Source organism: Mustela lutreola, chromosome 10 (genome assembly GCF_030435805.1).
Source record: "Mustela lutreola isolate mMusLut2 chromosome 10, mMusLut2.pri, whole genome shotgun sequence".
NCBI classification, from domain to species: Eukaryota; Metazoa; Chordata; class Mammalia; order Carnivora; family Mustelidae; genus Mustela; species Mustela lutreola.
In genome coordinates this window covers 7760037-8042396 of record NC_081299.1, presented here as the reverse complement: position 1 = coordinate 8042396, position 282360 = coordinate 7760037, and the positions used below count along the sequence as shown (strand labels likewise).

General features: G+C 50.3%; 5 protein-coding genes across 7 annotated transcripts; 3 read left to right on the top strand and 2 right to left on the bottom strand.

Annotated features, from left to right (window-relative positions):
• Positions 1–104622: 104622 nt before the first annotated feature.
• UBIAD1 (UbiA prenyltransferase domain containing 1) lies at positions 104623–113282 on the bottom strand. The gene is made up of 2 exons (XM_059136942.1): positions 112429–113282; positions 104623–107088 (listed from the first exon to the last, which is right to left on the bottom strand). Exons 1-2 carry the CDS (start codon positions 112952–112954, stop codon positions 106601–106603), a joined length of 1014 nt encoding a protein of 337 aa, XP_058992925.1. The 5' UTR covers positions 112955–113282; the 3' UTR covers positions 104623–106600.
• Positions 113283–118257: 4975 nt separating this feature from the next.
• MTOR (mechanistic target of rapamycin kinase) lies at positions 118258–244301 on the top strand. Of its 2 annotated transcripts, none has more exons than XM_059138326.1 (58): positions 118258–118372; positions 121143–121318; positions 121846–121954; positions 122672–122904; positions 124982–125182; positions 126213–126347; positions 134527–134802; positions 134889–134997; positions 138305–138491; positions 139457–139585; positions 140296–140540; positions 141585–141800; positions 142146–142351; positions 146706–146828; positions 147442–147531; positions 147655–147747; positions 148629–148763; positions 149000–149129; positions 150478–150728; positions 161359–161445; positions 163923–164090; positions 164633–164745; positions 165069–165231; positions 166352–166444; positions 167084–167230; positions 171071–171213; positions 173569–173731; positions 173863–174008; positions 202568–202643; positions 205575–205714; positions 211583–211683; positions 213473–213588; positions 214789–214866; positions 215075–215182; positions 218120–218245; positions 218342–218473; positions 221976–222091; positions 223049–223166; positions 225403–225654; positions 226363–226463; positions 227605–227701; positions 227966–228064; positions 228339–228461; positions 228579–228761; positions 229148–229282; positions 229500–229674; positions 230960–231095; positions 231532–231679; positions 232255–232377; positions 233735–233817; positions 235712–235784; positions 236365–236439; positions 236824–236959; positions 237610–237675; positions 239986–240066; positions 240337–240417; positions 242579–242684; positions 243347–244301. In XM_059138326.1, exons 2-58 carry the CDS (start codon positions 121157–121159, stop codon positions 243360–243362), a joined length of 7653 nt encoding a protein of 2550 aa, XP_058994309.1. In that variant the 5' UTR covers positions 118258–118372; positions 121143–121156; the 3' UTR covers positions 243363–244301. The 2 variants fall into 2 exon arrangements, with proteins under 2 accessions (XP_058994309.1, XP_058994308.1); XM_059138325.1 differs by having other exon boundaries at positions 118265–118372; positions 121116–121318.
• On the bottom strand, positions 181044–187279 carry ANGPTL7 (angiopoietin like 7). The gene is made up of 5 exons (XM_059138328.1): positions 186516–187279; positions 184023–184123; positions 183244–183438; positions 182375–182573; positions 181044–182168 (listed from the first exon to the last, which is right to left on the bottom strand). The coding sequence occupies exons 1-5, from the start codon at positions 186883–186885 to the stop codon at positions 181999–182001; spliced, it is 1035 nt and encodes a 344-aa protein (XP_058994311.1). The 5' UTR covers positions 186886–187279; the 3' UTR covers positions 181044–181998.
• Positions 244302–248277: 3976 nt separating the features above from the next.
• On the top strand, positions 248278–270121 carry EXOSC10 (exosome component 10). Of its 2 annotated transcripts, none has more exons than XM_059136574.1 (25): positions 248278–248806; positions 250594–250730; positions 252786–252909; positions 254242–254346; positions 254690–254855; positions 255026–255140; positions 256415–256490; positions 256695–256805; positions 257257–257400; positions 257913–258103; positions 259074–259230; positions 259364–259512; positions 259692–259742; positions 260382–260493; positions 261969–262019; positions 262148–262226; positions 262312–262418; positions 264229–264324; positions 264637–264711; positions 265903–265990; positions 267020–267093; positions 267561–267732; positions 268556–268614; positions 269271–269347; positions 269845–269979. In XM_059136574.1, the coding sequence occupies exons 1-25, from the start codon at positions 248627–248629 to the stop codon at positions 269855–269857; spliced, it is 2709 nt and encodes a 902-aa protein (XP_058992557.1). In that variant the 5' UTR covers positions 248278–248626; the 3' UTR covers positions 269858–269979. The 2 variants fall into 2 exon arrangements, with proteins under 2 accessions (XP_058992557.1, XP_058992556.1); XM_059136573.1 differs by having other exon boundaries at positions 248279–248806; positions 269979–270121.
• A 4884-nt stretch (positions 270122–275005) lies between these two features.
• On the top strand, positions 275006–279090 carry SRM (spermidine synthase). The gene is made up of 8 exons (XM_059137101.1): positions 275006–275199; positions 275770–275890; positions 276410–276502; positions 277316–277469; positions 278107–278190; positions 278311–278456; positions 278560–278682; positions 278793–279090. The coding sequence occupies exons 1-8, from the start codon at positions 275033–275035 to the stop codon at positions 278811–278813; spliced, it is 909 nt and encodes a 302-aa protein (XP_058993084.1). The 5' UTR covers positions 275006–275032; the 3' UTR covers positions 278814–279090.
• The last annotated feature ends 3270 nt before the right edge of the window (positions 279091–282360 follow it).

The following is a 282360-nucleotide window of genomic DNA, read 5'->3' as shown; positions in this document are numbered from 1 at the left end:
TACCAGAGACATCTGTGCGGGAGAGGAGCCATTCATTAGGCGGGACTCTCAGCTCCCGTTCGTTCGTCTAACTCTGAATCCAAGCAGCGGTCGGCACTTCCTGCCCAGTCCTGGCCTGTTGGAGTTTGGGGAGCTGCTAGGATGACTTTCCTTAGGGAAATGCATCTCCGGATGGGGCTGTGTCCTGGGTCTCCCTCCCTTATCACCCCCACTCACCTCCTCTGCAACCAGGGGTGTCAGAACACACGTCACCCGGCCAGCCGAGATCACAGTCAGTCAGTCAACACATCCTCGGGCGAGCATCCACTCGGGGCAGGAGGCTGGGTCTGAAGATACAGAAACGCCCCACGTGAAGGCAGAGGGACCGACATCTGCAGCTCCACTTCAGAAAGTCTCCTTTCTGGATCACAGGGTCCCCACCTGAAAAATGACAGTTTGGGACTTGAGACAGACAGAATGATGCCCCAGTCCCCCGCCCCAGTCCCCCGCCCCCAACCATGCCCATGCTCTCATTCCTGGAACCTGTGAATATGTTACCGACTGTGGAAAAGGGGAAAAGGGTTCTTTGAAGATGTGATGGCGTTGAGGGCTGGGGAGATTCTCCTGGGTTAGGCGGGTACGTTTAATCTAATCACATAAGTCCTTAAAAGGGAAGACCCTGGGGCGCCTAGGTGGCATAGCCCATTGGGGTCGGACTTTCGGTTTCAACTCGGGTCGTGCTCTCAGGGTTGTGGGATCTCATCTGCTCAGCGGAGAGCCTGCTTCCCCCTGTCTCTCTGCCTGCCTCTCTGCCTACTTGTGATCTCTGTCTGTCCAATAAATAAATAAAATCTTTAACAAATAAACAAAAAGATACAGTTTCTAAAAAAAAAAAAAGAAGAAGAAAAAAAAAAAAAGAAGTGGGGAGAGTAGAGGGGGAGATCTCAAACGCGAATGAATAAATCTTTTTTAAGAAAGGGGGAGTGGAGGCGGGGGAGGGAAGCCAGATGGGGCCAGAGCCAGACTGTGGGTGGCCCTTTGACACTAGAAGAGGCAAGAAGGCAGATGACGCACCGTCATGACAACAGCTTCATTTTAGCCTAGTAAGATCCACGTTGGACTTCTGACCTTCGGAATTACGATAAGAGATGTGTATTGTTTAAAGCCACTGAGCAGTGACCACTGAGCAGCGTCTGCCTTCGGCTCAGGTCATGATCCCAGGGTCCTGGCATTGAGCCCCACACAGGGCTTCTTAAATTTTTTTTTTTTTTTTTTTTTTTTTTTTTTTTTTTTTTTTTTTGACAGACAGAGATCACAGGCAGGCAGAGAGGCAGGCAGACAGAGAGAGAGGAAGGGAAGCAGGTTCCCTGCTGAGCAGAGAGCCTGATGCGGGGCTCGATCCCAGGACCCTGGGATCATGACCTGAGCCAAAGGCAGAGGCTTTAACCCACTGAGTCACCCAGGCGCCCCCGCACTGGGCTTCTTGACCAGCAGAGACTCCGCTTCTCCCTCTCCCTGGCGCCCCCCGCCCCGTGCTTGTGTTCTCTCCCCTCCTCTCTCTCTGGCAAATAAATAAATAAAATCTTTTAAAAAATAAATAAAGCCACTGAGTTTATGGTAATTCGTTGCAGCAGTAGTTGGAAACCGATAAAGGCCGGAGGTTTAGCACAAAGCCTGGAGGCAGCTTGAATGATCCAGCAGGCGCCAGCCTGCCTGAGGCCCCTCAAGCTGGCTTGTCCCATGGCGCTCTCGGTGATGGTGGGGCCATGCTCTGTGTGGTCTGATGGGCCAGCCACTGGCCATGTGTGACAGGTGAGCACTTGAAATGTGGCTAATGCAGCTAAGGAAATGAGTCGTTAATTCCCTTTGATCTCAGTTAATTTAAATTTAAATAGCCACATATGGTTGGTGGCCCCTGTAGTGGACAGGGTGAGACAGAACCTTTCCAGCCTTCCAGAGAGTTCTACTGGCCAGTGCTGCTTAGAGCTTTCCCTCTACAACTCAGGGAGAAGAAACCAGGTCAGCCGTGGGGGGCACTGAGCACTTGTCCTCTGGTCATTTGAGAAAGTCCGGATCTCAGTACAAAGGCTTCCCTTTGCTCTCTCCGTTGGTCTGGCTGATTGCTTGAAGACGTCCCTGTGTCCTTTGTGGGCACTCCCCACAAAGCCTGGACAGAGCCCCACTCCCCTCTGCTGCCTACGGATGTGTGGGCACCTTGGCACCTTCCAGAACAAGATGCACGTTGGCTCCAAAGAGGCTGGGCTGGTCAGAGGAGCTCGGGCCACAGATGTCTCAAAGATGAGCCTCTGGCAAAGCTGCCCTCGATGAGGGCTGTCTGTGTTCTGGAAAAATCCAGGTTATAGTGTCTGTTGGAGATGAGCTGCATTCAGATGGCCCCCAGCTCCCAGGAGAGCCCCCCGATTTCTCAGAGGTAGAGGGAGATCCCAAGTCGCCAAGAAGCAGCGCTGTCTTGTCTTTTCTGAGTTATCTGGGACAATTAGGAGGCCACAGTGGTTGGGGGGAAGGGTCTGGTGCCGTCACACCCCAAATGGTCAGCAAGATGCTCTCAGTGCAATTTCGAGGAGTATCAATCAATAGCATTTATCAGATTTTCAAAGGGGTGTATAACCCCTTACTGTAAAAAGGTTAGGAAATGCTCTGTTTTTTCTTGGCCTTGAAGAGACCTCTCTGTCTCTCCCCGCCCCCCTTTCTCAGCAATCTTACCTCCTATAAATATCTACCCAGGCCTGAACCCCCCTGGGACCATCCTTCTCTCTCTCTTCCCGCCGCCTCCTCCACCTGGGCCTTGCTCTCCTGCTGCACACCCCACCCCCCAAGCAAGGCTCATCAATTCCAAAGGAAAAAGCCAGGCATCCGATGTACTTCTTCGGGGAGACAAAGCAGGATGAGAAGGGGGAGAGCGTGTACAAACAGACTGATCTCCAGAAGAGAGGAATTACACGAATTACAATTGATTTTCCACCGTTAATGAAGCATGAACCCGTGTGATTGCATCTTGAAAAGATTTATAATTATTCATTGAATCTTGGAAGATAATTAAACTTCATTAAACGCAGACATGACAAGCCTTCAGAGCAAGCCGAGACCTCCGTGCGGGGTTCCAGATCAGACAGAGGATGCGAGGCGGGGACCCTGTCGGGTGGGGGCCGGAGGGCTGATGGGGAGGAGGGGCAGGGGAGGAAGAGACGCCTCCCGGAGGAGGTTCTTGCTGATTAAGCAGACACTCTTGGGTCTCTTGATTTCTCTCCCTACCCTTTGGGGACCCCTGTCCAGCCTCCTCTGTCCCCCTCCACTGCTCTAACCCCTTCCTCTTGGCAGGGGAGGAATGCTGGGAACGGGAGTACATTGGCCATCCCGTTCCGGGTCCCTACGAGCTCAGAACATCCGAGCAGAGTAGCATTTGGGGAGCAGCAGGACCCAGCAACAAGAGAAGGGGGAGACTTCTGGACCCGTGGGTTCTAAAGCAAAGGCAGGAGTAGAGTGTGTGTGTGTGTGTGTGTGTGTGTGTGCACGTGCAAGCACACGCAGGGGTGTGTGGCGGTCTGCTCCATCAGAGTACAAATTCGTGCGTTTTGGAAAGCCATCTGGCAGGAGACACACCAAATTGCTATCAGTGGTTAGTTACCTCTGGGAGAGGATGAGAAGGGGGTGGGACAAAGGCAGGAATTACACTTTTTCTCCATAATGTGCTTCTTTAGTGCTTGGATTACATAATGAGCATATATCAGAAATAGCACATGTAATTTGTAAAAAATCGTAATGCATGTAGCCAGATCTGCTCACCAGGTGTTTGCAGTGAAGAGCCATGCTTTTGGCTCTGGATGCTGTGGGCAAAGCGACGACTCAGACTGTCCAGGCCCTTCCTTAGGGAGTCCCCAGCTGTGGGTGTTAGCACACTGGGCTGGTTGTCAAGCGTATCCCCTACCCAGCCCCTGTGGGCCCAAAGGAGTCAGCCCCAGCAGAGAGGTGGCGCTGGTTCTGACCTCCCGGGGGGTGGGTACCCGGTCTTTCCGCCCTTCATCGATTTCAAGCCGTCCCTCTCCATCTTTGGAGACCTCCTCTGAGGACCCTTCCAGCCCTTCACAAAGCCTGACCTCTCTGCTAGGCTAAACCCACCCTCACAAGGATGCCACAAGACCCCTCCTTCTGCTGGGGGCACAACCTTCCCCCTCCAGTGAGTCGCTGTTCCCTGCCAATTGGACAGAAGGGAAGAACATGAATGAGGCTGCCCTCGCCATATCCTTTTTATAGAGCTGCTTCTTGGCAGGGAGGAGGTCTTTCTAAGGACAGGCTCAGGGGGAGTCATGCCCAGCATGGCTCTGGACCAGGTTCCATGGCAGAGCTAGGTAGTTGAGGATGGAGGTAAGGATTGGGGGATGGGAACATCTTCAGGGCAGGAGGCAGAAAGGTGCGGAGCCACCCTTAGTGCTGAGATTAAGATCCTAGTTCCTAAGCCAAACAGCCTGGTTTCCAATTATGGCTCAACTATCTATCGTGCAACTATGTGACCTTTGACAAGTTAAGTTCTCTGTGCCTCAGTTTCCCCATCAGTGACTCCGTTATGGGCTGTCAAGAAAAGCTGAGAAAATGATACACGTGGAGTCCTTGGACCAGCGCCTGGCACAATGGATGTGCTCGGTAAATGGCAGCAGGTGTTCGTTTGTAGGATTTGAAGGATTTCCCCAAACACCATCAATCATGTTTTAAGGCGCTTCATGGCACCCGCCCAAGAACAGGCAATGTATCTTATTGCTCTCCGTACCCCTTCTGCCTCGCCCAGGACTTGGCCCCTAGCAGGTGCTCAAGGGAATAGTCGTTGCATGCATAAGGGAATGAATGAAGAACAAATAAAACACAGGACCGACTTCTAATCTCAAGATACCAACTCAATACAAGACACTTAGGATTGCTGGTTGAACAAATTAAAAGATTTTTTAGCACATGAATAGGCTGGCAGGAAAGTAAAAGAAATCTACAGAGGCCAGAAAGGATAAGAAATGCAGTTCCAGAGAACTGAGTGAGCATCTCCCTAGGGGTATCAGGTCAACCCAAAGCCTGGGCTTGGCACACTGTGTTAAAGGGGCAGGAGACAAGGTCTGAGCCCAAGCAAGGTGAGAGATCAAATCCACCAGCCTTGCATCAAGTAGGGTCCTTCCAACATGAACAAAGACAAGAGCCTGCTGTGGCTCTGGTGGGCAGGGGAAAAATGGAGAGAAAAATATCTCTGTCTGTGAGAATTTTTACCCACAAGCTCACCCTCACTTGGGCGTGGGACCAGAATTCATGCTACGCATGTGGCGTAAAATTCCAGAAGCAGAGAATTGGCCCACGGTAGATCATGGCACCTGACAGAAGCATAAATAAATCTTTTCTGAAGAAACACCCTCTTAAACCTAATCCTGAAAGAATTCCTGCAGAAAACAAGTTCAAAGAAACATGGGTACAAAAAAAAAAAAAAAAAGAAAAGAAAAGAAAGAAAGAAAAGAAAAGCCAAAACACGCAAGGAAACAAGCAGCTATGACCAAGCTATGACCAGGAGTCGGCAGAAAAGACAACTAATCAGACCTAAAAAGACTGAAAAGTTTGGAATTGTCGGATCGAGAATATAAAATGAACGTGTGTATCTAAGCCGTGAACATGGGTACCAAAAGTACAACAAAGGAGGTTGAGATTGTATGAAAACACCAGACTGATTCGAAAAAGAACCAAACAGGAGTGCTTGAGTGGCTCAGTGGGTTAAAGCCTCTGCCTTCAGCTCAGGTCATGATCCAGGGTCCTGGGATCGAGCCCTGCATTGGGCTCTCTGCTCAGCGCAGAGCTTGCTTCCCCTCCCCCTCTGCCTGCCTCTCTGCCTACTTGTGATCTCTGTCAAATAAATAAATAAAATCTTTAAAAAAAAAAAAAAAAAAAAACCTTGAAAAAAAGAAAAGAAAAAGGGCCAAACAAAATATCGAGACACAAGAAGGAAAATCATCAAATGGGTAAACAGAAGATGAGACGAAGCTGAGCAGAGTTGGTAAACTGGAAAAAAGGTAAGCAAAGTTTCCAGAAGGCAGCAAGCAGAGAGACAGAGAGAGGAGAAAGACAAAAGACAGATGAAGAAATGTGGGGAGAGAAGGAGAGAATCTAACACGTGTCTCCCCAGAGTTCCAGGAGATATTGAAATAACAGAAAGCCAAATTTAAGGAGAAACAGCTAAGAGCCTTGCAGGACCGTGAAAGGCTCCAAACCTCTGATTCCAAAAGCCTGATGAATCCCAAGCAGGATGACTAAAAAGAGATCTCCCTCTCCACACGCCACAGGGAAACCGCAGAGTATCCTAGACAAAAAGGAACATCTTAAAAGCAGCCAGAGATAAAAGAGAGATTACCAAAAAAGGAACACCAAATAGACTGATGTCAGGGTGCTCAGAGAAACTCTGGAAATTCAGGAGACAGTCAAGGAGCACCTTCAAAACCCTGAAAGAAGGTGTCCCCTGAGAGTTCTATAAACTCCGAGACTGGTTTTCAAGAATGGGAGCAGAAGAAAGACATTCTCAGGCAAACAGAAACCGTCTGAGTTTACAACAGGGGCCCTCCCTCAAGAACGTTCTAAAACCATCGATTTCAGGAAGAAAGGAAAAGCAGCCCAGTGGGGAGGGCTGAGACGCAAGCAGGAGTGGTGAGGAGAGGAAATGGTAAACACATGGGTGAGTGTAGATAAACATCGATGACTCGAAATGTGTAATTTGTGGGGTTAAGACAAACAAACAAGAGGGAAGGGAAACACAGGCAACTGGAGTTAACGCATTTGAGGTCCCTGGAATTGTGTGGGAGGAATGCGGAGACAGAACTCGTGGCCGGCCATGATAACCGAAAGATGCGCGATGCCTTCATTACAAGAGAATAAAAATAGCATGCGTTGTAGCTTCCGAACTCACAGAGGGGAAAAATGGGATGGGAAGAGACTTCCCTTAATACGATCAGGAGAGAGAAAGAAAAAAGGACAAGGGGGGAGGGAGGGACAGGAATTGAAGGGACCAGAGAGGAAGTGACTTGCCTAAGGCCACACAGCAAGTTAGAGGTAAAGCAAGGAGCAGGGTGCGCTCTCTCTCCCTAGAATGGTGCAGCCTCCCTCGGTCTACACGGGGGTTATCAGCGCGGGAATCTCAACCCTGCTTTCCCAGCCACAGTGGAACCACACGCTACCACTCAGGAAGCACGTGGGAAGGTGTGTGATAAGACACGCTTTGATCAGCGGACACAGAGGCATAATGATTACCTCTGTGACAAAAATCATTAACGTTAGCCCAGGGGCTTACCCTGTCGGCTCCCCTCTGTGCGTAATTCATTAGACGATCGCAGTAACCCCATGAGGCGGATGCTGGAAACACACTCATTTCGTTTAGAGGCCACCCAAGGACGAGGAACGTGAGGTAGCTTTCCGAGGTCACACAGCTTTGGAACGTGGCGATGCAGGGCTCTGAGCCCAGACAGCGGGCCTGCCCAGCCTCGGTCCTCATGATCGGGCAGTGGGCGGAGCCTGTAAACCTCTGTGTATGGGGACAGGATTGTAGAAGTGGGCGGTGTACTGGAATGATCTGAATTAGATCCTGGGTCTGAAACAATTAAAAAAAAAAAAAAAACAGCTACAAAGAACATTATTGAGTGATTGGGGAAGTTTGAATATGGGCTCTGTGTTAGCTCTCACTATAACAATATTACAGGATTCGGTGCAGTCAGAGTCATGGGGTTATGCATGAGGACGACCTAGTCCTTAGGAGACTGATGCCAAAGTAGGTGGAGCATTCCTGTGTTTCAGAAGTATACAAAGAATAAAGCAAATATTAAGGCAAAACGTTAATAATCACAAAATCGAGGCAAAGCACAAGTAAGTGTTTCTTGTTGTATCTGGTTGTGTTTAGAAACCCTCCCCAAACTTAAAACAACAGCTACTTCTGATTTTTTGCAAGCCCTTGGGTCACGGACTGGCAGTTCCCCAGATGCGGTCTGACCTTGCTTATGCACCTGTCAGCAGCTAGCGGGTGGGCTGTGGCCTGGCTGGGCGAAGGTGACCCCGGCTTGCACGGTTCAACCCCCCTCCACAGCTCCCTCGCTTCCCGCAGGTGGGCTGGCCTGCAAGTGTCTTCCCGGCAGCGGCAGGAGTCCGAGAGAGGAAGAGGAGACGGAAAGCACACTTTTAAGCTGCTGCTCACATCGGTTGTACTGCTGTCCCATTGGCCAAATCGAGTCAGCACCGGAAGCCACTTCTAAAGAGCGTGACACAGGGAGGCAAGCGTGGTTAAAGCAATTGACTTGCCACAGTTGTGTTACAGTCTTAACTTTTCCACAAATTTGAAATCTTTCAAAATAGAAAGTTAGAGGGAGGTATTAGACTGCTCTAGAGAAACAGGACCCATAGAATGTGTATATATAAAGGAGATTTATTATAAGGAATTGGCTCACATGATTATAGAGGCTTGAGTGGTCCCAAGGTCCGCAGTGGGTAAGCTGGAGACCCTGAGAGCTGATGGGGCACTTCCAGAGTGAATAGTGGCAGACTCAACACCCAGGAAGAGCCAATGTTACGGCTCAAGTCTGAAAGCAAGAACCAGTGATCCAGCTCAAGGCTATCAGGCAAGAGGAGCTCTCCCTTACTCACAGGAAGGTTGGGGGGATGTTCTATTCAGGTCTTTACCCCATAGGGTCAGTCCCAGCATCCCGGGGAGGGCACTCTGCTTTACTCAGTCGAATGTTAGTTATTCTCATCCAAAACACCCTCACAGACACACGCAGAACATTTGACTGAGTATCTGAGCATCCCATGACCCAGTCAACTTAGCACGTGAAATTAACCATCACCAGGGACAGAAGAAGAAAGAGAATCAATCTCATGCTGTCACTCCTCCACTCCCAACTCTTCCCTATGTGCACTGCAGGGCAGGTATGTACAAGGATGTCCACTGAAGCTTTGACAGGCAAAACCCCAAACGTGAGATCACCATGGTGTCCATCAACATCATCCTGGATCGATAAATCATGGCGTGGTCCTATCATGGACTCTGACCTGGAATAATGAAAGTGACGAGAAAGATCGCACGGACATGGAGGACGGATGGAACTTACTGATGAGCAAAAGAAGCGAAAACTGCATGTGTTTCCAGTTACATGACGTTTAGGAAGAGAGAAATGGGTCAACAGTGGAGCCTTTGTTAGAAAGGAACTTCCTGGAGCGCCATAAATGTCCTGTATCCTGCTCTGGGTGGTGGTTACGTAGCTATGTTCATGTGGGGAAAAAAATGTGTTAAATTGTACACTTTAGGGGCACCTGGGTGGCTCAGTGGGTTGGGCCGCTGCCTTCAGCTCAGGTCATGATCTCAGGGTCCTGGGATCGAGCCCTGCATCGGGCTCTGTGCTCAGCAGGGAGCCTGCTTCCTCCTCTCTCTCTCTGCCTGCCTCTCTGCCTACTTGTGATGTCTCTCTGTCAAATAAATAAATAAATAATCTTTAAAAAAATTGTACACTTTAGATTTGAGGGTTTAATTTTTTATAGGGGCGCCTGGGTGGCTCAGTGGGTTGAGGCCTCTGCCTTTGGCTCAGGTCGGGATTGAGCCCCGCGTTGGGCTCTCTGCTCAGCAGGGAGCCTGCTTCCCTTCCTCTCTCTCTCTCTCTGTCTGCCTTTCTGCCTGCTTGTGATCTCTGTCTGTCAAGTAAATAAATAAAATCTTTAAAAAAAATTTTTGTTTATTTATTTGAGAGAGAGCAGGGTGGAGAGAGGCAGAGGGCCGGGGGGGTGGAGAATCCCAAGCAGGCTCCCCTCTGAGCACAGAGCCTGACACGGGGCTCAATCTCATGATCCTGAGATCACGACCTGAGCCGAAACCAAGAGTTAGACTCTCAACCAACGGAGCCACCCAGGAGCCTCAAGACCTGAGAGCTTTATAAGTTGTATCTCAAAGAATCTAAACACCCCCCCACACACACCTGGTTTCTTGGTCCCCCCTGAATAAGAGCCAGACTCCTTAACACTCAATTCAATTCAATGGAGCACACTTCTCTTCTTCTCTCTCTAAAGTGCCAGGTACAGCAAGCCTGGTGGCCTTCTTATCGACCCTTCTTATCGACCCAAGCCTGGTGGCCTTCTTATCGACCAAGGAGAGGTCCTTGATAAACATGCATTGAATCCACGTGAGGACATCAAGGGCCGGGACCGTGAGTGCACCTGGGCATCAGTTGGGCTCTGGGGTGGCGTCCTGGTCCCTGGGCTCCTTCCAGGTCCCCCTTGGTGCCTGCCCACCGGCTCTGTTTTGCAGGGGTGCCTTCTGCCCCCCTCATCCGCCAAAACCCCCAGCCGCCCCCTTTTCTCATTGCCGCACACTTTACGGCCATTGTCAAACATAATGACTCTTACCCTGGAGAGAAATTGGGTTCCATTTCATGTTTTATTGCCTCAAAAAGGACATTTTTTACCTTCCCGCAGTCTGTACCCAGCAGGAACAGGACGATAAATCCCAGCAAAGGTTTCCACTGAGATAGATGGTCCAGCAAGGAGACCCCTGTGCTCCGGGTGGGGAGGAAAAATAAGCCCTGGCTCCTGCTTGGCCACCCCACACCGGTGCCCTGTCCCCAGCACCACCTGGCAGCCTTGGCGCTGGGATGGGGGAGGGGCTCCAGCTGGACAGCCAGGTGATAAGCCAAAGAAGCCTGAACATCTGAACTGGACTCACCTCCAGCCCTTCATTCAGAAGAAGCCCCTGGCCCAAGACAGAGAACATAGGTGGTCCGTCACACACTTAGTGTGTGCAGATCCCCTGTTTCCTCACGTCTAGTTTTCAGCAGCCCTGGGATGTGCAAGTGTGTGTGAGGCTGAGGTTCATGGAGGTCAGGCATGAGGCTGGCAAGGGGCAAGCTGGAATTTGAACATGAGTCTTTTGGGAACCCATTCAAGATGTTCCTGTCCGTGACTGTGGCTCAGTTCCCTAGGAGCTGGCCCAGGAAACCAGAGGAACTTTCAGTAGATGGCAGCAGGAGTCCCACAGCTGCTGCTGGGACAGCCTTTTTGCTCCAGCCTCCTTGGCCGAGGGCTAATGCCAGCAGCTCCCTTGCATGGCCTGCAGGAAGAACAGCAACTGTGTGCATCTCCCCTCGGTCACTGTGTGACTTGAAAGGACCTGTTAGCATCCCCAGATAGGCTGCTGTCTTGTACAGGGTCACACACTTAAAGACGGAGCCAGGACTAGAACTTGAGACCCATAACTCCCGGTCCAGTCTTTCATCTTTATTCCCCCCTTTTTGGCGGGGGGGGGGGGGGGGGTTGTTGTGGCCAAAATACATATAACATAAAATCTATCATGTTAACCATTTTCAAGGGTACAGTTCAGTGGTATGAGACACATTCATAATATTTGGAACCATCACCAACATCCCTCTCCAGAACTCCTTCCATCTTCGGATCTAAAAGTCCGCCCCCATGAAGAAATAACTCCCCTTGTGCTCCTCCCTTGGCCTTGGCCGCCACCCTTCTGCCTTCTGTCTCTGTGAGTTCGACGACTCCAGGCGCCTCAGGTACGTGGAATCACACAGCGCTGGTCCTTTCATGACTGGCTCCTTTCAAAGTCCCAGGATGATATCCTCAAGGTCAAAGCACGTTGGGGTGTGACACGTCAGGATGGCCTTCCGCTTCTGGCTGGATAACATTGCAGAGATCTATAGACATCATTTTGTTTATCCTTCCTCCACCGATGGACACTTGGGCTGCTTCCACATTTTAGCTTCTGCTGATAACGCTGCTGTGAACAGTAACATACGAACATCTCTTCAAGTCCCAGGTCTTTCTTCTGACCTATCACTCCTCCTCACTGACTGGCTTCTGACTATTTACTATCATTCCTTTCTAAGACATGAAAATGTGTGGTGTAGCCATTGGTAATTTCACAACAAGATCCTGAAATCTACCACTGGTGACATAAACCAGACACATCATACCACACGCTGAATGACTCCATGTCTGCAGAATGTCCAGCATAGGCAAATCCACTGAGACAGAAAGTAGATTCATGGCAGCACGGGGGGTGACGGCTAATTAAGGGGTACTTTCTTGGGGTGATGAAAATACTCTGAAATTGACGGGGGTGAGGATTGCATAACTCTGTGACTATTCTAAACAAGGTCAATTCGGACCCTTTAAATGGGAGGATTTTACAGTATGTAAAATGTACTTAACAGCTCTCAAAAAAGCGGTTAAAAAATTTATTAGACTCTCGGGGCACCTGGGTGGCTCAGTGGGTTAAAGCCTGTTCCTTCAGCTCAGGTCATGATCTCAGAGTCCTGGGATAGAGCCCCACATCGGGCTCTCTGCTCAGCAGGGAGCCTGCTTCCCCCTCTCTCTGCCTGCCTCTCTGCCTACTTGTGATCTCTGTCAAATAAATTAATAAAAGTATTTTAAAAAATAAAATACAGGGTCTGATCCACACTCCCAGGACTTTGGAGGGTCCAGGCCTGACCACAAAAACACTCTCTGAAGATGAAGAATGGAGAGCCCCGTGTCCTTCCCCCATGGAGAGGAGGCAGTGCTGCCTGGCCTCAGGCAGGAGCTGGAACAAGCCCTCGCCACATCCAGCACAGCCTATCCAGGGAAGCTTCCACAGGGTTCTGGGAAGACATTGCTGTTGGGCAGATGCGTGCGGACAAAGACCTCTGAGGAGCCAGCACCCGGAGCTGGGATCCTTGACATCTTGGCTGCGAGAGTGAGGTGCCAAGCCCCTGTTTGCCCAGGATACCCTAGAGTTGGGAATGGAGCCTATCACAGCTGAGATGAAGGATCTCAAGAGGCTGTTTGTTTGGTCTTGGGAGGGCTGGAGGGCGAGGAGGCCAGCCTGCATCCAGCTGGACATGGTACTTGAAGCGGCCATGGGGGAGGAGGGGAGAGGGCTGGGAAGATGGAGCCACGCCCCCTGCCCCCTGCCCCCACCGTCATCCACTACCTATGCAGCCTCCCCTCCACCACATGGCCATGCAGAGACTGACCATGCCAAGGAAATATACCTGGATGGAAACTTCTAGCATTGCAATCCTGGAGTCGCCCCTCCGTGGGGCAGCCTTCCTATTCCTCAGCTTCAAGGACATGTATGCAGACATTCAATTAACACATGTTTCCTGGGGGCCTCCTGGGGGCTGGTCCCTATAGGCACTCGGGGTACAGCTGTGAACAAGATAGACAAAGTATAGTCCAGTGGTGAGAGTGGGGCAAGCGGGAACAGGCAAGGATGAAGTAAATCATAGTAAGGAAGTAAGTCAGTGGTGTCCTGGAAGAGGGTACAGGCCCTGTAGGGGAAATGCAGAGAAGGTTGGGCTTGGGGTGAGTGGTTGTCACTTCAAACAGTGAGGACAGAGGAGGCCTCTTGCAGAAGGTAATCCCTTCTAGATCCCTAGGCTCATCTAATAATTAAATTGACATAAGACAGATTAGCAGGAGGAAAAGAAATTTCATACATACAAGAGCTCATGAAAACAGGAGATTCAAAAAAATAACGAAAGCAAGTAGGTTCTATCCCTTTTAGAGAAGGAAACAAGACATTTGTGAAGAATTGACAAGACAAAGAGGTTCGGGTTTGGGTCAATACATTGGAGAAGCAGTATCAAGGTTTGATTAAGTGGTCTTCCCAGTCCAGAATCCTGTTTCTGGGGGAAAGAATTCTCTTTCTCCTGGTACGGGAGGGTAACATTCCCATGGGAGACTCTTTCTTGCTTTCAAGGGGATCAGAGGAGAACCAGAGGCTCCTTCTTATACCTGCTGTTTCTTAAGTAACTTTAATTTGAGATAATCAATACCAAAGTGGCATATCTTGAGGAGGCCTGCCCTGGACCCCATCAGTCTCCTTCCTCTGGAAGTTTCTTCCATTCATTAAAAGCTAAGTAGGTGGCCATAGAGGAGGGAACTGGGTTAGTGTCCGAGTAGCTGATTGCTCTGTGTCACAGTGAATCAACCACTTAGTCCCGAGAACAGCTGTGATTCACTTCAGGAGGCAGTGATGCAGGTGGCTCCCAAAGTGAGCCCCTGACCGCATCAGCAACCGGGTATTTTATAAGAGGCAATTCTATGGAAACAAAAGAAAAACAATGCTGAGCGATTGGGGCAAATTTTTAACCCATTTCTGAGTTTTGAGGGTAGCCAGTTGGGAAGATTTCTAGGTGTCAGGCTCGAAGCATTTTCAGATAGAGTGAGAGCAGGCAATAGCCATCTAACAGATTTTCCTGGTTCGCAATGTGAAGGTCTCTGGGGATCTTTCCGAGTGTCAAACACAGAGACAGGCACAAAGATCTCCCACACATGAGCTGTCGTGCTGGTTTCTCTGAGGCTCATATCCAGTTGTCAAGTTAGCTTGCATGGCTTCGGAAAAAAGGCTGCATTCATTTTCAATGATTCCGAGTCCAAAGAGTGGGAGAAAAGTTTAAAATATGAGCCTAGAGAGTTGTAGCCAGATAGTGGAGGAAACTACAAGATTTAGGATCGAGTCCACATTACAGACAGAAAGCAAAACCTCAATGAACAGCTCTGGAATCAAATATCCACAGAGTGTTACAGATTTTTGCTGAAACACAGTATTTCTCTCTATATAGTTACCCCACTTTTGTCAGAGAAAATGAAAGAAAAATTTGTTTACAAAATAGGTCTTATCTTAATAAACTCAGCTTGATCATTCACACAAATGCAGCAAAATATATATTGACCATATAGAATCTTTAAAACTTCTTTGTTATAACTTCTGATAAGGAATCTCAGACTGGACTTTTTTTTTTTTTTTTTAAATTTTTTATTTTTTATAAACATATATTTTTTATATACATATATTTTTATCCCCAGGTCTGTGAATCACCAGGTTTACACACTTCACAGCACTCACCAAATCACATACCCTCCCCAATGTCCATAATCCCACCCCCTTCTCCCCAACCCCCTCCCCCCGGCAACCCTCAGTTTGTTTTGTGAGATTAAGAGTCACTCAGACTGGACTTTTAAAAGCCTTTCAAAGCTCAGAAGGGGAGCCAATACCTATAGATTTTGGAAAATTCCTCTTCTCAAGGTCCCCAAAATATCCTGAGGTTCTTGCACCTGCTAGGAAGTAACCTTCCTCACTCACCTGATAAGGCTGCTGAGAGCCCTGTAAGCAAAGTGCCAAAGGGTTTTACTGGCTCTGTATAGTCAACCTTAGCTCCTTCACGCTGTCTGGTCACACCTGAGCCTTTGTACATCTCTCTTGAATATGACCTTCCAGTCAAAGTCTTGGTAATATAACCAATGTTTCCAGCTGTGTCCTGTTATGAGGAGACAGATTCTTAGGGAACTAAACATATCACCACATTACCATAAAAATAAAAATACTCAGGGTGCCTGGGTGGCTCAGTGGGTTAAGCCTCTGCCTTTGGCTCAGGTCATGGTCTCAGAGTCCTGGGATGGAGCCCCGCATCTGGCTCTCTGCTCAGCAGGGAGCCTGCTTCCCCCCACTCCTCTCTGTCTGCCTCTCTGCCTACTTGTGATCTCTCTGTCAAATAAATAAATTAAATATTTTAAAAAATAAAAATAAAATACTGGAGGGATCAAGGAAGGAAAAAAAGAGAAATGTTTCATCTTTGTTCAGAAAGACAGATTATACCGAATGGGCCTGAGTCATAGACAGCTTGAGAGAGAAGAGAATACGTTTTCCTTAAATCCGGAAAAAAATAAAATAGTAAAAAAAAAAAAAAATCAGCAATGTTCCAAACAAAACAGCAATAAAACATTATAGTCATCAGCTAATTCATGTAATTGATTCCTTTTTTAATAAAGATTTTATTGGGACGCCTGGGTGGCTCAGTTGGTTGGACGACTGCCTTCGGCTCAGGTCATGATCCCGGAGTCCCGGGATCGAGTCCCGCATCGGGCTCCCAGCTCCATGGGGAGTCTGCTGCTTCCTCTGACCTTCTCCTCGCTCATGCTCTCTCTCTCACTGTCTCTCTCTCTCAAATGAATAAATAAAACCTTAAAAAAAAAATAAAGATTTTATTTATTTATTTGACAGAGAGAGAGATCACAAGTAGACAGAGAGGCAGGCAGTTAGAGAAGGGGAAGCAGGCTCCCCACTGAGCAGAGAACCCGATGTGGGGCTTGATCCCAGGATCCGGAGACCATGACCTGAGCCGAAGGCAGAAGCTCAACCCACTGAGCCACCCAGGCACCCCACATAATTGATTCCTGTTGATCTTTTGTTAGAATGCATGAAGACATTAGTTTCTCTGTTAGGAGTCTGTAAATTTTTACCCAGTTCAATGGTGTGATCTGAAAGTTATCAGAGACCTGTGTACTAAAGCCCTTCTCGGAGTCCTCCCGGTGAATTTCTCTGAAGACCAAACACTTCTGTAGGAACAAGTCTGCGAAAGCATCAGAGAACAACAGTAACTGTGAATGACAAAAGAGTTCAACATGCCAGTGGCTAAAGATCTGATTAGATTTCATTGCAATGCAGTAGACAAGGAGATGTGTTTTTTTTCCTGTGACAAGCAACATTTTAAGATAAAAACTCCAATCGTGACTGATGACTTTATACCAGGATCTATCGGAGTTTTGGGGATTTCACATGATTTCTAGAACACTGATGAGTATCATTCACCCACAGACTATAATCTAAGAAGGTTTATCATCACTCGGTTGACAATGCTTCCCACGTAATTTAACATACCCCATACACCTAGTTAGTGTAATGCCTTGTGTAAGGAGTGAGAACAAATCTTTTGAGATGTTCCAGGCACCCTCTGGAAAATCCCAAGTAACTTCGAGTCAAAAGATTTTATTTCAAATTTAATTTTTGGAAAGTTTGTCAAAATATACAAGGTTTTAAAACACTTGGTCAAACAGGAGCATAGTTCACTGTGAAACAACTGAGCTGTCCATTTAATCCTGGTGACGATTAAAGATTTTGCAGGTAAACAGAGAAAGTTCAATAGTTGTGTTAAGTGAAACTTCGCTCTTTTGAGAGAAAAGATTCAATTTCACTTTGTTTTTTAAGTAATCAAAGATCTAGGGGGCACCTGGGTGGCTCAGTCTGTTAAGCAGCTGCCTTCAGCTCAGGTCATGATCCCAGGCTCCTGGGGTGGAGCCCCGCATCGGGCTCCCTGCTCAGCGGGGAGCCTGCTTTTCTTTTTCCCTCTGCCTTGCTCCTCCCCACCCCCACACTTGTGCAGTGCTCTCTCTCCCCAATAATAAATAAAACCTTTAAATTTAAAAAATCTTATAAAAGCAACACAAGAAACTATATTGATAAAACACAAATTCTTCTCTTTTTTTGATAGATTAGTTAAAAATGAGGAAAATCCTGGGGCGCCTGGGTGGCTCAGTGGGTTAAAGCCTCTGCCTTCGGCTCGGGTCATGATCCCGGAGTCCTGGGATCAAGCCCCACATCAGGCTCGGCAGAGAGCCTGCTTCCTCCTCTCTCTCTACCTGCCTCTCTGCCTACTTGTGATCTCTGTCTGTCAAATAAATAAATAAACAAAATCTTAAAAAAAAAAAAAGAGTTAACTTTAAAAAAAAAATTAAAAAAAAATAATAAAAATGAGGAAAATCCTTTTTATAATCTCGTATCAAGAGCTGACCAATAGTCCAGGCAAATTTTTATGTCAAGCGGATGGAAGAAAATGAAATTCCAGTTTTACATAAGTACAGTATGGATATAAAAGCTTATTTTTAAAAGCCTTACAACAAATTCATTAAATTTTATCCTGCTTGATCACACACAGGATTCCTTCCCCAGGAGTCTTTTTTCACAACCTCTACAACTTTTTGTCTTAGCTCGTCCCTTATTTTCTTTCCCGTTCAGAAATAACCAGTTTTACTTTAAGACGAAATTACTTTCTTTTACCTCAACAAAAATGCATCCCTATTCCTCACACCTTTTATTCCCAAAAACACATATCCTATATTCGTTGTATACAGAGACGTTTCCCTTATTATTTCTAGTAGCCTTATATTAGTTAGAATTCTTAGCCCTTAGACACCTTAATTTGTAGTCAAAATTAAAAAGTAAGCAATTGTGAGTTGTTATGCTTTCTTTCTTTGTTTCTTGAGAGAGAGTGTGTGTGGGGTTGGGGTGGGGAGAGGGAAAATCTCAAGCAGACTCCATGCTCAGCATAAATCCTGATGCAGGGCTCAATTTCATGACCCTAAGATCATGACCTGAACTGAAATCAAGAATCAGCCACTTAATCGACTGTGCCACCCAGATACCCCAGGCCAATACGATTCACAATTTCTAAAAGCATAGGCTTCTTCACAGTTTAATTTTTCAATAGGTCATAAGATGTATTCACCAATGGATCCTCTGTGATAAGAGGTCAAAAGTAAGTGAGCTTGGACTTGTGTAGCAATGATGTTTTAATATTTTATCCTATTTGGAAATGATCTAGACATTCAGAGAATTCCCATCACTGAATTCAACTTGGCAAAATTCTAATTGTGGAAGTCATCAAAGAGATTTGGGAAACTATTTAAGGAGACGTATCAAAAACAATCATTACTAGAATGTTCACCTGAAAAATCTTATGTTCGTCTCTTTAGTTCATTGGTCTTTCACAATTTTGTACTCAGATCACCCACAGTGATTTCATGAGACATTAAAACAATTAGCCTTCAACTTAAGTTATTTGTCTTGCTGGCAAATTTTATAACACAGATAACACGAGTTTATTTGGCTTTCAGTAAATCTAGGTAAAATAAAAGTATTATGTTTAATTCCAATAACTCTAAAGACATGTCTGTATTAATTGAACCAAGAAACTTAAACTAGTTTCTATTTACCAAAAATTATCCTAGATCATGCCAACTAGAAAAATAGTTGGGTGAGTTTCTACTCTATTTCTGAGGCTTACAAATAACTAGTTTATAGACACTTATTTTTTTATTTTTTAAAAGATTTTATTTATTTGACAGGCAGAGATCACAAGTAGGCAGAGAAGCAGGCAGAGAGAGAGGAGGAAGCAGGCTCCTTGCTGAGCAGAGAGCCCGATGCAAGGCTTGATCCCAGGACCTGGAGACCATGACCTAAGCTGAAGACAGAGGCTTAACCCACTGAGTCACCCAGGCGCCCCTATAAGCTCTTCTTCTTAAGCCAATTACATAGAGCTCTATGCATTAATTCTGGCCATACCATACGGAGGGAGAAAAATGTCAGGTTTATGGTAAACACACGTGGGCATAATGAACAGACACAGAGATGTCATAGACTTCATTCCCAAAACTTTAGCCATAGATCAAGCTCCGAGCATTTGTATTGTACAAAACAGAATTCGCTAATACTATGCAAAACTCACGAGTTTATATATAATTGTGTCTCTGGCTGGTGGAACAAGTTAAGATAATTTGCTTAAAAGGTTTTTTGTGCTATCGAGAAGTCTTAAGATTTGTGTTTCTTCTTGACAACTAATTTCAAGGAAGCTCTGGTCTAGAGTTTGGGCAAGAGAGCCCTTCTAGCACTTTGTATTTTCCTAAGGCCTCTTTCCCTTTTTTTTCTTTCTTCTTCTACCTGGATAGAGTTTTAATGACTCCTGGGTGTTTACATTCCAAGACACAATAAGATTTACATCTTCAAGGGACAGAAAGAGAATTGAGTTTTCCCTAGGACTTTTGCCTATATGTCTCTATTATCAGATGCTTAGGGTAATTCCTATTTAAAATGTTCTTTCCTGGGGTGCCTGGGTGGCTCAGTGGGTTAAAGCCTCTGCCTTTGGCTCAGTTCATGATCCCAGGGTCCTGGGATCTAGCCCCAAGTCGGGCTCTCTGCTTGGCAGGGACCCTGCTTCCCTCCTCTTCTCTGCCTGCCTCTCTGCCTACTTGTGATCTCTGTCTGTCAAATAAATAAATAGATTTTAAAAAATAATAAAATAAAACAAAATGTTCTTTCCTTTTCTTAAGAGCAGGACGACCGGTTCTTCCAAAGTCCCGAGTTTTTTTAATATCCGCAAATGTCTGGAGGCAGTTAGGAAAAGCTCTGAATGGATTTTGAGTTGCCTTTCAGAGTTACGCTTTTGTTTCTTGGAACAATCAAGTTGTAAATGAAGAATTGTTATTCTTGGGGCACCTGGATGGCTCAGTGGGTTGAGCATCTGCCTCCGGCTCAGGTCAGGTCATGATCCCAGGACCCTGAGATAGAGCCCCACATCGGGCTCTCTGCTTGGTGGGGAGCCTGCTTCCCTCTACCCCTCTGTCTGCCTCTCTGCCTACTTGTGATCTCTCTCTCTGTGTCAAATAAATGAATAAAATCTTTAAAAATAAATAAATAAATAAATAAATAAGAATTGTTGATTTTTCACTTCCTTTTTTTTTTTTTTTTTTTGGTCTTCATTCCTGTAAAACATCTTCAAAGAACTGGGTAGTCTTTTTCATCATTAGGCTTAAGCATCCGTGTGCTCTCTGAACCACACTCTTGAATTAACCTTTTTATATGAGTGAGGAAATTTCCAACTAAGATGGAAACCAAAAGATTTCTATGTTTTGCTGTCCAGGGAACATGAATTCTTTGGGTAGGGCTTTAGATTATATCCACAAAGGACCTTGCCTAGGAAGGCTTGAATCTGGCAGAGACTGATTACAAAGTCCAGCAAAACAAGCCTTATTGTCCATCCTGGGTGCTTCTGTTAAATTTATTTCCTGGCTTTTAGCATTTGCATGAGTAACTTGTATACCCTGGGCCTGGAGATTAGGCTGAGTTGTTCTCTGCAAATCTTGTAGGAAAAAGGAAGCTGAAATAAGCAGCTGATGTTTAAGGGATTTTCTGGGAGGAGTCTGGGGGTCGGGGGATATGCAGAGGAGACAGGAAGGAATTTTAGGACAAGGAATTTACGTTGGATGGGGACTTCAACTTTTGTTCTAATTTATGTTCTTTCTTCTTGTTGAAAGGGAGTCCCTAAGGCTAGTGGTTACATTTTTTTGTGTCTACTTTTTAATTTGGTCTTTCCAAAGGTACCAATAAAATGATTGTTTAGGATGAGAGCCTTCTTTAAAAAAGTTTTTTTCTTGCCAATAGAGCCAATTCAAAGCATCCATTGATCCCTTGGCCATTGATAAATAAGATCTTATATTCTTCTCAATAACAGCTCAAACCAACAAACCTTTTCATGGCTTAACCAAGGATACAAGAGGTGTCCCACAAGACAGTGCAAAAGATGGGCCCCTCTGAGACCCAGAAAGTGCACTCCCAGAACTAGCCCAAGAGAGGAAGGGGCGGTAACTAAGAGAGGTTCTCTGTTTATTTTTATTTTTATTTTTCTCTTTATAAGAAACTTTTCTTTTTATCACCGATGGACTGGGTGGCTTCGTTCCTTCATCTTTAGGGATGGACTATCTGCAGCAAAGTCAAACTCATCGTACCCCCAGGACAGGTCTGGAAGCTCACTGGCTCTGTCCAGTTCCGGTTCCGAAACCAACACCAGCTCCTCTTCATCCACCAGGTCCAATGACAGCAGGGCTCTGGGCACGGGTGGAAGGAAAGAGTGACCCCACCCTGCCTGCCTGAGCCCCAAAGCCCCAGTTTTGTAGGGGCCCTGCCTCCTCAGGTGGGAGGGGGCGCTCTGTTTTTATTTTTTTTTAATTTTTCATTTTTCATTTTTTCCCCACCCACCTCAAGGGCTCTGTATTTTTTTTTAATTCCTTTTAAAGTTTTATTTATTTATTTATTTATTTATTTGACAGACAGAGATCACAGGTAGTCAGAGAAGCAGGCAGAGAGAGAGAGGGAAGCAGGCTCCCCAGACCCCAATGCAGGGCTCGATCTCAGGACCCTGAGACCATGACCTGAGCTGAAGGGCAGGGGCTTTAGCCTACTGAGCCACCCCGTGAGCCACCCAGGCACGCCAAGGGCTCTGTTTATAAAGAGCTGTTCCAAAACACAGGGAAGCATATTGTCCGCCCCCCACCCCTTTGAACAGAACAAGGTGCCTTACCAAACTGAAAGTTTACCTCCTTCTCCTCCTAACCCCCACTGCCTTTCCTCTGGCTGGGAGAAACGAGAGACAATATTCTCACTGGTCATAAACTAGACAAAAGAAAACCCAGAAAAACCATCTCTGGGAGAGAAAAGGATGGGTCGTAAGTAAGTATACTCGTCTCCAAATCTTCACCAGAGTCGTTGTATCCCAGGAACTCATTCCACCAGTATTTTTTCCTACTAATCTAAATCTAGAAAGAGAAAGAACCCTGCAGGCAGAGATCCTAGAGACTGACCTGGTAAGAATTCTTCCGTTGTCAGGAACACCAAGACTCCCTGCTGCTGTAGCCCCAGGCTCGAGCAGAGTGTCCAGTTGGTGAAGACTCCTGGTCAGCTCGACACTCGGGGAGGAAAGCTCCCCTTCGTCCCTTTGAGAGCCTTAGGCTGGTCTAGTCATTGAATTGACATAAGACAGATTAACAGGAAAAAAATAAATTTAAAATAAGCAATAATAGCAGAGGCACCTGGCAGGCTCAGTCTGTAGACCGTGTGAGTCTTGATCTCGGGGTCGTGAGTTCAAACCCCTTGTTTTGGGTGTAGAGCCTGCATATGTGTGTGTATGTGTGTGTGTGTGTGTGTGTGTGTAAATGTGTTATAAATAAAAATATAAGACTCAAAGAAGTAACCAAAGCAGGCAGCCTTTATGCCTTTTTTGACAAGGAAACAATACATTTAAGAAGAATTGTCAGAAGGGGTTCAGGCTTGGGGTCGTGCCCTGGAAAGGAAGTAACCAGGTTTTTTTAAATGACCTTCCCAGGCCAGAATCCCGTCTCTGGGGATAAGGAGATCTCTCTCTTTCCCGGTACAGGGAAGGTCCCTCTCTCATGGGAGATGATTTCCTGCTTTCAGGAGGACAGTAGGAGATCAGAGCATCCTTCTCATACTGGCTGTTTCTTAAATAACTTTAATAATAATCAGTATGGCAAAGGGACGTGTTTTGGGGTGTCCTGCCCTGCATCCCTCAGGAAGCTTTGAACAAGACCTGAAGGAGGGGAGGGAGGGGCTTCTGCCCGGGACGCCCCTCCCCTTTCATTCCTCACTCCCACCCCCTCCCTCCTCCCCCCTCCCCCCTTCATCTCTTCCTACCTGGTCCTCCCACGCCTTTCCCCACCCTCCTGCTCTCTTATCTTCTATTTCTTCCCCCTCCTTCTCCCTTCCGAGAGGCCAGGGGGAAAGCAGGATAGGGAGCTAGGGAGGAGGGGGAACAGAAAGAAAAAGATAGGGGAGGAACAAGACCACACTCTCGTAACCCCCCCCCTCGACACTGGACAGTGGGGCTGTCTGTGCCCCCAGCGGAAGGGAAGGGGCTGGAGCAACAGTGGGGTCCTTGGGGAGTGAGGGGCGGAGTCCTTGTCCCCAGAAAGGACCAGAGAGGCTTTCCAGAGAGCTAAGGTTTATGGTTTTGCGGGGAAGGGGAGACAGGCTGCATATCCTCCCTCTAGAGCACGGCAGGTAGAGAAGCGGGCATTCAGCCACAGACCGTAGCCAGAGCCTGCTGGGTTCTTCTCTGCCGTGTGGTTCCTCGGTGATGCAGATCTGGAGTGGGGTCTGCCCTGGGGCTTTGTCTCGTCTCAAGCCCACCCCAGACACTGCACCCAGGACACCCAAAGATCACCCTTGCTGCTCAGTGCACGTAACTTCCCACCTCCCCCCACCAAGACCACCCCGCCCACCTGGGAACCCCCAGACCCTCACACTGCGACCCAAGGCTGTGCGCGGGAAGGGGGCGGTCAGGGGAAGGCGCAGACAGGGCAGTGTCCGTGGAGGTGCTCATTTCCTGCCTGGATACAGTGCCCAAGATGGGGTGGATGGTTTACAGGGGCGTCTCCAGTACCCCCAGAGGGCAGCCCCAGGCTGACATGGACCACTCCGGGCTGGCCTGCTCAGCCCAGGATCTCTGCCAAGAGGAAGGTGCAGGCCGAGGAAAGCTTGACGGTTTCTTTCTGCCTGTCTGGAGGACTGATGGGATTTTGACAGGTCAGGAAGCCTCACCGACACGGGCCGGCCCACACAGCCAGGTCTCACCCCGTGACGATCAGTACCGCACCTGGGCAGGGCCAGGTCCACTTGAAGGAGCCTGTAAGCCCCCAGGCCTCCCTGAGGATCTCTGCCAAGTACGAAGTTTTGGTTTGATGTGGCTGCTGCCTGGGTCTCCAGAGACTCCACTGCCCCGGGCAGGACCCCCCACACCCATACCCTAGCACTTCCCCAGACAGAAAGCAGGTGACAGAGGAAGAGGAGCTGGGGGCTGAGGGCTGCTGGCAAGGTCAAGTAATCTGACACCTTAGCACACTGGGGCGCACCTACGGACAGGTCCCTCTGGCCTGGGGAGAAGTGGGGGGCGAGTGGAGGGGCAGAAGGTGGGGGGGGTGCCCTGGAGGAATGGGAAGAGGGGACACTGAGAGGTCTCTGAGCCTGGGCTGCCGTAGCTGATGTTTTCACCGCCTACACACATGGATCAGAGCAGCAGCAGGAGGCCGGGGAGCCAGCCGGGTCCTGGCAGGTGGGCTGAGTCCTTGGGGAGCTGGGAACAAAGAGAATCATCACTGTGGCAACCACATTTTTCTGCTGGAAAGAAGGGGCCTGGATGAGGCACTGTTGTCACTGTGGCCCATCCTGGGGCTGGAGGGAGAAGCAGGGGACGGCGGACAGGTCATCTGCAGCAGAAGAGAAGGCATCCTGTCAAGGCAACAGGAGACACACAGGAGAGAGACAAGGACATTGCTCTCTCCCGGAGCGTGACAGCCGTAAAATGGGGATGGCAGTAAATACTTCCCAGAGTTGTTGTAAGGATTTCATTCGCCTGCTTATGGGAAGTTCTTAGGACAGTGCCTGGCACAGTATGTGCCCAATTAACGCTAGCTATTATCATGATCAATAATACAAAGGTTTCTATGTATTACAGTAGAAGCCTTGCGTGAGATGTACACTGTATATGGGTGTGTGTATATGTGCGTGTGTGTAGGCACTCACTGAATTTGGGTTGCACGTTGGGTCTGTGTGCGTGTAAGTTTCATAGTACATGTCACGTGGTTGTGCGTGCATGGGTTTGGTGGGTGTGTACTATGGGGGATGTATATATTGCGTGTTGTCTGTGGGGGGCTTTATGTACTGTGTGAGGTGGGTGGTCTGTGGGTCGTGGAGAGTACGTGAATGCCGGCCTGTGAATTGGTTCGGACTGTGAGAAAACCAGCCTCCAGGGCCCCCTCTGTTCAGGGCATGGCCAGACCCGGCATTTGGGTAAGTTCTGAGCTGTCCATCCTTCTCTGCAGGGGCCCCTTGTCAGCCAAAATGGTCATAATGGCAACACTGCGGAGCCAACGCAGGCGACCCAAGATGACCAGTTTCCCTGGGGATTGTCTCACCCTGGGGAAGGGGCAGAGAAAGGTGGGAGGGAGCTGAGGGGTCTGGCTGCCCCACAGCCTGCCTGGCAGAGCGGTCCCCTCCAGCCCGCCGTCCTGGACCTCCTGACCCCGGTCAGGCCACTCCCAGGGCTTCAAGACGGGAGCATTCCTTTCCTTTCCAGAAGGAAAATGTCATTGGCTCCACTGGAGGACAAGAAGCCAAAAGCAGGGCTGGTGGTGATCGTAGTCAAAAGGCAGGCAAGGGAAGAAGAGACCTGAGCTGAGCCACAGGCTGTCCCGGGAGTGGGGAACGGGACAGGCACATGGCTGCGGCTGCTTCCTCTCCTGGGACCGGGAAGGATAGGAGAGCTCTCCCAACACTGGGCAGTTTGGGGATGAGCCAGGCCTGGAGCCCAGGTGGGGCCGGAAATAGGACACGCGCTGGAGAATGGCTGTAGGGTTAGGGCCCCCATGTAAGGAATGGTTTCCTCCCTCCTGCCTCCCTGAGAAAACCAAACAGGGAAACTGCAGAGAAAGTGCCTTTGGCAGCTCAGATAGATTAAACCCACGTGCTGCCCACTGCCCCCTCATGACTTCCGGTGCCTCGTGCACCCATCAGACCCATTTGCCTGCAACAGAGTGAGCTCTCCCTGCTCTAGCCTCAGGGCCTTGCGAGTGTTTCTTCCTCTGCCAGATAGCCAGCCCCGCCCTGCTCCCCCACACCCGCAACTCCCACTCTTCCTCCGGGTCTCAGTAGAAAAAACACCTTGGGCTGAAAGCTTTCCAAGACCCCTCTCTAAGACTGCCCCCAGCTGGAGAGGCCGCCCCTCTATGCTCCTCGGGACCTGACTTCTCCCCTCTTGTAGCACAGGTAACTCGTGTTATAATTGCCTGTGTGCCTGTGGGCTCCTTGAGAAAAGAAACTGTCTCTTATTTATTTCTTTATCTATAATCCCTGGTAGAGGGCCAGGAACAGGGACCTCCCCCAGTAAATGGATGCGTTTTAAAGTGGACGGGCAAGTGAATTTTGGCGATGAGTTTTTGCATTGTGGAAAACGTGCTTTCAACTTGTGCTGATGGCATCCCTTCCAGTGTTTACATGACATTACCATAATAGGACACTGAACCCCTCTTCCCCACAGGCACCAGAGAAAGCCAGAGTCCAAATTCAGAGGGGAGGAGTGACACTTTGGGACTGGAAATTTGCAGGTCACAACCCAATGTCTTGAGCTGCAAGAAGGAGCAGCCAGAGCAGAAAAGAGAACTAAGCAATGCAGTTTAAACCAGCCAAGTGCCCCCTCACAGGGCCAAAGGAGTGGGAGTTTCTAGAAGCCAGCTGCCCACCCTGCCTACCACTGTTCAGAGACCTTGTTGGAACCTAAGGCCAGGACACATCACCCTCCAAGGTGAGCAGAATTAAGATCGAAGAACCGGGATGCCTGGGTGGCTCAGTTGGTTGGACGACTGCCTTCGGCTCAGGTCATGATCCCAGAGTCCTGGGATTGAGTTCCGCATCGGGCTCCCAGCTCCATGCGGAGTCTGCTTCTCCCTCTGACCTTCTCCTCGCTCATGCTCTCACTATCTCTCTCTCAAATAAATAAATAAATAAAATCTTAAAAAAAAAAAAAAAAAAAAGATCTAAGAACCAAGAAAAGGCAGATGTGCCATCTTTAGAGATGGCGGGTCAGGAGTTGCAAAAAAGAAAATAGGTCTGGTGTCTCCTGCAGCCAAAGGGAGGGCAGAGTGGCAGTCAGGCTGGGGAACGCATCTGAGAGTTTCTCCATGGGGTTGCAGAGTTGAGTCTAAGCAACCATGCTGTGACTTACCTATTGCATGCAAAGAGTGTTCCTCCTCTGCTCTCCTGGAGAGAGGGACCACCGAGTCTGACCGCGGGAGCATCCTGGTTGCTTAGGCATGAGGTGAACCTTGCTATGGGCAGGGAGTACATGCCAGACTCATCCCTGACCAGAATCAGACACCTCTCAGGCATAAGCTGCTGGTTCCATATTAGCTGTGACCTCTGGGGTGTTCTCAGTCCAGGTGTCCTAGATGGTGGGGGAGTAGGAATAGGAGTCAGGGTCCATTGGAAGGGTTTTTTCTCACTGTAGTTTGACCAGTTGGTGTATTGGGCAGGAATAACATTCAGCTGCATGAACTAGAGCCTTAAATGCACAAGGCTTTATATTCTCATATACCAGATGTATGTCCATCAAAGTCCAGATGTATGTATGTCCACTATACATCAGTAGTAAGTAAGGTTTTGAAAGAAAGTCCAGATATAGAGTAGAAGGCTGAAGGTCTTCCAGTGAAGCTCTCAGGGACTCACATCTTTCTCTTTCTTCAAGGTTTCCTCTTAGTCCAAGGTGGCTGCTTGTGCTCCATCCATCACAACTACATTCTGGCAGCAGGAAGGAGGAAGAGAGAAAAGCAGCAAAAGGGACAGCCCCTCTCTTCTAAAGAGACTTCCTAGAAGTCCAATCTATCACTTATGCTTACTTCTCACTGGCCAGACACATCACACGGACAAAACAACCTCTGGGGACTTTAATTGGTGTAAGTTCCCTCAAGAGCCTTGGGTGAACTGAGAACATGGATCCCCTGAACTTGTAAGTCTGAGAGTAGATCCTGGGCCCCAAGAAGCCCCTGTCTTTGCCAAAATCGCCCAGCCAATAAGTGAAATAGTCAAGATGATCCCAATTCCGCTGGTCATTGATGCTCACACTCTTAGTTGATATACCACAAGGTTTCTTCTAGTCGCAGCTCGGCTTCACCCCCTTTCCAGCCACGTGACCCTGGTCCTCTGAGCCTTGATTCTTATGACTCTAAAACAGGAATCATATTAACACCCACCCACAAAGACTTGCAGAGAAGACAGATAATGCATATAAACAGAAGGCCAAGATCATGTATGTATCAGATCAAGAAGTCAGGGATCTGAATCTGTTTAATCTTGAGTTTAATTCATAAGAAAGGGGAAGGACGCTGCAGCCACCTAGGTCTTGTCATAGACTTTTTTGATGGAAGAGTCTGCACTACAGCAAAAGGGGAGAGGGCAGCAGGGCCCCTTGGAAAAGTCTGTTCTAAGGAGCAATGAAGACAGCAGTTGCCTAAAGTTCTCATCTTCAAAATATGTAAGCAGGCTCTGGGTGCTTCTCTTCTCCAAGATATTCAGAGAGTCTGATGGTGGCTCCTCCCCATCCTCTGTCTCTGGCCCAAAGCCCCCAGCCTCATGACTATCAGCTGGTCCAGAGAAGAGCAGACTGCAAATGAGGTAGCCCATTGCCATGGAAACCAAGGCCAGAGCCCAGCACCCTGGAGTTCCCAGGCATATAGCAGATGTGCTACCTCTGGGTTCCAAGTCCGCAGACATCCCTCCCACCCAGCACGTGCATGTGCACGCACACAGACACACACACACCTCCCATCAGTCAGCTGGCCGGCCTGGTGGACTGGCAGCCATATAACTGGGCCAGAAAAGCCAGTCCCTATGGTGAAGGACAGCAAAGGGCAAGGCTGATGAAAAGGAGCCAAGACAGGCCACTGAGGACAGTCCTTGGCTGTCACCCGCATGAAGCCACCCCCAGCCAGTGCACAGAGGGAACTCACATGGCCACACATGTAAGCCATACGCCAGCAGAAGCTCGGGTCTTCAAGAGACAAATAGGTTTTGCAATTTCAGTGTCGTAACTGGTCCAGGCAAGGATCATCAGGGGATGCAGTGGTATATTCAGTCTTGCAATACCTCTACTTGTCACAAAAGGGAAAAGACACCTTTCTGATGAAGAAATCTGGCCTATGGCCCCTTAAGCAAGTGATCAAATGGAAGGGCCCCTCAAAAAAGGACAAACTATCATCGCGTGCCTTTCCAGGTGGGTATGGGACATGCCTCCTGCAGTATTCTCGATGAATCAAATCAACGGAGGAAACAACCATGCATATTCATACGGCGGGGCGTTTTACAAGACATCTGATATGGACTCTTCAAAATGTCAATTACAAGAAAGACCGAAAGACTAGATTAAAGGAGACGAAAGGGACACGGCGATTAAATGCAATGCACGATCCTTAGAGGGGAAAACCGCGATCACAGATATTTTTAGGACAATTGGGAAATCTTTAATATGAGCACTTCGTCAGATAACTTTATTGAACCGGTATTAAAGTCCTGGGTATGATAACTGTATCATTACGGTAATGTCAGAGAAGGTCCTTGCTCACGGATGCATGCTGATGTGCTCGGGGACGAAGAGTCCGGGAGGCCGGAAGCTACTCTCAAATGATCGGAAGAAAACAGAAAGTAAAAGCAGCCAACATCAAGAATCGGGGAATCCGCACGAGAGACGCGGAGACATTGGATGGACTGCTCTTTCAACTTTTCTGTCTGTCTGTCTGAAATTTTCGCAATCTAAAAATAAACACCTAAGAGGAAATGACCCCTTAAAAAGGAGCTCATTGACTCCCGTATCCTCTCTGGTTTTTCTGGGCATTTCTGTGGCAAGGGATGGGGGCCTTTTCCATTTTTGTCCTGGTCGCTCGGGCTCCAAGCTCTGGCTTTACCCAGATCAGTCGTTTGTGGACTCTCTCACCATCCCACCCGGCTTCCCCAGGTCTACGCTAGTTCCCCCTCTTGGGTGTTGAGAAAGTTCGCCCTCCCAGGGAGCTTTGTGATGAATGACCACTGTCTTGAAGGTCCCAGGGGTAGAGAAGGTGGGGTGGACAGGAAAGCGAGGACGTGGCCTCCTTTTCTTAAACCTCTGCTCTCCTCACCACTCACGCACTGACTCTCTCGACTCACTCCCTCTCTCCTCCTGCACTTTCCCTCTTCTCCGTATTCCTCTCTTCTGTTCCTGGGGCTTCACTCGCTCTTTGAAGGACTGGTCTGAGATCCAAGGACCAGCTGGTCTGAGATCCAAGGGCCAGCCCAAGCCAGTCTTGGAGGCTAGCCCAGCCTTGGAGCCCAGGGAGGCTCCCCATAATTTTGGCACCCAAATTCTTCTTGCTGAAGACAAGTTTAGTCTCTGTACCCTAAACGCAACCCTTTAGGAAAACCCAAGAGACCCCTGGATGGCTCAGGAGGTTGAGCATCCGACCCTTGGTTTCAACTCAGGTCATGATCTCAAGGTTGGGGGACCGAGCCCCGCATCAGACCCTGCGCTTGGTGAGGAGTCTGCTTGAGATTCTCTCTCTCCCTCTGCCCTCACCTCCCCCCATGCGCTCACATGCACACACCCCTGCGCACGCTCTCTTTCTCTCTCAAATAAATAAATAAATAAAATCTAAAAGCAAAGCAAAACAGCTACCAGTCTGAGCACAGACCTCATGCCGGCCACTGAGCCAAGCACTTTGAATATATCGCCTCTAATGTCCCCACAGGCCCACGTGGGAGGGCGGGGAAGAGACACTAAGGAATCTGAGATTCAGGATGGCTGATGGACCAGCTGTCACATGAAGAGATGCTTCCCAGTCTGGGCCTTGTAAGATGCTTTCCAACTTGGTCAATGAATGTTTCATAGGTGGATGGCGCACGGCTTGCCAGAGGTAGCACTATGGTTCAGCTCAATAGAGACTTGGCTGGGACGCAGGGCGATTACCTCCAGGCCACCAGTCCAAACTAGGCACCATCCCTCCCGCAGAAGCCCAAAGGCCTGCTCTTGCCGGCCATAGCCTGAGAGAAGCCCGTGTGCCAGAGAGGCCCGGAGAGGAGACAGGCAAATGGCCAGGCATCCACTCTTGTGACTTCAGGTGGGGCGAGGGAGACAGTGAGTGGGGCTGGGCCGGCTGAGCCTCATACTGGACCAAGTGTCTTTGGGTCCCAGGCCTGGGGTAGGGCTAGCAGGTGGAGCTGGGAAAGGGTTTGAAGGGACCAGGGTGGTGGGGAGTGGAAGAAGTTAGAGAAAGTAGGTCCAGGGTGGTGGGTCGGCTCAGGTCCCCTAGTCCAGAATCCACATTCTGGATACCGGGCATCAGGGGCTACTGGGTATCTCCCCCAAAGTGGGAATAGCTGCTCCCCTCAGCCTCCCCCATCATCTCCTGACTCCCCAGCCATCCCCAGGGATTCAGCTCCTCTGCTCCCTCCTGGTTCCAAGCAAGCCTCGGGCCCAGGGGAAATAAACCTGAAAAGAGACTGGAAATTTAATCAAAAGTGGCAACAATGAACTGTGGCTGGAAACCAGGAGGCAATTGAGTTGCAGGCAATTGCGAACAGCAGCAGCAGAGCGCTGAGGCCTGGGAGGCTCAGCCAGTGGGAAAGGGCACAGGGGAGGGGGGAGGCCAGCTTAGACCCAGCCAGGGGGAGGAGGCTAGGTACAGAAGGACGGCACTCCCCGGGGTCCCCAGGGAGGGATTAGATAGCTAGACCACTATGTCTTCTGAAATGCACATGAAGATCACCTCAGTCTGGGGGACCCCAGGGATGTGCAAGGAGAACCCCAGTGTCCTCTCCTACGGTCACCTCCAGGGGAAGATGCTGTTATGTCCATTATGCAGATAAGAACTCTGAGCTCAAGGAGATCCAGTTACCTACCAAAGGCACACAATGAAAGGGCCATGGACTCCAGATCCCAGGCTGGGACGACGGGAGCATCTACTTTGAACTTATTATCAGAAGGGGCTCCCTTCAAGTTCTTGGCACTAAGACAAGGTCAGCGAGGTGGGAGACAGAGGACTTCCTGAGATCCACAGCCAGGTCTGAGCAACTGTGAGCACAGAGGGTGGGGGCAGGTGGACCCAGAGACAGGGAGGTAGGGGAAGCAGGTGGACCAGGAGCAAGTCTGCTTCCGGGCCATGTCCCCTGGCCCCGTGACCCGGACTTTGGGCAGGACCAGAGCGTGCCACAAGGGGACATATGATGCATCCATAAGGAGACCACAGAAAGGCCATGTCCTCCCGTGGCCGGCTGCAAAGCAGCAGGGACACCTGGTTACCACCACACCTTGTGTTTGACACCTGATTCTCTCCTTAGTGTGCCTTCGTGGTCAGTCACTTAGCCTCTTTCAGCCTCAGTTTCCCCTTGTGCGAGATGGAGATAGGAGAGTTCATCCTCACCGGCTTCCTGTGCGCCTCCATCCAAGAGAGCAGTGCCATTAACCACACCACGAACAAAGCCGTTCCTATTATTTTATTATCCGGAGTACCTATGAAGCGCAGTAGAAGCATCCCCTGTAGATGAGTTCTGGCCGGATTCTTTTCTAAAGAAAATGAGCTTCCCTGATGTCCCCGCTTCGTGGGCCCGGCATTCAAGAGGTAAGTCTATGCGCTCCTAATGAGTCATCCTCAAATTTTCCATGAAACCATCCGTGCCGCCCTTTGGAGCTGTGGCTCTCCTGTCTCCTCCCGATGTCCCTCCAGACTTCCGTGCTCATTTCCAAATCCACGGAAGGAGTGTCAGAGGTGAGACGTTCCAGAGCTGCCTGTTGACCTCTCTGGGGCTGGTATGGAATGGGGGGCAGTACCTCGACATGGCTTAGCCCTGTGTGGCTTCCCTTACACGCTAAACCACCAGGACAGGAACAAACAGAACCCCTCCCACCGCCCCCCACCATCTGCAGGGTCTAAGGTCAGTTTCCCAGGAAACAAGCTCTGGACCAGATTTGCATGATTCACATCAAGGAGACTCATCATGGAGAAGCCCGTCAAGACTGCAGTTTGAGAGCAGTGTGTTGGAGCGGGGGAGTACAGGGAAGGGCAGATGATGAGGCAGGGGGAGATGTTGAGATGCGACGTGCTGCAACAGAGCTGGTCCTCCTGGGGAGACCTGGGGCTGTGCTGGCCCTCTGAAGCTGTCCCCAGTCAAAGCAAGGGGGGTCAAACGTAAATCCAGGCTGCCCTTGGAGAGGGGCACAGTCCTGGGGGCCAATGCCCTCTGGCAGAGGGCAGTTTCAGGGAGGGGACCATCGGCAGCCAACATTCCTAGCAGCCCCAGGGCGGTGTCCTGGTCCTCAGCGGGAGAACTGTGGGGGTCACCACAGCATCCAAGGCAGCCCGCCCCTTGCTCTGCTGGGACCCATTGCTCCATACAGTAGATGTCCCACTCATCCCCATCCAGGGACAGTTTTTCCCGAACTCTGGTTGGTCTCTTTCCCTACAGAAACGTAAAAGAAGATGCCTAGTGGGTTGAACTACAACTTCGCTGCCACGACAGCTGGAGCTGGGGCTGTGACTGATACCCATCTCCCCCCCTCTCCCCGTGTGAGACTCCCTCAACCTGCTAGCGCCTCTGCTGGTCTAGATGGTTTGTCTAGTGGCATGACCTAGACCCATCTCGAACCTGTCCGGGCGCCTGCTCACCACGCCCTTCTCACCTTGTGACTACCACACTGGACCTTTTACTGTCAAAAATGGACAAGGGGACACCAAGGGACAATCTGATGGATCCCTTAAGTAACAGAATGGCTCTTCTCTCGGCCTGCATTGTGTAATGGCGATCCCACTTTCTCCAGCCCCATCGATCAGGGTCAACTACTCCGGCCAGTGGGCCAGCTCCTTTCCTGGCCTGCTGGCCTCGGGACAAGGAATCAGAAACGACCAAGTGGTGGAAATAGCTGAAGTTTCATGGAAGTCTTCCTCTGTCCCCTGGGGAAAGTACTCCCCATCTGGGAACCTGAACAGACCTCTAGACACACAGAGCTTACCCTTGTGGGGACAAGAAGCAAGTTTTCTAAGTGAGTCACTGAGAGTGACAGGTGAGCACGGCTGCTCCTACCTGCACCCCTTACATTCCAGACTCTGCCTCCCGGGGACATAGCACCAAACAGTGACCGTGAATTTGGGATGTGTCTTGTGTTCTGGAGGACGGCTCTCTGTCCTCAGAGGGTGTCATGTGTCAGCTGTCTCTCTCAGGCTGATCGGGGGGCTCTGGCTCTACCAAGACCCAGAAGCACATGAAAGCTATTTTTCAAACAGGGTATAATTTTCCACTGCAGATGGCATGGCCCTGTTCCAGAACTCTAGGGATCTGTGTTGTTATTCTTCTATCGAGGCTTGCCATGATCTCCACGTTGTGTCTTTTCCCACCGCAGACACGTCTGTTATCAGAGTCTGCTGGGTCACGTGCTGGCAAGGTGGCCCGGAGCTGCAGCAGACCCTTTCCTGCCTCGCGCCCCTCCCGGAACTGGCTGCCTTCCGCATCACTTGGGGAAACGGGCTAGAGCATTATTTGTCAAGAGTAGAATATGTTGCCTAAAAAACCTAAAAAGGCCTCTCAGATGCTGTGTTCTCTTGTGATGCGTAGGAGGTGTGAGATGCAATCATCTGTCCTTTCCTTCAGAGGGCAGGTCCTGGCTGTACCCCTAAAAATGTCACTGATACACCACCCCCGCTTCTGAAGCCCTTCGGTCTCAGCAGGGTCTCCGAAGCACTTGCCATAGCTCCCTCGCCCAGCCCAATTGCCATGGTGTGGCCGATGTAAGAGGAAGCCCATGGAATGTTGGGGTGCTCCAGAACCCCCCAGCTTCCTTCTCCATGGCACCCGTCACATTTTGGACCAGGTAATTCTCTGGCGTGAAGGCTGTCCTGGGGACACTCGGCAGCCTCCCTCACCTCTTACCCTCTTCGGTTGTGACAACCAGAAATATCTCTGGACCTTGCCAAATGTTTTTGTTAAAATCCACCATTTGACAGTCTCTTATGACAGAGCGTGGCAAAGTTAGCATATGTGTAAGGCAGAACCGTCCTGTGATCCAAGCCCACGTGCATGCAAACTGCTTCCAGCTCCCTCCTGATGGAAGGGGGGTGGGGGACTGTCTTCCAGCTCGGCGGCCGCGTACCAGGTACCTGAGACCCTTGATCTGCCGGAGCAGAGAGACAATGTGCAGGACGACAGATGCACCGAGGCTATAGTTTGCTTGTGTGTATGGAGGTCTGCTCTCCCCTTCTAGAACTCATCTGGCTTTTTTGAAGGGTTAAAACTGATGACACGTCTGAGGCTAAGAAGAGCATCCACCAGGCATCTTGGGTCTTTCAAGGTGACTCTAAACTCCACCAGCACCCCCAGGTCCAGGTTGGTTGGTTTCACTCTTTGCTTGGCCAGGATGGGAGAGAGTTTCAGAGGCTTCCATTGGGCCTTTGCCGCTGCCATAGCTTTGGCCCTTGGTCCAAGGAACTCATGGCAGTTTGGTCAATCCTGTCTGTCCATTCAAATTATACTTTCAGGAACTGGGAGGATTCATGGACCCAGGGGATCCGCTATGGCCAAAGCTTGGGCCAGGATTCTGGTTCCCATCAGCCCCTATCCCCAACAAGAGATCATGATGACCCCTCAGATTCCTACGTATCAATGTCATCTCAGAGCCTGTATTGCATCATGTTAGAAAGGCCCGCTTATGCCCGTCCCCCAGGGTACAGTTGCCCAGGTAAAGAAGCGCAGGTCCCTTTGCAGAAGGATTGGGGCGTCGTTGCCATGTACGCATGCAGTGGTTAGCAGCCCCTTCTTGGGGACCCGCCTCTCCTTCACTGAACGGGTTCGGGGTCTGAGCACTCGTTTCCTGTCGGGCCAGCTGCTTCAGCCTCCTGAGCGCCCATCCGTGAATTCTGTTTGTTGTGAGGATTGTGCAATGCTCTTTTTGGCTGTCCCCTCCTTGGCTTGCCCCTGGGAACACCATGTTCTATGAACTGTCTCCACGGCGTCTGCAATTCAGGCTCCCCACCTGCTTCTCCGACCTTGGGGCTCATTGTGGTAATTTTGCCTACCTTGCATACCATGCTTAAGTTCCACCACTGGGCCCCGCTAAATGGAGGGTCCTCTCTTCCCTCTTGCTGTCAGGGGGCCCCGTGCTGTTGCAGCGTCTCCTGCTGTCAGCCGTGGCTTATGAAGGACAGCCGCCGCTGAGCTCTTCAACCACGCTGTCCCTCCTGCCACCAGTGTGCGCCCCTTCATTTTGGTGAATGGACTGTCCTCTGGGCGTTTGCACGAACACACTCAGCGGGCAGGTTGTCTGGTTTTCCGTCGTGTCTCCACTACAGCTTGCCCACATCCTCAAGCCTTTTGAGATCGCCCTTCACTCTCTGCCACAGCAGTTCTGCCCTTTCTAGCCTGCAGAGTGTGAGCACTGGATTTCCCCAAGCTCCCAACCACCATCCCCACATCGGGCTAGCACCATCCCCTGGGGTCCTTGACAGACTGTTAAATCCTGCATCCTGGGAGGGGTTCCCATGGTGATAAGGTCTCCCTATCCAAATCCCTGTTCCCTTGACTTTGATCCCGGCACCCCTATGGTCTAATCTCATAATACTCTCCTGATTTCTGCCAGTACATGTTGACTAGGTCTTGCTGCCTCTCTGGCATGGGGTCCCTTTCCTCCCTCGGCAGAACTGGATTCTATTGCACCTTGACTCCCATTACTAAGGTTCGGTGGCCAGAACGGGAAGTGGAGGTACTTCTTTCAAAAAACCAGGGCCTCAGGGTGCCTGGGTGGCTCAGTGGGTTAAGCCGCTGCCTTCGGCTCGGGTCATGATCTCGGGGTCCTGGGATCGAGTCCCACGTCGGGCTCTCTGCTCAGCGGGGAGCCTGCTTCCTCCTCTCTCTCTCCCTGCCTCTCTGTCTACTGTGGTCTCTCTCTGTCAAATAAATTAATTAAAAAAAAAAAAAAACAAAAAAAAAAAACAGGGCCTCTGCACCATCTTCGAGCAAGGCGAGAGCACTTGTCTTTAACAAGGAGGCATGGGCTGCTTCTGCACGCCTACGGGGGGAGGGAGGGGGTGGCGGGTAGAATTTAGGGGATTGGGTGATTTGAGATTTTCAAATGCATCGACCCATATGTCCCTATCCATATGTCATACACCAGCGTCCCACTCTTTCTAATCAGGCTCCGACCTTGGCGTGGCACACATACCAGAGCTAAGGACCCATCCTTCTCTGCAGCTCCACTTATGACTAAGTTCTGGACCTGGTCCTTAGCTATTGTTGTCCTCGAGCTGCAGGAGATGAGAGCCTCTTGATCCGGGCTCCCAGCGAGGCTCTCCGGCTCTCACTCTTCACTTACATTTATGATTAAACCCCCCTCAGCCTTTCAGCCTTCCCTCATCCCCTGCAATAGTTATCAGAGTCCTTGGAATTAGTACTTCCTTCAGAGCTCTCAAATAGCTGGATGTTGTTTCCACCAAGGCATCCCCTTCCCCGGATCCCCCGTCCCAGTTCCCCACGAGGCACAGGCCTAGTTACTGCACCTGCTAGAGCGTGGGGGGGTCCTATCTGTACCCCCCAGCGGCCACCAGAGATGGGCTTCTCATTACCAGCTGACCGGCAACTCACACAACTCGAAAATCCCATTGTAAAATCTATTTCCTTCAAGCTCTTCCAATGTTAATGGTCTTCAATCAGAACTCAGGGGTATGGGTTTTAAAAAAACAAACTCAGAGGTAGAGATTTTTGTAACAGAACAAAATGGTACGAGGCAGAGAGAGAAGCTGCACCATGATGCAGAGATCACAGCCAATATTACAGGGAGCTCTAGGGCTCAGATGGTCCTGCAGAGTCGTCCTGAATCAAGGAAGCTCCCAGATCCCCACAAGGAAGACACTATTACCATCCCCTACTTGTGCATGAGCTCAGAGAGGTAAGTGACCTGCTCAGGCTCACAGAAATGTAAATGGCTGAGTTGGGACTCCTACCCAGATCTTTCTCATTGTAACAGCTCCTTCCAGATTCTTCCCGGCATCTCCCAGCACTGGGCTCCTCCGGTGGGTATTCTGCATCTCTCCAACAGGAGAGAGAGAGAAAGTGGCTCCCATGGGAGGTTTCACAGGCCAGGTCTGGGGTGTGAGCTCGTCCACTCCTCCACACCCCATGAGCCGGAACTCTGCGGTGATGGCCCCCCGCCCCCCCCGCCCCTGATGACACAGGAGACAGAAATGTGGTCTCGCTCTGTACCCGCAGCACAGGAGAAACCGGATAGGATCGTTTCGGCCACAGAGAGGAGACTGGGTTCCTGCTCTCAAAAGAGGGAGCAGGGCCCGGAACCTGCAGCAGGCAGGGCCCGTCTGGTTCATCAGTTTGCTGTGTGTCTAGGCGCTAACTGGGGCGGCAGGGATGGGGGGTGAGTTGGGAGGTGTCTGGGAGTTCTGGTCCATCCAGCCTTGTCCCAGGGCATCGAAGGAGCGGCCACCTCGAAGGAAGCTCTGCCTGGAATGTCCCGGTGTCTAGAGGGACCAGAAAGCAGAGGCTGCTGCTGTCCCAGCAGAAGTGAAAAGTGGCCAAGGCGTGGGACAGCATGACCGCATGCACAGGGGCGAGTCGGTGAGCCCAGAAACAGTCCAGGAGAGAACCTGCACTGATATCAGCCTGCCTTGCTCCAGAGGGTTCCTGGGCCTCTCAGCTTACCTCACTGCAGCCTGCATCCAGATTGTGGGGGGGGGTGTGGGGGGGGTTGGGTCGTGGAGGGGGGTGTGGCAGGTGCTAAAAGAGAAGCCTGCCCATGCCCCCTGCTGGGTTAGGCTCCTCCCGGTGCTGGAGGGGGAGGGGGTGAGGTACTAACCCTGTCCTTGCCAGAGCTTCCGGAGTCCCAGGCTGCTCCCCTTCCCTCCTCCTGGGAAGAAATACGGTCCCGTTTGTTAAAGTCTCTGAAAACTCCTGCAGACAAGAAACTGGTCTCCCTTCATTTTACCAGCATTTCCCACCTTATTGCAAAATTGGAAAATACCTTTACAGTTAAAAGAAAAAAAATCTAGATAGAAATCCAAATGGCACCTGAACACTGGCACGCTTCGGCCCCTTTGCCAGTCAGGGCCTCCAAGAAATAGAGAGCATGTGGGCAACTGCCCGGCACACAGGACTCTCTTAGGAATTACACCAGGTGACAGGTGTGCCAGCCGCTCAGCCAGTGGTTCAGAAAATAGAACTCCTCTGTCTCCTCCCCAGGGCTCCCGGCCCCAGGGAAGACACCTGACTCACATCCAGGTGATGTCATCAGAACGTGGACAGCTGCCACTTTCCTGGAACAGGAGCGTGGCTCGCCCAGCATTGCCAACGGCCGGAACGACCCTAAACCCTCCCCCCTGTCATTATTGGGAAGCCAGAGCCCCGTGGACTCAGCCTCTTGCCCCCAGCCCCGTTCATCTGTTTCCATTTCTGGCCTCTCACCCACCAGCGTGAGCAGGAAGCTTGATTTCTGAGGGCTCTCCTGGCTGTGGCAGCCACCGAAGATAGCCTGCTGACAGTTTGGTAACTGATGACCTTCAGAGCCAGCTTGGTTGGAAATATGATTTACAATGAGATTACAGGGAATTCTATTGCAGGAAGCCAAGAGGGCTGCGGCAGCCACCTTCCAGGGCAGTCCCCACTCACCCCCAGCAGGGAAGTGGGAGCTTTGAGCCTAGTGGCAGAGTCCAGACCACTTGGGATCAAATCTGAGCTCTGGTTCTTACTGGATGTGTGATCTTGGGCAACTCCTCTGGGCTCTGCTTTCCTATCTGTGAAATGGGAATGATGACCATAGTATCTACCTCAAAGGGTTGGGTGGGAATTATGTGAAATGGTACAGACAAGATGCTGGGCACAGTACCTATAGCCCCCAGCAACGTGGCGCTCGCTTACTCAGGGAATAGCAATCATCACTACTAGTAACAGAAGCAGAGACTAGGGACAGTCCCAGAGCTCCTCGGAGCTCAGGCCAGCTCCCTCCTCATCCTTCTGTGGGTGATTATTGGTGGATGCAAAGAAAAAAAAGATTAGATATTCATCAAGCACAGAATCCATTCTACCTGTTCGACACCTTACAAAACTCCATGTGAAAGCTTTCAAATATCTTTCCTGCCCTGGTCGTGGAAGACAGGAAGTCTACATGCAGGTGTCCGTCCCCCCTCACAGGGGGAGATCCGCACCCCTGGGTCTGGGCAGTTCTGGAGCTCAGGCTTCTGTCTGGAGCTACAGTAGCAGGGCACTCCTGGGCAGAGGCTGAAATAGACCCGGTATTATAACCCCAACTCCTATCCTCGCTGGGGGTCAAGAGTCTTTTTGAGGGAGCTGGCAGCCGCACCAGAGCCACATGGGAAGGTGACCATCCTGAAAGCACCCTCGTGGGTGGCACCCAGTCAGAGGGACACTAGGGGCTCCCCATCAGGGGACAGGCTGGGGTAGGGAGCACAGGCTCGGGGATGCCTTGGGGCTCTCATTGGTCCATCTCATGGCAGCCAAGGTACTGGCCAGGCTGGATAATGGGGACACAGGTGGGATGGGGTGCCAGGCATACTCTGACAGCCCCCCACACCCCTACACCTAGATACAAACCCATACACACTACACACACACACACACACCCGTAAACACACACTAACACACTCTATACACCACACACCCTATATGCTCACCTTATACACACACACACACTCACACACACACACAGGGGAGGCACTGATTGACCAAGGATTTGCGCTACCGCTGCACTCCTCTTCTCCAGAATCCTTCTGCAACCTTTCCTAATTTCTCCTCCTTCCCAGGTTTTTGGAAGCTAGATCTGGCTCAAAACTAAAGTGTCCTGTTTCCCTTGATAACCCCACAGAGAGCACGCAGGATGGGGGCGAGGCTATGGCCTGGGGACATCGTTGTCAAGCCGACTCAGAAAACCTGTCACATTCCCAACTGGCCTGATCCTCTTCCGGCCCCACAAAGGGACGTCATTGTCTGCAGATGCCGGCTGGACTCCGGATGCTCAGAAAGAGCAAGCAACTTGCTCGGGGTCACTCAGCGCTGCCGACTCCATCCTTCCCAGCCTCAGTTTCCCCATCTGCACAATGGGGTCATGTGCAAAATGGGCACCTTAAAAAGGTAACCAAGTCTTTTCAGGTTAGTATGAAGAGTAGCTAAGATATTGGGTCATTTGCAGCTCAATAAATAATAGTTACCAATAAATATTAACGAAAAGGGCTTCTCACATTCTACCTACTTACAGTCTTTCCCCCAATCTGTCCTCTTCAAATTTTATATGGAGCCAAGTAGCGTAATACACGCTTCCACCACGAATGCTGATTTCCCTTTGAAAACACAAATCCTTTACCATGCGTTCAGCAATGAAAGCCTGGCTTCCAGCACTTTTACTTCCCTGCCTTGACCCTGGTCCACCCAAGAGCTGCTCCAGGCTCTGCCCCAGCCCCCTGCCTCCAGTCCTCCGGCCGCGGGTGACCTCCCTTCCCGCCACACAATTCCTGCTTCCCAGAAGATGAAGCCGCTGATTCTCACCCTGGATTTTATGCTGAGCCCAACCTCATCTCATCAAACCAAATTAGCAAGCTCATTTTGAGAGCTCCTTTGGGTGAGGCTATGATTTTTCTCGCCTCTCCCTTTTTCCTAGCCTTCCGTCCCGACCTAGAGAAGACGCTCTTCCTCCTACCACTGACGCACCTGTTTCCTCTGCTGGCTCCTCTGTCAGTCCTTCCCCCTCACTGGGGGCTTCCCACCAGGGCTGACCCTCAGCCCTCCCCACACACTGTCCTTTTTTAATCTCCTAGCAAGTCAGCTGATGCCCTGACTTGGAAAACAGAGCAAAATCAAGAGGAACTTATATTTTAAAGATTTTACTAATCTATTTATTCAGAGAGCAAGCACAAGCAGGAGGAGGAGCAGTGGGAAAGGGAGAATCTCCAGCAGACTCCTCGCTGAGCAGGGAGCCTCATGTGGGGCTCAATCCCAGGACCCTGAGATCAGGACCTGAGCCAAAATCAAGAGTCTGGCACTTCACTGACTGTGCCACCCAGGAGGAACCTACATTTTAAAGACACAAGGAAATAAACAGCTCCAAAGAGTAGAAGTGACTTTAACCAAAGGCAACATAGCAAATTGCTGGCCAAACACGGTTACACAACAACTTCAGCCCTAGGGGGATCCTTGAAAGAATCAAACACAGAGTCTCAAAGAGACACTTGTCCATGGACGTTCATAGCTACATTATCCACAAGAGCCAAAGGAGGAGTGTCCATCAACAGATGGGTGGATAAGCCAAGTGGGGCGTTGCTGTGTCGTGGAATATTATTCAGCCGTGAAAATGGAATTCTACTACACGGTACAACACAGACACTGAGTGAGAGAAGCCGGACTCCTAGATCACAAAAGAACAGATATTGTGGGACTCTGCTTATTTGAAATAGCTAGCATAGGCAGAACCACAGAGACAGAGAGTAGAAATTACCAGGGCCTGGGGGGGGCGGGAATAAGCAATTACTGCCTAGTGGCTACATTTGAAAGACATGATGAGAAAATTTTGGAATTAGATGGTGGTGATGTTTTGCAACAATGTGAATATACTTAATGCCACTGAATTGTATATTTAAGAGTGGTTAAAAATGCTAAAATTGTATGTTATATGTATTTCGCCATAATAAAAATATTTTTCTTAACATCATTACAGGACCTGCATGCGGTAACTGCTCTGCCATTAATCAGATCCCAGTTCACCTGCTTCCCCATCTGAAATGGAGAACCGTCTTGTCATTCACTACGGGTTCCCAAGCCTAGTGGCTGGTCCTTAGCAGCTATGCTCCACCCCCGCCCACCCCGCCCCGTCATCATGAACACTGCAGTGATAATGACCATGACTGAGCTCCTCCCAGCCTCAGCTGGAAGGGCGTTATGCTCAACCCCTTGCTTGAACTTGGACCACCCTCTGACTCAGCCCCCACCCCATGCCCCCTTCTGCTCTTCCAGCAAGCTGGTAGGCTCATGCTGCCTTTCTTTCAAATATCTGCCCTATTAGCCTCTTCCCCCACCCCAGCTCACGTAACTTCTGCGACAACCACCCAGTTGCTTCCCCAGCCCTGTCTGCTCCCCGCTCTGGGCGCCCTGATCATTCCAGTCAGCAAATCTCAGAGCTGCACAGTCTTTGCATTTACTCTCCTCTGCTGCATGAATACTTTTCACGCAATCTAACAGAAGTAGCTGCAGTGTCAGCTTGCACACCGCCAGGGACGGGCAACTGACATTCCCCATGGCGGGCACGGAAAGTCTAAGCTCCTTGGTATGGTGTTTGGAGATCAGACCCCCTGCCCCCTCCTCCAGCGGCCTTCAGACAGTTTCTCTCACACCTTCCCTTCCAGCCAGCCAGAATGACCTGCGGGGTCCAGCCCTCAGCACACATTTAAACCGCCATGCATTTTCCCTGGCTGTTCTTCTAAGCGTTGCCTTCTCTCCTGAGTCAGAGGATTTCCCCCCTTATTCTTCAAGTCCCAATTATCTAGCTCCTCTGTGAAACCTTCTGGGACACACCTTCTGACAGCAGGATAAAGGATTCATCTTCGTGCCCCACCTCTACACCCCATTCATCCTCCAGCTCCCCCCATGGCAGTCTTGGCATCTAGGTGTCTCGGAACCCCTAAGGACAGGTAACATGCCTTGTTTCTACATCCCCAAGATGCAGTCCGTGCTGGCATTTAACAATTAGCTCGTTTTTATTTAATGAGCAGTTAATGACTGATATTGATAGGTACCCACTAGGAACAAAAAAAGGTACAGTCCTGCCTTCATAGAGCTTAACATCTAGTAAGAGGAGTGGGGTGCCTGGGTGGCTCAGTCATTCAGCTCAGGTCATGATCCCAGGGGCCTGGGATCAAGCCCCATGTCAGGCTCCCTGCTTGGCAGGAAGCCTGCTTCTCCCTCTCCCACTCCCCCTGCTTGTGTTCCCTCTCTTGCGTGTCTCTCTCTGTCAAGTAAATAAATAAAATCTGGAAGAAAAAATAAACCATGTAGCAAAAGGAACAGACCAACCAGCATAGAAATAGACACGGATCAGTGACAGATTTTGATAATTGCGAAGAAGATAGGGATGCTAAGAGAGAAACTAACGGCGGAGACTACTTTATGAGAAAGTGTTTGATGAATTAGCAAGTCAAAGAATGGAATGAATTAAATCACACCATCAGAGGTTGGCAAAGAACTCTGGGCATGTAAGAACCAGTTATAATGTAGAGATGATGAGCATGGACTCGGGAACCAGGCTGCCTGGTTTCATGTTCTCACTGGGCCACAATGTAGCTGTGTGACTTTGGGCAAGTTATTTAACCTCTCTGTGCCTCACCTCACTGATAAAACGCAGAACAACAACAGTATCTCAGTTCATTGGTTATTAGTCAGTTTGGGCTGCATCACGAACAATCTCAAAGGCTCTGTGGCTCACAACCTCTATATTCACTTTCTTGGGCACAGGTGTGCCGCTCAGCTGAGTTTCTGCTGGGCTTTCTCGGGATCAGCCCTGCCTGGGTCCTGACCACTAAATGGGTTCAAGGCAGCTCCGTGCGTGTCCTCATTCTCCGTGGACCAGTGGCTTCCCAGGTTCTGTCCGTCGCACAGAGAAGCTGGGGAGCATGGAAAGACAAGCTAGAGCCACCAAGCCCACTAAAACCTTCGTAAGAGTCACACAGCAAGCACATCATTGGCCAGGGCAAGTCACACGGCCAAGCTCGGTGTCAGCAGGATAGTGTGTGAGTCTGCTCAGGCTGCGCCAACAGACTGACCTGAGGGGGTGGTATTCTGGGGGGAGCTTTGGGAGGAGTGCTTAACCAGCAGACATTTATTTTCTCATAGTTCCAGAGGCTGCGAGTCCCAGATCGAGGTGCCGATGGGGTTGTTTCTGGTTGCCCTGCAGATGGTCACTTTCTCCTCATGTCCTCACGTGGCCTTTCCTCTGTGCAAATGCACCCCTGGCGTCCCTTCCTCTTCCGATAAGGACACCAGTCCCATCAGATCAGGTCTCCAGCCTTACGACCTCATTCAACCTTAATTACTTCCTTAAAGGCGCTGTCTCCGAATACAGTCACATTGGGACTGGGGCTTCAACATATGGATCGGAGTGGGGGGGAGCCCAATTCTGTCCATAACAGATGGAAAAATCAACGCCCCCTAGAGCCGACGCTCCTGCCAAGTCACTGGACAGAGGGTGTAGGAGCACAATTGTGTAGGAGGGAGTGGAGAAATGACAGCAGTAATCCTATCTAGCACAGGTTGGTATAGGGGCTAAATATATGCATTCATGTAAAACGTTTAAGATAGTTTTGACATTTAGTAAACTCTAAATAAGTTTGGATATTTGTTGCTTATGGTTAAGCTAAAATCCCTACCATGTGATGGCTTCGTGGTTGTTATTGTTTTAAGTAGGCTCTAAGCCTAACGCGGGGCTTGAACTCATGACCCTGAGACCCAGACCTGAGCTATCAAGATCTGTCACTTAACTGATTGTGCCACCCAGGTGCCCCTGGTTCACCGTCGTTTCTGATTGCCTGGCAGAAAGATGGTGGGTTTCACAGTGTATGCATTATGTCAAACTTTGCAAAATGTGTGCTTTACGCATGTGCAATTCATTGTATGTCAATTATCCCTCATTAAAGCTATATTATAAATAGCTAGCTAACTACCTAGATGGATGGACAGATAGATAGATGTACCGATTTATTAAAACTCAAGGTCCCTAAATGTACTGTGGCATCCCGGATTCGATCCTGAAAAAACTGTTGAAATCTGAGTCCAGTCTGAAGTTTAGTGAACAGATTGTACCAATGCTAATTTCTCAGTGTTGATAAATGTACTGTAATTATATAAGATGTTATTATTACAGGGAACTTGGCGAAGGGTGTCCAGGAACTCTGTGTACCATCTCTGCAATTTTTCTGTAAATCTAAAGTTATTCCCCCCAAAAGTTAAAAACAAACAACACCCGCATGGCTCCCTTCTGCCTGCCACAGGGGTGAGAAATTTCTGCCTATTTCTTCTGGTTTGCAGGCTACCTGCCAAGATCGGACCACAGATCCCAAGAAGTGAACACACAACAGTGTTTTCGAGCAAATGAGAAGCTGAGTAAGAATGACAAGGGCAAAGGCACGCACACTCAAGCAGCAGGCTGCTTCCCTGCGCCGGGCCGTGGCCTCGAGCTGCACGGTCCAGCCTGATGCCCCCAGCTCCCTGTGGCTATAGAGCACTTGAAACGTGGCTGGTCCACACTGCCGTGCACAGTGAGGGTAAAGACTCAGCAGGAAAAATAAGATGTAAAATATCTCATTAGTGAGTTTTTTATATCGATTATGCATTGAAATAATAATGTGTTGGATATTAAAACTAACTTCATCTGTTTCTATTTCCTTTTTTTAATATGTCTTCTAGAACATTTCAAACTGCCTACGTGGCCTGAATTACATTACTACTGGACAGCACAGGTCTAGAGGGAGCAAGGTACTGTCCAGACTAGAAGAGTGTCCTCCCTGAGGTCTAGAGAGCAGGGTAGGGGCCGGGCTTGGACCCAAGGGAGGAGAGAAGTTCAGGCAGACAGACAGCCCATGTTTCTACCTGACCCTAACTTGTGATGTCAGAGGCACCCAACGGTAATGGAAAACCAATGAGAGTTACACAGACAGGCCACTTCATGCAAATTAAACCTTTGTACCTGCAAGGCGGTCAGATTTCGTTCGTGAGAGCCAGGCTGCCTACATTAGGACAAGCAGCCAATCACACTGGCATATTGAAAAGGCCAGAGGGTCCTGAGGCAGCCAGCAGCATCCTGGGATGGAAGATGCCCCGTTGGGGTCTCCACACAGGAGGACAGGACCCCACCTAGGTCCATCGGGGTGCAACAGGTCACCAGACACCAGGAGCTTGTTCTCCTCCCCCTCCCTATGTGCATTACCACTTCTCCCTGGAGGACACCACCACTGTACTCTAGGAGTCGCCCTTCCAGCCCCAAGTCCACCGGGAAAGAGAAGGCTTCTCTTTCTCTAAATGTTCATGTGTGCAATCCCAGGGAAGGATCCTGATTGGCCCAACTTGAGTCATGTGTCCCTTCCTGAGCCAATCCCTGTGGCTGTGGCTGGGTCTCAGGGTCATGGGATCATGTGATTGGCAGCCCCTCCAGAAGCATGGGGAGTGAAAGAGGAGTGAGGAGAGAGCAATTCTCCGGGAAAAGGGAGAAGTGGGACAGAAAACAAAATTTGGAGACAGCCCTGCCACCCTTCCAGTGGTTCTGAGGCCCCTACAACACCTGCACCAGCTTGAGTTGCATTTCCCCAAGTATGAAGTCACACAGAGCCTTGGCCCTTCCTCATACCAGAGCCAGAAGTGGAAGGTAGGAGCCGCATCCCTGGGGGGTGGGGGTGGGGGGTTCAAGGAACCCCACCTACTCACCCCGTGTGGGTGAGCAGGAGGGAGACCCAGGGATCGTTTTTTTTCTCCATGGCATGAGTTTCTTGAGCTCCACGTTGGGCTCTGGACCAGACCCTGGGAGCCCAAAAGTGTAAAAGGCAAGTTCCCTGTTCTCTAGAATACATGACCTACAGGAGTAGAGAAGGTGTCAGTAGGACTGCCATCAATCAGGGGACGTCAGCAGTCCTCGACTCCAGTCCTCCAAGACTGTCCTACCTTGGGCACCACCGGACAAGTGGGATGTGGCCCATGGCTCCAGTCCCAAGAGCTGTGTTCCCTGAGCCCGCCTCTAAGGTTGGCTGCAGCTTCAAAGGATGCATCCTCGAGGATTCAGACACCTCGGGCTGGCAGCCTCCCGCCTGATGCCCTGCAGATCCAAGACCTTCTGAGGTAGATGCTGCTCAGAGTCAGAGGAGTTGACACTCCTGGGGCAACCCTCAGCTGATGGGGAAGGGAGCCAGTGGATAAACACTCAGACTTCCTGCCCTTCAATGCTGAAAGGTGTTTTGCTTGTTGCCCGCTGCACCCTCAATATAGCACCTGATATGGCTGGTCACTGCCCTTGCCCCCTCCTGCCTGCTTCTCAATTAAACTACCTGCAATGAAGTCCTCATTTGAGGTTCTGCTTTGGGTCAGGGCTAACCCCAAGATATCCATGTACTTGGCACCATAGAGATGCAGAGATGAAATGGTACATTGTCCTTGCTCTTGATACCACTAAGTATAATAACCTGCAGAAAGACTATGCCATGGGGCAGCCAAGGCCACTTGAAGGGGCTTCCAGGGAGAGGCGAGGTGACAGCCCTCAAGCCTCCTCACTCTAAGCCTCCACCCCAGAGTGATTCCCTGGCCAAGGTACACCAGCCTGGCCCTCAGCACAGTCCTACAGAAGCCCCTGAGGAATGGTGGAAGCTTAGCTGCCAAAGCCAAACTCACACGGAGGAAGTAATTTCCCATTCTCGACTAATTGCTTTCTGAAGCCTGGCCCATCCCTCCCACTGCTCCTCCTTCTCCTCCTCTTCTCCTTTCTCCGCCTCCCAAGGACAAGGACACAGAGATACAGCCCCCCTGGGCCCAGCTTGTCTTTTTCAAGATGAGTTTCTGAAATGCAATCCCAGAGGTGACAGGTAGACTGCAGCGGACACAGCCCCCGAGGGAGGGATGGCTCTCTGACCAGAGAGGGCTCTGAGGCTGGAAACAAGCCTTCACTCGCACCTTTGCTCACCTGTCCATTCACGCTTCACCTCTTTTACTTCTTCCCTTGGGTGATCGTTCTCTCCCTCCTTCTACACTGGCTCACTATGGCAGATAACTCTGTACAGACCACCTAAAATCCACCTTCTCCACATTGCCCAGACCCTCTGAAGTCATGAAGGGCCATGTGACTTGTTCTGCCCAGAAGGTTGTAAGTGAAAGTCACATGAGTGGCTGAAAAGTTTAAGAGCCAGTATGCAAGCTTCACTTTTCTCCTCTGCATTCTGGCAACCAGGAGGACCTCATTTCCAGATGCCGCAGCCCCAAAATGATAGAGATTCCATCAGCCTAAAGCCTGAGTATGTGTGCTGGGCAGAGCATCTCCTATCCCTTCTAGACCCCACGGGACATATAAAGTGAGAAACAAACCTTCGTTGTGTTACCTATGGTTTGGTGATTCATTTGTTATGCAGCATAACCTGTACTTCCCTGACTAATACATCTGTTTCCTTATTCTCTTATTTACATATTCTCTTGTTCTTCTCCTTCTCCTCTCTTCCCTCACTCTGTATACACCACACTGTGAAAGCCCAGACTCCTCCCCCTGGATGGCTGGTCATGTTGGCCTGACTGATGGGAATGATTTCTGGAATACTTACAAGATAGACAGAGACTCAAGGCAGCAGTGGGACACACACCTTCCTTCATCCATCCAGCCTTCCTGTGACTTGATAAACTCATTTTTTTATAAACTGTCACCAATTCAATAGTTGACCCCAAGTAACAATTTCTGAGGATATGGTTGATCACCAAGGAGAAAAAGAAAATAGGACTGACATTGTTAGGAGCACAGGAGGTTGCTACAGAGCACCCCACTTTGAAGAGCCTCAGAAGTCATAAGGAGCCCCACCACTGACTCGTAGATGGACAAACTTTAGCCCAGAGAGGTCCATGGACTTACGCAAGGTTAGGACCTGGAGCCCCAGAATCCCATGAGAACACCTGTCCCCCAGGATCCCAAGAACATTTTCAGGAACTGTGAATGCCGAAGGCAAACTTTCTAGAAACCCAACTAGAGCCCCATATTTCAAGAAAAGTCATCACTTATTAAGCAATGCCAATGTGCAGAAGATTAAAAATTGTTTTAATGAAAGTAGAAGAAATAGAAGACTCAGACCCTGCTCAACCAGCCAGGTGAGGGGAACTCAGGATAAATCCCCCAAATAAGGAGATAAAACCTCCGTGTTTCATCATACAGGTGTGAAGTGTCAGATCTAACAAAAATCTAAGTGCTTTGTGGCTGTGTTTCCTTTCCTTCCCTCTTCCCCACCTGTCCCCTCCATGTTGAAGCCCAAGGAAATTGCCCTCACCTACTTTGTGCTACACGGGGCCTTCCCAACCCACCACCAACTCCCTCCCTACTCCATTTCCACGTGCTTTCAGAAGGGTTTCCATGGTACACCCGGGAATGACAGCTGAGAAAACTCCATGCCACAGACATCTTATAGCACCTTTACCCAGACCTCACCTTTGACCGAAACACCCTCTTTCATGCCCCCATCCTTTTTGCTAAGCTGGCTCCTACTCAAGCGTCAATACCCAATTGAAGAGATACCTCCTCTAAGAAGGCTTCAGTGCCCTCCCCAACCCTCATGCCTGAGGCCTTACTTCAGGCCTTGCTGTGTTGTGAAGATTTATTTATTTATTTGAGAGAGAGAGAGAGAGAGCATGTGTGTGCAAGTGGAGGGAAGGAGAGGGACAAAGAGATTGTTTGCTGAGCATGAACCCAACAGCTTGTGGGCTTGATCTCACCACCTTGAGCTCATGACTTGAGTAGACATCAAGAGTCAGATGCTTAACCCTTAACCAGCTGAGCCACCCAGGCTCCCCAAGCCTTGCTGTATTTTGTTTGCTTGTTTGTGAGTCTTCCTACAACAAAGAGTATGTATCATGATGGTGAACAAGGACTGGGTTTTGCTCATTTCTGGTCTTCTGTGTCAAGCTAAGGGCTTGGCACTCTGGGGGGACTCAGTAGATATTTGTGAAAAGCATCCACGTATGCACAGGGGCTTGAATGTACAAATAAATGTAGGTGGGAAAATGTGTCTCTTATGGTAAAATTCCAGGCATTGGGACCTAAGTTAGGGGTGGGAAGGTATGGGTGTGTGAAGTGGTAGCAACAGTGGCGGTAGGGGTGGTCACGGTGTTGGGAGCAATGTTATGCAGGCCCTTCGGCCACACCACACAGGGACAACCCTCCAGCTGTGTGTTTTCCATTTTCTCAGCAATCCTGGGGTTCTGTCCTATTGTCCAAGCACACACTGGACCCTGTGTTCCAGTTTGGGGTTCATCAACCTCAGTCCCTGCACTTACAATTGAGCCTGCTCATGGCAACAGAACGAAGCCATCAAGACATGGCAGAAGCGAGGGCGTAATGTAGGCGGTGGGGACAAGAGGGCGGTCTTTGGGGGCCCTGCCCCTCCTCATCAGGAGACATCCGGGGCTTGCAGCATGCCCACTGCTGCCGTGGCGAGGCCGCACTGTAGAAGCTGCTTATAGAATTCATGAGCCACTTTCTATATCCAAGGGATTTCAAGAACAGGTAGAAAAGGAAGGCCAAAGAGGTAAGATAGGCTTGGTCAGAGGCTTCCAGAAGAAAAGTCTTCCCATCTCAGCGGAGTGTCCCAACCGTCTTTTGAGGTCAGCTTTCCATTCCCTGACCCCTCTATAAGTGGAATTAACTGTCCCCTCCTCAAGCCCACCCTTATCCCTAGCCACAGCCTCCTTTCAAACCTCTGTCGTAGTTCATGCATATTCAATTACGTGTCTATCACTTCTACTATTTTACAAAGCCCCTTGTTGCAAGCACTGTTCCTTAATCACTTTTTACCAGGTGTTTGGCAATCGAAGATGGTTGGATGGATGGATGGATGGATGGATGGGGTAAAATTTGTCCAGGAGACACATGATGATGAAAGCTACCATTTATGAACCCTTACTAAGTGTGAAGTGCCATGCTAAGTCTTTTAGTCCTACATTTTTGTCATTTAATTCTTACGTGACCTTAGGAGTTAAATAACAAGCACATGTATGGTGAGAAGATAAGAAGACTGAGGTTGAGACTGGGTGCTCAACGTCACACAGCCAGAAAACACCACGGCAGAAACTCAAAGCTAAACAGAGTGAGCAACTCCAGATTGCATACTCTTTTTTTTTTTTAATGTTTTATTTATTTATTTGACAGACAGAGATCACCAGGAGGCAGAGAGGAGGCAGAGAGAGAGGAAGGGAAGCAGGCTCCCCACTGAGCAGAGAGCCCGACACAGGGCTCGATCCCAGGACTCTGGGATCGTGACCGGAGCCAAAGGCAGAGGCTTTAACCCACTGAGCCACCCAGGCACCCCGGGATTGCATACTCTTAACCGCTGTACCTTACAGACTCCTTGAGGATATATTGCCTTTTCCCTGAGCCTTGGTTTCTTCATCCAAGAAATGGGGATGATGGCACCTACTTTGCAGGTTGTACATGTAAGGGTTGAGCTGGGGCCATTGTGATTTCAGGTTCCCAGGGAATGTGTCTTTCTGGGTTTTCTAGCTTATGCCCATGGGCTACCACCTCACCTCCCTAAGAGGAAGCTTCCCTGCATTTACACAAATCAGTCAAACTGCAATCTTTAGTCCTGTTCATTGGTCCCCAAGCTTGCCAGGGACAGTTGGGAGTCCCTTTCAGCATGCCTCCCCAATTGCCTTTTCTCTCCTCTGCACCTGCTTCCCTTTAATTCAAGAGGTCCTAAATATGGAATCTATCAATCTCATTTTTCTATATCCAGCAGCAGATCTCCAACCATGTAAAAGGCATGATTGCTCCAGTCATCCACTTGATCGCTCTCGATAGTCTAGGTGCTATCAGGTTGTACAAGAGATCCAGGCTCAAGGCAGACCCCAAAGCCGCCAGCACTGCAGCTCAAATTCCATATTTCTGACTGTTTGGGGAGGGGTTGGGTGGATTCTTCCAATTTTTTTGGACAGGAAGGGTTGAGGAGGTAGCTCCATTGAAGCTTGGTTAAACAGAGAGCAAGTGGGGCGCCTGGGTGGCTCAGTGGGTTAAGCCGCTGCCTTCGGCTCAGGTCATGATCTCAGGGTCCTGGGATCAAGGCCCGCATCGGGCTCTCTGCTCAGCGGGGAGCCTGCTTCCCTCTCTCTCTCTCTGCCTGCCTCTCCGACTACTTGTGAACTCTGTCAAATAAATAAATAAAATCTTTAAAAAAAAAAAAAAAAAAAACAGAGAGCAAGTGATCATTCTTAGCTGGCCTAACCCATTTCTATCAGGGTGGGCTTCCTGGAAGAGGAGGGATTTAAACCAACCTTGAAAGGAGGGAGGAACAGGAAGGTAGTCTGGTTGGGAGAGAAGTGGTGAAAGTGAGATATTCTGTTGAATGTGAGAGAAGGAAGAGGTAAGGAAAGGAGAGAAATGAGGTGTGTCTGGTCACCTGGGGGAAAGGGGAGGGGCCGCCAGAGGTCACCTGGATGCTGACCAGGTGCAGCAGGAATCACAACAAAGATGGTGAGGGCACAAGGGCAAGGGTGAAAACAAGGGATCTCAGAGGTCAGCAGGCGGTTGACGGTGGAGCCAGCCACAGGCTCGAAGACCTCTCCAAAATAAAACAGCCAAGACCTGGGGAATAAATGGCCTTGCTAATTGGCCATTTTGTTTTTTATGTATTTTTATTAGCAAGATAAAATAGCAACTAATCATATAACTGTCTTCTGTCTGGAAAATAAATGCTCATTAACCACTTGAGTGTTCTTGGCTGCTGAATGAGCCACAGCCCCAGACCAGAACTGAGCAGATTACAAGACGGCAGGAGGCAGGAAGGTCACCCAGCCGGGCTCCTGACCTCCCGCTCCAGGCAAACACCACTTCACCCAGGACTTTCAAGTGGGGAGGTGGCCACACAGGGAATGTTCATTTAGCATCTGCCTGGGGGACAGGGGGAGGAGAGCACTGGGCCAGGATGAGGCCAACCCCTCGTTGGACCGCAAATAGCCCTGAGTGACACTTCATGAAGAACCAAGATGTGGATGACCCCCCAAAGGTCCACCTCCCTCCCCGGTCACTTCTCTCCTTCCAGTCATTTCTCTCCTTGTCCACGTTAAAATCAAAAAGCAGCGACCAGCCTTGAAATTTCGCTGAGCAAATAAAATCAGTTCGGTCATACAGACAAAGCTTAATTTAGCTTACTTTGCAAGAAAACTTGCCCTGGGTCATTTCTCGCTTATGCCTCTTGAGAATCCCAAGCAAAACTGTTTCCCAAAGTTGATATGAGGTAACCGCTGACCAATTTCTGTCCTTTAAGAAAACTCTAATATCACAACAAATTCTTAAGAAGGATAAAGTCATGGCCTTCACACCCTACAAGCTGCTTCATAGCTATACACCCCTGAGCCTCATTCCGTGTTTTGGTTTGAATGCTCCTGGTTTGTAAACAATAGATTTTGTGCAGTAAATTTTACTAATTACTACTTATGTGATTCATTGGTTTTATTTGTGTAATTTCTGAACTTTTGACATTTCATGGTGTCCGAAGTGGAATCCAGACACAACAGCTGATGACTCAGGCTGGTGAGAGGACAGGTGCCAGTACCCCCAGAGCCTGCTGAGCTGCTTTCTCGATGACCCTAGCCTTTAAGGAGAAGTGCTTCTTGGATCTGAGCTTTGCTGTCTTTGCATTCTGAGCTCTCGGGCTTTATTGTGCATATCTGTACTTTGTTGAAGCTTCTTGGTAGGTCACGCTATTCTGTTCAGAAGGGGTGAGGAGGGATGGGGGACATGTGATGCCTTGTGTTTTAGAACAGCTGATGGAAAATAAGGTCCCTGGCAGTTAAGACGCCTTGAGAGTCTGAAGACAAAGACAGGCCCCACCAGGTCTGCGGACCAGGCTCTTGTACCTTTTTGGAAAAATGAGTGTACTTTTGGAATTGTAGAGGCCACGTTAGAGAAACTTTAATTTATATAAGTCAACTTTATGGAGAACCCTTAAAAGGGAGGTTTTCCAAAGATCTCAGACAATGGGATGAATTCTTTGATTGGTATCCAGAAGCTTCTATAAGACAAACTGTTTCCAAATACAGCTCCAGAAGACACGTACAGCATGCAAATAAAAGATCTTTAGTAAAAAAAAAACTTTGCCCATCTGTGCGGGTTACCTTGGTCCGCTGCCAGAAACACAATTTGGACCCAACTATTCTTTTGAGTTTTGTACCTGAGACATGACTAAAATTTTTAAAACAAAAGCGCTAAGATCTCTGTTGTGTCTAAATGTGTCTGTCTATGTATTTGTATATTTCTGTGCATGTATATATGTTATGCAGACATGTGATCTTCTTCTACCTTTGGATGAGAGTGCCAAAATTAATTTGTAAAGAGCTCTATTGAAGTGCCTTAAAGGAAATTAGGTGTTTATTTTTTTTAAGATTTTATTTGCCTATTTGGCAGGCAGAGATCACAAGTAGGCAGAGAGGCAGGCAGAGAGAGGTGGGGGGAAGCAGGCTCCCCGCTGAGCAGAGAGCCCAATACGGGGCTCGATCCCAGGACCCTGAGATCATGACCTGAGCCAAAGGCAGAGGTCTAACCCACTGAGCCACCCAGGTGCCCCAAATTAGGAGTTTATATATATCAAGTATACCCTCAAATATACAGGAACCAACCCAAATATTTTTCAAATTCACATTATCTGGGATAATCTTTGATAAATAAAAGCTGGTTTAAGCATGTTGGTTGGCATGTCTCCAAAATATGTCCATGAGAAAAATAACTTAAGGTGGTGATTAGTTGTTTAATGTCTAATCCAAGCATAATTGTTAAAACCCAGTAATTCAAATAAATGTAAATAAGATAAGAGTTCATACTAAGTTAAACTAAATCATGGATAGTCATTGAATATCTAAATCTTTTCCAAATAAGATAATAATTAAATGCTAAATGTAAGTTTATCTACTTTGGCTTTTCAATTTTTTACAGACAAACAAAAGATATTTAGGTTTATTAATAAATGTGTTTTGGGACACAGTGCAAGATTGACTACAAAAAAGAATATATTTCTAGAAATTATGAAATGTATGTGTAAATTGTTAATCTTTTACAGGATGCTACTATTGATTATTCAGAAGTGCTGGCTTCCTAATTTTTACTGAAAAGCAAAAATTATTAATATTTAAATTTATAATCAATATGTAAAAATAAAACTATCAGAAATAACAAGGATGAAAGACAATGCCTATATATGAAAAGTAGGTAAGAAATATAGAATGCATTTTTTTAAAAGATTTTATTTATTTGTTTGGTAGAGAGAGATCACAAGTAGGCAGAGAGGCAGGCAGAGAGAGAGGAGGAACAGGCTCCCTACTGAGCAGAGAGCCAGATGAGGGGCTCGATCCCAGGACCCTGAGATCATGACCTGAGCCAAAGGCAGAGGCTTAACCCACTGAACCACCCAGGTGCCTCTAGAATGTATTTTTTAGATAAGGAAAGGTATGAAGGACATGAAGTTTTTGGTGGTTTTTTCTTTGTCTGTTTTGGAAAGGGAAGAATGAAAGTAATTTTATCCTAAAGTATGATGGCTATTCCAGAATAAGAAAAGGGTAGGACAAAACCTAAATGGATATAGAAAATTGCAGAAAGTTTGCGGGAAAGAGTCTTGAAAATGGAATTTAACGTGGTCAAGCTGACTTAGATTGGAATGGATTCATTTAAGTTAAAAAAAAGATAATTTTAATATCAAAAGTATACTGGTATAAAGTTAGGATTTGGTTTTCTCTTTGTTAAAAACACACAAAAAAAATTTTTTTAAGTAATCTCCACACCTAATGTGGGTCTCGAACCCACAACCCTGAGATCAAGAGTCACATGCACACACTACCAAGACAGTCAGGAGTCCCCAAATCACAAAATTTTTAGATTATTGGTCTGCTCTTGAGATGCCTGGGTGGTTCAGTCTTAAGCATCTGCCTTTGACTTGGGTCCTGGGATCAAGTCCTGCATTGGGCCCCTTGCTCATCAGGGAGCCTGCTTCTTCCTCTGCCTGCTGCTCCCCCTGCTTGTGCGCTCTCTCTCTGATAAAAAAATAAAAATCTTTAAAAAAAAAAGATTATTGGTCTGCTCTTAATAAAAAAAATTATAAACAAAGTTTTTTTCTGTACTTCCCCCCCCCCCATATCTTTAATGTAGCCTTCCTAGGAAACAAAGATTCTGTATCTTGTGAAGATAATTTCCTGTGCTTTTCGGGTTCTGGGCAGGTCTTTGGCAACTTACAGAAAAACAAACAAACACAAACAAAAAACCTGAGTCTTCTCTACTAAAGGAGTTAAGGTTTTTTACAACTATGTAACTTTCTATATAACTTTTTTACAACTATGTAACTTTCTATGTAACTTTTTTACAACTATGTAACTTTCTTTTGTCACTTTAGTTGAATAGATAATTTAATTCAACTTTGAACTTTGAACATTGAATTCAAATTCAACGATTCCATTTGATCATGTTTTAAATCTTTTGACGTTTTTACTTTTTAAAAGATTTTTTATTTGAGAGATTTATCTTTTTGAGAGAGAAGGAGCACAAGTAGGGGAGAAGCGCAGAGGGAGAGGGAGAAGCAGGCTCCTCGCTGAGCAGGGAGCCCAAAATGGGGCTCCAACCCAGGACTCTGGGATCATAACCTGAGCTGAAGGCAGTCACTTAACCCACTGAGCCACCAGGGGCCCCTCTTTAGACATCATTAACATACTTCCCCAAACCAAATTCTGAATGAAGTAGAAAGAGAAATTTTCACTTATTTAGGCTTATTTGGCATATTAAGTTGCATGGGAAACATTGTCAAATAAAAAGTAATGTTTAACCTTCTTAGATCATATTTATATAGGATGTATATCATTCAAATAAGTGATTCAGAAATCATATGAAATTCCTAAATATCTCGTATGTCCTGGTCTGTCATCAGTCATAATCCCAGTCTCTTCTTAAAATACTGTATATCACAAAAGTAATCAAATGCACTTGTCAACTGCATCACTGTGTGTGTGCATGCGTGAGTGTGTACACAGAGGTGTGTGCATATGTGTGTGTGTGCACACGTGTGTGAACTCTTATCAGACCTTCAGCTGTGACCATTTTTTGAGTCTTCTCACTCACAGTTACTATTTTACTCTGGGTTCTCCTCTGAAAGTACTTCCAATCAACTACAAACAAAAGTGCTTCACCTTCAAAGAGATTCGTGAGAAAGACCCTGACAAATGCTCTAAAGGACACGTTTCAACTAACTTTAAGATTGTAACACCAAACCGGAGGTAAAAATTTCTGAAACGCTAATGGAAAACTTTTTTAAAATTTTATTTATTTATTTGACACAGAGAGAGAGCGATCACAAGTAGGCGGAGAGGCAGGCAGAGAGAGGGGGAGAAATAGGCTCCCTGCTGAGCAGAGAGCCCAATGTGGGGCTCGATCTCAGGATCCCGGGATCATGACCTGAGCCGAAGGCAGAGGCTTAACCCACTGAGCCCCCTAGGTGCCCTAATAGAAGACTTTTTGATTCATAAAGCTGCTAACCCAAGATTCAGCAAAGCAGGAATGAATTGCATAAACCCAAATGAACTGATGAAGGTGATTATGACTTTTATTATTTCATCTAAAATATTGCTGGTTCATTAATATTTTGTTTTCCAGATTTATTGGACACCTTTTCCTTCTGTCTTTTAAGCTACCTGTAATTTACAGCAATTTGGTTAAGTGTATCTTTGCAACAAAGGTTGAAACTTTTATCTTTTTCTCCTTACCTGCTCCCTCCAGATTCGGAAACTATTACTAAATACTCTTATTTTTCATGACAACGTATGTATTTGCATAAGGGCAATAAGAATCTGTTTTAACAGGACATAGTTAGGCAAGTCTTCAGTTTGGCTTCCCAGCCTCGAGAGGCTTTGGAAAGTCCAATCTGGGATTCTTTATGAAAAATTCCAGCAAAGTAGAGTTAAGGGGCACCTGGGTGACTCAGTCAGTTAAGCATCCAATTCTCGATTTGGGCCCAGGTCATGGTCTCCGGGACCCTTGTCTCAGCTCCCATGTTGACCTCCAAGTGGATCTTCACCTCGGGCTCAGGACTCCGGGCTCAGAGTGGAGTCTGCCTCTCTTTCTGTCTGTCTGTCTGTCTCTCTCTCTCTCTCTCTCTCAAATAAATAAATAAATCCTCTAAAAAAGAGAGAGAGAGAGAGCCCATATATTCAATCACGATTCTTTCTGCACTTATGTAAATAAGCAGGCCAAATTTATTAAAACTGGGCTAATTTGCAAATAAATTAGTCTCACTGTGGTTGTCTTTGATAGAAATGGAGATGATTATAAAGAGAACACATATGTTTCAGTAACATACCTGTTCAAATGTTCAGACATCAGAATCTAGTGCTGTTCATTGTCCATGAGGTTTTACTTTCTGCCTGTAAACTGGGCTGGACCTGAGTTCTTCCAGTTTCCTCCAATAGTTAATTAGAACTTTGCAAACTAACATTTCCAATTTGCTCCCCCCCTTCCTTGGGACTCAGAATCACTGTGAAATTGTACTACCCTCTTCCCAAAGCCATGGAAGCTAAACCCGGACAACTTGATATGGACTTCAGGGAAATCAGCCCAGCAGCTCATGTGTGGACAGTCTTTGTGCCTGTTGTTTTGTGGCCACTCAGAAAGATCAGCAGAGACGTCCAGACTGCACACCAGAAGAGTGGGTCAGATTGCCACCGCTCCTTCACTCCATCTGCAGATGCTCAGAATCCAACATCCAGAAATCTCAACTGGCTCTTCTCCAAACTCAGAAACAGAATTTCTAATTTGCTTGAACTATTAACCTTTGTTTCTCTTTTGTTTCCATAGAAATGCCTCTCTCGAAGTTACCTGATTGCTCACATCGTACAGAGACCTAATTTAGTTAAAACCTCATCAGCAACACCACCTCCTGAAATACAACATCATCGAGTTCATCCTGTCCTTGGCAGTCACGAGGGTCTGTTATTTGCTAAGACATCATGTCTTCCCTCTGACCCACTTAATTGGTTAAATCTTGCCTCCTGGGAGTTTCTGCTCCGAACTTTTAAGTCCTTGGCTACTGTTCTCCTTGTTCCTATCCCATCGTCATATTCTCACAGCCCCTCACTTGCCGAGTGGTACCCCAAAGGATCAGACAGCTGGATGAAATCAACAACAACCACAGAAATGATGAGGATAGTGACTATAGAAGTCCTCCAGCCTGAAGACTCAAGTGCGTGAAAACATGGAGTGTCTGATTTTTCCCGCTTGGCTCTGTCCATGGTAGTAACCCAGCATCCTGTCATCCTCCAGGCCTGCTGAGGAAAGGATCAGAATGGGGGAATTTTTAAAATAAAAAACAAATGGAGACCACCCTTGTAAATTCTCTGAGCAGATGAATCCCATGTAGGCATGCAAACGAAGCTTAAGTTAGCTTATTTTGCAAGGCTAACTGGACCTGCGTCATTTCTTGCTTATGCCTCCAAAAATCATAAGCAAAGCTTAAACTGTTTCCCAGGGTTGATATGAGGTAACTGCTGACCGATGCCTATCATTTAAGAAAATTCTAGTATTAGAACCAATCCCTGGGAAGAGTAAACAGCCATGGCCTTCACACTACAAGCTGCTTCAGAGCCATATACCCCTGAGCCTCTTTGGTTTGAGCGTTCTTGGTTTGCAAACTTTTTGGTGTATGCCCATTGAACTTTTACTAGTTACTACTTCTGTGATTCATTGGTTTTATTTGTATTATTTCTGAACTTTTGACACCTAGTATTCCCCCTTGTTCTTAGCCAGACAAGGATCTCACCCAGAGATCTCCTCTCAATGGCCATCTTGAGACAGGTGCTCTGGAAAAGGGGAAATAGGAGGAAGCTGAGTCTCCATGGTGACCCTTCTCCTCACACTCCCATCCCGAACTGGGGGGAAGGGTTGAGGAGGTTTGGTTGGTGGGGAAGTGGGGCAAGGGAGCCTGGTTACCCAGGCAACTCCCTGAAGGTCCCAGCCAAGGCTCTGCTCCCACAGGTGGGGGCTGTTGTTGTCATGGAGACTCCCTGGCAGCATCGCCAAGGCTGGAGGCCTGAGGGCAGGAGACACGGGAGAAGAAGAGATCAGGAGCCTCTTGGAATAATGTGGATGTCAGAGTGGCAGCTTGCCAGAAAAGAAAGTTCCAGAAGAAGTGTGCTCTCCCCTTTGTTTCTCCTTACCTGCCCCCTAAAACACACACACAAACACACACACACACACACACACACACACACACACACACACACACACTGCCCCTGGTCTTGATCTGCCTCTAGAAATCTGCTGGTGCCCAGCTTTCATCCATGGCCTGTGGTCCTGTCTCTCCACCTCTTTGCTCTTCTCTCTCAGTGATGTTGATCATTTCAGGCAGAGAGCCTATCCAAGGGTCGCCATGACAACTAACCAAGCCTTTGGTCTCCATGGTGACAAGCCCTTGATGTTATTTTTATTTATTTATTGGGAATTTCAAAGGTTTTTCCACTTGTTTGCCCAGGCCTGGTATTTGGGACACTGGGATGGAACCATCACTCTTTCCCGAGGTCCTAGAAAAGGAGAATAAGGTCAAGGAATGTCAGGATTGACAGCTGGAATATGGCTGAAGTGTGGCCTTGAATACCTCCTCGGAGCTGCAGAGGAAAAGGCCTTTTTGGGTTGTTCCTCCATCTGCCAGATGTCTGAGGAGGCTCTTGAGGGCCACTTAGCAGCCACCATCCTGAGGGAGGTTCTAAGCGCAGCTTCAGGGGATGGAAGGATTGATTAAGGCATTCCCTGCTTCACTCTACAGAAGAACGGATGTAAATTACAAAAATACACAGAGGACCCACAGAACAAAAAAAAAAAAAAAAAAAAAGACTGAGGAATTTGGAGCAACAGGGAAGGAAGAGAATGCTAGGCTGAGGGGAGAACACAAACGCACAGGCTCTAAGGTCCGAACCCTCTGTGAGAGATGCCACAAATTTAGCTCTGGGCTGCCTGGTGGCCAAAGCAAAGAAGGAAACAAGATTTATGGTCCTTAATGGAAAAAGAGAGAGAGATGGTTTGGGAGAAGTATTGTATATAGAGAGAATAATATGAGGCTACATTCCCAGCTGACCTGAAGTCCATCCTGCTGGCATCTGACCCCCATGCTTTCACTTCTTTTGCTTGTTGGCCCCAACTTGTTAGTTTGCTCTTTTTTTTTTAACCCATGCCATGCAATGTTGTGTGACTCATCTCAAACCTGGTGCACAATGGAAACTAAATGGGACTCATCTGACAACATACAGACTGGAGAGGATCCACCTTGCACAGCAACTGAATACCATCTAAAATTATAGCCATTGGGATGTTTTCAGTTGCAAATAACAGCAGAACCGATTCAAAAGGACTTCACCATATAGGGACTTTACCATTTTGCAGAACAAGATGCTCTGCGGTTGGATGAATTCTGAGTTTTCTTGGCATCATCCAGGACCCTGGTGCTTTTCACCTTGAAGCTGGACCACCGTCCATGTGGCCGCTGAGGTTCCAGCCATCACATGCAGTGTATCCAGCCGGGAGAGTGGATTCATCTTCTGTTTCTCATTTTAAGAAAACTGTTGCAGGAAGCCCCCCAGGGATACCTCATCCTGTGTCCTGGGCCACATCAGGAATCACCTGCTTTCTGTTAACTCAACCCAGGTCAAAGGAGAAGGGCATGAGTTTCACTGGTCAGACTATACTGGTATTCACTCTGGCTCACACAGGGATGGGGAGGAAAGGGTGCCAGAACAAAACTGATGATCAGCACACTGAGGAACGAAGGGTGTCAGTGAGGCTTCCAGAAATAAGCCTTGAGATGAAGCTTTGCAAGCTGGTGATTTAAGGAAATGTTCTTAAAGGGACTGATAAGGGAAGAGGAAAGCAGGACAGAGAAGCTGTCTGGGAGACCTCCAGAACAGAAATCACATCTCAGGGGTTGTTCCAGCTCAAGGCAAAGGAGCGGGACTTGGATTCTCCACACTCATCAACCATTAGCTAAGGGCTACCTGCAGGAAAAGGGAACTCCAGGCATGTCCAGCTGTCTGCACATTTGGGTGCACAGAACCCAGCTAGAGAGCCCAGGGGCAGACCTCTGAAGAGGGCCTCAGGGTCAGGCTGGCATTAGAAGCAACACATGTAGAAGGTTAGAGATGCACACACAGAAATGGCAACAGGGATGCCAGGGGCATCTGGTCAACCAACGGTGGCCACCACAGAGATGCCCTACTCCCCCTGCTAGAATGTAAGCACCATGAGAACAGAGAGCTGCTCTCTCTTGCCACATGCTGTGTTCTCAAGCTACAGCACCATGATGGCACACGCCAGCACTCAGTGGATGTGCATTAAATAAATGAACGAAGGTTCTAGGGCCTGGGGCTTATGGGCAGCTGCAGCTGGGCCTTGGGGCCTTCCCAGCAGAGGAGCTCCCTAGGTGAGCTCCAGACTCACCATCCTCATGTCCCTTTTCAGCCTTAAGTCTCTCTTGCCAGGAGGCACCCCCCCCCCCAGCCCCAGCACACACTAGTTTTCTGGGGATAATCTCTCTGTCTTCACAGAGCTGGGGGCTGCTCCTTGGAGTGAGTTCCCAGCAAGCCAAACCCACCAGGGCTGCGCCTTGATTCAGAGCCACAGAGAGTGGGGGCTGAGCTCAGGAACTGAATGTACCCATGGGAAACAATGCATTGTTATTCTTAAAAAGTGTCAATGAATTCAGAGCAAACAGTGTGGGTACCTCACCTTCCAAAGGTTTTTAGCAGACATTACCTCATGCATTTCTCACAATCACCCGGTGGGTAGGGGTGTGACTGCATCACCCGTCCTCATCGTCAAAGGAAGGAGGAAGAAACAGAAGCTCAGAAAAATGAATTTCCTTGCCCACAATCAAAGAGCCTCAAGGGGTCAGACCCCCCTTGAGGCCAGATCCTGTATCACTCTGCCCCTTCGCATTCCTGGAAGACTTCTTTCCTGGCACTGAGCTCCCTGAATCACCACTGACCTTTTGTCAGCCTCTTCATTTGCCCCTTGCCCTTGACCATGAGCTCATGGAGAGGAAAGACTGTGTCTCTTTCATTCTTGTCCTCCAGGATTGATGCAGTGTCCATGAGATAGTCATGAGGGGCATTCTCCAATATTCCTTTTCTGTCCCCTTCAGGGCACATGGTTAAGTGATACTTTTCTACCCTCTTGAGGGTCGATGTGGCCATATGACTTGTATGGGCCCATGAAATAGGAGTGGAAGTGACATGCGTCCTTTTGGAGCAAAAGTTTTAAGAAAAGGTACCTGTGATGGGAACCTTCAAGATAGCGGCTGTTCCACCAGCCTGTTTCCCAAATGAGGATGACACCACATAGAACCCAGATGATCTATTATGATGAGTAACTTGAGTGAGAAATAAGCCTTGTGATCTGATGCCACTGAGATTAAGGGGATGTTTGTTACTGCACCATAACCTACCATATCCTGACTGCTGTGGCACATATTAATACAGATTTCATAAACTCCATAGATGGAAACAAAGAAGGGAGAAAAGAGGGAGGTAAGGAGGAAAGGAAGAGCAGAAGTGGGCCAGTGGTCCCCTCTGAGCAGCGAGACAGATAGATTCTTCCAGACCCCAGAGGAACCTTCCAGAAATCGATAAGGTAAGTGGGTTTCTGCAGCTCAGAGATCCTTCCCCTATCTTTTCCCCAACCCCACACCCCAGGATTCTGAAGTCCGGAGATTACCAAGGGGAATCTGGGTCTTCCAGGCCCAGGACTCCCTCCCTAGCTATGGCGAGGGTAGCCGAAGCCAGAGTAGAGAGGTTATTTCCCCTCCAATTGAAGATGTCTTCAGCCAAATGAATAATTCATTGTAAATGACTTTGAGATGAGTCGAGGCTCCATGTTGCCACCCGATTATATGTACCATAAAAAGCAATGACAGTAATTTATCTCTCTTCTCTTGAGGGGTGGGCCATGGGGATGGGGAGGAAATACTCGGTGCCTGGCATGGGGTGATGAATCATTCCTCTTAGCAGTTAAGCTGCAAGCTGCTGACACTTTTACTGATTTGGCATTAAATAATTCCAGCCTTGGTCTGGAAGCAGAGAGAGAGGGTCTGACTTCCTTTCCCAAGGAGGGGCCAAGGGGAGTGAGGGAAGGGGGCCATGGGGCCATCATGTGGAGCAGGGAAGATGGGAGAGGTAGAGAGAGGAGCAGGTGTACAATCTGGCCTCATTAGTTCACCCGGAAGTTGTCTTTGCTCTAAGATTCTGAGACAGAGGCTGTGACCCTGTCGAGTCACAAGCTCACATCTGGGCAGTTCCAGCCACATGGGCTGCAGAGGGACCCAGGTGGCAGGGACCAACTGCTCCCGGGATGCTCCCTGTGTTTCTGGCTGGGGGGGTGAAAGCTCACCACCCTCCTTCAGATGAACCCAGGTCTTTCTGCTGGAGGCACCCCATGAATGTCATGGCACCAACAGCCTTTTTCCATTTTTGTAGCTGGAGGAGTGAACTCTGGTGCCCAGTTTGCAGATAGAGAGGCTGAGGCTCGTTGTGAGTCAGCAGTGAGATCAAAGGAATACTCTGGAGCGTGATGGGACACACATCCTCAAAAATCCAGACCAGGACTTTCTCTCCAAACCCAAACTGCCTCATCGACTCATACACAAAGAAGATAGATACGATCCCCAGCAAAATCCGGAGCTGCTTCTGCAGTGTACATATTTTTATTTTGACAAAAATATTTTTGTTTTACACTTTGGAGGCATGCTGAGGACCCTATGGAAACCAGACCCTATTCCTGTAGCAATACATCCATGCCCAACCATCATCGGTGACTATACGTGTTCGCACAATCCCAGGTCTCACCCTAGACCCACCCCCATCTCAGTCAACCTCCAAGGGAGGTGTCTGTCAGCTGACGTTTGAAAAAGCTTCCCTAATAGCAGCTTTATATGCAACAGCCCCAAATTGGAAACCACCCAGACATTCTTCACAAAACAAACTGTGGCACATCCATACCGTGGAATGACGCCCAGCAATAAAAAGGAGCAGACTAGTGACACACGGAACAGCTAGGACGGATTTTCAGAGAGTTGTGCCAAGTGAAAAAAAAGCCAATCTCAAAAGGTTATACACCATATGATTCTATTTATATATAACATTCTCCAAATGACAAAATTATAAACAGAGAGGAGATCAGGGGTTGCCAGGGGTCAGAGATGGGGTTGGGTGTGGTGGGGGGGATGGGGTTGGGAGTAGATGTCATCCCAAAAGGGCAACACGGGGGACCCTTGTGCCAGTGGAAGTGTTCTGTATCTTGACAGGAGGTGGATATGAAAACCTACAAGTGTGATAATACTGCATAAACACACACACAAATTAGTACATGTAAAACTGAAGAAATCTAAGATTGGTGGATCATATTACTGTCAATTTCCTGGTGTGATATTATACTACAATTTTGAAATATGTTAACACTGGGGGGAACTGGGGAAGGGTACACAGGAGCTCTCTGTATTCTTTCTCACACCTGCTTACAATTCTACAATTATATCGAAATAAAAAGTTTAATTTAAAAAAAAAAACTTCTTTAACCTCCTCTAGTGATTCTGTTCAGTCGGGTATGAGAACACCTGCCATATTCAGCTTTTTTTTTTTTTTTTAATATTCAATGTCCCAGTCAATATAACCCCCACACCTCCCCAACCATCAAAGAGAAAATGCACTCCGGTTCAGAATGTGGATCTCTGTGCCTGGCCCAGGGCTAGCCAGGCAACAGACGATTCCCTTATTGCGAAGCAATGGAAAGGCAGGAACTTTGGACAAGCCCAGGCTCTCCCACTCACCAGTTCTGCATCTTTGAGCAGAGCATGGAACCCCACCATGGTCTCTGCAAAGGGGTCCATTAGTGACGCCTGCTTTACAAGGCGGCTGTAGGTTGGATATAGGGAGGCGGGAAGCCTGAAAAATGGAAGTTGCTCAGTGGTAGAAGCTGTGGTCAAGTTATTTGCTGGGTGTAGGTCTTCGCTTCCGCTTGGGCCCCCCTCCCGGGACACATGGGTACACCCGCGCATAGCCACATCTGGACCCCTCCCCCCGCAGCCCTCCCGGTACAGGGTTTAGGAGTCCACCTTGGTTCCACGGTTTCTCTGTGTCTCTAAGACCGGCCGTGGACCTGAAGGGGTAACACAGGGAGGAACCTCTAAAGCGATTTCCCTTCCTGAATCAGATACTGGTAGACTCCAAGCCTACAGCACCAGAGGGGAGGTTGGAAGTGAATTTAACTAGGAGGGGTCTGATGTTTTCCCAGCTCATGCTTAATAGGATACAAGGCCTTTCTCTCTGTTGAATGGAGCCTTCCGGTAGAGTCTGCAGTGCGGACGCCCGAGCTGCCCTGCCCTGGGTGTGCAGCCTACTTTCTGGGTGCGCGTGTGACTCTGCACGCGCGCGCACACACCCACTCCTGGGCCGCACCCGCCTCTTTCCTAAAAAGGACTCAAATTCCGGGGGGGAGAAGGGGCGTGCCTGCAGGGCCTGTGTGATGGCCAAGGCCGCCCCCCCACCCCCACCCCCACGGCGAGTGCCCTTTCCGGGCTGCGCCCAACCCTTCACCTGGGCCAGGCGGAGGGAAGAGAGGGAAGCGGCAGAGGCAGCTGGGACACAGACTCTTTCATTATTTATGAAGCTTTCGTTATTTCATGTATAAATAATCGATGGCTGCGAAGCGTGGCGCCGTGGAATATTCATGAGCCGCGTTTGCGGGGCTGAGGGCGGCGGTGGCCGCAGATGTGCGCGCACTCTCACACGCACGCGCTCACGCGCGCCCCCAAATAAACCCCGCGGTAATAAAGATTTCAGCTGTCAGGCTGGGAGCAGGGTAGCCCCCGTGCTCCCAGCGTCAGAGCCAAGCACTGGACCCATCGCCTGTCGCAGAGGGAGGAGGTGTCCCCCTGACGGCCTCGCCGGGATTAACCAGGGGCTTCCCGGGAAAGATAAGGGGATCAGGAATCCTCCCCCCCCCCCCCCCCCCCCGAGCTCGGGTCCCAGAGACATTCCCCCCACCCCGCGCCCACCCCCCGCCTGAGGGCATGCGTTCTGCACCCTGGACTCCTGCACGGTTCCTGTTGAGCAGACTCAGCGAGCAGGGGGACTTAACCTCTGCCCAGCATGGGGCCCCCCAAGGGTTGGGGGAGGGACAACTTGGCCCCCCAGGTCCCCGGTGAGGCTGGCCCTTCCTTGCTTCTCGGCCTGCACCCTGGCTCCCATTCCAGGCTGCAACTTCCTTAAATCCTCTGACTTACAATGCGCTCTCTCCTGCCGCTTATGCTGATCCCACTGCTTGCAACACGTTTGGGTGTCCCACCGGGACCGGCTAGTGCACGCTCACCCCTCAGGTCTCCACACGGATGTATATAGTAGATGCCAGCTCCTCTGAGTCACCTTCCCTGACCCCCAAGCAGGCCAATGCGCCTCCTCAGGGCCAGGGGGACTTGGAGTCCCCTGTTGCCGCACTCACCCCATCCCATGGTAAGGATCTCTTTGTTAATGTCCCCCCAACTCCACCCCAGCACACATTAGACTGCAAACTTGGGATGATGGCAGGCTTTGGTACCCCCATAGACCTCAGTCTGAGTCCAAACTCTGCCACTTGCTAGCTGTGTGTCCTTAGCCAAGTTACTGAACCTCTCTGTGCCTGGATTCCTTCTTCTGTAAAGCTGGAACAATACAAACAGAACCAACCTCCCAGGGTGGGCAGAAGGATTTAAGGCATTCATCCAGTGAAAGTGCTTGGCCGAGGGCCTGCCCCAGGGCTCAGTAAGTGGCCAACTCCCGGTTCCATCTCCATGGTTCCAGCACCCCCAAAGCTCTGAAAACCAGAATGCTTTTCAAAACTCATTTGGCAGCAGAACCTGAATGAAACTGACCTTGGAAGTACTTATAGTCTTTATTTATCTACTTGCTGGAACTATTCGTGTGTATTTTGCTTCAGAAATAGGAATATGTTGGAGTGTTCCATAATATAGAGGACATTACATTTCTAAAATCTGGAAAACTTTCAGAATTTGAAGTGCATCTAGCCCCGAAGTTCTCTAAGAGGGACTGTGGACCAATAGCATTCTCATGATCTTTATTACGCAGCGTCTAGTACCAGTCAGTGCCTGCCAGCCAGCACTAGGCCTGCCTGGGACGGTGCCACACCTGCCACAGGGCAGCCCTCAGTCAGTCCCGGGAGATGGTCAGGATGGTGATGGAGTGAGTCCTGCTTCCTTGATTCCTGGGAGACTGTGTCCTCTCACATATTCCTCGGAGCCCACAGCACCAGGCCCCTTGCTATTGGAAGCAGGGTTAAATTAAAACTGTGTCCAGGTACCTGGGTGGCTCAGTCAGTTGGGCGACTCCCTTCGGCTCAGGTCCTGATCCCAGGGTCCTGGGATCGAGCCCCGTGTAGGGCTCCCTGCTCACTGAGAAGTCTGTTTCTCCCTCTCCCAGGGTCCCTCTGCCTCCGCTCCTGCTCGCTCTCTCTCATGCGCACACGTTCTCAAATATACAAATAAAATCATAAAACACACACGTGCACACACACACACGCACACACCTGTCTCCTGGCCCATCTGAGCACTGGTTTTGCACAGGGAGCCAATCGCTCATACCAAATCACATCCGAGGAGCAGGGAGCTGCTGTCCCTGTCCCTGTCCCTGCCCACGGTAAGCGGCTCCTTTCTTCCAGGAAGGCAGTGGGATGCTCTCTGGCCCCTCCCACAATGGCATCAGAGGAGGAACCTGGAAGAGAAGGACCCATGAAATGAGGCATGCGTGGGTCCGTGCTGGGTCCGAAGGTATACAGATGGTGCCTATGCCAGAGACAGTGGTGACGATAGAGGGTATAGACAGACCATGTAGATACAGAGAGATGATGGTAGAGATAGAGCTGGGGAGAGACGGCTGTAAATACCCCACATTTCTTCCATCCTCACACCAAGCTCATGGGGTGGGCACTGTTTTAAAGTGTAATATGTCCTAATGAATAAACTCGCCACTTCCCCAACCGAGGTCCGATCCAGCTGAGAGAGAGGCACACTGGAAGCCCATCGATGAAAGTCAAACACCAGGTCTAGCACCTGCCAAAAACTCTGTTGCAGAGTGTGAGACAAGGTTGGGGAAATGTTGGGAGCCTTACATCCCTCCTTATGAAAATATGAAGTCCGGTTTGTAGACGAGGCACCTGAGACCGTGACTGGGGGCGTGGGACTCGAACCCAGGTCTGTATCCACATCATTACTCTGCCTTTCTTGTTGCTCTCAACAGACCCCAGAAACAAGGGCTCGGGACCACCAGGGGCCCATGATGAAACGGGTCCGCTCTGAAACAACATCAGAGGTTGGGAAGCCTGCCGCAGAACCCTGCGATCTGGCCAAAGGCTGCTCCTCGTGTCCCTCCTCTCTCCATCCCTGCTCCTCCTCCCCCCACCCCTCCTCTCTCCTCCCTCTCCTTATTCTTCTCCGTCACATCAGCATCGCTCATTTCCCTCTGGTTACCGTGCTTGGCGAGGCAGCTCTCCTGTTTCATATCTGATCTGCGCACCTGAGCCGAGGAAAGGACTTGCTTGCAAAGGCCACTTCCATCTCCAGCTCATTAAACAGCAGGTACTCTTGTCGGGGTTCACCAATCACAAGCCTGATCCATGTCTGACAGCTGGAACAAATCCCGGGAGGGATTCCAACAGCCCCCCGCTGCTCTGAACACCAGCAGGATGGACAGGGGCCCCAGGAGCTGGAAAGCCCCCTCTCCCTCGGAGGCTGCCCTGATTCTGTCTCACATCCTCGAGTTGTGGTCCATTTATCAATCAGGCAGAGAAAGCTGCCTGGAGTTCAAGGAATGGGTGTCCCAAGTCCGGGGATGAGGCCATTTTGCTCTTTCCCAACCCCCTCCACAAAAATGTTTCCTTTTATGAACCAACAGCATGTCGGCTTTCCAGAATTCTGAGGCTCATCTGAGCTCAGCGAGAAGAGCCCTGTGATTGATTAGGGATGTCTGCCGCGGCTGTGGCCTGGGAGGTGCTGGTTCTCAGGCCATGTGTTCACTTTCTCAGCATTTATGATACTTTGGTGATGGATGGCCGTTAGGGGAGGGACCGTGTGATTGTGTCACTCTTGAGCTTGGGGGTTGTGTGTGTATGTGTGTGTGTCATTTTGAAAGATGCACAGTTACAAAGCTGCTCATGAATCAATGGTCAGCGAAATCCCTTTCTTCCACACCATATGGCCCGTATGACCTCCAGCAAGCACAGAACCTTCCAGAGCCTTATTGCCTCATTTACAAAATGAAGGTGAAGCTGCCAGTTGGGACAAGGTTGAATGCATTAAAGTCCTCTCTCACTTATGGCAATAAAGAATTTCGTTATTTTTAATTGTTAATAAAAAGCCATCCATTTTACAGGCCAGAAATAGGCTCTGGTAAGCAGGGGATGGAGCCTTGCTGGAAGCTTGCTGGTCTCCAGGACCCGAACAAGTAGAGGAAGCAAGATATTCCATTCCTCCAGGATGTTGGAAGCAAAGGGCTTTGGGATGCAGGTGCATCCCACTATCAAAATCCTGCACGAGCATGGCATCTCCTTGATCAATAGATGAAGTTCTTACAGTGGGCTACGTTTCCTCCATGGCCTCTTCTGGATTGCTCCCACCACACTCACTGCCCCCTGCTGTTCTTCACACTCACCAGGCACACTTCTGCCTCAGGGCCTTTGTACTTACTGTTCCTGCCGCCTGCATGCTCCTGCCCCAAGTATCTTTGCGGCTCACTCCCTCACTTCCTGCAGATCTCTGTTTCTTCTGTTACCTTATCAGAGCGACCTGTCCTGACCACTTTTCATGCAATAGCCTCTCCCATCCACTCACTCTCTACCATGCTCACCCTGTCTCATTTTCTCTTAGTACATACACGTTTCTTCTCTGTCCCCCCCCCCCCATTAGAATATTAGCTCCATGAGGTTAGGAATCCTGTCGTGTGAATTGCTCAATCTCCAGTGCCCAGGACGGGGCCTGGCGTGGAGTAGGGGTTCAGGAGATGTGCACTGAATGGGTCAGGGAGGGTCAGGCATTCAATTTTATGGAAAGAAACTGAGGCAAAGAAAGGTTGAGCATTGGCCCAGTTACAAAAAGCTTTCTAGAGAGAACTTTCTGGAGAGTCCTCTGGGCCAAACCCCATGCAGGGTGCTTTATATATGCTGTCCCCTAAACCCTTACAGTGACCCCTTGTGACACAGGACTGTCCCCATTTTACAGGTGAAGACCAGGCAGTGGAAATGATCGCTGAAAACACACAGCAGGTGGGAGAGGGGAGCTAGGACCCGAGGCCATGCTGTGTGACTCCTTGCTCTGTGGCCTCCGGAGCCTGGAGTCGAGGTCTTCGGACCCCCAGTGTCCCCTCAAACCAAGCAGAAGTTTCTGTGTTCAGTGGGTCGTTCCGCCCATCCCCCTGCCTCCAGGCAGCACTATATCTAAATCCCCAGACAGAATCCAAACTTTATGAAGTCCACGCCGAGGAAGTTCACCACCTCCCCGGTCTGGCCTGGCTGATGTTAACCGCCCCCCACAGTAAGATCTTCTGTCAACCTAACCTAAACCCCCTTGGCTTCATACATGACCCCTTTCTTCTGGCTCCCCTTTCCTGGGCAAAGCCAGCTGGAGAGTTTCCAACAAGGTTCCGGCACCAAGATGCTCGGTTGAACCGGGAAGGGAGAGAAGCCCAGCACCGTGTGCCCCTACAGTTCACCGCACACCCGAGAACCCCAGTTCCCAAAGCTGGTGCTGGGTCAGCTCCTCGGGACCCCGTCCACCAAGGTGATTTATGGGTTCCGTCCCAGGAGACAGCGGGGATCAAGAGCAGCCACCGTCAGGCTGAGGCGGGGTGGGACAGGAAGAGGAGGCCGGCGGGGGCACAGGGGTCCTCAGGAGTGTGGGGGTGGGGGGGTGAGGGGCGACAGGGGGCAGAGACCCAGACACTCCAGATGTAGGTAGGACATAGGATGGGGACGTAGCTAGAGGCAGAGAGGCCACCCGCGTGCCGGCCCATAGCTGGGAGAACAGTGAAGACGGGTGGGAGTGGGGGCGTGCATGAAGGTCAGCGGTGCAGAAATCCACCTCGGGAGTCCCCACTTCTCTTTCTTCCAAAGACAAAGGCAACATGAACAGGACAGCTGGTGAGAGCCATTTAGCTGAGTTTGTTTCGCTGCAGACGCCCCTGGAATCTGGCTGGAATGACAACCTCAGGGCGCCTGGGGGGCTCTGGCAGTGAAGCCACTGACTCCTGGTTTGGAGTCAGGATCGTGAGGTCAAACCCCAGCCTTGGGCTCCGAGCTCAGGGCAGAGTCGGCTTGGGATTCTCTCTCCCTCTCCCTCTACCTGCGCGCGCTCTCTCTCTCTCTCTCTCTCTCTCTCTCTCTCTCTCTGGTGAAATATAAATAAATCAGTCTCTAAGAAAAAGAAAGAAAGAAATCGCAGCCGAGCAGGTCTCCCCCCCGGCTCTCCAGTGTAGGAAGCCGTGGCAGGGATCAGAATTACGTGTCCCGCCCAGCCGCAGCCGGACACCCCATTGTCCCTGTTCTGTCCCTCGCTCCCTGGTTCCTGTGTCTGTCCCCACAGCTTCCCGGCTTGCTGCTGGTGCCCTCGCCTTAGACTTTTCTTGCTCAGTAGTTCGAGTCGTCCTGCCTCCCTCCTGGGCGATCCTCCTCTCTGGGAGCTGCTCTCTCAGCCAGCCTCGGGGCCCCGGGCCTTTGCTACCGCTTCACAAAATCTCTCCCTACTTGCCTCCTCCTGGACTGTCCCCCTGGCTCCCCATCTTTCAGCTGGCCTTGGCCTCAGTCTCTAATGCCCACCGACCACAGGTGCTCTGACCCTGCCCTGCGGAGTAGGTCCAGGCAGCCTTGGGAATGGAAGATGGGGGTCTCCCAGCTGAGAGCTGCCACAGGAGAGGGAGCCCCCACATCTCCCTGGGCGGCAGGCAGCCTGGCACAAAGGCGAGGCAGCCCCCGTAGTTAGGGGAGACAGAGCAGGCAACAGCGTCTTCCTTTTATCAGGAAGCCACCACGGAGATGTCCCTGCTGCCCCTCAAACGTAGCCGAAACCCAGCCAGCAGGGAAGGCGCTCTGGGCATGTCCCCGGCCTGCAGAGGAGGACTCAGGGCCCCCGACTTACACACACTCACACCTTGGGGATGCCAGCTTCTTCCCCACAACCATGGAAGCAGGAGGAAGAATGGCTCCATGGTCCCGAGAGAGGAGGAAAGGGATTTGTTCCCAGCACACTGTGTTGGCCCGAAAACCAGCCCATCTCCTCAGGCGGGAACTCAGGGCCACGCCAGCCCATCTGTTCGCCAGGCTCCTGTGATCTCTGTTTCCCGCCTTCTTTGCACCGTCCTTGATGGATGAGCCGAGGAAAGACGATCTCTGCTCATTTATTTAACTTATTTGAAGCTGATTCGAGTTGTTTCTCTAACAAATTAGTCCACCTGCTTCCACGGGGTCTCTGGTGGGGGCAGGGAGTGGGGCGTACTTCCCCAGTGGGGAGATGGCCCCAGAAGCCAGGCGGGAGGACCATCGCCACTGAGCACCATGTATAAGCTAATCATATATGTGTGCTACATACACCCTCTATACCCACGAGCCCTATGTGTGTATACCACGTGAATTGCATATGTCCTATGTAGAGTACATATGCACAGATACACACTGCATGTGTACTCTTTGCCCTAGACTGAATGTGTCCCCCCCAAATCCCTATGTTGAACTAATTCCCGCTGGGCCTGTATTAGGAGGTGAGGCCTCTGGGCAGCGATTAGGTAATGAGGAAGGAGATCACTGTGTCTAGCCCCACACCCTTCTCCAGACCCAGCTTCTCCCCTGCACCTCTTATCCAGGCTCTGCCACCTAGAAATGCTCACCCGGGAACCCCCCGATCAGGTATGGGGCAACGTGGGCCCCGAGGACCCAGGCCGGGGCCACCCAAGCCTGGATCCTGATCCTGGCTCTGCCAGTGTTTGGCTCTGTGACCTTAGGCAAATGGCTGGATGCTTCTGAATCCCTGTTTCCTGGGCTGACGACAGGGGTAATGGGAGATTCCAACTGTGAGGTCACAGAGACCCATCCTAGGGTTGGGCGAGGGCTCAGCAGCTCGCAGATTTGAGGAGGGTTTTCAAAGACCTTTTGTCTGGGAAGTGTAGATATGTCTAGAGTCGCGGAACTCAGCTGGAGGATCAGCGCTCAGAGAAGGGACAGGGCTGGGGGGCAGCAGGCCGGGTGAGAGGTAGGGGCTGGATCTAGAGACAGGCTAAGCTGGGTGTAGAGGCCCAGCAGGGAGGGGCTCCACGGAGGAGGGGACAGCAGCAGGAGCTTCAGGCAGGCAATGGAGAGGAGAGGACAGCCACACGCTGGGCCACTGAGGGACCCTATCAAGGCGACTGGGTCAGGGTGAGAAGCCAGAGCCTCGGGTGGAGACAGAGCTGCCCACAGCACCCCAACTTCACAGTTACTGAAAGCTACTGTCTGCTGGGGACAAGAGGTCTTGGGAGGTGACAGGCTGTGTTTTCCTGAGAAATCACAGTGACAGGAGATCTGATCAGGAGAAAACAGCTCAACTCTGCTTCCCTCAGCAGCCCTGCTGGCTCCCTGGGCCCCCCCCCCCCCCACCATGCCCACTCCAGGGCTAGGGCAAAGCCCGGTGTACGGTGGGGTCTGATCCAGGCCTTCCTGGCTGCCCCCAAGCAGCCTACACCCTTCCCATCCCCCCACTCTCTCCCCCCCGCTCACTCACCGACGCGCTCACGGGTCTAGAGAGGTCAAGAGAGAGCTCTCCCGGGGGCGACGTTTGTGCCCAGACCTAAACGATGAGAGGCAGTCAGCCTTGAGATCTCAGGAAAGCGTGTGTCAGACAGAAGGGCCAGCAAGGGCAAAGGTGGGGACATGGCGTCGAGCCTGGGCTGTACGAGGCAGAAAGGGCAGAGAGGGCTGGCCTGGTGGGCAGGTGGAGGAGGGGTCACGGCACGGGAAGACACTGGAGAAGGAAGAGGGGCCAGACCAGGCGCAGGACAGGAAGACGACGTGGGGTTTGTTTTGTAAGCAGCAGAGGAAGCGACTGGCAGCTTTCAGCAGTTTTGTTCTCCCAGAACCACTGTGGTCACCGGGCCGTGGGGGAGGAGGAGGCCAGCCGCGGTGCGGGGCGGTGGGGAACCTCACCAGTGGGGAGGGATCCAGGGTCTGTCGCGCAGGTTCAACAGACTGAGCTGACAGACATGGTCTTGGCCTCCCAGCAAGGGTGAGGAGTGCAGCCTTTCTTTCCGTCGCCACCCGTCTGGGGGCTGTGTGCCTGGCGGTTCCTCTGCCTCCCCAGGCTGAGCCTCACGCGCTCCCAGCTGGGGCAAGCAGCCATCTCTTCGGTTTCCTAGAGGGAAGAAGAGAGGGACCTCGGCTCCAGCTCAGGGGAGACATTCCCACTGTGCTGCTGGCAGCACCGAGAAGCTCAACCCATTTTGCAGAGGAGAATGAAAGCAAAGGGTACGGGTTATTCTTGGCTTCTGTGTTGGGCCTAGGGCTCCCGCTCCTCCCAGCAGCACTGAGGAACGGGTGGGAACTCAAGACTGCCGCCCGCAGCCTGCATGTGATCTCCAGCTCTGCCAGATGCAAGCTGTGTGACCTCGAAAAAAACGACTTACCTCTCTGAGCCTATCCACTTAAATAAGCCCTTCAGGTATTCAGCTAATACTTAGTGAGCATCTACTATGTGCCAGGACTCAGAGGGGTTGCTGGGGACGTTGTAGCAAACAAGAGGAATTTACAGTCTCAGAGGGAAGCCAGGTGACAAGTCAATTCCCACCACGACTTGGGATCCATGCTGAGAGGGAGAGATAGGGGTGCAACAGATGATTATTAGGAAGGGGGTCCGATCCAGAGAATGTGGTTGTGAGGTGGAAAAGAGATCATATCACCTGCTGTAGGCCAGGGCCCAGTGCCCCCTAGCCACTCTTGCTAGGGACTCCGAGAAAGGGTGAGAGAATCAGAATGGGCCTTCGGCCGCCAGCCCAGAGCTGGCCAAAGCAGAGGCTAGGGACAACCGGAGCCTGCTTTCTCCCCTGCCACAGGCCAGATCTCAGAACTGGCCCCCCAATTTAACCCTAGGTCTGGTGCTCATCCCATTTCCTGGAGTCGGAGAAGGACAGGGGACTCTCAGGCCCCTCCTCCCATGACCAGCCCCTCTGGGCCCAGATGATGGGACATGGGGGACAGTGGCTCCTCACAGATTCTCTCTTGGGGAATCCGTCTCTCGAGGTTCCAGATAAATTTTGTAAAAACCTCTGTTGCCCCTGCTCATCCAGGGCTGGAAACCCCTCTGAGACCGACCCTGGGGACAGCTGGAGGAAGACACAGGGCCCCTCCCGCAGTGGGACTCAGCCCTGCCTCCTGCTTTTACCCCTGCCTCCAGCCATCCTTGTGCTTTATAACCCACTCGGTGGGGAGGAAGTTTGACAGGGCTCCGGAGCTAGCAGGTGGGCTGCCTGGAGCTTCTACCAGCCCGCCCTGCTCAGTGGGGAGCTTGCTTCTCCCTCTCCCTCTGCAGCTCCCCCTGCGTATGCACTAGCGTGCTCTCTCTCGCTCTCTCTCTCTCTCTCTCTCTCTGCCAAATAAATAAATAAAATCTTTAAAAACAAAACAAAAAACCCTACCAGCCCAGAAAGGAGGAGCTGGCATCGTTTGGAGGTTTAGAGCTGGGACCAGAGGGGACAGCTGGATATCAGCCTGCAATGGCCCTTCTCTGTGGGTGCCTCTGCTGCCCGCCCAAGGAACAAACAGGAGAGATGGGTTCAGGCTCCCTTGAGAAACCCCCGCCTGCCCCCAGGATCACCCCAGTCCCACCTCAGCCCCACTTCTGTCCTCTCCACCTCTCCAGCCCTCCCCGACCTCCCCTCCCTCCTAGAGCAGGAGACACACACACGGGCTCCTTGAACGTCCTCCCAGACCCCCAGGGGGACCCCTGATCTTTTCTCGGCACCTCCGTTTCCTGGGGTCTCCTTTGCCCTTTACAAAAAATTAATAGACTATTTTTTAGAGCGTTTGGGGTCTTAGAGAAATATTCACGAGCAAGTGCAGAGAGTTCCCGTATATTCCCCCTCCCCCTGCCCCCAGTTGTCCCTTTTGTTAACATCTTGCATTAGTGTGGTCCTTTACCCTTTCCAGCTCCCAATCTGGGGCCCCAGTGTCCTGCTGTGGTTCTGCTCCCCACCCCCCCACCCCCCCCCCCCGCTGTCAAATCTAGCGCTCACTAAATGACAGACGCGCCAGGTAACTGACGCACCAGGTGCCGGATGTGAATACGGCCTTCCCCAGGCTTGCCCTCGCTTTCCCCCGTGCCCGGCTCATACTACCTAGTCTCCCAGCCCCTACGCACCTAGAAAGACGGACCAATGAAAGCACAGGAGGAAGAGGCTTTGATTTGGGACACCCCAACCATTCTTGATCTGCAAGGTCTGGCCCCAACCACCTCCTCCTCTGAGGACCCCAGCCAAGTGAGGGACAGTGCTGGGTCTGGGCGGGACAGAGCACAGAAGAAACACTGGCCTCCCTCTGGTCCTTCGGACTTCTCGTAAGAAGTTAATAAAATTGCAAGCAAGGATGACCCAGAGGACATGATTTACTCAGGCTGGGGAAAAGCTTTCAATAAGGTCCCTCCATAAAAGGCCATTAAGGGAGTGGAATAACCACCAGCCAAGGGGCAAGTGTTATGGATTCCTGAGTGGTTTAAGCAGAGGAATTAAAGAGGCATTCGGAGCCGAGAGACGTTATTAATAACCACACTGGGCACTTGTAAAGGTTTTTCATCCCAGCTAGCTTTGCAAGCACTACCTTCCCAGTGCTCAGGCCTCTGGTGGAGATGGAAGGAACAAGAAGCTGGAGGAAGAGCTCACTCCACTTTTAAGCTGGACAAGGGCATGGACCGGGCTGGAGTCTTGGAGCTTCAGGGTCCCTGGAAGGTCCTGAGTAACATACTTGCCAGTGCTGAAGGATGAGCCTCTGGAGGGAAGGGCCAGCTCTGGGCAGGGAGTGGGGAGCTTGGGGCTGAGAAACATGTCCAGCCTCCAGGGCTGAGGGATCACGGAATGTTTGCAGCCTGTAGGAGCAGAGAATCTGCATAGCCCATCCAGAGGCTCCAGGAGAGGAAGAATTCCCCAGGGAAGATGAGGCTACACCCTGGTCTCTCTCTAGTTTGGTCATTAGGATCCTTCTGGAGCCTGGACATAAGCCTGAAGAAGCCTGAACCTCACCTTCTGTTCAGGCTGACCCATCCCTCTTGGACCTCCTGGATGAAGAGTCCAACATCCAAAAGGTCCCACATCCTCTTCCTGACCCCTGTTTTAAGGCTCAGTCCAAGCAACACCACCTCCAGGAAGCCCTCCCAGCCCTCACCCTGACTTTGCCCCTCTATGACGATGTAGAGCAAGACCCCCAATTACAGAAGTTTCCAGGGTCTAGGGTCACACATGAATCCCAGTCTCCGCTTTGGGTCTTCCTAGGCCTGTGCTCCTAGAGACAGCTGAGCAGAGAGAGGTCCTCAGAGAGCCACCCGGTGGGCTGAATTCAGAGCAGGACCGCCTGACACCTGCACCCCAGCCCTGCCCAGTTCCCTTCTCTGTAAGTTCTCCTTCCCAGAATTTATCTCTCCTGCTAAAATTAGCATTCCTTTTAAATGTTTTCACACTCTCAAATTGTTCCTTAAATGTGCATATTAACTGGGAAAACGACTTGCCTTCGCTATTTCACCCAGTCTCACATTAATCTCCACACAACCCCATCACACTTAATGTGGCTGGTCCTTTCTGCTCAGCCTCATAAACTCCGGGGCAACTCCAGATCGGTCCCCGGTGCCCAAGGGCTTACAGCCACAGAGGGACAGGTGCCACCTGGAGGCCTAGGGGAGGCAGCCCTGCCGCACTGGGCTTGACATCCACAGGCGGAAACCCCAGGGAAGGGGCCTGCGTTGGCCACCCCTTTCTGAGTTACTCCTAGTACCCCTGGCTTCACCTTCCTTATTCTATAGGAGAGGAAGCTGAGAATGTGACGAGTCAGGTTACTTGCTGGAGCCGAACCTGAGATCTAAACTCTGGACAGTCCAGCTCCAAAGCCCAAGCCCTTGGCCGCCACTGTGGTGGTCTTAGGAAGTAGCTTGTGGAAAGAAGGTGCTAGGCCAGAGGTGGTCCGGGGATGTGGTTTGGTCACTGATGGACTACATGACCTTAGATAAGGATGACTGGAGGATAAGAGAATATTTTTACTTAGAGCTCTTCATGTACAATAATCTTCATGACAACCCTACGAGGTAGATACTCTTACCAGCCTTCTATAGAAAGTGGATGCACAGAGAGGTTGAGTCACTTGCCCAAGGACAAACAGCTAATACATAGTTTACTAATACATAGTCAACTCACATGGCAATGCCCCCTCAGCTATGACAGGTGAAGACCATCATCACCCCTACTCTTCCAGGAGGCCCCCCTGCCATTAACAGCTGGAAACTTCTTGTTCTGAGTCCCATGTAACTTTCAGATCAGACTTTACATCTTCACAGACTGCACAGATCCCATCTGGCCAAGTGAAGATGTCATAGAGCAAGGACCATGCCCCGCCCCCAGGCTCCACACTGCACCCCACCAGTCCAACCACAACTTGGTGAGAGCCCCCTGGGGCAATGGCCATCACATCCCTGAGTGCTTGTGGCTTCCCGTTGGTCGTTCCTTGCTGGGATTCTCTGGGTTCTTTCCCCGGGACTCCCTGCCCCATTGGCAAGTTGGGACATCCCCTCTGAATCCACCTAGGTCTAGGACACAGGTCAAGGGCATTGTCCAAGGGCTTCAGGCCTGGGTATTCCTGTCCCCACAAGGAACATGCCAACGGGACCGATGACCCAGAAGCACCCTCTTTCTCCCAGGCCCCTCTGCTACTGACTAATGTTCCGGGGTCCCCACCATCGGGCTTGAAGGCAAGAGTGCCCAGGGCAGTGATTTGTCTTCCTTGGAATCTGTAGCCCGTCCCCTCCCTCTGCCCCTAAGGAGGGTCCACAGGCCCACCGCAGGTCACAGGGACTCAGGATTCCTGCCTTTGCTCCAGTCCTGAGGGTAGGCGGGAGGCGGGCCAGAAGTGGGCCGAGGCCATGTGGCTAGGGCAGGAGAGGGGTCCTCACCGCCTCACGGGGATACAGCAGTCCTGGGGGCTCCCCAATGTGGTTTACCAGACAGCGACAACCTTTAATGTCTGCTCTGCTATCATCTCCTTTATCTTAATACAATCTTTTCCTGTTGAACTCTCCAGAGTCCCAACTGCTATTTTCAATGGAGGGATTTTTTTTTTTTTTTTTTTATGACTTGATACTGTGATTACCGCAGAGCCCTCAGTCTTTGTGGAGGGGAAATTAATAAGTTTTTCTTAAGCACTCTGCACGGGCCCTGCATACTGATGAGGCCAGGCCAGCTCGCCCACGGCAGGAGCCAATTATCAGTGTGGCCTCTCGCCTGATACCCAGCCGTTCCCACGTCTGCGGGAGCTGGCTGGGCCCTGGGTACCGGCTGGGGGACCTGCCTCTCTGGCCGTGGCTGGACATCCTATGAGGACTCAAGGGTCCGTTTTGCTCCATTCCTGGCCGTGTCTTGGGGCAGGAATTACAGCTGTGGAATCCCAGAACTAGAAGAGAACTTGTCCTTCTCTTCTGTTACAGATGGAGAAACTGAGGCTGAGCAGGATGTGACCGGCCTCAGTCAAACACTCCTAGTGGTGGAGCTGGGGCTCTCCCTCCTGGACGGTGTCCGGCCTCACCCACTGGCTTCCATCCCAGGAGGATGTGTTCTCCGGTTGAAGCTTGCTACACACCCCACCCCCCTGCTGCCTTTGTCCCTTCTAACTGGGTGGAAGGATTGACAGGGGAGGTCTCTTGCCCCCACAGGGAGAGTGGGTGGAAACACAGCCCTATCCCCACCAGCCCTATCCCCACAGCCCTCTCCCAGCACCAGTCATGCCTGGCTGAGTCGGGGGAAGCGCCCCGTAGAGCGTCCTGCCAGCCCGCTGCCTACTCAGAGAAGGGTGGCAGTCTCCCAACCCAGGCCATCCACTCAGCCACACTGGGGAGGTGGAGGGGCGGGGTGAGGCTGATGCCACGACCCAAGACTAGGGCAGTCTTGGCAATAACGGTCCTTGAGGAACCGGGAGACCTGGACGTGGTCTCAGAATTGCCCTGGGAAGTAGAAGAAAGTTCCTAGGTTGGCTCTGAGAAGACAGCCCTGCCCAGGTGCCCCCACCCAGCCGCACTGATGCAGGGCAGTATCGGGTGCAAGACGGGGGAGGGTCAGACAGCAGGAGAAGACGGTCAATCACAAGGAAGTTCTGCTCCTCCTGGGGTCACGGGAGAAATGAGAGAAGTCAAAGGAAGCTCGGGTTGGAGGCTGGAAAACATCTCCTAGGATGGGGACCTGGGCTTCTCCGGCTGCAGGGCCGAACCTGCTGGTCTTGATGTCCTTGCTCTGCCTAAAATGGGTTTAGACTGCCAGGCCTTGACTTCTGGCCTTGACTTCTGTTCAGTCTCCGTGTTTGCATGAGTCTCCTGCTTCTCTCAGGTGGCAGGATAAAGACTCCGGGCCACCTGTCACCTACAGCCGGGAGGGGAGACACACAAGGTTTGGGGAAGAGAAGCACCAGATCCCAAGTCCTCCTATTACAAGGCCTGAGGCACATGGCGGGGTGGGGGTGGGGGTCAGGCTTTCAAGGACTCTTCATTCCTTCATTCCCGCATTCATTATTCATTCAATCAACAGAGCTGCTGAGAAGGTCCCTGCCCTTCAGGGCACTCATGTTCTACAGCCCGGAAGGTGGCCATGAAACAGGGAGCCACATAAAATGGCTTCAGCCAGGCAAAGGGATAGAGGGGTGGGGGAAAGGGAAGGAACACGAGATCGGGGGTTCTCTACCCTTCCCGACCAGCAAGGTGTGGCCCCACAACTCTTCAACAGTGGGGATAGATGCGAATTCTCAAATTCTCCTCTCCAGCGGAAGCAGCAGATAGGTCCCAAGCAGGCATGGTGATAAGCAGGTAAGTCGCTGGGCCACCAGTGAGGAAGCTCCGGCAGGCACCTGTCGGGGTCGAGGGGAGGGAGCAGAGCAGACACTGAGGCTGAGCTCTGACAACGGAGTGACAGCACATTACTCTTCTAAGTAAATTAAACCCATTCGTCACTGTAATTAGCAGAGCAGCTCAGCTGGGCTAGTGCAATGCTGGCCCAGACGCCCCGCCCCCCATGGACTGGGTGACCTCCCCACAACTGACCATGGAGGGAAGGCTTGGGGACCAGCCACAGGCGTGGTGGGAGAAGGATGGAGAATGGGGCCCAGGGTACTCTGAGCACAGAAGAGGCTACTGTCCCTTCCACATCTCTCCCTATGGCCTCTTTGGATTGCCTAAGTGGCCACGTTCCACTAGCATGTGAGCATCCTGAGACAGGGACATTGTTTGCCTGGCTCCCTGGTAGCCCGTCCCGGCGTCTAGAAGCACCTGGCACACAGTAGATGCTGGTAGAGTGTGTGTGGGCTGAGTACACACGTGCATGTACGCTCCCTCCTTTCTGGGCATCTGTGCAAACTGGTCACTCTGCTTGGAACACTTTGCATTTTGCCTCGCTGACTCCTCAGCTCTTCTGGCTCTCAGCTTAGAAGTTCTCCCTCCCCTGAGATGCCTTCCTGACCCCCAGGTAGAGTTTTAAGTACATCCTTTTTGCCCCTGGGCCTCCTGCGCCTTTGTAGAACTTAACACACAACACGGTAATTGCTTGGGCTTTTTTTTTTTTTTTTTTAATATTTATTTTATTTATTTGAGGGGAGAGGGAGAGAGAATCCTCAACCCGACTCCCAGCTGAGCATGACCTGGGGCTCAATCCCAGGACCCTGAGATCACGACCTAAGTTGAAACCAAGAATCAGAGGCTTAACTGACTGAGCCACCCAGGAGCCCCAAATTACATCTATCCCTTCTTTATGCATCTCTCCCCTCCCCGCCCTTCAACAAGACCAACCACTCCATGACACGAGGAGCAGTGTCTGGGTCACCACGGTCTGTATCTCCAAGGCTTAGCCCAGTGCTTATATATAGTAGGTGCTCACTAAATGTGTTTTGCATGAGTCAGTGAATCAATGAACGAGGGATGGAAAAGCTGCTGCTGGATTGCTGAGTCACAAGTGCTCTTCTCTGACTTGGAGGGGACTTGAGCGACGCCAGCCAGGGACGTGGGAGGGAAGGCAGAGCCTCAACCCACCGCCCTGGATGCTGGGGCTCCATTTCCAGCCCCTTGCCTCTCCCCAGCCTTCGGCTTTAATAATGGAGACGCAGAGTGCACAAACCAGAGCATCTCAGCCTCCAGTGGGACCATACTGTCAGGACATCCGGGTCTCCCTCCATAAGGCTCTTGGCAAGGCATCCCCGGGGTCCTCTACAGGACCCCACCCCTCAGCACCCAAGAAGGCACAAGGCCACGCTGGGAGCTCCCTCTAGCGGCAGACAGGCCATGTGGCTCCGCTAGGCTTGCTTGCACCTGGGATGCGCCAGCAGGGGTCCCAAAAGGTGAGGTGGCCTCAGGGAACAGACAATGTTCGTCCTTTGACGGTGACATCACGTGAAAGTGCTCAGGAACCTGGGAGATGCCGCCCAGAAGTAAGTGGGAGCAAGGGGAAACGGTACGAGGTGGGACTGCAGGAGGGTTTGCTGAGTCTCTCGGGGCGGGTGGACTGGAAGAGAGGCAGGGACCAGGAGCTGAAACCGTGTCCTCGAGTGGTCCCTCATTGGGCATGTGGGAAGCGACTGGGAAGGGCAATCTCTTCTTGAGAAGTGCCTCTGTGGGCTCAGAGGGGGGGCCTCTGGGTCAGCACAGCAGAGCGAGCCTATTTCCATTACTTTACCTCTCCGAGCCTCAGTCTCTTCACCAGCAAAATGGGATAATACCTACCTGGCGGGTGTAGAGCTTAAGGGAGACAAAGCAGGAGAGGCTCCTGGCACATAACTAGTACTCCATGTCTACCAGACCTAGTAAGCCCCCCACCAACCCACGGACAATGGAACTGGGGACCCCATTTAGGCCCTGCACCCTGACATGGACAGCCTCCTGGGCTTCATCGTTTTTCTTCTCCCCTAAACTAAAAGTCACAACGACGATGATCTTGGGTAAACAGTCCTGACCCCTGACTCTTTCCTCTGAGCAAGATCTGAGGGAGTGATAGGCGTATGGCTTGAGCCCTTTAAGGACGACACTCTTCCCTGAGTACTGGGGCCCAAGCATCTCCCAATGCAGGTTGGAAGGCTACTGGACGAAGAAAAGAAGAACTATGACCTTGCTGGGATCCCCAGAGTTCAGGGCATGTCAGTTACTTCCGCAGCCTGGCCCCGCAGTTTTCTTCCAGAAAGCACTGAGCGGGGTGTCTAGGTGGTCCTGGGGAGGCTGTCAATCAAGTGCCCTGCGCGATAGTGATTGGTCCAAGTATGGTCATGTGACCTGAGCAAAGCCAATTGGATCCCTTACCAGAATGCGAGGGGCGGGAGGGCAGAAATTGTGCAGAAATGGGTCAGCACCTGTCCCGAGGTAGGGGTTTCATAAATAGTCCCGGAGTGTAGGAATCTGATAGAGTTGCCAGGTGGGTGGGGGGAGGGTGTTGTGTGCAGTCGGTCTCGGGCACCAAGAGGACGAGTTAGGGTATACAGATCTTAAATGTATTAGGCATAGGTGACTCCTCCTGGCAGAGGAATTGGGAAGACTGCTCCTTGGGCCATCGCTGCTTTGCATATCAGGGCACAGAGCTTGGCAAGCAGCTGTTGGGTGCACTTCGGTTCCCACTCAGTCCTTAGCCGGGAGGGTTGGAGCAGAGCCCACACCGCCAACGGATGTAGCCCCCACCACCACCCCCACCCTGCCAGGAGGATGGAAGAGAGAGCTGCTGGTGAATGAGGTCCAGAGACAGACAGCCTGAGCCCTGATGACGTCATCTTATCCCTAGCTCCACCAGCAGACTCCCCAGCACTGCAGTCAAAAAAAGCCCCTCTTTTGCTTAAGCTACTTACTCGCTACGGAAATGTCCTGATCAAGATGAGCAGCCAAGTCTTGACGTTGAAGTTGCTGAGATCCTTAGGTACCTGGATCCAGTCCCTCCAAACCCCATCCCTCCCACGGACAGGAAGGGCACCAAGCCAAGAATCAGTGGCTTTTAGGAACTGCCCATGAACCAAAGAAGTGGACTTGGGTTTTTTTCTAAGACCTTATTCCTTTATCCGACAGGGAGAGACACAGTGAGAGAGGGAACACAAGCAGGGGGAGTGGGAGAGGGAGAAGCAGGCTTCCCACCAAGCAGGGAGCCTGACATGGGGCTCGATCCCAGGACCATGACCTGAGCCAAAGGCAGACGCTTAACAACTGAGCCATCCAGGCAACCCTGGACCTGATTTCTAGCTCGGCTGCATGGTCCCTGGTGCCAGCTCTACCAGATTCGGATCACAGCTTCATTACTTACAATCCCTGTAACCTGGGGCAATTACTTAACCTCCCTGGGCTTTTGTCTCCTCATCTGCAAAATGGGGATAATAGCAGTCCCTACTTCCCAGAGTGGTGGGGATGGAGTGAGCTCGATGGGTAGAGCTCATTGAGGCTATACCTAGCACCTGACTCATTAGCGTAGAAAGTAAATGTCAGCTGTTATTACTGTTACAATAGTGTTATTACTAACTAGAGACCTTGAAGAAGTCACCTTCCCCATTTGTAGAATGGGAATAAGCATCTCCAACGCAGAAGGCTGTTTTGAAGATTCAGCAGGGGGTGAGTAAAGCGCATAGTAGGTTCTCAGTAAATGCTAGTTGAATCAAAGTCTTGCTGCTTCCCTGAAACCTTGGAGGGGAGTTCTCCTCCTGGAGCAGAGCGGAAACAAGCTTGCACTTAGCTGGAAGCCCAGCAATGAGGAAGTAAATCCTCGTGCATATTATTTCTGAGTAAAAGTCCTCCTGGGACACTCCTTGCTGGGAGCCTTCTCGTTGCTCCGCAGCCAGCGGACAGGGAAGACAGCAGCAAACACCCCCCCCCCCCCCGCCGCCCCGGCTCCCTCCTGTGCTCCATCACAGCTCGGCCTCCAGGGGCAGGAGCAGGGGTGAAGAAAGGAAATTGAAAAGTCTTTGATTTGTCGGGGAGCCTAACGGCACCTGGCCAACATCACTGAGTCCCGAGGCCCATCCAGTGCATCAAATCAGCAGCCCTGCTCCCTGCCAGCGCCTCTCTGCGGTTTCTTGTAATTAGTCTGTCTGAACATGGAGAGCAGCCCCCCGGGGTGGGGGGTGGGGGGCAGGAGCATCTGAAGCTGCGGCTGCAGAACCGCACAGAAGGGAACCAGCCAGAGGACCCCTGCCCAGAAGAAAGGGAGCAGTGTGGACCCCTGTCCTGACATCCTGGCTGGAGACATGGCCTTTCGCAGAGCTCATCTGCACTAGCTAAGCTGTCTGCCTGCCTTGGACACCACAGTAGAAGCCAGGATCTGCTTCCAGCCTGCCTCGGCCATTGACTAGTCTGCTTGATTGAAATAGAGGCTGGAGGGGTGGGGAGAGGGGGAGGGCAGGATGGAACATCCTCCTCTGTAAAATGGGAACATTTGCCAAGTCTCCGTGAGACATGGCAAAGTCTCCATGAATCAAGGTTGTGGACAATCATCCTGATATGGACGGCTTTCCCTGCCTTTGGAGGAAGTTTATCCTACCCAAAGTCTCTAAGCTTGGAACTGGCTGGCTGGCTCGCCTCCCACTTCGTGTCTGCAGGACATGAAGTCGATTCTCTATTTGAGAGATGAAGAAACAGACTGAGAGAGGGGAAGGCGGCATTGTCAAAGTCAAGCCCAAGAGAGGCTACCCCCCACGAGGAACAGCTGTGTACATGAGGGGGCCGGGGGGGTTGGAAATCAGGCCCAAGCCCTGCCACATTTGGCTGTGTCATCTTCTGCAAGTCTCTTAGCCTCTCAGGGCCTCAGTTTCCTTATCCGTAAAGTGGGAGAGTAATGATATTAAGTCATTAATTAAACACATAGCAAATAAGAAAGGTTCCCGATAATACCTAAAACATACCAGTAACTGTCTCGAGGGCAGACTTCTCAAAGTGTTGTTATTATTACTGTTCTGCTCATTAGCAAGCAAAGCCTCCCCTCTTCTTTCCCATTTCCTGTGAAAGCTCAATTTTAAAGCTCCTCTGTCTACTCCCCTGCGGCTGCTTCATTTCTTTCCCTCTCACTGAAACACCTTCCAGAAAGCTGTTTCCCTGAGCCTCTGTGTAGAAAATAAGACGGCCCCAATATGACCAGATTTGCAGCCCCCAGGCTTAGAGGTGCCCCAGGAGAAGAGAGAGCGGTTCGGTGCCCTTTCTGTCCCTTCTCTGAGCCTCCGATGGTGAGGCTGGAATCCCGCATCAGCTCAGGAAGGGAGAGAGAGAACACAAGGCTCCCCCAAGTATGCTGCTGGGAAATCCTATAAAAAGGCTCCCTCCATTTCCCTAATTTTCAGAGATGATGATTTATAGAGACATCTATCTTCCAGCCTAAATCTACTTCCGAGGACTTGAGCCGTCATCGATGCAAAACTAATGAAAGGTTTATGAGTTACCGAGCCCCAGGCGCTGTTGATAAACTCCCTTTCATGTCGCGGTACAGCCTGTGTCGTCGCTGCTGTGGCCCTCTGATGCGCAGAGCGGACCTCCGAGGTGGATCGTTTTAATCCTCGCCTCCAGAGACGAAAGCCTGAGCCGACAGCCGACAGCTTGTCCCACCCCAGGGGAGCAAGGAGGGAGGGTGTCCTGGTTGGCAGGAGAACTGAGGACCCTCAGAGACCTCAAGATGACAGGAAAACCTCCCAGGGACGGATGGCAGTGACAGTCGCACAACCGTGTGAATGCACTAACTGTACTCTTTTAAAAAATGGTGAAAATGAAAAAAAAATGGTGAAAAGAGTAAGTTTTATATTATGTATATTTTACCACAATTTTTAAAAATTAAAAAAAAAAAATGAATGAAAGAAAGGCCGTAGCCCTTTGTCTGGGCTGCCGCCTCAGGGCTCACTGGAGTCTGGGAGACCCCACTTTCTGAACACAGGGGACAAGAGCTACTCTGATGCCATGGGACTTGTGGCCTGGAGAACCCACTAGATGTCTAACGTCTGACTTCCTTGCTGTACGGTGAACCCCCACCTCCGTCTGATGGACTGTGGCTTCCTCATGGCAAGGGAGCAGAGCCTAGCCTCAGATGCGATCAATATAAGGTTCACAGAGTGGGCTCTGGAGACAGATTTTTAACTCTGCCACTTAAGAGCTGTGTGGCTCTGGGCAAGCCGCCTTACCCTCTCTGTGCTTCAGTTTCATCATCTACAAAATGGGGATTAGTAGCCCCCCAGAGAGGCTATATGAAGTCAGCCCTTTCACGGTGCTTACTGTCAACCTAACACACAGTGAGTCCTCTGTAAAGATGGGCTGTTATGGTGCCCAGCTCCCCCCACATTCTCCAATCATGCTGATGGCACCGTCGTTGGACAGTAAAGATAAAATAGGGGGACAGTGCAGCTAGCAGGGGGTAAGATGAGCAGAGTGCACGGGATGGCGACAGGGCAGAGTGGGTGTGCAGCGAGGGTCTGCCTTCCCACACTGCAGGTGTTCAGGTCAAGATTTCCAAAACAGAGTCGTGGGGACACCTACATCACCATCTTTCGGGGCTGGGCACTCTGGGGGAAGACACAGCCACACCAGGGCCCCCCAGTAGCCACACTGGCAGCAGTGATCATCAGGAGTGTAGGGAAGCTGTGACTGTTGAGGCTCATAAAAAACCACAGCAGCTTCCTCCTCGTCCTCTTTTGGGTCACTCACTCTGGGAAGCCGTCACCATGTCGGAAGGAACCCAGGTCTCCTGAGGCCAGTGACCAGCACAGGGGAGTGCCCCGTCTTAGAAGCAAGTCCTCCAGCCCCAGTCAAGCCTTCGGATGACAACGGCCCCGGCTGATACCTTGACTGCACCTGCAGGGAGACCCTGAGCGAGCTGTTCCTGAATTCCTGTCCCCCGGAAGCAGGGAGGGATCAAAGATCTAGATGTTTGCTACTGTTTGAAGCTGCCGGGTTGGGGTTGTTGTGCACTGATACAGGTGGGAGGGAGAGGGGCGGTCAGGGGGTCTCCCACGTAGGGGTGTGGAGTGGAGGGAAGACATCCCTGTGTACCTCCTCCACACAGCTGAAGTCAAGTCCACTTCTGCGTCTGGCTGCTTTCCAAACACCCCACGCGCCTCCCACTTCGTGCCTTGACTGTGCTACTTTCTCTGCCGGTCTCTCGTCCAATCTCTCGTGGGCAGTTTTTGTCACCTTTCTGGGCACCCCTGCGGTAACCTCTATTTTTGAGGATACCTGATGGGGTTGACCTGCAAGGCTTGGTTGCATCAACTCTGGAATTTAGCACTTGAATTTCCGGAATCGACTCTGTCCTTCCTCCCTGCTCCCTGGCACCCGAAGGCTGCTCAACGTACAGGTGTCGAAAGAATAAAGGAATGAACGAGCAAGCTTCGAAGGCAGCCCCGGGGAGGAAGGGAGGGTCCATATGAGGCGGGAGGAGGGCAGAGCTTGGCCTGCGTGAGTGGAAGGGGCGCGGGCTGTGTCTCAGTCCGTGAGTTTCTGCTCCTTCTAACACCAGCAAGGGAGCCCTTCTCTCCCGCTGCCCCAAAAGCTTCCCTGGATGGGGGCAGGGGGCGGGGGCATTGCTTGGAAGGTCCCTGGGTTTGTGTGTCCCTGTCACACTCCTTTTCTGAACCTTGTCCCTCCTTGCCCGCTGTTTCCTGTGCCCCTGCCTGCAGCCCTCCACAGTCCTTCCCTTTCTTCCAGACCTGGAGGGCAGATGCGCCGCCGTCGGACAAATCGGATTTCCAAAACAGGTTCAAAGGTTTTTCCCAGAGACCCTGAGCTCATTTCTTCCATCCGTGTCTCTGAAGCGCCAAGGCAGGAATTCAGATCTCCAACGCTCTGAGCAGGGGTGCAGCCGCATTCTTTATTACGCAGAATGAATTTGTTGTGTGGAGATTCTTTGGCCTGAAGGATGGTTTCGTGTCCTTTTGTCACACGGCACCCCAGCCTGGCTAGCGCTCAGAGGCGAGACAGCTGCCTCGCTTGCCCGCTGAGTGAGGGGAAGGCTGAGGGGCTGACTCCAGGGACGGCTCACCTGCAAACTCGAGAGCCTCACAGCTGGCCCTTCGTACTTACTGAGTCCCAGCAAAATCAGATCCCAGAGAAGTACATCATTGGTCCTGAGTCCTACGGCAGGAAATGGCAGAGCTGAGATCCGCTCTCAGGACTCTGATTTCAAAGACCCTGCTCTTGACTGTGAGGCCCCGCTGCGATAGGCTGACCAAGCACGCCAGGGGTACGCAGGCCCCTCTGGCTCCCAGCCCACCCAGGGGCATTATGGGATCTGAGCAGGCCCTAGTCAGAGGCCAAAGGAAGTGACAGCCTGGGGTGGAGGGTCCGGGGTCCCTGACTCCCACAGGCTCCTCCAGCTCCCAGAGGCCAGCTGGGGATCTGGGGTTTCCCTCTTGGCTGAATTGTACTCCCGTTGGAGCAGGGTGGTTTGCCATCTTTGGTGGTGGGGCTTATCTTTTGAAACTCCTCGGTGCATGTGGATATGTGGGAGCCAAAGGAAGCGAAGGAACGATTAAACAGGGAAAGGATTAAAATCTACAGGGCTCCCCGTGCTCTTCAAAGCCTCCCTTGCTCACCCTGGTCTGAGAGCTCTATTAGACAGCCCGCAGGCCACAGGCTCTGGTGGTGAGAAGGGCTGAGACTCACCCTTGCCCCGAGTCACTGAGTCACCAAGAAAGTGGCATATTCATGGGGGAGGGGCGGGGAGGTGTTTGGGAAGCAGCGAAACACACAAGTAGGTTTCATTGGAATAAAACTCAGGGTGGGAGCAAAGGGATGCTACGTGGGGATGTCTTCCCTCAGCTCCACACCCTACGGGGGGACCCCAGCGCTGCCCGCCCCTTCTCTCCCATCTGTATCCATTATCTGTCCTCAATATCTTACAAGACCCTCAGATCAGCCCTATCCGGTATGAAAGAAGACCACACAAGGGGGTGAATACCGCGAGTTGAGGGTTCTTGGGGATGCCTCCATGGACACCTCCATGTCCCTGGTCAGGACAAGCCTTGGTCTGCAGGCGTTCAGGGAAGCAAACACCCAGCTTTGTCCAACCCTGTCTATGAGGCTTTGCAAGGGGGCTACCTACAAACAAGTGACGGCTTGGGCGGGTGTGGTATAGGCGAGGGCTGGTGCCTTCCCCATGGGGAAGGGGTCAGGTCGGTCAGGAAGACCCTCTGTGTCTTTCAGATCAGGCCAGCACAGGAGACTGAACCCACCCTTGGCCATTGTCCAATGGCCCGTGTGGCTTCTGGGTGCTTATCTCCAGAGCAGGCCTGGAGATGTGCCCTCCCACAAATCCCAGAGACACTGCCAGTCGGACACCCCCATGTGGCAGGGACCAGCAGTGCCACTGAGATCCACGCAGGGTCCCGGGACCTCCTCCGAGGTTAGCGTGATAGTTGGGGTCAGTCCCCGGCTGCCCAGCCCAGGTCCTGCACAGCTCAGCCCTGCCTGCCCCTCAGGTTGTGCGGCCTGGTGTAATTGGAATGCCAAGCAGCACCTGCCGACAATTTTATCACACTCTGTATAATGTGTAAATACCATTAAGTTAGACAGATTTTCTCATTAATTCTCAGTCCCACTGACAGACTAGGAATTAACACAATTGATTTTCCAGTCCCTACTCATTATCAATCATCCCCCAGAACTTAGTCACATTTCATCTGTTCTACCTGAGCCCACCATCTCTTTGGAGGCTTTAACATATATTAAACTAATAAAGAACAACGGGCGCCACCATCCCAGCCCTGGAAACCGGTGGGGATGAGCAAAGCAACAAATCTTGGGCAAAAAGTTGCTTCCAGGGCTTCTAGATGGAAGAATGGACAGAGCACTGAGGGCACAGTCCTGTCCCTTGCAGAACTGGCATTGGCCAGCAGGTGTTCAAGCAAGGACGTTGATAACTGTATCAGTTATGAATTGCTGTGTGACAAACCACCCCCAAAACTGAGTGGCTAAAAACAACTATTTACGTGCTCGTGAATCTGCGGGTGTGTGTCTTGGCCCGGTCCTTCCTGGACTCACTCGTGTGCAGTCGGCTGGTGGCTGGCGTGGCCAGAGGATCTGAAATGGACCTCGCACCCCCATCTGGTGGTTGGTGTCGGCTTGTCAGCTGGATGGTCTGGGAACCTCAGCTGGGACAGCTCGTCCCCGCTTCGTGTGGCTTCTTACCCTTCAGGAGGCTGCCCCTGACTCCTCCACTGGAGGTCCCAGGCTAGTCCCATGGGGGGAGGGCAGAAGCGGCAAGGCCTGTCAGGGCCCAGGCTGGGAAGTGTCACTTCCACCATACTGTGTTGGCCAAAGTAAGCCATAGATTCACCCAGATTCAAGGGGGAGGGGAAAGAGACTCTGCTTCTTGACAAGGAGACTGGAGAGTAGGCACATTGCAAAGAGGCGTGCCATGGGAGGGGGGAGGGGGCATACAGGGTACCACGGTCACCGATCTGGAATCAGCCTCTGCCCTCCTCCAATGGGCAGTTCCTTTCTGATCCTTTCGACCAAGAGGAGGTAGCTCTCATTCAAGACCTGACACTGGGGCGGGACGCCTGGGGGCTCAGCTGGCTAAGCATCTGCCTTCAGCTCAGGTCACGATCCCAGGGTCCTGGGATCGAGCTCACACTGGGCTTCCTGCTCAGCGGTAAGCCTGCTTCTTCCCTGTCTCTGCTGCTCCCCCTGCTTGTGTGTACTCGCGCGCTCTCTCTCTCTGACAAATAAATAAAATCTTTAAAAACAAACCAGTAAACAAACAACAACAAAAAAAAAAACCTGACTTTGGGACCCATCAGAGGAGCAGAGAAACGTGCTTTCCCGCAGCCAGGCAGCGAAAGCACGTCCAGCACTGAGCGAAGGGACAGAACGGACAAGCGGTGGAGGGGGGAGATGACCTCAGTCAACTTCTTACTTCCGCCGCAGTCTGACTTCCATGCCACCCGATGCTTCTGGACAATCTTACCCCAAAGCTAAGTAGTATATCTTCAGAAATTGCCACCTAATTCTAATATTTAATATGTTTACTAGACAATACAAAATATTACAATTCTAATATGACACACGTACAGAAGCAAATCTTTGGAAAACAAATGCGTGTTGCGCGTCATACACTCAATCCAAGTCCAAGTCCAAAACAATTGTGGATTATCTGCTGCTTTCTGCAGGCTGTGTCATCTGACCCTAAAAGAGATTATTTAATTTGGATGACATAATTATGGCAGTATTCATCTCTACTTGACAGAGACCTTCTGGGGCAAACGTTTCATCGAGGCAAAACGTACACACAGGAGCGTGTATGAGTTGTAAGCGTCTACTGTGATGAATCTTCTCGAGGTGAAGCATCTCTTTATTATGTGCCCGAGTCTCCTCCAACCACTCTCCTGCCTTCTGACACTGTGGAATAGTTTAAAAGTATATTCAGAGGGATCATGCTTTAAAGAGGCCCATCTGCCCAAGGTCAGGGGCACAGTCTCTGCCTTCAGAGCTATTGGATCAGGAGTCCCTGCTTGGGGGCAAGGAGAAGGCTTCCCAACTTCCCAGGGTTCCTCTCCATTCTGAGTCTTCTGAGTGTCATCCTTAGGGCTAAAGCCCCTTGCTCCAGAGAGCCTCTCTGTGCCCTCACCAGATCTGAGCACGGGCACAGGGGCCGGTGAGGGTGAGTGTGGCAGGGGGGACAGAAGAGTCAGGGGAAGCAATAAAGAGCTACCAGAGATAAGCAAGCCTTTGCAGGTTCTGGTCAGATTCTGTCCATATTTTGTTCCTCCTCCGAGCCCTTGTGACTCGAGGGTTCGGGGTGAGCTGTCGGGTGGTGTAGTCACGCCGGTGCAGAAGGCAGTGAGGTGGGGAGGGGCGCGAGGACCTTGGGAACCGTCCCCAAGATGCTCTTGAGTGCTTCCTGGAGCAGAACAAAGTGGGTGGGCACGGGAGGGGGCCAAGCCCTCCCTCAGCTCCGGTCTTCCGTAAGCCCATGCACTCACCCGGAGTTATCGCTAGATAATAATTGTCTTTATGGAAACCATCTCAGATGAATTCTAATGTGCTCTAATTATGTGACTTTTTTAGAAGTTCTGCTATAGGGAGGTGAAATAGGTTTTGAATATTAAGTAGTAAGAGGTTACGAAGGGCATCTCTGCCTGGTGGGCCCCTCCCCCGTTAATTAGCTGCCTGATGCCCATCTGGTGGGGGGGGTGACAGGACAGGGACTCCCCTGCCCCCATCAATGTTGGCATCCTCTCTTCTTTCATCAAAAGCATCAGGATGGCCCAGGCCACTGTCTGCCCTGGGAAGTGGCTTGTTGGGGGCCTGGGCTCACCTGGAATCAGCCCCGGGCCCCTGCTGGGGGAGAGAATGGACACAGAGCAGCAGATGGCGAGAGGCAAGGCAGCAGAGGTGTGGGTCTGTCTCCACCCCATCTCTGCCCCTTCTACCCCCACTGAGATAAGGAGGAGGCGCCTGTGGGGACAGAGGTGGCCCGGTCTCTGAGGTTCTGGGGCCTGAGAGTCAGCGGGACATAAATAGTTCCCCCCACTCCAGCCAGGAGCGGAAAGGTTGGGATAGACCCCGGTCTTACACTGCGGGGTCTCAGCAGAGTGGGGCAACCAGTGACATGCAGGACCGGGTCCTCTGGGAACTGCTATCCTGCATCCCTAGTTTTCTCCCACAGCCCCTCGAGCCTCCCTCCCAGGGCAGCCGCCCAGACGCGGGACATCTCTCTTCTCATCGGCCCCCTGCCAAAACTTCCCCATCCTGTGTGGCCTTCATTGGGGGCCCCATCTTCTGTTCTCCCTAGTGACAGGCAGACCTTTCCCCCCTCCTCCACCCCGTGAGCCCTCCTCAGTTATGCACTTGCATTTTGGCAGGGACCTTTGGGAAAGAGAATGCCTTCATCCAGAGGGCTGGCTGACGGTGGGCCGTGAGGCAGAGGCACCGGGCAGATTACTGCAGAGCTATTTTGGTGCAGGAGAGCCTCTGAGCTCACATTAAGTCAGAGCCATGGTGACCTGATGGAAGAGAATGCTATGGTCTTCCACGAGAAGTTTTCGCCTGCAAACCGGCATGCTGGTGTCAGAGCTCGGGTGAAGGGTAAGCCTTGAAGGCTGTGCTCAGGAGCAGTTCGACGAATAAGCAGATGAATGAATGAATGAATGAATGAATCCCAAACAAGAATAGGACTCAAGACCTTGATCCCATCAGCCCTTGACCTCATCCAACCTCCCAAATGCAGGGAGTCAGGACAGAAGGCTAGGGGTACCCATCATCCCTTCCTCTAACATCCAAGCCCTGCACCTAGGAGAGACAAGGAGGCACCCCCTCCCAGGACCTGTCCTCAGCACCTGCCAGTCCGGGGACACTCGGGGCAGTGGGAGGAGGTCCTTTCCTGCACCCACTCTGTCCCAAACCGCAAGTCCCACAAAGTGCAAGCTTCCGGAGAGAGAGCGTGAAATAGACGCCCGATTCTGTCCCCGTTTCTCCGTTCCCCCTCCTACACTTAAGTGCCTATTAGGGACAAAGGGACGGGAACAGAGGACAATAACATCTGTTTTTCCAACAAGCGGTGACAATGTGGATCTGGGGGCGGAGCTCACGTCAGCACTGGGCCCAGATGCAGCCCCGCAGCTGCGGAAGCAACTGCCACTTGATCATTTCTCCGAGATTATCTCCCAATCAGCGGCTCCTCGCTTGTTGGCTTTATTCCCACCCAGGGAGTCATCGCCGCTCTCCGTGCTCTCCGCGGGGTCAGGCCTGCTGCTCTGCTTGCGTTTTGTCTCTGTCCATGGGCTGGGCCCACGTTTTAGGAGCAGTGTGGAAGGCACCAGTCCTCCAATCCCTTCCCTGCCCTCTGGAGGTAGGACCGAGGCTGGCACGCCAGAGAGCATGGTGGGAAGAGCACTAGATTTGGAGTCCCAGGACCTGACTTCCAGTCCTGGCTGGGCCGCCGGCTCTGTGACCCTGAGCAGCTATATCTGCCTGGGGACACTGAGGGCCGGATATGCTTGATCTTACTATGGAGCCTCAGTCTCTTCATCTCTAAAATGGGAATGGTTAGAACTGCCTTGTGGAGTTGCTTTGAGTTTCCAGGGTGATAACACACATGCGCGAGCCTCTTTCAGGTCAGACGGTGAAAAAAGGGAGAACAAGGCTGAGGGGGCCCCACAGGGTGGCTTTCCTTAGGTGATTTTGTCTGAGGATGCTCTGACCTGAAGACGATGGCTATGGAATTTTCAGGAGCCATGCTTCTGCTCAAGATCCGAGGAATGGCTAAGGCGATCTTGGGGGTCAGACAACACAAAGCATGGGATCATCCAGCTCCTTCCCAAAGAGTGGGAACCCCGAGACCCTCTCTCTGGCAGGCCCTTGAGCCTGCTTCTTCTACCTCTCCTCCGGCAGCCGGAGCAGCCAGCTCGTGCAGGGGGAGCTCTGCAGCCGGGGAGGGGAGGGGAGTGAGGGGAGCTGCGGGAGGGAGAATGGAAGACAATGACAGACAGGCAGCTGTGGTTCTTTCAACATTTTAAAAAGAGATTTAAATTCAAAATGAGATTTATTAAAAAAAAAAAAAAAACAAAAACACAACCCATCGTGCTTTCTCCCCTTCACAAGAAAGGAGAAGTGTTGAAAATGATATTTTTAACCAAATGAGTGCCGCATTGAGAGAGAAGAGCCGATTCAGGGCCACTCTTTGGTGGCCTAGTGACCTTGAACGAGTCCCATAACCTACTCAGCTGGGGAAGACAGCCGAGGCCATACCTGTCCAGGCTGCAGGGAGGCCAGGTGGGGAGGCGCGTGGGGAAGGGCTTGGTGAAGGCCAGCCAGTCTGCCTCCTGGACCCAGACGATGGAGACTCTCCCTCTGTCGTGGTTAGGCGGTGTGGGTGGGCCGCTGTCACTCCCACTGCTCCCTCAACTTCCCCACCTCAGGACAGACCAGGGCATGAATGCGAGGACACCCTCCCTGCAGAGCCCCCCACCCCATCCCCTACCTGCTCGCCAAACCCACCCAGAGGGGCTAGAGAACTAGTGTCACGGGTCACTGGGGCAGGACAGCCAGCGACATTGCTAGAGCAGGGCCTAGAGCAGTGTCCTCAGGGACACCCGCCGCACCCCCGTCCTGGGGAAGCAGGTCTCCCAGGTACCCAGCAGGGCAAGGTGAAAAGCTGAGCTGCAGGCACTGAGGGGGAGGGAGGGGGAGGGTGGGCACAGCCTACAGAACACTCTTTCCCACTTGACTAACTCGGTTATCTTCACTCTTCACCATCCCCTCCTCGACCTTTGGAAAAGGAATGGCTCTTAGCGCAGCAGCCCGCCCCTGTGCCCAACCTCTGTTCTGAGCTGGCGAGATAACGAACAGCTCCATCTCCCTGCCTCTGCCCGCGGCTCTGGCTCTCGTTTGCTCAAACCCCCGTGGTCTCCTTCTATCCTCTCCGGAATTGCACGGAGATTGGTTATCTGGTAATTGAGATTGTTTTACAAGGTGTCGCTCATTGCATTGGGTTCCATTAACTTTCGGCTCTTCCTGAATACCCAGAATAATAATTATACTGTTGGTGAGGGGGCAGATGGCAGGTGCCCGCCTCCCTCCATGTACGTAAGTAAGTGTGCAGACACATACGCACACCCAGGTGCCGATGGGCAAATTTTTTTAATATAAAGACAATCCTGATAAAACAGACTTCAGACATTTCCCGGATGTTCTACCCTTGTACAACTTCGAGGGGAGCCCAAGGAGATGACATCACCTCTCTCCACGGTGCATTTGGGGGGAAGGAACCTCTTAGAGGGGTTCTACAGTTTAACTGAGCTCAGGCACAGGCAAGCTATACGGCCTGGACTTGATGAAACTCGGTGTTGTGAGACTCCATGAGTGTTAGAAGGAGGGCCTGCTTGTCTGTCTGTCCTCTGGGATTGCACGATTCCTGAGGACAGGACCAGGTCTCTTTTACTGTGACACTCCAGAGCCTCGCGCCCAGGGCCTTTAACACGTAGTGCACTTGCTCAATTAACCGTGAATGACTGGCTGGCCCCGCCGCCGCCTGAAGGTGGCGCCAGAGAGGCCCCGCGGGCAGAAGTCTAGTGAAAGGTTCATGTGAGCCCGGAGCTGATGCTCTGGGTCCTGAACAATGAGGAATGGAGACATTAATCTCGACCACCATCATTCTCCCACAACCCTTTGGGCCTCTGTGACAGCCCCTGCGATGGCATGAGAAGGGCGTATGCGTGTGCGCTCTCTCCACCGACGCACTGAGTCCTCCAAGAGCCCACGCACGCCCCATTTATCTTCAGCCCTGAGACCCAGCTGGTGCAGAGCAGGCTCAGCAGAGGCTGCTGGCCATGAAAGTGTCCGCGGAAAGGCCCTAGATGGGGACAGCTGGTGACGGGTGACCTCCGGCCACCTGGGCATCTCTCCTGAATCTGGACCCTCGCCGCTGGTGTTCCAGGGGAGTCCCTGTGCAGCCCACAGCTGAGGCAACCTTCCCTCCTCCTAACATGACACTTTTCCTGGGCCTCGTCCCTCACGGCCATTCATCTTGATTAGGTATTGGCAGCCTCGGCTGATTAGATGCCCCACCACCCCCTCCTGTTTGTTTCTCAGCAAGGAGGTATCGGTGTTTCATGCTTCAGGCTTTGACCTTGGCAGTGGGGGGAATGGCCCTTTGCAAACCTGCTTCGGGGCTGTCTGGCTGTGCCCCCAGAGGGCTTCATGATGGAAGCTTCACCCAAAGTCTCAGAGGGCCATCGGGGGACTTTCTCCAGCCGGGGTCCGCCAGCACCTCTGCTTCCAGGGAGATTATCACCCTGATGGCTGCCTCTTCCTAGAAGCCTTGATCAAACTCATCATCACCTCTTCCGGGAAGCCTGCCTGGAAGCCTTGCTGATTAGCTCCACCGGCTCCCCCTTCTCTACACGCAGGACAGTAGGGAACAGTGGTTGCCAGTGTTTCTTCTCTCAGTGACATGCAATCAGCCTCGTCTCACTGAGTCTTCTGTGTCCCGAACGCTGTGTAACTATCGGCTCCAGGGGCCGCCCCGCCCTGAAGGTGGGGAGAGGCTCTCTCAGTCTCCCCCACCCCCTTCGCCGGGCAGCCAGCCACATTCTCAGGAAGCAGAGTCACCCACCTTCCTGAGTGGGCACTCTGAGTCAGTGGCTGGGTGGGGACTGCAAGAAACAGAGAAAATGAATGTGGGCCAGTGGGCGCAGAAGTAGAAATTTAACCCATATGGAACTTCCCATGTCACTGTGGGTGGGCAGCGGCCACTCTCCACGATCTGGGGATGAGAGACTGACCAGAGCGGGTGAGGCAAGCTGTTTCATTACTGTCCCCGCAGAGCCGGCCCCCTGGAGGTGTTGGAGGGACAGAGCAGCGGGCCTGGACAGGGATGGAGGGTGGGGGCACAGGAAGGGGCTCAGCTTGAAGCCCAGAGGGCAGCGGACCAGCACAGAGGCTGAGGGCAGTACCCAGTCCATGGCATCTCCTCTTCCTCCAACCGGTTCTCTCTTCTGCCAGCCACAGGCTCTCTGCATGCCTAGCTGGGCCCCCGCTGCCAAGAAATGGTTATCCCTCCATGCTGGGAACCGCCTCCCTGGGCCCTGGGCCACCTCCATGGGCTGCATCATTCACACGGTCTCGGGAGCACCCCCAGGAACCTCTGCCTATGAGCACTGGGTGGGTGGGGGGCGGCTCAGGGAAATCGTGAAGGCTGATCCCTCTCTGATTGCTTCTGAAGCCCCCTTCTTGGGCACCCCATCAGCCTTATGCTCGCTCCCTCGATCACCCCCAATGTTAAGAGCAGACCAACTGATTGAGTCCCCAGTGTACCAGATGCTGCGGGGCACACAGGACAGGGACGACGGGCAGGGTTTGCATTGTGCCTCCATCACTTATGAGCTGGATGACCCTGGGAAAACTTTAAATAAACTTTAAATAAAACGGGCAGGGTTTGCATTGTGCCTCCGTCACTTATGAGCTGGATGACCCTGGGAAAACTTTAAATAAACTTTAAATAAAACGGGCAGGGTTTGCATTGTGCCTCCGTCACTTATGAGCTGGATGACCCTGGGAAAACTTTAAATAAACTTTAAATAAAACTTTAAATAAACTTCCTGAGCCTCAGTTTCCTCTCTTCTGAAAAAGAGACCCTACTCATGGGGTAGGAAAAGAATGTCTTTTCTCTTTTAGAACAATGCCTAACACACAGTGATAGCTTTCTTACTACCATTCACTCAGTCGTTTAGCAAACACTTATGTAGAGGCTTCTATGTACAGAAGACAGCTGGATCTTAAAAGAACTTCCGAGTTACTGCCCTAGTTCCCTTCCACTCCTCCCTACCCTGAGGAGAACACACCCATTCCCACCACTCAGGGTCAGCAGGCGAGACAGAGCAGTGCACGCTCTCACCCATCGGGCAGCCCGGGAAAGTCTAGCCACTGGCAAGGACCTCCGTCAGGAGACGACTGGCACCTGAGCACCTGCTCGGTGGGCCCAGGCACTGTGCTCGGGCTGACTTAGGACTTAAGTAAGATAAGATGGTCTGTGCGCTCCAGTCCTGCCACCTACTGGGGGAGACCATGGCAGTCATGTGGACAAACTGATAGGGAACACACACACACACACACACACCCCCCATGCCAGGCCCTCCCTGTGAAACCCTCTGTGACCCTAATGCGGGCGCTGCCAAGGAAGGCTAGGGGAAGCAGGGAGGGATATGGTAGGCATGCCGGGGTGTGGGCTGTCTCCCGGGATGTACTAGCATCACGTACAGCCCCAGACCAATTTCCCTCAATGCCCAAATCCCAGTTGAGAGCATGTGATCAAGACCTTCGCTGCCCTCCTCAAGACCCTCCCGGAGCCCTCGGGGGTCCAGTGGGTCAGGGGCACCGAAGGGGTCCGTGCCTTGCAATGATCACCTTCCCCCACCATCTGCAAGCACTCCCGAAGAGCCAGGGCTCAGCCCTTATCACCTCTGCAGGCAGGGGGCCCGACTTGGTTTACACGGCCATTTGGCACCCTGGCTCGGTGACTCGCGGTGGGAGGGCTGCAGCGATCTGAAGGAGAGGACATCACAAATGTCAGCTGGCTGAGACCCGAGTGCCAGGTCCTTGCCAGAGGCACTGCTTCCACACCAGCCTGCACCGTCTGGAGCCCATAATGCGGGAGGCTGACAGTCCATTAGCAGCAGAGTGGTCCGCAGGGCTCGGAGGAAAGGAGCGGTCTGTCACCCACCTCACTTCAAGAGCAAAATCAACGCGCTGTGTGTGTGTGTGTGTGTGTGTGTGTGTGTGTCTCCACACACGCCCACGCATGTGTGTATACGTCTCTAAAAAGGGAACATTAATCACAGCTGTGCCTGTTAAAATAGGCACAGACAACAATCTGACATCACAGAGAGGAAATGGTGACATAGTTCTTGTCCTCTGTCCTCCCGACCCCCAGGGGCAGGTTTGAGAGACAATCCCAGAAAAACAGGACAGCTGTATCACAGGATTGGGAGACCCCTCAGGGCTTCGGGTCCTCCCCTCTCTGACATCTGGCTCTTTGCTTCAGTGTTTCTGACAAGCTATCCTTTCACTTGAATGCCTCTTGTCACAGGGAACTCACTGCCACTGCGGTTTCCAACATCCCCCTTGCCAATTCCTCTAGTGGCCAGAAAGTTCTTCTTGAGCTGAAAGCTTAGTCTTGAAGCCATATAACTTTTATGCATTGGTCCTAGGTTTGCCCTTTGAAGTCAAACACACACACACACACACACACACATACGCACACACACACACACCCTTTTCCCCCAGAATAGCCCTCTCCTGAGTCTCCTTGCCATGCTGACATGGTTTTAAGTGCCCTTACCAGTGTGCCTACTACTTTCTTGACAAGATCTGGTCTGTGAATCACATCTTCAAAACGCACTTCCCACCCTCAGAGACATAAAATCTTTGCTGCAGCTGTTACCACTGTGAAAACACACACACATGGCTACGGGGCACGGGCATGCACACACATGCGGGCACAGAAATAAAGTTCCTCTGACTGCCTTTTTATCCATTTCTTCTTTCATGTCATATTGTCAAAGGGCTTGCTGCTATCCAAGTACATCACATCCAAGTACATCATATCCAACATACATATGTTTGACCCATCCATTTTTCGAGAAAAATCTCAGAAACTAAGAAAGGAAGGGCGCTCAGAAAGGGACCCAGCCTCTCAGGTGTGATCCAACGACACAGGGATGGGCAGAATCTGCACCTTCCTTGTTCCGGACACGGGTCGCCTGTTAATTTGGCCTTGGATCACGTTAACCTTCATGGAAGTCAGAACTCGTTACTGACTCACATGGGCCTTTGGGCCAGATAACAGGCTCAGGCTTCGGCATGCTTGTCTGGATACAAGGAGTTAATGGCATGTGATGTCTTCTGTTGTCCCCCCCCCAGAAGAGGCCCACATCAAGCCCCCTCACCTCACCCCACCCCACCCCGGTGGACTTTGTGCAAAGGTCCTATGAGGGGTGGGAAGCAGCGTGATGCTTTGAATACGGGAGGTGAACGAGGCAGATTGTGGAGGGAACAGGTGCTTTCCTGAGATTAGGCCAAAATGGGGATTGGTGACAGGAAGGAGCGCCTTCCCACGTACTCTTCAGCAAGGAGGACCTGCTGTCAGGGGCATTTGAATCCTTCTAGAGCAATATCCAAGAAACAAGGGTGGGCTCCAGGGCCAAACCTGAGCATGAGCAGAAGGGAAGCAACCTCACAGATACTGAGAGAGCCAAGGCCTGGCCAACAGGCCTGACTCCTGCCCCCTCGGAGACCCAGGAATCCTGGGTGATCCCAGACGGAAGGGAGCAGGCCCAACAAGTGACTGAGCTTGACTTTCCAGCCACCCCACAGGACAAGAGAAAAAACCAGACTCAGAAATAAAGGCACGATATGGACTCCCAGGGTCATTGAAAAAATTCATACCCGCCACATCTGCTGTCACGCCATGGAGGACGTCCCCCTTCTGATGTCATGCAGTTGATCTGGGGGACCCAAGGATACTTATACTTATCCATGCTAAATCTCTCCTTTGACCCATCAAAGCAGCCTTTTGATTTACAAGGATCCTAATCATCAGCCATATTATAAGCTCTCCCTCTGAAGTTTACAAAACCTGTGTCTTGGACTAATTCTAGTTTTTGACAATAGGTGTTGGACCAGCCAGGTCAAGGGCAGAAGGCAGGCTCACACGGGCCGCTACAGGACTCCTTGCCCGTTGGCATGATACCCTGGCCAGCCCGCTCTCCCCCACAGCTTGTTCAGTCTCCCGGTCAGTTCCTCGGCTAGACTGCTATCCATTCTGCATCTCTCTGCTTTGCTCCTAAGGACATATTATCAAATGCCTCGCTGAAACCCAAATGTACTCCATCTACTACACATTCTCCGTCCATCAGCACAGGGACCCTATCAAGAAAAAAGAAAAATGAAAGTAGCCAAGGACACGGGGAGTGAGGTTACTCTGGCCTGGCTGGCTTTAAGCAGTCCCTCGGGTCTCTCCTAAAGGCTCATCAAGTCTGGTCAAACCTCCCCCTCCCCAGATTCATTGCCAAAGACCTGGTACCACACCCCCACCCCCACCGAATGTCCCAGCATTCCTGCGCTGGTCTGAGATTGACGAGTCCAAGTGCACAGTGAGACAAGAAGGAGGAAGAAAGCAAAGACGACTGATAAACACTGTTTTTATTCACAAGTCTAAAGAAGACCTTTGTTAAATCAGGAGATATAATACAAATGATGGTGGCCTGCATATAAAATCTGGCACTAAATTGGGCCTTTTAGAAACATTTATATATAAAAATATGCATTAAAATCTGTACTACAACACAGTGCAGAGGCTCACCGACACCTCCCGACGTTGAGTGCTTCCGAAGGAGGGTCTGGTCTGGGGATGCAGGGAACTCTGGTCCTAGAGTCGCAGGAGGGAGACTTGAGTGAGAATGGCCTGCTCTTAACAGGGGCCACAAGAGCCTGGCATTGAAGGCAGGACCCCCCTGAGCACAATGCCATGGGCCCGGTGTGAAAGAAAAATGGTGCTGGGAAGAATGGCTGGAGAGGAGGGCCATCCTTCCTACTCTTGCTACTGAGCTCTGACCACCGTTGGAGGATTCTGGAGCTCTGTAGACAAAACACTCTTAACGTTGGAGGAAGGCCTGCAATTTCCAAATATGTTTTTTCCAAGGAAACTGACCAATTCTAACTCCAGGAGCCAAATCATCATTAGCCTGATTTGAACGGGTAAGAACCAGTTCTTGTCTTATACGGTGGCTGAGACCATGAGATGCCACTCAGAAAGGCTATTATCACAACAGAAAAGTATAATGCTGATGGGCTCAATCTATTTCAGTCTTGGACCAAATACAACCGAGCCACTCTCGCCCAGAAATTGTACTTTGCGGGCAGTGAAGTGAGAGGCAGCTCCGATCAGCACTGGAATTCCCCCATTCGGGGAGCAAACGATCTTTGCACAAGGCAACGGAAGCCTTTGGGAGAAACGGGGTCAGTACTGCACGTCTGTCTTCAATGAGCGAGACACAGTGCCCTCCCTGGCAGGGCCCGCCATCTGGCTGAACAGGGTCAGGACTGTGTCTATCGGCTTATTCGTTCAGGGATGAGCAACATCCCTGGTCTGCTCAGCCTGTGGCTCGGTGGAAAATGACAACTGTCCCCAACTCAGCTGCTACACTGCTACCCAAATAGTGAGGCTCCATGGCTGGGAGATGTACAAATGGGAACCTGACAGAAATGGAGGGTGGGCACAAGGGAGCGGGAGGCAAGGTGATGGGTTGGGGGAGAAGCCCGCCCCGGGGGCTTTAAGGAGTACACGATCCCTAGGATTTCAGGGCTCCTCATAGTTAATGAAAGGGCTGGAGGGCTTCCTGTCATTCCAGTAGATTCTACAAAGGGAAAACAGCAGCCCTACCAGTTTCTGTCCAAAAGCAGAATGACTTTCTGAGCAGCCCCCAGGGTGGGGGTGGTTCCCTTCCCCAGCCCCCAGGGTCCTGACCGGCTGGCCGCAGGCTGATCTGCCACTTCTCCACTGGCCCATAAGGGAAGGGAGAGATGAGGGGCCAAAGGGTTCAAATCACGATGAGGCAAAAAGCCTGCACCACGGTAGGCTGTTAACGAGGGACTTTCCGAAGCAGTGTATTTCAGGCCCCGAGCGTTCAAGGTAAGACACAGATGCACCCCGGGTCACCAGGCCCTGGCACCGAATGCGGGCACATCCTGGGAGACCCAGCAACCAGGACGACACTTCCGGCGGGTGGTGGTGCGAGTGGGAGCCTCAGTGACTCTGGCTCTTCCAGGACCAGAGGCTACGCCAGCAGCTCCTGCACAGTCTCGGGGCCTTTTCATCGGCTTTAAAGTGACCTAACAGCACCCCCTAGTGGAAATCATCAATAAAACAAGGACCACGCACCCCGTTCACCTTCTCACACTAGTAGTGGTTTCAAGACTCACCATGAAACAGAGTGACACAAAAACAAAACTTTATCTTTAGAAAGAAAATAATAAAACAGATGGGCGTTCAGAAGGCAACTTCAGGCCCCTCACTGCAAACCACCTGCCCTCTTCAGATTCTCTGCCTTCCAGAGAAACATTCCGAGACCGGGGGGAAAGGGAGGGAGAGCGCCGGGTCCCCTTACAGTTTGGGCAGACTGCCCACGGGGGCCAGAATGATGCCGAAGACATAGAAGAGCCCCAGCAGGAGGTTGAGCTTGGCAGTCCTCTGGGGCAGTTTGTTGAAAGTCTGGCTTCGGAACTGTCTCTCCAGGGAGAAGGCCATGGGGATGGTGAGGAGGGGGAGGGCCAGGCTGATGCTGCAGTGCGTGGCCAGGATGCTGAAGATCAGGTAGGGCAGGAAGAGCAGCGTGTTGTAGAGCATGTAGGAGAGCGTGGGGCCGATGAGGATGGCCAGCGTGACGATGCCGGCCGCCCTGTCCGACTCCATGTCCCTGGTGTTGTTGGAATGGAGAATGGCCTCGGTGCTGAGGGCGAGGGGGATGGCGTAGACCAGTGGGAAGACCGCCAGGGACCCCACCTGGACGGCGTAGGCGAACATCACAGCCAGCGGGCCAAAAGTGATGAGGATGACGAGGTCTCCCAGAGCCACGTACTTGAATCCGATTCCTACAGCCAGAAAACCCAGAGAGCTGGTATGAGATCGAGGGCTGGAAACCGAGGGGCCGTTCATTGGCTGGGAGCGGTGAGTTCTCGGGTGGGAAGAACGGCCAGTCAGGGAGCTCCCTGCCCTCTGGTTTTGTATCCGGTGACACAGAGGGGCAGAGAACACTCGTCTGTCAGCACCCACTTAGGCTTCACAGTCAAGTTTTCCTCCCTACTGTCGCCAGCATAGCCTTGCAACAAAGAGCGGTGGGCGCCCACTGCACACGGGGTCTAACCAGAGAGCCCGTGAAGGCTCTGAGAGGCCTCACAATCTGGGTCTTTGGCTTCTTCCCTTCACCGACCCCTGCAAGACATGGCTTCTGTCGGTCAGTCCCTCACAGGAAACCCATCCCAGTCTCTTACTTTGCTGCCTCCTTCTTCCACAGCCTCTGCAGGGCTCTGGTCTGGAAAGCCCTGCTCGGTGAAACTTCAGGGCACCCAAACTCCACATAAAGAAACTTCCACCCACGTGACGAGTAACAGCTCAGATGACAAAGTTACAGCGCTGCTTCCCCTCTCTGGTTCCCTTGAATTACAACTAAATCAGCCCAAACTCCAACCCACCTCAAATACCATCTAAACCACTTCATTCCGACCTGCCCAGTTCTCTCCAAAGATGCCACACTCCATCGGATCTCACGCCATCCCTGAATTCTGAGTCCTCGTCACCCTATACGGGGAACACAGCGACACCCACTCTCAGGACCTCCCCGCCCTGGCCTTCCTCCGATCTCCACGGGCAGCCAGAGGGGGCCTTCGGAAACACTCATCGGACTGTGCCCCTCCCCCAACATACACCTGAAAACCCTCAGCACAGGTTGTCCTCGGATCTTTCACCTGCTTGCCTCTGGGGCTGCCCTGCCTCCCTCTGGCCTCACCTAGAGCTCCTCTCTGCCTCGCTCATATTTCTGTCAGTTCCTCGGGGCCTTCGGACACCCCACCCCACCTCTGCCTGGCTAACTCCTACTCACCCTTCAAGACGTTAAAGCCCATTCCTCCAGGCAGCCTTCCCTCATCCCCTGAGCCACATCCAGTCCCTTGCAATACACATGCTCCCAGGGGACCCAGATTTCCAGCTTTGTAAAATTCATCACACTTCTAATGACTTTGTCTCCATCTTTCCCTCAAACCTAAGTTCCAGAGAGCAGGGCCTTGGGTCTGGTTTGTTCACAGCTCGCTCCCCAGTGCGTGGCACCAAGGCTGAACCGAACACAGAGCTACAGTAACAAGCACCCAGAGTCTGGGGCCCAGGTGAAGAAGAACGTCTCACTCAGAGTGAGGCAGCACGGGGCGGCTGAGAGGTGGGCCCGGCACAGACCGCTACAGAAGTCTGGGAGACCTCCAGGTCTAACCAAGCTTCCAACTCATGGCCTCAGGATCAGGAGACAAAGAAAAGTACTGGGTCACCAACTGCACTTTAACCCGCCAGGGAACACGGTCTGGAGAGGATGGAAAGTGAGAGCAGCCAGAGAACGGGATTCGGCTCAAGATTCCCTTCACACGAGTAGCTGGGGTTCAGGTTCTTGTTTTTTTTCCAGCTTTATTGAAAGATAAGTGACACGCAACACTTGGCACGTTCATATACGGCATGATGACTACCACCAGATCGCAAAACTACCACCAGATCACATTCCGCACAATGACTACCACCTGATCACATACCACACGATGACTACCACCAGAGCATCAGTCCACGTCTCTGTTTAGTCGAGGTGCTTTGGTGCTCAAGTGCCCACCCTTGGTTCTTTAGAATGAAGCATCCCCAGGGAAGGGTCACAGCCACAGCCTCCGGAAGCCACCAACACTCGGAAGTCCTTCCGCACTCCCCAAGCAGCGTGGTGACAAACGATTTGGTTGTCTGAGGACACGCCCTCCAGGAGGAAGCTGCTCGAGCAGAACCCTGGCTCCCGCTATAACTTAGTAAACCGATGTCTCCTGCGGTACCTCACACATTGAGGGAACAACCCCCACCCAGGGAAGTGCCGGGCAGGGATACTCTCAGTGGGGAACTGGCAGGTTTCTCCTCCAGCTGCCCGTTCCTCTTTTGCCGATATTCCGAGCTCTCCCAGCAGACACCGGAGCTGTCACTACGGAAGAGAACACAAGAGCGCTCTTGCCTTGACATCTGGCTAGATTACCCATCTGGCTGGATCTCATAGATCAGCCGGCAAAAGATAATGTGAGCAAAACAAGGACACACCCCCACCCTGAGCAGGTCCTGCACAGAAACCAACCACAAGCCCACTGCAGGGCTGAGAAAGGTCTGGTAACCTCCTGGAAGTTATCTGACAGGAGAAAATGATAGAGCCCTCGGGGAGGAAAGCTGCTTCCAGAGTACGGCCCAGGGCTCACAGGCTCCACCTGCTTCAAAATGTGGCCCACCTCTCCTTCCGGGCATTCCCACCCCTCCCAACACCACTTTCCAAATGAGCCAACACAGTGAAGGCCTGGGCAAGCTCTCAGCACAGCAGGCAGCATGAATTCATTAAAATATAAACCAGAATGTTGGCAAGGCCACGGAGCGCTTATACGTTGCTGGTGGGAACACAGAACTAGTACGACCACTTCAGAAAACACGCTGGCAGCTTCCCATCAAGTTAAAACATTCATCGACCCTCTGACCCAGCGCTTCCACTCCCAGCTTCCGCCCCCAAATGATGAAAACAAATACCCACAGAAAGACTTCGCCGGGAGTGTTCAGGCATAATAGACAAAATACGGAAACAATCCAAATGTCGCCGGACAGGAGAAAGGATAAGCAAATTGTGGTTCTGTCCGCACAGTGGATCCTATTCAGCAATAAAAAGGGACCACTGATGCCCGTCACGATGCGATGAGATCTCAAACTACCATGCGGAGCGAAGAAACCGGGCACAGGAATTCAAATGGAACGGCTCCATTTCCGTAACATTCCAGACCAGACAAAACAATCTTTGTGAAAGAGACCAAACAGGGTGGCCTCTGGATAGGGGCAGGGAGAGTGGGAATTCACGGGAAAGGAAGCTGTGATGGAAATGTGAGGGTGACGGAAACTTTCTGTATCGGGACAAGGTGTGGGCTTTACGACTGTGTGCCTCTGCTGCAATTGATCAGACTCTAACACTTCTGTGCATTTCACCATAGCCAATTCTATCAATAAAGGTCAACGTTTAACCCATAAATCACGTTATGCCAGGACTCTGCTTGATGCATTTCAGTGTCTCCCCATTTGTTCGTTCAATGAATATTAAATAGTAACCACATGCCAGGCCGTGTTCTGGGCACCCTGGCTTCGGCAAAGAATGGAGACCCAAATCCCTAACCCCAGGGAGCTTCTAGTCTACGTGGGAAGACAATGAGCGAAGTCAGTACTTTAGACGGTGCATTAGAAGTAGTCTGTGCTACGAAGGAAAATAAAGCAGAAAAGAGCAACAGGGAAAGTATTGTGGGGGAAAACTCAGCGTGTGTGCGTGTGTGTGTGTGCACGTGCGCAATTTTATTTTATTTTCAACTGCTGCAAAAAAACTTTATTGTTTTGTAATTTTAAATAGGATATAAAGCAAGGCCTCACAAAACAGCTTGCAATTGAGCAAATCGGTGGAGGAGGTTAGAAAGTGAATAAGGCAGAGAGGAGGAAGGGCTTTCCAAGCCAAAGAAAAACATCTACAAAGGACCTGGGACAGCAGCATGCCCTGACCGTTCCAGGAACAGCCAGGAGGGCAGCGTGGCTGGCAACAAACTGTGTTTGCCTTCAAAATATATGCAGGGGGCGCCTGGATGGCTCAGTGGGTTAAATGCTCTTCCTTTGGCTCAGCTCATGATCTCAGGGTCCTAGGATCGAGCCCCGCATCAGGCTCTCTGCTCAGCGGGGAGCCTGCTTCCTCCTCTCTCTCTCTGCCTGCCTCTCTGCCGACTTGTGATCTCTGTCTGTCGAATAAATAAATAAAATATTTTATATATATATATTCCGAATCTGACACCCTCTTCTCTTCTCTACCACCAGCACCCTGATGCAGGCCGCCGCACTTCTCCCGCCGGGATCGTCCGCAGCCTCCTCGTCCTCCTGCTTCAGTCCTTGCCCACCCTCCTTTATCCATTCTTTGAAAACCTTACGACCCACTTGATCTTTGTGCTTCTCTGCCCTTCCCCCACACACTTTCCTTGCTTTACCTCCTTGTATTTACTCTCTCTCTCTCACTCACATAATGGACTCACGATGTTCCTCAATTTTTTGACGATGTTCCTCAATTTTTTGAGGAACACTCCTGCCTTAAGGCCTTTGGCAACTACCACTCTGAGATTTCAAACACCCTTCCTCTAGATACATGCTTAGCCGACCTCCTTCTATCTTTGCTTATATTACCTTTGTGAGGAGGCCTACCTTGATCAAACTGCTTCAAACAGCTAGGTCCTCCTTCCTTGCTCTAGTTATTTCATTTATGAAGATGTTATTCATTTGTCAGAGAGAGAGCACAAGCAGGCAGAGTGGCAGGGAGAGGCAGAGAGACAAACAGACTTCCCGCAGAGCAAGGAGCCCAATGCCGAACTCGATCCCAGGACCTTAGGATCATGACCTGAGCCGAAAGCAGCCTCTTAACCGACTGAGCCACCCAGGCGTCCCCTTGCTCTTTTATTTTTTCGTTATAAGCACTAATCACGTTTTCATATACTATCATCAGGGTCCCAAATCATCTGGGCTTAGCAGGAACTCTCCTGATTTCCACACCTAAAGTCCAGCGTCCTGGGAGCCGTCTTAAGTCCTGAGCACACCAGGACATTGGTGATCCTGAATAGAATTTACTAGTTTGACTTTCTATCTCTCCTCAAGATCTATAAAATAACTCCCCCAAGAGCCCCTGCTCAGGATCTGTGACTGTTGGGTTCACACAGAACAGTGCCTGGCATATAACAGGTGCTCAATAAGTAGGCCTGGACCACCTGTCCATCACTACCTTAATAAGCTTGTTGCAAGCAGTCACACAGCAAACTTGCTGAAAGTAATCAGCTGTGTGATGTTGAGCTCTTCAAATGTAATTCCACTGGAATTCGAAACAGTGGTGTTATAGGATATGACCACAAAAAGAAACTAGATGGAAACATTCCCATATATGTGATTCCCATATATGGACTAACATCCATAAACCAAGCCAGAATCTTCCCAGCTCACTAGGGTTCTCCAAAAATCCACATGACCCACACATTGTAGATTTCACGTAAATGGCCTAACTCAAAAAAGAGCCTTTGACACCTCTTCTCCAGCCCTCTAACTCCTATGCGAAGCACAAGTTTCTAGTACATGCAGCCAGGAAACAGGCCAAGTCTTACCTCCTGTGTAGAGAAAGGAGCCAGACAGGCCTCCAAAGTAGATGAGAGCCAAGTGCTCCAGTTTCAAAGGAGACAGGTAGTAGAGACAAGCGGCACAGACACAGCCCAAAGTGTAGAGGAAGACTCCAAACCGGACAACATCCTGGGGCTCCAAGATTCGGTCCACCAGGGTCCTGTCATCACTCTTTTTGTGGTCAATGCCCTTGGAAAAGTCATAGTAAGTGTTGACCAGATTGCCAGCCCCATGCACGGCCAGCACAGCCACGGCACAACCCACCAGCAGCCTGGGATCCAGGACGCCGTGGGATCTGTAGGCTAGGGCACTGCCCAGGGCCACCGGCGTGAGGGAAGCACTGAAGCTCCAGGGCCGCAGGGCCAGCACGTAGGAAGCGCACTTCTGCCTCCAGGAGCGTTGGGGAAGCCTGTCCTCCTCCGGGCAGTCGTTCCCCAGCAGGTCCCTGTCCCCGGACTTGGCCGTCTCTCCCGCCTGTATGTTAATCTCCCCTGGGACCTGGGAGGCCGCCATGGAAGCTACACGTGGCTGAAGTCAAAGTTAATAGTGAACACCCGCGAACAGCCGCGGGGCGGGGCGGCCAGACCTGACCTTCCTTCGGTTCCGCCCCGGGGCCGGGCTGGGGAGGCGGCGGGCCCCGGGGGTAGAGACCGTGCGGACCTGGCAGCCCGCGAGGCCCGGCGGCACCGCCCAGACCTGCTGTCAGCCGGGCGAAGCCTGTCTCTCGACCTCGCTAAGACCCGGGCTAGAGCCCGAGGACGAGCTGCGGCCACCAGCCCCGAGGTACTGGGGCCGCCATCTTGTGCGCCCGCCTCCGGAGGCCCGCCCGGAAACAGGGGCCGACGCGCCGACCGGACCGAGGCGGGGGCGGGGCCTGGGGCTTGGGGGCGGGCTTGGGGGCGGGGGGCGGGGCTGACGGAAACTCCGCGGTCCACCCTTTCGCTCAAGGAGTATCCGAGCCCGGCAGCTGCCCTCAGACCCGCGGCATCACTTAATACCACAAGGACGACCCCGATTGCGTGTCGCTTTACGACTTACCTAGAGCTTCCACTCAACAAAATAGGACTCATTCATTTTTTTCATTCAACAAGCGTTTACTGAGCACCTACTATATCGTATGCAGCAGTGAAAAAATGGACACGAATCAGGGAGCACATTGAGGACGATGAGAAAGGTATGATTACCTCCCACTTTTTTAAATGGGAAACGAAGCTCTGAAATAGAAAATGAAGTTCAAGAAATTATTAGCTCCAGTAATAATCACAACAGCAATAGTTCCCCTCTTTTATTGTGCAATTACCATTTGCCGTATACTGGCCTGCCTGCGTCTTTATCCACAGTCTAAGGTTACTACTCACCTACTCACAGCCCTCCTTCCCACTCTACCACGTGGCCAGCTCCGTGTCTTCATTGCCTGCCTTCTGGAAGCTTATGGTCCATATCTGTAGTTTGTTTCGGCTGGAGGGAGCCAAGTGTTAAATTTTTAGGAATTTTCTGAGCTGGTCATTAAGCACAGCCATTATTAAAAATTAAATTATACAAATTTATGAGATAAATTATATTACAAACAAAGGTAACAAAACTCATTACTTTTACTATTTCACAAAACTCATTACTTTTACTATTTCACTCCATTTTACCATTTATGTGCTTCAGATTGTTAACGTCTGTGGAAATACGATATGCTCATCTCTTCCCAGCTTTCCCTTCAGGGACATCCGTCCGTAGCTTGAAATCTGCCATAGTGGGAGTATTTATACAACACGGATCAGCAGATGCTTGTTAATTGTTTTGTTGATCATCTGGACTTAAGAAGTGACAGGGATAAGTGAACAATGCAGATTAAACTTAAAAGTGTGTCAGCTCTGTAGCTCTTATGTTGTGAATAGCAGTGGACATGAAAGAAAATATCAACCAACATCCATATCAGAACTACATCTGTCAGTTGCAGCCTAGAGAGGCTATGCAATATCCGCTCGCCCCCAAGCATACTGTTAGACTCGATTTGCCGTATGGAATTTGCAATAAAAAGCATGTGCACTTTATTATTATTTATAAGTGATATGCTATACCTCATTTACATGGTGAAAGTTACAGTACACGTATATGTACCTGGGACAGACTACATAATTTTGGTGCCAAGTGCAAAATAAAAACGTTCAGCCCCTTGTTTAAAAGTCATTAAGAATTTCAAGACAGAGCAATACGGCCTCAGACAGCCATGAAGCCAGCCCCGTACCTACACACAGGCCCCCTCTCTTGTTGACTAGCTTTTCTGCCACCCAGCACATTCTCGTGAGCTGGCCAGACCCAAGTGTCCTATGCTGCCAAACTGGACAAGAGGAAGAAGCAGATGTTTCAAAATCCTGGCTCCACGACTCATCAATTCTATGATCCGATCCCTCTCTATGTCTGTTTACTCAAGTATGAAGTGGAAACACGACAACCTGTCTCACAGAAGTGTTCAGGCATAAGTGATAGCATTTATCGACTGTCCACATGTGTCACAGAGTGTTTTAGGTCCTTAATGTGTATTAGCATTTAACCCCACAACACTGCCTATAGAGGTAAGCACATTATAATCTCTTCAGTTTTATGATAAAGAAATAGGTACAAAGAGATTAAGTCCTGGTCGTATAGCTAGTAAGTGTTGGAGCAAAGTTTCAGATTCAGTTACACTCCAATTTGCTTTTAACTGCTACCTGATAATATCCACCAAAATGCCTGATATTGTAAGTGCTCAATAAATATTCTCTATTATTTAACATAAGAAAGTTCTTTGTAAACTGAAAAGAGACCTATAAATGCATTGATTACTATTGCTACAAAAACATCTTTGATCATTAATTAGAAAACGGGGCCTGGGGCAACAGGGTGGCTCAGTCAGGTAAGTGTCTGCTGTCAGCTCAGGTCATGATCCTAGGGTCTTGGAACTGAGCCCAGCATTGGGCTCCCTGCTCTGCTTCTCCCTCTCTCTCTGTCTGCCGCTCCCCTTACTCGTGCAACTCCCCTCTGTCAAATAAATAAATAAAATTTTTAAAAAAGAGGGGTGCCTGGGTGGCTCAGTGGGTTAAAGCCTCTGCCTTTGGCTCAGGTCATGATCCCAGGGTCCTGCGATCAAGCCCCACATCAGGCTCCCTGCTCAATGGGGAGCCTGCTTCCCTTCCTCTCTCTGCCTGCCTCTCTGCCTACTTGTCATTTCTGTCAAATAAATAAAATCTTTAAAATAAAGAAAAGAAAAGAAAACAGGGTCTTATATCTCAGGGTGATAAAAATATTATATATTGCCTGTGGAAATGAAAATCAGTATCTCCTTTATAGAGATCAAGTTGATGTTGTCCATCAACTACATATGCATTTATCCTGACCCTGTATTTCCATTTCTGAATGTTTATTTGGTGTAGCTGCCAGGGGAAAATATTACATATGTACAAAGACATTCACTGCTACATCATTAATGACAGCAAGAATTTGGAAACAACACAAGTGTCCATCAACAGAGGACTGGAAAAATAAATTATGGTACATCCATGTGATGGGATTCTATGCAGCTATAACAACAACAAAAGAATAAGCTAACTTTCTATATATTAAGAAATATCTCCAAGATCTACTAAAAATTTTTAAAAGATTTTATTTATTTATTCATTTTAGAAAGACAGAATGTGTGGGGGGGGGGGAGTAGAGGGAGAGGGACTGGCAGACTCCATGCTGAGCACTGAGCCCTGCTTGAGGCTTGATCCCATGATGCCAAGACCCCCAAGACCATGACCTGAGCACAAATCAAGAGTAGGATGCTCAACGAACTGAGCTACCCAGGCACCTCAAGATCTACTAAAAATTTTTGAAGTCCAAAACAGTGTAGGTGGTAATGAAAGGGGAACATAAGTATATGCATTTATACTTGCTTATATTTACACAAAGAAACTCTAGGGATACATAAGAACTAAGAAAATAGTGAGAGGCCAGGAGTGGAGCGAGACCTTTCATGATAAATATTATTTATTTTGGATTTGAACAGGGAACACATTATATATTTTTAAAATTTTTTAAGCTTTATTTTATTTATTTTTTTTATAGATTTTATTTATTTATTTGACAGAGAGAGAAATCACAAGTAGGCGGAGAGTCAGGCAGAGAGAGAGAGAGAAGCAGGCTCCCGCTGAGCAAAGAGCCCGATGCGGGGCTCGATCCCAGGACACTGAGATCATGACCTGAGCCGAAGGCAGTGGCTTAATCCACTGAGCCACCCAGGCGCCCCAATATATTTTTAAATTTTTGATGATTAAATATAGAGATGTTGAACACAAGTGGAAAATATGAAATTCAGAGGGACAATTATTTCAAAGAATAAGTAGTACAATGAAAAGATTCTAAACCTAAAGTAGTAACCTTAAATTAAATTTTAAAAAGAATCTGCCAAAGCATTTTTTTTAAAGATTTTATTTATTTGACAGAGAGACACACAGTGAGAGAGGGAACACAGGCAGGGGAGTGGGAGAGGGAGAAGCAGACTTCCTGCTGAGCAGGGAGCCCAATGTGGGGCTTGATCCCAGGATCCAGGGATCATGACCTGAGCGGAAGGCAAACGCTTAACGACTGAGCCACCCAGGCACCCCTGCCAAAGCATTTTGTTAGCCACAGAGTATTGCCAAACCTTTTTAATTTGGCACTTTAGAACTTCTGGAAACTTACATATCTTCACCAGATACTTCTTTGTATTACACAAGTAGCTGATGGTAACATACAAAGGAAAAAGTATGCCTTCTCCGTGTAGTATTACGTCTTAGTTGTATATTCCCTCCTGCGAATATAGACACCTAAGGAATATATAAATGCTTTATAAAGGGGTGTATTATACTAATATTGTTGTATAACTTGTATTTTTTTTAATAAATCGTGAACCCTTTTCCTTCTCAGCAAATATTAATCTACATTACCATGATTAATGGCTCCATACCTTTTCTTTAAGATGAATGTATTGTATTTTATTTAATCAGACCCCTATTGGAAGCCATTGAGGAATTTTTGTTATTATAATAACCGTGGCAAAAAAGAGAGAGAGAGATGTAGTCAAATTCTATTTTTGCTATTGTTTGAAAGAATTATTTATTTTATTTTTTTAAGTAAGCTTTACTAGCTCTAGCCCAAGGCTTGAACTGAGCACCAGAAATCAAGAGTCCCATGCTTCACCAACTGACTCAGCCAGGTGTTCCTGGAAGGATGATTTTAAGTGATGCTATTTGGAAATTATTTATTTGGGAGATCATTTAGCTAAAACTTGGTTATGGTCTCCCGCGAAAGATCTTGTGAACTAGGTAATTTTGGAAAACCGGGAAATTCTAACTAAAAACGGTTTAAGATGCAGACTGCATTTAACAAAAGAGAAATCGCGGGGGCATGAGAAGCACCAGTCGGAAAGTTCTAGGTCTGTGTTCCGGTAATCCCAGGGCACAGACGTCGCTCACGCTCCGGTTAAAGCGGGCAGGACGCACAGCCTCTGAGTCCCATTCCAAGGTACCCACACCGCGGGCCACACGCCGCCACAGCGTAGATGCAGAGGGGACTCATAGTAGCGATGCACCGGATGTGCGCGTGGAAGTGACTGAAATCAACCCAAGACCCATTGGTTCTCCCGCATTGACGTAAGCTTCCTTTCGCTGGTCACTGGCCGCGTGGTTTGTCTATTTGAACAGTCCCCGCCCCCTAAAGAAGCCGGGTCCCTAAACCTCACTTATCCTTCATTTCTATTGGTCTGCATTCCAGTCCATCTTCTTCTTAAGCCTGCCGATTGGTCCTCTGAGCTGGGGACCCACCCTCCCTCCCGCCGGGTTTAGAGGACAGCAGGGAAGGCGGGTGGTGGGGCCGGGGGCCTGAAGCGGCGATACCCTCGCTGGTGGCGGCAGCTGAGGCCTTAGCCGAGGCCGCGCGGTGAGTCTGGGGCCTGGCACCGACCCCTCCAAGGCGGAGGAGTGTCCAGACCCAGGGTCAGCCTGGTCCGTGATGGGGGTGGGGGGGAGCGGGAAGTCGCCCGTCTGGGACGTGGGGTCCTCTCCGTACCGGCCCCACGGGCTTGGGCGCTGTCAGAGCCCTTGACCCCCGCCCGGCGAGGCAGCACCCACCTCCTCCCGGATCCCCAGGAGCCCCCCGGGCCTTGCAGACAGCCGTGCGTCCCTGGCGCCGCGAAGGCCGGCCCAGCAGCCCCGGTACTGCCGGGGCGCCTTTGGGTCTCCATGCCCCGCACTCGCCCGCCCCCTCTTCCTAGCCACCTGCAGACTGGCCGCAGAGAGGGGCAGTGTCGGTGTGTGCCCCTCGGTCTGCCCCCTGCGGACCTCTCAAGGACCCAGTCCCCGGAGCTGAGCTGGGTTCCGTCCTTGGGTTTCATCCTCTCTGCCCTCCCCGCCCCCATCCCCAGTTTCAGCCACCCCAACTTTAACTTCACAAGCCCTCACCAAGCCCTCACTAAGACTCTTGGGATATTTGACTTCCAGTACCTTCATTGATTTGTGGCTGGAGCAGGTGGGCCTGTGGGTCTCAGACCCTGTGAAGAAGATCCTGAGAAAGAGAATTCCCCGCCAGCCTCCCTCCCGGTCATCGCAGACCCGCGGGCACACACCCCATAGTCAGTTTTCTCATCAGGGATCCTTGAGCTTCCTCTCCCCTGAAGGATGACATTTCCTTCTGCAGTCTTCTTCTTGGCGTTGGAGCATTTAATAGCTTTACAAAACCAGTTACAACCTGGTGTCTTCTTTTTTCCCCCTCTGCATCTCACAAATACTCTCAAAAATAAGAATTTTGACAATTTGATTTTCTTTTTTTTTAAAGATTTATTTATTTATTTGACAGAGAAAGAGAGAGATCACAGGTAGGCAGAGAGAGAGAGGGGGAAGCAGGCTTCCTGCTGAGCAAAGAGCCGGATGCGGGACTCGATCCCAGGACCCTGAGACCATCACCTGAGCTGAAGGCAGAGGCTTAACCCACTGAGCTACCCGGGCGCCCCGACAATTTGATTTTCTAATAGAATTTAGGACATCCCTAGGTTAGATATATATGTTACTTCCATGGCAGTCTGGGCTGAGCCCTATTTTGGCCACTTTCCCCCTAGATTGTAGGCCCCATGACGGAAGGGATAGTCCCTAATTGAGGAATGAATGTCTGATCTCAGGAACTAGTCAGTCTCTTAGCTCAAGTACTACAGTTCCAAGTACTCCTATTTTATGGAACCGCCCTGTCCAACACAATCACCACCAGCCGCAGGTGGCTTAGAGCACTTGAAACGTGACGAGTCCACATGGAGATTGCCACGTGGGCAGTGGATTTTGGAGACTTAGGACAAAAAGAGAATGGACACTGTATCAATACCTCTTATGTTGATGACATGTTGAAATGATACTTTGGATATATTGGGTTTAAAAAATGTATTAATGTCTCCTGTTTCTTTTTACCTTTTTTGATACGGCTACCAGGGAATGTCAAATGACACTTGTGGCTTGTATTGTATTTCTACTGGCCGGTGCTGCTGTAGGATAATCCACGTCCCTCTTTAAATTGAACACCTTGAGGGGGCGCCTAGGTGGCTCAGTTTAAAGCGTCTGCCTTTGGCTCACGTCATGATCCCAGGGTCCTGGGATCGAGCCCTGCATCAGGCTCTTTGCTCAGCAGGGAGCCTGTTTCCTCCTCTCTCTCTGCCTGCCTCTCCGCCTACTTGTGATCTCGGTCTGTCAAATAAATAAATAAAATTTAAAAAAAAAAAAAAAGGTAAATTGAACGCCTTGAGGAAAGGAACAGTCTTAGGCTTGTTTTATTCTCTCTTTACTTCCCCATCTCTAGTGCCTGGCACTGGGCCGTGTCAGTAGTAATCATAGTGATAATAATAGCTAACAATTACTAAGCACTCACTGTGTGCCTGGCACTGTTCGAAGCACTTGTTAACATTTATTAACTCGTTTAACCCTCACATCAACGCTATGAGTTAGGTAATGTTACCCTGCTGCTGGGATATTTTAAGTATTTTCCTCAAGAATATAATTTTGATATGATTTTTTTAGGTTTTGTTTATTTATTAGAGAGAGAGAGCACAAGAGGAGGCATGGGGGCAGACAAAGGGAAAGGGAGAAGCAGACTCCCCCTGAGCAAGGAGCCTGATGCGGGGGCTCGGTCCCAGGACCCTGGGATCATGACCTGAGCCAAAGGCACATGCTTCACCGACTGGGCCTCCCAGGCGCCCTGTAATTTTGGACTGGATTTGAACCTAGGTAGTCTGGCTCCACAGCCCACAGTTTTACCTTGTCTGCTACGCCACCTGTTTTTTGTTTTTTTAAGATCTTATTTATTTATTTGACAGAGATCTGAAGTAGGCGGAGAGGCAGGCAGAGAGAAAGGTTGAAGCAGGCTCCCTGCCAAGCAGAGAGCCCAATGTGGGGCTCGATCCCAGGACCCTGAGATCATGACCTGAGCCCAAGGCAGAGGCTTCACCCACTGAGCCACCCAGGCACCCTATGCTGCCTGTTTAAATGCCAGTCACTGTTGACTAAATCAGGGCTTTCTGTATGTTCCTCGGTGAGGTCTCCCAACCTTTTTAGGATCTCCTTCCTGCCCTGGAAGGGGTGGAGACCTGTATTGAGGAACCCTGGCCCTAAAGAAATAAATTCATCACCCGTGGTTTGTGATGCAGAGCATTCAAGGAAGTTTCTCTCCAAAGAACCTCAGGCCAAGATGCTGGGAACCGGACCCGCTGCCGCCACCGCAGCCACCACCACGTCTAGCAATGTGAGCGTCCTGCAGCAGTTCGCCAGTGGCCTGAAGAGCCGGAATGAGGAGACCAGGGCCAAAGCCGCCAAGGAGCTCCAGCACTACGTGACCATGGAGCTTCGAGAGGTTGGGGCTTCCGTGATTCGTCCAGGGGTGTTTGGTCCAAATGTACCAGCAGCGGTTTAGATTCCTTTTGACAACTCAAGGAGGGTTTGGAACACGAGATCTCTAATCCCTCCTGTCTGTAGAACGCCCAGGTTCCTTTGCAGTGGCTGGATGGTTCTATGGCACATCCAGAATATGGCATATTCTAGACCTTCAGTTCCTTCCATCTGACAGCAGTGGTTGGGATGGGTTTAGAGAGTTGGTAGCCTGGGACTTTCTAGAGAGTCAGCTCAAGTGACGTCAGGACGGTGTCTTGTTCGTCCTTGGAACGCCGGGATATCGCCGGCTCGACAAGTGTTTGTCCCATAAACAGATGCCACAGTTGACAACTGTGAAAGTGGGCAGCAGCTTTGTCCTCTTTGGGTTGAGCTGTGCCCACCAGCTGCTGCTCAGTCTCCCCCCTCCCTCCGGAAGCTGCCCCCTCCCCCACCCCTGCCCCAGCTTCAGGGAGTCAGCGGAAGCTGTTCTGAGTACACCTTCCTTTGCAGATGAGTCAGGAGGAGTCTACTCGCTTCTATGATCAGCTGAACCATCACATTTTTGAACTGGTTTCCAGCTCAGATGCCAACGAGAGGAAAGGTGGCATCTTGGCCATAGGTAAGGACGGAGTCTCTGGTGAGAGTAACAGCTGGGAATAAAGGGTGGCTCAGCTTTGTGTCCACTGCACCTGTGTCTGCTATGTACTGATGCCCCGTTCTTATCTATTTAAGGAATTTTTAAGGAGCCTTTTGGCTTTCCGTGTACTTATTCCGGGATGAATTGTAGCAGCATGGGCAGAGGTGGTATTTTCAGATCCAGAGTCTGAGACCTGTGGCACAGCTTTTCTAGGGCCAGATAGTGGCCTCGCTGAGACTAGAAGCCACCCACCCTTCTGCCACCCCACGTGGCTTGTCACAGGCTCTGATGTCCCCCTAGAGCAGTTTGGCGTAGCAGGGCTCACGAACGGAAGGGAGAGGCGGCGAACAGATGAAAAGCATGTCGTCCGCCCATCCCAGGGCCTGGTTTGGTGGATTCCTGTTCATTCTCAGTTCGTTCTCGTTTTCTTCTTGGGAAAATAAATTATCTGTGCTAAAATGAAGTTATTTTGCTTTAGGTAAGTAGTTCTGGCACAAATATCAAGTCTTTTGCTTTACAATGAAAACTATCCCCATCCTTCCCATCTGGAAGTTGCATTCTGTGCTCGAAGTAGAAGGAAGAGGCCACTTGCCAGCGTTCCTTGCAGGCAGCCGCCCTCCGGGGTAGGCCGCGCCCAGGCAGCCGCCCTCCGGGGTAGGCCGCGCCAGTCCTCACCCTTGGCCTCCCTCTCTTTCCCAGCCAGCCTCATAGGAGTGGAAGGTGGAAATGCCACTCGCATCGGCAGATTCGCGAACTATCTGCGGAACCTCCTCCCCTCGAATGACCCAGTCGTCATGGAGATGGCATCCAAGGCCATTGGCCGCCTCGCCATGGCAGGCGACACTTTTACGGCTGAGTATGTGGAGTTTGAGGTGAAGCGAGCCTTGGAGTGGCTGGGCGCCGACCGCAACGAGGGCCGGAGACACGCCGCTGTGAGTGCCCGTGGGGCGGGGCCCCCCCACAACGGGCTCAGGTCTCTTAACCGCAGACAGTGAGGGAATGTTCTAGGCAAAGCCACTATGCTTCTTAGGGTCCTTCAGTTCTGTCCTGAATCCCTTTCTCTTTTTGCCCTGAGCTCCATATCTGAAGAGAAAACTTAGAGTTCTCTTTTGTTGCTGGAGAGGGAGCCCTAAGTGCATCGCATACCTTGACCTCTGATTTTCTAGAATCAACATTGCCTCCTAAGCATTAGGCACCCCTCAGCCATAGTCAAGAGAAGAAGCCACAAGCCAGAAGGTTTCCAAATCCCCAGACAACTGTCTGTGCGATCCTCTCAGTGTCTGTCAAGGTCCCTGTGCTGTCCCCTGGGAGAACGGAGGGACTAAGAATAGGGGAGGAGCAGGGGCTGCAGGGCCTTCACCTCCCCCCCTGGGAGCAGGGGTCTGCCTCCTTTCAGGCCTTTCTTGTCTTATTTATTTGTTTGTTTGTTTAAATTTATCGATTTGAGAGTGAGAGAGAGTGCGGGGAGGGGCAGAGGGAGAGGAAGAGAAAGCCTCAAGCAGCCTCCCTGCTGAGGATGAGCCTGAGGCGGGACTCAGTCTCAGGACCCGGAGATCACAGCCTGAGCTGCTGGCCGACCGCACCACTCAGGTGCCCCTCTTGTTTGTTTTTTAAGCATTTATTGATCGATTAGTACCTGGCCCAGACTTCCTCTCTCCCCGCTGGCTATTCTGCATTGGGGGAGTGGGAGCCTCTTTTCCTCCTCTCTTGGTGTATCTCCACTTCTTTTTTTTTTTTTTTTTTTTTTAAGAAGGCTCCATGCCCATTGTGGAGCCCAACGTGGGGCTTGAACCCATGACTAAGAGATCAAGACCTCAGCTGAGATCAAGAGTTGGACCCTTAACTGACTGAGCCAACTAGGTACCCCGACATTCCCACTGCTTTTTGAGGCTCGTCCCTGAAAAAGGCAGGTTTGGAGGAGCAGACTTTCAAGCTGTGAGATGAGGGAGTCTGTCCTTAAGAGGGGGCAGCGCCTAAGTAGCTCAGTCAGTTAAGCATCTGCCTTCAGCTCAGGTCATGATCCCAGGGTCTTTGGGTCGAGCCCCGCATTGGGCTCCCTGCTCGGCGGGGAGCCTGCTTCTCCCTATCCCTCTGCAGTTCCCCCTGCTTTTGCTCTCTTAAATAAATAAATAAAATCTTTAAAAAAATAAAAAGAGAGAGAGAGGGAATCTAGGAATGAATGTGGTAGGGATCAAAGCGTCATTTGGATCCTTTCCGGTTGGCTCCCTCTTTAGAAGCCAGCCCCACAAGGGGGGATCCTCGTACTGGGGGAGGGACAGATACATGGAGCTTGGTTCAAGTCCGCTTTGTCCTTCCTGACTCTGAAATTTAGAGCAGCCTCTGACCTTCAGTTTCTTCCACTTTCAGATGAACATAATAGCAAGATTAAAAATCAAATGGCATTATTAGTTCATTCAATAAATGCTTATCGATTAATGCTGTGTTCCAGGGATGGTTTTAGGCTGTCAGTGGGGCAGTATACAAAGTATAAAACACATCTACCTTTCAGAGCTTATGTTTTTTGTTTTTTGTTTTTTGTTTTTAAACAAGACCTTGTAGGTCTTGTGTTTTGTTTGTTTGTTTGTTTTAAGATTTTATTCATTTACCTGTCAGAGAGCACCAGCAGGCAGAGTGGCAGGCAGAGGCAGAGAGAGAAACAGGCTCCCTGCTCGACAAGGAGCCCAATGTGGGACTCGATCCCAAAACCCTGGGATCATGACCTGAGCCGAAGGCAGCTGCCTAACTGACTGAGCCACCCAGGCATCCCCAGTGCTTATGTTCTAACATGAAGAGCATCCTGGGTTTGTAAGCACCCTAGGATAACGAACACTGAGATGTTTGATCAATTTTATTTTTACTCCTACGTCCCCAGAGATTCCTAGCTAGGAGGGTGGACAAGTTCGCTCTCCTCCTGACGCATATTTATGCTCCAGGATGACAAGAGGCCTATCGCGACAGAACCAAACTGTCGATACAGATGAGAGTCCTCTGTGTGCTTTTCTCTCCCAGGTTCTGGTTCTCCGGGAGCTGGCCATCAGCGTCCCCACCTTCTTCTTCCAGCAAGTGCAGCCCTTCTTTGACAACATTTTTGTGGCCGTGTGGGACCCCAAACAGGCCATCCGAGAGGGAGCCGTAGCCGCCCTTCGTGCCTGTTTGATTCTCACCACCCAGCGTGAGCCAAAGGAGATGCAGAAGCCTCAGTGGTACCGGGTGAGCATGTGGCCATCCCACCCCCTGCAGAACACGTTACGTACAGCATCGTCTGGCCCAAAGGGCTGCCACGGGGCCTTGCCACAGAGCAGGCGTCACATTTGCATGGGTTTCCAGTGATTTCGTAAGCTCAGTACGAATCAGTAGTTATTCCATTGGATTTCTCTAAAGCAAAGATCTGTTGGTAGCCACGCCATTATTTTACATACCACTAAGAATGAAAATGTGATCCAGTTAAACTGACTCACTGTCTTCTTGTCAACACTTATAAGAGCTCTCTTCTTAGAGCTTTTATTTTTTTTTTTTTTTTTTAGATTTTATTTATTTATTTAACAGAGAGAGATCACAGGTAGGCAGAGATGGGGGCGGGGGGAGCAGGCTCCCTGCTGAGCAGAAAGCCCGATGCGGGACTCGATCCCAGGACTCTGAGATCACGACCGGAGCCGAAGGCAGCGGCTTAACCCACTGAGCCACCCAGGCGTCCCTAGAGCTTTTAAATTATAGAAAAATGTATATCTGAGAAGCAGCAACATACAATGATACTTAGAAACTCTTAAATCATAAAAAATATACTCTTAAGTTATAGAAAAATGGGTATCTGAGAAGCAGCAACATACTTAGAAAGGGCTGATTTTCTCTCCTCCAGCATCATAAGCCCTGTGCTCATTGCTGGTGCCAAAAAACCTTAACCAAGGGGCTTATACTACAAAGAGAGCCCTGAACTTGGTATTGGAGACCTGGGTTCTAGGCTTGGCACAATTTGCTGTGTGAACTTGGACAAGCCATTTAATTTCCTGGAGCCTCTGTTGTTCATCTAAGTAGGGATGGTCGTGGTCTCTGCCTCATGGTGTTGTGCGGGTTCAAGCTAAATTAAAGGAGAGAACTTGGAAACTGCGTATCATTGATGTTGCTGGTACAAGCCACTGAGCAGGCCTGGTCACACCGCAGAACCCTCTGTGTAGACGGGGTAGGCCTGTGTTCTTTCTGCCTTTGGACCTTGGGTAATTAACACATTCTGTATCTCTCCTAGCACACATTTGAAGAAGCAGAGAAAGGGTTTGATGAGACATTGGCCAAGGAGAAGGGCATGAACCGGGATGATCGCATCCATGGAGCCTTGCTGATCCTCAACGAGTTGGTCCGCATCAGCAGCATGGAGGGAGAGGTGAGAGGCCATGTCAGAAGGGAGTCTGCTTTCCCACATGCCATTCCGTGAACAGGACAGGCGAGATCCTTGTCCTTACGAGGATATGATGTAAGGGACACAGGCGATAAGCAAGTAAGCAAGGTCATTTCAGAAAAGCACTAAGTCCTAGGAAGTAACGGGATGGAGGGGAGCAGAGGGAGAGGATGACTTCCTCGCCGGGGTGGTGCTGTTTGAGCTGAGACCTGCGGGACATGGAGGGGTGAGCCTTGCAATAGGCAGGGAGATTGCGTGCCAGGTGGAGACTTTGAGGTGGGAGAGAGTTGACAAGGTTGGGAAACAGAAAAAAAGGGACATGTGAGTGGGGCACAAGACCAAGGGAGAGAGGGGAGGGGCCAAATTCGGAGGCCTCATGGTTCGTGGTAAGCACTGGCTTTTATTCTCACTGCAAAAATCTGGGGTGTGGATACTGGGGAGTGGTATGAGGACCTTCTTTTTAATAATCATTGGTAACTTGTGGGGCCAAGCTTGTGCAGGGGCAGGAATGAAAGCAAGAGACTAGTTAGGGGGTGTGGTTAAAAGTCCAGCATTTTTGTTGGGGAAGTAGCCTGGGAGAGAAAAACTGGGAGGCAGCAGGAGAGGCCGGCGAGCCGTCACAAGACAGCGAAGGAGAGTGGGCTGGAAGCATGCCAGGCTCCCATGCAGGGCCACCGTGGGGGCCTCAGGCCACAGTTGGCTCTCCGGGGAGGCCCGCCCCAGCATTGCTCCCGTGTGCTTTCCTTGGCTAGAGGCAGCCAGCCCATGGCAGGTGCGGCCGTGCCACCAACATGGTGACATTCTCAGAGTCACAGCAGGGGCCCTTGGTCAACTACGCTGCTTGTAGTTGGGGGTTTGGTTCTCCTGGCTGCCTGGGGACCTATTGAAGTGGTCTGGGCGGGTGATGGTGGTGAGCTCCACCGGTGTTGGCAGTGTAGACTCATGGTGTAGCTTCCGTGTCAGTCTGCTGGATGCAGGATATATGTGGGAGTAGAGCTCTGTCCACGAGTCCGCCTCCGGGGAGTGAGCTGGTGTGCAATTTTGCCCTTGGGCTTCTTGCTTTAATAGACCTGGAAGTCATTTGGTAATGGCCGTGCTGTAGTGTGGGGCTGCACCTGCTGCTGTGTGTGTAGGACCCAGGAATCTAGCTGGGAATCTTCGCTCCTCTCTCTACTGTGTGACTTGGGCACATTATTTTACTTCCTTTAGCCTCATTTTTCTTGCTTTTCACGGGGATCTCATCCACCTCCTTGGGCTCCTGTGAGGTTAATAAATACAGTCAGCCCTTGAACAACACAGGTTTGAACTGCATGGGTCCACGTATATGTGGATTTCTTTTTTTCAGTAAAAATGTTGGGAAGTTTTTTGGAGGTTTGTAACATCTGGAAACCCAACAGATGAATCACGTAGCCTAGAAACATTGACTAAATTAAGAAGTTAGGTATGTCACAAATACATAAGATCTGTGTAAATACTAGTCTCTTTCATTCCTACCACAAAATATACACAAATCTATTACACAAATTAGAAATTTACCTGAACTTACGCACACCAGCACTTACAAAATACATACGGCACCGTTCACAATCTAGAGAAACGTGAACAAATTTGAAGATATGAATATTAAATCCTAACTGCATAAAATTTGCGTGACATGCTGTCTTCTATAGTAGTTCTGTAGCCACTTGCTGTTGCTGTTGCCATGAGCTCAAGAGTTGTAAATGTCTGGCTAAAATGCTGTGCGAGGCTCATCTTCTGTGTGCGCTGTTCACCCTTCCAGTAAATAACACGTCGCCGTGAAAAGTGCCCTGTCGCACTTCTCCTGTGTTTTCCGTCACATTTAGTGCAGTACCGTAACCTTGAATAACATTATGGAACCGGGGGGCACTTGGGTGGCTCAGTGGGTTAAAGCCTCTGCCTTTGGCTCAGGTCATGATCCCAGAGTCCTGGAATCCAGCCCTGGGGGCTCTGTGCTCAGTGGGGAGCCTGCTTCTTCCTCTCTCTCTGCCTGCCTCTCTGTCTACTTGTGATCCTTCTCTCTCTCAAATAAATAAGTAATAAAATCTTAAAAAAAAAACACTATGGAACTGGACCAAGAGCCACTAGTGAGAGAGTCAAGAAGCAAGTCATGATGTTCTAAGAAAGGTGAATTGCTTGCGGGACACTGATTAAGGTCTGCAACTGTGCCTGCCCTCCGTTTCAAGACAAAGGAATCCAGCATGAGGACTGTTGCAAAAAAGGAAAAGGAAATCCGTGAAGCTGTTGCTGCAGCTATGCCAACGGGCACAAAAATCATGTGCTTTTTGAAAAATCTCTTTTTATCTCATACTGAACATGCAGCTTTTATGTGGGTACAGGATTGCCATAAGAAAGGCACACTCCCAGACTAACATAATTCAAGAAAAAGGGAAATCATTATCTGACAACTTTAGAGCAAAAGGAGGGTGAAGAACCGAAAGCTGGAGAATTGAATACCAGCAAAAGATGGTTTGATAAGTTTGGAAAGAGGTTTGACTTTTAAAAAAAAAAAAGTCCAGATAACAGGAGAAGCCGCTGCTTCTGACTAAGAGGCAGCAGATGAGTTCCCAGAGGCCATAAAGATGATCACTGAAGAGAAAGGATATGTGCCTGAATAGGCCTTTAATGCAGACGAAAGTGTCTTACTCCGGAAAAGAAAATGCCACAAAGGACATTTATTAGGAGGAGAAGCAAGCACCAGGATTCCAGGCAGGAAGTGGCAGGCTAATTCTCTCACTGTGCAACATAGTCTAGTTTTATGATCAGGACGGCCCTTATCTATAAGTTGCTAGCCCTGGAGCTTTGAAGGGAAGAGATAAACACCACAAGAACTCTGCTTTGTCTCTGAAGTCAAGATGTACCGTGCCGGTAAGGGACCGTCTTTTGAAATTCTTGTAATATTGGACAACATCCCTGGCCACCCAGAACCCCGGGAGTACCAGCCATCAAAATCACCTACCTGCCCCCAAATACAACGTCTCTAATTCAGCCTCCAGATCTGGGTCATGACTTTAAGGCTCATTATACATGGTACTTCATGAAAAGGATTGTCAACACTACGGAGGAGAACCCTGATGGGAATTCTGGAGGGATCGCACCATTGAAAATGCCATTGTTGTCGAAAAAGCCCCAAATGTCATCCAGCCTGAAACAATACATTCCGGCTGGAGAGAACTGTGACCAGATCTCATGCATGACTTCATAGGAGTTGCAACAGAGCCAGTCAAGGAAACCATGAAAGAGATCGAAAGAAAGCGGATATGGCCAAAAAGGGTAGGGGGTGTTGAAGAGTGATATAATCTTGGAAAATCTCAAGACCTAACATACGCCACAGCAGAGGAACGAGCAGAAGATGACTTGCGGGAGGTGAGTGTTTCCGAACTGGCACTGGATGATGAGGGAGAGGGACCTGGAAGAAGCAGGGCCAGGACCCAGGGGGCGTCTGATTAGTCAAGATTGCACTTGACGCCTTTTACGACACGGATCCTTCTGTGGTGCAGGCACTGAAACGAAGCCGACCGTGGAAGAAGGCTCACTACTGTAGAAGGACATTTGTAGAGAAACGAGAAAGCCAAAAAGTCAAACAAATTATGACATACTTCTGTGTGCCGTGTCCCCTGCCTCCCTTCCCACTTCTCCCGCCGCTACCACCCCTGCAGCAGCAAGCTGGCACCTCGTCTGTCTCAGTCTGCTCACCGTGAGACACCGCAAGAACACGGACCCTTCCTGCAAGCCACTTCCCACTAGCAGATAGGGAAGATATAGTCATTGTGCTGTCCAGTTAACAAACTTCGCTACTGTGCGTTTGTGAGTCTCTGTGTGAAAATCTATTGACTGTACAGCAAGACTGTACAAGGTGTTTTTATGTCACTGTCGTTGCCTAAGACTCGATCATGTGGAACCTCGTGTGCAAAGCTCATGCAGAAATGGACAGCCTGTCCCTGTGTCGGCGTAAGGTGAGTGACGTTCACTGTACAGTGAAAGTTAGTAACGTGTTGGTTTACTTACCGTTTTGTAACTTTGCTTTCAAAGAATTTCATGGCCATATAGTGTGCCTGTCTCATATCAGCCTGTCATCGCAGGTAAGTGGGTTTTTTAAAAAAAATGTATCAATCGGTGTTTCCATACTATATTATGAATATGACTATAGTACTATATACTATAAAAATTTAATAACAACTCATTCATTAGAGTATAGGCTAGGCTGCCATGAAGCAATCGTCTCAATGTCACTAAGCTGCCCTAAAACAGTCTTATCACTGCATCTTTGTTATCGGTGCCTGAATCGTTATAAATAAATACAAATTTCTTTTTCACTATCTTTTCATTTTTGCTGTGTGGTGTCAGTAATGCATATAACATCTGTATTGTTTTGCTCCAGATAAGACAGTATTCACGTAGGTACTAACAGACGATTCATCCTGTCAATAGATGACATACACTTTGGTTATCCATAAATATGGTATGGTATTGTGAATGCACTTTCTCTTCCTGATGATTCTCTTAATAACATTTCCTTTTTCCTAGTTTGTTTTCTTGTAAGAATACAGCATATAGTACACATACACAATGTGTGCTAATCACTTGTTTATTGTCGGTAAGACTTCTGGTCAACAGTAGGCTGTTAGTAGTTAAGTTTTAAGGAAGTCAGAAGTTACACATGGGGGTGCCTGGGTATCTCAGTTGGTTAAGCTGCGGCCTTCAGCTCAGGTCAAGATCCCAGCATCCTGGCATTGAGCCCCACGTTGGGCTCCCTGCTCAGCAGAGAGCCTGCTTCTCCCTCTCCCTCTGCCTCTGCCTGCTGCTCTGCCTACTTGTGCTCTCCTATCTCTCTGTCAAATAATTAAATACAATCTTTTTTTTTTAAGATTTTATTTATTTGACAGACAGAGATCACAAGTAGGCAGAAAGGCAGGCAGAAAGAGAGGAGGAAGCAGGCTCCCCGCTGAGCAGAGAGCCTGATGCAGGGCTCGATCCCAGGACCCTAGGGTCATGACCTGAGCCGAAGGCAGAGGCTTTAGCCCACTGAGCCACCCAGGCACCCCTAAATACAATCTTTACAAAAGAAGAAGTAATGCATGGATTTTCTTTTATTTATTTATTTACTTAACTTACTTATTTTTACTTTACTTTTTTTTTTTTTTTTTTTTTAGATTTTATTTATTTATTTGACAGAGAGAAGGATCACAAGTAGACAGAGAGGCAGGCAGAGAGGGGGGAAGCAGGCTCCCTGCTAAGCAGAGAGCCGGACGTGGGACTCGATCCCAGGACCCTGAGATCATGACCTGAGCCGAAAGCAGCGGCTTAACCCACTGAGCCACCCAGGCGCCCCTCCTTTACTTATTTTTAAAGATTTTATTTATTTGAAAGAGAGCAAGCGAGCGTGAGTGGGCGGGAGGGGCAGAGAGGGAGAGAGAAGCAGACTCCCCTCTGACCAGGGAGCCTGAAAAATCCCCTACACGTGGATTTTCAACTGCGTGGGGTGTCTGTGCCCCTAACCTCCACCTTGTTCAAGGGTTGACTGTACGTGTAGCGCCTGGCAGGACGCCTGCTAGTGTGGGCCTTCTGTAAACGGTCACCCTCGGAGAATTCCCACCCAGGTATAACCTGGGCTTTCCACCGTAGCCTTCCCCACTGTGGGGTCTCTGTTTTCTCCCAGGAGAACAGAATGTCACCTAAATAGATTTAAATGAAATAGAACTTTGTAAATTTTGTCAGTTCCAAAGAACTATTCCAGATGTAAGGTTATAATTTTATAACTTGTTAATGCATTCAGCAGTCACTGAGCACCTGCCATGGGTCATCTGCACCAAGTCCTAAGAGCCGGAATAATGCAGCAGTGAATAAAACACTCTATTCTACCAGGAGGAGACAATACACAAATAAGTAAAAAGATACACAGCTGACCCTTGAACAATGCAGGGGTCCGGGCGTCAGTCCCCCCACGCAGTCAAAAATCCACACGTAACTTTGGATTCCCCCAAACGTAACTACTAATAGCCTCCTGTTGGCCAGAAACTTTATCGATAACATAAACAGTCAATTAACACACATTTCAATATGTTAGGTGTATAATATATTGTATTTTTGCAACAAAGTAAGCTAGAGAATATAAAATCTGGTAAAATCATAAGAAAGAAAGTACTGGGTTTATGGGGAAACATCCACAGTAAATGCACCGGTGCAGTTCACGCTCCTGCTGTTCAAGGCTCAACTGTAGGGTATCGTGTGATGTTGAATGTTCTGGAGAAAAGTAGGGCAGGCAAAGAGACCAGGAGGTGCTAGCATGGATCAAGGATTACATTTTAGAAAGTGGGTTAGGGCCTCTGCTTTCGGCTCAGGTCATGATCTCCGGATCTTGGAATTGAGCCCTGCATCGGGCTTTCTGCTCAGCGGGGAGCCTGCTTCCTCCTCTCTTTGTGCCTGCCTCTCTGCCTACTTGGGATCTCTGTCTGTCAAAAAAATAAATAAATAATCTTAAAAAAAAAAAAGAAGAAGAAGGTAACGTTTGGGCACAGTTGAGAAGGAGGTAAGAAAGACAGATAAAAATAGATACCTGGGCAGAGCATTCCAGACAGCTGGTACTGTAGGCGTGAAGGCCTCGGGGCGGGAGTAGGCTGCCTTTGGAGGAGAACGAGATGGCCGTTGGGACTGAGCTGTGTGACAGGAGAGAGGAGGCGGGAGATGGGGTCAGAGAAACGCTGCTGTAAGGAAAGGGGTACATCGTGTGGGATCTTGGGAGCCGCCAAATGGATCGCGTGTGTGACGTGGGAAGCTGTTAGGGTGTTTGGGGCAGTGAAGTGACGTTAGACTCCTGTTTCCGAAGGATCGCTGTGGCCGCTGTATTGAGTGGATTATCATCAGGGCCCCGGGCTGATTGATGTCCGGAGTCCTGTTAGGACGGAACTGCAGCATCCTTAGCAGAGGCTTGAATCCTAGGGGGACCTGTGGAGGCACAAGGAGTAGCTAGATTCTGAATTTAGGACTTGGGGCTCAGTGGGAAGGAGAGCAGTCAAGGTTTTGGGCTTGAGTGACTGGGAGGGTAGGGTGGTATTTGCTGAGACAGGAGGACTGAGGTAGAAGGAGCAGGTTTGGGGTAGAAGGTCAGGAGTTTGCTTATGAGTATGTTAAGTTTGAGACACCCGTTGGGTATTGCACTGAGTCTTTCTTGGGGAGATCCGGGTGGAGACGTGGATTTGGGAGTCATCAGCACATAGCTGTGACGTCAAGTCCTGAGACCAGGTGACTAGATCCCCAGCAGAGCACTAGTGTTGTTGCAGAAGAGGTGGGGCCTGATACCCAAGGTCAGGAGATGAGCAACACAGGGGGGACCAAGGGGCAGCTCTGCGGGGAAGAGAGGAGATGCACGGGGCCAGGAAAGCTCGGGATCCAAGAAGGCAAGGAAGAAGGAGTTTTCAGAGGAGGAAATCTTAAGTTGGATCAAATGCTGCAGATAAGTCAGATAAGATGAAGACAAGATGAAGACTGAGAATTGACCATCCCATGTAGCAGCATCGGAGTCCTGGGTGAGCTTGATAAGAATAGTGCAGAGCGTGTCTGAAAAGTGAGAATGCCTGTGTCGGGAAGAGTATGGAAGTTGAGAAACGCATTGTTTTATGTCCTTCTCAGTTTGGACTGTCACTAAGCAGTCCTTGGACTAGGAGGACATAGATGTGAATTCTCAGTAAGTCAGGTTAGTCCCCACCTGCCACGGAATTCCTCGGCTCCTGAGAAAATTACTTGCCCAAGTTGTTTCTGCCTGGGTTTCTGATGAGGAGAGGCAACCGTCCTCTCTGCCAGGACCCGGGCATGGGGTTGCCCGTCACCCTCGCCAGAGGCTTCTCAGCCACAGCCTTAGGTCTGGAGTCATGGCCATTTGCAGCTCAGCTTTCCCAAACCAAGGGAGGGGTCCTTGGCAGCCAGCCCCCTGCTGCTCCTTCATGGTTCAGTAGGTGGTGCCCTTCTGCCTAAATTAGGACAGAACCCCCTGCAAGGTTCTGGGCAAATCCAGAAAGATGAGAAGCGGGCACCCCCCACTTTGAAAATAGTTCCCCTTCAGGGTGGGGCAGACGAGTCACTCTGCAGAGCCCACAGCGGTAGGCAAATGGTACCTGTGAGTAAAGCGGACTCCTCCCCTACCACACAGCGCCTGAGAGAAGAAATGGAAGAAATCACACAGCAGCAGCTGGTACATGACAAGTACTGCAAGGACCTCATGGGCTTCGGCACGAAACCGCGCCACATCACCCCCTTTACCAGTTTCCAGGCTGTCCAGCCCCCGCAGTCCAACGCCTTGGTGGGACTGCTGGGGTACAGCTCTCACCAAGGCCTCATGGGGTTCGGGGCTTCCCCCAGCCCAGCGAAATCTACCCTGGTGGAGAGTCGGTGTTGCAGAGACCTGATGGAGGAGAAATTTGACCAGGTAAGTGCTGAGAGGTCCGCCCCCCCCAACCCCCACCCAAGCTCCGCGCTCCTGCTCCCTCACCAACCCTCGCCCTCCTCCCTCAGGTGTGCCAGTGGGTGCTGAAATGCAGGAATAGCAAGAACTCGCTGATCCAGATGACAATCCTTAATTTGTTGCCCCGCCTGGCCGCGTTTCGACCTTCTGCCTTCACAGGTGAGGTTGTCCGCAGACATGTGTCATTCCCTCTTGGAGGGAAATCGAACAGAAGTCGTTCCCAAGAGTCAACGTCTGCCTCTCGTTTGAAGCCAGTTGCAGGGCTCGTGTCTGGTATCTTCGCCTCCCGTCTGACTTCAGGCGCGCCTCGTTCAAGCTGTCACAGGGAGAATCAGGGTGCAGGCAGGGAGGCCGTTCTGGAGCCAAGCAACTGTGCGTGTATGGAAGACAAGTTCATGACCGGCTTAGGAGAGACCAAAGGAAGGGCAGTTTGGGTCTTCGATATTACGCAGTAGCTTCTCTGTGAGGAAGGGAGGATGCGGTGACCGGCCTGCTTCGGCCGCTGGGAACGGCTCCCAGGGAAGAGGGCCTGGAGGTTTCAGAGGCAGGTTTCAGAGACGACAGACTGTGGGCTCCCATCTTCCTGCCCGGCTTGCGCTGGCTCCTGCAGCTGTCCCAGCTCAGGTGCTGGCTTCTCCCCACGGCCTTCCTGGGTGACTCCAGCCGGGCGTACTCTCCTCCCCCTTCCTTTAGGGCCCCCAGCTGTGGGAAGGCTTCGGCATCTGACCTGGGAACGAATCCCACTTCTGTCCTCAACTGGAGGTTTCAGCCAGGTCCTTTGACCCTCCTGGGCCTCCACTTCCTGACTTGTCAGTGGGGAAGGTCAGTCCTTGCCTTATAAGATGAGCTGCGCGAATGCCTGACCACCTCGTCCCGAGGGCCAGAGTAAGCCCCAGTAGATGGAAGCCATTATTCTGCTTTTACTGCCCCTCACTTCAGATCCATTTTAGAAGGAAGGTCAAGGTTAAAAATGGTAGTAATACTCCAGTTGCCTGTTCGTACTTAATATCCTTCTCTTACCTCCCTCCTCGCTGAGTGGAGAGACCCCCATCTTGAACATCTCTTCCCACCTCCCTACGGTGCCCGTCGCCTTAATAAGCATTCAGGAGCACCTGAGAGCCAGGAGGGGAAGTGGAAGGTCAGCCCGACCCTCCTGCCTTTCCCTCCTAGCACACAGACTCATTTCTCACCCCCCCCCCCAGTCTGGACAAAATGGGAAGAATACATGGTTGGCATTCAACGTGCTGTGTGTGAGATGAGAAGGTGTTTTGTAAGGGCGAGACCATTAGCCACATAACATCAATGAACAGAGAGAAAGGATAACCATGAAAATCATATCTTTTCAGTTTTCCATTCTTCCTACCTGGTACCCAGCAGCTGTTCTCCTTTTTAATGACCAGACGTGCCCCCGTGCAGTAGGGCTTTAAATAACCGTGGTTTGAAAGTCTGTGGTTCAAAAGAAAGTAATAACTAGGCCGAATTTGATCAAAGTCTGGCATGCTATAGAAGCAGTTACCCCAGTAAGTTCAAAGGACCGCCTAGGAGCAGGATACCAAGGCTCAGAGGGCCCCCAGGTGTATTCTTTTGATGTGGGTCTTTGTTGTTTTATTAAATATTATACTAAAATGTGTCATTGAAATGCAGCCTGGGCAGCCCCCGTATGTGTGGCCTCATGGGGAAGGTGATGCTTTTTTAAAGCTTGCAGCTTGGAAGTCATTGCTTGAACTTCCCGATGACGTAAGCTTTGGCCATATCAAAAACACGCTAAGATTGGGCTGGAACCTCGAACAATTCCTAGTCCCTTAGGGTGCTGAATTGGGCAAAGGACGTCACCCTCAGCTCCTTTCCTGCTGAAATGCTGTGTCCGTGCAGAAGTCCCACTTTCCTCGTGGATGTCTGAAATTGTGAGGTTACGTAACCTCGCTCTTCTGTTTTCTTCTTCTTTTTTTCTTTTTTTTTTAAGATTTTATTTATTTATTTGACAGAGATCACAAGCAGGCAAAGAGGCAGGCAGAGAGAGAAAGGGAAACAGGCTCCCCACCGAGCAGAGAGCCCAATGTGGGACTCAATCCTAGGACCCTGGGATCATGACCTAAGCTGATGGCCGAGGCTTTAACCCACTGAGCCACCCAGGCGCCCTGCTCTTCTGTTTTCAAGCCCCAGAATGCTTTGACCCCGAGAGCCATGAGAGAAGACCTTTCTCTTTAGAGTAAATGCAAGGGGGCATCTGTGTTGTTTGGACTCTGCTGGCTCCTAAATGAGCTTCTGGGGGCCCTCGGCTCCCCTCACTTGCTAGCAGATGTGTGGTCTTGCCTCCTTGCTCTGTATTTTCTGCTGGTGCATGGACTTGAGGCCAGCAGGATGGAAGGGAAGAAACAGAAGAGGCAAAAATCAGGAAATTCCAACCTTCAGAGGAGTAATAACACTTTCGCTTAAATTGCCCAAGAATCGCTTACCCGTGCACATTGGCTGATGGAAACTTAATGAAAATACACTTGTGGCTTCCCAAATTACAGACTAAGTCTTGTTCTATTAAATATAACTATAAAAAAATCTCTGGGTAATAGCAAAGTGATTTCCAGGCCTAAGCTGAATAGAGTGGCCTGTTTATTACAACAGTATTCAATATTACTTTAAATTTCAGTGTGATATAAAATAGTTTAGATGATCATCTCTTTGTTTTTAAGCAAGATTTAACATATATTTCTTAAACAAGAGCATGTAGTCTTTCCCTCAAAATGTAGCACTAATGGGGATAATTATGCAATGTTACTGTTTTTGGAGACCCTTTAAGATTTTGGTTTTTTGTTTTTTTGTTTTTAATTAAAGTGGGAAAAAAATCTTACATTTCTAATATTTCTAAAAGATGTATCTGAGGAGTGATTATCAAGCTTAAGACTTTCGTTAGTACAGCCTCTAAAATTCTCTACCTTTTTTCAATAGGCTCTCTTAATTTATTCCTTTTTTTTTTTCCCTAAAGATTTTATTTATTTATTTATTTGACAGAGAGGTAGAGGGTACAAGTAGGCAGAGAGGCAGGCAGAGGGAGAGGAGGAAGCAGGCTCCCCGCTGAGCTGGGAGCCCGATGTGGGGCTTGATCCCAGGACCCTGGGATCATGACCTGAGCAGAAGGCAGCTGCTTAACTGACTGAGCCACCCAGGCACCCCTCCTTTTTTTTTTTTTTTTAAGATTTTATTTATTTGAGAGCGAGCGAGCATAAGCAAGGGGAGAGACAGAGGGAGAGGGACAAGCAGACTCCCTGCTGAGCAAGTAGCCCAACGTGGGGCTCCATCCCAGGACCTTGAGATCATGACCTGAGCCAAAGGCAGATGTTTAACCCACGGAGCCTCCATGCGCCTCTCCATTGATTTATTCTTATATTTAAGTGTTTTATAGGAACTCTTACCTTTGATATCTACACCAACCCTGACCTTGAGCCATATGCTTTGTCTTTCTTATGATCAGATACCCAGTACCTCCAAGATACCATGAACCATGTCTTAAGCTGTGTCAAGAAGGAGAAGGAACGTACAGCAGCCTTCCAAGCCCTGGGGCTGCTCTCTGTGGCTGTGAGATCTGAGTTTAAGGTCTATTTACCTCGGGTGCTGGACATCATCCGTGCAGCCCTACCCCCTAAGGACTTTGCCCATAAGTAAGCATCTCTGTTATGATTCCACCTTCCGCCCCATCTGGATGGGGAGAAGGATGCTCCATCCCAGTTTCCATGGAGCTGAAGCCTCCTCCTCATTAAGCCCCAGGGTGTAGCAAATCTCACAAAGCTCAACCCTTCCTCAGTGGAGTGGCAGCCTTTTTCAAATGAAGTTATATACATATATAAATATTTGGGGACGTTGAATACCTTGTGAACATGTTAGATGCCAGTGCTGCTTTTGGTATTATAGTTAACTGGGAATCTCCTAATTTTGCTCTTTTCTCTGGCTTTCAAAGGCCTTTTGATGTAAGACCTGAAGAGAGAGCTTCTGGACTAGAAGTGAAGGGACCTAATGCTCACTTTTTCCTTATCACTGAAGTGAGGTGCATTATTCTACCCCCTGTAGCCGTCCAGTGAAGAGAATACAAGAAAAACCTTCAGTACCCTGCAACCTGGAGAGGCTGGGGTGTCTCCTCTAAGGCTGGAGGGTGGTCAGTGTTGGCTAAAGCTGTGTTTTGATCTTCCTCTGTGTTAGTAGCAAGGATTGGTCTAGTGAAGGGATAAGCCTCCCCATTCTAAAGCCCAGCCTTCTCATTGCGGGGGAGAAGAATTTTCCATACGATGGATGTGCCCTACCCTGGTCCCTGATAGATACACTGTTCAGTTTGCTTCCTAAATAGGTACCTTGGCCAGCCCTGTTAACCTGTATGATGCCTTGTGTGCAAATTCGAGAAAGGGGCCCCTTCCTCAAGATACATGACTGCCATCTGCTGGATTGTTGTAAATTCAAATCTACAGTGTCTCGGGTGTGGTCGGTCCCCTAGAATTGTGCAGTAGATAATCTGGGCACCAGCAAATTTTGGCCATGTCTGATCCCCTGCCCTCCTTGTCCCAAGGTGATCTGGAGGTGGGACATCCCACAATGTCATTGTGTATGAAGTAGTCACTCTTTTGGTCCCCTGCAGGAGACAGAAGGCCATGCAGGTGGATGCCACAGTGTTCACCTGTATCAGCATGCTAGCCCGGGCGATGGGGCCAGGCATCCAACAGGATATCAAGGAGCTGCTGGAGCCCATGCTGGCAGTGGGACTGAGGTGGGTGTCAGCAACCTGAGCTTCTCCCATCTGGGGTAATATGAGCCTTGACCTGTGGCATATTGGACAGCGTTGATAGAGCAGAGCGTGGGTGTTTGCTCATAAAATTGGACAGGCAGGAGAGCTCACACTAAACACAGGCTGGTTTCAAACCCTGGTTCTGCCTTTAGTTAGCTGTGTGATTCTCACCAGTTACTTAACTTCTCTGAGCCTCAGTTTTCTCACCTGAAGAGTGGGCATAATAGCAGCTCCTCTTGTTCAAGGTTGTCACATGGGTTAAGTGAAAGAGTCATGTACCAGGCACTCTGGCCACTGGGCCTTGTGCAGAAGACAGGCTCAGCTGATGTTTGCAGCTGTTCATGGCATCGTTGGGAAGCTGCCTGGTTTTTCTCGCTTTAGTTCACTATCTATAAAATAAGGATGAGGCTCCTCGTTTGCTTCCCAGATTGTTTATTGAGACTTGGTCTTCAGCAGTGGCTAAATTACATTAAGCAAGTTCTGGCAAAGACCAGAAATTCATAGATTGCTTTGAAATCTCTGACATGGCCGAGAGAGTTCAAGACATCTCTTCTATTTTATAGTATTCCTTCTACTTTAAAGACCAAGCAGTGGTGCCCCCGATCCCCTTGCTGGATAAGAGGGGTGTTTCTTCTCAAGAACAGACAGATGTCTTGCCCAGTGCCGTAAGTGCCTGGTTTCCTTCCCCTCAGCCCTGCCCTCACTGCTGTGCTGTACGACCTGAGCCGACAGATTCCACAGCTGAAGAAGGACATCCAGGATGGACTCCTGAAGATGCTGTCCCTGGTCCTGATGCACAAACCTCTCCGGCACCCGGGCATGCCCAAGGGCCTGGCCCATCAGCTGGCTTCCCCTGGCCTCACAGCCCTGCCTGAGGCCAGTGATGTGGGCAGCATTACTCTGGCTCTTCGTACTCTTGGCAGCTTCGAGTTCGAAGGTAAGAAATTGTAGCCACTTTGCCAAGACGGTGAGTGTTGCTGGGAACCCCAAGAAAAGGAGGGCGCCTAGAAGTCCTGGATCTTCCTGGGATCCAGGAGACCCGATAGCTGACCTTGTAGCAGCTCAGCCTCCTGGGCTCTTTGCACGTGCTGTAAATCCTGCTCTCTGTCTCTCTGTCCCATCCTGAGTTTGGGGGCAGATGGTGCTCAGGGAAATTATGCATTGATCCAAGGAATTAATGCTTCAGAGATGAGAAAGTCAGAGATGGAGCTCCCCATCCCCCGCACATCCATGAAGCTGAGATGGTATTTAATGCTTTAAAATGTTTAAGCCAGGAGGCTTTTAAGAATTTCCATTCCTATGGCAGTATGATTTTCAAGAGTGCTGTACTGTGGAGTTCTAAGCTGCAGATAAACCCATATCAATGCCCTAGGGAGATCTATTTCAGGAGAGAAAAACGAATACTTTTGAAATTTAAAATCATGTAGGTAGCAATGATCAAGACTGCAGGAGAACAAGCAAGTACAAAAGCCTAAACGTGCCATCTGAATGCTTACAGCCGTCTGTGGTTTCCCTCTTGTAGCCCCTCCACTTGCACTGATCAACACCCAGGATAATGTATTTGTAATGAATAGAAAGTAGCTCTATTTAAACCCAGCCTACGCCAGACTGTCTTTTGGTATTCAAATCTGGGAACTAAAATCGACAAGGTAAATTTGATCAAGGATTGTTTTACTCTCTGGGAATATAAAGGTTTGGGTCAGAATAAAACAAAATAATTCATTCTTTGAAGGAAATAGAGGATTAGGAGGGGGTGGCTGGAATGCCTTTTTTCCTGTCTCCCCACTCCTCTGCCTCCCTTCTGCCTCTCTGCCAATCAGAAACCCATTTGTAAACCCTTTTTAAAGAGAAGCGTTCTGGGTCAGTATCTTGTTGAAAGTTGAATTCGTAGCCATGAAATGAAAAATGCAGCTAGCTAGTTGTACGCGTGCCGTCTCGAGCGGCAGTGTTTATTTTGTTTTCTCTCTGCCTTTGTATCCAGGCCACTCTCTGACCCAGTTCGTCCGCCACTGTGCGGATCATTTCCTGAACAGCGAGCACAAGGAGATCCGCATGGAAGCTGCCCGCACCTGCTCCCGCCTGCTCACGCCCTCCGTCCACCTCATCAGCGGCCACGCTCACGTGGTCAGCCAGACCGCGGTGCAAGTGGTGGCAGACGTGCTCAGCAAGCTGCTCGTGGTTGGGATAACAGATCCCGGTACGGCTGGTGAGACGGGAGCAGTCTAGGGGAGTTTACGCGCCCGGGGCAGTTGGGATTAGCCAGCTGCATTGCATGGCCTCTCTAGAGACTTTTGGCCTTAGTCCGCTGATGTCTCAGCCAAAGTGCTGGACTTGGCTACTCCAGCCTGCTGGTGTAAAAGCATCTGTCTTTAATTTCTGTTGCCGTTGCTTCTGTGAGTACAGGAAAGATTTGACGGGTGAGATGAGAGAAAGTTACGTGGTACCCTCTCCCTAAGCTGGAGGTGGTGGGTACAGAATCTGGGAAACGACCAGAGGGGTGATGGCTTTGAAGAGGCGTTCAAAGGCATCATTGCCCTTGCAGACCCTGACATCCGCTACTGTGTCTTGGCATCCCTGGATGAGCGCTTCGATGCCCACCTGGCCCAGGCAGAGAATTTGCAGGCCCTGTTTGTGGCCTTGAACGACCAGGTGTTCGAGATCCGGGAGCTGGCCATCTGCACCGTGGGGCGGCTCAGTAGCATGAACCCGGCCTTCGTCATGCCTTTCCTGCGCAAGATGCTCATCCAGGTAATGGTGTGACAGTTGGACCTAGAGGCAGTGGCAAAGGGACTGTCACTGTGAGAGTGGTTGGGGGAAAGAGAGACGAGGACCAGGAAGGGAGAGAAAGGTCGAGATACCTGGTAAAAGCCACCTTTGGCTCCAAGAGTGCTTGTTTTCCCAGCTTCACAGTTGCAGTTCCAGTGCTGATCACCTCGTCAGCCTCTCGGCAGTGTAACTCCAGGGGCCCTCCTATCCCAGCTAACCTCTTCTGCAGTTCTTCTCTTGTTGCTGGCAAGTCCCTAGAGATTGCACTCCTTGGCCCTCTCCGCTCAGCCCGCAGATGGCGTCTCGTTTTCAAAGCACCCGACCTTCCTTTCCACTCTCCTGCTCTTGCTGATGCCAGGTCTGGCACAGAGGCCAAGGATGAGAATGGTTCCAACATTGCTTCTCATGGTCATTGCCCTGGTCTGTGATCCCTGGCATTCGTTCTTAAATAATATCAGATGCCAAGCTAAGCCAGCTAGAAGACTAGAACCAAAGGTAGCTTCAGATTGGCCTTGTGGCTTGATCTACTAGGACTTTTTTTTTTTTTTTTTTTTTAAGTAGGTTCCATGCCGAACGTGGGGCTCGAACTCACAACCCCAAGTCAAGAGTTGCATGCTTTATGGACTGAGCCAGCCAGGCTCCCCAGGATTTTCCATTCCTGCTAAAACCTCTTTCCCAGTTTTTGTCTCCACCTACACACATAAATGGCCTCCTTGCGAGTGGTGTGTGATCCAGTCCTTTCTACCTGACCTCTTCTGGGTCTCAGTGTGCCTCACCCAGTCCTTTCCTGTCCCCCGACTCGACCCTGTCCCTCCCTCTTGATCTGCCTCTTGACCCACCCACAGAAAGCGTAAACACAGATGAATCATTAACATACGTAACTTTCATCCTAGAGAAATGTGGTGTATTCACAATCATAACTAAAGTGACTGTAAGTTATGTCATCAGTCAACGAATTAGAGGATTGTATTATGTTGGCGCTCTTGTTTGTAGCCTGGTGGTTTATTTCTTCAACTGCTGGCCTGTGTTGGGAGCGCCTACCCTTTGAAGTCTTTTTTAAAATCCCTAAGGTTTTGGGAAGGAAAACAAATCATTGTTGAGCCTGCCAACCCAAATCCTGCTTTAAAAAGCCTGATAGAGAAATATTTCCTAATGAGAATATCAATGTGTTCATTCAGTCAATAGATGTTTTGGATATCTTCCAACTTCCAGGTCCTGCTGGGTGCTGGAAACATTAGTGAATAAGCCAGGCATGGCCTGTGTCCTCTAGAAGGTTACAATAAGCCGCCAGGCTATCAGGCCACCTCAGTTTTCCTGATACTGGAGAATGTGACGCACCGTTGAATGGACTTACCATGTACTGAGCTTACCCCTTGAAACCCCCAAATTTTTAATTTTTCTTTTTTTTAAATTTTAATTTATTTATTTTTAAATTTTTTAATTTTTTATAAACATATAATGTATTATTAGCCCCAGGGGTACAGGTCTGTGAATTACCAGGTTTACACACTTCACAGCAGTTTCCATAGCACATACCCTCCCCAGTGTCCATAACCCCACCCCCCTCTCCCTACCCCCTTACCCCCGGCCACCCTCAGTTTGTTTTGTGACATTAAGAGTCTCTTATGGTTTGTCTTCCTCCCGATCTCATCTTGTTTCATTCATTCTTCTCCTACCCCCCAACCCCCCCACATTGCATCTCCCCTTCCTCATATCAGGGAGATCATATGATAGTTGTCTTTCTTTGATTGACTTATTTCGCTAAGCATGATACGCTCTAGTTCCATCCACATCGTCGCAAATGGCAAGATTTCATTTCTTTTGATGGCTGCAGAGTATTCCATTGTGTATATATACCACATCTTCTTGATCCATTCATCTGTTGATGGACATCTAGGCCCTTTCCATAGTTTGGCTATTGTGGACATTGTTGCTCTAAACATTTGGGTGCACGTGCCCCTTCGGATCACTCCGTTTGTATCTTTAGGGTAAATCCCCAGTAGTGCAATTGCTGGGTTGTACGGTAGCTCTATTTTCAACTTTTTGAGGAACCTCCATGCTGTTTTTTAGAGTGGTTGCACCAGCTTGCGTTCCCACCAACAGTGTAGGAGGGTTCCCCTTTCTCTGCATCCTCGCCATCATCTGTCCTTCCCTGACGTGTTAATTTTAGCCATTCTGACTGGTGTGAGGGGTTATCTAATTGTAGTTTTGATTTGTATTTCCCTGATGCTGAGTGATGTGGAGCACTTTTTCATGTGTCTGTTGGCCATCTGAATGTCTTCTTTGTAGAAATGTCTGTTCATATCCTCTGCCCATTTCTTGATTAGACTGTTCTTTGGGTGTTGAGTTTGCTAAGTTCTTTATTATAGATTTTGGACACTAGCCCTTTATCTGATATGTCGTTTGCAAATATCTTCTCCCATTCTGTCAGTTGTCTTTTGGTTTTGTTGACTGTTTCCTTTGCTGTGCAGAAGCTTTTGATCTTGATGAAGTCCCAATAGTTCATTTTTGCCCTTGCTTCCCTTGCCTTTGGCATTGTTCCTAGGAAGAAGTTGCTGTGGCTGAGGTTGAAGAGGTTGCTGCCTGTGTTCTCCCCAAGGATTTTGATGGATTCCTTTCTCACATTGAGGACCTTCATCCATTTTGAGTCTATTTTCATGTGTGGTGTAAGGAAAGGTCCAGTTTCATTTTCTGTATGTGGCTGTCCAATTTTCCCAACACCATTTGTTGAAGGAGCTGTCTTTTTTCCATTGAACATTTTTTCCTGCTTTGTCAAAGATTTCTTGACCATAGAGTCGAGGGTCTATTTCTGGGCTCTCTATTCTGTTCCATTGATCTGTGTGTCTGTTTTTATGCCAGTACCATACTGTCTTGATGATGACAGCTTTGTAATAGAGCTTGAAGTCTGGAACTGTGATGCTACCAACTTTGGGTTTCTTTTTCAATATTCCTTTGGCTATTCGAGGTCTTTTCTGGTTCCATATAAATTTTAGGATTATTTGTTCCATTTCCTTGAAAAAAATGGATGGTATTTTGATAGGGATTGCATTAAATGTGTAGATTGCCTTAGGTAGCATAGACATTTGCATAATATTTGTTCTTCCAATCCATGAGCATAGAACATTTTTCCATTTCTTTGTGTCTGCCTGAATTTCTTTCATGAGTACTTTATAGTTTTCTGAGTATAGATTCTTTGCCTCTTTGGTTAGGTTTATTGCTAGGTATCTTATGGTTTTGGGTGCATAATTTTTCTTGTTTTCAAGTGTGGATACAGACCTTCACAAGTTGAATCGCACATTTGTGCGCTTTGATATGGGACATTTCCTCATGCCTCTCTTTTCCTCATGCCCCTCGATCATCAGAGGGGGCTCTAGGGTATCGTTGTCAGGGCACAGGGATGCTTGCTGGCTCTGGAAGTGAATTTGGGGATCTTTGATTTGGCCCCTGATGCTCCGGAGATTGGTGCTCTCCTCACGGGCATGTTTCCTCCCTGCCAGCCATCTCCTGGCTCCTGTGGGTCTGTTCTCAGCAGTCCCTCTGTCCCCTCTCACTGCTGTCTGCTGTGACAGGGGAAAATGGGCTGCCGGGAGGAATCCAGAAAGTCAGAATTATTAAATCAATAACCTAAGACAAAACATATTATTAAGTTATAAACTCTTCCTCTGGGTAGCTGAGTTAACATGCACTTTTCTCACGGTTCAGAGATTTCCTTCCGGCAACTTCAGCTCGCCAGGAGTCTCTCTTTATTAAGTTGTTTATATCTGTGTCACAGTGAGTAGAATGTGCTGGTTTACTGGTGTTTTAAGGATGTCAGAACAAACTTGTTATTTCTGTTCATCAAGGCCCAAGGGGATTCTGTTGGTATAATCCCTGACTGTTTGGGTTTATCTAGACGTCCCTGAAACCACTACTGAGTATTAATATTTCTTTCAATAGCAGAGCTGGTCTGTTCTCTGATTCTTTGTCATTATTTATAGGCCTCCTCAGTGATTTGCAAAGATTGTTTTCAAAGAGAACCCTTCCCTTGTTCCTCATTTCTGCAGACCCTGGCTCTCGCTGTCCGTGTTGGTGTTCCCAGCCCCTTGGGCCTGTGCCGTACTGTTAAAGCTGTGCTCGGGGACGGCTGGGGGACCATGGGGGCTGGGGCTGATTTCCAGCAGTCTGTCTTCCCATCACTGCTGTGTCCTCAGCAGTTGGCCTTTGTGGAGGATCCAGCAGCTCCTTGATCCATAGTGCAATTCTGGTTCCTTCCTCTGGTTCCCTGCCGTGTTTCCCCTTCAATACACCGTTCCTCTCTAGAACTTTCTCTACCATGCCACCCCTTTCTTTCCTGCAGATTCTGACAGAACTGGAGCACAGTGGCATTGGAAGAATCAAAGAGCAGAGTGCCCGAATGCTGGGGCACCTGGTCTCCAATGCCCCCCGGCTCATCCGCCCCTACATGGAGCCCATTCTGAAGGTAAGTCATAGCAGCTAGAGAAGCTGGTACTTTCTTTGCAAGTCATCTTATGTCCGCTCCTTTGAGACAATGGGAGTTTTTTAGTAGATAGTTTCTTCCGTCCCAGGCTCAGGGTCAAGGGCCACATCAAACATTCTTAGTGAAAGAACAGTGAAAATCTCACCAGTTGGAGGAAAGGGCTCTCCGTATAAGAGATAAGATACAGTGATTGGAGCACATCATCAAATGTGCTTGGAAAGGAGAAGTAGGTAGAGATTGGCGTAAAATAGGTACTTCAAAGTGAAAAAAAGTCAGCTTTAAAATTCGAATATGTTAGAGGCTTTAGAAATCTTTCAGAACTTATGTGAATCTGGCAGATGATCAGGTACTGTGTGAGAAGGCACAGGAAACGTGTTTTTCTCAAGGCATTTCTCAGCTTTCTCATACATCTAAGTAGGCTCAGTATGGAGAAGAGTTTTAGAATTCACATTCTGGAGAAATCCTGGATTCATAAAGCCTAGAAGTAATTTATCTAGGATTGAAATGGTCTCTCAGGTGAATTTTACTCACGTGAAAGAAGGGTTTCTAGTAGATTCTGTCCTGCATTCGTTTTTATCATCCCTTCTTTTCATAGGCTTTAATTTTGAAACTGAAAGATCCGGACCCTGATCCAAACCCAGGTGTGATCAACAATGTCTTGGCTACGATAGGAGAATTGGCTCAGGTAAGGGGACAGCTGCTTTCTCCATAGGATGGAAAGAATACTGTTTAGCCTCTGAGGAAATCAAAATACTTTGTAATGCCATAATCTCTAATCTTACCTGCCACCCTCTTTTTCATTTTATAGGTTAGTGGCCTGGAAATGAGGAAATGGGTGGACGAACTCTTTATTACCATCATGGACATGCTGCAGGACTCCTCTCTGTTGGCCAAAAGGCAGGTGTGTACTGCTTCTTCCGGACTGGGTAGAACAAGCCCCTGAGGCCAGGGCCTTTGCCTTTCTTCGTCACTTAGTGCCCCCAGCCAGTGCCTGAGCCAAAGCTTGGCACACAGTAAATACTCGGAAATATCTGTTGAGGAAAATGAAGAAAGATCTGGAGCCAGAATTAGCAGCCATCCTGACCTGGATTCGCTTTCAGTAATCCTCAGGGCTGCTGGCCAGTGGCCTTTCCTCTGGGTAAAAGAAAATCCAGGTCATCTGTCAGAGCCCCAGCCCCAAGAGGGAAAGAGAAAGCATGGGCCTGTAGCTATGGAGGCAAGTAGAGCTTCAGCATACCCTTCCCCAGCTCTGGCTTCATTTAGTTTGGTCACCGAGGTCAGTCTATGACTAGACCAAAATTAAGAACAATCTTAATTTCCTTTTAAATTGATTTCTCCCATTAATCACTCAGAACGTGGAAGGGCTGTGTATTTCCGTTGAGAACGGTGGGGCTCTTCTTTTATCTCTTGATCTAGTGCTGGTTATGTTGGTTTGTGGCCTTGTTTTTATGCCCAGACTCTCAAGGATTTCTGTTCATGGAAACGTCTTTTCTTGGAAAAGCCTCTAACGCTTCATTGCATCATTTTTCTTTTTTTAAGAATTTATTTATTTATTTGTCAGAGAGAGCATACAAGCAGAGGGAGAAGCAGGCTCCCCACTGAGCAGGGAGCCCAATGCGGAACTTGGTCCCAGGACTCTGGGACCATGACCTGAACGGAAGGCAGACGCTTAACTGACTGAGCCACCCAGGCATCCTACTTCATTGTGTCATTAACAGAGAGTACAAACCATGCTTTCTCTTCTCACTGGTTCAACAAGCCATTGTTCTGTTGCTTGTCCAGGTGGCTCTGTGGACCCTGGGACAGTTGGTGGCCAGCACTGGCTATGTGGTGGAGCCCTATAGGAAATACCCCACTTTGCTTGAGGTCCTGCTGAATTTTCTGAAGACTGAGCAGAACCAGGGGACACGGAGAGAGGTAGGGACCATGGCAAACTTGGTTCTTTAAAGACTTTGCTGGGAGAATGGAGAGATTGTGGCATTAACGTGCTCGGACGGAGTGTTGATGAGCTGTCCTGCCCTCCGTTTTGTTCTTCTAGCTGGTCATTCAGATGTCAGCTGGATGTCGTGGGACATGAGAGGAGGAGGAGTCACGAAGCCAACACCGGACATTGTGATGAATGTTTTCTTTCCCCCCCCCCCTTTCTCACCTAGGCTATCCGTGTGTTAGGGCTTTTAGGGGCCCTGGATCCCTACAAGCACAAAGTAAACATTGGCATGATTGACCAGTCCCGCGATGCTTCTGCCGTCAGCCTGTCTGAATCCAAGTCAAGTCAGGATTCCTGTAAGTGGAGGGGAACTGTGAAAGACTCGCCAAGTTTCTGCCTCACAAAGTCCTCGCTGGCTGTGCTTAGAAAGAGCCTTGGGCTGGATAACAGATTAGAGCATATTGGCCCACTTCATGACTTTTGAATGGAAAGTTAAGTTTTCTCTTGAATCACAACAGGGGTGCTGCTTCCCAGTGTGTCCAGAGTCCTTCCATCTGTCCACATTCTTTGTCAAGGGTCGACAGGCCAAGTCTATACCCACTTTTTGGTGCTGATGAGAGAGCTGTGAATTATCACCCCATCCCCTCTGTTCATCTCTCATTCTTTGTTAGTCTTCTTTGATGTTTTCTATTCTCATGGCACCCAGGGAGGAACAGGGCAGAATTTATTCTCCTTATTTTAATTGCTAGGGAAACCTGAGGCCAGGCTTAGGGGCACAGAGAATGTGGTAGCAATCCGAATCCAGGGCTCTTTTTTTTCATCAGCTGGTCTGGCCTTGGAGCCCCTTTGCCTTTTGACAAGTACCCTGAGCGATTGGGGAGGGTATGGGGCTACAGCAGATTTTTCTAGACTTAACCTGTTGTTCATCAGGCAGGCTTATTTCCGGAAGAGTAAAAGTTCAGCAGTGGCTCTTCCAACCTTTCCAACGAAGTGTTGTTTTCCCAAAGTATTTTGTTTCTACAAGACCAGTGCTCTAACCCCTGAGCCTTTTAAAAATAATTGGTTTCTGAGCTCCATGGGTGGAATCCTGTTGCTTCCAGTTCTTCTGTAGAGCAGAGAAGCATAGCTCTGACGTTACCCTCCAGACCCGGGGCTGTCAGGAACAGAGTCTCAGCCCAGTGCCTGCACATTTCGTCCTTTCTCCCCGGCGCCAGTCCAGTCTCGGCTGGTCTAGTGTTTGGCCTCGTCAGTGAACCGTCCACCCACCCCTCACCCAATCTTTGCGATCCTTGCTGTTCAGGTCAGCTAGCATTCGCCGCTCCCTCATCCGAAGTCCCTGGGGGCACCAAGCAGCTGCTGAACAGATGTTAGCCTCATTTGATTCCCTTTACTTTCATTTGGGAGAGTCATTATTTTTATTAATGGTTTCAACTACAAAGTTGTCAACTGTAATGATAAGCGAAGTTGAACCGAGCAATTTAAAGAAAACCCATCATGTACTGTTCCAGGTTTTTGTGGTCGGGGTAATAGAACAGCCAAAGGCTCTCGCGTTTTTCGCCGTGAGAGCCTGTTCATGGGTTCGTCATCTGTCCTGTGTCCCCGAGAATGCTGAACGACGGTCTAGCTGCTTGTTGTTAGCCAGGTTCTGCTCCTAGTTGGTCGTGGCACGTATAGCTCGTGATTGTTGCCATGGTTTTGTCTTAGCTGACTATAGCACCAGCGAGATGCTGGTCAACATGGGCAACCTGCCGTTGGATGAGTTCTACCCCGCTGTGTCCATGGTGGCGCTGATGCGGATCTTCCGAGACCAGTCCCTGTCACACCATCACACTATGGTCGTCCAGGCCATCACCTTCATCTTCAAGTCCCTGGGCCTCAAGTGTGTACAGTTCCTGCCGCAGGTCATGCCCACATTCCTCAATGTCATTCGGGTCTGCGATGGGGCCATCCGGGAGGTGAGTAGGTCAAACCCCGCCCCTGCTCCTGAGCCCCACACGGATGCCCCCTGTTGAATGTTGGGCTGAGTACCTCCCCGCCCCCTAACTCCTAACCTTTGAGGGTACAGGTTCAGTTTCCTGGGTTATCGCCTTAGAAGGGCTAAACAATGAGTTGGGGGGGGCATTTGGGCGGGTGGGGGGTGTACCTAGATTTCAGGGCACTTGTCCAGTAGAACATCACACTGGGTGAACTTGTTGCTTCCTCATGATTGGATTGAAGTCTTATCGGGTCCCTCGTTTTAGCGAGACTGTTATGGAGGTGACATTGCATACCTCTTACCAGATCTCATAACGTCAGCTTCTCCCATTAGTGCTGATCCTGAGTTTGAGCATGTGGTGAAATCGGTCTCTGTCAGAGCTCTCCATTGTAAGTTGCCTTTTTCTTGAGTCATTAAGTAATCCGGGGCTGATAGGCTGATAGGCTCCAAGCCTGTGACTGTCCTGTTCCCTGTCTTTGATCCAATGACCAAGCAGCTGCGGATGATCCTTGCCTGAATCTGTTGTCACACTGGTTGCAAAGTAAGGACTTTCTAGCCTGTTTTTCCCTTTTGCTCTCTTTTCTTTCTCTAAACTACACGACTTGCAGAGCGGCGCTGTGATTATTTTCCCGTCCCACTAGTGGCAGTGAACCTGCTCAACAAAGCTCAAGGGGGCTTTTTTTTAAAGACTTGATTCCTTGTTTGAGACTGAGAGAAAGCATGTGTATGGATGTGTAGGGGGAGGAGTAGAGAAACAGGGAGAGAGAAAATCTCAAGCAGACCCCTGCAGTGCGGGGAGCCCTGACACGGGGCTTGGTCTCAGGACTCTGCCGTCAGGAACTGAACTGAAATCAAGAGTTGGACGTTCAACCGGCTGAGCCACCCAGGTGCCCCTTGAATTAACTTTTAAGATCAGATTTTCCTCTGTGATTATATATTCAATTTGATGTACGTTTAGAGGAAATAGTATCTTTTTAGAAAGTATATTTTTTAACTTTGTGCCTGGAGTACGGAAGTACAGTTTTAAGTACGCAACCTCATCGAGTTTTTACTAATTCTAATAATTTAACTAAATTTTCCTAGCTTTTCACTGTAGATAATCATATAGTCTACAAGAAGAGAAAGGCAGTTCTTGTTTTTTGTTTTAATCTTTAAACCAGTTACTACTTTTCCTCATTTTCATTTCTATGACTCTCACTACAATGTGGATTAGACTCTGTGAACCTGGAAATCTTTAATCTTGTTTCTCATTTCAGTGGGATTGCTGTTAAGATTTCCACACTAAGTATAATGTTTGCTCTAGGTTTTTGACAGGTAGCTTTTTAAGGGCTATAAATGTTCCCTTATGGTCTTAGTTTGCTAGAATTTTTATCATGTATTATAGTTATCGTGAACAAGTATTGGATTTATCAAATGCCTTTGATTTGTTTTGTGTGGCGATTATATAATTTTTTCTCTTTCAGTGTGTTAATATGTTGAATTACATTGATACATGTCCTAATGTTCAAATTTTTTTTGAAATTTTTTTTAAGATTTTATTTATTTATTTGACAGACAAAGATCACAAGTAGGCAGAGAGGCAGGCAGAGAGAGAGAGGAGGAAGCAGGCTCCCTGCTGAGCAGAGAGCCTGACGTGGGGCTCGATCCCAGGACTCTGGGATCATGACATGAGCTGAAGGTCTCAGAGGCTTTAACCCATTGAGCCACGTAGGCGCCCCTTGAATTATTGTTTTAAAACCATCTTGGTTATGATGTATTTTTTGATACATTGACTTAATATTTAATACTTAATATCAGTTTTTTACATCTACATTCTTGAGTAGAATTGGCCTGTGATCGTTATTTATTTATTTATTTATTAAGTTCAGGTTCAAAGATCTGTTTTGTTTTTGTTTCTTCTTAAAACAGTTTTGGTCACATTTTTAAAAGAAATTATTCATTTTTTAAAAAAGATTTTATTTATTTGAGAGAGTGAGCGAGCACGAGCAGGGGCAGAGGGAGAGGGAGAAGCAGGCTCCGCTCCAAGCAGGGAGCCTGATGTGGGGCTCGATCCCATGATCCTGGGATCACGGATCATGACCTGAGCCAACATCAGACACTCAACCAACTGAGCCACCTGGGCATCCCTAAGAAATGATTCATTTTATTTACTTTGTGCCTATAGATTTGCCTTTAAATGTTCTGAAACTGTATGTGGTTTTTTTTTGTGACTAGCTTCTTTCACTTAACACTTTAGGGGGTCATTATGGATCAGTAGTTCATTCTTTCTTCATAGCTGAATAATAACTTACTGCCATTATTGCTCAGAGATAAGTGTTTTTTATGTTTCCCATGATTTCTTTTTTCACCACTGAGTTATTCAGAAGTGGATATTTTAATCTGCAGATTTACAGAGTTTTAAATTTCTTTTTTCGATATCTGTTTCTAACTTAATTGCATGGGGTTTACAATTACTTGATGTTTGCTGAAACTGCCTTAATTGAATGCTTGGTCCGTTTGATGTTTCCTCTGTGCTGGGGAATAGTGGGTGTTTGTTGATGTTATGTGCAAAGTTCCATGTATGTCATTAGATTTGAACTTATTACTTACCGTGTTCAAATTTTTTGTATTCTTACTAATTTTTTGTTTGCTTAATCTGTTACTGAGAGGAATGAGTTAATCTCCCTTTACAGTGGTGGGCATATTAATTTCTCATAGTTTAGTCAGTTCTGTTTTATAAATTTGGGGAGATATATTATTAGATATATTCAAACTTGAAATCATGGTATCCTCCTGGTAAGTCACATCTTTTATCATTTTGCAAGGACTCTTTTTATCTTTAATAATACCTTAAAATTTATTTCGCCTAATTTTAGTATAAATACACCAACTTTTTTTTGGAGAGTGTACATCTTTAATTATCCTTTTACTTTTAATTATCTTGAAACTTTTTGCTTTCGGTGGGTCTTTCATGATAATATGTATAATTATATATATATATATATATGTAATATAATATATAATAATATAGCTAGATTATCCCTTTAGTCTCTTTTGAAAATCTTTGCTAATCAGTGCATTCAGTCCATTTTTATTTATTGTGATTGTTGATCTATTTGGGTATATTTCATCCATCCAACTTAGTGCTTGATTTTTGACCTGCTTTATCTGTTTATATATTTTCTTTTTTTCTGGGCTTGGTTGAGCTTTCATTTTTTTGTCTTGCCCTCACGTTGCTGTCTTTAATTTTAATAAATGTTTCGTAATGGGATATTTCAGTCATAAACAAAAATAGACAACTAGAGTTCTTGGTGGCTCAGTTGGTTGAGGGTTTCGGCTCAGGTCATAATCTCATGGATCATGGGATCAAGTCTTGTGTTGGTCTCTGTGTTCATTGCGGAGTCTGCTTATAGATTCTCTCCCTCTGGCCCTCCCTCCGCTGGTGCGTGTGTTCACTCCCTCTCTAAAATAAACAAATCTTTTTAAAAAAATAGACAACTTATATTAAATTCCCATACTCATCTGTAATTATTAGCATTTTATCAATTTGGTTTCATCTTACTACACCCCCTCTCACACTCTTTCCACACACACCTTACAGCAAATCCCAGATATTGTACTATTTCACCAACAAATACTTTTTCCCATATAACCAAAATTACAACACCTACAAAAGTAAAAAGAATTCCTTAGTATCTTTTAATACTGAGCCTTCTTCAAATGTCCTTGTTTGTCTTAAAAATATTTTTTCATATTTGGTTTGTTTAAATCAGAATCCAGATAAGTTATGCACATCACATTTGGTTGATATATCCAATCCTCTTTCTATCTCTTCTCCTTTAACTCCCACTTTTTTTTCATGCCATTTATTTGTGGAAGAAAGCAAGTCATTTGTCCTGTAGGATTTCCCATTTTGGATTTGGCTGATTGTATCTTCAAGATTCCTTAAGTTCTTGTAAATTGATTAGATTTAGAGTCATTAAATTCAGATTCCTTCTTTTGGCAAGAGATACTTCACAGGAGGTACTGAATACTTCCTATTTCAGTTAGTAAGCAGATCTTTTCTAAATCCTCCATTTCTAGTGACGTAAGGATTAATCAGTGGGCTCAGGTACTATGATCCTGTGTTCCCTCTCAGCCTTTCTCCTAATCATTTTAGTGTTCATTGAAGACTGTTTTCTAGAACGATTATTTAATTAGCAACTGCAAAGCTGTGATTTTCTAATTATATTATTACAGATTTATTTGTTAGCGATCATCTATGAAGAACTTTGTGTTGTCAACTATCATTCAGTTAATTTGAAGTATAGTTCCTACAGGGAGGGCAGAATAAATGCAAGACTCTTATGTATCAGTTTTTTCAGAGTAAGGAATTAGGTCCCTTGCAACTTCTCAGAGGTGACTCAGGTACCACCCCCACAACCCCAGCTATTTTTGAAGTATCATTATCAACTTGTGGAGCTATATGTAGTATTTCTATTCAGTGAAGGAACTGTTCTTTCTCAGGATCTAATTATCCCAATCAGCCTGGCCATTGTGTTCTTTTTACATTGGCCAGTGGTCTTTGTCCTTGATTTTTTTTCTTTTTTTTGCTTTCTGTGGTTGGTGGGGGTGGGAGTTATTCTGGGTTTTTCAAGTGCTTTTCACTCAAGGCTGGGCATGGCCACTTCCAAGGAGGTATGTTTCTTTAAGTGAGAGATGGTACTTGGAGACAGCAGTCCGTGTGCTGGGAGGCTCATTGCTATTAGCATATCATTGTTTCTCAGCTGTCTCTGTGAACAGAACAGAAATAAGTAATTTTTTTTTTAAGATTTTTATTTATTTATTTGACAGACATCATTCGTAGGCAGAGAGGAAGGCAGAGAGAGAGTGGGGGAAGCAGGCTCCCTGCCGAGCAGAGAGCCCGATGTGGGGCTGATTCCGGGACCCTGGGATCGTGACCTGAGCTGAAGGCAGAGGCTTTAACCTACTGAGCCACCCAGGTGCCCCAAGAAACAAGTAATTTTTAGAGAAAGGAAACATAAGTCATGAAGTAACACAGATTGTCCAATGTAAATTTAAGATTTAAGAGTTTTTATTTTGATTTTATACTTGTTTCTCACACTGAAAAACTCCTTACTTGGTTCTGACTTTTCTATAATTACTTGCTTTATCTTGCAGAATACATTCCCAAATGTATCTTGTATACATATAAATGGTAAATGACTAGTATTAGTAATAACAGTAAGGTTACTGAATGCAGTTCAGGGTTTTTTATGATTTAAAAAAAAAATTTTTTTTTAATTTTTCTTAGGCTGTGTTGTTTTGGAGATACACACCAAAATACTGTGTTTAAAGTCACTTGAAATTCATTTTTTAGTGATTGTGCAACCAACTTGAGTTACAGTTAAATTAGTTTCTGTTCATTTTCAGTGTTTAGAAATTTTTTTTTCTTTTCTTTTTAGTGTTTAGAAATTTCTTTGTGGCTATTCTAATTATGTAAGACATTAAAACAGTTCCAGAGCTGAAACTATAAAATGTGTTCAGTGAAGTCTAGCTTCTTTCCCCATCCGTATTTTTTTTTTTAAGATTTATTTATTTGACAGAGAGAGATGACAAGCAGGCAGAGAGGCAGGCAGAGAGAGAGGAGGAAGCAGGCTCCCCGCTGAGCAGACAGCCCGATGCGGGACTTGATCCCAGGACCCTGAGATCACAACCCGAGCCAAAGGCAGCAGCTCAGCCCACTGAGCCACCCTGGTGCCCCTTTCCCCATCCATATTATCCTGTTTCTTCCTGTAGCGTTTCCTATTCCTGCTGTAACAAATCCGCACCACGGTCATGGCTCCGGACAGCACAAATTCATTCTCTTACAGCTCTATAGGTCGTCAGTCTGCCAGAGGTCATACCGAACCAAAATCTGGGTGCTGTTGAGGCACGTTCCTTTCTGGAGGCTCTAGGGGAGAGCCTCCCCTTGCTGAGAGTCCGTCTCCCTTGCTGTCTCTGGCTTCTAGCAGCGGCCCACACTGCTTGGCCTTCTTTCTCTGCCTGCAGAGTCAGCAACATTGCATCTCTCTGACCCTTCTTTGGCTGCAGATCCTGCTCTCGGCCCACTGCCAGCAAAGGTTCTCTGCTTTTAAGAGGTCATCTCCACACATCAAAGTCCTGAACCTTAATCACATCTTCAGAAGTCCCCTTTGTCATGCAGGGTCATTTATTCGTGGGATCTAGGGACTAGGGCACAGACATCTCTGGCTTGCCATTATTTTGCCTACCACACTTCCCCCTAAGGCAACCATGTGGTCATTTTTCAATTTGTCTTTTCACTGTTTGTTTTTGAAAACGTGAGGAAATCCATATTCCCCCACCTGCCTCCCTCAGAAGAGATCATACTGTAAACACTGTTGTGGGCCCTGCTTTTTTTTTATCATCACAGCAGCGGGTCCTGGAGTTCCTGCCACTCCCTTGGGGGTAATGGCACCCCACTGTGTGCCCAGCTGTTCAACCTGTCCTTGTGGATGAACATTTGCCTTTTTTTCATCCGTTTGTTACTTAAAATAATCCTGTAACAAAAAGCCTTGTATGTACATCATTTTTACTTTTTTTTTTTGGTATTTAATTGGCCTTGCTTTTTACATTTTTTTGTTTGTTTGTTTGTTTGTTTTCTCGGCAATCTCTATGCCCCACATGGGGCTTGAACTCACAACCACAAGATCAAGTCACACAGTCCTCCCGTCCTCCGACTGAGCCAGCCAGGCACCCCCTGATTTTTTACACTTAGATCTTTGAACTCTTTGGAATATGTCCCCCTGTACAGGATGAGGGATGGATTTGTTTTATCTTTTTCACCTTTAGATTTTGCCTCACATACCTAACTTTAATACCTAATTTTAAAAATTAATCCATATCTCCCTCCTTCTGAATAATATACAAAACTTAGAGTGATTGCTTACACCATCGCTTTCCCTCTTATGTAGGATCACTTTTTTCTTTTTCCTGCTGCCAAACTGAATGTCAGCACTGTTATATGCAGATACACTTGCTGTCTCGATTCTCCTTGCTCTGTCTTCCACCTCAGGGCTTTCTTCTAGGGTCCTTATCCTTCAGGATGAGGGCACATTTCTCTTGTGAACATCTGTCAAAGTAAGCTCTGTGTTTCTGTGTATCTGAAAAATATTTTATTTCACCCTCTTTTTAAATCTTTATTTAACTGAGGATACCATTGTGGGTTCTCCTACAACGATAGATACAATCCCATGTTTTCTCATTTCTTCTGTTGTTGAGAAATCACAGTTCCTTTTCACTTCATCCTACTTTTCTCAATGACTATTTCAGATCTTGTCATTGTGTTCGTTGCCCGGAAGCTCCCCTATTGTGCATCTAGATAAGGATTTCTTTCTCACATCCTGTTTGAAATTTGTGGATTTCCTGAATATGAGGATTCCACCCCTCTGTTTTTTCCTTCTAAAATTTGATTCACATGTAGAGCTCACTCTTTCCTTAATGTCTGTTAGTTTCTTGCCCATATTTTTCATCTTTATTTCTTAGAGATCTATTCTGGATATTTCTTCACATCCCTTTTCTGTTCACAAATTCCTCAGCTGTGCATTTCAGTTTTTAGTTTTGTTTTTGTGAGAGAGAGAGAGAGAATGAACGCAGGAGAGAGAGCATGAGCAGGGGGAGAATCGGGCTCTCTGGTGAGCAGGGAGCCCAATGTGGGACTCAGTCCCAGGACCCTGGGATCTGACCTGAGCAGAAGGCAAATGCTTAACCGACTGAGCCACCCAGGCACCCCCAGCTGTGTCTTTTTTTTTTTTTTTTAAATATTTTATTTATTTATTTGACAGAGAGAAATCACAAGTAGATGGAGAGGCAGGCAGAGAGAGAGAGAGAGAGGGAAGCAGGCCCCCTGCTGAGCAGAGAGCCCGATGCGGGACTCGACCCCAGGACCCCGAGATCATGACCTGAGCCGAAGGCAGCGGCTTAACCCACTGAGCCACCCAGGCGCCCCCCAGCTGTGTCTTTTTGACCTGTTCTTGAGTTTTTACTTTCAACTACATTTTTTTATTTTTTATTTTTACTTTCAAACACATTTTAAAAATCTTTTTTAAGATTATTTATTTGAGAGAGAGAGATCACATACACAGAGGGAGAGGGGAGGGAGAAGCAGACTCTGCATTGAGCAGGGAGCCTTATGTGGGGCGCAATTCAGGACCCTGGGATTATGACCTGAGCCAAAGGCAGATGCTTAACCGACTGAGTCCCCCAGGCGCACCCCAGCTACATTTTTTTAGGTTCTTTCAAATATGCTGAGTATTTTTTTGGTGTTACCCTGTTCTTTACTCATTTTTTAAATTCTCATATTTATTTCTTTAAGCACTTTAAAACAATTTTATATTTTTTATCCAGTAATTCCAATATATGGAAAATCTGTGATGGGTCTGATCCTGCTGTTTATTGTTTCTGCTGAGTCACACTGCCAGGGGCTTATCTTTACCTGTCTTATAATTTTGGATATTGTACCTATGCAGCCCGGCGCTCCCTGGAGCAGTACCAGAAAACCTGCTCTCAAATTGCATCTGTCTAGAGAGGATTTGCTTTTCCTTCTGCCATGTGAACTTCAAGTTAATTTTTGGCTTAGAGTTTCTCAGCACACACAGGTAGTCACCATAACCCCTAAACTCGTAGGATATTGACCTGAGAGTACAAGCTCTTGGGAGAGACTTTTTTCCTGCCTGAACTCCACATCAAGACTGACAGATGTCTTTGTGTCCTTCTGCCAGTGGACAGATTCATTGAGGGGAGGCACCATTTCTCTTAATAGGTAGCCCTCTGAAGGTCTGGCTCTCTGCCAAAGGTTTCAGTTCTGATGACACAGTAACAGTATTTATTATTGCTAATGCGGTATCTTTAGGCTTTTCACAGCAGGGGTACCTAACCCACCATATTTTCAAGACTAAAACTATGTTATTTTAATATGCTAGTGTTCCAGGAAAGAAAGAAAAGAAAACTTGTGGAGGAATCTAACGGAGAAAAAATGGGGTCGGGGGGCTGCTGGGCTCCTTACTGTGAGGGAAGAAGCACTTGCTGTCGGCATCCATCCCTTGGCAGGTGAAGATGGCTGAACACTGCCGGGCCCCCCATTACACCTATGTGAAACAACAGCAGGGCTCGGGAGCTCTGTCCTTCTGGTCTTGTGGTTTTCCTGACCTCCCTGCCAACCCCAATGCCTTGCTTTTCCTCCAGCTTCAATTTTCTACCTTCTTTCAGGCTCACATAACAAAAATATAGCTTAAAAACCGTTATACTTGGAGTCTCACATCCCTTGATCTCTGGATCCTATTAAGAGATCATTTCACAGAAATGGTCAGCAGTGATTTGATGTGGGGTCTCCCGAGCAGTGGGTAGGAAAGGCTGTCCTGAGTTGAGTCAGACCTGTGCCACGTGGTGGGCAGGTTCTAAGCACCTTAGAATCCATTGGCGTCCATGTCATTAGAGGCATCCATGCTCCCTTGAAGCCCAAGACTGGAAGTCCCGTGAGTCTCACCTCTGCAGGTAGTGAGTCTGTAAGTCCATTACTTGTGTTTGAAACAAGTTTTTATTTAATCCTAATTTGCCCAAGTTTCAGAACACAGATGAGAGTGAAAATATGTATATTCATTGCTAAATTGTCCTTATTAATGGGAGGGTGGAGGCATAGAGAGCTAGAAAAATCTTTCAGGGCGGGGGATTTAGAGTATGATTTGCTGTTGCATATGGACATGAGGCACTATCTGAAGATCATGATAAAATAAAAACTATACCCTAAAGACATCTTTAGCCAGGAAAGTAGCTGGATCATCTTTGCCCAAGCCTTTTTATTCCCAGCTTGTTTTAATGGATGACATCCCTTCTTACAGCTGCCCCGTATCAACCTGAACAGACTCTTCCTCACCCCATCCCTCCCCCAGTTTGCTTACTGTCTTGGTGCACAGTTTCTCAGAGAGAAACAGTTACGTAATGAATTATGATCTGATTAATTGAGTTAATTACTATAAATGAACCACCATACCCCTAATAGCTGTATTTATTTTAGAAAGTAAGTGGTAGTGGAATTAGAACTGAAGAGACAAAAGACACATTTATAATGATTAATAATTTATAATGATTAATAATGATCATTGATTAAGAATTTCATGTCATTTTGAAGTCTTCAGTCCGCAGATCCTTCAGCGATAGCTGGTGATCGCGGAGCACCCCCGGTATTCACATCTGGTGCTAGTGCTTTCCAGGTGTTTCCCCGTTTAACTTAGGGCCAGCCCTGGCGACAGGGACTGTCCTCTGCATCTTCCCCCTGAAGAGGCTGGGCGTGGAGAGGTTAAATGAAGGTCAGAGAGCCAAGAGGTAGCCTCGTGGCTCAGGACAGGCACCGTGGCCCCGAGGCCCTTGTTGTGCACTAGTCAGTGGCTCGCCTGGCTGGGGCGTAAAGCCACTGAGGGTCATTTTCAGCCCCCACTACTGTCACCACTGAAGGTTTTTTTAGACTTACTCTCAGTAGATGGCCAGCGTGGGACCCAATTGCACAGGCGTGTTCGTTTGTTGCCGTGGACTTAGGGTGACCTTGGGAGTTCGCTGTTCTTCCTGATGCCAACTCCCTGACCTCTTCTCCATTCCAGTTCCTGTTCCAGCAGCTGGGGATGCTGGTCTCCTTCGTGAAGAGCCACATCCGACCTTACATGGATGAAATAGTCACCCTCATGAGAGTGAGTAGAAATTAGTGCTTTGGCCGGTTCATCAGTGGGTCAAGGAACATCCAGAGGAAGGCCTGGAGAGCGAGGACATTGTGGTCATGGGTCTTTGTAGAGCTGTTACAACAGCAGTATTAAATGTGGGGCGGGGTTTCCCGGAGGGTGGTGACGCAGCAGGTGGGGGGGACCTGCTGCAGGCCTGGCCCCTGAGTGCGAGCTATGAGGTTGGAGGAAGAATCCTGAAGTCATTGTTCTGCCAGAAACAGATCCCAGTTCTTTGCCTCACACACAACAGAGCAATTTCACTTTACTGCTTTACTGCTCCCACGAAAGCTCTCCTTCTTACAGCCCATACAACCACGGCCTTAAGAGGTTTGGGGACTGGGTTTCAGTAGCGCTGTTACATACGCTGAACTCCTGTCAGGTACCGAGGAAGGAGGCGAGGCTTTACCCCACCGCCTTTAAGAGCATAAATGCCACCTTCTGACTGCGGCAGCACCTGTCCCAGATTGTGTAACGCGCGCAAGCAGGTGCGGAGGGCTCCCCATTGGGGGCAATGTTGTTTTATGTCTGTTGGAGGGGAAGGCCTGCCTCCTGCTGTGCTGTGTCATTTCAAGGTCTCTGTTGGGAAGCTCGCTTTGCAGAGATGGCCGTGCCCTCAAAGAATTGGAAGACAATTCTTCACTGATCCCTTCTCTCCTCTGCCAGCCCTTTGTACTTAGCTTGGAGGAGGCAGCAGGACTAAAATCAAAGCGGCGAACTTCAAAACTGGAACTTCCCTGAAACCGGGTCTCAGAACTGAAAAACTCCCATCTGTACAAATAATGAAAACCACTCGCTCCCTGACTCCTGCCACGGGGGCCTCTGTACCACGAAGCTGAGCAGAGTGCCAGCGAGCCGGCGTCCCTCCGGGGGCAGGGGCCTGGCAGGCAGCAGTGTGCTTGCGGTTGGAAGCAGAACTAATCAGAGACTTAGTCCCCAAAAAAGATTTAGGACCAAAACACAGAAGTTTGAGGCAGCGAGCTTCACACCTGCAAAATGCAGGCTCTGCCTTTGACTGCTGCCCCTGGGCATTTTAATGAGCCCCCCTGAGCCTGGGATGAGAACAGCCTCTGTTCACAGAGATCCCTGGGCAGGCTGCCTGGCTCCTTGGAGAGAGAGAAGCCCTTGTACGGAGCCCGCAGTAATAACGGTGGGGAGGTAGGTGTGCTTTCTCTAAAGAAGGCAGAGGGCAGGCCAAGTAACACACATCAGACAGACCATGGAGGGTATAAAATCGGAGGTGTTTCTCTGGCAGAGGTTTTTATCTAGAGAAAATAGCTTTTTCTCTCTGCGAGGAGAAAGAAAATTTTACAAGCATCTTTTAGTATGGCTTTTACTTTCTAAGCTATTACGATTTTTAAGACTTTTTTAAAATAAAAATAATTGATGCTTCAGTAAAGGCTTTCTTCTGAGGAGTTCTCTTTTTCTTTTTATTGACTTTATTCTGAGTTAGTTGAGGGCTCCAAAGTATGAATATGTATGTGTTGCCGTCTTTAGTAGGGCTAATCCGGCATCATCAAGTCTCCTCTGGAGATTTCAAACAAGGCAGTAGACAGCTTTCTTTTTCACTTGATTTGAAATGCCAGCTTTTCCTGGGATCAAAAACTCAGACCTATTTGGGGTACCGAGGCAGATTCTGTGGCAGATTGGCCAAGTTTTTACTTTAGTAACTTACATGGAAGATGACTATACAGGTGGAGAAAAAGTGCTCCTTTTGTGGCTTTATCCAGGCCTGAAAATGATTTGGAGCAAACATGAGCTGCTACCTATATCTAGCAATATTAAGACTACCAAAGTCTAAGTCCAGAATGGGCAAGAAACTGTTCACATTGGGATCACCCTTTGGTAGAGAGCGGCTGGTACCCAAAGTGGAGAACCTGCTGTGGGTGGGCTCAGAGCCCCTGAGTGAAATACACCTAGTCATCATTCACTCTGTGAACGTGTTCGGGTGGCTGGACTACGCCAGGTGCTGTGCTTGGTTCTGGAGAGACAGAGATGGCTCAAAGGGGCTCCTTGCCTTTAACAGGTTTACAGTCTAGTAGAAAGAACGTGCCAGAGAAAATGAAGTTACGATGGGTGCTAGAAAAGAAGGGGATAGAGGGACATAGAGCGTGTAATGGAAGGAGAACAGGAAAGCCTTCATGGAAGTGAGGCTTGAGGCGGGTCTAGAAAAGCAGATGGCACTTAGCTGAGCAAGAGGTGAGGTTCCAGACAGAGCACAGCACAAGCAAAGCCCAGGAGCAAGGGAGGCTGGTGCATTCCGAGAAGTGCCCTTTAATCCGCTCGCTGTGCCTGTGATGGAGGATTCAAAGAGGGCTGGGGAAAGAGTCTCTCTTGGGGCAGACTGTGCCCACTACAGTTTTGCTTCTTTAGGGCCCTCTCAGTTCCTTGATTCCTAGTTCAGTAGAAGAGCATGTGACTTTACTTCTGTCTGTCTTCCCTCCCTATAGGAATTCTGGGTCATGAATACCTCAATCCAGAGCACGATCATCCTTCTTATTGAGCAAATTGTGGTAGCTCTTGGGGGTGAATTTAAGCTCTACCTGCCCCAGCTGATCCCACACATGCTACGCGTCTTCATGCACGACAACAGCCCAGGCCGCATCGTCTCCATCAAGGTGAGTCCCTTAGGGGTGTCCTCTAGAGGGATTCCCAGCATCCATCAGAGTCCAGGGATGATCAGCTACGAGGCAAGCCCCTGTAGTTTGTAGCTACAAGCCACAAGACTGAATCTAACGATGCTAATACCAGATGTGTGCAATTGACAGGATGTTTACAACCCTCTCTTGACTGGCCTTGTGTTTTCTCTCCTTTATTGGATTATTCTTGGTAAATGTTTTATCCCCGACCTGTTCTCACTGTTACCTAGCAACTGATTCCTTGTCCATTGAAATAAGCTCAGAGAAAGCAAAATAATACACAAGCAAAATAAAATAGTGGGGAGGGAGGAGTGCTCCCAAAAGAAGGTAGCTCAAGGCCACTTACTGAAGGCTTTTCAGAGTCCCCGCAGAATCTGGAGCTGCCCATGTGCTCCGTGCGCTCCGTGCGCACGTGTACGCACGTGTCCTCCATCCGCTCCCGCTTGCCGCCCTCCGTGCACTCCGTGTATGTGGTACTTGCCAGTATTTGCCCGTCACCGGGCTTGTGCTCCCTTTTGCAGCTGTTGGCTGCCATCCAGCTGTTCGGCGCCAACCTGGACGACTATCTGCACTTGTTGCTTCCTCCTATCGTGAAGCTCTTTGACGCCCCGGAGGTTCCGCTGCCATCTCGGAAGTAAGCACCTGCGCCTGGGGACGAAGCAGCCATCGAGCTTTTCACGTCTTGTTAAAAATGTCCTTTTCTTAAGTTCCCAGGCCATCCTTCCATTTTGTTGTTGTTGTTGTTACCTCAGCTCTCTTCATTTTAGTCCAGAAACGCCTCAGGCTTCTGGAAGTCTTAGCCGTCCCTACCCCACGGGGACCTGTGTTGGAGCCAGGTCCCCCGAGCTGCCTCCGAGGCCGTGCCTTCCCATTTGGTGCTAATTAAGATAACCCTCAGCCACCTCTGGTACTTCGGGACCACGTGTTAACAATTCCCCTGTGTCGTGGTTATCGTAGGGCAGCGTTAGAGACAGTGGACCGCCTGACAGAGTCCCTGGACTTCACGGACTACGCGTCCCGGATCATCCATCCGATTGTTCGAACGCTGGACCAGAGTCCGGAACTGCGTCCCACGGCCATGGACACGTTGTCTTCGCTGGTCTTCCAGCTGGGGAAGAAGGTGAGACAAGAAAACAGACATGCTCTTCCTCCTGGCTTGGGGAAGATGACTTTTGTCTGTGAACGTCTCTGTTTGCCAGTCTGTAGCTCTCAACTGCCTTCAAAGAACTAGGAATTACTTGCTTTTTTTGTCCTGTCCTTTATTTACCAAACACTTCTCGAGCCATCTGTGTGGCCTAAGTGCTGTTCTGGGATAACACAGTAAACAGAAGGATGTCCCGGTTCTCATGGAGCTTCCGTTCCACCCAGGCAAAGCTAGTAAACACAGTCTGTCTCAGAAGAGCTTAGAGGGAGCGGGGAGAGTTGCTGTTTGTTTTCAGGTGGACAGTGAAGCCTCTGATAAGCAGCCATCTGACCAGAGACCTGAGCGCAGGTCTGAGCCCAGAGAGTCGGATGCCGGCAGAAGGACTAGCAAATCCAAAGGGGTGCAGAGGCAGCGCGTTCGGAGGGTCCAGGGAACAGCGTGCGGCTTCAGGGGAGGGGGCTGGGCAGCGAGGAGGGCTTGCAGTTCCCATCATAGAGATAAGACAGGGCTGGGTTGGGGCGTAGAGACAAGGTGCTGTAGGCTAGTTGTTCTCAGATGTCCCTGGACAGTATCTACATAGCCGGGAACCTGTTAGAAATGTAGATTCTCCGGCCTGTGCCCAGACCCGCACCAAAAACTGTGGAGCCCAGCAAGCTCTGGTTTCATAAACCTTCCAGGTGATTCTGATGCCCACAAAAATTTGCACATCACTCCTATGGGCCATTATAAGTACTTGGGCCTTTACTCTGGGCAAGACTAGAAGTTTTGGAGGATCTGGACCTCAGGAAGACTGTGGTCTGACCTAATGACTCACAGTGCTGTGTGGAAGAACGGACCAGGCCAAGGGTGGGAGCAGAGAGAGTACTCAGAGGCCGTCGCAGTAACCCAGATGGATGGGGGTGGGGACTAGGACTGTAGCGGTTTGGAGAGGGTGGTGTGAGAGAGATAGAGAGAGACAGAAACAGGCAGGTGACTCTTTTGAGTAACAGAGAGCCACCCCAAACCCAGCAGAACTAGCTATAGCTCGCGGGGGTGATATCGCGTTGCCTCCGCGCTGCAGAGTGACCTTCCTGATCTCTTCCCTCTCCTCCAACAGTACCAGATTTTCATTCCAATGGTGAACAAAGTCCTGGTGCGACACCGAATCAACCATCAGCGCTACGACGTCCTCATCTGCAGAATCGTGAAGGTGAACTGCGCTGGGTTTCTGTCCCAGAGTCCTCCGCTGTCTCTCCGCATGGGTCTGGGAACACATCTGGCTTTTTAGCGATGGGCAGGCAGCTTCTGTAGAGACAGCAGGCTCTTTCCAGATCTGTAGATGGCGTGGGCTCCGCAGCAGTGATGGGCCCCTGCTGCCTGCGTGCAGAAGAACAGGAGCCTGGCCGCCTCCCTGTGCACTTCTGCTGAGGGACCCCAGGAATGCTTCTCGAATTTGCACATGCTACAAAATAGTCCCCTTCCTTTGATTCCCCCCGCCCTTGGCTCCCTGGCCATACAAAACCAGGCAGCGGGCTATTCGCGCCCCCCCCCCCCCCCGGCTCATAGCACTTGGTCCCTGGGATCCTGGCCCATAGCACTAGCTTTGCCAGCTGCGTGCTCATCCTGCCGAGTCCGTGCTGTCCCTGACCAAGAGCGACCGGCAGACATGGGTCTGCAGTGGGGAATGTAGCCCACCTGTGGTTCATTTGGTCCGTGCATGTAACCTTTTCCTTCCTGCTGATGTCCTGATGCTTTCAGAAGGTGCAACCCTCCCAAGGCTTAAGGTTGTTTTCTTACCTGGGAGAACCTAGCAGAGTTGCAGGGTTTGTCTGTGGCTCTCTGGTTGCAGGGATACACCCTTGCTGACGAAGAAGAGGACCCCTTGATTTACCAGCACCGAATGCTGAGGAGTGGCCAAGGGGATGCGCTGGCTAGCGGGCCGGTCGAAACGGGACCCATGAAGAAACTGCACGTCAGCACCATCAACCTCCAAAAGGTCCATGATTTCCCGAGGGGGTTGGGGGGGTGCTTGGAAGGGAGAGCACAGCTCTTCTCTCTTGTTCCGAACTCTTCGCTCTTGCTGCCACCAGTTCAAAACAGCCAAAGACCAGCCCAAGCATTTTTCCGAAACTCTAGATACCATGAACTTAGGTCATTTTGTCTTTTTCCGGGTGTCCAAATGATATGTTTTTTAAAATTAAGGATCAATGTAGAACAAAATTCTAAGCTTCCTTGGAGCTCTGATAGTAGAATCCTTTGTTGCAAATACCATTCTCATTTTTTACGTGAATGGAACAAAACCAGTGAGACCCTTCCTTAGCCCTGAGACCGGCCAGCTCTGTAGAGCAGTGCGTCTCAGACTCCTGAAACTCCCAGGACTGCGAGGGACTGAGGAAAATGCGTGTTCTGAATGGGGCAGTCCGAGGTCAGGCCTACATTCCGCATTTTTACCAAAGTCCTAAGTCATGCCAGTGCTACCGGGCCAAGGACCGTACTTTGAAGAACAGACTTTTTGATCTTTGCAGATAAATACTGAGTTCTTTCTGCTGACGAAAGCCCGGGATGTAGCTGGCTTCTCACCACATATGCCTCCAGCCATCCATTTAAAAACAGGCCGTTTCAAAGCATCGCTGGTCGATCTGAGCAGGGTCATTGTAGTTATGTCACTGAGTTAAATAATTTCCCACGTTTTGCATCAGCATCAGTGCTTCTGGTGACTGTGAGCAGCGCCTGTCTGGAGTCCCACTTTCTTAGTGGTTAGTCCACAGCAGCTGCACTTGCACGATGGCAGGGGACCAAGGTAGAGAACTGGGCAGGACTGGGTCCCTGCTAACTTGTTCTCTTCTTTTGGCCAAGCCCGTAAAGATTTGAACACACACCTGTGTGTGAGTGCGTGTGTGTGTGCGTGTGTGTTCGCACACAGCTGGGGGTGGGGGTGCTGGGGCCACTGGGGCGCTAGGGCCACAGCTGGGGCCACTGACTGCCGAGCCAGCCTTCACCCAGACACGCAGCTATAAGGTGGCCATTGCCGAGAAGGGTTGGGTGATGTACGAGGGAAGTGGTGAAAGACCCCTGGGGCAGGGGCGATGCTGCTTTCCCTCCGTGGAGCATGTCACTGCTAGTCCAAGGCTACAGGAAAAGGAGGGGCCCCCAGGTCCTCAGGCGGTCGTTGAGGTGATCCTGCTGACACCTCACCCCTCAGGGCGGGGCCAGGCGGAGAAGCCAGATGCACATTGCCACCCAGATGTTTTCCGCCTGCCTGGGTTCAGAATGTCCTTCCAGCCAGGCAGCTGTCCACCCTCTTAGAGCCGTGTCCTGACTGTTTTGGGAAACTCCCCGGTAGGCGAGGCTGCTTCCAGGAAGGTTGGCTTTCTACGCAGGCCTTGCAAAAAGAAGCATGACCTTTGCCAAACAGGAAAAAGAGTTTCTAGTGCGTTTCACCTGAGAGCAGATCCAGTCCAGGAACCCTAAGCAGACTCTCTCGCACTACTCTCAGCCAGGTTTGTGCCTTCACACACTCGTGCATGGGCAGCCTGGGGTCGGTGCAGGGACCAGTGTGACCCACTTTCCAAGTAACAGCGCACCGCCTCCAGGGTGCCTGCCAGGATTTTCAGCAGCCTTCCCATCTGAGGAGAAGCTATTTGGACTTACCCCCTAAGTGAATAGGCTGGCAGGAGGTCTGTTGGTGTCGCGGGCCTCACCAGAGGGGACAGTCAGCCTTGACTGGTGGCGGAGGGCAGCTGACGGGCCTTGACGCAGTTACCACGGAACCCAGAGAAGCGAGAGTGGATGAGGTTTTAAATGAAAGAAGAGCAGGGAGGGGCCCACTTGGGGGCCTTAGCCTGTTTGATAGATCGTGCAGTTGTCCGTGAAGCTAAGGTTTCCAGAGACTTCTTTGTGACCATTTCTCAAACAGTGACAGGGACAGCACTGACAACCGCCAGCATCTGTGCAGGGCTTTCCGCGTGTCGGGCGCTGGTACAGGCTCGTTAGTGTATTGACTCACTTACCCTTCACCCTGAGAGTTAGATGCTCTCGCTCCCGCCGGCATCTTGCAGAGAAGTCGATATTGAGGTCCTGAAAGGTTGAGTGATTTGCCCAAAGTCGCCCAGTAAATGGGGGAGCCGGGGTTTGACCAAGGGACCATGACTTCAGAGCCCCGTCTCTTAACTACCACCCAAGCACGGCTTCTGCCCCAACCAGGCGCGGCCTCACGTCACTAGAGGGAAAAGACTTTCGTGGTTCCCCCTTGTGTATGTTCAACTTTTGAAATGCCGTGCGCTACAGAGCAGCTATCCGGAGACCCTTTGTGTAGGAAGGAAGCCAGAGGCCTCTCCAGAGAACAGGACTTGCTATTCCCGTTTTGTTCAACAGAACAAAGTTCAGAAATCAAGTAACTAGTGTCGCCCTTCCTCCTGGTTCAGGGTGCTCATCGTATCATCAGAATTGTGCACGTAATTTTTCAGTTTGTCCCTTAACATCTCTGTCTCAGTTTCTGACATAAAACTGTAATTTAATATGGTATCGCTCATTTGTAACTCATCAGAAGCCACAGCCCGTCTCCAGTTTATCCCAGGAAGGTGATGGGTTGAGTCGTTGATGGGCAGGTGGTGTAGCTCACGGGCATCTCTTCCACTCCCTGGACCACTTCCTTGGAGAACCTCTGCTCTGATTTACTCAGTTTGCCTAGCTTAGGGAGGACATGTGTCCATTCTGCTGAAAAAATCTTTGAAGAATATATTTTAAAAGTTCGGGCTAGGCCAGCTCAAAGAGATGTTGTTTTGATTATAAGAGCAACCATTTTTGCTCATCTGTTCCAGCTGGGCTCTTTAGACATTTTATCCCTTGATGCAGAAGACTGAGGCCCCGATGCAACATACAAGCGATTTTTCCAGAGTGTCCCGGCTGCCGGGTGGCGGAGCCAGGATGCCAGCTGGTGTCCCTGACTTAACAAGAATAGGCACTTACAGGAACACTAACTTTGTGCCAAGCACAGGTATAAATCCGTGACACATATTAATTACTCCTAGAAACACCCTAGGAGGTGAACTGTTATCCTCATTTTACAAGTGAGGAAACAGGCCCAAGAGAAGAGAAGTAACTTGCCCAAGGTCAGACAGCCAATGAGTTCGATAACAGCCTTTTGAACTCAGGCCGCCGACCTCCAGAGTGCAGCTGGGGCCACGACGCGGTGCTGCCCGTCTCCAGAGCCAGGGTCTTCCCATCCACCTCCCTCAGCTTCCCCTGGCCGGAACTCGTGATGCCTGGAACGCTCAGTTTTGAGGAACGTTGGAGGGGATAAATCAGAAAGTAAAAATTAAATCTGTTCAACTCCTTTTGTCTCATTCCACCCTGGTGCTGTGTGCGCTGGGCTCCGACTCGTGTCTGAGTGTGATGTGATTCACGCTGTTGTGAACCTGACGATTTTGCCTCTCCCCATGTGACCCTTTGTTGTCGACTGAGCCAGTGTCCTAGTGCAGAGCACCCGGGGCCCATCGCACACTGCAGGGGCCATTAGGCCTTGTTGAATGCGCCCTGCGTATGACGGGCCCATCCATTGTGGGTCTGTAGAGCTTTCTGCTTTGCTGATAGAGTCCAGCCCAAATGACTTGTAAAACAGTATTTGTCAGTATCATGCTCTATGCCAGAGGTTGCTGCTTTTGTTTTGTGGCCTCTGATTAAATATTACTCTCTTGTATTTGTGCTCTGGGGGACTTTTGTCACGAGAGGTATGGTTTTATTAAATCAAAGACAGAATCATCTTTAAATAGACGAGGGCTCTTTACAGTTGGCCCTGGAAGCTGATGGTTTTCCATTGTTGCCTGGGGGATCACAGGCCTGGGGAGCTGCCAGGAGGGTCTCCAAAGATGACTGGCTGGAGTGGCTGAGGCGGCTGAGTCTGGAGCTCCTGAAGGACTCCTCGTCGCCTTCCCTGCGCTCGTGCTGGGCCCTGGCTCAGGCCTACAACCCGATGGCCAGGTACGTCCGCTGCGTCGGGGTGGGATCAAGAGGATCGCACAGAAAAGACTGTATGTAAGAATTCTTATGGGCGAGGACTGTGGAAAGGCCTGGTATTTTTAATTTTGCCAATTTGTGGAGGAAAAAAAAGGGCAGATTGAACAAGCTTATATTCTAGGAGAACCGTTCCTCTTAACCTTGCTAGCAGACCTTTCCTTAGTAGATTTGGGTCCAAAATCTTAATTATAAAGTCATTTATAGTTCTGGAAAAAACTATGTAATGGTTTAGTATAACTGCTTTCCAATAATAATGACTTCTATTTACTGCTATATTTACAAACACCCCCAAACTTACTGGTCTTAAACAACGGTCATTTGTTTTACTCAGAGATCTGCAGTTTGGACGTGACCTGTGGGGACAGCTTGTCTCTGCAGCAGTGACAGTGGGGGTGTTGGTCCAGGGGCCGGGGGACCCACTTCCAGCATACGGCTCATTCTCCTGTCTGGCAGGTTGAGGCTTTCACATGGGAACTGCCATGGCGAGGGGCTTTGGTTCCTCTCCCTGTGGGTCCTTCTGTGGGGTGCTTGGGCTTCCTCGCAGAATACTGGCAGGTTTGCAAGAGTGAACGTGCCCAAGGGAACGAGGCAGAAGTATATGGAGTTTATAGGACCTGGCCTTGGAAGTCACACAGTTTGACTTCTGCCACACTCTGTTGTTCAAGGCAGTCACAGAAGCCCACTCAGATTGGAGGGAAGGAGCTACGGATGCCATCTCCGGACAGGGAGATCGTAGAAGAGCGTGTGCAACAGCAGATGCTGTTGTAGCCATCTTCGGGAAACAGAATTGGCCGTAAAATAATACTGTTTTAAATAACAAGTCTTAAGCCATTAAAGATTTGGTTTATAATCTTTGCATATAGAAGGTTTACAGTAAAACGTAAATAAACAAAATGGGATACAAAACTATGAAAATGTGTGACTTCACCTATTCAAAAACACATGTACGTGGAAAAAGACTAGAAAGTAATAGAATAGTGATTAAGTGGGAAGGTCTAAGGAGTAGTTATTGTCTCTGTGTTCCTTTCCCTGTTTTCCCAGTTTGTCTACAATGGATGGTTGTTATTTGTAATGAGGCATAAAGTGGTATTTTTCATGCACAAAAATAGTTCCTAAGATCCCCCTAACTCCACAGTGTGCAGATTTTGTATGCTCAGCTGACGTCATGTACCTCTCCTGTTACAAGTCACTTCTGAGCACAGTGTCATCCCAGAGAGGCTTGGGGCAGACATACACCCACGTGTTTATCCCCACAGTGCCAAGGGTGTTCGTTTGGGATCCGGTGTGGCCTTGCATGTAGGTCAGAAAGTGTATATTTTAATCTACACACGACTTCTTTTGGGCTTCCTGTTACCCTTTAGGTTTCAAATTTTGTTTTTCCCAGCAGATTCCAAAATTATATACATTGGTCTGACTTAACCTTTATATTGTGTAATAGAAAGTGCGTGTAGAGGCATCAAATGCTCAGCCCATATGTTATAAGCGTATCTTACAGTTTCCAGCTCGCTTCCCCCAGCATTCATCTAAAAAAGGGGATGAGATTAAAGTTCAGGTATCAGGCAAATACGCCAGTCCATAAAATAGTTGTAGTAATCTTAGAAACGGCACCTCCTTTCCAGGCCTTGGTCAGTCTCCAGCAGTTGTCTTGGCTTGGAGGGCCTTTCGAGAATTTAGGGATTGGGATGCTGTCTTCTAACACTTCTGGTTTCTTAAGTTGTGGTGTCTTGTCTGAGGCCATTCAACTAAGGATTCTGGTTGTATTTTGAAAAGCAGTCACGGGGGCTGCCTTTGCTTCTCCCATCTCACCTGAGCAGCGTCCCAAGGATCCTTGGAAGATTATTCTGTTCTGAAGCTGTTAATGCCAGCTTCTGTGTTGTAAGTCCCCTTTCTGTTCTCCCCTCCCATGAAGAAAGAAGATGGGAAAACTGCCAAGAGGCAGTGGAGACAGGCTGTTTAGCTCTGCCCTGCTTGCTCCCCCTGCGCTCTCACACAGCTTCCCGTGTAGCCCAGTGTCTGTGCTTGAGCCATAAAACCAGTAGTCGCTAGCTACGCATGGTTGCATCGAGGTAACCACAATGAAATAAAACTTAAAATTCCATTCCTTGGTCACACTCAGCACAGTTCAAGTACTCAGTGGCTAATAGCTACCCTATTGGGCAGGAAAGATAGACCATTTCCAGCAAGTCCTGTTGGACATCATTGACCTGTACACGCAAAATCAGTGATGCCGGGAGTAAGATTAGTAAGTGACTTTGTGGCGCCAGGCAGAGGCACGAGAGACATTTCCAACATCTTTTTTCCACTCCTCTCTGCCTCCAGGGATCTTTTTAATGCTGCATTTGTGTCCTGCTGGTCTGAGCTGAATGAGGACCAGCAGGATGAACTCATCAGAAGCATCGAGTTGGCCCTCACCTCGCAGGACATCGCCGAAGTCACGCAGACCCTCTTAAACTTGGCCGAATTCATGGAACACAGTGACAAGGTGAGGCTTTGCCCCTTTGTCCAGGTGGAGCCCGACAGGAAGCTGGTGGGAGGGGAGAAGCCCTCCCGGCAGCCTCTCCCGTTCACGCCCAGCTTCTGTTTTCTTACGCTCTGGGTTCTGCTCTTCCCTAGGGCCCCCTGCCCTTGAGAGACGACAATGGCATTGTCCTGCTCGGGGAGAGAGCTGCCAAGTGCCGAGCCTACGCCAAAGCACTGCACTACAAAGAACTGGAGTTCCAGAAAGGGCCCACCCCCGCCATCCTCGAGTCTCTCATCAGGTAGGCTCTAACCCCTTTCTAATTGCTGCCTTCCTCTGAAATGACCTCTCTCCCCCCACGGCCTGCCACCAAAGCAGGGTAGTCACGTGGAGGCTCCTGCTCTGCGAATTCTGCCATCGGGTCCCGGCCAGCACGTTTAAATGAGATGCGGTCGCAGGTGGCTCTCCCCACTCTCGGAGCTGTGCCTGGCCTTTCTGTTGACCCTCAGCACACGGGTTCTTGTTGTTTTCCAACCTGTGCTGGCTTGTCCCGGTGACATCAGTCCTGAAGCTGTTCTGAGGCGGCAGCAGCCTAGGAGCAGTAGAGGTTAACGGGTCTGATCGCACTCTCGGTTCGGAGCAGGAAATACTGGTTGCAGTGCCTCGGGGGCCTCTGGGGTTTTATCACCCGAGTCGTTCTCCCTGGTGTTCTGCGAGTCGAACAGGAGAGCGACCTCTGAGATTCAGTGATCTTTTCCTGGCCTTGGCGACAGTCTCTCCTCTCCGAAGTTGGTTTTGCGTCTTCTGGGTATGGAAAAAATAGGTTGTTTAATCAGTTTTCTGCTGTTATGAAATTAGAAGCAGCCTCACATGTTAGCTCCAGCTCCCAGAGAACTGTTTGCTTCCCCTAATGATTATCAGAGAATATTAACTCTGGGATCTAATTATCTTCGTGTAAATGCTAACATGTTTGATTAGTTCACTACAGATAGTTGAGGGGAAATTCACCCAGCTAATAAGTACCCCTTCGAGGCTGAAGCAGTCTGCTGTGTGTGGTGCTTCTTCCGTTTGAGAGACTCATCAAGTAGCCAGCTTCTGTGCCAGCTCTGCTCTTAAGTAAATGCTAAAAGTGTTCCTTTAAACACTTTAAAAAGTGACCAAAATGATAGAAATAGAATCAGGATTTTGTCTAAATAAAGTGAGCTTAGAGAGGCTGTTGATTTCTAAAATGCCACATATTAACAGTTATTAGACATGCTGTCCCTGTGGAGTAGGCTTTCATTCCTAAAGGTACAGCAGATAGGAAAACCTGCATTTCTTCCTCCCGTCCCTGGTGTAGGTGACACCATCTTCCTTGATAATTGATGGAAAATCTGGCAGAGGAATATAATAACGTCAGTGTCCAATAACTAGTTTTGCATGTTAATTTCCTTGCTGGCCTTTTTCAGTTTGACACCGCTCTGAAAGTCCCCTCATCCCGCCCCAGGGCTTCTACCGTATCCGAGACAGTCACAAGAGAATTAATGTGTATACAGGTTTGCAATAGGAAGATACAGTGAGAGCCCTGGAAAGTGTTCAAGGCTGTTAACCATGTAAGCCAATATAACTGAAAATATATACTCAATTTCCTGCAGATTGATCTCGACTTTAAGCACAAACCAGTGGAAGCCTGTGCTCCCAGGCCATGCCAGGGCTCTGAGCCATGTGGTTTTGTCCCAGCCTAATGGAGCTCGGCTTGCAGTCCGGCCTCTTCGCTTGTCTTCCCGTCTTCCTCCATTTGCAGCTTTTCCCACTTGCTTTTGTGAAACTGCTTTTCCTAATAGCGCCATGGCAATGCCCTGCCATCATTGTCACTGCAGACAGTTTTAAGAAACAGCCTTAGACAAGGCTGCTTTTAGAGAATGTGTGCTCAGCACTAGCCCAGTCCTCTGCATGGGCCTCCTGGAAACTCCTCCCCGAGGGGTGTCCATGGTGGGGGGTGGACATATGTCCCCGAGTTTTCACTTGGGTTCCATGTTGGAGGCATCACTCTTCAGTGAGAAATTAAGCTCACAGTGGCCACCAGGAAGCTCACAGCTCAGTCCTGGCCTACCTCTAATAGAATCTTCCCTACTCCTGCTTTCCCTTCACTGTCCACTCTTTTAAAGTTTATTCTAGTACATACATTTGAGTCAACTGCCTCATATTCTCTTTGAAATAATCAGGTTCACAAAAACATCTTTGCAAAGCTATTTCCTACTTTTGGTTTTTGTCTTAAAAAGCTGTGCTATGCTGACAGTTCTGTTCTCTTGCTACTGGATCAATTGTCTGACTGCCTGCCTATTGATGTTTTTGCCTGTCTGCTCCAGGACAAATTAAACCCCACATGTAATCCCCAAACCAGACTAACACTGAGACGGTATGAACTATTCACATCTCCTCAGAGCTTATATATGTCAGTAAGTGTAATCACTTCTTAAGGGAACAGAAGACTAAATGGGTATTGGATTCTCTAAGTATACACATGCATACACACACAGCTGGCTTTTACTTGGTTGGCCTGTAGCTTTGGGATAAGGGCAGGTGGCCTGCTTACTTAGACCATTCAGGCCACTGTTAACAAATTACCATGACCCGGGGGGACTTATACAACAAACACTTCTCACAGTCCTGGGAAGCTGGGAAGTCCAAGGTCAAGGTGCCGGCATGGTTGAGCTGTGGTGAGCAGCCTCTTCCAGGTTGTCCGATGGATGACTGCTCTCTGTGTATTCAGGTGCCGGAAAGCAGAGAACAAGCTCTTTGGGCTCTCTTTAATGAGGGCTCTATCCTCGTGGCCTAATCACCTCCCAAAGCCCCCCCCCACTCCAAATACCATCACGTGGGGATTAGGCTTCAACATAGGAGTTCTGGGGATATAAACATCCGGTCCACTGATTCCTCCCTGTCCCCCCAAAATGCATGTCCTTCTCAAATGCAAAATACATTCATTCCATCACAACCACCCTGAAGTCTTAACCCATCTGGGATCAGCTCGTGTAAATAAGTCTCATGTACATACCATCTAAATCAGGGATAGGGGTGAGGCCCTAGGTACAGTTCCTCCTGAGGCAGAATTTGTCTCCAGCTGCAAACCTCTGAAAACAAGTTACGTACTTCTAGAGTACGCTGCTGGCATGGTAACAGGAGAGACATCCCCATTCCGAAAGAAATGGGGAAGAAGGAGAGGATGACAGATCCCAAGCAAGTCCAAAACCAAGCCAGGCAAACTTCATGAGATCTCCAGGCTTGAGAGTAATCCGTTTTGGCTGGATAGTCTGCCTCTGGGCACACTGGGGGAGTCTACCAGGCCTGTTAAAAGCAAGGCAGTGGTCATCTTTTTTAAAAATAAGCAGGCAGCCCTCATGATCCCTGGATCACTTCGGGATCATTCTTTTCTCCTCTTGAAGAACAGTACGTGTTCACAGCCAAGTAGCTCCGTAGTTGTGTCCTGTAAAATCCACGAAGTTTGAGAGCCTTCCTTCATTCCTTCCTGCCTCTATCCCCTTCTGTTCTGTCTCACGGTTTCCGTGCCAGAGTAGCTGATGCAGTCCACGGTTCACAGCGCACTGACCGCCTTAGCAGAGCCTCGCGTGGCCATATCCCCTGTGTTCTCTTCCAAACACACGTGCTCATTTCTTTTAGTACAGGTTGGCTGAACATTTCCCAGCTCTTCACGTTCCGGCTCCTTGTTGCTTAATCTGCATTCACGTCGTTTCCCTCCTCTCGTTTTACTCCAAGCCGCCCCTCTGCACTTTGCTGAGCAGTCTCCTCGGCGAACACCCAGTGGCACTGCTCACAAGCTCTGCCTTCCTCAGGGCACTGGGACACGAGCACCATCAGATCGTCTGCCAGTCCACAACAGGAGGTTCCGTGTCTCTGTTATCCGCTCACCGTTCCTCATTCCTGTCTGAGAACTCATCGGAGTGGCCTTTACCAATACTTAACCCGTGCCCCTACTGCCCTTCTGTCCACGGTCACGTGGGTGCTCTCTCAAAAGACAGAAGCTCTCTCTCTAGCTCTCCTTGTCTTTCTGGGCTCTCCCCGCCTCTGCCCGTCACCTTGTGCCAGAGCCACTCCACACCGTTAGGCGCGTCCGGTGCAGCAGCGCCCCGGCTCTCAGCACCAGTTCCTGCGTCAGTCCGCTGGGGCCGCTCTTACAAAAAGCCGCAGACCGGGGGGCTTCGGCGTTCATTTCTCACAGTGCCGGGGGCTGGACGGTCCACGGTCAGGGTCCAGCACGTTGGGTGCTGGTGAGCATCGCTTCCAGATTGCCACACGGCCACCCTCTCCTTGTGTCCTCACGTGATGGAAAGCAGAGCACAGCTGTCTGTCGGGGGGAGGCCTTTCATCAGGGCCGCGGTTCCATCCGTGAGCCACTCCCCCCGCATGACCCAGTCACCTCCTGAAGGCCCTGCTTCCAAATACTGTCACATTGCGGATTGGCCTCGACAGAGGAATTTGAGGGGGATATACACATCCGGTCCATTGTACTTGCCTTTCTTTCTCGCTGTAAGAAGAAGAAAAGGTCTCATCAAAGCTGGTGCTTTCACGGCCCAGCCCCTGACGAGTAATCCCATTTTTTTTTTTAAAGATGTTATTTATTTATTTGACAGGGAGAGAGATAACAAGTAGGCAGAGAGGCAGGCAGAGAGAGGGGAGGAAGCAGGCTCCCCACGGAGCAGAGAGCCCAACGTGGGGCTCGATCCCAGAACCCCAAGATCATGACCCAAGCCCAAGGCAGAGGCTTTAACCCATTGAGCCACCCAGGCGCCCAAGTAATCCCATTTTTAAAAAAAGTTCTGATTGAGACAGCAGAATGAAAATGAAGAACGGTGGCCAGTGCTTGCGAGGTCGACATTCTGCTCTCATACCGCCTTCTCTCTTACATCGTAGAGGATGCAACAAAACGTTCTTTACTTCCAGGGATGACACGGAGCTCTCCTTTGGTTCCTGGTGGTTCTGTCCTCCTTAAGGTCAGAGACTATACTGACCTCGTCTCTGAACCCTCGGTGCTGACCTCAGCTGCTCCAGAAGGGTACTAGAGAAGCAGTGGTTCCGTTCCGAACGCGCGCTGTAGGTTGCATGGCTGGCACGTCCTGTTCTCTAACAACTACTCTCCCCTTCCCCTCGGCCGCATTCTCTACAGGTTTTCCCAGAGGGGTGAAGGGAGCCACAGATGCCAACGTCAAGCCTCAGTTTTTTGTAGGGCGGTTGTTTGTTTTATGCCAACATTTTTTCCCCCAACATTAACCTCGTCACGGGAAGTTCATCCTCTGTTTACTCAGTTGTGTGTATGTAAAAATGTGAGTAAGTTTCCGCAGCTATAGGTTTTGATTAGTAAAGTTTAGATGCCCCCACTTTTATTGAGGAATAATAAACACATATAATTGTATATATTTAGAATGTACAACTTGCTGCCTCAATAGACATTATGGAATGACTGTCAAGCTCAAGATCATTAACATGTCCATCACCTCACATTGTTAACCCTCGTGTGTGTGCGATGAGAACACTTAAGACCTACTCTCAGCAGCTTTCAAATACACGACACTGTCCTCTGACGGGTCACTGTGCTGTATATTAGATCCTCAGAACCTACTTGTCTTACAGCTGGACGTCTGTGCCCTTCAACCCCTGTCTCCGCATCTCCCCATCTCTCTGCATCCGCTGGCAACCATGGTTCTGTTCTGTTTCTATGAAATCAGATGGTAGTTTGTTTTGCTTTGTTTTAATGATTTTACATGTAAGTGATACCATACAATATTTTTCTTCTTATTATTTTACTTAGTGTAATGCCCTCAGATTTGTCCATGTCATCAACAACAGCAGCATTTCCTTTTTTTATGGCTAAATAATGTTCCTTTTTGTATGTGTGACATTTTCTTTATCCACTCATCTGTCAGTGGACACGTGGGTTGTTCCATGCCTTGGCTATCGTGAATAATGATGCAGTGAACATGGGAGTGCAGATAACTCTTCGAGATACTGGTATCTTTTCCTTTGGATGTATACCTAGAAGTGGAATTGCTGGATCATATGGGCGTTTTACTTCTAATTTCTTGAAGAACCACCAGACTTTTCCATAGTGGCTGTACCCATCTGCATTCCTACCACCAACGACAACAGTTCTCTGTTCTCCACATCCTCACCAACACTTGCTGCCTCTTGCCTTTTTGACAACAGCCATTTTACAAGGTGTGAGAAGATAGTCTCATTGGGTGGTTTTGATTTGCCTGTCCCTGAAGATGAGTGATGCTGATGATGTTTTCATGTGTCTAGTGGCCATTCCAAGAATGTCTTTTTTGGAAAAGTGTCTATTCAGGTCCTTTGCCCATTTTTTAATAGGACTATTTACTTTTTTGCTATTGAGTTGTATGAATCCTTTATATATTTTGAATGTTTGCTCCTTACGAGGGGTCATAGCAAATCTTTTCTCCCATTCTGTAAGTCACCTTTTCTGGATACTGTTTGCTGTGCAGAAACTTTCTAGTTTGAGGCGGTCCCACTTGTTTATTGTAGCCTTTGGTGCCTGGAGTTTCAGGTGCTTTTTAGTTGGGGTTAGAGGAGATGAGAGCGGGAGAGAGAAAGAGAGAATTTAGCTACTTCTGCCAGAGGCGTTTGTGCCTTTTTTTCCTGTTTCTCTTAACCCCCTGATCTTTTCATCCCCCCTTTCTAGGCAGTATTATGCTGGCCTCCAGGCATCTAAGACTCCCCTCCTGCTTCAGGAAGTTTCTGTGTGAATGCCTGTCCTGTGGGATGCCCTGCTTCAGTGCACTTCTTTTCTGCTCACTCTTTTCCTTTGAAAATCCCCGAGTTCTTGTTTTTAAGGTTAAATAGGTTCCCAGCAATCCAGGGACTGTAAGTACAATGGGAAACACTGAGTAAGAATAATGGCTCGCCTCACACTGACTGGGTCAAGGGGAATGGGCTTTTTGTCGAGGAAAAAATGACTTCCTAACAGTCAAAATTATTTGGCATCTATTATGGCTAAAGATATGCTGCCTTTCTATGTGTTAGTTTGCTCAACTAGAGAAAAAGAGTGTGGGTTTGCGGAGTGTTTTGAAGCCGAGTGGTGGCACTGGGCTCCGTTGGGCTTAGGCGGGTAGGCTAGGTCTGACCTCTCCCAGGGGCTGCTGCCCCCCCCCCACCTTTTCAGTCTTTGGCTTCTGCCTCCTCTCTTGGTTTCCCTGAAGATTGCAACCAAATCCAAGTCTCTTTCTCACTGCTCACCTTCTGTTTTTCCACAAAGCTTTTACATTGCTCTAAATGATAATGGCAATAATTTAAAAACCAACAGGTTTCAAAAGAATTTATTGTAGAAGAAAAAAGAAACTTCAGATGTTTATAATATACTACAGTATTTTATTTTTTCAAAGCAAAATACATATATACAGCATGAATTATTAACCATAGTGTCATCTACCTTCATTTTGCAGCCACTTTTTATAGACAAGTTAGAAGAGAAAGCTCTTTGAGCCCTTTTCTTATAAAGTAAAAAATAAAAATAGATATATCTGCATTGACTGAACATTTTAAGGCAGTTTGTACAAGTGTCCACAAGGGACTTCTCCCCACCTCTTGCTGAAACTCCCCAGCTGCGACTAGACCCGCTTCTGCCTTTCAACACCGCACCCCGATAGTGGCAGAGTAGGGAGGGCCAGAGCCCCCCCGACCAGGCCCAGGCCCCAGAGATCCCTCTGAACAGGTCCAGCCTGGCTCAGCCCACCACCCGCAGAAAAAAAGTTTTTGTCTTTAAAAAAATGTGTGGACTGAGGGTAATTTCATTGAATTTGAAAAATCAGAACTCTCCACCATTCTCTTTCATACCTTTCTCTAACACCCAAGACCTCTCCTTGAGGATCGAAATCACAGGGTTCTTCTCAGGTGAGGGATCTGTTTCCTGCCCTCACATAACCTAGGCCTTCAACTGAATGGGTAAAGTGATGTCATCATTGCTTTTCTTTCACAGAAGAATCAAGTGGAAAGGAAAAGTTTTTAGTGAATCTGTCAGGGATCCCAGGCAGAGAAAGCCCCCTTGGGCCAGCGCCCTGAGAAGTATGTGTGATAACCGACTGTGTTAAAATAATTCATCCCATTCGGTAACCCCCTTGTACTTAAATGTGATTGTGCCCCTCAGATCCTGACCCTCTCATCGGTGATTGTAGGCCAGTTTCCATCCCTACCTTTCTCTCCCCGCTTCCTGCCTTTCCCCGCCCTCAGCCCGCCTCCGTGAGTCCCCATTTTCCCAGGCCTGCCCCACCGCAGGCCTCCACTTAGGGCTGGAAGTCTTCTGGGCGGATCTTCATCTCCACCCGTCTGAGGGAGTAGCTAGACCCGTGCCAGCCGTACCAGGTGATGCCGTCCAGGTGCTTTTTGTGCTCCCCGAGGCGGTAGTACACTCCGTTGAGGTTGGAGTCCGTGCAGCAGTTGTACCAGTAGCCACCTGGCAGGAGAAGCAGACCAGGGCTGTGATGCCGAGTGCACCCTGCTTGCAAATCGCTCACAGACCAGACAGCAGGATTTGGGAAGCTGCTTTTGGAACAGTGGCTAAGCAGTTGGAGCCAGTGTCCCCAACACAGCCAGAATGCCAGCGCTGGGGCTCTAAATCTGTTCTTCTCACTTGGGAGTGCCGCCCCCCCCCCATCTCACCTTTGCGGAGCTGTGCGCACTTATCTAAGCAGTTGTCATTGTCCTTGTCCTTGGTGCTGAAGGCTGTGTTGTTGTGGTAGATGAGCGCGTCGTTCCCTGCGTTGCCGCTGTAGTTTCCCAGGAAGAGGCGGTAGCTGTTGAGCTCATTGCCCAGGGCGAAGCGGCTGTACTCCGCGTAGCGCATGCTGCCCTCCCAGTCCTGTCAGGGGGCACGCAGAGCCTTCATGGGAGCTGCAGCGGGCTCTCGTTTTGTCCCCTCCTGCCATGCTGTCCTCTCTCCACTCGCAGCCATGCACCCGGTTCTTGCTGCGGGCCTAGCACGGCTTTCCCACGTTTGCCTTGAGTTGACCCCACTAAGGTAGGAGTTGGAGAACAAGGGTCCTGGACCACGCATCTCCCTGAGTCCCCAGCTGGCCTTGATTGGCCTCTCAGTGGCCCTTCCCGCCCCAGCCTGGAAGGTGTGGGTGTGTGTGTGGCCGCATCCCCCTCGGAGGTGTGGTAGAGGGGCTCGAGAAGGGAGCAGTGCTCCGAGGCCTCTCACGGCCCTCGGAGTTTGCACGCAGGGGAGCTCGTGCCCCAGGCCGGAGCGGGGGCCCGCTACTCAGCCCCCTCGACTGTGGATCCCTCTGCTCTGACCCGAGTCTAGCCTCTTCTTAAACAATCTACAGCCTTGCTTTTGTGGAAAACAAACAAAAAGAAAAAAGAAAGAAAGAAAAAAACCTCTTTTCTCTCAACTGTACTGCAACCTGCAGGAAAACCATCATAATAAATACAGGAGCCTCTAGCGAGCCAGAGTGGGAAGGGGGCATCCCCAGAGTTGTGCATGGTTGTGTGTGGCAGCCTGCTCTGGTCCGAGGCCTTGTGCTCACCTCCATCTCCACGCGTAGCCGGGTCGGCCGTCGGGACAGCCGGTGGATGTGGTCGTTCCCCAGCCAGAAGTCCCCACGGATGTTGCCAAAGCCCTGCTTGTACTGCCGCCAGTCCCGGTAGAAGGAGACGAGGCCGCTCTTCCGTCTCTGAATGGTGGTCCAGCCACCGCCGGACGTCTCCATGTCACAGTACACCTGTGGCAGAGAGGATGCTCTGGTTGGGGACCCACGGAGGCTGGTGGAGGGGTGTGAGGGCGGCAGGCCGCACCCCCTTCCTCCCATTTCCACAGAGCCTGTGCATGTGCACACATCCGTAATCATGCTGGCTCACTACAGCCGCCGTCCAGCCGTGTTGACCAGCAGGAGCGGGATGGTGGGGAACAATTGTCAAAACTGAGGATGGGGGCAAGTGCACATGTTGTTGGAGGAGAAGAAAATCCACGGATGCTTGCCGTGTTCTCTCTTTTCTCCTTCCCCAAAGAATAACTGCTCTGGGTGGTGGCAAGAAAGGTCAGCTGCTTGGGTGGAAGTTATAGAATTATCTAATCTGTGTTAGAAGATTGGGTGTTTGGTTGATAATGACTTGAAGGGGCAAAACAGATGCCTAGGGGTTCCCAGGCACAAATTGAACGTGTGGCTAGCTCTCTGCTATTTGGTATGTTTGATTCTCTGTCTTGAGTTTCCCTTTGCTTTGACGGTGATGAGCCTGTGGCCCCCAGCCCTTCTAGGGGGCAGAGGACAGATGGCAACAGCTGGGCAGTGGGCTCTGCTGACCTCACCTCCAGCTCGGGGCTGCCCAGAAAGTCGTCGGGAGGCAGCTTGTACACTCCAGAGATGCGGTAGTTCTTCTGGTAGAGGGATGAGCAGTCGTAGATGGCATCTACAACAGGAGCAAATCACAGAGCTGAGCATCCAAAGCCAGAGGTCCCACGGCAGGTGGGCGTTCAGGCTGCATCTCAATTGAAAGTTTCAAAACTGAGACTTCATTTCTACCATGACATTCACATGAGTGTGCATTACAAGGCCGTGTCTGGATTTTGGAGAGGTGTGGGAATTGGAAGACCAAAAGGGGGGTGTATTTTGGCTTTAGCGGTTGGGGGGCTGAGGAATGGGGAAGCCCTTCACCAGAATAGCATCAGTGGAACAATCAAACAGGTGCTTTTAGGTTAACTCTGAAATCGATTATCCTGCGGAAGTTCTAGCCCGTGAATTCTGGCAACATTCCAGTGAGTGAGGGCTACATAACAGATGCTCCTGTTTAATAAATTCAGCTTCTGGGACAGCCAGCCTCTCTCCCCATATAAGTCATGAGTATCTCATCGGGTTGTTTTGTGTGATAGGGATGGTTTTTCAGAAGTAATGGCTGTTCTTACCTGTGAGAATTCGCTATTTTTATCTAGATTGCCTAACTAGGACCCTAATGAAGGGAGATAGATTTCACATCTTATTTCCCCCCCTTCATCTAACACTGCTCAATTCTCAAATGGAAATGCAAACACCCTGAGGAACACTTGCAGGCCCTCTCCTAGCGGCATTATTAAAACAAGCGAACAAGAGCATTGAGCAGGCTGGTTTTCACTCAGGTTGATTGAAATGCTTCCTTGGCTGCCCAGGGGCTACTGCTTTATGCCTGCTTGTCTCCATGTTGCAAATCTCAAAGAGCACCATGGAAGAAACCACCTTTTCTGAGAGCACTCAAAGACAGGAACTCGTGCTATCCGGGAGAGGTTTCCCACCCTCTGGGTCTGGGGTTCTTTCCTTGGCGGTCCCCTGCACTGGGCCTTCAAGAAGAGCACAGCAATGGCAGCAGTTCCGCCAAGAACCATCCCAAGCAGAGTGTGTTGCGGCGGGGGATGGGAAGGCGCATGTCTTTGCCACCAATCCCTTCATTTTCTATAATAATGAAAGCATCAACTTACTGCTTTCTCGCTGGCCTACCTGCTAACACAGTATGAAGGTGACCCAGCACCTGGTAATAGAGAAGACAAATGAGGAACGGTGTCCTGGGCAAGCAGAGGAAGAAGCACAGCGGGAGAGCTGCCTTTGTTTGACCCCCAAGAAACTCCCTGCTGGGAGTAGATGCCGACTGGAAGAGCTGGGGGTGGCCCGGGCAGGTTCCCGGCTGGCCTGCTCTCCCTCGGGTGTGGTTTCATCTCACAGGCCAGATCAGGACCCACCTGTCTGGAAAATGTGCTGAGGATACCTTTCTATTCTAGTCCCACACTGAGGGGCAGGAAGTACATGCTTAGTTAGAAAGCGATTTACACATGGTGGTTTTTTGATTAATAATGGGATGTCGAAGCTTAATTTCCTGTTGACCCCTCCTTTTTTTTTTTCATCTGAACTGAGAGCAATCAGTGACATTCAGTCTGTTGTCTCTTAACTGGTTTATGATGTGACCAAAAGCTCTTGTATCAGCAGTAAGTGACAGAGCTGTAGGATATCTCCTTACAAGTAATAATTTCCCGATGATTCCAGGAACCTAGGTCTCTTCTCTCTGAATAGTAAATTGACCTTGGCCAGTCTGAGCCAATCTGACTAGAAACTGAAAATTATTTTAGAAAACGTTAAATGTGTCTTATTTGGGGGGCCACTGAAAATCCAGATCTCAGCATTGCATTTTCTTATTTCCTATAATGGGAAAATTGTATTTGAGATCACGGGAAGAAGTAAAAATCTCAGAAGCAAGGAATCTCAAGGAGCCTGTTCTTTCCGGAACACAAAGGAATTCTTCATCTGGCTCTAGGCAGCATCTGTACCTCATTCTGAGCCAGTGGGAAGAGTCAGGTTTGCAAAGAAGACACAGAATCCATTAATGCCCGTACCACTAAATCTTAGGGCATGACAGAACTGTGTTTGGCAAAACTTAGCTTCTAGAGCAACAGATGTTACAGTTTTGGTGTTCATTCCTGCTTCCTTGGGACTGTCAGCTCTGGCTAAGGAAGTAGACCTGTGAGGGAGACTTGAACCATGTTTCCAAGACCTGTGATGTGACTGGGCAAACCACGTTGTGTCTCTGCTCTCTGGGATGTTAATTCCTACCATTCATAGGCTGAAACATGTTGTGAATAAAGAGATGGTGTAGACACTGGGTAAATTTATAGAAATGTACAGAACATGAGAGCCGGTGGCACATACCCAGGAAAATATACCCCAAAGAACCCTCAGTCATCGATCTGATGGCCAGGATTGTAGAAACCATGCTACAGACAGAGACGCTCAGCCATTCGAGCAAGAAGGTGATGAGCAGCATGAGAACGTGTTCTCCTTACCTGCCGAGGTCTGGGTGAGAGTCTGGGCTGCCTGCAGCTGCATGATGTCGATCTGGTTGTTCATTTCCGAGTACTTGCTCTCGGCGTCCGTGAGCCGCGACTCCATGCGCTTGGTGCTGCTCTCCAGCTCCATCACCTGCATGACCACGCTGACCCAGTCCCTCTCCTGCTTCTGGCTCAGGTCACTCAGCAGGCTGCTTAGGTTGGCCATCTGGGCCCTGAGCTCCTTGGCCTCCTCACAGCAGGCGGCCACTTTGAGCTGCGCAGGGGTCTTGCGTTTCGGGGGCTTCTGCGGCCACACTGGGTGGCTGACAAAGGCCGTGATGAAAATGCAGAGCCAGGTCACCGCCGAGAGAGTCTTTTTCAGCATCTTTCCTGGGCCTGGGTGAGGAAGGCTCTTCCTTCTGGGGATCTGGAAATGCCCAGCTGAGGTCTGCAAAAGCCGGAGCAAATGACGAGTTGGCACTTTCTGGGTGGGCTCCCCGCGTTCTTGCTTTCTCTTCCTGGGCTCTTGCGGAGCCTTTCTCAAAGCTTGAGTTTGAAAGTTCAGGTTAATTGGGCTCCCTATACCTTTCCTTCCTTTCCCTGAATGCCCTACAGCCTCAGCATCTTAAATAATATCTGCTGCCTGCACCTCCGCCCCCACTGTGGCCTGCGTGGGGCTTTAGCCCCTCCCAGCTCATCTGGGAGGGTCAGGTGCCTGTTGGGTGAAGTCAGCGTAAACTTAGGCCAGAGGGGAGGAGGGAGACAGGGCCGCGGCTTTCTTTCCTTGCCTGCGTAGTCTCTGGGCTGAGACAAGAGGACTATGAATTTGTGTGTTTCCAATTTCGGCTATTAGATTATGCCCCTGCCAGCCACTGGCTCAGCTCTATCAGCAAGCCGGGCAGGGTCAGAAGAATTTCCAAATTCCATTCTGAAGGTTACATAACCGTGGGGTGAGTCTAAGGTAGGCAGAGAAGTTGGGACTAAGGCTCCCCGCTCGCCCAGGGAGGCCTGTAAATGTCATCCACGCCGTTTATACGAGCATCTGGTATACGTTGGCATCCTGCTGAGCGAGCTTTTAACAAGGCTGGTTATTCCTTTCTCTGATCATCATTCAGTATTTTACAAAACCCTTATTCCACCCAAATCTAACATTGTGTCCCATTTGAAAATCTCTAACTTAGAAGAGCTCTAGAAATAGGATAATCGTCTCAGGAAGCAGAAAAAGACTTTGTAGTTTATATCCACAGGATTTGCTCAGTCGTCTTTCTTTGCACGTACTTTCTCCCATCAGCAGTGGGCCAGCATTAGCTTCTCACTCTTGGCATTTGACAAGGAGATGCCAGAGAGGACAGCAGGGACAGAAACTCAGGAGTGACGGACATGGCTCTGGGATGGTGCTGCACGCTTGCATCTGTGGGCACAACAGAGAACAGGCCCATCCTTGGCCTTTTTCAAAACTTGGAACGGACATTAAATCATAGGGAAAGGAATCCCCATCGCATAATAAATCAATATCTCTAGTGTCGTTTCCCCCGTCCTGTGTAATACAGTCTGCAGATCTGAAGCTGTTCTCTCTGTGTGATCTATATCCCTGAAAGTAGGGTTACTGTCATGTCTCATGTACTGTGTTTGAAGGGCAATACTCCTTTGAAAACAAATGGGAAGAACCTGGGATTTCAGCAAACCTTAAATACTTAACATGAGCTTTTCACGGAGAATGTCTACAGAGGTCCCTCCATCCTTAGACGGTAGCGAACTCTGTCTTTGGAACACACTCTTGCTGTTTCTGTGTTAACAGAGCCACTGAGGCAGTCCTCGTACTGTTGCCATCCGGTGTGGGGCCTTCACACACGAGCCTGGCACCTGACAACCAACCAGCCCTCCCTTCCCTGCCATGATTCCCCCAGAGTCCTTTTCCAGTTGGGACTTCTGGCTCCCCGGGAAGCTAGAGTTACCAAACAGTTTGTTCCTCTCTAAATGAAAAAGCGGGAGTGGCTCGGGTAGATCAGGGTTTGTTTTCCCCCCTCCCTAGTCTCCTTGCCCACTGAGGGGTGAGGATTTGGCTGGCCCCTCTAGCAACCTGTCATCCCCTGCCCAGCATCGGCCACCAGTCCCCACTCTGTTTGCGCAAATACCCAGCCCAGCCCAGCTGGGCACTACGCTGTGCCCCGTAGCGTTCACTAACATGAACCCGGCCCCAGCTGTCAGCATCCGACGGCCCGGGGAACCCCGTGAGGCTCTTCGAGCCCACGCTAAGCTCGTGCCCCAGGACCCACAAAGCCACGTGGAGTGTCACGTGTGACCCTGCCATCTCAGCACTGCACAGCAACACATAGGACAGAGTACCAGGGCCTCATGGATCCCCAGCCAGCTTTTTGTTTGTCCTTCCCAGTGGCCGTTTACCCCGGCCCAAACAGGAAACTGTTATGAATAAATTTTCATATTCGGGCAGAAAGTGAATCAGTCATTTGTGGAGCAATCCGTTCTAGAGGTTCATAAGTTTGGATCAGAAGCATCTAGCTGTTAGCATGAATGCCTGCTCTCTGACATGTATTTTCTGAAAACCAATTTCTAACATGAGGTATAAGTTGGCACAGAGGCTTTCCTTATTTGAAGATTTTCTTACATCACCTAAGCTGCCCAAATGTCAGTAAAGCCTGCCCAGATTTTTAAAAATTAGCAAATTAAGAGTGTTCCCCATGCCAGATTATTAGCTCTCCAAACATCCACAACCCTGTGATGTCCTAGATTCTGAATTTCTGAAAGAAGGAAAAAGTAAACCCTTGTTTGAGTACAGCTAAGCCAGTAGAAAAAACCAGGAAGGATGTGGCAGACTAGACCGGTTTTCCTTCTCCAAAAGGCTTTTTTACTCCCTTCTGTGCCCTTCAGCGAATAAAGTGACCATAAAAATGGGAATTAACTGAGAAAAATCTGGAAAGCAAGGGGTTGGACACCTTGCAGTTTTTCCCTTTCTCTATTTTGCTGGTGGTGAAAGAGGGTTAGCTTGGTGTTCCTGGGAAAGATGTTTATGAAAACAAACTTATATTCTAAATGAGAAAAGCCAGTGAGCTTTCACTCAGCCTGGAAGTTCTCAAAGACTTCACAGTCTGGGCTGTGCTGCTTTGGGCTGGCACCAAGGACCAGAGGCATTCGAGCAGCCTGAGGGTTTCAGAGCGGGGAAGGGCCTCGAGGTGGTCTCTTCTACCCAAATGGGAGTGTCAGGTCTCATTTTCTTAAAAATGTTCTGGTTGGAGAGACTCCTCCTATTCTAATTTGTTCCTGTCCTTGCCTGCTCTTAAGCCATCACTGGCAAAATTGGTGAGGGGGAGAAAGAATGACCCTCAGAACCAGACTCTCAGTTTATTGAATGAATTCCTGTCAGAAGAACCTGGCTTGTTCGTTTAGTTGTGTACTAAATGGGGATATTTTCCTTCTAAAGTCTGTCAGTGAGCCACAGCTTTCTTTACTCTCTGCAGCCATTTCATACCTGACCCTGTGTCATTCGGTCTTACTTCTGTCTCAGCTAAAAGCCCACATCCATCCCAGAAGGTACATCCGTCTCCTCCCTCAGCTTCTTGAAGAGTGCATGCATTCCAGACAGGTTAGAAATCATGCTCTCCGGCCTCCTGGAATCTGTTATTCATTGTAGCACCCAGCAAAAGAGTCTGTCTCTGCTGCCCTTGGATTCGGTAGCGAACACTGGTCTGTGAGCCAGCATGGGAGTTGCAGAGCAGTGACCGTGCTGGCCCAGCCTCAACTGCCTCACAGTTTAGTTGGAGAAACAGACAGCTGAGCTCTAGGACAGTGTGACACTCGAGGACGGGGGCACAGAGGAGGAGGAGTGCCTAACCCAGATGAATTTGGGAAGGCCTCCCCGGGGGAGGGATGCCCAGGTTTCAGAGAAAAAGGAGGAGGTAGCCAGGGGTGGGAGGGGGGGCCTCACAGCAAGGTGCAGCTTTGTGAAAGACCTTGACTTAGTAGGAAGACACAAGTAATGGAGTGTAGGCTTAAGCAGGGGGAGTGGGGTTTAAAGCCAGAGAGGAGGAGGGAGCCAGGCCCTAGGGACCTAAGGAGTCCGAATGAGAGGCATGATTGCTACTCTGGAGACAGAAGGAGCTCTGGAAGGAATCTAAGCAGCTTTTACCTCTTGTTGCTGTGTTTTCCCAAGTCTCACCGTGAAAGTGGCTTTTTGTGGTTGGCAAACAAGATTTTTAACTGGAAATGGGTGACTTAGAACATTAGAATTTCTTGAAATTGTAATTCATTCATATTAAACGCCCTGAAGGGATCATCTGGCTTGGGGACTAAGAAGGCAGCATATGAAGGACTTGAAATAGTAGGGCCTAGAATCAGGCGAATCTGATTGCCATCACTTGATAGTTATATGACCCTGGGCAAATTATTTCTCTGGGTTTACACATCTGTTCAGTGGAGATGAAAATCATAACTACTTCATCTCACAGGATTTTTGGTTAACTAAAACAATGGATTAAAATAATTAAGATGGGGCACCTGGGTGGTTCACTGGGTTAAAGCCTCTGCCTTCGGCTCAGGTCATGATCTCAGGGTCCTGGGATCGAGCCCCGCATCGGGGGGGGTCTCTGCTCAGCAGGGAGCCTGCTCCCCCCGCCCCTTCCCGCCTGCCTCTCTGCCTAGTTGTGATTTCTGTCTGTCAAATAAATAAATAAAATCTTTAAAAATAAATAAATAATTAAGGCATTTTTAGAAAACTAAATTTGGGGACACCTGGGTGGCTTAGCTGGTTAAATGTCTGCATTTGGCTCAGGTCATGATCCAGTGTCCTGGGATCAAGTCCCACATAGAGCTCCTTGCTCAGTGGGGAGCCTCCTTCTCCCTCTGCTTGTGCTTTCTCTTTTTCTCTCTCTCTCTCAAATAAATAAATAAAATCTTTTTTAAAAAATGAAAAGAAAACTAAATTTGGAGGAGTTAAACTACTAGAAACCAAGATTTATCACAAAGCTACCGTAAGTAATTCGGGCAGTGTGGTGTTGGCACAAGGATAGACTCACATGCAGATAAGCGGAGCCGAATCAAATGTTCAGAAACACCCACACATAAGCAGACACTTGATTTTTGACAAGGGGGCACCACAGAACGGGGAAGAAAGGACAGTCATTTCAGTACGTTCTTCCAGGTCAGCTAGGTAGACTTACCTACCTCACACCCACACACAAAACTTCCAAGTTCAGAGGAGGTTTGAGTTCTACATGTGAAAGGTAAAAACTAAAGCTTCTAGTTGTTTTAAAAACTAAAGATCTAACAAAAGATCTTATCTTTAGCATCTGGGGATAAGCAAAGATTTCTTAAGCAAGATACAAAGTACACCAACCATCCAAGAAAACATCATCTAATGCAATAAAAGGAGTCTTCCTTGTTCATTAGAAGACACTGTGAAGAGAGTAAAAAGGCAGGAAGAGATCTCCAGGACATATCTCTATGTACACACTGTCTGCAGAGGATATGTAGAGCTGTGACCCAACGATTTTTTTTTTTAAAGATTTTATTTATTTCTTTGACAGAGATCACAAGTAGGCAGAGAGAGAGGAGGAAGCAGGCTCCCTGCCGAGCAGAGAGTCTGATGCGGGGCTTGATCTCAGGACCCTGAGATCATGACCTGAGCTGAAGGCAGAGGCTTAACCCACTGAGCCACCCAGGTGCCCCAACCCAACAATTTTTTAAAAGGTAACCTACTTAAAGATCGGCAAGAGATGCCAATAGCACTTATTGCACAGAAGAGGATCTCCACAAGGCCAGTGAACGCATGAAAGGCTGCCCAAGCTCAATTCAAATTAAAACCATCTGCCACCACTAAACCCCCAACTAAAGTGGCTACAGTGGAAACCACTGATAGTACTAAGTGCTGACAAATATGTGGAGCGGTGGGGATTTTTGTATATTTCCCGTGATATTTTCACATACTTTCACAGAAATGTGAATTGGGAAAACCCCTTTGGAGAGCGAGGTGTCACTGTCCTCGAAAGCTGAACCAATCCCTTAACCCAGCACTTCTACTCTAGGTATAGTCCCAGCAGAAATGCAAACACACTTGCACCAAAGACACATACAGGAACGTTTGTAGGAACGCCGCGCTCGTACTGGCCAAGAGCTGGCAAGCAGCTAAATGCACATCCGCGGCCAGATGGGTAAGGTGTGGTATATTCATAGAGCGAAGTGGTCTTCGGCGGTCAAAGGGCAAACTCCCGTAGCACGCGACAGCATAGATGTATCTTGCAACCTCATATTGAGTGTTTAGGTAATGTTCCAAAGCTGTGTGTCAGAAGTCAGACAGTTGTCGCCTCCAGAGAAGAGGAAGGGTGCCATGGTCGGGAGAAAGCTCCGTGCTTCTGGGCTGCTGGCTGTGTGTTGTGTTGTGTTTCTGGGTCTGGATGGCACTTACCAGGGTACTTTTACTTGGTGATGATTTCTCAAACTGTACCCTGTGTATACTTTGTATATAATTGTGGTTAAACTTCAGCTAGGAGGCTGACTCAAAAATAGGACACATGAAACAATAGTGGTAGACGCATAGTCAGTGTCCAGCGATAGAAAGTATTAGTATTTAGGGGGGCCTGGGTGGCAGAGGCAGTTACATATCTGGCTCTTGGTTTCAGTTCAGGTTGTGCTCTCAGGGTTGGGAGATCGAGCCCCACATCTGGCTCCATGCTGAGCGTGGAATCGGAGATACCCTCTCCCTCTGCCCCTCCCGCTCCTCCTCTCTCTTTCTAAAATAATCTTTTTTTTCAAGGTATTATTATTTAGGAATACGGTCATCATCTCACCAGAAAAGCCCTCCCTGCCCTCCTGAATCTAAACCAAGCCCCCAACATTAGTCTCCATCGGAGCACTGTGTTTTCTTCATGGTACTTCCCTGCACAGCGCTTACCTTGGGGTTTGTTTTTTTGTTTGCGTATCTGTTTAACTGACCTGTAAGGCCTGCGAAAGCGAAGACCGTATCTGTCGTGTTTACCACAGTAGCTCTAGCAGCCAGCTCTTAGCACAAGGCCTGAGCCCAAGGAGATCCTTCCCTGGAACTTGTCAAGTGAAAGAATGAATTCCCAGCAGAAGGTTGTCTTCGCCTACATAAACACCTGTCATGGAGACTTAGAGTCTCTCTCCATGGCCACTGGCAGTACTTTGTCATGGTGAGGCCTTCATCGTTGGCTACCACATTCTGTCCTGCTCTGAGTCCATTTTTCTTCTGTCGGTCTCAGTCACAGAACCAAAGGAAGTGGGACCTGGAAGCTCTGACCGCATTCCATCCCACCTTGTATCTTAATCAATACCCAGAGGCAGTGTCCTTACTGAATACTCACTTTGTCTCCCTGGAAACCATTGATTTGTGTCTTACTCCTCTTTCTTTACATTTGAAGATGACCAGCAGGAGGACCACAGAGCTTTGGGGGCAGGTTTTGTCCTGCTGTGCCTTGTGGCGGAGGCACGTGTAACTGGCGTGTCTGGTTATTTCAACCTGTGTTGGCCTGTTAGTGAGCCATCATCATGGCCTGGGGCGGGGGGGAGGGTGGCGCAGGGTGGGCAGCAGGGTGGGCCAGGTGCAGCAGTTCATGTTGAAGACAGAACAAAGTAACGTGTCCCCATAAAAACAGCTGCATCTCTGGGCAGCTGTACTTCCTATAATTTATCCAGGGACCTGACACATCCTGCTGTCCTCGAAAGGGATGAAATGCCCATGACGCTGCAGTAACAGAAACTCACTCTTAGCTGGAGACCAGGCCCTGTCCAAGGTGCAGGATAAGACCACACATTTGTACCCAGCTGCCCTGGGAATGCAGAGCTTCCCTTCAGGCCAGACCTCTGCCACCCTCACGTAGGCTGCACTAACGGGAAAACGGGACTGTAATTCTTTGAGAATGTTCGAGAAGTTGAGCCAGTTGGGCCAGAGCAACCAGTTAATAGCAAATGTGCCTGGACTTTGCAGTCTGGGCAAGGGGCTTGAAGGGCGGATAAAATGCACTCCATGTCCTAATTCTAAACACATGTTCCCAAGGTATCACCACGGTGTGGCTTGGATGTATGAGTCTTGCTTTTCCCGTTGTTCCCTGGCTTCCAGAAAAGGCACACAGTCTTGTTCTTTTCCTCTACCTCTGCTGGAAGCAAAAGCACTCTGGCCAGAGGGGTGAGGATTTGCTCAAAGTTCCTCACTTTTCGACAAAAACACATTCCAAGCCTCTGGGCTCATGTAGACTTCAGAAGTGCCGTGTGCTTCCTAGGAATCTCTCCCCCTCCGGGGCAGCCACACGTAACAGAAGGTGCATGGACCAGGCAAGCCCCTGTGTGGCCAGAGCACAAGCACAGACCGGATCTTCTGAGCCTGTCTTTTTCTGTAATGCCCTCTTACATCAGGCCAGACCCAAGAGGTCAGATCTCTCACTAGTCACCAGTAGAGCATACATTACTTTCTGGCCATTCTGAAGACCTCCTACAGCTTCATTGTACAACAGCTTGTCTTTATAGAGACAAGATGGGCAAGAAAACTGACCATCAACGAGGAGCAGGACCAAGGGAGGAGTCCTGGGGTTTCTCCTAAAGCTGACCAGAAGGACAGAGGGTCTTTCATTGCAGGCCAGGGCCAAAGGGGGAAGCTTGCAGTAGTTCAGTAGTAAACATCTGCCCCTCCTCTCTATCTGGCTCACCTTCCAGGATGCCTTGGAATTTAATGGGACCTCTCTGACTGTGAGTTAGAGAAGCTGCTTCTGAGTGTTATGTACCCCTGGGCCAGGGTGAGCAATTAAACCATGTCCCAGTGCTCTGAAACCTTGAAAGACCTCCCATATCACGATTCAGAGATGTCAAAGTGTGCGTCTCACAACTGACGGAATACAGTAGGTGCTGAGTTCTGCCTTTACCCGCCTCTGACACAGCCTGTCTGGCAATGGCCACCTGTGCTGGTGGTGACACCGCTGGTCTCTCCAGAACTTTTTGGTCATCTCGAGACTATGAATCTTGGCAGCTCAGTGATAGCGTGTCACGGGCATCTTTTGTCAGCCTGTCTCGACCCAGAAGTAGCTTATTTTTTCTCTCTTTCTTGATTCCAGTATGGTCCTCGGCACGTCCACAATGTGGCATCTCTCTCCTTAATGGAGCAGAAGGCCATCTCACCTCTGCTTGCCCAGTTGCCAGGCGAGAGCTCAGCGCTGCCAGATCCCTAGATGCCAGCTCATGTCCCTTTTGTGTCCTAGCACCATCCCCATAAGAGACTGAATCAGCTCATGGACACCGGGAAGCCAGGAGACCAGGATGGTAGTCAATTACCGACTCTGCCGGGGAGTCTAGGTAGTTGGAAAATGAGCCTTGGGTTCACCCGAGCACCCAGCCCGCTGCTGTTCCCCTCCGGACAGCTGCTCTCTCTGCTCCTCTCCCGGGAGCTCCTCATTGCACTCTGGATACCAAGAAGCGGAAAGGAGGAGAAAAACCTCCAGGCATCACCAGAAAAGGAGCAGTGCTCATTGTTGTAGAATAAAAAGATAATGGCCAATTTGTCAAGAAGTGTTGACAAGAAAGATAAAGTTGGAAGTAATTAACTGGCTGACATGCTGGGAGTGATGTGTCTGCCAATGGCTCCCTAAATCAGCCGGAGCCTTGGAAATGTGACAGCCATTCGTCATTTTTACAGCTCGCCTCCGACGGGCCCCAGGGTTGGAAACCTGGCCGGCACAAATCATGCGCCTTGATACTCCGGGCCTCGAGGCCTTACAGGGACTTACACCTTGTGCTCGGGCCCCCAGCCCCCACGTCCAGCCACAGGGGTGCCTAGAGGTGAGGGGTTGAATGGGGCAGCTTGCCTGGCTTCTCGCTGAGTTCTGGGTCCGTCCTTAGAGGATGGGCGCTCTGCTTCCCAGAGCCGGCCTCGCAGACAGACTGCTCCTGGGCAGGTCACTCACTGTACATGGGAGAGTACTCCCGAGCTCCCAAGCAGCGCCGGGGCCGCTGATGGAGTGCGAGTGCTGCCCGCCCCCAGCCCCAGCCAAGAAGGTGTACCCGAGAGACCCATCACAGGCCTGGGAGCCATGGGCAGGACGAAATCATGGAACTGTTCAAAGTAATTATCCAGACTGGATCGAGTGGGAAACGTCTCTGTCATGCGAAAAAGCAAAATACAAAATTAAATGGATGCTCTACTCACCATTTATGTATGTAGAATATGCATAGGTAAAAATAGTATGTTTTAAAAGGTGGTTAAGTTGCAGGGACATTGAACAAAAAGACATACGTCCCCTCTCCAGTCTTGGAAAGATAGGACTTTTTTTAGGTCTTCCCTGTCCCTGATCTCTGTCCCCACACAGCTGTTGGCATTCTGTCTTTTTTATTCTTGAGAATTCCCGCTTTCTCACATACAGTTTTAGCATGTCCTTTAGGTATTGTGACAGTCGTACATGACAGTCAGCTGTGACCGAGGGAAAGGGTGAAGACCAGGCAAAACCCTTTATCCTTAAGACACTGCACTGAGACGTCCGGAAACCATGTCATGTCCCAGGCAGGCCCCCTCTTCTGCATCACACCTTTTTTATCTTGATGCCTGAGGTGCCCTAGAGCCCCAGGGACATCTAATGTCCCAGCTTTGAAACCTCCTGACAAGGCTGGCCTTCTCTTTGTTGATATGTAGTAAAGGAGTAAAGTGACTTTTCCTGAGTTCCTGAAGCAGAAAAGGGAAGTTTGACTCCAACAGCCAGTGGTACAGTTGTCATCTCCTGACTCTGGCTTCCGGTAGGTGACTGGGGCCAACCAGCCTGCCTTAAATTGTCCCTCGGGGCCTCTGTCTGTGTCACGCTTCAGATGCTCTCATGTTGCCTTCTGTTTTCACCACGGTCCTTTTGCTTTTCACTTACCCTCTTCAGGGAGAGGCTGTCACATCCTTGAGTTCCCCAGAGTCCCACGATAACTGCCTGATAAAGCCATCGGGGCCCAGCCAGCTTCAGCTCCTCCTGGCTCTGTGCAGGAATCAAGCCGTTCTGTTTTTAATCATGCTTGGGGCATAGAGCTAAGTCTCGGGGCTCAGAGAGGGGACAGGGAATGGTCTGAAGTGGTCCCCTTCTCTAGGAGAAGCAGGATAAACTGCTCGATGCAGTGGTGAGGACCCAAAGCAGTGTCCAGCTTGGCTGCATCTTGGCTGGTCAGGAGCTCCCCGGCCAGAGCTGCCAGGGTCCCCATCAGCTGCTATGCGTGTGTGTCACCAGCCCGGCGCTAAGGGAATCCAGAGAATTCTTACTTGACAAGGAACCAAATAAAACACAGACTATGGTCTGCACTAGAAATAGGCAGGAGAAAGGAGGCCCAGAGCCATTTGGGAAGCAAGTGCATAACGTTTTCATAAATTCCTGATGGGAGCACTAGGAAAGCCTAAGTGGTCTCCCAGATGTGACCGCAGCTGCTCCCTATTTGACTGACTTTCCAACAGGCTCGGGCTTCGCTCTTAATAGCCTGAAGGTCACTAAGGCTAAGAGAGGAGGTCGATAATCGGATGAGCCACACAAGAAGGAATTAGTTATCAGGCCAAATTACTTTGGATTTGACATCAGTCCAGAAGCCTGTGGAGCAATGACTTTGAAACGCCTTCAGGAAACAACAGAATTCCTCAGGGCATTTGGATACCAAGTCAGAACCCCTTGGAGTGCTGCGCTGGGGGCCAGCACTAAGACCTCGAGCAGGTGGCCCCTGACCCTTCCGGTCGGTCCCACCCTGCCCGTGACAAGCCCTGAGGAAAAGCTCGAAGGGGAGAGTCCCGGAGAAGGGAGCAGACTTCCTCCCAGCCCTCGCTCCTCAGCCGCCCCTCTTGCTGGGGCGCCCGCGGAGGCCACGAGAGAAGCTCCCTCACGCCTGAGTCGCTTTGCCACCCTCGCACTTCCCTGCTTCTGTGGAGGAATTTTCGGACAGTGGGGAAAAAAGGCACGTGGTGTCACGTGTGTGCCAGGGAAGGCACTCGTCCTTATTCATTAATTCAGCTCAACTCTAGAAAACGTTTCCCTCCATTGCCAGGAATTTTCCCAGATTCTAGTTCTTAACTCAGCTTCCCTTACTAAAAATTAAATCTTGGGGTAGAGAAGGGGAGGTGGGCAATGAGTGAAAAGGCTCTGATGGCCTCCTCCCCGCTGGCTGTCCCTGCCCAGTGTTTGTCTGTCTCTTCACGGTCTCTTACGCCAGGTTCGGCGGTGGGTGCTGGCATTTACTACACGGATTGGCTATTTCTGGTGGCTCTGTAGATTTTGTGACCATTAAGTTTTCCCCCTGGAAGACGGAGCGGGATGCAGAGAGACCCCCACGGCGCATGGGGACGGCCATGGGCTTCGGCAGCCACCAGCTCACAGAGCTCGCTTTTCCTTTGGAGCCTCAGCGCTCGTCAGGGGTAGACAGGAAATCTGTCGCCCTGTCATTCCAGGCAGTTCTCAAGGGCACGTTGCCACCTAACCTCCAGCTCCGTCAGCTTGTTGGTCATGAGATCTTTTTACCTGGACTGATGTCAGCAGGGTCTGCTGCTTGGCCCCGCTCGCCCTACTGAAGCCTGCAGCAGTAATCGGGGGAGACGGAGGGGCGCGCAAGGAAGCGTTTAGAGAATGGACTATAGAAGGCCCCCAGCGGCCCCATAGAACAAGAGCTCCTCGTTAAGGGGGCTTGAGCAAAGGTGATGTCTTCCCACGAGCCAGACATACAGTCTCTCTCTTCAGTCTCATAAAACCGCATCTGAGTCTAAAAGGGGACTATTTCAGAGGACAGCCACGTGTCACCCAAACAGGCAGGAGACTGGCCACTTAGCTACTGAGTTCCCGACAGATGCTTATTTTCCCCACGCTTTGCAGCCTGGGCTCTGTCCGTGAGCCTCGCAGCCTCCAACAGGTTGCCTTGGAAAAGCCCGCTGGGGCCACCCGGCTGGTCTTTTGGTTGGGAGCCTTCAAGGCCTATCAATAGCTTCTGAGAGGAAAGGAGAAATAGGAGTTGGGAGCTCAGGGGTAGAGGGGAGCATCAGCCATAGCATCCCTTGAGGGGTGAAGGGATGAAGCCTGGCACGGCTGCTTCCTCCTGCACGGCAAGTTATACGGAGAGAATCAGCTCACTGATAGGCACCGTCTGGTGCTCGCTTTCCTGCACCGCGTGGCTGTCCACGCGGGCCTGCTGATTCAAGGGTAGAAGGCGCCGGCCCTCTACGCCGACAGCACACCTTTAGTTATTACCTAAGATCCTTTTGAATGGTATGGGAGCCTGTGCCCGGGCCACGGTTGGTTCATATGTAAAATGGGAATATTAATATTAGTGTCTAGCTTACTGAGTTGAGATTACACATCTAAGCGGTAACCCCAGTGCCTGGCACACGCAGTCAGCACTCAGTAAACTCAGGTGTCTTTCTGTTGTTACTATTATATGTTGCCTCCCTCAGTGGAATGCCAGAGGTCATGGAGCAAGGAGAAAAAGTTGAGGTCCCCAACGACCAGGAGTTTGATCAGCTAACCTCTGGAACTTCGCACAAGCCGCCGTGCCCTCCAGCAGCCTTGTAGCGCGCCTGGGAGGCTCCATGGGAGGCAAGAAGAGAGAAACGTAGCTTGGGGAGAAAATCCTATAGGAAAATAAAGGGGGAACAGGGAGGAAGAAAGAACAAACGGAGGCAGCAGCTGGGGAGCTTAAAATCCCTGCTCCGAAAGTCACCTGTAGGTGTGTACCTTCTCCTTCCCTTAAGGTCCTTGATTCAGAGGCCAGGGATTTCATATGTGAAAGGGACCCTCTCTCAGGCTGACCCCACTCCTTTTTCATGGCTATGTCTCAGTGCATTTAGACAAAGTTGTAATGTTGCTGTGATTGTCCATACTCTTGGGCAGAGCTTATCAGGAGTCTCGTGGCACACCTCCAGGTTTCCCGGTACTTGCTGAAGTTCCCTCCAAGGAACCCAGCCCTTCTCTTTCCTTCCCACTGGGCTCCGTCTGCAGCCTCCACATTTAGGTGGGAAGCCTCCTGCAGGGGACTTACTCGAACTTTCCCTTAAAGGAGTGGGAGCCATATGATGAGATTGGGTTGTTTTTGTGTGTGTGTCTATTTTTAATTTGCAAACCTCTGTTGGTATGTCCTTAGAGGAGGGATATCAAAGCTGTAGCCATATTAAGGTAAAACTTATATTTTTCCTCTGAGGTTCTTAATCAGTACTTGCTGATTTGGGTCCGTTTGTTGTTGGGCTCTCTCCTTTATGCATGATGAGTGGGAGAGTGGAACAGGGAGCGCCTTTTGCTTGTCTCCAGTTTTGTGTTGCTTTGTCTGGGGTGAGGCAAGCTTCGGCAGTGTTTGTAATTTGTTCTTGAAAATAGCTCTTGCTCCAGAACACAAGATTGGAAGACATTTATTGGAACTCCTGGATTTTTATGTCTGATTCTTAGAGTTAACATCTTATGCTTTTGGCAAGGAACACATTGTCCTCCTCATCGGAGCAGTTAATATTTCTGCCATGGCCATCCCAGTAATCCACACTGGCACCAAAAACAATGTATGGACTCTATAATTGTATGTATTTACGTGTGGTATGTTGTTTATGGTCGCAGAGTCGGGCCTCCGGAAGTGTAAGCCCAGGCTTTCCGGCTCTGCAGCCAAAGCTGCTCCAACCCGTACTCACCTTACCAAAGGAGAGTCACGAGGCTGCTTCAGATCATCTGGGGACGTCCCTCCCCATGCATGGTGGGCCTTGGGGAAAATTGCTGCTCTTTCGGGCCTGAGTCTCCCCAGGAGTGAAATGAGACTGCTAATACCTTTCCTGCCCACCCTCTCGGACATGCGTGAGGTCAACGGAATGATAGATCGGAAAGATTATTTGAAATGTGCTTTGTAAACATGAGGCATTAGATTATTACTTTCACAAATGTGAACTTCTCTGGTTTGACAGATTATGGGCAGTTCCTTTGTGGTTTTATTGGAATAAATGTGGTGGAACTTGAATTTTAAAAAATAATATTTATCCCAGCAATCTCTTGCCATATTACCACATTAAACCCAAATCCTGGAATTTCCCAAAACCACTTAAAAATTAATTCTCGTCAAGTAGACAGTTTGTACTTAGGGCAGTAAACCAGATCCCTTGCTCAATAGAACAGTCTAGACTCCCAAGCTGGACCGTCAGAGTTTGCTCCCCACTTAGGAGCGGATAACATCACTGTTGGCCCGTGACTTTCTCAGGCCCGTTTATCCCTCATTTCCTTCCTGAACATAAGCATTGGCTTCGTTGCCATTTCCCCTTATACATGCTGTTGGAGCAAGGGTCTGAGCTCGTGCAGCTTCCGGGACCTCTCCGCAGCCTCTCTGGTTAACCAGCTCTAGGCTCAGCCCGTCGCTGCTGCTGCCTAGTTGTCCCAATAGGTGACATTCCCCCAGTCGGCCTCAGGGGCCACGCGCTGCCCACCGATTACAGCAGAGTAGTGTGTTGTTGGTGAAAAGCATCGTCCCATGGGACTCTGGGTGGGGTCCCTTTGCTGCCCACTGCAGAGGCCAGGGGTGCTCCTCGAAGATGATCTAAGGAAGAATCTGACTTTGACGGAAATGGGCTCTCGCAGGGGAGCAGTCGAGATGGTTGCATGGCCACGGTCCCTGGGGTTCGCTATCACTAACGGGTGACCCAGCCTCAGCGCCACTTCTGTGTCTCATTCCTGAAGGCAGCTGATGAGAAGAAGTGAGAGGTCCAAGTTCAGAGGGACCTCATCTGGTTGTGTTCTCTTGGGGCCCCAAGGGATTCTAGTTCTTAGAAACCAGACACATGCTGCCTGATTGACAGTATCCGAGAGGACACCAGTCTGTGCCGATCAGATAAAAGGGCCCGGGAGCCAACCAGCCTTCCTGTCTGCCAGACACTGCCCCTCAAAACCAAGAGTGTGGGATCAAGATGCCAGCGTCCTGCCAGTAAAGTCATTCGGGCTGGGCTTGCTGGGAGCTCAGACACAGTCAGTGCCGCCTGTGCACCTGCAAGGCGCTTTCTCCGGCGTGCTGGTGCGCCGCCCGCCCACCATGACCCCTGCGCCTCCCACCCCCCGACACGTTGAGAATAACCAGCTCTCCTTTTGTTTCCCCAGCATTAACAATAAGCTACAGCAGCCAGAGGCAGCCGCCGGGGTGCTAGAGTACGCCATGAAACACTTCGGAGAGCTGGTAAGTGCCTCGTGCCTTTTAGGAAAGCAAGAAGTAGAGCCATGGCAAGGGAGGCACTCGGCCACAACCCTGAGAAAGTTCCTTCCTTTTGCTGTTTTGTTTTTTTTTCTCCCAATCGATGATGTCCGTTGCTGACTTTCGTGTATCGAAGGAGACCATGGCTCTGTGGACTGTATTCAAACCAAATACAGATCACGAGGACAGAATCTGACGAATAGGGAGTAGTTGATATATTTCAGACTCCTGGTGTGCCCCTGGCCCCTGGCTGCGCACTCTCGGTACTCCGTCTCCTTTGGTCCTCATGCCGGCCCTGCGACTAGAGGTCTGGCGGTTAGCCCATTCCTCGGGCAAGGGGCCTGTGGTCCCAGTGGAGTCACAGGCTTGCCTGAGCCAATAGTGAATCAGTGACTGAGCCAGGACTTGAACCCAGGCAGTCTGGCCTCGTCCATATAACCCCGGCCTGAGTTATTTCATGTCGTCCGTGGCCCCGAGCCTCGCCACCAGCCCACAGTTAATGCTCCGTACCCGCCTTGGAAGAAACCATAGCCAGTTCTCCATAAAACAACATACTATCACTTACCCGTGCTGTTGGAATTGGTCCGTTTCATTATTGCTCACACAGCTTCTCTCCTGCCGTCTTGGCCTCACCAGTATTCAAATGTTCCCATTCCCCTCTGTGGTCCTGGGAGGGTGCTTTGGTACCTTCCTAACCACGTATGAAGCATTGACTTAATCAACATGGCATTGACTTCCCAGAAGATGAAGAAGTTCTGGATCTGTGTATTTGATGAGGAAACCTTTTGTTAGTCGTATAGGCTGCTTACTCCGATTTGCCAGAATCCAGAGCCCGGTGTATTAGAGTGTAGAAATTCGGGGCTGCTTCACAGGTTTTTGCCTCATACAGGGGCTAGGAAATTGGACTGAAATTTTTCAGGGAGTATGTTGCCGTCTCAGGGACAGATTTGTCACTAGACCAAGACGACAGCTCTCCTGACGACAGAGCAGAAGGGACATCTCACCCACCTTTGTCACTACCCTCATTCATAGAGGGAAGATTGGCTAAGGGGGCACTTAACATAGCCCCCCAGACAAAGATGCCCCCTCCTTCAATGTCCTTAGAGCTTGGGCCGCAGTCAGTGCCCAGAGAAGCAAGGATTCACGACCGTCTGGCTTTCGGGTGATCTGCCAGCGGATAGCTTCTACCCAGCGGCTCAGAGGACCAACCTTTAGGGGAAGTTCCTCCGTCTCTAGATTCTAAAGGGGACCCTCCGCTCCAGGATTATTGCTAAACCTAGGGTGGATTTTCTGTTATCTTTAGGTAGCTGAAGCAAATTAAGCTTGACAACGGTTTGCCTTTTCTTGGCAGAGCCTGTGCTTTCTCAGCACAATTTATGTAACAGCAATCTCATTAGACTCTCGTGTGATTCATTGCTTAAACCTTATAGTTTCTGCAATCTATGGCAATTCAAAATCTGCCCCCTGCCTGACCTGCCATACCCCGCTCCCTCTGCTTTCCACTCGTTCATGGCGAGCCTGTGCCATCCGCCAGTCACGAGCCCCCTTTCTCTTGCCCGCGCAGGGTAGAAATCCCAAATGGGAAGACTGGTGTTCGTTTTCAGTCTAAGCGTTTTTCATAGGACACTGTCTTCATGGTGACTCTTCTAAAAGACAGGGACTCTACTACATTTTCTCTCTCATGTTCTTCTCAACAGGCTTGGAAGAGGCAGTCTAGGTAGTTCGACCTTACAGAGAGCCAGACATGCCCCCGTTGGTGGGGGCGGTGGGGTAGTGAGCTCTACCATTCACTGACACTGGGGAGAGGGCCGCTGGGCTGTAGTGGGGATGGGCTGTGCCAAAAACAGACGAGGGGACTTGGGCACGAGTTCACAACCAAAAATAGAAGTGACCTCCTTGCAGAGGTTCAGGAAGAAAAGGTCCTTTCAGAGAGCTCAGCTCAGTAGCTGTCAGCACAAGTACCTATTCAAATATCAGTTCCATTTAGAGAGTAGCGGGCGGTAATAGGGGAAACTCACGTGGGCCCAGCATTGTATCGTACAGATTCCACTGCGGGACCATCTTGCTGTTAGAAAACCCCCTGGAGAGCCACTACGCTGGCCTGGTCGAGAAATAGCCTCTTACTAAGCTGGTGATGGAGAAGCCCAGAAGACAGACGGAGGTGGGGGGTCAGTGGGCGGCAGGCAGAGAGTCTGTCCCCAGACCACTTAGAGAGCCGGAGTCTGCAGCCCGTCTCCCTCACGTGGCCGGCACTGCGTTTCAGCATGGCACACCATCTGCCCGGGGAATGGAAACCAGCCCTTGGCCCCTGACGCTGGTAAAGCTGCCAAGCGCTGAGCAGGAGGGAACATTGGATGGAAGGAGGAAACGTTTTCCAAAGAATTCTAAGTGGTCGTGTTATATTGTGCTTTAAACCATTATTTCCTGAAAGTTTAAAAACCAGAGAATCGGGAGCTTTTAAAAAGCGGGTTATTTTCCTCCAGCAGCTATGCAGATACGCCTGGTCTTTCAGGCTCCTTCAGGAAAGCAGCTGCCATCCCGGTCCTGTGGCCACCGTCCACAGTGAGGTGGATCAAGGCCTTGGCATCCACATCAGGAGTGCTGGTTGGGGCTTCCCGCTGTCCCAGATGATGTCCCCTGTCATTGCGTCCCCACGTGCTGGAGCTGTGGGGACACGGCCTGCCATCTGCGCTCAGATTATCATCCCAGGGTTGCTCTGTCCACGTGCCAAGTCCCCCGCATTCACACCACCACCAGGCATACCTCCAGATAGTCTGACGTTCTTTTCAACCAAAGCCGGGACACACGGGGATAGGTGAAGCATCCAGCGCCTTAGGAAAGGCGGTTTGTGGATTGCAAAACACACCTCCTTGTTCTCCGTGCCCACAACAGTCCTCTGTCTTTTCCACTTGGCAGGAGATCCAGGCTACCTGGTACGAGAAACTGCACGAGTGGGAGGACGCGCTCGTGGCCTACGATAAGAAGACGGACACCAACAAGGACGACCCCGAGCTGATGCTGGGCCGCATGCGCTGCCTCGAGGCCCTGGGCGAGTGGTGAGCGCGGCCGCACTGGGCCTTCGGCGTTTGCAGGGCTTCCCCCAGGAACGGTTCTCACCTAAGACACTCATTTTTGTTTTACCTGGTGTTTTCCCGATAATCCTCTACCACTTGGGTGTTTGGGGTTTTCGGGGTTTTTTGTTTTTTTTTTTTTTAAACTTCGACTTGTAATGCTCTAGGACAAGACAGGCTCAGGTGAGGCACTATGGTCTGCACCTGCTCCTCTGTCTGCCTCTTGCCCAACGACTGTGAGGACCTCAGGTTCTTACTCTCTAGCCTGTTTTCTTTTCTCTATTAGCTTTTGCTAATGGTTTTGGAAAACAAGAACAAATCTCTGCCCTCTTCAGATGCTTCGTCTTTATGGGATGCTGACTACATGCCCAGCACTCTACGAAGCTCCAGAGATTAAAGACAGAAAATAAAGGCTTCCTCCATCGTGAGGTTCATGAGACAAGCACACTGCAGACAGTTATCAAAGCTGGAGAGTACAGTGACAGCGGTCTGAGCAGACGACTCTGAAAGGCCACCGAGGGAGCAGGATGGCCTTGCCGTTCCTCCCCGGAGGAAGGGCTAAGGCTGGGGGACAGCTGAAGGAGATGGGGAGGGGGTGCCCCAGGTAGAAGCAACAGTAATGCTTAGCTGAGAACACCTGCCGCCGTCTTGGTCTGGGGAGTTTTGGGGGGACCTTGAAGGAAAAATGGCCCCTATTCTGTTTGCTAGCATCTAGTGCAGTTTTTTAAAATAGTTGAAACAAAGTACCATAGTATGGGGGAAATATTTTATAGTTTTAAGTAGTTCAAATGCCACACCGTCTCCCCATGTGTAGATTATCCAGACTTTCTCTGAGACATGAGACTGAAGGTCCCCCTGTTTATCCATCCAGCCAGTAATTACTGAGCACTTATTCATGGCCCATTTCCACACCAGGCCCCAAGGACACTGAGGGAACAAGGCAGACACCGCCCCTGCCTTCCCAAAGCTCAGTGGCCAGACAGCTGAGCTGCTGTGGTGCAGAGTGAATACAGTCGTAAACAGGAAGCGCAGGGGACTGTGGGAAATAGGAAGGGGCCCTCATCCAGGTTTGGAAGGTTTTGGAAGGCTTCCAGGAGGAAGTGATCCCTAACTTGATCGGGTATAGTGAGAAGGAGCGAGCACAGTGTGTTCAGGGTTCGGAAGGGTCAGTATGGCTCGGCAGGTCAGGTGTGATGTGGGAAGGTAGAAGGTGAGGCAGGAGAGGGAGCCAGGACCCAGACGGTGTGGGGCTTATAGGCCAGGTGAGGAGCTGGGGTACTGACAGGCCATCGAAGGACTCGACTGGTCCGTGGCTGGCTGGTTTGCGTGACACACACAACCCCTCTGGGAGCAAAGTTGGAGAGTGGATTGGAGGGAGACGGGGGAGGCAGAATTGCATAGACCTGTGCCCCCCCAATTGTATCTGCGTTCGGGATCTCCATCCTTGAAGGTTTTTTTTTTTTAGTCTACCTTTTTATATTCACTTTTTATTTTTAAAGCGTTATTTTTAAGAAAAGGTAATGTGCACATGGCACAAAATTCAGTAGTACAAAAACAGTGTCAGAACTGTGCAAGTCAAGTCTTCTCCTTGTCCCCTAGCCCCCCAGCCACTGAGACGACCGGGTCCCCATGTGGACTTCCGGCAACGGTCCGCATCTGCGCACCCGTATACGTTATGATGGTAAACTCCACTCACCGTTTGCAGCTTGCTGTCTCACTGAACACGTGTGAGCCACCTTTACATCACAGCCTACAGGTGCTGCCTCTCTGAAGGGCGATGTTATGCTCCATTGGATTAGTCAACCTCAGGCTATTTAAATAGGCAACTTTAGATTTGTTTTGAAATTTGATACCTTGGACAGTTTAAAGAATATTATTGAAAAAAAATCAAAGGAAGTCTTCTAAAAAGAATGCTCTCCCACTCCACATTCTTTCTGTACCTAATTATAGATATTCTTTGGTAAACAATTGCTATTTTTATTTCTTAATATAAAGTTGTTACTGTATTCCTAAGATAGAAGATGTAATTGTACTGCATGAAAATTTAATGTCAACGATTTTGGCCTTAGGCATTGGATCACATATATACAGATAATAGTCTAAAATTACTTGAAATTGGCTTGTCTGGCTTAACCATGATGAGGGGGATTCAAGAGCTATTACTTATTTCTGTAATTAGCATTCCACACGCCTTCACCTCCATGAGGAAGCATAGCCTATCCAATCTGCCTCATTAGTTTGTACAACCAAGGTTTCTGAGTTTGGGTTTTGTTTTTTGACATCCAGCAGGTACCTAAAACTGCACTGTAGCCACTAGCCAAGGGTAGCTATTTAAAATTAAATAAAATTAGTAATTCAAGTCACACTAGCCACATTTTGAGTACTCAGTAGCCACATGTGGCTAGCAGTTACCACGGTGGACAGTGCAGATACAGAACATTCCCCTCACCAGTACCATCTAAAGCAGAAGAGTAGTATGTTGAGAATTAACCCCATTATTTCAAAAACAATTTTTTTTCCATTTTCAAATTGGTTATCGTACAACCATGTTATTAGGAGAAGGATGAAAGAACAAGGCATAACCATTCCTAAAATTCAACTCTAATCAATTCCTAAAATGTTTTTGTGTCTCCCTGCTGCCCTTGGGTTTACGGGTAAATGTCATAGTCTGACATCCGAGTCTTTCTGTGTTGTGACTCCAGCCCGTACGTATCTCAGCGAACTTGACCTCACAATCCGAATTCTGGCCCAACTTCTCTTGTCCAAACCCCACAGAATTTTTGTCTGCATTTGTTCATTCACTTTCCAGAAGTGCCCACCTCCTCCTCTGCGCCTCTTTCTACCTTTAGACACTGTCCCCACCTTTCAGAGCCCGTCTGTACTGTCGCTTCCTCCTTGAGACCTCTCCCAGCCCCTCCCCCACTTTAGGAGTTAGAGACAAGCACTTCCTTCCATGGGTTAAGTAGGGCTAGCTTGGGTGTGTTGAAGAGACTTTTCGATGTATCTCTGTCTAATCCCCTGTGACACTCAGGGGAGTTGACTCTGAAGTCTCACGGCCTGCCTGAGGGGTCCCGAGCGCCAGTGATCCGGGTCTCCTGCCATGGCAGGACTCGGCCCCTCTACCTCTGCTCTCCTGGATTCATTCCAGTTTCATAATTACCTGTAAAGCATAAGCGGCTGCTGATGCTGACCAGGGGATTTACAAATGCAGCAGACTGCAAGAGATTATAAAAAAGAGATAAAAGGCAGAATTCTTTTCCTGATGGTCCGCAGGGTCCTAACCTGGTTGGTTCGGTCAGCTCTCTTGAGTGTGCAATCTGTAAATGGCTTTCACTTCGGGTATATATTGTGAACGTGACTGAGGCCAGTGCTCAGCAGAGACAGGACCTGCAGTGATCAGGGCTTACCAGTGAGCTGAGAACGTACCCCATTCCCCGGGAAGCTAACTACAAGAGCTGGCCGCCCACCGCCAGGCCAGCCCCGTGGTGTGCACAGCCACACCTGCTGTCACAGCAAATGTAAGTCCCCTCCCCGCACTGCTCCTGAACATGGCCTCTGGGCCCCGGAGAACAGATTGCTCAGGGGCAAAACATTAGGCAGCCAACCACGGAGGTGTTCCACACAAAAGAATGCTCTCTGAGCTTTTTGCCACTGGCCTAGGTGGGAGAGTCAAAGCCTTGGAGGGTGGGCCTTCTGCCCAGCGTTCCCTGGTGTGCGGTGAGAGGTGTCAAAAAACAGAGCCTGGTGTTGGCCCCACAAATAGTCTCATATTTTTTATTGATTTGATTTTGTTTTCTCCCTGCCTCTGAGTGTTAGGATTTAGTATATTCTGCGCTCCTGTTCTGCGTAAGGAGTGCTAATGGGACAGGAACCCGCCTCTTTGTGGCCTGGCGGCTCTCACCACAGCCGTGGCCTGAAGGCGGTGCCTGTGTCTCCTTTGTGGGGGGGGGATGCTGCTCTCCGTTTTGTCTTTTGAGGTCACAGTTAGTGGTGTTTCACACTGAACTCTCTCCCTGCCACTAGATGAAAAGCAAAGCTAAATCCCCAGACCCGTGGCCTAGAACTGGGTGGTCCTGACAGAAGACTAGGGGATGCTGCGTTACCTGTAGCCACCAGCTAACCACATTTGAAATCTAGGGTTGGAAGGACCATTCGGTGATTAGGTGGCTTTCTCCCCTCCATTGAGGAGGGACCCCAGCAAAAACCTGCTGCTGAGCCAGTAGTTCTCAAACTGTGGCCCCCATGCCACAGTAGCAGCATCACCTAGAAATTTGTTAGACACGTACGTTCTTAACCCCACTATAGACCTCCTGAGTCAGAAACTCGGGGTGACCCCCAGCGGTCCATTGGAAGGAGCCTCTAGGGGATTGTGACGCATGGGCAGCGTGAGAACTGCTGCGCCTGGGTGAGCCCTCATGGGGCCAGTGGTGGAAGGTTTCTGGGTGTGGATGGCTTCCAGCCCGCTCCCATCACTGAGCTGCAGTCGTGCACAGGCCGTGAAGGCTGCCCACTTCCTCTTTTTGATCTGAGCTGTGTATTGCACTAGAATGTTGTGTCCCCGACTCTCATGAGCATGCGCCGGAGAGACGGTGAAGTTAGTGACTGCCTTTGCCACGATGCCAGATCACAGCCCTGAGCAGTCATCCTAGATGCGATCTCCAGGCTACCTCTCCGTGAGCTCCGCCTGGAGCCCTTCAGTACCAGCGGACTTCGGCGTCTTTGTCACGTGCGGTGCAGCTCCCGTGCCCCACGGCTTCTGAGCTGGGCCACTTGGAACTTGTACCTTTTCTCTGGACTCCACTGCCAAGACCAAGTTAAAACATCCTATAAAAATAAAAAAGTCCTGCAGCATCTCCTTTGGAAAGCAGGAAAGATTAGACCGTCCTAGCTGAGTCTCCAAGCTCACAGGAACACAGGCGCCCGTTCTCCCACTGGCCAGGGCTCGTTTCCTTGCATTGAGAAGGGGAACGTGGGAAGGCAACCGCGCCGCAGTCAGCAGGCCATCTTCCCTGAGAGGCCGTCCGCGCTCTCTGTGTATCGAAGTCTGTGGAGCACCATTCCCATCTCCGTATTTCCTTGTTCTGACCCACACTCACCGTAGTTTTGCAGAATCCAAGCGTGAGCATCCGGACCTCTGGGTGTGACCATGGCTGAGCCTTCTTCCTTCCGTGCTGGCCGATTTCATCTGAGTCTCATCTCAGACTGCAGCCATTCGTATCACACTTTTTTTTTTTTTAAGATTTTATTTATTTATTTGACAGACCGAGATTACAAGTAGACAGAGAGGCAGGCAGAGAGAGGAAGGGAAGCAGGCTCCCTGCTGAGCAGAGAGCCCGATGCCGGGCTCAATCCCAGGACCCTGGGATCATGACCTGAGCCGAAGGCAGAGGGTTTAACCTGCTGAGCCACCCAGGTGCCCCTCGTATCACACTTTCAAGAGCGCGTTCTCCCTCCAGCGTTGAACCCAAAATGAATATGTCCAGATGTGTGTCTTCAGATTGCTTTCTCTGTAGGCCTGCTGGGAGAAAGAGCCCGCGGTTCCTTGGCATAGGACAGAAGCTATTTAATATTTATGAAGGGGGCCAGATGCTCAGGACATTTCAGATCACATAGAATTAGGCACAGTCCATGTCTCTGGTAAAGTCCCATAGAAACAACAAATCACCAACCACTTCTCCTGTATCTTAGGACCCAGTCAAAAGTGTTTTTTTATTTAAAGGTTCCCAGTTCCAGGCGGGCCCCTGTCATCCAGTCCTTGTGTAGCGCCAGCATAAGCCCAGGGGCTGGAGAGGAAGATGAGCAGGTTATGGCGGTGGCTTCTCTTTACCCAGCTGTATGATTCTTCTCCTTCAGGGGGCAGCTGCACCAGCAGTGCTGTGAAAAGTGGACCCTGGTTAATGATGAGACCCAAGCCAAGATGGCCCGCATGGCTGCCGCAGCTGCCTGGGGCTTAGGTGAGGCCTCCCCCGAGGGCACCCCGGTCAAGGGAGGGAGAGGGAGGCTGGGGGCTCGCATTCGAGAAAGAAGGCACTGTGGCTCCAGGTAGAGACGTCAGGTCCACAAAAGCATCCAGAGATCTGTATCCACCTGTCCCCATTCTACCTGTCCCTTCTACCTGATGACCGTGACTGACTTACTAGATGCAGGTAAAAATGACCCATCCTGGGGAATCCAAGGAAACCAGTGAGCAAGCATCAAAATTGAGATTATTTAATGAGGTTTGTTTGGTATTTGTGATATAAATTACTGGTTCATTTTTCTCTCTTTATTTAAATAAAATCTAGAACTAGAAATTTCCAAGCTAGTGTCCTGATTCCACTATCATTAGCCTCTCTCCATATTTTCTGCTTTGCTTGAGGCCTCCTCCGTTTTTGAGTCTATGTCGTGATCCCATATGGCTGCGGGAGCGCCACCCATCATGTCTGTATCCCTAGCAGGAATTAAGAGGACAACTTTTTGTCCCCTTTTATTTCTTAACTGTTATTCTAGAACTTTCCTAAAACATAAAAGTGAAGGGAATAGGATAGCAAATCCCCATATGCCCTCACCTTCTCCAACAGTTATAAATATTTTAACAGTATTGGATTTTCCGCTCTCCTTCCTACTCAACACTCCCCCACCTTACTCCGACTCCCTGAGTATTTTAAGGCAGAGACTTCCTTTTAGCCCCCACAGACACGTGTAGGCTTCTGACACCGGGCCCCAGCTGTGAGAGGATTATTGTCCATCCCGGAGATGTTCTCAGGAGGAGGGGAAAGCACCCACAGGCTGTCCCAAGTGAAAGCTTCACCTGTGGAGTCCAGAAGAAGGTTACGTAACCTTCTACCTCCATTCCATCCCTCCTGACTCACAGAGCTTCTATCCTTCCCGTTCATGAGCTCTGGGCTGGATCCAGAACATTTTTCAAAAACAAACTGCTTCCTGAGGAGTCATCGTTTGCCGTTCGCTTTTGCCCAGAGGCATCGAGAATGAATGAGCCGATGGTCTGGAGTGAAAGGCAGGAAAATGCCTTGTACAGTCAGCGGCCCCGCAGTTTGCGGCTAATGAGGCTGCTGTCTTTTCTGCAGATGGCCTTGGAAATGTTGGCATGTGATACATGCTTGCCCCATCAGGGGAAGTGAATATCTCTTCCCGGATGCAGCCATTTCCCTGGTCTGCCCCGACACAGAGACCACCGTGCAGGACCAAGCCCATCTTCCTCTTATGACAGAGCCTCTTAAAATCCCTCCTCCCCCCTGAGGCACAGGTACTGCCGGACGGGCAGACTGTTTGTCTAATCCTGCCCCCTGTCTGGGTAACGGCCACTTTCAGTTGTTTAGGGAAAATGTAATTTCCAGCGTACCATTGAACTGTGAGCTGCTTTGCTAATAGGGAAGAAAGCCATTTCATCTCACCTCAGGAAACCTGAGAGTTCTCTGGGTTAATGAGGTGCTACATTAAAGCCTCTTGACTCGGAGGCTTTCTGTCACTCGGTTTCTCCCATCGTTCACAGAACTCCCTGGAGCAGCATTGGAGTCCTGTGTTTGGAAGACAGACGTGGCTTTGTTTGTTAAATTGGCTCGCGCAACCCTGTAGAGTGTAGAGAGTCTCTGTAGGGTTTTGCTACATCAGGCACCAGTTTGTCTTGTTTGAACCCCAAGCTAAATGCAAGTAACAATGACAAGGCCTGTTTGAGATGCTGCCTTAGCCCAGCAAGCTGACGATTTTCTCTGTGTGTGTGTGTGTGTGCACGCGCATGTGCAGGTCAGTGGGACAGCATGGAGGAGTACACCTGCATGATCCCTCGGGACACCCACGATGGCGCGTTCTACAGAGCCGTGCTGGCACTGCATCAGGACCTCTTCTCCTTGGCACAACAGGTAAAAACTTAGGTGTGCTCAGACCGTCTGGCAAAGAAAAGAGAATTACATGTGCACTGTCAGTTCCTAGGCACGCCGTGCCTGCAGAGAGGGGCTGATGTGCGTCCGCTCTGCTGTTCCACCGTGAGCTCACGGGAGCCTAGGCTGTAGAGCAGAGTACTCAGAAGTCTGCCAGCACAGCCGTCAGGGCCACTCTCTGCTCTGAGAGAGCACCGGGGAGTTCGGGAAGTTAACATTTACATTGTTCTGGAGTGAGCTTCTCGGGTCAACATTGCATGCTTTGATCACTTTCCTAGCATTCTTCGTAGTAAAGAGAAACCATGTGTCTCACCCCAGGAGGGTGGAGACAGCAGCAGCCCCCCCACCCCCCAGCAGCAGGGGTCAGTCAAGGCTTCTTCTAGCTCTGCAGCAGTGCCACACAGGGATGAGCTTCTGGGAGAGCTGGCACTGGGTTTGAGACTCCGTGCTGGCCTCCAGAATAAAAGAGTGACGTAGTCACATCCTGACAAGCCCTGGACTGTCTGGGATGGGGTGCTGGGGTCAGTGACCTGAGCACCTGAGGGTGGGGGACATGGTCCCCAATCTCAAGCATTCAAGAAAGAAAAGCTCCACGTGCAGGGTGTTTAGTGGATAAAACAGACGACCTATGCCACAGTCCCGCAGGCCTGAGCAGAACTGAGGCCAGGGCCGTCCACGTCGCAGGCACAGAAGCCCCCATGGCATGGCAGGTTTGGGGGTTCCTATGCCAGGAGTGGAGGCATTCCCTCATGAGGACAAGGCACTCAGAAGCCAGTGACGACCACGTGGGGCTAGTGAGAGTGTGCCCAGTTTAGGTTCACAAATGTGCGCGAGGAAAAGACGAAAGAGAGCAGGTCTGCAGCTGTCCTCTGGAGACCAGGAACGCAGTGCTTCTGCCTCTAAGCCCGCGTGTTCCCACCCTAGTTACCCAGGATTCGGGGTGGTAAGCTTGAGGTTCCTAGACATTCTGTGTCTTCCGAGAAATCGGATTAACATTCTTATTTAGCCTTAGAGTTTGGTAAAAGTTTTGTTCCCTTCTTCGGGGAGCCTTCCTCTTACTTCCTAGAATTTAAGTAAAATGAATGACCTCCAGCTAGCTGGCAAGCCTAAAAAAAACAGCCCAGCCCCGGCCCAAGCCCCAAGCCCACAGCTCAGTTCTGTGGTTTTCTCTTTCTCTTCTAGTGCATTGACAAAGCCAGAGACCTGCTAGATGCCGAGTTAACCGCTATGGCGGGAGAGAGCTACAGTCGGGCATATGGGGTGAGTGTCGAACGTTCTGCACGGGGTCGTTTTAGAGGCTCATTCCAGTTCTTTTTTCAGCGTGGCCGAGTGAGGACTCCCTGGCTGCTGGGAACATGCCTATGTATTCTGAGCAGATACCCTGTCACCAGAAGGAATGACTGAAATGAATCCCGGCTTTTGGATTGTTCGTGCGGTATTAAGTGGGAATGTGATTTGCTTCCATCAGGCCATGGTCTCTTGCCACATGCTCTCCGAGCTGGAGGAGGTCATCCAGTACAAGCTTGTCCCCGAGCGACGGGAGATCATCCGCCAGATCTGGTGGGAGAGACTGCAGGTAAGGCTGCTAGAAAGCCGGGGGTAGCCCGCCTGCCCTCCGCCCCCACTCTCACTCAGCACACGCTCCCTGCCTCCCCGCAGAGGCTGGGGTGGCGTTCGCCGCAAAGCACTCAGAGGCTGTGCGCCTCAGCCCTTCGCTGGGAGCCGGTGACCGGTTCTGCGGCCTTCTCTTACCCTTCTCTAGTAACACAAGAAAATGTCTGCAGTAAATGACGCTTACAGACAGCCTGTTGAGAACCGTAACCTCAGAATCAGTGGTTCTCAGCTTCAGCTGCCCGATAGGATGACCTGCCTGGATTTTTAAAATCTGGATCCACAGGCCACTTCCCAGACCAAATAAAACAGAATTTCTGGGGATAGACCCAGGTTCTATCTCTTCAGCTGCCCCAGATGCTTCCAGTATGTGGCCGACACAGAACCACTGTTCCAAATGCACATGTTGGCCGCCTGCATCGGCTTCTCAAACGGGGTTGCCTAATGTTTCAGCCGACTAACCCCTACCGTTTACAGTCCCTCCCGTCACAGACATGCACAGTCCCTCTTCAGCCGAAGTTTCCCTCACGGAGAAACTTCTCCAAGTCCTCCATCAGTGTTTTCCTTGTACATTCTGATCATTTGAGCATGAGGCGCGGTCAGTTCCAGGTCTGGGAGTCCGCAGTCTTAAGTGTTCTTGGAAAGGACAGTTCTCTCATTCCTTGAGTCGCTAGGAGGGCAAGTTCATTTGCAAAAGAGAGAAAGCCCTCGCTGCTGCGGAAGCCGCTTGTCGCCTGTGCATCATAATCAGTGTCCTTGGTTTTACACTGTTCCTCTTGGCCCATCCACATCTACTTCCAAATTCTGTCTCCGGGCCAGTCAGGGTCTGTGGTTCCAGGCCCCTCAGTAGGCTGTGACAAGACCTTTTCACTGCAGGCTGCGTTCCTGTCTGGGAAGCTCAGGGCACATTCCACTGGCAAGGAAAGATCAGCGGGCAAAGGGCGTGTGTGAATGTAGTCGTTTGTGCTCTGAAGTAAGCACATGCGGTTCTTTCATATGTTTTATTAGCAATTGTGAAATGCCCAGTGAATGTTTTGATGGAAAATTGTCAGTTGGACACCAGAAAAGAATTACACAAAGCAAGCATTTCCCACCTGACTTGTACACACACACACACACACACACACACACACACACACCACCTTTTTTTTTAAGTGCCTGTAATGGGTTGAAGAGTTTCCAAATCAGAGATCTGATGAGTCTTCTGCCATTCTTACAAGGGAGGCTTTATCCAAATAGAGGCCCAGAGGGGAGTGGAATAAACACGTCTTGGGGAAGGGAAACGCGTGTTTAACTTCACCATCTCCAAGACACTGTCAGCATCTCAGGCCTTTGTGACTTTCCCACCTTGAGACAACAAGATGCTTTTTGGCTTACAAGGAGCCGGATTATTTCAGCATCTGGAAGAAACTAGCAGATGGTGAGAAGATCCCAAAACAGTCACTCAATGTACTTTTTCCTGTTTTCATAACTTTCCTAATCGGAAATGGGTTGGAAAGATATGGTCCAAGACCTGAAAATAAAGCATTAAGTTTGTGGTACGAACTTGGCTCTCGTCAGTAGCTTACTGTCCAAGTGCTCCATGAGCCACCTCTATTGGAGAATGGCCATTTTGTGGTCAAGTCACTGAAGCTGAAATCCCCTGCCAGAGTCTCCCCTGGGGCAATTTGAGGGGTCAGCCTGACTTGCCTTAGGTTCTTAATTCAGGCTCCCACTGGATCCTGTCATATTTAAAAGCCTGCAACCATTGTTGCTAGACGGTCAGACTCACCTCCGTGAAGGACGGCTCCTTTAGTTCCATTTGTCTCTCAAAGGGACAGATTTGCCCACAGAGGGACAAGCCCTGCTTCCCAGGTGGTTTGTCTCTGAGTCTGACTTCTTAGAGCGAAAGTGGAGGAGAGGTCCACTTACCCTCAGAAGTCTTCGATAGAAAATTACCTATCCCTTTTAATAACATCAAATTCCATTTTTTAATTAAAAAGAATTTATATGTATGAGTGAATGAGGCACTTTTCCTTCTATATGCAGTTTTTGATCAGAGACCAGTGAAAATGAAGCAGAAGGAATCTCAGCTAGTCTTCGTGCAGGTTTAGGCGTTAATAACTTCAAGACTGACGATGCCACTGCTCACAGGCAGCGTCGTTTAAGAATTTACTTAAACTTCTCTTATGCTTAATTCATCTTCCAAATTTTAAATGATTCATTTTTTCTAGATATTTTTAAGTAATCTCTATAGCCAACATGGGGCTCGAACTCAACTCTGAGATCAGAAGTCCATGTCCCATCGACTGAGCCCCAGAGAAGCTGAAGCAAAAAAAAATACAAAGTTAAAAATGCATTATTGGGGCACCTGGTGACTCAGTTAAGTGTCTGCCTTTGGTGCAAGTCCTGATCGCGGTGTGTCAGGGTCAAACCCCACATCAGGCTCCCTGCTCAGCCAGGAGTCTGTTCTCCCTCTGCCTCTCAGCCCACTCGTGCTCACTCTCTCACTCCCTCAAATAAATAAAAGCTGTATCAAAAAAAGAAGACTGGCTTTTTTTAAAAAAATGCATTATTTATACTCCAGAAAAGAAATTTAAAAGGTTTAATTCATGTCGTCCTCATCACAGCCCTATAAAGTTGGTACTATCTTTACCTCATTTTAGCGGTTAAGTAACGTGTGCAGTATCCCACATATGGAAGGTGGCAGGGCCAGGACTCGAGCACCAGACCTGTTACTCTCCTGACCCTTGGATTTGAGAGTTTCCTAAGAAGTGTTTTTCTTCACAGCACCCATCTCTTGAGAAAGCTGAGGTTGTAAAAATGAATTTCTTTGTTGGTTTGAGGCAAGTCTTTCTGTTGCTTGTTGGGGGTTAAAGCTATAGCAGAGGACATGCCTGATTCTCCCTCTCGAATGTTCCAGGGCTGCCAGCGCATCGTGGAGGACTGGCAGAAGATCCTGATGGTGCGGTCACTTGTGGTCAGCCCTCATGAGGACATGAGGACCTGGCTCAAGTATGCCAGCCTGTGTGGGAAGAGCGGCAGGCTGGTGAGTGGCCCCCGCACAGGGTGTGGTGGGAGGCTGGGGACGGACCGGCGCTCCTGGCCCCGTCCTGTTTATAACCCGGCCTGTCTTGTTTTTAAGGCCCTTGCTCATAAAACCTTAGTGTTGCTCCTGGGAGTGGATCCATCTCGGCAACTGGACCATCCTCTGCCAACAGTTCACCCTCAGGTGACCTACGCCTACATGAAAAACATGTGGAAGAGTGCTCGCAAGGTCTGTATCCAAACCCATGCGGCGGCAGACCGCGCGTCCCGAGCGCCCACTACCCGGCTTCTCGCCGCCTCGGGGCCCAAAAGGGAGCAGCACCCAAAGCGCCATGTTGGGTTTTGCTCCTGTTAGGAAGCTGTTTGGCCCGATATCCAGAGTGAATTGTATCCGAGGGCCTCCTGGATGCCATTGATGGAACTGCTGCGTGAGGTCACGGTTGTATTTCTTAGCAGAGTATGCAGGGAACATAGAAAGGGCACGATATCTGCCCCCCTCTCCCCCCCCCCCCCCCGCCTCCCAAGAAAAGGTGGGCTGTTCAGTACCCAAAAGGCAGCATATTTGTGAAAACACAGACTGGACATTTCACAAGACCACTTTGGTTTTTCCAACTTCTCGTCTCCTTCCCAGTCATCAGCTGAGATCCAGAAGCAGCAACACCCAGAGTGTCAGGCTGCATCCAGTAGGGAGCGTCTACTTGGAGCCGGCATAGAATTCCTCTTCCTTTGTTTACAGACAGGCCCTCCCCGGACAAGGAAATAGCTGTGGCTCCCAGGGGGCGGGGGTGGGGTGGGGGATGTTGGTTTTATTTTTTGAAATGATCTCCCTGGATGGTGGTGGTGATTAACAAAACGCTGGCCCTGGAGGCAAAATCAGCACCTGCTCTGGCTCCTTGTGCCACTGACCAAACAGAGGGAGTGTCCTAGCCCTCCTCTCCCCACTGTGGCCCGCGGCAAGGCCTGCCAGGAGAAAGGAGTGCGGAGCCACCCGTGCAGCCGAGGCTGTAGAAGGCACGCCGAAGGAAACCTGGGACAGTGTCTCCAGATTGACTTCTTTCTGGGTGGCTGACTCTGGGACTGCAAAAGCGTCCCACAGTGGGATCGAGAACCCTGCACCCCAGCGCTGGGTTTTCAACAGGGGTTCACTTTAGTAGGAATGGCCAAACTCCGTTGCCCACGTGCATAGTTTGGGGTCTTGTTTTCTTTTTGTTGTTTTTGGGAGTTTGGTTTGGTCTGGTTGTTAGTCTCTGCAAACTTCCCGGGTCAGAGCACTTCTCATTCAAAGTCCAACCTTCCTCCAGGCAAATGAGAAAAACAGAAGGTGCTGGATCTGAGCTTGGTCTGGTTTCCTTCCTGGGTACAGAGTCCAAGTGTTTGAAAGTCCTGCCGAAGGCAGGCAGCAAGGGCCTCTTGGCTAATGTCTCAACCAGGAAGTGGCTCCTTTCAACAAATGACCACAGCCCAACCTCTCTACACATTACCGCCTCTTCTCAGAGCCCAGCCTCCGATGGGAAGCCATGAAACGACAGGCGTTAGAAATCCAGAAACCTCTTTGAAGTCAGGTGCTTGGACTTCAAGCCCAGACCAAGGGCTGTCCCATCTTCACAGGTGCTCAGAGTACCAGCTACGTAATAATCGCACTACTGAGCAAGCCCCTTTTCCTCTCTGAACTTGACTTTCCTCCACTACAGACAATTCGGTAAGCCTTGTATCCTGCTCTGCAGGAAGGCGTCAGGCCCAAGGGGTATGTCTTGTGTTTTCCTAGACAAGCCACTTCCCACAATCTAGAGACAGGCCAGTCTTTCCGTGAAACCTCACCAAGCTGAAGACTTGGGTCTTGCTCGCTAACCGGGCGTACGACGCGCAGCTGAAACTCTGTGCCCAAGAGAAACCCTTCGTCTGATCGCCCAGTCCTTCATCTATAAGAGAGAAACAATCCATTTTTCCCTCCTCACTTCCCAGAGGTGGAGAAAAGAGCGTATTTTAGTAGAACACTTTGAATTCCTTCAAAATAAGTGGTCTCCACGCTGTGTAGTAGAAGGATATCGATTCTCCGGTGCTGGATAGATTTACTTAATACTGAGCTTCAAATCCGAACTGCTATGCAGTCCTCCCTGGTTTGGGCAGTTTATTTTTTGTTCAGCGCTTGGCTGAGTCTCCTGAAAGGAAAGTAAGCTGTGTGCCTGGACTGCCCGCGACGCGGAGCGTGTGGGCTCCGAGCAGCCTTGGCATCCCGGCTCCTGCTTCACTCGGTCCTCACATGCTTGACGGGCACCCGCTCCGCACAGCGGCTTACCAGTCGCCCTTCTCGGGCTGGATCTTTCCAGTGCTGTCTCTCCCTTCTTCCTTTCCTTCTTAATCAGCTGTAAGTCTGCTCAGTGCAGTTCTCGTAGAGGAAAAAACTACAGAAACATGTATCACTTCTCAGGGGCAGGCTGCTAATGTAGTTCATTTTTCAAAGCCAGAGTGAGTAATGGAACCCCATGAAGGCAGCTGTCTGGGTGGGGGGTTGGGGGGACAGGTGTCTTGTTAACTGTCAGAACATCTGCCTGTCGCCCTGTCCCCGTGTGCAGATTAGCTGCCTGACGAATTGTTAGTCTCATCATGCTGGCTCTGGGGTGAGCCATGTCTGTTGATGCTAATTAATTCCTTATGTTGAAACGTGTCTGAGGTTGGTTCTGGCCTCCAAGCCATGAGTTGTACTTTCCTTGAAGACGGTCGCGACTGACATGTTTCCGTGGAAGGAGACCATTCTGACCTTATTTATTTGAAATGTTGATCCCCCCATTTCCTTCTGCAGCAAAGAACACATCGCCTCTTTCTCACTCTCTCGCATACCGCTCCCCCCTCCCACCGTCGTGGTGGACTTTCATTCCACCATTTTTTCCACTGGAGCTTTTCATGTCTGTATGCTCTGTCTCCACCTTGAAGCCCTTTAAAAATAGTGGGGACCCCACTTACCAGGATGCTGGCGTGAGTGGACCTGGGGGCTTCTAGAGATGGCTGGTACCTTAGTCCCAGATCTCTGACTCTGTGTCTCTGCCCTTCCCTCTTTCAGCTCCCTGTTCCTAACCCACGTGGTTCTGCTCACTTTGTATCAGGTCCCGTAGTGTAGACAGATGGAAAGGCTTGACGATGCTGTGAAGGTTTCGCTCCTAAGCCACCCCGTTCACCTAGACGTCTGTCTGCTCAGCCAGTGTCCTCCCCACTGCTTCGCTCAGACGGACGGATGAGGGCCTTCACCCCGTGTCTGTGCTCTTATTTGGGTACTGAGGGTTCTGTCGGACCTTTAAAACTATAGTTTGGGCTCTGCTGGAGTGTCCAAGGTACTTAGAGTTCTAAACAAGTACGCAAGTTTTATAGGCCCAAAAACAATCCCCCAAGGAGCCTGGTTTCCCCCCTGTGTGTTGCTGGGAAGTAAGCAGTTGTTTCACATTTCTTCCTATAGATTGTTATTTCGGGGTAATCAGGCAAGGAGCTTATCAAAATAGCAGTACAGCTAGCCAAGGAGAGCTGAAGCTTGAGTTGGGAAAGTATGAGTCTTCTTGAAAAGCCCAACCATCTCCCAGTGCCATGCCCTGGGCCGCCTGTTCCAGGGCACCCTTGCCCTGTGCTCCAGGGTGCTCCCCTGGGAGTGAGGGCCGGCTCACGGGCTCTTCAGATGATCGGGGGTTCTCTCTCGTGAGGCCAGGCCGAATGCTGAGCGGCTCCCGTGCTCTTGTCTTGTGCAGATCGACGCCTTCCAGCACATGCAGCACTTCGTGCAGACCATGCAGCAGCAGGCCCAGCACGCCATCGCCACCGAGGACCAGCAGCACAAGCAGGAGCTGCACAAGCTCATGGCCCGGTGAGAGGTCCCCGCTGGCCGGAGCCGGTCGCGCTCCCATCTCCCTCCGCCCCAGCAGCCTCTGCAGCGTGGCAGGAACGCTCAAGGCTCCCTGGGCAGCGAGCTCCCAACTCTGCTTTCGCCTTTTGCAGTAGGAACCCCGGGCAGCCATCAGATCGTGCTGAGCTAGGGCCTCTGCTGCTCTCTGCCCAGGACTGAGCTCCAGGGCATCCAGGTGCTGCTGCCTTCCTGGTGTCTGGCCTGAGAGTCAGACCCCTTGGTGGCCAATACCAGCTCTGCTGCTGCTTTGATGTGTGACTCTGGATGGGTCACTTAACCACTCTGTGCCTCAGTTTCCTCATCCTATGAAAAGGGGATGCTGAGGGCTCCTGTTGCTTGGGGTGGTAGAAGGTAGTGTGAGGGTTAATAGAATAAACACGTGAACCGTTTAGAGCAGTACCTAGGAGAGAGTAGCGATCAGTAAACGTGGGCTGTTATTGTTCTCATGGTAAATACGATCTGTTATAAATGATACAAATCATTATAACATATAACATGGTGCGTGATACAATATAATATGTCGATAAGTAGTTTGTCATTTATTATAAACTGAGGAAAAGGCAGAAATGAGGGAGGGGAAGCCGGTAGCATGCAAGAGGAAGAGCTACTCAGCAGCCAACACCCCCACCAAAAACTAAAATCGGGGCAGGCAGGTCCGTATAGACCTACCCTGTAGCAGGTACTGGTCGACGCTGGCATTGAAACATGGGTCGAGGAGAAGAGCTGATACATTCAAAATGCACCCCTCAAGCCGGTTTCTTCCCTCCTGTGTGGTTGAGAGCCCTGTGTTTCCATCCCGTTGCTTCCCGGCCGCAAGTGTAGATGTGCTCCGCCGACGAAATGGGCTGTTCTCCTTACTGGGAGGCGGGGGGAGCTAGCATGTGCGGTAGCGGCATGGGGTCGTTTCTCTGTCCCCAGGTGTTTCCTCAAGCTCGGGGAGTGGCAGCTGAACCTGCAGGGCATCAACGAGAGCACCATCCCCAAGGTGCTGCAGTACTACAGCGCAGCCACGGAGCACGACCGCAGCTGGTACAAGGTAGCCCCACCCCCCCCGGGGGGACCCCGCCCCTCCCAGCCTTGCTGGTTCCCATCTGGGCTGGGGATTCACCTGTTCGAACACCAGGAGCCAGTCTATCAGAGCCCCCATACAGGCTTCACTGTACAAGAAGATAGATAGCGTCTTATTGGAGAAACACTTTATCACGCTGTTATTCTGCGTGTGGCACGGGGGAATGCTGTTGTCTTCTAGACGCTAAGCTGAATGTTTGCCCACGAGCATCTGGACGCACGGTTAATCTCTGGAACTTTATCTTCCCTTGGGTCATCTGTTCCTACCCGGCTTCTTCCTGATTTCCATCCCTGCCTGCTCCGCCTCTAAGAAATTCACTTTCTCTGTTTTTATTGGAAAGCTCTGGGTAACATCCTGTTATGGCGTAGGGAACTTTTCAGGAAGATAAACAGAATTAGGAAATGTATCAAAGATGTGGTTGAGTGGGAGAGGAGGGGTTTGGGGAAGAGCACGTAGCCTTAGTTTTTAGGTCTTCCCTGAGGGACCTACCTCCCGGTAATAGCTGCTTGGTACACCAGACGCTATTGATTTCTTTCCAGCATTTCCTTAACTTGCTAATACTTTGTGCATTAACCCCTCTGAGATCAAAACATATATCTGAAGACACAGAACAGTACAGTAAAAATTGTACCCTGATTGAAGCATGCTTCATTCTGATCAGAAAAATCCCTGTTTCGTGGCGGCAGCAATAATCACACTATCTAGGTCAGCCCCAGTTCTAGGCTAGAAAAATAACCGGATAAACTCTGGATTAGCTAGAACCTTACCAGCTGGAAGTGTCTCCTAACCAGGTTACTTTCCTTCCCTCACATTCTAGAAAATAAATCACAAGGGAAAAAAAATTGGTTCCAGGAATTTCAGGCTTTCCTTTATATGGGTCTTTTTGGGTTTATGCTGTCTTACTATAATGGTGCGGTCCTGTGTGTGTGCAGAGACTGTTTCCGTCTTGCTCACTCTGTCCCCTGGCTGCACGCCTGGCACAGAGTGGGTAAAACAGAGCCACTGAATAAATGAAAGTGTGAGAACACAGGCTGGGTCAGTGCAGAATCCTGGCTCATCAAATAAAGGTCGGTTATGATCGACCTACTCTGCGTAGGTAAAAAAATGGACTCATTTATGTTAAAGAAAGATTTTAGCAAAGGATGCAAAGGAATTTCCCGATTATCCAGAAAGTATATCCCTTGCAGGATTTAGTTCTCCCATCACTGCAAACTCGCAAACTCGCGAGGCCCCAGATCAGGGTGTGCCTCGTGCTGTCTGCACGAGGCGGTGCTGCACCACAGGTCACCGCAGCTCTAAACCGCAGAGCGTGGGTGGTTCCTTCTTTACCAAAATAAGCACCCAAGACTTCTCCCAGCAAACAGTGGACATCGGTTTTCTGACAGGCCACACACGAGCCGGATGGGAGAGCTGGGCAGATGAGCGACATTTCCCCCATGGCGTGTTCCTCTTGATGTGCTCCCTTTCCCACTGACCTGGGACCTGGTTAAGACTTTCACCATCACGCCCCTACACGTGTGCTCTCGTAAATGATGTTTCACGTACGGCTGCCAAAGGAATCTTTAAAACCTAGAATGAAACGGGACCTCCTTGGCCTGATACGTTAGCCCATCCACAATCTGACCCTGCCCTTTGCTAACGTTCCGCCTACTGCTGTCCGTCCCGGACTAGGCGCCGGTCGGATCTGTTTGTTTCTTATGAACTGCCCTGTGCTGGCCACCCTGCATCCTCGCCCCTGAGCTCCCCAGGCTGGGAGGTCCCTGTTGTTGTCCTCTTGTCCCTGCTTTGCCCATCGAGGGCTGCTCTTCAGCCCCTAGCCCAGAAACCTGCCTCCACGAAGCCTCCCCCGACCCTGGCCGGCCTGTTGTCTGCCTCTCATCGCTCCCTCACGTTTGCCTGTCCTCGGGTTGCTGCGCCCACCAGACCAGGAGGCCCCTGAGACAAGGACCTGGCTCGCTGCTCTTGGGATACTCCTCCCCTCCCCCCCGACCCCCCGCGGCCCTCACCACGGTCCTGCCACAGTAATGAAGGAATCAGGCTGAATCTGGTAAAAGGCCCACTCCTGAGTGTTTTTGGTGAAGTTTTATTCTGCTGGCCACTGAGAAGGAAGGGCAGGCCCAGCGCCCTGCCTCAGCTTTGGCCTCACACTCCGCTAAGGCCTTGGCGCTCAGGCCTCCTCCTCCTTGGCTCTCGCCCCACGCAGGCCTGGCACGCGTGGGCAGTGATGAACTTTGAAGCCGTGCTGCACTACAAGCATCAGAACCAAGCCCGTGACGAGAAGAAGAAGCTGCGGCACGCCAGCGGGGCCAACATCACCAGCACGACCACCGCCGCCACCACCGCGGCCACGGCCACCGCCACCGCCACCAGCACCGAGGGCAGCAACAGTGAGAGCGAGGCCGAGAGCACCGAGAACAGCCCCACCCCGTCTCCTCTGCAGAAGAAGGTCACTGAGGTACTGTCTCTTCCTCCCCCAGCGAGGGCTGAGCCCGGCACCGGGTGCTCCGAGGAGTGGGGGGGTGGCGGCACACGGAGGGTCCTGGGTTTCGCTCTGAAGGGAGAGGAAGCTGGGTGGTGTGGCTTATTTGCCAGCCGGCAGTGTTCGAGCCCGTGTTTGTGTTGGAGGCCCTGCCTTAGCCCCCAAGCCGGAGACTGAGTTTCTAGTCATCCTTCCCACGAGAATGAGCTCATCCCCTTAAAGCCTGCACCTGGCCGTGTGGGTGGCCGCGCGGGTGGCCGTGCGGGTGGCTGTGCGCGTGGCCGTGCGCATCTGCAGGTCCGCTTGAGGACAGGCCGGCGGGATCCATCCTCTGCTTTTTCCTCTCCGCCCACCGCCCCGTCCCACCTCCTCCCCTCTGGCTGTCCTTTCAGAGCGCATGGGGGCAGCTGGCAGGCCCAGAGAGCGCGTGTTCCTTCTCAGCCCGCTCTCCCTGCCACCCCTGTTTAAGAACCCACCATTAGTCCAAGGTGATAGCGACTGTGACACAGTCGGCATTTCCTGAGTACTTGCTGTGAGCCAGTACTCATCGAGAGGCTTCTCCTGCAGTAACTAATTTAACCTCATAACCTCTTTGAGTCAGGTACTGTTCGTATGCTGTGAGGCCCCTTTTACGGAAGAGAAACTAAGCCAAGAGCGTCCATTAACATGCGTGTGTTCCAACAGGATTTGTCCAAAACCCTCCTGATGTACACCGTCCCTGCCGTCCAGGGCTTCTTCCGTTCCATCTCCTTGTCACGAGGCAACAACCTCCAGGACACACTGAGGTATCAGAGCGGGCAGGGCCCCTGATGGGCCGTGTGCACAGCAGGACACGGAATTACTCGGACCGCCCTCCTGCCCCACCCTGATGAGCATGTCCAAGAAGAAGGCGGACCGGCCTCCACCTGCCCACGCCGGGGAGGAGGCGTGGCCTGAGAAGGCTGCGCGCGCACTCCGGCAGGGCGGGAGTCGCAGAGCTGTTTGTGGCCGCAGTGCTGAAAGCCCCTCAGCTTTTTTTTTTTTTTTTTTTTTTTTTTTTAAGATTTTATTTGTTTAAAAAAAAAAAAGATTTTATTTGTTTGAGAGATAGAGAGAAGGCATGGGGGAGAGGCAGAGGGAGAAGCAGGCTCCCCACTGAGCAGGGAGCCCAACATGGGGTTGATGTCAGGATCCTGAGATCATGACCTGAGCCAAAGCCAGATGCTTAACTGACTGAGCGACCCAGGTGCCTCGCCTCAGCTTCGAGACGCCACTTAGAGTGGCCGAGACAAATGGCCCAGACCGGCCAGTCCAGAGGCTGTGGGTGACAGGGGCAGCTGAGTCCTGCATTTACGCTGTTGCCGCTGGTCCCCAGGTGACTTTCTGTGTGTGCGAAGATAATCCATAGGTTGTCCCTGGGCTCCTCCGTTAGATCTCTGAGCTTAGATGATGCTGAGCCCTCTACATTATCTGGAATAAAATAAGCATTCACTTGGGATGCCCCTCCTGGTGTTGACCCAAGTATTCCACTTGATCTTAGCCAAAAGGGCAAGAAGAGATTGACCCAAGTATTAATAACCATCACCAACCACGCACCCTTCCCGGGTGGTCCCCGAGACCAGACACTGTAGAACCACTGATTTGAGGCCCTGCCAATTATTCTTTTTTTTTTTAAGAGTTACTTATTTTAGAGAGAGAAAGTATGAATGAGGGGAGAGAGGGAATCCTCAAGCAGACCCCCACTGAGCGCAGAGCCCTGTGGGGCCTGATCCCAGGACCCTGAGATCATGACCTGAGCCAAAATCAAGAGTCGGGCACAACTGACTGAGCCACCCAGGCGCCCCTTTGCCAATTATTCTTTTCTCAAGAGTCTTAAAGATTACAAAAATAAAAAACCAAAAACTGGGAAACTCGATTTTCTGTGATTTTCTTATTTGTCTTTTCCAGAGTCCTCACCTTATGGTTTGACTATGGTCACTGGCCAGATGTAAATGAAGCCTTAGTGGAGGGGGTGAAAGCAATCCAGATCGACACTTGGTTACAGGTAAGGTGGGCTCAGGTCTCCCTCCTGCTCTGTCTCCTCCTGGGATCATGCGGTGATCAGTGACAGTGGTAAAGGATGGGGGATGGGTCCCAAGGTCGACACTCCATATTGTCTTTAGTTTCTCCCAGAGAACTGAAGGGAGTGAACTCTTTCAGAGTTCCACAGCATCTGCCACAGCAGGTTTCGAGAGCTGGTCACTGCCCAGAATAACAAGTAGTTGTTTCTGCCCCTCATGCGTTGTGCACCGTGTCTCTCTGAATCCAGGTCATACCGCAGCTCATCGCAAGAATCGATACGCCCAGGCCCTTGGTGGGCCGCCTCATTCACCAGCTTCTCACAGACATTGGCCGGTACCACCCCCAGGTACGTGGGCCCCCGGGCAGTTCCTCCTTGAACCGTGGACCTTTCAATCTGGATCCCGGCCTTTCCTAAAGCTGCTCTAGGGGCATAAGGCAGGAACCGGGAACCAGGCATCCCCTCTGTCCGGCTGGCAGGCCCAGGCCCAGGGGCCTTCCTGAAGGGCCTTCTTCCCCTCATCTGAGTGATGGACTCGAATCAGTGTCAGCAGCGTCCTCTCCGTCTCTCTCATCTTCCGGAAAGTCCGAGTTTGCGAGTGTTCCCTCCATGTCTGCCGCAGGCCCTCATCTACCCCCTGACCGTGGCCTCTAAGTCCACCACGACGGCCCGCCACAACGCAGCCAACAAGATCCTGAAGAACATGTGTGAGCACAGTAACACCCTGGTCCAGCAGGCCATGATGGTGAGTCCGGCCCGCACCGGTGCTGCCGGCAGGACGACCTGCTCTTTCTCCCTTTCAGTCAGCCTTTCAGTCAGTCAGCTCATCCTCACTGCCTCTCGCTTGCCCCCTTTGGTCCAGGTGAGCGAGGAGCTCATCCGCGTGGCCATCCTCTGGCACGAGATGTGGCACGAAGGCCTGGAAGAGGCCTCCCGTTTGTACTTCGGGGAGAGGAACGTGAAGGGCATGTTCGAGGTGCTGGAGCCCCTGCACGCCATGATGGAGCGAGGCCCCCAGACTCTGAAGGAGACATCTTTTAATCAGGTACGGCGTGACATGACCCAAAGCCTTTACCAGACCCCTTTCCCTCTGGCCTTCCTCCTGACGTGACTAGAACATATTCTGACGGAGGCCACGGGATATAGAAACACCAGCAATTTAATCGTCATGAACTTCTAAGAACTTAGGAGAACTGGAAAACCATGAGATCCTTGCTGAGCTCATCTTGCCTCGCCTTCCTTTGCCCATAAGCCGTCCCAGGATGGGGCCTCCAGGACGGGGCCTCCCCACTGCCCTGCTGAGCCCTGTGAAGGGCCACAGCCGTCCAGCCGTCACGTGCGGCTGAGCAGTTGTGCCGTCTGCTTGGGGCTTCAGCACGGGGCATAGTCCACACCTGACTACTCACAGACGTGCCCTGCTTCCCTGTCCAGGCATATGGTCGAGACCTAATGGAGGCCCAAGAGTGGTGCAGGAAGTACATGAAATCCGGGAACGTCAAGGACCTCACCCAAGCCTGGGACCTCTATTATCACGTGTTCAGACGGATCTCTAAGCAGCTGCCCCAGGTAGGATCTTTGGGCTCTAGCGGCGTTCACCATCATCATCCCTTAGGTTTTCCTTTTTGTGAACATTCTGACACTAACTCTAAAGCCTCTGGTTTTACTTTTATCTGCAAATTCTAGGACGAGTCATTGCCCTTAGCAATCTATTAAAAAATACCCAAATTGCATGTAAGCCCTTCCCCGGCGGCAGCCAGCTGACCCCTGTGGCACTTGTTCACAGCTCACCTCTCTAGAGCTGCAGTATGTGTCCCCCAAACTTCTGATGTGCCGGGACCTTGAACTGGCCGTGCCCGGAACGTACGACCCCAACCAGCCGGTCGTCCGCATCCAGTCCATCGCGCCGTCGCTGCAGGTCATCACCTCCAAGCAGAGGCCCCGGAAGCTGACGCTCATGGGTAAGGACGCCTGCGCTCCTGCTCCTGCGGCCCCCAATCCTGGCCAAACCCCTCCCCTTTTCTGAGGTCTCCGCTCCCCGTTCACACCACTCCTCTTCCCATGCGGCCTCTCTCCCTGGCTTATGGAGAGAGAAACAGAGCACAAGCGGGTTCCCCGTCACATCGCCCCCAGGACTCCTCGTCTGTTCACACCGTTGCGGTGCTCGCGGGCGGCCTGAGCGCCCTGCAGAGCAGGCGGAGGGGGCCACAGACGTGTGCGGCATGGGCATCGGGGGAGGCAGGTGGCTGCAGGGGACTGACAGGGCCAACAGAGGGGCATCTGGGGGCGGGTGTGGTAGGTGACCAGCAGGGCCGAAGAAAGGGCTCCTGAGCTCTCGAATGTTCTCCTTCACCATCATGGTCTCTCTCTGTGGGAAATGGCTATGTAAAAGGAACAAACTGATGTGGAAATGAGTTCTCACAGTGAGCTCTGTGGCCTACCTGGGGTGGCTACGGGAGGCCCGGATGCTCTGACAGCCCCCTGAGGGTTCTCACTTTCAATACAGCTCATGCTTTTTAATGCAGTAGTTACTCACCAGCCCAGTTCGTCGTGGTTCCCAGGAGATCATCTCTCCGTGGGCTGGCGTCTCCTGATACTCAACCATGGGTCAGTCAGGTTCTCCACAGTATTTCATGAGAGACTTGAATGAAGGACCTGTCTCCTTCTGTGAGCAGAGTCAAGAGAGCCAACAGTGAGAAACTATGACTCACCCCACCCTCCAGACCCGAGAGGGCAAGGAGCCCATCGAGAACACATAACCTAGAAAGAGAGGCCATCCACCACTGGAGCTGTAGCCCAGGGGGAGGAACACTGGAAACTTCTAGAACTGGAGCCTGGACCATTGTCAGGAGCAAACCCTTTGGCCTCTCCCTCTTCCCACCCTCTGATTTCCCTCCTGCCAGTGCCCCCATTGGCCAAGCCCAACTGGGAGCTGAGGTGATACAGTTCCCAGGGGTCAGGCTTCATGGGCCCAATCCAGACAGCAGGGCGGAGAGTGGTTGTGGGGGAGCACGCAGAACGACCATCCCTGCAGAATCGGTCCTGATCTCCAAAGACAGCTGTTTTTAATTTTATTTATTTTTAATTTGACCAGCATTTCATTGGGGGACGATCAAAAGCGGTGCCATTCTTTTCAGGAGTTCTAGGGTACTCTATGTTTGTGTGCAAGTGGGGCTGGGTAGGGTACACGTAGGAGCTTGGGGGTACAGGGCTGGTCTGTGCTAACAGCTCCCACCATTCCCACAGGCAGCAACGGGCATGAGTTTGTTTTCCTCCTGAAGGGCCACGAAGACCTGCGGCAGGACGAACGAGTGATGCAGCTCTTCGGCCTGGTCAACACCCTTCTGGCCAACGACCCGACGTCTCTTCGCAAGAACCTCAGGTAGTCAGGACGCGGTGGTGGGGGCTGGGGGGAGTAGTGGCACGGCAGCGACATGACGGGTCATCTGGGCTTTCCTTACATCCCTCCCATGTGGTCGTGTCCCTCCACGAAAGCAGTTCTAGACATAGCGTACCTGGCAGGAAGTCCTCAGTAGCCAAGGCGTTGAACACAGCAAAGAGCTGTCCCTACGTTTGCGTGCTTTGAAGGGAAACACCTGTAACAACCACCAGAGGGTCCAGAATGGAACAGCCCGTGGCCATTAGACTAGAGACGCTGCACGGCCACCCCGCTCTCTTCCCCATTCCGTTAAGAACATGGATATTAAGTTGGAGGGGTGGGCGTGGGGAGCGTTCAGCCTGCTCCCCTGTGTTGTGCGGGGGTCGGAGGCTGACTCTGCTTACGTCCGATAACCAACCCTGCCTTCCGGGGGCGCCAGCATCCAGAGATACGCCGTCATCCCCTTATCCACCAACTCGGGCCTCATCGGCTGGGTCCCGCACTGTGACACGCTGCACGCCCTCATCCGGGACTACAGAGAGAAGAAGAAGATCCTCCTCAACATCGAGCATCGCATCATGTTGCGGGTACGTGGTGAGGCCTTCACGGCCTTGACGTCACTCACCAGTCAGGAACTCTACAGAGCTGCTCTTCTCGTCCTTCTGTGTATGTGCGGAAAGTCCGTGTCACCGGAAAATCTGGTTGGGAGACAAAGCGAGTCCTAACGCAGATTACCTCTAAGGAACAGGACCGTAGAGCCCAGAAATCAGGTGTCCAGCCTTCTAGGTGGGACAGGATGGTATTGTTGATCAGGGGATCAGCTGATGGGGACAGGCCACGGGCCACCCAGGGAGATGATGGCAGTAGAGGCGCAAGTAGTAAGAGATCCATCACCCAAAACCGCGATGCCTCCCGCGCTCTCCTTTGCACCAGCAGACTTAAGCTCGGGTGGGACCTGACATCTCACCCTTGAGCCCTGGCGTTCTCAAGGTCACCCAGTTCTATTGGCCACACACCCCCCCCACCCCGCACTGTTCTTATCTCCTTTGGGCTGGTGTGGTGAGATCAGAACCCAGCTCTGCCCGGGCCCAGAGCCTGATGTCCCCCTGGATTGAAGCTACCAGTCCAGGGCCGCTTGCAGAGCGCTTGTGTCCCGATGCAGATGGCTCCGGACTACGATCACCTGACGCTGATGCAGAAGGTGGAGGTGTTCGAGCACGCCGTCAACAACACCGCCGGCGACGACCTGGCCAAGCTGCTGTGGCTCAAAAGCCCCAGCTCTGAGGTACGAGCCGGGCTCCTTGCACCGGCGCTGCTTTCTGGTCTGTTCACCTGCACCCGGTGGACTCGTCTTCGGGACGAGCAGCTGTGCACTGTGCACCGTCTTTTGTTACTGAGATTACCTGGGCGAGCCGTGCCGTTCAGCCAATACGGATTTAGTAATTTTGTGTTTCTCCCATTTCTTGCGATAGCATTTGAGCTGCGTTTATAAGAAGGATATTAACCCTATTTCGTATGTTAGAAATTTCCTGCTTATTTGGTTTTTTAATTTTTGTTCTGGTATGTTCCTTGGTTTGGGATTTTTGTTTTGTTTTTGATGTGTAGACACTTTTAAAAGTTGGAAGTTACCAGATTTTTATCCTTTTTTTTTTTGAAGTTTCTACCTTCAGCTTTATATTGGAAAGGCCCTCTCTGCCTCAAGATTGTGTATCTTTTCTACATTCATTTACTTGTACTGATTATAAAACTTGTTTTTCCATTTAAATCCTCAACCCAATTCGGAATTTAAGATTAAAGATTCAGATTTTACTTTTTTGAGATGATTAGCCAACACCACAGTATTTACTAAATGATCCTTCCTTTTCCTACTGTTTAAGAAAGTCCGTTTTTATTATACAAAAAGCTATTCTCTGCCATTGGATTTCTTTCTGGGGCTTCTGTTTTATTTCATTGATCTCTCTAAAACCTATTTCTCTTCAAGTACCATACTATTAATACAACTGTGGTTTTTTGTTTTGTTTTGTTTAAGATTTTATTTATTTATTTGACAGAGATCACAAGTAGGCAGAGAGGCAGGCAGAGAGAGAGAGGGAGGCAGGCTCCCTGCTGAGCAGAGAGCCTGATGCGGGGCTCAATCAGGACCCTGGGATCATGACCTGAGCTGAAGGTAGAGGCTTTAACCCACTGAGTCACCCAGGCGCCCCTGTTAATACAACTGTTAATGAAAAGTCTCTCCTCATTGACTATTTAAATTTTTTCTTCTCCCAGATAAATTTTGGGGTTGTTTTGTCACAGTCCCCCCAAAAAAGAGCTACTGAATTTTCAGCAGAATTACATTAAATGTTTCAAATAATTTAGGGAGTTATTACATTTTTACCGTCTTAAATGGACATTTTTATTTATTCGGTTCTTCACGTTCCTACACAAAGGTTAACTTTTTTTTACTCATCTGTGTTCTGTACCTCTCTAAGGTTATTACAAGCATAGTTTACTGCCATTACAATTATGATTGAGATCTTTATTCCATTTTATGTTATTAGCTGATTACTGATGGGACATAAGGAAACAACTGATTGCAGTGCAATTCTGTTGAAGCTAGTTAGCTTCTAGAGCCATGGTTCACGTGTGCTCCTGTGTTCCAGGTGTGGTTTGACCGAAGAACCAACTACACCCGCTCCTTAGCGGTCATGTCCATGGTCGGGTATATTTTGGGCCTGGGAGATAGGTGAGTAAGTTGATTTTGGTTTTGTGGTCTTTTTCTACATGGTACCTTTCTTAAATAGTTTCCTTTTGTTTTCCAGTCAGATCTATGACCATTTGGTAAATAATTGTATTTTGTAACTTTGGATCTTCTTTGCAGTATCAACCTTAGTCCCTTTTTATTATCCATGCAGCAGAACAGCCCAGCAAACTAAAGAGAGGAAAAACCTCAGTTCTAGGGCACCACCTTCTTTACAGGCTGGCTTAATATGTTAAAAACCATACACAGGGGGGCGCCTGGGTGGCTCAGTGGGTTAAAGCCTCTGCCTTTGGCTCGGGTCATGATCCCAGGGTCCTGGGTTTGAGCCCCACATCGGGCTCTCTGCTTAGCGGGGAGCCTGCTTCCTCCTTTCTCTCTGCCTGCCTCTCTGCCTACTCATGATCTCTGTCAAATAAATAAATAAAATCTTTAAAATATATATATACACAGGGACGCCTGGTTGGTTCGGTCACTAGAGCGTGTGATTCTTGATCTCTCGGGTTTGTGAGTTCAAGCCCCGCATTGGGTATAGAACTTACTAAAAAAAAATTTTTTGATAGATTTTACTGATCCCGTAAACACTTAGAAGTCACCACTGTGCTGAGATAAATATTCTTGAAACCAACCAGAGTAGGTCCCTCTGATATTTCTGAATAATAAATTTTATCCACTGACTGAAAAAGTAGTTAAGGAATATTCAGAAATTGACTCTCTAGAAGTCTTTGAAAAACTAGTTCCTTGGTGTCTACTCTTTCCTGGAATCACATCTCATGCAAATATTTGAGAATAAAAAATAATTTTCTCCCACGGAAATAATAAATTCTTGTTTTTAAAAAAGAGCCAGGAGAATTCCTAGTGACAAAAGCCAGACGACCCGGGACGCCTGGGTGGCTCAGTGGGTTAAAGCCTCTGCCTTCGGCTCAGGTCATGATCCCAGCGTCCTGGGATCGAGTCCCACATCGGGCTCCTTGCTCCGCAGGGAGCCTGCTTCTCCCTCTGACTCTGCCTTCCACTCTGTCTGCCTGTGCTTGCTCTCACTCTCTCTCTCTCTTACAAATAAATAAATAAAATCTTAAAAAAAAAAAAAAAAAAAAAAAAAGCCAGACGACCCTTCCTAGATGGGCATGGGGGCCCAGGAGATGGGACCACGTGCTGGGTGCTGAGGGGTGAAGATAGAGCCTCGTCACTCTGAGACACCAGCGCTGCCACACAGGATCCATCTTGTGACCACAGATGTCAGGAACGCAACTGTGATGCACACTGATCTCTTCCCGTTGCGGACCTAGAACAGGGATCAGCAAGCTTTCTCTGTAAAGGGCCAGATAAGAAATAATTTAGCCAATCAGAAAAAGACAGTTACCATATGATCTCATGATATGTGGAATTTGAAAAACAAGGTAGAGGATCATGGGGGAAGAGAGGAAAAAATGAAATGGAATGAAACCAGAGAGGGAGGCAAACCATAAGAGACTCTTAATCTCAGGAAACAAAGCGAGGGTTGCAGGAGGAGGGGTGATGAGTGCTGTGAATTGTGTAAGACTGATGATTCACAGACCTGTACCCCTGGGAGAAACAATATATCATATGTTAATTAAAAAAATTAACGAAAGGTAAATAAGCTTTGGCTCCCTGCCCAAAAAAAAATAACTTGGGCTTTGCTGGCCATATGATACCTCACAGCTACTCGTGTCTGCCTGTGACACAAAAGTGGCCTGCGACATTACATGACAAATCGGCGGGGCCATGTCCAGAAACACTGTGTTTCCAGAGGCAGGTGGGGGCTGGCTCTGGCCTGTGGGCGGGGTCTGGACTGTCCCATCCTTGTTGATTTATTCATCAGTGCCGCTGTAGTGACCCTCCGTGCTCCCCTGTTTCTCAGACACCCATCCAACCTGATGCTGGACCGGCTGAGCGGGAAGATCCTGCACATCGACTTCGGGGACTGCTTTGAGGTGACTGCGTGTTCCAGAACACCTGGTCAGGCTTACCTTGCCAGATGACCGCCCCCCTCACCCTCAGACCCAGGCAAATTTAAGTGCAAAAATGCATCACCCTGGATCCCTGCCTCTCCTAGCAAAGCCGCAGAAAGTCAAACTAAGACGTGAAGTCCGTGCTGGTTGGTACTTGCCGTAGTCAGACTCTAACCCTTTTCGAGGCAAGGGCCACTGCGCACACGCCTCTGAGTGGTGGAATCTTCGTCCCTGAATTGGCCTGCCGGGCAGGGGCCTGTTGTGATGCACACTTGTCCTTTTTCTTTGTTCCTTCTATCCCTGTGTGTGTGTGTGTGTGTGTGTGTGTTTAGTTATCTTTTAAATCCCTGTGACAAGTCCCCTCACTAAACTAAAACTCCTTCATTTCTCTGTCCTCATTGAAATCAATGCAAAGAAAAGCTACCTGCCTTTGCCTGGCTTTATCTAAAGAACATGATCTAGCCTGGAAAAAAAATTAATTAATTAAATAAAATATAAAACTAAAGGAAAACAAAAACAATCTAGCCACTCAACCTGGTTTTTCTCTTCTATGTCCCCATAGGTTGCTATGACCAGGGAGAAATTCCCAGAGAAGATTCCGTTTAGACTAACAAGAATGCTGACCAACGCTATGGAGGTGAGTGGGTCTTGGGAACAAGCTGCTTTGGAATGGGGCCAACACAGGCCCAGCACTGCACACGGGCTGGCTTGTTCGGTCTTATCAGTTCCCCAGAACACCTGCCTTGGTTCTATGGATGTTTTCTGGTTATTTTCCATCGTGTTACAAATGATCAACCTTTGAGAGTCTCACCATGCTTCACATCAGACCCTGTGTCGTATGAATCACAGGCCTGACCTGATCCCTTGCTCTGAACACGTTCCCAGAGTGATACACCAGTAGCGACTTGTGTCTGCTTCCTCAGTGTGGGTGATAGACCCTCTCAACTAGCTTCGGGTCCTGAGGCCATCGGGGCAGAGCCGGGGCCGTTGACTTCCGTGACAAGTGGCTCTGGTGCTGCAGGTCACCGGTCTGGATGGCAACTACAGGATCACGTGTCACACGGTGATGGAAGTGCTTCGGGAACACAAGGACAGTGTCATGGCCGTGCTGGAGGCCTTTGTCTATGACCCCTTGCTCAACTGGAGGCTGATGGACAGTGAGTATCAGCAAGTGCCACGGAGCGGGAGCCCGTCCCCTCGGATCTGGGAGTAGGTGACATGTTACATGTCACCAGCCTTGCCCCCTGCGGGCGTGGAGCCTGAGCTGGGCTACTGGGCTGTTGCATTGTGTTTTCACAGAGCTGGTCCAGTGGCTGGAAATGAATTTCAAGTATGATTTCTTATTAACTAGAACAGAAAACGCCAACCACTAATTTAAATATTAATTATAATACTTTCAGGATAAGCCCTGGTGATTTTTGTTTGTTTGGACTTCATGCAGAGTAGCAAGCTGGACTCTTGTGATCTGGGGCAGCAGCATCTCCGTCTCCCCTTTGCTGCTCCTCCTCAGAAGAGGTGACCGACCCAGGGGTCTCACCTGCCGCCCATGTCCCACTGTCACCTTCTGTTATCTGGTCCACAGTGTCTAAATTCAGACACAGCGACACAGAATCCTCAGTCCCACAGGATTGCACACCCATGCTAACACCCGCTGAGTCCCGAGTCATCCATCCTGGGCCCTCTCCTGGGGGCTTTAGCTTTTAGTAAAATTGCATTTTGATGGTGGTAAGAAAATATCATGTCAACCAAGTTTCTCTCAAGTCAAAGTTTGAAACCCTTTTTATCCTCTCTCTGTTTCTTTCCCTAGCAAATACCAAAGGCAACAAGCGGTCCCGAACGAGGACGGATTCCTACTCTGCTGGCCAGTCAGTAGGTGAGTCCCTCCCCCGGGAGACTGCAGCTTCTGCCCGCTTTTGTCCAGAGTGTGTCTTGAACAGGGCGAGCTTTGTGATTGCTGTGAGGAAGCATGGCAGAGGTGGTGACACGCCAGGAAGCGGGTTTTCTAGAGGCTCTGACCAGGGGCACAGTCCTGCAGTGATTCCCTCCCTGCTAAAATAGCATCTAACAGTTAACTTCAGAAAGTTGGTCTAGAAGTATTTACTGAGCATAATTTTTTTTTCAGTTCCATGCCTCTCACGACAGAGTGGGTATCTAAGGCCCAGAAATTTTGATCAAACTATCTGAGCTTAATCTATAAAAACAATTAGGGATGCCTGAGTGGCTCAGTCAGTTAAACATCTACCTTTAGCTCAGGTCACGATCCCGGGGTCCTGGGATTGAGTCCCGCATCAGGCTCCTTGCTTAGTGGGGAGCCTGCTTCACCCTCTGCCTGCTGCTCCCCTGCTTGTGCTCTCTCTCTGACAAAGAAATAAATAAAATCTTTAAAACAAAAATTAAAAAACCACAATTAAAAGCATATCTGAATATTAACCAGTATTTAGTATGCCCTATAGTGGTGTCTGGACTGGGATAATTATTAACTGTATCACATGGTCCTAGAGCATTGTTAATAGCTCAGAAATAGGAGGACGGGGCGCCTGAGTGGCTCAGTTGGTTAAGCATCTGCCTTCGGTTCAGGTCATGATCCCAGGGTCCTGCGATCAAGCCCCACATCGGGCTCCCTGCTCAGTGGAGAGCCTGCTTCTCCCTCTCCCTCTGCCTGCTGCACTGCCTACTTGTGCTCTCCATCTCTCTGTCAAATAAATAAATAAAATCTTAAAAAAAAAAAAAAAAAAAAAGGACAGAAGCAGTAGAAGTGTATTCACACTGCTGGCGGAGGGGCAGGGAAGCCACAGGAAACACTGTCCAAGAGTGGGTCCGCAGAACAGGGTCCCAGGAAGATAATGCCCCTCCAAGAGCCAGAACACAGTTTGTGAATGGAACCTCTCAAAGGTCTTAGAGTAAAGCTGTTTAACTGTATTTCACACACTCCCCTCACCCCCCTCCCTGGCCCTCTCCTTTTTCCCTCATAACATCGAACAACACCCAACGTAGTTCACACTTTGAAAATAAAAAAGTATTCTCTGCAGATATTTATGGAACATGTGCAACTAGTTGCTTAGCTGAGCCAAGTAATGTTTAAGGATAAATATTATAACAAATAATGTTAAAAGAATGTGACCTATAAGAGATTACCGTGGAGAAGCATCAGAATGACATTATAGAATCAACCAAACTGTATGGCCTAGGAACTAATACGAGAACAGTCAAGTCCACTGTGTGATCCAGAAGGTGCGTTCGGAGGAGAGCCCGTGAAGCTGAGAGAAAGGAGGTACCGCTCTGAACAGCGGTCGTTTAGGGAGCTCCTGGGTCAGGGGGACTTAAGCTGGCCTTACTGGGTGTGTGGATGGGAAGGAAGAGGGTGTTCTGGGCAGGAAATTGAGGTCCTGTCTGGGAACAGGTGTGGACTCTGGCCTGGACATCATGACAGCATTTATGAACGATGCCTGAATTCCTCATGGTGTCTGGGGTGCCTTCTGTGGGTGTCTCACCCAAAGTATATGAGACTTAACGGGTTTCATTCCCAGGGTCCACCTCAGTAGTACGCTATGGAGCGGGCTCTTATCTGCTGTCTGGGGCATGCCGAGAGGAACGGGGACAGCTAGTTCTGGTGGGCCCAGATGGTGGTAGACCTGGCTGGTCTTCTTTGGCTTAAATGTTAAGTTCCAAGTGATCATTCATAAAAGTATTACCAGCCCTGGCTTCATTTTGAAGGCCTGGGGTGTACAAGGACAATGTGTAGATAACTTCATACTTCTGCTTCTAGATTCTTCTCTCCTGAAGGCCACAGCCAGTGGAGGGTGACTATAAGCCTGAGGTCTTTCTCTGCCCAGAAAGGATGTATAAATTCCTCTGAAGAATAGCACTCCGGTCATGAGTGTGGCCTCCTGGAAGGTGGTGCTCTCTATGTTATCATCAGTCGTTGCTCCAGCAAGTTCTGCCAGGGATTCCGTCGCACTCCTGTGCTCTGTGTCAGAATGTTTTATAAATGTTGTTTAAAAGGTCGCACTTTGGAGATGTAAAACCTTTTAAACACACAGTGACCATCCTTCCTGTCCTTTCCCCTGAGAGGTCGCAGGGTGCGCGTCCAGGGACTGTGGCTTGTGAGCGAGTAGACCTAATGATTGCGACAGTGGCTTCTTGGTGCTGGAATTTTCTGCCAATCAATTTTTTTTCTTCCTAGAAATTTTGGACGGTGTGGAACTTGGGGAGCCCGCCCATAAGAAAACGGGGACCACAGTGCCAGAATCTATCCATTCTTTCAGTAAGTCCGATCTCTGAGGAATCGCAGCCATGACTAGCTCATTAAGAACACAGCAGCCGCGCTGCACCGAGAGGGGTCGGTAAGATAAAGCAGCAAACCCACCTTTGAGCAGACAAGGGTCTGTGAATTTCTCATTCTCTTCTGAAGACATAGGCGCAGAGGAAGAGCTACCAGCACTTACAGAAGCGCGTATTTGCGAACAGCGGGGGCATCTGTTGAATCTGTTGTGACCATCCAGTCTCACTGTTCTTTCTCCTTTGTGTATTTCAGTCGGAGACGGTTTGGTGAAACCCGAGGCCCTAAATAAGAAAGCTATACAGATTATAAACAGGGTTCGAGACAAGCTCACTGGTGAGTGAGTGAGTGTGTGTGTTTACTTAAAAGGAACATAACATCTTGATTTTTCTCCCCTAGAGTGGGAGGTCAGCCCCTTCCCAGCTGTGCCTAAACTTTGACTCTGCAGCTAACTGGAGGGTCTCTGAGTCTGTCGGCTGGAGACGCTCTCTGATTCTCTAATGACCATTAAACTCATTTCAAGTGATGTTAATCTCCTTATGCCAGACAGGGCTGATAAAGTTCATTGGGGTCCTAAGTCAGCCAAATTCAGGCAAGTTTTTCTCATCATCATGGCTTGATACTGGAGCAAACCTGACCACTGTGATCTCTGCCTTCCTGCACTCCCGGGCTATTCTGGAGTGGAGAGTGTGGAAGGAGAGAACTGCATACTTCTGAAAAGGAGACACGTCCTGTAGACCAGATGGTATGACGGGAGGTGGCAGCCAAGGGGGCCGAAGACTCTGTGTGCCACCTGGGCCTCTCTGTCTGTTCATCTGGAAGAATGTCTTTCTCAGAATGTGGTGAGACGTGGGATGCCAGTCCTCAGCATTTGGGCCTGGCACAGAAGTATTGAAGTCAGATAGATTGTATTTATTTGTTGAACACCTAGATGCGCTAGATGCTGAGGAAACTGCTGGTAAGAGCCGACAGACTGCCTGCCCCCTTGGGGTCGGCATCGACAGGGGCAGTATTAGGTGCAAGAAAGGGCTTGGGCTGTGATGCCAGTCACAAGGGAATTTAAGTGCCGGAGTTCCAGGAAAGCTTCCCTGGGAAACAACCCTTGAGCTAAAATCTGAAGGAGAACATAATTAGAGGCAGAGTGTTCCAGGTAAAGGAATCAGCACATGCAAGGGCCCTGTGGTGGGAGCGAATCTGGCAAGAAAGACGGTCTGAATGCAGAGGAGTCTGCCTGCCTTAGAGAGCGAGATGGGAGAAGCACAGAAGCAGAGTGCCCACGCTCGGAGTGGGCTGGTGGGATCGTACAGGGCCTTTTACTTCCATCCTTCATCCTAAGGGCAATGGGAAGACCCTGAGGTCTTGAAGTGGGGGACGGGGAGGCGGGAGGGGCCCAGTGGGTTTGCACTGGGGAATCCTCCCTGCACTGGCCAGGGCGGCTGTGTGGAGGGAGGGAGCTGCTGCCACATTTGTGGCTGGACAGTTGACTAGACGAGGAAGGTGGCCTCCAGGTCTTCTGGAGGTAAAATCCAAAGGATGGCTGAGGAGGCGCGAGGGACGGCAGGCGCCGAGGACGGCTCCGAGTCACTGGTGGCCTCCTGAGCGCCTGGCAGCCAGACCCGAGGGGTTGAAGAGAGTGAGAAGGGAGCGAGGCAGAGGAGCTGAGTTCCACACTTGTGCGTGGGGAAGGGGGTAGGGGCTGGCTCCAGCAGGGGTAGCACGTGAGAGCCTTTTATTACTTCCTGGGCGAGGAGAACGAATTTACAAACGTTTGAAGACAGGCCCGGCAGGGGTGGAGGGCTGGGGGGGTGGGTAGGTGACTGTGCGAAGAGGCTGGGATCAGAGCGCAGGTGAAATTAGACTTCAGGGGAGGAGGGACAGCTCCCAGGTCGCAGCAGCACCGGAGAGGGAGCTCCTGTGGAACAGATCCAGTGCATCGAGCACTGCCTGACACATTGGGGTCCAGAGCGATGAGCTGGGTAAATGATGAGCTTGGAAAGTAGGAGATGAGCGGTGTGCTGACAGCGAGAAGCCAGCAGGGCGGCTTGGACATGTGGGGCCAAGGGAAGAGGGGAAATGGCCCTTGTGCCAAAGAGGCTTCATCAGCCGGCCGCGAGTGCCCGTTCTGGGCAGAGCTGATGGGTTTGTGGCGGAAGCGGGCTTCCTGTGGGAGGAAAGGCCCAACAATGGAGGTTCTAGGACTGAAACTGAGCCCGGTTTCTCATCTACTTGCCTGATGATGGCAGTAGATGAAGGGATCTGTACCAACCAGCCGCTGGATCTTCGCCACTGCGGGACTCGGCCGACTGCAGGCCTTTCCCCTCTTTGAACCAAGTCACTGTTAGGAGGAGGCTCGTGTGTGTGCACGTCACGTGGCAGCCTTCATCCTTGGGGACAATTAAAACTGAGCAGTGCTGTGCAGTCAGGCCAGCCGACCCGCGGGCAAGGACGGAGTGGAAAACCAGATGCAGAAGGACTGCGTGTGTTTCTCCTGTCCTAGGTCGAGACTTCTCTCATGACGAAACCCTGGATGTCCCAACACAGGTGGAACTGCTCATCAAACAGGCAACGTCCCACGAAAACCTCTGTCAGTGCTACATCGGCTGGTGAGTGCCTGTGCGCGAGGCGTGGATACACACGCAGGGCCCTGTCCCATGCCCCGGTCCTGGCATGGCAGGAAGGACCTGGGGAGTTATCCAAAAAAGGGGATCATAGTGTCAGATCTCGTAAAATGTTTGTATCCACTGTGTGCACTCACCATTCTATAAAGGCAGGAACTTGAGAAACTTGGGCTCCTATTTAGGAAATAGCACCAAATTAAATTAAAATTACTTTAAGAATGGTAGGTGAGTCCCTCTTTTTTGAGGGGAGGAGTGGGGTTCTTTTTGGATTTTGGCTGTCAATTCCAAGATAAAGGGAAGGACCAAGGAGAAGAAGCCAGAGCACCGACAGAGAGAGGAGAGGCAAAGACAAATTTAGGATCTGGGATTGTCACCTCAAGGACCACTCCGGGGTCTGCTTTGATTAATTGCCTGAGGCACACTTGAAGGTAGAAACTTGAGAAGGAGGGTGATGGGGAAGTGTCCTTCTGGGGCCTCAGCAGGCATCAGCCCTTGACTGGAAATGATGAGTGTGTCTGACACAATTAGTTGTGGGAGATCTCAGGAATGCCCTGGGGGTTGTCAGACCTCCATTTTCAGTATGTCCGTGTAAAGCTTTTGAAAAAGGCCAAATTATTAAAATATTCCTTTTCTCTCTGTCATCTTAGGTGTCCTTTCTGGTAACACGAGGCCTAGACATGCCCACAGCGTTTCTCTTGAGGCTTTTGTACTTGGGTATATGCTTCCACTTAACTGAAACCACGGTCAGAGAGCTTGACTTCATTAAATACTTTGAAATGTAACTGAAACGTACTACTGTATATTAAACGTTGGTTTGAACCAACTGTCTAGCTGCTGTTGAAGAACACGTTGTCAGAAACATAAGGCTTGATTTGGTTACCAGGACAGTCAACACAGTAAAAATACACAAATCAAGCCATTGACTGGGGGAACAGAAAATCCATAACTTAGAAATACAGGTTTTGACTTAACTCACAAGAGAACTCATCATAAGCGTTGCTGATAGAAGAATGGCGTAGTGGTTCCTCTCAACAAGAATACAGCCAACTCTGCACAGTCAAGAAGCCTCAGGCCATGGAGGACACGTGTTAGGAACCAGAAGAAACTGACTCGGTCACTTCCACCCATCCATTACCTCACTGGTCCGCAGACAGCATCATTTGTAAGATGGGCCAAAATGGGTGGAAAGTGTCTGTCTGCTGCCTCACCCTTGATGCTGTGACTTACACACTGCAATCCAAGACCCGAATGCTGGGAGGGCAGTTGCTTCTGATGGCTGGGTGGCCTTCGCGGAGCAGGTGCACAGAGACCACGGTGCAGCAGGGCAGGGTGCAGCAGGGGAGGCCACAGCAGCCTTCCCCGGTGCGGTCCTGGGATGTTTTCAGTGAAGTCCGAACGCTCTGTGTTTAGAGCAAGGGCTTGGAAACAAATGCGGTCCTGTAGGTGCCGACCACAGAGAGGGAAGGTCTGGGACCTGTGGGAGTTCTGAGCAAAAGAAATATTAAACTAAATGCACAAAGTATCCAGTGTAGCCATTCTAGACACCATGTTGTATCTGAATAATTTTTGTGCCAATAAATGACATCAGAATTTTAAAAAACATGTATGGCTGTCTTTTTATTCATGAGTACGAACTTCTAAAGGAAGCGGGTGTCCTTCAGCAGCCATCATTCACTAAGCAGGTGGTTCGAGGGACCATGCAAGACACAGAAGCTACCTGACGTGGTCCCCTTCCCCGTGTTCACAGACCGGACACGGCAGGGCCGCCATCGCGTGGGAGTGGGCTAGTAACTCCCCCAAGCCAAGTGGGGAGAAGAGCTACATGGAGGGTGTGAGCCTCAGCGGGAGGCAGGAATTCCATTGGCCGAGCCAGGAAATCCTCGGGGAAAGGGGACATTTGCCATGGGTGTTAAAGGACGAGCGGGACTTTATCAGATGAGGCACATGAAGACATTCAGCAGGAAGTCGGTCTGAAAGCACAATATCCTGCAGGAATGGCAAGTATGAGCTTGAACTCTATTCGATTGCAAGTCTTAGACCATTTCTGATATGTAAAACGAAGCTACACACAGTTGGACCTCAGAGTTCAGTGTAGTTGGCCGAGTGGTCAATGGAGAGCAAAGGGAAAGACAGCTGCTACAAGAGGGCCTGATGGTAGAGTGGGGGGCCAGCCTGTGACCTGCCTCGGCTCAACAGCAAGGAGTTTGAGCCTGATGCATGGACAACGGAGAACCATGTAAAGTTCTAAAACAGAAGTAGAAGCCGAGTAGTATTTTTAAAACAGATAATCAGTGTCAAACAGGTAAAGAGGCGCTGTAAGACCTAGGACAGAGGCCGACAGTAATGGGGAGGAGAGGGCGCCAGATGGAGCTGACAAGTGCCAAGCAGAGATCCCTCCACAGACAGCGTGCGGATGGAGTGCTTTCAAAGATCAACATTTTCGGGGCGCCTGGGTGGCTCAGTGGGTTACAGCCTCTGCCTTCGGCTGAGGTCATGATCCCAGCATCCTGGGATTGAGCCCCGCATCGGGCACTCTGCTCAGTGGGGAGCCTGCTTCCTCCTCTCTCTGTCTGCTTCTCTGCCTACTTGTGATCTTTGTCAAATAAATAAATAAAATCTTAAAAAAAAAAAAACAGCATTTTCAGTTCAAGTAAATTTTCTATTTCTAAATTTCTGTGGGCCACAGCTACCCAGTGAGAGATACTGAATCATAAAAGCTATTTAAAAATTTGCATTAGGGGCGCCTGGGTGGCTCAGTGGGTTAAGCCGCTGCCTTCGGCTCAGGTCATGATCTCAGGGTCCTGGGATCGAGTCCCGCATCGGGCTCTCTGCTCAGCAGGGAGCCTGCTTCCTTCTCTCTCTCTCTGCCTGCCTCTCAATGTACTTGTAATTTCTCTCTGTCAAATAAATAAATAAAATCTTAAAAAAAAAAAAAAAATTTGCATTAGGAAGAGCACGCACATCGGAAGGCCAGGAACCCTGTCTCGCATGACGTTGTACCCCCCAAATCTGCCAGAGACCCAGACCACAGTGCTGCCCCATAGACATTTATTGGAGGACTCCTCTATTAAAACCAAAGATGAGTTTAAATGTCAATAGTAATACTGGGAAGTTTGAACCCTCATAGTTAGTCTCATACCTTTCTACAATCCTAAACCATGCATCAACTCTTTTGCTCTGGAAAATATGCTCACCATAACATTTTTGGTTCTATATGAAATAACTGTCAACAACCAGTGATGTTGACATTCACGAAAGATGAAGGGTATGGGAATGAATGGGCTCCGGAAAATGGTGGCCATCCATGAGAAAGACGCACTCCTTAGGAGTCCTTGGTATTAAGATCTTTAGTCAATCCAACGGATTTCAAGTTACATCTAGACAAAACCTGCCAGCTTTGTTGAGGTGAATTACCAAAGGTAGATGAGCTAATGGAAGCTTTAAGGACAGTCTCATTAACCATCAATCCAGGATGGTTTCATGTAACCCTGTGAGAAGGGAGGGATGTGGCAAAGAATGACTTTTGGGGTCTTTGTACACATTGGTACAGTTCCTTTTTGTAATTTTATTCAAATTCAATTAACATATAGACTATTGTTAGTTACAGGGTAGAGTCCAGTGTTTCATCAGTTGTATATAACACGAGCAGTGCCCATTACATCTCGTGCCCTCCTTAATGCCCATCACCCAGTTACACCATCTCCCACCCTCCACTGCTCCAGCAACCCTCAGTTTGTTTCCTATGGTCTCGTGGTTTGTCTCCCTCTCTGATTTTGTCTTGTTTTATTGTATTCTCCCTTCCCCTATGCTCCTCTGTTTTGTTTCTTAAATTCCATGCAGATGTTGGCAAGGATGTGGAGAAAAGGGAACCCTCTTACTCTGCTGATGGGGATGCCAGATTGTACAACCACTCTGGAAAACAGGATGGAGGCTCCTCAAAAGTTAAAAAGTAGAGCTACCCTATGGCCCACCAATTGTACTACTAGGTATTTACCCCAAAGACACAAATGTAGTGATCCAAAGGGGCACGTGCACCCCAATGTTTACAGCAGCAGTGTCTGCAATAGCCAAACTATGGAAAGAGCCATTCAATCAACAGATGAATGGACAAAGAAGATGTGGTGTATATATACAATGGAATATTACTCAGCCATCAAAAAATGATATGTTGGTGCCCCTGGGTGGCTCAGTGGGTTAAAGCCTCTGCCTTTGGTTCAGGTCATGATCCGAGGGTCCTGGGATCGAGCCCCACATCCAGCAGGGAGCCTGCTTCCCCCTCTCTCTCTGCCTGCCTCTCTCCCTACTTGTGATCTCTCTCTCTGTCAAATAAATAAAATCTTAAAAGTAAAATTTTTTAAAAAAATGAAATGTCATTTACAATGAGGTGCTTGGAACTAGAGGGTATTATGCTAAGCGGTATAAATCAGAGAAAAATAATTATCATATGGTATTGTTCTATAGGTTAGGCCTTAAAATTCTTGGAGGCATGTAAAGTAGTTTGAAAGAAATAAGGCTGTGGTGTCCAATTACCTAATTTCAAATCTCAACTCCACCTCATACTCTCCGGGTGACTTTGAACAAATTACTTAATCTATGTTTGCTTCCTCCTCTGAAAGCATGGATTATAGTTATGATCTAGCCCGAAAGGTTGTTTTGAGGATGAGGTAATTCACGTAAAGCACACAGCATAGCCTGATATGTGGTATCAGATCGACGCATATAGAATAAGGCTCAGAAATATTCATTGTTGTTGTTGTTTTTAAAGATTTTATTTATTTATTTGACAGACAGAGATCACAGGTAGGCAGAGAGAGAGGAAGGGAAGCAGGCTCCCAGCCGAGCAGAGAGCCCAATGCAGGGCTCGATCCCATCACGACCTGAGCCAAAGGCAGAGGCTTTAACCCACTGAGCCACCCAGGCGCCCCAGAAATATTTGTTGTTAAAATGAACTAGGCTGGGCGCCTGGGTGGCTCAGTGGATTGGGCCGCTGCCTTCAGCTCAGGTCATGATCTCAGGGTCCTGAGATCGAGTCCCGCATCGGGCTCTCTGCTCAGCAGGGAGCCTGCTTCCTCCTCTCTCTCTGCCTGCCTCTCTGCCTACTTGTGATCTCTCTCTGTCAAATAAATAAATAAAATCTAAAAAAAAAAAAAAAAAAAAGAACTAGGCTGGGTCTCCGTTCTGCCAGTGCGGGGGGGAGGTGCGGAGGGTGGGGAGAGTGCAAACAAGTTACCTGTTAATAGGGTATTCCTACTCCTGTTAACAGGATGCTCTAACGGGAACCGCTACCATTTATTGCACACTTACTAAGCCCAATGAATTAAGGGTGGGCCACTCCTGATTTTAGGAGGAAGGCCCCACCCCACTAGACTTCCCAACCTTCGCCTGAGCTGCCAAAACTGCCTTCCTCAGAACAGCTCTTCCCGAATTCTTTTCACCAATGTGTGAGTTCCCAATAGGTGCCTCAGCAAGAGTGTTTCCAGTGGTGTAGACGCGCAGGAACGTCTGGTTGGAGGGGTTGGAGAGAGCTCGGGGCGCGTAGAGCCTTCTCTAACAGTTTGCCTGCAAGGGGCTGGAAGGCGCAGCGTGATGTTTCATGTCTCTGGAGCTGACCGCGACGCCAGCATACGTGTAGGCCGACAGGAATGAACCAGCGCCGAGGGCGAAGACAGCCCGTGTCCGAGAGAGGGGATCGGTTAATCGCAGGAACCCAGATCAAGCACGTGAGGCGGGCACCAGAAGAGCTTGGGAGAGGCTGGCCTTAAAAATGAGATTAACTGCGTCCCCCCGGGTCCCACCCTAAATCACAAGGTTATCCAGATGATGTGAGGTTAAAGAGAAAATGTAAACTTCCCCGGCCGAGGAGCTCCGGGACGGTAACTGACCCCCACCCCACCGCCAGCTCGGCCGCAGAACGACCAACTTTGCACATGCGCGGTGGGCACACGTCGCGTCGGCCTGAGGCACTCTCGCGAGAAGAGCCGTGCAGGCCGGGAAAAATGGCGCCTCCCAGCCCCCGAGAGCCGAAGGCCCCGACTGCCACGAGCGCCGCCAACCCCGACGGGGAAATGGTGCTGCCGGGCTTCCCGGACGCGGACAGCTTCGTGAAGGTGAGTTCGCAGGGCCTCCGGAGGCACCGGGAGCAGCCCGCGTTCGGCCGGAGGCGGGCCCGGGCCCTCTCGGCGGCCGCCCAGCGGGTCGCGCGCTCCCCGCTGCGGAGCCCGGGGCGGGGGTCGAGGGGCCGCTCCCCCCGCCGGGCACGGTCTCTCACTTCCCCTCCGCGGCGGAGATCGCACGCGGACACTGAGGGCCGCCCCGCTTCCCAGGGCCTTCGTTCCCACATTTGAGTCCATGCAACTGCGTGGAGTGTGGAGAGCCGTGTCCGCGTCGTGGGAAGGGCTTCCTTGTCACCCTGATGCCCCAGCCCTCGCGACCTCGTCCCGGCCCAGGTCTGAGCCACCTAATCACCTCTCCGAAGGGCCTCGGCTGCTGTAGGCCACACCAGTCGGCGTCCTCCGCTCCCGCGGCCAAGATGATCCCCTTTTCCTCGTCTGTGGTGCAGTCCTGCATAATCCCAGACCCTGGGTTTAATGTCACCTGTTACAGCGGCCACCGAGCTGGCCTCCTCTAGGGCCGTTTATCAGTGCCTCCTCGAAGGAACACTGAGGGGACTGTGTAATGTTCTTCATATGAACAAACAAAACTAGGTTTAAACAGCTGATGCATAGCTGTTACAAAACCAGAAAACTAACATAAATTGTAAGTTTGCATTGTGTCTTCCCCCAAACTCCACTCAGTTAAGTGGGTCATCATTAGTCCCTGTCATTATTCATTTGTTTGGCTCTGGCTGGGGTAGTTCCCGGACCACTAGCCATGGTCCTGATTTGGTCATGGACCTGCTCACCGGCTACCATGTGTCCCCCACCATGACGCAAGTTCCCACCTCCTTTCTCTCTGGTCTCCCCCTGGAAAACACTCATTACACAGCTCTCAGTGATGTCATTTGGCCTTCACATGCCCGACCATCATTTCTTTAGGACAGCCACTTGAGACTTTTTTTCTCATTACCACACAATAGTTAAAATAGAGAACTACTTGGCACTAACGGAAACAGACACAAGACCCGTTGTGGGCAGTGGCCATTATAATTTGGTCAGCAAAGGATCTAGAGTGTTCTTCTGTTTTAGATGTTGCCCACATGAAAACACAGAAGTGAATTCTTGTAGAAGCTCATGGAACCGAATTTGAACAGTAATAATAATAGCACTAATGTGCTCACCAGGCACCACCCAGTATGATTTTATTGGTTCATTTAATCCTCACAACTCTATGGGGTGGTCGCTTTTATTATGCCTGTTTTTTGGAGAAGGAAACTAAGATCCAGATAAATAACTTAACCCAGGATCACAGTTAATAGGTAGCAGAGCCAACATTCAGACCCAGGCCGTTTTGAATATTTATCATATATGCGTTTGTTCTCTCTCTCCCCACTCACACAAGAAGGTAGGCTCCAAAACTTGGTCTGTGTTCACTGTTGTATCCTCAGAGACTGGGGTAAAATCAGCATTAAATGAATGTTTGTTGAATATATGAAATACACCATCTAGCACAATGTATTATATATAGCAGATTTTTTTAAATATTTTATTTATTTATTTGACAGACAGAGATCACAAGTAGGCAGAGAGAGAGAGGAAGGAAGCAGGCTCCCTGCTGAGCAGAGAGCCCAATGTAGGGCTCCATCCTAGGACCCCGGGACCATGACCCAAGCCAAAGGCAGAGGCTTAACCCACCAAGCCACAAGCCACGCAGGTGCCTTGTGGCTTGAGAAAAGTGAGTTGTGGAGTGAATGGGGATCCATATTTGAAACATGCTTGTTTTTTCTGGTTTTTGACAGTTTGCTCTTGGGTCAGTAGTGGCAGTCACCAAGGCATCTGGGGGCCTACCACAGTTTGGCGATGAGTATGATTTCTACCGAAGTTTTCCTGGCTTCCAGGCATTTTGTGAAACACAAGGAGACAGGTTGCTTCAGTGGTAAGTACTATATAGGATTTTCTCATGTTGAGAGAAATAAATAAAGAGAAATAGGTAGTTTTTCCTAAAATTAGTTTTTTCTTAATTATTTTTCTGTGCTGTAAAGAGCTCTAGGGGCTCCTGGGTGGCTCAGTTGATTAAGCATCTGATTATTAATTCAGTTCAGGTCATGATCTCAGGGTTGTGAGACTGAACCCTTAGGCTCCACGTACTGCTTCTCTTTCTCTCTCTCTGTCTCTGTCTCTCTCAAATAAATAAGTAAATTTTTAAAAAAAAGGAAAAGCTATAAAATATAAAAATGAGAGTCTGGCTGGGTCAATAGGTAGAGCATGTGACTCTTGATCTAGGGGTTGTGTGTTTGAGCCCCATTTTGAGTGTAAATTACTTTTTTTAAAAATCTCTAAAAGAGACAATGGATTTTGTTCAGGGAAATGTTATTTGGTAAATTTTGAGTTTAACTTTTAAAAAATATATTGACTTATGCACCTATACGTAGACAGTGAATCTTTCTGAATTAAGGTGGGACTTAAAAGCCTAGATCCAAGATTCTATCACACAGTTTGCAGCGCTGTGGTTATTACCTTTTTAATAAGTGTATGAACATGGGGCGCCTGGGTGGCTCAGTGGGTTAAAGCCTCTGCCTTCGGCTCAGGTCATGATCCCAGGGTCCTGGGATCGAGCCCCGCATCGGGCTCTCTGCTCGGCAGGGAGCCTGCTTCCTCCTCTCTCTGACTCCCTCTCTGCCTACTTGTGATCTCTGTCTGTCGGGTAAATAAATAAAAATTTAAAAAAAAAAATTTAAAAAAAAAAAAATAAGTGTATGAACATAGTACACAGTGATTTTGTTTAACTGTTGCATGACAGAGTTAGAGCATCTGTTTTAGATTTCATGATAAAGCTATGAAGGCAAGTATATTGTTTACATAGTATGATACATTTTTTAGAATTTAAAGAAAGCTTTGAGGTTATTTCTTCCAACCCTTTAACTAACAGATGAGGAGAGGGAGTCTTAGTGAGATTTAGGAAATTGCCCCAAACCGCACAAATAGCAGTGTTTCTGCTATAAGGGTGCAGGTTTTACTACTGTTGGGTCCATGGTCAAAGGAGCGAGACTGATGCAAAGTGAAGGTCAAGCAAAGCTTTATTTCACGCCAAGCATCGAGAATCAAACTGATCGGCCAGGGCCGTCTCTTGCAAAGAGGCAACCTCTCTCTTCTTTACAGACTAGCTTTTAAGGGCAAAGGCCATGTGGTTGGGCCTAGCCACGCACAGGTGGCCAATGAGATTGTAAAACACACAGAGAAAGCTGCACAGTCCTGCTAGGTCACACATAAGTGACCAATTGAATTACAATTTACCCTATAGTAGATACTTGAACTAACCTATCACCTTGGTCAGAATTGGCGCCCAAAGGGCGAGGCCCATACTCCTTGGTAGCTAGGAGACAGTATGCATCCCCACCGATTGGATACCTCCACCTGGCCTGACCCACCTTTGTATTTAGGCTTTATTACCTGGGACTGGTTTCCGGGACTTGTTTTTAAGTAAGTTTCCTGAAGGGGGCAGGGCAGGGTCAGAATGCTGCTCTGGCTAAATAGGCCCTTACACTAGTTTAATCAAAAAAGTATTGGGGAGGGGTTGCTCCTGGATGTCTCAATCAGTTAAGCCTCCGATTCTTGGTTTCAGCTCAGGTCATGATCTCTGGGTCATGAGCTCAAGCCCTGTGTCGTGCAGCAAGGAATCTGCCTCAGATTCTCTCTCTCTCCCTCCTCTTCTAACCTTCACCCTCATTATTGTGCGCACACGCTCTCTCTCTCTTTCTCTGTGTCTCTAAAACAAATAAAATCTTAAAAAAAAACCATATATATATATGAATATATGTATATTCATATATGTATATGTATATATATATATGTATGTATATATATATATGTATATGTATATATATATATATATATATAAACACTCTGAGCCAAGGCTTTCAAGCTTTCTCCCAGATTGGGAACAAATGAATACAAGCTTACAAAGTAACCTTGGTTTTCCTGTCCTTCCTAGTATGAGTAGGGTAATGCAGTACCATGGGTGTCGAAGCAACATTAAGGACCGAAGTAAAGTGACGGAGTTGGAGGACAAGTTTGATTTACTAGTTGATACCAATGATGTCATTCTGGAAAGAGTGGTGAGTGTTACTTACTCTTTTTTTTTCTTAGATTTTTTTTTTTTTTTTTTTTTTTTTTAATTTGACAGAGCGAGAGAGCACAGCAGGGGGAACAGCAAACTCCCCGCTGAGCAGGGAGCCCATTGCAGGGCTCAATCCCAGGACCCTGGGATCATGACCTGAGCCGAAGGCAGGTTCTTAACCCACTGAGCTACCCAGGTGCCCCATCACATTACTCTTAAGATAATTAACAAATGGGGCTTCTTGGCCAGCTCTGTTGGAAGAGCAGGTGACATTTATTCTTGAGGTTGTGAGTTTGAGCCCCAACATCGGGCATAGAGATTACTTAAAAATAAAAATCTTAAAAAAAAAAAAAAGATAGTTAACAAATGAAGAACTTTTTGTATTATTAAAATGTAAAAAGAAACTCCAGCATCTGAGGAAATGAAAAGCTTAGCATTTCTTATTCCAACAACATTCCCTTTCTGACAATTGGCTTTTTTTCCCAAAGATAACACAGTTGTCTTCAAATATATGACTTCAACCTATCACCACTCAGTGGAGGCCTATTACAAATCTGCGTTCCAGATTTGCAAATCCCTATTTGTATTGCAAAAGAAGAGGCTTCTGGGTGCAGAGTCCAACCAAAATTTAGCCCCCCGCCCTTTTTTTTAAACTGTTATCTACAATCTGCTAAACAGCCTGACTCGCATGGTTGGAAGGAGATGTGTATCGTATAATCTAGCTGACTGTCTACTTAGACCTAATTCTACAGCAGAGCATTACTTACAGAAAAACATAGAGATGATCCAAAACAAAACTAACCGTCAACCATGTGACAGTCCTGCAGATGTTTCAGTCTCGGTCTCCTGTCCTTGAAGTCATCTCTCCATAATCTAAATGCCCACAGGTCTTTCAGCAGTTTCTCGTATTTTATGATTTCAAGTCCTACCATGCTACTCTTTGTCACCTGGATTCCCAAACTGACACCGCACCCCTGCTTCGATTGAAGAGTAGATTAGAATCCCCTTCACTGTCCGAGTACCATCGTTCTATGTTTAATAGGTGCAATCTAGGGTCTTTTATATTCTTTCTGTGGGCCACATCCCACTGTTGAATCATTTTTTTAATTTTCAATCCAACTGAGAGCAGTAAAGGGATTTGATCGAGCGTGGGGAGTGGCCAGTTACTGCTCTGTCTTTGAGCAAATAATGCTTTAATTACTTGGGATGGCTCCCTCGTATATATATGTTCTCACACGTAATTCTCTGAATCTGTTTCTTAAGAATTTTAGGTAATTAACCTATTAATCCTTAGAGGAAGATGCTAACCTATGACATCCTCTGCCCTTAGGGTATTTTACTGGATGAAGCATCAGGTGTGAATAAGAATCAACAGCCAGTCCTCCCGGCAGGATTGCAGGTTCCCAAAACGATAGTGTCCAGCTGGAACCGGAAGGTGAGGGCTTCTTTGCCAATCAGCTAGAGCTTCAAGGATCTGCTTTATAATAGGGCCTTTGCCCATCCTGTTCTGCATTTCTCTTCTGATTTATTGGATGCAGCACTGGCCATTGCCTAACTTGTTCTCACAACCCGATGACCTCTTGTCTCCTTTGCCCCCCACAACCTCTCGCACGCACACGCACATTCTTCCGTGAACGCGCTCAGAAGGGCATTCCCATTGACAAATGGGTATTTACTTTTCTTTTTTTTTCTTTTCTTTCTTTTTTTCCTTTTTTGGAATTTACTTCTCTAATTCATCCAGTGGCTGTGTTTAAAAGTCTTTGTATTTGTTACCACAGGCAGGAGAGTATAGCAAAAAAACAAAATCTGAAACTTTCCGGTTGCTTCACGCAAAAAACATCGTCCGGCCTCAGCTTAAATTCCGAGAGAAGGTCGACAACTCCAACACTCCGTTTCTTCCCAAGATCTTCATCAAGCCCAATGCTCAGAAACCCCTGCCTCAGGGTAAGGCATGCGAAAGGAAAGGGGAACATGTCTGCCTCAGGAGGGGGGAAGATGTCTCCCGCCCGCCTTCTTTTCTTCAAAAGGAGCCACCGACCTGCTCTGTAACTAGGCAAGCTGTGAGTGTGTTCACCTCTTTGTGATGGCGGCGTTGTCTCTGCTTGGGTCTCCAGCACTCTCTAAAGAAAGGAGGGAGCGCCCGCAGGACCGGCCGGAAGACCTGGACGTTCCCCCTGCGCTGGCGGATTTCATCCATCAGCAGAGAACCCAGCAGGTGGAGCAGGACATGTAAGCATTTGTTGAACTTTCTACCTTCTCCCTCAGTTTCATGTTTGTAAAATAATCAGTGTAAACAAAGAATGTGAGGAATGGGTGATTGCTATCCTTATCCTAACAGCCGATCGGTAAAACCTCCTGTTTGTGTTCACAGAGGACCTGCCTGGGCAGCATCTCGGGTAACCCTCACTCATGGCAGCCCTGAGAGGGAGCGGTCGCTCTGGCCCCCCCAGTCCAGATGTAAAGAAAAAACAAGGGGTGCCGTGTTGCCTTCCCACACAGCCAGAGCCTGAAACCCCAGGTGTCCTTAAACGGTCCTTCTTCCCTGCTATTCTGCCTTTCTTAGCAGGTGGGGACCCCAAACCGTGAGGTAGGGACCCCTAGTCAATTCAGCAAAGAAAAGGCGTTTTTCACTGGCAGCATAAGCATCTGTAAAAAAAAAAAACCTGCTTAAAATAGACAAATACAAATAGACCTTGCATGAAGGAAGCAGGTGGTAAGAACTCAGCTAGCATTGGTCTTTTTCTCACATGTAGCCACAGTCTGGCTGGGCAGCATTCCTTCAGGCCTAGCTCTGCACTGCGAGGCCACGGGCCAAGTGCTAAAGAAACAGAGGTGATGAGAGGCAGTCCTGCCCTCAATGAACTCACAGACTTGGGATTTTTATGCAAGTAGATGATAGAGGAAAAAAAAACAGAGAGCATTTGGCATCTGACCAACTGTGATATGGGCCCCATCCTCTCTGACCTCACAGGTCTGTTTGCCAGACCACAGGGAACTGCACGTTATACTTTTTTTTTTTTTTTTTTAAGATTTTTATTTATTTGACAGAGAGAGAGAGAGAGATCACAAGTAGGCAGAGTGGGGCGGCGAGAGGGAAGCAGGCTCCCCGCTGAGCAGAGAGCCCGACGCAGGGCTTGATCCAGGATCATGACCTGAGCTGAAGGCAGAGGCTTAACCGACTGAGCCACCCAGGCGCCCCTGTTGTATGTTTTTGTATCCTCCGCAGTGGCAGCTGTGCAGCGTTTGGAAATAAGAGCTCACGTCCTTACAGAAGGGTAGATCTCTAGTGATCATGTTGTTAAGGGTGAACCAGTTGGACCTGATTTTTTTTTCTTTTTTTGGATGCCCTTGAATTATTAAAATCATGGTACTTTTTATGGCGATAAATTATTTTCACAATGGCTTCTGCTCATTTGTTTTCACACATTGGATTAAAGCAGTTGTTTTTCCTTGAACCATGGAATTCAGCAAAAGGATTTTTCTTTTTGTTTTCACTTTTTCAGGTTTGCACATCCTTATCAGTATGAGCTGGATCACTTCACTCCACCAGATTCAGTCCTGCAAAAGCCACAGCCTCAGGTTAGCACCTAGACCTCATTCACGGACACTCTCTGAGGAACCCAGGAAAAACCAAATCAACACAATTCGGGCTTTTCTTAAGTGACTTTACAGTAAAAGGTTGCAATGTCAGTTCATCTCTTGAGCTCCTGATGCATTTTATGCTCTAGTGAAGGGTGATTCTGAACACTCCTCTCTTTTTCTGCCTGTGCTTCTGTGCCCCAGTTATATAGGCCTGTGGCGGAGACGCCCTGCCATTTCGTGTCCTCCCTGGATGAGCTGGTGGAACTCAATGAAAAGCTCTTGACTTGCCAAGAATTCGCGGTAGACTTAGAGGTAAGTTGTGAATGATGTGGAGTGAAATTCTACATTTTCTAGGAGTTACTCCCTACCTGAGGAGTATAAAATTAAGAGTAATAGATCTGGAGGCGCCTGGGTGACTCAGTGGGTTAAAGCCTCCGCCTTCAGCTCAGGTCATGATCTCAGGGTCCTTGGGCTCTCTGCTTGGCAGGGAGCCTGCTTCCTTCCCCCTCTCTCTCTGCCTGTCTTTCTGCCTACTTGTGAGCTCTCTCTCTGTGTCAAATAAAAAAATAAAAATCTTGAAAAAAAATTAAAATAAAAAAATAAAAAGATGAACAGATCTGGGTTTGGTTTTTTGCTGCTGTTGCTGTTGTTTGGCAAAAACCGATCAGTCGTTGAGCTGCTTTTATAGCTGCCCTCCCAAAATCAGTCAAGGCAAGCCTGGTGTGATCCATTTTCCCTGTTCTCCCCTCTCTCCGGGAGTTAGCACCACTCGTACAGGAGCTTCTTGGGGCTGACCTGCCTAATGCAGATCTCCACCCGAACAGAAGACTTCATCGTGGACACACTGGAGCTTCGCAGCGACATGTACATTCTCAACGAGAGCCTCACAGACCCTGCCATCGTCAAGGTCAGCCCCTCCTGTAGCTCTTGCCTTTGAGCCCAGGATTTAAGTGCTGTTCGGTTTACTGTTCCATTATGTCAACAGAGACCTGGTGAGGTTGGGAGAAATCGTTGTGATCTACATCCCGGCCCCACGCACTAAACCGCTTTTGTTTCTAAGCCCCAATTAGAGCAGCTTAAACTGTGGCTCGTTGCCACCCCGAGGGACGTTCCGTCATGTTCCTGACGACTGCAGCGAGCCTGCGCCATCAGTATCCTTTGCACTTAATGACCACCCTTGAAGCTAAGAGAGCTGCTTTCTCAGAATCACTGGCTGGAAGCCATTTCAGACTTTAAGAGTGTGCAGTTAGGAGCCCGTAAGGCCGTTGGTCCAAAGAAAAAGAAGCTTTTAAAACTGAACTCATGTTAACCTTCCTTCTGGCTTCTGATTCTAGCGTCATAATAACCTAGAGGCTAGGCTCATTCCAGAGCACAAGTGGCCTTGAACGCATGGTGGCTCACGACTGCTTGTGTTTCCAGGTCTTCCACGGTGCTGACTCAGACATTGAATGGCTCCAGAAAGACTTCGGCTTGTACGTAGTGAATATGTTTGATACCCATCAGGCAGCACGCCTCCTGAACCTGGGCCGGCACTCCCTGGACCACCTCCTGAAACTCTACTGCGGTGTGGAGTCGAACAAGCAGTACCAGCTGGCCGACTGGAGAATACGGTGTGTGCCTGACAAGCACGGGCGGGTGGCTGCTCTGAGCCTCTTGGCCACACAGACCCACGTGCGGGTGGTGACCATGGTGGCACCTTGGCTTGCCTGGCGCTGGTCTGTCCTGCAGCTGTGGGCAGCAGCAGAAGCCCGACTAGAAGGTTTAGGGCAACCACGTGGAGCGCGTGTTGGGCTCCCACGCTTCACAGAGATAGTGGTTGGAAGAGGCGTGCCATGTCAGTATCTGTGTCCCTGCCAGTGTCTCGTTTGAAACTTCCTGGTAGGGAAGGGGGTGTGTGTGGGGGAGGTGGTGATGATCTCCCAGAGCTTCAAGGGAATTCTGAGGGACGTAAGTGATTGCACCTTATAGCGCATGGGAACTGTGGTGTGAGAGCGTGGTGGCGGGGTCCTGCCGCACTTTCTGGAGTCTGGGCTCTGCTGGATTGCTGTCAGGCTTCCTCCCTGAGGTTGTAGCTGTTGTCTGAAGAAGGCACTCGGCTTCCCTCCAGTTCAGCATTTCCGAATTTCTAAAGAGAATCTGGTAAAGCCCAGACTGAAGATGAAAACTGACAAAGTCTGAAAGCCACTCCCTGTCATTTAGCCATTGTCCTGTGCCGAGCACTGCACGAGAGCTCCCAGGGTGCTGTGCACAGTGGTCCCCACAGCAGCCTGTGAGGTCTTTCACTTCACTAGGGAGGAAAGTGAGCTTACGTGACTGGTCCAAGGACAGGTGTGCGGAGCTAAGATTCAAACTCAGGATGGCAGGGCCCTTCTTTTCAACTGCATTGTGACCCTGCTGCCCTTTCTCCCCAGCTGTGAAGACAAGGGCTTGTCCCATTAAGATTTCAGGACTAGGGATATAATTATAGTATTGGCTGTGATAATCAGAGGCACCCAGAGTCCTCGGCCGCACAGAGCGGGCAGGTGACGTGGCCGCTTCTAGGGGCGAGCCGCAAAATCATTTCCTTCCTTCCATTCCCAGACCTCTGCCCGAGGAAATGCTCCACTACGCCCGGGACGACACCCATTACCTGCTTTACATCTATGATAAAATGCGGCTGGAGCTGTGGGAGCGGGGCAACGAGCAGCCCGTGCAGCTGCAGGTCGTGTGGCAGCGCAGCAGGGACATCTGCCTTAAGGTGCGGCCTCTGTCTCCACCCAGGCCCTGGCGCTTCGCTTTGTCCCCCGTGTGTCTAAGAAGAGCCGCACGTTCAGAGCCCAGGGCACCCTTCGGATCCCCACTGATCTTGACTATTCTGTAATATTTGGCAGAAATTCGTCAAGCCCATCTTCACGGACGAGTCCTATCTTGAACTGTACAGGAAGCAGAAGAAGCATCTCAACACCCAGCAGCTGACAGCCTTTCAGCTGCTGTTTGCCTGGAGGGATAAAACGGCTCGTAGGGAGGATGAAAGTTATGGGTAAGGGGATCAGACGCTCTTTTAATACCCGCTTTCTAGAGCAAGCAGCTTGGGTCGCGAGGAAATAATGCCTTTTTTCTCTCCACCATGGAAGATGGTTATGTTTTCCCCCAGGCTGTAGCCTTTACCGGGGCTGGCTGGCTGACTCTAAGGCCATTGCTCTGTGTGTTTTGTTCCAGATACGTACTGCCTAACCACATGATGCTGAAGATCGCTGAAGAACTGCCCAAGTGAGTTCCAAGAACTGATAACGAGGTCCTGACTTTCTCAGTAGAGACATTTTATCCCTCAGATCAGCTTCTCTGATCGTTAATACCTCAAGGCTGTTGACTCAGTAGATTGTGTTCTAAGGAAGTTCACAAGTCCAGAATCCGTGCCCTCCGGCTGCCCTGCAGGAACTAGACCTGAGCTGCAGCCGTTTCAGCGGTCTTGCCTCAGATGAGATCCAGTGCAAGTCTGAGCCCCCAGCATCCTCCGGGAAGGGAGGAAAGCGTCTCAGAGTCTCCCAGCTGTCATTGCTTCCAAACCGAGACTCCTGACGGTTCTGAGCCCTCTCTGATGTTAACTGGAGGATAAGCAAAGAACCCAGGTGCATTGTCTTCCCTTGAGCCTGGTGCAGTGCTGTGGCTCCGCAGAGCTGTGGGGCTCCTCCCAGCTCTCCCAGTTAGCCCGAGGCGAGCTGCCAGAGGCACCAGCAGCAAGCTTGGGGCCACAGAGAACACATGTGGAGGCCGCAGGCCCAGACTGCCCCACTGGGCAAGAGTTTCCCAGGTCGTCACCCTAGCCGTAGCGTTCTGTTCTCATTTGGAAGCCTGTGGGGGAGCTGTGTCCCTACATAATGAGTTGAGTGTGTGCTTTCTTGTCTTCAGGGAACCTCAAGGCATCATAGCTTGCTGTAACCCTGTCCCACCTCTCGTGCGGCAGCAGCTCAATGAGATACATCTTTTAATCCAGCAGGCCCGGGAGATGCCCTTGCTCAAGGTAGGAAGCTTTGCTGCTGAAGGTTCCAGGCCAGCAGACCTGTTGTGTCTTCTGGCCCCCATAATCTCCCCCGTACATGATCTGGTCTCCATTCTATAAAATCCCAAGAAAATAATGGGGCTTGGGAAAGCCACTAGACAGGTCTTTCCTTTTTTTTTTTTAATTTGACAGAGATCACAAGTAGGCAGAGAGATGAAGGGAAGCAGGCTCCCTGCTGAGCAGAGAGCCCGATGCGGAGCTCGATCCTAGGACCCTAGGATCATGACCTGAGCCAAAGGCAGAGGCTCAACCCACTCAGCCACCCAGGCGCCCCCCTCCCTTTTTTTAAGATTTTATTTATTTGAGAGAAAGAGAGCTGGGTAGGGGGGTGCAAAAAGAGAGGAAGGGAGAAGCAGGCTCCCCGCTCAGTGGGGAAGCAGGGAGCCCAAACCAGGGCTTGATCCCGGGACCCTGAGTTCATGACCTGAGCCAAAGGCAGACGCTTAACTAACTGAGCCACGTAGGCGTCCCGACGTGTCTGCTTTATGATTATCAAAAGCTAAAGCTCCTCATTTTTGTTTTTGTTTTTAAGATTTCATTTATTTATATTCAAGAGAGAGCACACGTGTGTGCACCATCAGGGGAGAGGGCAGAGGAAGAGGGAAAAGAATCTCAAGCAGACTTTGCACTGAGCACGGAGTCCAACATGGGGCTCGATCTCACGACCCCGAGACCATGACCTGAGCTAGAATCAAGAGTCGGATGTTTTTTTTTTTTTTTTTTTTTATTTATTTATTTGACAGAGAGAAATCACAAGTAGATGGAGAGGCAGGCAGAGAGAGAGAGAGAGGGAAACAGGCTCCCTGCTGAGCAGAGATCCCGATGCGGGACTCAATCCCAGGACCCTGAGATCATGACCCGAGCCGAAGGCAGCGGCTTAACCCACTGAGCCACCCAGGCGCCCCCAAGAGTCGGATGTTTGACTGAGCCACCCAATTCAATTTTAATTTGGGGGATAGTTTTTCATTGTGTTGCCTCAGTAGTAATATTGGTAAATTGTATTTGGGATTTTCTTGGAAAGAGTGTGGATCCAGGAAGACTTAAAATCAGTTCCTTTAGAATGATAAGGAAGAAACAGGATAAATACATTTCAGTCTTCACGTTAAAATTTCTTTAGAAAGAATCTTGTGTTAGCTCTACAGTGGGGCCAAATAAAGAGAGAAACCCTTCTCCTAGAGGAGAAGCCCTTTCAGGCTCTTGGAAATCTTCTGCATTGTGCCTGGTCATGATCAAGGGTTTCATTCTTTCATTCAACAACTATGACTGAGCACAAAGTGATAATAGTGCCAGGCACTGTATGGGCTGAAGGACGAAAGAACATTGCTGGGCTCTCGTAAAACCCACCGGTGAAGGGCCGCAGTCCGCGCTGGGGGAGGCACGTGTGGCCGCAGAGCTGGGGCGCCGTTCCTCAGGTGCTCTTTATTTTTCCTCCTCAGTCTGAAGTTGCAGCTGGCGTGCGGAAGAGCGGCCCGCTGCCTGGTCCCGAGGTAGAGTGCTGTGTCTGTCGTCTCTCTTCTGGGGGAGGGCACCAGTCGGGAGCCCGCAGCACCGCGGCAGAAAGCTTCCGCACACTTGCAAGTCCTTCATGAGGGCTATTGCTTGCTTTCTGCTGCAGAGATTGGAGAATGTTCTCTTCGGACCCCACGACTGCTCCCACGCCTCTTCAGATGGCTACCCTGTCATCCCCAGCAACGGTAATGTAGAGGTCTCTGGAACGTTCTGGAAACTGCCTTCCGCACTCTCCATGAGGCTTTGACCTTACTGATTTCATCCCTTTAGGGCCTGCGCCAGCACAGAAACAGGCAAACCTCTTCCCCGACCAAAGAGAGGAGACCCTGCCAGATACCAGATGCCTTATTGCTACTGCCGTCATCACGCTGTTTAACGTGAGTGCTAGGAAACATGGGCTGGGAGGGGGTTGGGGTGTAGACCCGTCAGGAGTTTCTGCCACGAGTGCTGTGTCGACCATACCAGAGGTAACACACAGCAGCCGTGGGGACAGGCGTGGAGACAGATCTGCGGGCGTCCACTGGTGGTGGGTGGAGCTCCATGTGGAGAAACGCCCAAGGAAGGGTTGACATCTGGACGCTTGCTAATGCCTAGCAGGGAGGATGGCGTGGGCCTCAGTGCCTCCGAAGCGGGACCTTCCCCTGCAGCCACAGGGGAGGCACGGGCTGAGCGCTCTGCCCAACTGCAGGGACCATGCGTCCCTCTGCAGCACCCGCCAGCACCACTGGCACGGGCCTGGGCTGGGAAAGAGGCAGCTTAGAAAGCATTTCTCCTCATAGTGGTTGATGAGAGCAAGGTAGGAGAGCACTGGGTGGGAACTTACTTCCCCACAGAGGGGCTGAGCCATGCTAGGCAGTGACTCTGTCCAGTCCCGGACCACATAGTGCTAGACTACACACCCAGTTGTGACAGAGCTTACCCGGTCTGTCCTGCCCAGCAGGTGTCTCGTTCCTGCCAGGGCTTCAACTACAGGCTCTTCGGGAAAGCAGGACCCGGGTGCGGTTGTTGGTCCAGAGGGGTGGGCGCTGCAGAGACCAGCATGAAAGGAAAGCCTGCAGAGAAAACTCTGAATGGTGCACACAACAGACGTGCGAAAGGGAAAAATCATAATTTCTGCAAAGAAAGAGAAGCAGGCATACAATTCGTTTGGATAAAGATGAGTCTCCAGCGTAGCAGGTGTTCACGGGGGAACTGGGCGGGTCCATAGCTTCCAGGATCACGGGCCACAGCCGGTCCTTCACACCAGAGTGCAGGCCCAGCGCCGGGAAGGCGCCGTGTCGCCCACAAAATGTACTACCTCAGACCTGACTTTCTTTTTCACGTCATCACAGACATTTAGATTGGGTCTTGCTTCAGTAATTCGTGAGCAGAGAAGTCCAGGAGCTTTAAACAAGCAAGGTGAATGGGCAGCTAAAAAAAGAAGCGTGAACTTCAGGCCACGTGAGCCCAGAAGCACGCACTCTGGCTGACAGAGGCAGTGGTGTCCCCGTGCTCTGTGTGGCAGGACCGTCACCATGGAGGAAGCAGAAGGATAGCACACATTCTGAATCCACTTGTACAACATGCAGTCACATCATTGCCCTGATGCCCCCACAACAGTTTATAATTCTTAATTTGTGAATGTCTCCCTATAACCTCAACTTCTAGAGCCCGACAGACCTGGGTGGGAGTCCTCATTCTGCCCTGTTTGCTGTTAGGCTCTGGAAGACTTAAGCATTCTGTGCCTCAGTTTCCTCATCTGTAAGATGGTGAGAATACAGATACAACTACCTACCTTATAAGTTGTAAGGACACAGTTCTGTTCACTGGTTCAATAAATGTGTGTTTAAAAGCCCTCCTGGGTGCCGTCACAGGGTGTGACAGTGCCTCGTTCACGTGAAAGACCTAAAGAGTTAGCTGGTTTCTACTGGTTTTTGTTTTTTGTTTTAAGATTTTGTTTATGTGTCAGGGAGAGAGAGAACAGGAGCAGGGGGAGCCGCAGGCACAGGGAGAAGCAGGCTCCCTGCCGAGCAAAGAGCTGGAAGAGAGACTCGATCCAAGGACCCCGGGATCATGACCAGAGCCGAAGGCAGACACCTAACCGACTGAGCCACCCGGGCGCCCCTTCTTATTGCTGTCACGATCATTCCGTTGCTCACAGTGCCGCGGAACGATGATGGGATAAGCTGCTCACTTTCGTCCCTGCAGGAGCCGAGTGTTGAAGAAGCTAGAAAGAGCCCATTAACGGTTGCCCAGAAGAAAGCCCAGAACATAATGGCGTCCTTTGAAAATCCATTTAAGATGGTAAGTAGGCATCGCGAGTGTTCAGGGCAGACAGAAGAGGCAGAGCTTTCTGCCTCTCACCCGGAAAAGCTGCTGATGGTCTTTGGGGAGAGGGAGCCCCTGAGTCCAGCATGTGTCAGCTGTCCCTGGTGTCCGGGTGGGGGTAGAGTCGGGGTGTTCTCAGATGAACCCAGCAAGGACACCTCGCTCGCGTGCCGGTGAGCGGTGGCCAGGCGGATGCTCCGAATCAGACCTCCCGTGATGAAACCCCCCCGAACACCCCTGTGCAGGGCCTGAGCGCATTCGAATGACAGTTTCCTTCCATTCTTCCAGTTCCTGCCTTCCCTTGAACACCGCGCTCACGTTTCTCAGGCAGCAAAGTTCGATCCGTCGTCAAAAATCTACGAAGTAAGTGTATTGGTCACCCTTTCCACGAGTGACTTTCTCAGGAAAGGGGACTTCTGAATTATCTGAACTAGGTTTCTGTCTTAAACCCTTCTTGAGGCTCCTGAAAATGAACACAAAAAATGCTTTATATATAAATACAAATAAGCATTTCTGGAGAGAGGGACTAGGACTTATTTCTGATTTTCAGAAGCCTTTGGGAACCTTTTAAGAAACAGATCTTTGGTTTTTGTGTTTGGTTTTTAGTTGAAGTTTAATTTGTACGTAGCAAAGGGTCCGGATGTTAGGTGTTCAGCCTGATGCATTTTCACATGTGAATATATTACTTTAAGGCTCTCACAGGTGACAGGTTAAATTGTAAAACACTCTGTCTTCTATTGTTTGGCTTGATTTTAGCAGTATTATGGATAAGAATAAAGAAGCACTTTCCCTGGAGTCCCATGAGATGTTCCCGGGGGTCAGCGTGTTCATTGTTAAAAGCCTTCTTCCTTCCTGCAGGGAGGACCTGCTCTGATCAGACAGGCTGGGGGGACCCTGGCTCCCTCTGCCCCCCCTCGCCCCCCCCGCTCTTCCATTAGGCAGCGAGGGTCAGGCCAGAACCATGACGGGCTTGCACCCTGTCGCTCGTGGTCGGCCTGCTGTCTTCTGAAATGGGGAGTCAGATGGATGGTTTTGCCTTCTCTTCTCACGGGTTGTGGCTCTTCAGCCACATGTCCCTTACGTGCTTCTGCCCAATACCAGCAAGACGTGTTCTCGCGCCACAGGCCGACGTGGTATCAGACAGCAGCTCGCCAGACTCCAGGAGTCCTGCCTTGAAGCCCGGCTCCACCATTTGCTAACCGTGTCCCCCCAGACAGATCATTTAGCTTCTCTGAGCCCATTGCCCATTTCCAAGCGGAGGTGACGAGGATGCCTCTGTCCCAGGATTACGGGAGGGATTGAAAGAGAGGATGGGCAGGAAGGCGTCCGGCTCCAGGCCCGGAACCCAGTTGTGCTTTGTCTTTCTCGATGAGGATTTTATACACAAAGCCAGCATGAGATTTCTGTTTTGTGTGTCATGAGATTTGGAATTTATGACTAAGAAATGTGCGTCGTCACCAGGTTAGTATGCCCGGCATCCCCTCGTTAAAAAAATGAAGCATTCCTCGGTGGCTGAGTTTTGGAGTGTTTTCGTTTGGTTTGTTTTCGTTGTAGATCAGCAACCGCTGGAAGCTGGCAAGCCAGGTGCAGACGCACAAAGGGCCTAAAGAAACGGCCAAGGAGAAGGCGGCGGAGCAAACAGGTAGCCCTCGGCTCCTTGTGTCTCAGCCCGTCGGGGCGTCTGCCAAAGAGCCGGCCTCGCACGTGCTTCTGTTTGTTCCACAGAATGCCAGTACGGCCGTGAACAAAGCCCAGCCCCTGCCCCGTGGAGCCTGCCTTTCCCGGGGGGTCACGGGCAGTGCACCCATAAGCATCCGTCCTTTCTGACGGCATTTGGCCCTCCCACGGGGAAGGGGTGCTGCTTCTCCACCATGTGTAGAGAAGGCGGTTGGATGAGTGTGACATTGAGCAGAAACGGGCTGCTTCTAGGGGAAGAGTGGTCCATACTGGTGGCCCAGCGAGTCCCAGGCCCCGGGGGCGGTTGCTGTCTGGGCATGCTCAGGGAATGGCCAGGAGGCCAGTGTGCCTGACGGGGGGAGAGCAGGACTGTTGTAAGGACGTGGCTTGTACTCCGAGTGGCCCGGGTTGCTGCAGAGGGTCTGAGCAGAGCAGTGGCCTGCACCAACCAGAAAAGCTCGCTCCAAGACCGTGGAGGGCCCAGCAAAGAGGGCGAGGGTGGGAGGCCAGGTGAGGGCCACCGGCTCGGCCAGCACGGGAGCAGAGGGGGCAAGAAGTGGCCCGAAGCCAGCGTACCCCATAGTGACCCCGATGGTACTTGATGACGAGTGGTGTGTGGCACAAGAGAGGAGCAGGGGAGCCGGAGGGGCCAGAAGGGCTGGTCCTGAACAACTAAAAGAGGGTGGCCAGCGACAGAGTGAGAGCACACAAGGAGCTGGTTGGGAAAGTGGCTTTGTTCTGGTCTTTGACATGTTTGGGTTGTGGCCCCTCAGAGCGGCGGCCCACGGGCTGCCGGGGCTCGGGCTCAGGGTGTCGGGGGAGGGGCAGGTGGGCTGTCAGCCTGCGTGTGAGCAGAACCTCCGAGCCTGAGCTGCAGGGGCTGGGGCGGGGTGCGCGGGCAGCGTGGGAGACTGGGACCGTGGCCGTGGCCGCCAAGTGAGGAGGGAGGCTTGGCTGCTGGGGCCGCAGCTCCACAGGCCGTGCTCTCTTGCAGCCGCGCGGGACCAGGCCAAGGAGGAGTACCAGGCGACCGCGGAGCAGGCCGTGTCTGTCCGACAGCAGGCTGCCGTACGTGCCGGCCCTTCTGCTTTCCCATCTGAGAAAAGAGAAGCCCCTGGTCATGGCAGGCGGGCTTGTCCTGCGCTTCAGATTAAATACTTCCACGTCTGTCCTGTCCACCTTGGCTTGTCAGTCAGTGCCTGCCTCCTTTCCCCTCAAAGAAGTTTATATTGTGATTCCTCTTAGATGATTCTTTGTGATGAATCTATGGTAAATAGACCCCCCCCACTCCAGTGGTAGACAAGGCCCTGAGGCCCACTAATAGCCAAGCCTCTTGTGCTTTTTAGTAAAAGACCTGATGTCATCATTCTCCACCGAGGAACTTGTCTCACCTGGTGCTAGCCCCGCCCAGGCTCCCGGCCGCCTGCACTCCTCTCCCTGTCCCCGCACCCACGGATGCGGCAGGCCTAGGGGCCGCCGGCCTGGCTGTCACGTCCGCTCCCGTGCATCCTTCCCACCGTGTGTTCACTCTACAGCTGGAGAGTGCGGCCAAGAAGAGAGAGCGAACCACAAGTGACCCGAGGACCACAGAGCAGAAACAAGAGAAGAAACGACTCAAAACTTCCAAGAAGCCAAAAGACCCGGATCCACCAGAAAAAGATTTCACCCCTTATGACTACAGCAAGTCAGATTTCAAGGCTTTTGCTGGTGAGGCCGGGACTGGTGCCCTTTAAGGAACGTCTGGCCCTGTTAGGAGGGAGGAAGCTGTGGAGGAAAGAAAGTGTGAGCTAGGCACAGACGAAGCCCGAGAAAGACACAACTGTCACCCAAGCCCTCTGAGAGCCATACAGGGAGACGGCAGTGCGGGGCCGTCAGGTGCCACCCATCCACCCCACCCCCACCCCGAGCGCAGCTGCCTCGCCGGGGCCACACTGGTCCTTGTGCAAGGTGGTGTTCCCTCTAACAGCGGCTCCATCTTTCCTCACAGTAGCTCGGGCCCAGACACACATTTTCTCAGACAGACATACAAACACGGCAAGGAGTTTGGGAAGAAACCTGAAGCCCGGGCGGGGGGCTCTCTGGTCTCAGCCAGGGAGAGTTTATCTGCCTTGGCAGGGCTGTGGATGGCACTCCTGACGGCAGAGCGGCCTCCTTGGCAACATGTCCCTTTGAAGAGAGGAAAGGCAGGGCACGGTTGTCACTCCAAGGCCCAAGAGACTGCCGGTGGCACTTCCTGATGGGCACACAGAGACCAGACTGGATGGCCTTGGTGTAAGAGGAGCTAGTGCTCTAGCCACCTGCCCGTGAGCTGGGACTAGGTCTGTGAGAGAGGAGCCTGGTGTTGGGGCCGCCCTTTCCCACTGGGGACACGACACATGAGTTGATGTCAGCCCGAGTCCCTGAGCCTCCTACAGGGGTGGCGAGCTGACCGCCCACCCTTCCTGAACATTGTGTGCCGGCCCTGCGGGCAGCCCTGTGGGTATATCGACTCACATACATGCTCACGGGTCTCTCTGCTCTCACCTTCCAGGAAACAGCAAAGCAAAACCTTCCCAGTTTGATCCAAATAAGCAGACCCAGCCCGGCAAGGTAAGAAACACACTTGACATGTGAAACTAACAGGATTGTGTATGTCAGCTAGGCTTTGGTTCCAAATTCAAATGCAAAATACAAGATACCATTAAAAAGACAGTAAAATCTGGAGAATTCTCGCTTGCTCATGGGGCTTTTTCTCCCTCTGCCTTTGCTGGGAAGACGGCCCAGCTGGGAGTCGTCTCCCTCGGCCTCTCCTTTCCCTCAGCTCCTCTCTCCTCGAGTACAGACAATACCCATCAGCTAGTCCAGCAATAAAAAAGGAGCTTGTAAAGAGGCTGAAGGGCTGGCATGTGGTTTGAAGGGGTGTTTGCTGTTGGCTGCCATGGGGATGAGCTGTAGGCCAGAGACACTCCCTCGGGGGCCCGCACAGGCCTGCCTCTGCCCCGTGGGTGTTGCTGCCAGCCAGAGCCAAGCGTGGCTGCAAGTTCAGCATCCGGAGGGTGAGACCTGTGTGGAGCCCTCCTCTTCTGTTGGTAGCCCCTGCGGACAGCCTTGCCTTCAGAAGCACCCAGAAAGGCCCAGTTCTCAGAAAACCAGGCACACCAGTGGTACTGGAGTCTTGGACGGGCCGGCTGGGCTCCTATGGGGTTTCCTGCATGTGTCCTGTGGTCAGGTTGTCCCTCGACTGAAATGGCTGTTTATCTTTTCAGAAATGCGTTGCACCCAAAAAACTTAAGCAGTCGGTGGGAAACAAAAGCATGTCCTTTCCAACCGGAAAGTCAGACAGGTACGGGGGGGAGGCCAGCGTATGGGCTCAGAGGGCCCAGCTGGAAAGCCTCAGAGAGCCTCTCGAGTGGATCCGTCTGCCCGGCGGGCAGCGGAGATGGGAGGAGGGAGGGCCTTGCCCCGGGCCGTCCCCCGCAGCAGCTGTGTCTGCGCCCCTCGCCGCCTGCTACTGTACAGCTTCCCGGGGGCCCCTCTGAGCCGACGGACTCGGAGTTTTCCCAGATCTTCCCATTTCTGAGGAATGAGGGAGGAAAAAAATCAGTGAGGAAATGTGGCTTGTCATTTAAGAATATTTTTTTGTTAAAAACATGAAACCTTCATGCTCAGGCCAGAGCCTAAAACCAGAGGACTCACCCCTAGGGTGTGGCCTGGTTGACGAGGCAAGCTGCCTTTCGGTCTTGGCGAGCACAGCCACCCTGGGGCCGCAGAGTGCTTCTGCAGCCCCCTCTTGTCTGCCAGAGTGTGGGGGACACGCTGCTGCCCTGCTCAGTTCTCCAGGGGCCCCGAATGAACCATGCCGCCCCAGCTGCCTATCCCTGAGGTCTGCAGTGTTTTGTGAAGCGGCTGAGAGCAAACCTCCAGCCAGACCGGGAGAAGTGGCTCTTCTGCTTTCATGCCGTCTGTCTCTGCAGGGGTTTCAGGTACAGCTGGCCAAAGAGATAGAGGCGGAGGAGACCCTTGGAACTCCCCAGAGGACTGGAAGCACCGAGTGGTGCTGCTGCTTTTTGTACGGACCCCTTTTTAAACCATTAAAAATAATTCTTGTTGGAAGAAAGCGGATTCCAGACTTTTTCTTTGCTGCCACCTCAGGGCTGGCAGGGAGAGGACAGAAACTCGCTCGGAGCCCGGGCTTCAGCCATCTGGGGGTAAGTGTGCCTTTGAGGACACTGAGAGTTCTGGGGGAACCCAGAACCACCCCCGAGAGGGTGTGAGTCACAGGAGACTCAGAAAAGGGTGGCTTCCACGAGGCTTCCATGGGGCACTGACTCTCCCTTTCCAGGGGTCCTCAGGTCACGCCACTGAGGCCGCATGGCGTGGACCTTCTCGGGAAGATTGGCTGCTGGAGCTTTAAGAGCCAGCCGTGACCTCCGGAGGGCCGGGCGTCTCTGCCGTTCCTGTCTCACTCCTTTGTTTCCCTTTAACGTTTTCCCGATTGGAAAAGTATTTTAATGTCGTTTTCCCCAGTTGGAAAAGTCATAGCACATTCATTGGTGGAATGAGGGAACAAGCAAAACCACGTGATCAGTAATCCCGCCACAGAGAGGGAAACTCCACGCCTTGGTATCAAGGCTTTGTACCACGTATCGATTCATTTCCAAACTTGGATTTATGTTTCTACAGTTTTTCACACTTTAAAAGTTTTTTTTGTCGTTCCTCCTTCTAAACTTCCTTCTAGCTCACTGCCGGTTTTGAACATTTAGATTTCCATTTTTGTATTAATAATGTTCCATGGAATTTCTTCAGAATTCTATTTGACTTTAATCCTGGAATGGGCTATTAAATTCAGAAAGCACAAAATACCATACCATTATTTTTGTTTTCACAAATATGTATTTGTTTTTAAGATTTCATTTATTTATAGGACAGAAAGAGTGATCACAAGTAGGCAGAGAGGCAGGTGGGGGGCGGGGCGCGGGGGGGAAGCAGGCTCCCCGCTGAGCAGAGAGCCGGATGGGGCTCGATCCCGGGACCCTGAGATCATGACCCGAGGCGAAGGCAGAGGCTTAACCCACTGAGCCACCCAGGTGCCCCTGTTTTCACAAATACTCAAACGAGGAGCCTGTTTTCTTAGACGTTCTTCTCGCAGACTACTGAGAGGGCTGGCTGTGTGCGGTTCCCCGAGGGGCTGTGAACCCAGACATCGCTCTGCTGCCAGGGCAGTCACGCAGGACAGCAGAGCACAGCCCAGGCCCCAGTGGACTGAAGTTTGGACTAGTTGGGGCTAGAATGGTTGCATCTGTCAGAAAAGCCAGGCTGTTGGTGACTTAGCAAAACAGAAGGTTTTTTTCTCTCTCTCTCCAGTCCTAGTTAGTCCAGAGCTAGCGCAGCGACTGGCAGTTCTCACTCTGACCCTTACTTGTGGCGCTACCAGCCTCCACTGGAACCCAGGGCTTCCACCTCATGGGCTCGGTAACTGGCCTAGCTCCGTCCATCACGTCCGCATTCCATTCAGCTGGAAGGAAGGAAAGAGAGGCACACGCAGTCTCCCTTTAAAGGGATACGGCCCGTGTCCGCTTCCCATCAGCCAGCACATAGTCACGTGCCACAGCAAAGGCTACTGGGAAAGTCATTTCAGTGTCCACAGGCCCCTAAACGTGCAGGATTCTGGTACAGAGCTGGGAGAGAACAGACATGGAGACACAATAAGCCGTCTGCCCAGACATGGCAGAGTCTCTGCTGTTGAAAAAAAAAAAGAAAAAAATAGTGGAATAGATGGGAATTTTGAAGAGCGAGAAATGATTTTCTACTGAGGATGGCCTAAGGAGGCTTCCCGAAAGGTACATTTGGGTTCGACCTTGAAGAGTAAGGGAGAAAGTCCAGAGAACCTTGTAATTAGTGCTAATTGTGGGCTTTTGCCAGAGACCTGCTGAGAGCAGAACCCCGGGCTCCACCCACACCTGCCAACCAGGAGGGAGCTGCCAGGGAAGCCGGCTCCAGCGAGCTCTCCAGATGATTCCCCTGGTGGCTCAAGTCTGAGAACCACTGGGTAAGCAGGGCTGTGCACCCCAGGCCTTTGCTGAGTGGCCCGCAGAGGGCTCACCACTGACCGGAGCTGACCTAAGAACAAAGACCGTATGTTAAGTTTCTTAGAGAGGTAAGGGGATTCCTTGTCCTTGACTTGGAAATGTGTGTCAGTGTTTTCTGTTTGTTTTATGAAAAGATGGGGAGACCACAGACAGTACTAGCCAAGACCTTTTTAAATGTCCTTCCTTGCCAAAGAAAGAGTTGGCCACCGGATGTTGGCCCCCAAACGTGTTTTTGAAATTTTATTGGTCCCCAAAACCACAAGTCCAGAACTATGGAGCCACGGGATGGAGACCAGAGCCTTGGGGATGTCTGGAGAACAGCTGTAGTTGCGTCCACTGGAGTCTGACGCTGTGGGGAGAGCGCTTGGATCCCCAGGGCCCTGGGAGGATGCGTGAGTGTCCCAAGGGCCTTGTGTCGGTCCAAAAGGCTCGGGGATTCTGAGCCAGGGAGGACTGCTGCTGTGCCCTGGGAGAGGATGTGACAGGGTCAGCGGGGTGGGGGGTAGAGAGAGAACTTAGGAGGAGGGCTTTTTGCTCCAGGGCCACACTGCTGCAGGTGGCGCCTTAGCTTGCCAAAAACATTTTCAACCAAGTAATCCCATGCCGTGGCCAAATTCATTCCCACTCACGCCGCCTGGCTGACCACAGTGCCTGAAACACAGGACTCGGGTGTTAACTGCAGAGTCTCTCCCGTGACAGACACACCCTGCAGCGGTCCAACTGCCATCTCTGCCTCCATAGCAGCCCTGCACCCCCCTCTCCCCTCCCGGTGGGTGAATCACCTGCGCGTTAACAGGCTGAGATAGTTGACCCACTTGACAGTAATGCTTTGCAACTGAATCTTAAATCGTGGGTCTGAATTCAGGGAAACGTTTCATTCTGTACCTTGGGTTTCTCCACCCTGATGTCCCGTATCCGTTGCCAGCGGAACTGGGCTATGTCGCGCTAGCCAGCTACTTCTGAGACAACCACCGCTTTTGTTCCTTGTGATCCGAAGCTGAGTGACATACATGGGATCATGGCCCTGGACATCTAGGGACTTTCCTGCCTGCCCTTTATTCGGGGCCTTTGTTTTCTTTGGGCCGGGAAGCTTCGGGCTACTGCTGCTCTACACCATCCCAGAGATCCCATTCGCTGCTGCTGTTGAGGCCAAAACTGTGGTGTCACCTCCTCTACAGGAGGGGAAAAAGTGTCATTGATGGTCCTTCTCCTCTGAGGATATATGTGCTGGAGCAGCGTCGTTCAGCCTGCGGGAGGAATGGGACTTGATCTTCTGCTGCCCCCACCCCCGCCTTGCAGTGCCCCTGGAATGCCAGGGCCCCAGGCTGGTCTCGGCTGTGCAATCCCTGGAAGAAGGCCAAGACAGCTGACTACGAAGTGCCTGGACCAGCGCCCGGGGCCTCCAGCGCCAACTCAGCCTGTTCTCCAGTGCTGCTGGCTAGGGACAACGTCCCTAGTCTCCTCGAGCTCACAGTCTGGCTCAGGGGACACACACGTGAACAGGCAATCACAGCTCAGAGGTGTAAATGTCCTGATGGAGTTAGTACTGGACTGAACCCAGGCAAGCCTGCAGTAACTGGACAGAGGGGTTGACTGTATCTTACCCAAAGGACCTCGGTCGGGAAACAGCTCCCTATGAGACATCTAGCTACTCTTCTATTGTCTTGGTTATCCTGCCCTGGAAAAGGAGCCTGGAAAAGTCAACCGAGACAAGTTGTTGCTGTAAGCCTTGAGGCTTGGGCTACATGATAAACACTAGTGTGTTATTCACCTGATTTTACAGAACATGCTTCCCACCTCCAAGCGGAGGCTGCAGAATGTCAGTCAAAAACATCCCTGTCATGTCCCCAGTAGCTTCTCCCAGTCTCCTCTCCCTTCCCTGGCATGCGAAGAACTATGCATATAGAGCAATTAGCATTCAATATTTGGTAATTAGCATGCTTAATTTGATTCAGAGAAGTTCTTTGACATTTTTCTAAAAACAGCACGTTGCCGCCCACCCTTCAAAGAGCAAAGCCATTTGTGTAAAAAAAAAAAAAAAAAGTGTGCCAGTCTTATTTGTTGCTGAATATGCATGTGTTGGCCTCTTCCGGGACACGGCTGGTAAATTTAGAAACTCGTTTAGAAAAGAACTCCTCCTTTTCCAGCAGCCGAAGGGCTCACGGGTGGGAGAATCCAGAGAAAATGGCTAGATCTCCCTAAGGTCAGGGTGCTGTGTTGGTCCTCAAGTGCATAAAAACCCTCAGTGCGCCCTGGTCGAGCCACAGGCTCCGTTCAAGTCCAGCAAGGAGCCACGTTTAGGGACGGGGCGAGAGATCCATCCTACCCACCGCCCCCGCGCAACAACGTAACTCTGCGCCGACAGTGCAGCCGCCCGCGCCGGGTTCTGCAGCCCGAAGGCTCAAGTCGGCGGCCCTCTCGTCCCAGCGCTCGGAAAAGTCCGCGCCGGGCACCTCTGCGGCCCTCGGCGCCTCCCGGACCCCAGAAACGGGGCAGGGCCCCGGGGGCTGTACAGGCCTCCCGGCCGGCGCCGTACCCCAAAACGCACCCGGATCCCCTCCGCCGGTCCCGCCCGCCCCTAGCCGGAACCCGGGCCGGGCCGCCCGGCCCCGGCCCCGGCCCCCACGTGGCCCCTCGGAGCGAGCCGCACTACCCTGCTGCCGCCGACGGACGGTCCGCCCCAGCCACTGGGCACCGCGCTCTGCACCGGCAGCCAATGAGCGCGCTCCGACTGCCGGCGGGGGCGGGGCCTCGGGGGGTCGCCGCGCGCCCGCGCTCGCGCCTCCATTGGCTGGGCTGGGTCCCGCCCCCTACGAATGGGCCCCGCCCCGCCGGCCGCGTTAGGTTGCCGCACGGGCGGCGGGCGGAGCTGGTCCCGTTGTGCTGCGGCTCCGCGCGGCCTGCAGTCCCGGGCCCGCGCCCCGCGCCGCCCGCCCGCCATGGAACCCGGCCCCGACGGCCCCGCCGCCTTCGGCCCCGCTGACATCCACGAGGGCTGGTTCCGCGAGACGTGCAGCCTGTGGCCCGGCCAGGCCCTGTCGCTGCAGGTGGAGCAGCTGCTACACCATCAGCGCTCGCGGTACCAGGATATCCTTGTCTTCCGCAGGTACCACCGCCGGCCCCGGCCCCCGAGCGCCTGCGGCGGCCCTCGGCCCAGACCGCGCGCTGCCCGCCGCCCCAGAGCCAGCCGGGACTCTTCCTGCCCCGGTCTCAGCCCCGGGCTGAGCCCCTCTTCCTGCCGGACCCCTTTACCTCCGGGCGCCCCCCGGGCCGTCTCTGTCCCCGCCCCTCCCCCTGCAAAACTGTCAGAAGTTCTGAGGAACTAGGCCCGGCCCCTCCCGGGACCCCCTCCCCACCCTGCATCCCGTCTCTCCGGGCAGGGGGCCGGCGTTTCGGGCGGTCCTCTCCGGCCGGGCGGGAGCCGGAGTCTGCGCCGGCCCCACGCGCCGAGCTCCACGTGTCAGTCCGGGACACGTCAGAGCCGGGACCCTGAGTCCACCCCCACCCCCCAGCCAGCGGGCCTGCCTGCCGGTCCTCGCCACGTGTCATCCCCCAGCACTTACTCCTGGGACCCCTTGGCAGGTTGGGGGAGATTCTTCTCACGGGGTGGGGGGAGTGGGGGCCCATTGCCCCCACTCCAGGGACCCAGGTCCCTGACTGTCACTCCCGCCTTCAGTAAGAGCTACGGCAACGTGCTGGTGTTGGACGGCGTCATCCAGTGCACGGAGCGGGACGAGTTCTCCTACCAGGAGATGATAGCCAACCTGCCCCTTTGCAGCCACCCCAACCCTCGCAAGGTACCCCGGCTCCCACCAAGATGCAGCCCCCAGCTTGGAACCGGGAAGCCCTACTCCTCAGTGTCCCGCGGAACAGGGCAGAAGGCCTCAGCTGTGCCCAGCTCAGCCCAGGGGCTTCCTAAATGGTTGTCAGAAAGTGCTAGCAAGGACCGGGGAGGGATGTGGGGCCCAGTGGCCCACTTCACAAGGGGTGGGGGCTGCCACAGCCTCTGGGAGCAAAGGGTTCTGGCTGAGGCCTGCTTCATCAGAAGGAGCAGCCCTGGGAGGAGTTTCCAGGAAAAGGTGACACCTTGTGCCAGGTTCCTGGGGCAGGAAAGCGTCTCTGAGAGTAGCAAATGAAGTAATGAGGTCTGTCTGTGCATCAGAGGAGTTGAGAAACCATCTGTTCGGGTTGTGTTGTGCGAGTGCCTCTACCCTGTGCGCGCCCAGGCCCCCCCCCCAGAGTCCTGCCGGAGCCTGTTTGGTGGGGCTGGTGCTCGGGCTTGGGGCTGTGTTTCTGAATAATGCTGCCACTCCTAGGTGCTGATCATCGGGGGTGGGGATGGAGGTGTCCTGCGGGAGGTGTTGAAGCATTCCTCCGTGGAGTCTGTGGTCCAGTGTGAGATTGACGAGGTGAGTGCCTGGCTCTGGGTTCAAATCTCTGTTCCACCCTGAGTTGGCTGTGTACCCTTCAGCGCGTGGCTCAGCAGTGCTCTGTGTCTTTGTTCCTCTCAAAAATGTGTTGGAAGGATTCAGTAGGAAAACCAGGTAGAAAGGGCCTGGCAGGTAGTAGGTGTGCCGAGATGCTGGTTCTTAGATAAGACTTAGTTTTTCGTTCTTAGTTTTAAGACTACGCTGGTTTTCAGTCAAGTCCCAGGGGCATTGCAACTACTTGTGTGTCCACCCTTTTTGTTCAGCACGTTTTTAATGAGCACCTGTTAAGTGGCAGCCAACGCTCTAGGTGCTGGGATAGAGTGGTGAACGGACAGCTCCAGTCCGTGCCCCCTGAATTGATATTCTAGCGAGGAGGAGACCTCAGAGGCACGGTGGGGAGCAGAGTGTGGGAGAAAAGATGGGCTCAAGAGATTAGAAGTGAAGGCTTGGTCGGTACTTGCCTGGAGGAGATGGGTTTCAGCCGAGGCCTGGATGAGAAGCAGTTCGCCATGTGGGGGCAAGGGAAGGCCCTCCTGGCAGAGGCTGAACTCCCCTTCCTCTGACCCAGCAAAAAAGTCACTCAGATGGGACAGTCTGGTCCAGGGACAGAGAACGGGTATAGTGGGAGGCAAGTTCAGGAGGCAGGAGCCAGCCCCCCATGATGGCGGGGGAGGCAACAGGATACCGGGTCTCCGCAAAATGAATGGCTTGCCCAAGTGACCAGACTATCTAAGGGAGCACTGGCGGGCCCCTAGCCCCCACGTCCCAGCCGGGTCCCTCCTCCTTCCCCAGGATGTCATCCAGGTCTCTAAGAAGTTCCTGCCGGGCATGGCTGTGGGCTACTCTAGCTCCAAGCTGACCCTACACGTGGGCGACGGTTTCGAGTTCATGAAACAGAACCAGGATGCCTTCGATGTCATCATCACTGACTCCTCAGACCCTATGGGTAAGCAAGGGATGGGCCTTGGGCCTGCTGGCAGCCACGGTCCAGGGGCTCCAGCCCTCCCTCTGTGCCCACAGCTGATTTGCAGAGTGGAAGACAGAGGGGGTCCAGAGCTCGAGCTGCACCGTTCCCTTCTTGGTCGCTCCCTCCCCCACCCCAGACCTGGCTCCCCAGAGAAGGGAGAGCACACTGCTGCCCAAAGTTACAAGGGCAATGGGAGCCTGGAGGAGAGCAGGGCGCTGGCCTCGGCCCGCAGAGGCCCGAGCTTCCTCTTCAGTCTTCTCTCTGCTCTTAATAGGCCAGCATCGGGGCGGGGGATGGGCTCTAGTCTCAACCCCAGGCCCAGGGTATAGCGTCCCCTGACACAGTGGCAGTGAGAACCCCTCCCCCAACACCTAGGAACAGGATGGAAACGTGGAGCCCCCTCAGATACTAAGGCAGCGGGTCCCTGCACTCCTCCAAAGCACCCTCTTTATGGTTGGTTTCAGAGTCCACAGACCGGGGCTCAAATCCTGGCCCTACCCCCTTGGCAGCTGTGTGGGTCTGTAGTGGGGCAGTCGCGGTGCTCACCAGCCCCCAGAGCTGCGTCAGGAGGTCTCAGCCAGAAGGTACTCATTGTCCCTTGTCCCCGCCTCTGTAGGCCCTGCAGAGAGTCTCTTCAAGGAGTCCTATTACCAGCTCATGAAGACGGCCCTCAAGGACAATGGTGTCCTCTGCTGCCAGGGTGAGCGGAGGGGGCCGCTGGGGGACTCGGGGCGGGCAAGGGCCGGAGGGGCAGCCCTCCGCTGTGGGCCAGGGAGCAGGCCTGCCCGCTGGGGCTGATGCCCCGCTGCTGCCCGCGCAGGTGAGTGTCAGTGGCTGCACCTGGACCTCATCAAGCAGATGCGGCAGTTCTGCAAGTCGCTGTTCCCCGTGGTGGCCTACGCCTACTGCACCATCCCCACCTACCCCAGCGGCCAGATAGGCTTCATGCTGTGCAGCAAAAATCCTGTGAGCTTCGAGCCCTTCCGCGGTGGGGGCCCGGGGCGGGGGGGGGGGGGGTGTTGCGGGTGGGCCCGAGAACACTTACTGATGCCCGTGCCCCTGGCCCCAGAGCACCGACTTCCGGAAGCCCGTGCAGCAGCTGACGCAGAAACAGGTGGAGCAGATGCAGCTGAAGTACTACAACTCCGACGTGCACCAGGCCGCCTTCGTCCTGCCTGAGTTTGCGCGCAAGGTGAGCCGCCTGCGGGCCGGGGAAGGGCGGGGCACGCGGGGCCTCCCGAGGGCGCACCTGAGTCCTGGCGGGACCCAGCGTCCTCCTGAGCAGGCCTTCTGTCCCACCAGGCCCTGAATGATGTGAGCTGAGCCCAGGCGCTGCCACCGCCGCCCAGGACCTCAGGCCGGGGAGCCCCCGGGGCGCCTGGGCGCAGCAAGCCCTGGATAAGAACCCCCCGCCCCGCCGGTGTGCCCACCAAGCAAGTGTTACAGGCCCCAGAATGCTGCCCGGGCTGCCCCGCCGGGCGGACTGTCTGTCTCTCTGTTGGCGTGGCGTCCGGCCTCCAAGCCTCCACCAGCTGTGTACAGCGCCTTCACCTTCTGTCCCCTCACTCACCAAACACGTGTATTTATAACAAATTCCGAACCATGTGTCCCCAGACCTTGAATGGGCCCAGGCAGGTTCCCCCAGCAGCTCTTGTGGGGCGCTCCCATGTATGGGGCCCGGCCTCCGGGTGTCTGCCACGTGTCGGTGAACAGGAAGACCTGGCCCTCCTGTGTCCCCTGGGACCGGCCCCCTGGCCTCTGGTACTAGGGGGCACCACAGTTACCATACTGGACCCAAGTCTGTCCAGAGACACTGCCGTGGTCAGTCCTTCACCAGGCCCCACAGAGGGCAGAGGTGACAGACCCCTCGGGGCCAGGGCTGTGGGGTTGAGAAGATCATGGCAGGGCCGCTCTGGGACTTTGCTGTCTCAAGAACAAGGGTCATTCCCAGGGTTGTCTGGGCCACTCCCAAGGCAGTGGGCAGGTACGAGGTTGGGGTCCAGTTGTTGGGCCTGTTTAAGCATATCCCGTGCCCTGACTCAGGATTCAGACTTAGGTTGGAATCCCACCTGCCAACCCAGGAGTGCGCTCTGGTGAATTCCCAGAAGTACCCCCCTCCCCCCGCAAAGTGTCAAGAGGTTGAGAAAGCAAGTGTGGGTGGCCTTCCCAGGACTCTGTGGGTGCAGGACTGTCCCCTCTCCAAGGTCCTGAATCTCCCTCCTCTTCCCCAGGCACCTCACCCTTCCCACGAGCCAGGACTGAGGCCCTCCTAGGAGGAGAGTAGCCACATAATGGGGTGCAGATTGGGGGAGGGATGCCTCCAGCCCGCTTCTGTCTCAGGATCTGCAGGAAAGGGCCCTGCTCTTTGGAAAAGCTGATCTCACCAACCCCTTTCTCTACCTTGGGCAGAAGCATGGCCAGAGGATGGGTCGACCTGGAAGACCTGGCAGGAAGGGGACAAGGGAGTGGCTCTGGCAGGGAGGTGGGGCACCGGAACACCCCCGACCTGCACCTGCCACGGGCAGCTACCTTGGACCTGGCAGTTTCTGGCGGGACTGGAACTGCAGTCATCATAGGGGAAGGGAACAAGCCTCTAGCTGCACAGCCAACTTCTAGAAAGACACTTGCCCTCTCTGGGCTCCATGCACCCCCATCCCCTTTGAACATGTGATCACAAGCTAACTTTGCCATTCCACCACCCCCTAACCCTAGAACAATCAAAACCAGGCCTCGTGGTGGAATGGTTTGCCCAGGACTCCCTACTCCCAGTGAGGCCAGGTGGGGGCATGACATGAGCCACAAGGCAGAGTGTCTGTTAAAGGAAGATGACAGTGGCTAATTACGAAGGTCTGACCCAACCCAGGTCTCCTTAAACCCTGCAGCTGCCCATGAGGAAGGTGCTTTAACTGCACGGGAGAGGTAGATGACCTGCCCAAGGCCACACACCTAGCAAGCACACAGAGGACACCAGGCAACTGGCCTTCGGAGAGCCACTCCACTCTATTTGACCTGCCCTGTGTGCCTCCTCTGCATCCCAGCGCACCCCAACAGGGACATCCCCAGATGTTCACTCCTCTCCTAGCTCATCTTACCAACTCCAGGAAGGTCCATAACCAGGGTGACCCCGGAAGGCTGCTGGCAGGGGCTCTGGATCTCGGTCTGAATCTCAACTCCGTCCCCTGTTGGCTCAGTGGCATGAACTGCTCAGCCCCCAGCTCGATTGCCCTGTTGGCAAAGTCATTAAGGGCAACGTTCCTCACCTGTGACAAGCTCGGCTAAGAAGCGTGGGTCATGCAGTGCTTGCAGAACTCTCGGGAATCAGGACTGCCCGTCGGGTCAGAGGAAGGAGAGAGGGGGCCCCAAATTGTAGAAAGAGTTGGGGTCCTTGGGGAATCAAGAATGCCTGACCGGTACATTGAAGTTGTCTGCAATGGAAGTCCTTCCACTTCCCCAGCTTTTGGTAAAGCCTCCTTGAAGGGGTGCACGGGAAAGACTAGCGCTGGACCCCACGTCTAGACAGAAGGGACGGGAGACGGACTGATGGCCCAAAGCAGAAGCAGGACATTCGGTGCAGACGAGGCCCGAGCCCTGAGGTCCCAGAAACCCCGAGTGAGCCATGAACAGGCCCCGCCTGTGACATCGAGGATAAAATTGATCCTGTCCAGAACTTTTTGGGTTTTGTCGTTATTTTAAGTAAACTTTATACTCAACATGGGGCTCGAACTCACAACCCCAAGATCAAAAGTCACATGCTCTGCTGACCGGGCAGCCAGGCCCCCTCCCCACCACCGCCATCTAGTTGTGAAGTTTAGTTATTTATCAAAACTAAGCCTGCCCGGGTTAAAGGACTCCAGTATTTGCAAGAGGGTCATTGGAAGGAAAATGGCGGCCCTCCCCGGCCACTTGACTTCCAGCAGGACGAGCCACATGGACCGCTCCCAGCAGATGGTTGGCTGCACGTCTGTATCCTCCTGTCTTACTGCCTTCCAGCTCATTGGTCTCAATCATCATCTGATGACTTTCCACTAGGGAAGCTACGGATTTAGTTCTTTCCTTCCCTGACCCAACCACACCCTCAATAACCAAACGACCACTTCGGTCAGCGCCATGTCCCATGTTGGCGCCATCACAGCTCACGAAACACGGCTCTCGGCTGGGACAGAACACTGAGTCCATCCCCCGCGCTGCTGCTGCTTGCCCCTGGAGGTGTTTGGCATTTGCTTAATCGTTAATAAATTCATCACCAGTTTAGCTAAGAAGTTTTTACCAAATCTTGAAGATTTGGTAAAAGATCTTTATTTTTATTTATTTATTTTTTTTAAAGATCTCTGGACTTAATACATATCATGAGGATCTGGACAGAATGCTGATCAGCTTTTTTGGCCATGAGGTCTTAGTATCTGCTCCATTACGATTTATAGTTAGTTCATGATCACATTGAATGGAATTTTCACTAACAGGAAATACTAATATATGTAATATGCATTTCTCCTTTATAATTTTTTTAAAGATTTTATTTATTTATCAGAGAGGGGGGGAGAGAGTGAGCACAGGCAGACAGAATGGCAGGCAGAGGCAGAGGGAGAAGCAGGCTCCCTGCTGAGCAAGGAGCCCGATGTGGGACTCGATCCCAGGATGCTGGGATCATGACCTGAGCCGAAGGCAGCTGCTTAACCAACTGAGCCACCCAGGTGTCCCTCTCCTTTATAACTTATACCAGAAACTAAGACTCTCATTTAAGAAACAAAAACTACAGAAAAAGTATTTTTCAATCTCTAAACCCTGCAAGTGTTGTGTCCTGAGCCTTCTGACTACCCCCCTCGGAACTCTATCGGAAGTCCTGTTTCTTGGACTCCAAACCTTCCTGTTT

What these genes read in the sequence shown, in the direction of transcription:
- UBIAD1 (XM_059136942.1), bottom strand. Translation starts at nt 112,954, where the DNA reads ATGGCGGCCTCCCAGGTCCCAGGGGAGATTAACATACAGGCGGGAGAG. An exon ending in CTCCTTTCTCTACACAGGAG is followed by an intron (nt 107,089 to 112,428) that starts GTAAGACTTGGC and finishes TTCTGGCTGTAG; the next exon opens with GAATCGGATTCAAGTACGTG.
- MTOR (XM_059138326.1), top strand. Translation starts at nt 121,157, where the DNA reads ATGCTGGGAACCGGACCCGCTGCCGCCACCGCAGCCACCACCACGTCT. An exon ending in TCATGGAACACAGTGACAAG is followed by an intron (nt 173,732 to 173,862) that starts GTGAGGCTTTGC and finishes GCTCTTCCCTAG; the next exon opens with GGCCCCCTGCCCTTGAGAGA. An exon ending in CCGGAAGCTGACGCTCATGG is followed by an intron (nt 229,675 to 230,959) that starts GTAAGGACGCCT and finishes CCATTCCCACAG; the next exon opens with GCAGCAACGGGCATGAGTTT.
- ANGPTL7 (XM_059138328.1), bottom strand. Translation starts at nt 186,885, where the DNA reads ATGCTGAAAAAGACTCTCTCGGCGGTGACCTGGCTCTGCATTTTCATC. An exon ending in TGGGCAGCCCCGAGCTGGAG is followed by an intron (nt 183,439 to 184,022) that starts GTGAGGTCAGCA and finishes TCTCTGCCACAG; the next exon opens with GTGTACTGTGACATGGAGAC. An exon ending in GGCTACGCGTGGAGATGGAG is followed by an intron (nt 182,574 to 183,243) that starts GTGAGCACAAGG and finishes GCCCCCTGACAG; the next exon opens with GACTGGGAGGGCAGCATGCG.
- EXOSC10 (XM_059136573.1), top strand. Translation starts at nt 248,627, where the DNA reads ATGCGCGGTGGGCACACGTCGCGTCGGCCTGAGGCACTCTCGCGAGAA. An exon ending in ACGCGGACAGCTTCGTGAAG is followed by an intron (nt 248,807 to 250,593) that starts GTGAGTTCGCAG and finishes GGTTTTTGACAG; the next exon opens with TTTGCTCTTGGGTCAGTAGT. An exon ending in GGAGACAGGTTGCTTCAGTG is followed by an intron (nt 250,731 to 252,785) that starts GTAAGTACTATA and finishes TGTCCTTCCTAG; the next exon opens with TATGAGTAGGGTAATGCAGT.
- SRM (XM_059137101.1), top strand. Translation starts at nt 275,033, where the DNA reads ATGGAACCCGGCCCCGACGGCCCCGCCGCCTTCGGCCCCGCTGACATC. An exon ending in TCCAGTGTGAGATTGACGAG is followed by an intron (nt 276,503 to 277,315) that starts GTGAGTGCCTGG and finishes CTCCTTCCCCAG; the next exon opens with GATGTCATCCAGGTCTCTAA. An exon ending in TGCTGTGCAGCAAAAATCCT is followed by an intron (nt 278,457 to 278,559) that starts GTGAGCTTCGAG and finishes CCCTGGCCCCAG; the next exon opens with AGCACCGACTTCCGGAAGCC.